This window comes from Acanthochromis polyacanthus, chromosome 16 (assembly GCF_021347895.1).
Source record: "Acanthochromis polyacanthus isolate Apoly-LR-REF ecotype Palm Island chromosome 16, KAUST_Apoly_ChrSc, whole genome shotgun sequence".
Taxonomy (NCBI): Eukaryota; Metazoa; Chordata; class Actinopteri; family Pomacentridae; genus Acanthochromis; species Acanthochromis polyacanthus.
The window spans coordinates 17,557,071-17,821,735 of NC_067128.1; the positions used below are offsets into that span (position 1 = coordinate 17,557,071).

General features: G+C 39.7%; 2 protein-coding genes across 4 annotated transcripts; both read right to left on the reverse strand.

Moving 5' to 3' along the window:
- Nucleotides 1-5,568: 5,568 nt before the first annotated feature.
- On the reverse strand, nt 5,569-6,937 carry ptrhd1 (peptidyl-tRNA hydrolase domain containing 1). The gene is made up of 2 exons (XM_022196840.2): nt 6,686-6,937; nt 5,569-6,071 (listed from the first exon to the last, which is right to left on the reverse strand). The coding sequence occupies exons 1-2, from the start codon at nt 6,893-6,895 to the stop codon at nt 5,901-5,903; spliced, it is 381 nt and encodes a 126-aa protein (XP_022052532.1). The 5' UTR covers nt 6,896-6,937; the 3' UTR covers nt 5,569-5,900.
- A 5,343-nt stretch (nt 6,938-12,280) lies between these two features.
- Nucleotides 12,281-218,036, reverse strand: fam184ab (family with sequence similarity 184 member Ab). Of its 3 annotated transcripts, XM_022196845.2 has the most exons (23): nt 217,733-218,036; nt 217,312-217,595; nt 144,299-144,418; nt 142,676-142,834; nt 139,627-139,866; nt 139,308-139,391; nt 138,794-139,045; nt 130,056-130,191; nt 127,161-127,342; nt 116,986-117,171; nt 98,725-98,847; nt 95,176-95,337; nt 93,051-93,172; nt 83,762-83,912; nt 79,628-79,840; nt 64,299-64,452; nt 60,995-61,122; nt 45,624-45,808; nt 40,049-40,195; nt 26,141-26,258; nt 24,220-24,324; nt 22,198-22,463; nt 12,281-13,303 (listed from the first exon to the last, which is right to left on the reverse strand). In XM_022196845.2, the coding sequence occupies exons 2-23, from the start codon at nt 217,471-217,473 to the stop codon at nt 13,222-13,224; spliced, it is 3,477 nt and encodes a 1,158-aa protein (XP_022052537.2). In that variant the 5' UTR covers nt 217,474-217,595; nt 217,733-218,036; the 3' UTR covers nt 12,281-13,221. The 3 variants fall into 3 exon arrangements, with proteins under 3 accessions (XP_022052537.2, XP_051816737.1, XP_051816736.1); XM_051960777.1 differs by lacking the exon at nt 22,198-22,463 and having other exon boundaries at nt 217,312-218,034; XM_051960776.1 differs by lacking the exons at nt 12,281-13,303; nt 22,198-22,463 and adding an exon at nt 22,474-22,739 and having other exon boundaries at nt 217,312-218,035.
- Nucleotides 218,037-264,665: the final 46,629 nt, after the last annotated feature.

The following is a 264,665-nucleotide window of genomic DNA, read 5'->3' on the forward strand; positions in this document are numbered from 1 at the left end:
GCTGTCTTACTGCAGATAGTGGAAGTGGAGGAGAGAAACACCTGACATGCACAGCCAATAGCAAAGTTACACCCACAATCTATGTCATGATGAGGAAGATGAATACAATAACGGCTTACACTTGCATTTGTTCTAACAGCCAACAGGGGGCGACTCCTCTGGTTAGATTGTATGGAAGTCTAGAAGAAAATGGCCCCACTTGTCACTTGATTTTTTTTTTACCTCATTTATTACTTTAATAAACATTTTAATCATGAGTTTATGGTCTCAATCACTAGTTTCAAAGACTTGTGAATACAGCATGATGTACATTTTGAAAATCGTGGTAACTTAGCTGGGCATGTTGTAGGGGTGGGGCTACTTTGTGATTGACAGGTAATTTCTGTGTCACTGTACATGGTGTCTCAGTTCCTCCAGTAAGAACCACTCTTTGCTTGTTACTTCAGGTTTCAAAAGACCAAGATAGAGACCATCAAATGCCAAACTTACAGCTTCAGAACGGGAGTCCACAGTCACATTCATGACATCCATCTTTAATATATATTGTCAGTGTGCACAAAAATCACCACAGTGTAAGAAGCTAGACTGATCATTGATCTTTTAGCTGCATATTTAGCAACAGTAAGGTGTGATTTTTGGATTAATTGATGGGAAGTATTTGTTTGTATTTGTTACCACCTTTGTCATGCTCTGGTACATTTCACATATTTCACATACCTCATATTATCTGTGGCTCCACAGATGATACGGTGACCCTCTGAGTCCTTTAGAACATGAACAAAAGAAGAAGAAATTCACAACATCAAAATGTCAACAATAAGACACAATAAGCTGCAACTTCAGCCTATAAAGCGCAGTTTTATTATATTGTGGAATTGTGTTGTGTTGTTGTATCAGAGCATTTGCCTTATTTATTGTTTCTTACCCCACTGCCACTGTTATTGTTTGTAGAACAAAATAAATCCATCCATCCATCCATCCATCCATCCATCCATCCATCCATCCATCCATCCATCCAGCCAGCCAGCCAGCCAGCCAGCCAGCCAGCCAGCCATCCATCCAGCCAGCCAGCCAGCCATCCATCCATCCTTCCATCCATCCATCCTTCCATCCATCCATCTATTATCTATTAACCCTCCTCTTATGTTGCAGGTCAAATTGGCCCATTTTAAAATTTAAAAAAAAGAAGAAAAAATATTTAAAAAAAAATGTTTAAAGAATTTTTTGGAATGAAATTTCTTCTGTTTGGCTTAACAAGCATAATCAACATGTAAAAATGAAAATGGTTCATTTCGCATATTTGCACCCTGAACAGAAGAGGTGTATTGCGTTAATTTATCAACTCTGTGAAAAGAAAAAAAAAATCAAAATGTGAAATAAAACTTAAAAAAAGAAAAAAATCAAAATGTGAAATAAAACTTAAAAAAAATCTATTTAATGTAAAACCATTGTATTTTATATTTAAGTCTTCCCAGTGTACATTAAAAAACATTTTATTATGCATTTTTTAAAATGAAAAACGAATGAATTGTCCTCATTGAACCATGATCTGTGAGAGGTAAAGAACATCGCTGCACTAAATATGAATTGAAATGATTAGTAATGGAGTTAGCAATGAGATATAAACCATGTTTATTGGGATTTTTTGTTTTCTGACACTTGTGGATAATTACACATGACTCAGGAACATTTTTGCTGCTCTTGAGAAATGAACCTAACAGGAGGGTTAAGCACTTAGTCCTCTATTGGGTATTGAGGCTGGAGTCGGTCCCATTCTGGACATGCATAGTCATTAGCTACAGCCGTTGTGGTAAAGGCTGAGTTGCTGGTCGCATCATCTGTCTTCACTTTTATTTACAGCTTCAGGTTGTGATGATCATAGCTCGTGCATTAATAAGAAAATACTGTACAATCAATCAACAAGTGGTTTTGCAGGTCTGCTATGAAGAACTAGCTGTTAGTATCCTTTAATTACACTCCTGAGACTGGACTCTGTGAGCTGGTCAAGAGAGTGGACCAAGTGTCTTCTAGTTTTAAAGGTCACCTGTGGTGCAGCAGCCACTGATGATACGTTACCTTTGAGTCTGCTAGAGAAGTGGAGGGCTCAAGGTTCCCAGTGGGACTAATATGCTATGTAAGACTAGCTCTTAGTATCTCTTAATTACACTCCAGAGACATGCTGTCTGGACTCTGTTAGCTGGTCAAATTAGTGGTAGCATCTCCTGGGTTATTAGTGGATGCCTTTTGTTGGTGTTTCACAGATAAGCCCATGACACCTCAAGAGGGTTCAAATGTGAATCCTGCTGATTCATCTTCTCTGTGTCACTTGGGACTTTTTTTCCTCTTGATCCATAGCCACTGCCTGCTCTCTTCAGCAGCCCTGGAGAGGCCTTACTTGTCAGTGGACCTTCTCCCAGAATAGCCTTGATATTAATTATGGTTACAGACCCTCTGCAGCTTATCTTATCGGATCAGATCTTTGCTTTGCATTGGTCTTCTCTACCACATCCTCCACTCCAAGCTTGGTGATGTAAATAGGACAGAGAGGTCGACAACAGCACAAGGTCTGATCTGAGGTTGATTGATGTGATGTTAACTGGGAAGCAGAGCGTCTGGCAAAAGTCTGCCACCATCTTACAGTTGTGGTCCCTTCCTAGTTGATGTGGGAGATCTGGATTTATCCTTACGGATGCAAAGTTCTGTTGCTTGGATTCTGCACTAAGTAAAAAACAATACGTCAAGTTATAGTTTCTTATTTCTGGCTTAGCCTTCTTGCAAAAAGTGTCACATTTCTTTGCAAATCCTCACATTTTTCTTTGAATGGTTAAGATTTGCATTATGTGAAAGGATAGTGACTATGGCTGGGTTTTTGACTTTTTCACACAAAACAAGAAATGTGACTTTATCAGCTTAGGCTCTGGAAGGGTCATTTTTCTGGCATTTTCTAGTTTTATAAAGCTTTCAGTTTTTTTTTGACATGGTCAGAAGGTTTATAATTCTACTTTATATTTATTATCAAGCCTGAGGTGCAATATTTTAAAAGGTATTCTTTATATTTTGTCTGTCTAATCAGGATCTATGAGGGCGGCAAACACTGAAAATGTATAAGCTTTGTGAAAAGAGTTTCTAGCAGCGTTGTTGCATCGGACTGAACTAGTATTCAGGTGTTCCTAACAAAGTGCTGAGTGAGTCTATTACGTGTTGTTTTGTATTTTTGTGCGTATAGATGTATATTTATTAACTTTATGGGATCATATTGAAAGAAAATAAATACGTGAACAGATATGAATGCTGCACATTGTTTAATTGTTGCATCTTATGGACAGTAGACCATTTCGCAATGAATTCTAAAGAAAATTTTGTGTTATGATTGTATATTTTTTGCCCTTTTACACAGAAATGTGGAGCCTACAGCAATACCACGAACTGCTGGGTCACATGTGGAGGGTAGATGAGCATTTCTGGGAACACATCAGAGATGAACACGCTATATTTAATAAAATGGATGAGGACGCAATTATCTGTTGGGTCAAGGCAGGTGAGTCGTGCCTGTCTTTTATTATCGTCCTCACCATACAGACACTTTACTAAGTCTGGGCATTTTTAGAGCAGCGCTTTACACAGAATGTTGTTTTCCTCATCAAATAAGCAGTTTTCACAAACACAGAGTGTAGGTCATTGAGGTAACGTCTGCATTAAGTGTTTATTACCAACCTGCTGGGCCGCAGGGGACCTCTCATTAGGAGAAATAGCCATGAAGGTCAGTGGGGGCACTGATAATGTTGGGACCATGGGAAGAGTTGGACACTTCTAGCTGAGCAGTTACTCAGTTGTAATAAATGTATTTTTATTTGACAGGAAGTTTTTGAACCTATTTCACTGGAATCATAATGTGGCCAGACAGAGGAATGTATGTTTTTATACTCAGTACATCCTAAAATGCCAACAAATGAACTGCAGCCAGAGGTTTAATGAGAAGATCATAGCTACCATGTAAGAGTCCTAAAGTCAGTCACTTGTTTCTGCACAAAAACTCTTCATAGACAAGAAAAGTCTTTGATGCAGCACAGTCGGAACAAGCAAAACAGCCAACGCTGCTTTGTTTGAAGGGATTCTCAACTTTTACTTCTGGAAAGAGATGAACTGCTGAGCAAAGATTAGGGCAGATAAATCCTGAATGGTTCTAGTAAAAGACAGCTATTCTGTGCTCCATTTTTGTTTATAAGAGTGGCTCAAATGTACAAATAATTGCAGTTGTAAAAACATGACCGTTCAAAAGTTTGGGGTCACTGAGGCTAATTCATGTTTTCCATGAAAACCCACACTTTTATTCACGTGCTAACATAATTGCACAAGGGTTTTCTAATCATCAGTTAGACTTTCAGCACCATTAGCTAACACAATGTAGCATTAGAACACAGGAGTGATGGTTGCTGGAAATGTTCCTCTGTACCCCTATGGACATATTCCATTAAAAATCAGCCATTTCAAGCTAGAATAGTCATTTATCACATTAATGTCTCAACTGTATTTCTGTTTCATTTAATGTTATCTTCATTGAAAAAAATGCTTTTCTTTCAGAAATAAGGACATTCCTAAGTGACCCCAAACTTTTGAACGGCAGTGTATGTGAGAATATCAGGCCTCTCTACTAAGAATCACGATGACCTACATTGATCTGAACTGTAATATAACCAAGTCAAGTCAGGATATCTGCATTTCAACTGATCCAAAAGGAGTCCAACAGATCCATCCATCCATCCTCTATACACCGCTTTATCCTCATTAGGGTCACGGAGGGTGCTGGAGCCTATCCCAGCTGACTCGGGCGAAGGCAGGGGACACCCTGGACAGGTCGCCAGTCTGTCACAGGGCTACATACACAGACGAACACTCACACTCGCATTCACACCTACGGACAATTAAGAGTACTCAATTAACCTCAGCATATTTTTGGACTGTGGGAGGAAGCCGGAGTACCCGGAGAAAACCCACGCATGCACAGGGAGAACATGCAAACTCCATGCAGAAAGATCCCAGGCCCACCCCGGGAGTCGAACCAGGGATCTTCTTGCTGCAAGGCGAAAGTGCTAACCACTACGCCACTGAGCAGCCCAGTCCAACAGATCTCACAATAAAATTACTTGTAGACATGCATGTATGGAGTAATCATTTGTAAGAAAAAAACAATCAACAAATCTGCTGTTTGGAGATGTAATTCTTGAAGTACTTGCAGTTTGGTATGAAAAACCTACATTTTTGCAGTTTCTTTGCCAATGTGCTGATAGTCTAAACAGCTGTTAGAATTATGTAAGAAATTACATATGAGTAATGACAACTGATCCTGGCCTTGCACTGAATGTTTTAGAAGTCTTGCAGTGGCTGCTCATACCTGATCTCTGCTCAAATGGCAGGAGCAACGCCATCTAAGAATTCCATTTATCATGAACGGCAAAAGAGGGAATCCTCATATAAAACAACTCATCAGCACAACCGGACACCATAGATATTGTTCATATTGAAACTGCAGACTGTCAGTGTGATAGCATACACTTTGTTGACAATGCATTAAACAACAGTTGTTTATTTATGCAAACAAGACCAGCAGAGAACTCAGATTGGAGCCTTTTGTTGCTACAGTTGTAGATCAGTTGGTAGTTGGTGCCACCCACAGCGCAATTTATTTCTACATCACATATGCATGTTCGTCCTGCTTATATACTCTTCTATATTTTGTTTAACGCCTGAACAAATTAACAAACATCTCTTCTGGTTTTAATTGCGTAATTTCCAGCTGTTTGGGTTCATAGACAGACAATTGCTGCATTTATGTCAAATCAGGTTGTCAAAGGAAGCAGATTCTAAACTCCAACATCTTTGTAAAGCAGCAGCAGCATCAGTCATTTGAAGAGTTTAAACTTCCGCATCAGAGGCTGGACAGTCTCTTTTGGGTATGGTTTAAGAGCCAGGCATGTGGGGATGTTCTCTGGTTGTTCGATCCACAGTTTGTGGGAGACGCCAGCTTGTGTCAGACTCTCTGATAGGCTGGAGAGAGCAGCTTCATCTGGAGCCTGGAGACATAAAAACACTCTCACTGTGTGCAAGGGGACAAGACATGACACATCACAACCTTCTATAGCAAATAAATGTATTCATGTGAAAAGTTAATTATTTATTTGAGCACAGAATGATTGACTTAGTGGTAGAATAACTGTAAATCTTACAAGTATTTGTTTGCATATTAAGCCATGTCCTATTTGGCTGCAGTACTCTAATACAGGAGCTCTGTCCAATCTCCCATAACAAACCCCCTTTAGAAATTCAGTTTTTTAAAAATGCTCATTGCTTATTAGGAAAAGCATACGTTTCAGCTAAACTCTTACCACCATACTACAATCATTAGAGGAACTTTTTCAATTCGGCACTCATCTTACACGCCAAACTGAACATTTTTTCAATAAAATTAAGGTTTGAAATGTTGCTATCAAACCAAACACTATGAGTAATACTAGCTGGTTAAAATAACAGCATACAGAAATTGAGTGTTGTCGATTATTACACCCCACCATGCCGCCTTGTAATGTCTAATTATTTAAATTGTGTTTTTTTATACACCGCAGTGAGCTTGTTGAAGATCCCAGCAGCGCTAAAGTATCATATTTTTTGAATGGACTCTGGCTCTCACCCCCAGCACCACTTTGTGCATGCTGTCCAGCTCCTCCAGGTACCGCTGGGTGTCTGGGTCTCCGTAGTGCAGGTGGACCGCGGCGGTAGCAGCATGGCAGGCCTGAGTGATGACGGCTCCCAGCGGCCACGACAGCTGGTGGACCAGATCCGAGCGGACCACCACGTACTGGACCAGCCGGCCCGGAGACCCGGCTCCTGCTGCCGCCATCTTCAGACTGAACGGGAACGTATTCACGGTTTGTTTATTTTCCGGTTCAAACGCTGCGGATGCTCATGTGAAGATGTAACAGTGACGCAGCGCCCTCTGATGGACACTCTGTGAAATGCGCCGTTTAAACGCAGCTCTGTATAGCACAGGGGTGTCTAACATTTGGTCAAATGCGGCCCGCAGGACAACTTTGTAAAGTGTAAAAAAATATAGAGAAGACATTAATTGCAATTTGCAAATTTGTAAAAACTTTAAATTTAAACTCATTCTTAGACCATGAAAACTTGTTTTGATCATAAAGTAAAATACTGCTCATTTTGTGTCTCATTTTTGTAATATTTTGTCCTGTTTTTAGATGTCTTTTAATCTTCTTTTGTCCGATTTTGGTGTTTGTTGTTTTGTTTCTCGTTTTTGTCATTTTGTGTTTCCTTTTCATCTCACATGTGTCTTTTGTCTTATTTTTGTCATTTTGTGTTCTGCTTTATTCATTGTTTTGTGTGTAATTTTTATTTGTTTCAGATTTTGTGATTTTTTTGTCTCGTTTGTCCATTTTTTGTCGCTTTGTAACTTTTTGTCAAATTTTTTGCATCTTTTTGTTTTGTTTTGTGTCATTTGTCTCAATTTTTGTCATTTTGTTTTTCACTTTTGTTGTTTCATGTTTCCTTTTTGTTTTGCTTGTGTTTATTGTCTTTTTTGTCATTTAGTTTTATGGTTTATTCAATGCTCTGTGTATTGTTTTTCATGTTTTGTTTCACGGTTTTGTCATTTTTTGTCTCATTTGTGTAATTTTTTGCCTTGTTTGTGTCATTTGTCCATTGTTTTGTCGCTTTGTAACTTTTTTCTCCAAATTTTGTCTCATTTTTATGTCATTTTGTTTTTTTTCGCTTTTGTCTTTTTGAGTCTCATTTTTGTAATATTTTGTCTTGTTTTTGTGAGCGAGCAGTCTAATCCTCATGAAATGTCTCTGGAATCAATTACAAGTTCAGAAATAAAAACAATACCTCAGCCAAACCAGTCCTTATGATATATGACCTTATATTTGCATGTTGATTGTTCCATAAGATGCTCATGTGAGCAGAGATGTTATCTGTGAAAACAACCTTCCATGTGTTTTCATATAACCAGTCAGCCTGCTTGTGTCCACAGCAAATGATCTGTAGCAGTAATACCAAGCAGAAGACACTTTCAAATCTTCCTCTCACTGGCGGAAACATAATTAGGACAGAAACAAGTCTTTTACTTATTAGAATGTGTTTGCAGTGTGACCAGTTGGTTAAATGCTGCTTTAAATTTCTGTCTTTTATTTCTCATCATAATTTCCTGTTTACCATCTCCTCTTTTTCTTTTATTCCATCCTCTATGTGTTTTTGCTCTTTGCTCATTTCCTCTGGATAACGCGGTATGGAAGCTCATTAGTGACAAAACTGGCCAATATTTAAAGTTTTGAGAGCACTGACAGATGAAATCTACCTTGTAAGGTCGTGTAACTTCAGATCTAAGCAGGCTTCAGGCTCGCTCAGCTTTACTTGTCACAGCTTTGTTCTTTTAATCTCGGAGCTTAACCCCGCTTGACCCGTCAGTGTGATGTCAGGCTTCTGTTTCTGTGTTTCACCAGCTTTTCAATTTAACTAAAAGAAGTCATTAAAGGAGAATTTCGGTTGATTTCAGCCTGCTGCAGTGTCGTGACAACTCCGCACTCTTCACCTCCATGACATAGATTCAGGGAAGTAGACGGTTTACTGTGAGCTCTCTGCAGCTTTCCAAGAGATCTGATTTTTACCTGAATGATCTGAACATTTATTTTTGAGTCTGATTGAAAGTAAACACAAGAATTGGACTGTCATGGACCGTATTACTTTTTACTGACTGTACTGAGAGCTGAAAGTCTGGTTCAGCAGGTGTTGGTCTTTTGTTTGTGGATGCTGTGGAGACGAAACAGCATCTGAAGAATCGCTTCCGTGGATATTTACAGGTGTGATTTCATTCTCCGCAGCAACAGGTTTCTTCTTAAGTTGGCAGCAGAGCAGTAAGAACAGGAAAACCAACAGCTTCTGGAGGCTAGACTGAGGCCTGTCCACATGGCTGTAGATTTTATTTTTGCTGTTTGGTGCAAACAAAGTTTTGAGAGACTGAAAAGCAGCCTTCTGGTGAATTCCTTCCAGGGTGGAGATGTTCAGAGCGTACAGTGCTGAGTGAAGAAAGGGAGAAACGGGACATTTCAGAAACAGTCACCGTGATGTTTACTTCCTGGCTGGTTCCAATCAGTCACCACCATCCATGCAGCGCTCCAACAAAGCAGCCAACCTGCCTCGACCACAGTATTCATGATTGATAATGCGATGTGTTTTCAGGTGTGTTAGTACAGATGGAGATTATATCTGAAAAGATTCTAAAACACTTGTCTGGTGATGAAGAAAATACCAGACCTTTTGCTACAGAAACTTACAGTCACGTGTCACTCCATTTCCCTCTGTTATCCACAATTCTTTTATCTTTTATTATGGGCTACTGTCTGCCAGATTTCCTTCTTACCTTTTGTTGTCACACCTTTGCTAGTTGCAACTGTTTACCAGACTCCTTGATTCAATTACCCTTTCATTTATCCTCTGACATTCCTATAAAATGTGTACCCTGAAAATGCTCTTGGTCAATTTACCTTCGTAGACCCATGCTATGTGTCGGTAAATCCACCGTATTATTGGAAATGCCAATAAAACACACCACAACAGCAAAGTTCAAGAACCAAGAGTGAAAATTCTTCAACACTGGATTGTTTTTGTCATGTTTGTAGGTTTTGTGTTCTGGTATGATTTGCTTGGCGTAACCTCCATGTGCTCTCCTTCAGTGTCTTCTGTGAGTCTCTGGTTATGTCCGCCCATCCATCCATCCATCCATCCATCCATCCATCCATCCATCCATCCATCGCTTAATCCTCATTAGGGTTCCCTGGTATCTATTACCTTTTCAGATACTTCCTGTATTATTCTGAAATTGCCTTTAATTGTGTGTCGCTTGGGTTTTTACTTCCTTCTTTTGAGCATTTCCCTCCTTTTAACCTTTTGATGCACAACGTGAGTCAAGAGATACCCATTTTCCATCAGATTTGGGTCACTTTTGACCCATTTTGTGCATCAGATTGTTACGGTTGTCCTCATTAGTTTTACCTGAGTCTCATGAGTCACCGGTTCTAAGTGTATAAACTTCTCTTTGCCAGCTCATACTGTTCACCTGGCTTAGTCTTCTCTGTGCTCCTCTTGTTTGTGTTTTTTTAATTTCTGTGGATTTTTCGATTTTGTGTCTTTGGATTGCCTTCTTCATTTATGGTTTTATTTTTCCTTGATCGCCAGCCTCCTTCTGTTTGTTCACTCTCCTACATTGTTTTAGTTTTTGATTGAAGTCGTCTTTTGTTCCCACAACCTGCCTGCTCTTTCCGTATCTGTATCTGTGTTCTCACCTGAACACATCCTGACAGCTTTTGCTTCAAAACGCGGTTTTAAAAAGCATCAGTGTGGGTACAGCTCAGTCACTGCGCTCTGTGGAAACTGGATCAGTTGTATCTGAATACATCAAGCTTTGTTCACTGAGGCCCTGAAAAGCAGCTTTATGACAGATGCACAATTTACTAAATCCAATCAGCAGAAGTCATAAGACGGCTGTCAAGAAGTGTCTCCGAGGATTAGGAGCGTCTATAAACAGCTTGTCAGGAGAAAAGACAAAAACAAAAAGTGAGACAGAGGAGCATTTCACAGTGGATGATAAAAAAGAGTCCTATTTAGTGATGAATCCCAGTCATAGATTAGAGTCAGTAGCATTGATGTGAAGAGAGAAAACAATACCACAGTGGGGAGTTTAGCTCCTCTGAAGCAAATCGACTCCACCCTGACCAAGAAGACGTCCATTCTTCAGAGGAAAACTCCACCTTCTGGTTTGCATCCTGCTGCTCAGCTCCTCTGAAGACTGTCAGAGTCAAACATTCCTGACAGAAATCATGCAGAGACAACATGACTTATTAGGTTTGCGCAGAATTGTGCCCACGCAACCCAAGTGCTGCTGTCGTTAGCACAAAGTTTTGATAAACTTTTAGGCATTTTTGTAGATTCAGCTTTTCAAATTGTAAAGTTGATGTTCTTAATTGGAATATATATAAAATATCCACCCATCCATTATCTATACAACATTCAATCCTCATTAAGATCACGGGGGGCTAGAGTCTATCCCAGCTGACTTAGGGTGAGTGTTGAGGACATCCTGGACAGGTCCCCAGTCTATCACAGAGCTACATATAGAGACAAATAATCACAGTCACATTCACACCTATGGACAGTTTAGAATCACCACTTTACCTCAGCACCCTAATGTGAATTAAGCAGTGTATAGATAATGGATGGATGTTTTTGGACTGTGGGATGAAGCCGGAGTACCCAGAAAAAAAATCCACACATGCATAAGAAGAACCTGGATGACCTGTAATTTCCTACTACTAAATTCAGACAAGACTGAAGTCATTGTATTTGGCCCCAAACATCTTAGAAACTCTCTTTCAAAGCATATAGTTACTCTGGATGGTGTTACATTGGCCTCCAGTACTACTGTGAGGAACCTTGGAGTTATCTTTGACCAGGACATGTCCTTTAACTCACACATAAAACAATCTGTAGGACTTCCTTTTTTCACCTGAGAAATATTGTGAAAATCAGGAACATCCTGTCGCAGAGTGATGCAGAAAAACTAGCCCAGACATTTGTTACTTCCAGGCTTGACTATTGTAATTCCTGACTATCAGGTTGTCCCAATAACTCTCAAAAACAGCTACGGTTGATCCAAAAGGCTGCAGCCAGAGTACTGACGGGAGTTAGCAAGGAAGATTTTTACTCATATTTTGAAAATATTTACAAGAATTTTCTTGCCACATTTGTTTTTCCTTTTTTTAAATAAAATTTTGAAGGGAAACTTTTAAGGAATGATTGGAATTTTCTTCTTGAAGGTTTTGCAAATTTTCAAAAATTTGAGGAATTTTTTTTGCTGAAGTTTTTTTTCAGACAAGGACACAATACTTTTTGGTGCCTGTAAATGAGGACAACAGGAGGGTTAAAGACCTGAGCTAGATAAACAAAACTGAATTGAACTGAACATGCAAACTCCACGTAGGAAGATCCCAGGCCCAGGTCGGGACACGAACCGGGGGTCTTCTAGCTGCAAGGTAACAATGCTGACCACCGAGACACTGTGCAGCCTTAATATAAAAAAAAATTCTTAAATTTGAAATGAATGCAAAATCAATGCATCTCCACTCAGACATTTGGTTATCATCTTCCATCTCTTAAATTGCTGCATCGGTACACATAAACCACCAATTCATTCAAATAAACGACAAGCAAACACGACTAAATGTCACAATAATTATTTATTAAGCATACACATTATAATATAAATATAAAATATGCTATTTTTGTTTTTAAAATTGGTGAGACATCATTATATCTGTGTTGAGACAGACAACCATACAAACAGGTTTTAATATTCTACCAAAATCTGCTGAAACTTCTATGCAGCTGTAACAAACTTGCCATGATGGTGCCGTCCTAAAATCAGAGCCTGTATTCATGGAGCATGTCAGAGAAGTGTAACTGATCTAGGATCAGGTTCATGTAAATGTCACCATAAATGAGGAGGCAAACTGGTCTTAGATCAGCCCTCCTAGTCTAAGATGCTGTATGCAGTGGGCCCACGTACAGAGAGAGCACAATAACCTACCATATAGTTCTTTATATATATATATATTTCTTACTGGAGTCCAACAATGGCAATTAGCAGCATGATAATGCACCACTCATTTATTTTTCTAGTTCCAAGAAACTGCAAAATAAGTTAGGAAGTAAAGAAATGAAATAAACATCAAACATACTGATGATCATTGTCACTGTACTAAGAGAGAAACTCATCCACAGTGAAACAATCAGAGAGAATCAAACAATCAAATCAGATCAGAGTGATGACATTTGACGTCAGGGTCGGGTTCAATTCACTTTCACCTCAGTCAACGACGACAGCGAGTGGAGAACCGTTACATTTTTACGAAAGTGAAGAGTAATGACATCAAGTTCTGTGCAGTCATTGACACATCAATGAGAGTTCATTCTTAAACCATGGAGTACAGTTTCAGTTGACTGAATCTAAAGTGAATTGATCCCCAGACCTATCAATGACAATAAATAACAAAGAGTTTTAACAATTTTTCGCTTTTTTTCAGTGTTTTTTTTCTCCGTTTTTTTTTCTTTAAGTTTGGTTGACATGCTGAATCCTTGTGTTTGCAGGTTTGTGGTCGATCAAAAGGAAAAGTATTGGGCGAACCACTCCTGGCGCTGGGCGTCCGGGGAGTCGATGGTGGAGTCTTTAGTTTCAGGAGGGCTTCAGGGTCAAAACCACCATGACAGGAATACAGTTAAACACAGAGAAAGACAAGTCAGGCGAGAAGCCAGGGGGTGGAGTCAGAATATTTAGTCTAAAAACTGGCTGACAAACAGAAGCAGTGATAGAAAACACAGCATTCAGGTACTGCCACTTCACTTGAATGCTTCTATTTGACTTCACTGTGTCAGATTTTACATACAAAACAAATGATCCACTTCTAAAGCACGACGGTGTCACTTTCTTCAGAAAAGTGAATGTCATGTCATAATATTCGGCTTAATTTCATTAGTTTCAGGTATTTTCTGCAGCTCATTCTTTCCTGTTTCGAGCCACAGACATCTTTGTTGCACAAACCAGTTTAAAATAACAGACTGAGTACGTTATTTTTATCATATTGGCAGATGTTTGCACAATGTCTTTGAGGAAATGAGATACATAAAGTCAAGCAGACTGCAGAATAAATGTCATGTGAAGTAGCTACAGTTTTGCTCCACCAGTGCAATAAAAGACAACACTACAATTAAACAAGCCACATTATTTCTGTGTAGGGACTACTTTGAAGATATTAAGCAACATTATTAAATATTTAAGTGAGCTTTTGAATGCAGGACTTTTACTTCTTATGGAGTCTTTAGTGGTGCGGCTACTTTTACTTAAGTCAAGTTTCAGAGCATTTTTTCCACCACTAGCATCTTCTAGTGTTCCCTTCTGTGTGTGTTGTCAGAAGAGCATCAAACCTACTGGAAAATGAATGAAGAAAACAGTAAACAGAGGAGCATTTTGTTGGAAGATACATTCAGCATGGTGAAAAATCTTTCTACAGTTGATGAGCAGAGACTCAAAACTGGACTAGAACGTGTTAAAATGATTCAAATCATCCACAATGATTCAAAAACGGTCATTTTTATCTAATTTTGAGTCATTTTGAGCTGGTTTAAAGTACTTTGGGACAGTTTTTGACTTATTTTGGACAATTCCGGAGTCAGTTTAGATGATTTGTGGTACTTCAGACAAGTTATTTTAGACAAGTTTTAAATCATTTTGCAGAATTTTACACCGACAATGACAATAAAACACACTGGATCAATAAAATAAATGCAGCATGGCTCATAAAAAGTGTCCCCCCCCCATCTTGGTTGCGGTCCATTGTTCTCTATCAATACTGGCTACAGTCCCACACTGGACCACGTCTCTTTCTGAGCTAAAAGTGTTATTTTACCATTGTGAATCAAAAACAATGTATGCTTCTACAGGTCGGTCCCAGTTCTGTCCACAGGGGGGCAGCAGAGCCTTGTGTCCTGACTCCACCTCATACTGGTTTCATACATATAAACTCAAACGAACTGTCAGAATACAGTGTTTTGCACTTTGGTAAGCCACTGTCAGTTTAACTTCACAAAGAGAAAGCTGACTGTCTCCCAAAAGACTTAAAGCAAAGGTTTATTTAAGCGCGACATGTCCTCTAACGTCAACACGTCCCATGAAAAGACCCAAACCAATGAACTGATCTTCTGATGAGAATTCTCTCTGTAGTGCCTCCATGATCTCCTATTAAAAATAAATCACTGTTGTACTGGATGACATGCACCTTCATTACAGCCAACACACACACACACACACACACACACACACACACACACACACACACACACACACACACACACACACACACACACACACACACACACACACACACACACACACACACACACACACACACTGCACTAATTTCAAATCCATCATCCTGCTGCTGTGAACGCTCAGCAGAGCAGCACTGATGCGGCGTGTGTGCAGCGCTGTCTGGACATGAAGCAGGACTTCATCGGGGGTCGCCTGGGTGACGGTGGGAGATGCTGACAGACCTGAAACACCCGCTGACCCCAAGAAACATCACGGATGATGCGTGCAGGTGCATCAATAAGGTGGGCTGTTTGTTAAAAGCCTCTGATGGATGCAGATTTTTCCTGTTTGAAGAGCAGTTGCTACAAAACTAGCGGTCATAGCGAGTCTTACAAAAGAAATATTTTTCATTTACGTTCGTAAAGGATTGCAGGTTAATAAAGTGTTGTGTGGGTTGTTTTTTTCTTTACAGGTAAATGTCACTCATTACTGGGGATAAAACACATTGTTCCCAAAAGTTTGAGCTAATTACGCTACGTACTTGCATCGATCAAAAACAAACACCTATTGGAGGTGTTCCTAATTGGCTGCTTCTTGAACAAACACTCCCATAACCCCGGGGTAAAGTCAAAATGCTGGAGGGTGTTTTTTTGTTACTTTCTGTCAGTTACTCCCCCAATGAATTCCCCTATCTTTGTTTAGCCTAATGAATCATATTTGTACTCTACATGGTCACAGTTAACACCTAAAGCCTTCTGTTCTACGATAAATTCATTCATTATTCACGTTAATGTACAATTTGCTCAAAGAATTATCATATTAAACAAACACTGCGATGCACTTGCAGCTTTTAATTAAAAATAAAATGATCTGTCTGCTGCCAGACTGACTGATCAACAGTGATCGATTTATCAAATATGGCTTTTAAAGGTCATTTTAGGACGACTGTGAGAACAAGAAGACGAGGAGAGACGAGAGGTGAAATGTGGTGGAATGGAAATGTGAGCGGAGACGGTGGGTGAGAGGAGGACTGCAGGAGCAGAGGAGGAAATGTGATGGAGAGGACACGGAGAGAGATCGACCGAGGATGAGATGATGAATAAAGGTCAGAGGAAGAAGCAAGAAGATACGAGAGGAAGAAAGACGAGAGTCAGAGTCTTTACAGCAGTGAGATGATGTGGCCTCTCTGTACATCCACAGAAACGCTGGACCTTTGGAGGGAGAGCGAGCGGTTTGGAGGAGGTTGAAATCCTGCAGGTTTGTCTTTCAAAGCAAAGTCGAACATTCAAAAGCTTCTGTTACCAAATGTCTGTCAGGGGAATGCAGGTTGGTCCTACTGTTTCTGCAAAATGACACAATCTGTCACATCCTGACACTGTAAGCTGGAAACAATCACCAGATTTTCAGCTTGACATTAGGGTTATGTTAGCATATTTAGGAGATTCCTGCTTTCTTGCTTTGTTTGTTCAGAAAACAAGCTGCGTTGATCCATTCATACTTTAATCCTTTATCAGGGAAACGGAGTAGAAAGTAGATATTTTATACGTGGATCTCCTCTTTTAAATGATGCCTGCTACGACAATGTGTTAAATATCAGCATTTAAAAAGCATGTAAAACTAAAAACAGTATTCCTATTACTAAAACACTAGTTGTTTTACTTTTAGTTCTTACTACTTGAGTAGAAATTTTCAGTGCTCTTTCCACAGCTGGTTGAATGATTCCAACCCCTGTTCATTGCCTTGGATAAATAAGAGGTTCAGTGGTAAGAAATGTGTGGTGTTTGTATATATATATTTTTTAATGAAACAGATAGTTAAACCTGGAGGGAAAACATGAAGTCATGTTTCTTTATTTTCAGTGAGGAGCCACGTGTTAATCTTCATTTTGCTGTTGATTTGTAGCCAAATGTAGCAAAAATAGTCCCTGCTAGCTGCAGACTTTACAATATTCTGATCTTGAGTGTAAATGTGATCACTTTACTACACAAGAATACAATCGAAATGACCATGGAAAGCTCACTTTTTTTTTTAACCTGGCCTTTCACCACCTGAGGCAGCTACTGAATATTTAACATTCTGAACAGCGTTTGCTTTTTATCTGTGCAGATTCTCAGTCTTCCAGTCATGGTCATCCTAAGTGCCACAGCAGAAGGCAGGTAACCTTGACTTACCTTCTGCCGAGGCACTCACGACTGCATGTTTCAGTGTTGGCATGGGGCACTGAAACAAATCTAAAGACTAATTCAGAGTATGTGTGATGGAAATGTTTTCAGTGATGGTCCATGTGCGGTTCAGAATCTGTAACCACCCACACTGTGCTGCACGTGCCAGGAAAACAAATGATGGTTAAAATGATTAATTTTAAGGAGGGGAGAAGCCCTCCGCACCTTTATAATTTATTATTAAAAGAGTAATTGACATAGATGCTGCCAGACTTTGGAGGAGCTTTGATCTGTACATGCTTTCTATTGATGGTGTCCAAAAACACCACTTCTACTGCAGATAGGAAATGTTTGTCACATGGACATGGAAAGTGTAACACTGTCCTAACAATGGCCTCAGTCTCCCTTGTAGTGATCATGTCAGGTTGTACATCCATGTCACTACCATTCAAAAGTTTGGGATCACCCAGTCAATTTCATATTTTCCATGAAAACTCACACTTTTATTCATGTGCTAACATAATTGCACAAGGATTTTCTAATCATAAATTCGCCTTTCAACACCATTAGCTAACACAATGTAGCATTAGAAATGTTCCTCTGTACCCCTATGTAGATATTCCATTAAAAATCAGCCATTTCCTTTTAGAATAGTCATTTACCACATTAACAATATCTAGACTGTATTTCTGATTCATTTAATGTTATCCTCATTGAAAAAAAATGCTTTTCTTTCAAAAATAAGGACATTTCGAACTCCAAACTTTTGAACGGTAGTGTACGTGGATTAAAGTTGTGCTATATTAGCCAAAGTTGCTCTTAATGAGTTAAAGTTGCTCTATATTAGTTAAAGTTGCTCTGTGTAGGTTAAAGTTGAACTATATTGGTTAAGATTGCTGGGGTCACTTAGAAATATTCTGATTTTTGAAGGAAAAGCAGTTTTTTTTCAATGAAGATAACACTGAATGAATCAGAAATACAGTCCAGACATTGTTAATGTGATAAATGATTATTCTAGCTGGAAATTGTGCTAGCTAATGGTGCTGAAAGGCTAATTGATGATTAGAAAACCCTTGTGCAGGTTGTTAGTACATGAATAAAATTGTGAGTTTTCATAGAAGACATGAAATTTTCTGAGTGACTCCAAACTTTGTGTATATGCAGTGTTGAATTACTGGTGATTAGAAAATTACCTACATTTAGCGCCATAACAGGTTGTGTCATTCTTATTTTTTCACACATTTCCATCAGTATTCATCAAAATAATGCTTGCTATTCATGTCTGGATGTGTGTCGGCACATTGATGTTTAGCATCTGCCAATCAGTTGCGAGTTAGGCTGTAAAATCTAACAGCGACTGACTGAAATGAACCCTTCCCACTGCTGACTGCCTCAGTGAGCAGTCAAATGTTCTGTACAGGCTGGAGAAGGTTTGCCAAGGGTTAAAGACTTTGTGACCTGCTGATTGAAAGGGTCAGATTTACAAACTGCTGATCATTCAGCTGCTGGGGAACTCATTAATGTGAGGGCAGAGGGATCAACTCCGAATGTCTAAGAGCTAAGAGGGAGAAGTCAGACGAATTGTCTAACAGAGTCTGAAAACATTTCAAAGCCCATTTAGAACATCTGACCTCATACTGTCATTTCTTCGCTTTGTTGTGCGAGTGTGTGTTGGTGTACTGCTGCTGCTCTGTGTTCCCACCGACAACAGTGTGTGTGTGTGTGTTTGTGGCGTTTTCTAACAGCAAAAGGTGGGTCCCATGACAACAGAGGTTTGTCCCGAGCTTTTGCACAGCAGCCACCATCATTCTGGACATAAACAGCAGCAGAACATGCAGCAGAATGGACAGAAAGTAACACTCACTCACACACACATGCCGTAAACCCAAATAGCGGTGCATTAGAATACAACTCCCAGCATGCAACTGCACACACTCTTCACATGAGGAGCACGTTACACCCTTCACCGCTGCATCAGTTCACACACACAGTTCATCACAGCCGCCAACACGGAATAAGAAAAGCATTTATTGGGCCTCAGAGTGGAGGACTAAAGCTGTTGTTAAAGTACGACACCACCACACACAGAGGGACAATCCATGATAGCAAAAGACAATATCTACCTCAGTAGAAATTCACATGGAAACAGTTTATTTGCTTTGTGCATAAAGCCTTCGTTTTGAGTCGAGGAGTAGAAAGTGCAACATGCTGAAACTTAAATGAAGATGAGGGTGGAGAAACAGAATCACAAAGTGGCACAATGCAACAACAAAAAGCCACAACAGATATCAACAACAAGTTGTATAACTTCCCGAACAGAAACAGAAAAAGCCTGTCTGCATGCACACTGCTAACATGTTCGGACTGACGGACACAAGGTCGTGGTGAGGAAGAAGTAAAAACAGAAAAGAAAGGAAAACATGCCCCTTTTGCATTCCAAGGCCATTCTTTAAAGCTTCAGTCACACATGGGACTCTGATGCTAATGTTCAGGCTCTAATGTTGTTCTCCAGATATTTATCACGTCTATTTACAGAGCTGTGCTGCTGCTGATGTCTCTGACTTGAAGCAGTCGTGCCCTTTAATGTCAGCGATGTACAGCATAAACCTCAGGCCCTGAATGGACACAGAACATCATCTACAAGTCTGTTTGATTGACCGTTCCCCAAGTCCTTTCCTGAACCACCAGGCTGGTTATCAGTAGGGCAAAGTGGCCAACGGAGACCGACTGGAGCCCCAAAGCCCAGACTGACTCTAAGTGCAACTCAGATCGGGGCCCTTTATCCTCTCATCTTGTCGAGGGATTCTGTGTCAAGATCCAGCTTCAAGACTAAAGTTCTGTTGAGCTTGTTTAGTGTGAAGCTGTGTTTAATCTGGTTCTAACAGAAAACCACAAGTGATGCAGTGTTGCTTTATCATAGAAGCGCTGGAAGGCTGCCACCAGCTACACTTTTTTATCAGCGACACGTCTGACAGGTGTTTTCTTTAGCCCTCGTGTCGTCCTACAGGTCAAAATCGATCGGCTTTAAAGTCTGAAAATGTAGAAAAAATAAATATTTTCACAGTGAAACTTCTGATGTCCACATTTTCAACTTTTTTGGAAAATCTTTGAACATTTTTTGGTAAAAAAAAAAATGTTCAAAATGTTTCTTAATTAAGAACATTCACAAAAAAAATCAACCAAAATCCAGCGAAATTCGCTGGATTTTGGTTGACTTTTTTGGTGAATGTTCTTAAAGAAAATATTAGAAGTTTTACTGATATAAATGTAATAATTTCAGATCTTTTTAGGATTTTTTTGGAAGATTTTTGTTCATTGTTGAAAATATTTAAAAGAATTTTCTTGGCACATTTAGGTGATTTTTTTTTAATTAAACTTTTAAGGAAAATTTTTAAGGAATCATTGGAATTTTCTTCCGAAAGATTTTGCAAATTTTCAGAAATTTGGGGAATTTTTTGGCTGAATTTTTTTCAGATGTGAAAATAATATTTTTCGGGCCTGTAAATGAGGACAACAGGAGGGTTAATAATCAATAGATTGCTTAGCAACTAAAAAGTCAGAAAATATTGGAATTGACATTAATTATTCTCCGATTAGAAGCTAAACCCTTCAATTCTACAGTTTACTATCACACAACTGTCCAATCACATGTTAGCATCACTAACCAGTCGGGATGCAGGATATCGTATTGTTGCCAATATCGAATATGTTCATATTTTGTCTGACTGCTGATATCCATGCATGCACATATTTTTCTCACCTGACTGCAGAGAACATCAGGTCTCTCCTGTAGTGGAATCAACATACTATCACGCCTGCTTCTATCGCCCAATGGCTGATGCTGATACAAAACAGCACCCGTTCTGGATGTTATCACACCATTTAATAGGCGCTATCACCACGCATCATTCCCATACATGTGGGCCAGTAGGGACCTTCAGTTTCTAGCAGGCTCAGTAGGCCGTTATCACCTCATTTAATGGTGATGGAGCCACTGGAAAGGGCACTGGAAAGAGGATAAAAGTCCAAATGATTAATCAATGAACATTCTTGCGGGTGTGGATTGGATAGGCATGTTATAAAAAACGCTGGTTTAAATCATTCTAAAGCAGAAATTTGGAATATTAGTTGGCCATATGTAATCATCTGTTGTTATTCTTCAAAATATTTGTGTGTAGTTTTATATTTTTGCCCTAAAGACTGTTTGTCGAGTAAAATAAGCAGCTGAAATGCATTATATATACTAACCTTTAACGGTAATGTTACTAACCTGCCTTTTGTTATTTTTTGTTGTTGTATGGAAGCTGCTGAACACTTGACTTCCTCAGGATCTACCTATCTATCTAATAAATGAACTGATTAATTGGGAAAATAATCGGTAAATTCATCGATAACACTGTTTGTTGCAGCTCTGATCGTGTAAATAGTCGCGAAAAACACACATTTTCACATTGTTTTCAAAGGAGTCCACATATTTCATTCCAACCACCTTGCAGAGCTACAGCTGACAAACTCTACAACAGTTGGCATTTGAGTCAAGAAAATCAAGAGCTAGAAATGAGAGGCAGATTTCGTCTGAAGCACACTGTTTCAGACACTTCTGAGAATAATGATACAAATGTGCCACAGTGATCACTGTCAACGTAATTTGTATCATAAGAGCACAGGGAGCCCCACGTATCACCAGCAGCTAACAGGGCTGGGGATCAGCGAACAGTCAACTCCAACACATCAGAGTGTTTGAAGGCTCTTATTTGACACTCTGCAGCTCATGCCGATAATGATCTCATGCTCCTCATGGTTTATGAAAGGGCCACAGCTGGCAGGAAAGGATGAAGGTGTAAAAAATACCTGTTACTGTCCCACTGAGGAGATTTATTCTCAAAGCCAGAAACAACAGCGCTCTGGTGTTTTGTTTTGCTTTTATCAATCTGAGGCTTAAAATACAGGTTTTACATTCAAAGCTGGACTCAAGCTACGAGTCAGATCAGTAAAAGTGCTTAAACCCCTTTTAAAAAGCAAGACTTTCCAATTAAACAGAGGCCTGTGATTGGCCGGTCGATGTGTGGGTTGTCGAGCTGCTGCCTGTCGAGGCTGAAAAGGTCTCACCTCAGGAATTTCTTGGGTTCGGTGGGAGGGGTCGGCGGGGCAAGAGGTTTGCTGGAGTTGAGCTCCAGGTGGTGGAGGGGGGAGTTGGGGATGGGCTCTAGGCGGCTGGGCGGGGCTGGGGGCGGGGGCGGGGGCTGCGGGGGCTGCGGGGGCTGCCCACTCCCTGTACCCACCACGCCCAGGCCCCTACCTGCTGCCTCCAGAGCCCTGAGATTGGGAGAGCTGCTGAATCTGCTGGCTGCAGTTTTCTCATTCTTTCTCTTTTGCTACACAGAAACAAACAAAAAAAAAGAACAGGAGGGGCACGGGGGTCAAAAAAGGAGCAAAAGGGAGGTTTAAAGCAAAAGATAGGAGGGAATGAAGGGAAGAAAAAGGGCAAATGGAGCACAGGGAGAGCTCTAGAGGTCGTAACAGTCCAGCCGATGACAGACAGGAAAGAGCAGCGTGCTAACTGGATCGTTTAAAATGCTGATCGAAGCAGAGTGAATGGATCGATCTGAAGACCGGCGTCACTCAGTCACAGTCTTAAAGCACCAGTCGCTCTGAGCAGAATGACAGTTCAGATGAGAAGAGATGTGTTAAAAGCAGGAAACATCTCACACTAACAAATGGCTTGGAAAGCAAAGGAAAGCTGGAGATAAAGTCAGGAGGAGGAGGAGGAGGAGGAGTCACTCACACATTTACACACAGACACATGATGAAGGAGAAGGATGAGGGAAGAAACACACAGCACGTGGAACAGCAAGAACAGAAACACTGGAAGTTATAGAACCTGTGATGGTGTCAACAGTTAAATACTGATCATGCAGTGGGAACCATTCAACTCAGACACACTATGAAAAATGAAACATCATGTTAGCCAGGTGCACTGGAAAAATATCTTCTCCACCAGTTCTCTGTTATGATTTATGAGCTCCTGCATCAATACTCTAAAATTAGAACAGTCTGCTTCTATTTTGTGTCCTTTCCACTGCTTTAAAGTGAGCAGAGTTGTGTTGGAATATCATATCCTGGCCCTAAGATCAATCAGGATCGACAACATTTGGATGAAAATCTTATTAGAGTTGCCAGGTAGGATATTAGTCTCAAAAAGTTGAACTTTAATAGCTTGTTTAGTTATAGATATTTAACACTGTCGTTTTAAACAAGTCGCATTGCAAATTTATGTGATGGCAGACTTGCAAAATGAAGCTGTGCCTGTTTTGTTTTCAAGATAAAAAGCTGTATTTTCAGTGAGTCACAGCTGTCTGTAGGACGCAGCAGCTCTTTCATTAAAAGTTAATGAAGCCCAATTGTGATCAAAGTTGCAGATTTTATGCGATTGTGTTCATTAAAACTGAAGGCCATTTCATTTTGTTTTATTTTGCACAGAATTGTAGATACCTTTGGAGCTGTGACACTGTGGTTGAACTGCTGTTAACAAATGAGACCTTGGACAGCCTCCACCTCACAACATTGGTGCTATTATTTAACAGATGGCAAAAAAATGAAATCACCACCGTTGCTATTGTTCATGTTGTTTGCGGCCGTCTTTCACCGTCCTTGATGACCTCCGTTCCACAGAAAAGAACGGATGTGTTCAGATGGATTTTTTTCGGTGTCCTTTCACCATCTGCCATGAACTCTGAAATGTTTTTGCTGTTTTCACTGGAACATTGTAATCCTTCCTTTTACTATAAAACAGCTTCGTTTTGTGTTAGTGCTGTATAAAACACTGCAGCGGGTTTCCTGCTCAGCTAAACCTTGAAACACCCTGGTAGTGGCTGACAGTCGCCTCAAAAATGGTCTCATCCGTTAGCAGCGATTACAGCAGGATTTGAAAATCACTGTGGTTACGGTTTATGGCTGTTACATTACAACAGAACCTATTTTAAAACATCGGTATTGACTGTCCTGGTCGATCAGCACTGATGGATATGGAATGAGTCAGAGTGGATATCATCTTTGCTATGTAGTAAGAGAAAGCGACAGGCTTATCAGAGTGCCCCTGTGTGTGGCGTGTTACAGGATATTAGGGCCTACCTTAATGAGTGGGTTGATGACTCCTACGTTAGGGCTGGCATTGAACACTTTGTTGAAGTTGGTCTCCCTGTTGACAAGTTCCAGCTGGTAGAACTTCTTATCATCCTGCAGGAGAAAACCACGTTAGCTGACAGCCAGTAAGGCTGTGGAAGAATCAAGGGAGTGTGAAAAGCCTGAAAATCACACATTTAATGCGTTCTGTCTACAGACTGCTTAATAGCAGCACACACGCTTCATGAAAACTGCTTAAAAACAGCACTCCTAATAATTCAAGTCTTCCTCCCATGGAGGTACTGGACCGGCGAGTTTCCTTTAAACTCTAGTGTAAACTTTTCACCTCATAATTGCTGCAGACTGTGGAGCTCACACTGAACTTCAAGACTCAGAAACCTCAATGGCAGTAGCACTGCCCAGTGAAAAAATGTAAGCTCATTCATAAAGTCACCTTCATGTGATTAGTGCAGAGGAACCACAGTGTCCCTGACAAACCCAATGAAAATCACAGTACTAATGAGGTGAAGCACAGCGGACCTCAAACTGTGTGAAAGACAGGAAGCAAGGCCAGCCGTGTCAATGAGAACTGGTAATGTTGTTTTTAGATAAAGCTCGAAACGTGTTATAACAAGAAAAACACAGAGTGCAGTACCCTAGCAAGGCTGCTCATTCCTCCATTTGACATTGTCAGAAATGCAGCATTTTGTTTTTTAGAAATGCAGCATTTGCTTATTAGTTATTGATGATAAAAAATTACGGCAACATAGAATTCAACTATTTAACATAGATGTACCCACAAACAAAATGACCTTGTGGTGAGCACGTGTGTGTTATGCATGTGAACATTATGTACGGATAAAGAATCATGTGACCTAAATATGTAGTGGGCGGTGGGAATTGATGGGACTTGGAAACACCCCCACAATTTAATCAACTGTTCCCTGTATCATTTCCGATGGATAAGTCCCGATAAGTCTGCAGCGGTGGATTTGTAGTAGAATCACAATCGTGATCGTCAGCAGGCAGCTGATGTAGCGTTCATTTGTTGTCATAGTTACAGTGACGCCATGCTGCTATCTTGCAATGATACAGAAATCTTAAACAAATCCATGAATCCAGACTAAAAGCTACATTGCTGCCAGAATCTAATCACCTGGACATTGTGTCATTTCTGACCTTCCCTGAAAATTTCATTCAAATCCGTTTGTTGCTAACAGACAGACAAACCAACGCCGATCGTCACATAATTCGCCACTTTCCTTGGTGGAGTAATTCTGAGTTTTCCTTGTAATGCTGTCCTTTCCCATTTTACTAATCAACAATACTAATCAACAGTATGCAAAAGATGAATGCAGCCAATCTGAAGTGAAGCCAGTCCAGAGTTTCAAAGTGTGATACCACTAATGACCACTAGGGGTTGGCTCCAAAACATCTCTGGTTCTAATAGACATCCATTCAAAACATGTTCAATTCTCTCATGAAATACTAAGTCCATACATTTATCCAAGAAGTCAAAATACTATCATTTGCTACATTCCCTCATTCTATTCAATTAAGTGGAAATTCAGCCCATTTTTCCTGTAGAATCTGTAAATCTTTATGAGACCAATTATTTTAGTCCCTCTGATTAAATAACCACAATGCCAAAACAGATGATGTCTTGACAATGCTTCCAATAAAATCTGAATTAATTTGAAATAACTTGGTCAATTTCCTAGTGATTCACAGAAAACTGGTTTGTCTCTAAATGTTAACGTGGTCTCAGCCACTATTTTCATGGTGCTGGTGCCTCAGAACTACTACTAAATTGGAAAAAAAACAGTACTGTATCTGCTGCTGCATCTTAAATCTACAAACATACTTTTCACATTTCACACAGTGTAAAGGTTCTCTGGACTCAGTCATTACCTCATCAGCAGTTACCTACCACCAGCTTCTTGACAAGAGATTCTCTCTCAGAGACCATGTCCTTCAGCTCAGCGATGATCTGCAGATCCTCAGGACGACTCTCTCTGTTCCTAAACTTCTCCTCTGTTCCTTCCAGCCTTTAGAATGAAGGGACAAAAATACAAAACATAAATATTCTGTACACAAGATCGCCTGAACATCATTCAAGCTTACACATCTTACAAATATAAAATTATCACACGCTAAAAATTCATTCTATACAACGGAGATGCTCAGTTTGAACTGTGATCCAATAAGATCGTGTGTAGATTGACATCAAAAAACGCATCAAACAGGGCAGGAATAAGAGCCAGGTCCTCTTATTTGATCTTGTACTTGAGACTGTGTTTGTATTGGATGGAAGTATTTATGAGGTAAGAAAATTAAATGTGTGTACTACAAGGATTAAAAAGATGAGTGATTCATACGCTTTCCTTTTTCATTAGCCCAATAAAACAGTAATTGCACCCAGTTCCTTCTCCTTCGTGCCCCGTTCTCTCATCCTCACAAAAACCATTAAGGGGCAGTATGTTGAAATCAGAAACAGAACTCTTCTTCCGGAAGTTGTTTTGATTCTGTGAGCTACGAGAACTTTCAAAAACCGTTAAAATGGATGAAAATCACCACTTGTGTGAAACGTCTGATTCATTAAACATCCGGTGACATTTCCCTTAATCCAACACATGCTAAAGATGCTGTGGAAAAAAGGCCATTACCCGAGTGAAACATTTTTCAAGTTAAAAACAACTAATTTGGACGCTGCTGGCTGGAAAATGGGTTCTTTTTTAAATTTAGAACAAGATGAAAGCCTTTGGAAAGCACATATTTCACAGCAGTATAATTCAGAGAAATAAAGTACTTTGAAAAGTTTTTCTTTGCTTCTGAAAAATCTTTTCAATGTTCCCAATGCAATAGATGTAATGAGTCATCAGTTGCTCTCTTTGTAATAATTCATCAGTTCAACCTTTTAATTTGATAGGGAAAGTTAGTGTGTACTGAGTGCTTCATGGCTGACATTTCCAAGTAACTTTGAAGCAATTTTAGCTTTTTATTTCTGTGTTAATTCGTGGCGGTTCTGCAAGTTTGAATTAAGTAAGAACAAACTGAATTTTCTTTGGAAGCAGTCAAAGCTACGTTACAGCTACGTTGTCACTTTCTGCTTGTGGATACAAGACCTTCAGTGAATGTCAGTAGCTCGTTTAGACCAAACAAGGGCTGTATTCAAAATTGCATAATTTGTCTTTTCCTTTTAGTAAATACTATGGCTGCTCTGACACAGTATGTAGTGTTTCATATTGCAAGTAGACATTTGGGACAAACAACTATGTCATAGTACACCTTAAGCCTTGACCATCTTGCTCATACACTACTGTTCAAAAGTTTGGGGTCACCCAGACAATTTCATGTTTTCCATGAAAACTCACACTTTTATTCATGTGCTAACATAATTGCACAAGGGTTTAATAATTAACAACTAGCCTTTCAACACCGTTAGCTAAAACAATGTAGCATTAGAAAACAGGAGTGATGGTTGCTGGAAATGTTCCTCTGTACCCCTATGAAGATAGTCCATTAAACATCAGCGGTTTTCAGCTACACTGCAAAAACTAACCAAGTCTATTTGTCTTATGTTTAGTCAAAATGTCTCATCCCACTTGATTTGAGATAAATTCACTTAATAAGTGACATTTCAGCAAGATGGAGGGACTTGTTTTAAGACAATGCATCTTAAATATCTTGTTAAGTTAAACAATCTCGAAATAATCTTGTTTTGAGTTGTATTTCACAAGAAAACTCAAAATAAGTTTAATACATCTCAAATTATGAGGTTACATGAAAGCAAAAATCTATTTTTGAGTGTTTTTTTTAAGCCTGTCAGGCTTATTTTAAGACACCTAAGCTTGACAATCCTGGTAAAATATAGCTTAAAATAAGTTTTCCCAGCTAATTTTAAGATCTCAGTATTCTAAATATCATATCTTATTTCAAGAAATCTTACAAAGCCATTTTTCACTTGTTCTATTGGCAGATTATTTCACTTCTTTCAAGGTAAAAGTTCCTTGAAATAAGCTTTTTTTCTTGTTTGGAGAGAGGCATTTTTTCCAGTGTAGAACAGTCATTTACCATATTTTAACAATGTCTAGACTGTATTTCTGATTAATTTAATTTATCTTCATTGAAAAAATGTTTTTCTTTCAAAAATAATACATTTCTAAAAGACCCTAAACTTTTGAACGGTGGTGTACATTCATTGTTGTCTGTAGTGCGATATCTGTTTACGTGCATTTGAAGCTTGTTTCTTCTCATGAAAGACACCAAGATGTTTGCGATGTATCAGTGCAGAGGATTGTAGGACAGCATGGCTTGCAAAATTTGCCTGGTTGTACTAGGACATCTTTGACATCTTTGTTGCATACTGTATGGAATTGTTTTTCTGGCGTACTCTGAAGTATTGCAGTATCGAACTGGAATGCACCTAAGCTGTGAGCCCATTTCTGTTCTCTCACTAAGTTACGGACAGCAAGCTTAATGGCCTTTCACTCTAACACCTCTACAGCACAAACCACTGAGAGCTATCTTTGTGACATTTATGTCACAGCATGAAGGGCCGAGTAGCAGGGCAGCTCACCTCCCTGATAAACAGCGGTGTCTCCAAGGAATGTCCACCGCTGTATTGGAGCAGCTACTGGAGCTCAGCTCAGTGATGCTGATACATACTGATCTGCAGTTTCATCAGATAAAATGTCTGCTGCCCAGCTGGTTCTGCTGAGCTCGTCTGATAGTTGATTCACCGTGTTGCTCCAGTTTGTCACGTATATTCTGCTGCTCAAACATCCAGATCTCTTCATGCTTCAGCAGTGTTTGTGTTTCAAGATTACTGATTGGTATACAACAAAGAAAGGGAATTTTTCGCCGAAACAACAACAAAATGGCATTACTATTACTTAAAGTAATTTTTGTATTTGCTACCTTAAGACTACAGAGCAAGTTACAAACACAATGAAAATACCAAAAACCTTGAAGCCGACATGGAACATTTCATCAACATTAATAAAAGCATTTTGTTTTTCAGGGAAAACACACATAAATTAAATCAGTATGAGATACCAAATCAAGCTTGACCATAAACATGAAATGAAATTAGCCACAACCACAAGCCTTAATCCTCAATTAGCAGAAGGCGAAACTGAGAGCAACATTTAACATGGCCACTAATCACCAGCTGTCATGGTGAATCCACCTATACAACAAAATGAGGGGAGAGAAACGACAAGCTCAGAATGCAGTCTTTACTGGAGGTAAACACCAGTTCCATTAGAATGCTATGCTGATTCGGACACAGATTTTATTGTGTTAATTGTCAGACTGTCTTTTTTCAAGTTGCTTTGCAGTGTAGGCAGTTGCTGCCAATGCTAAAATAAAACCTTTTCCTTCAAGATTTTCGGCACTCAGCCAGGGTTTCGCACACTCTGAAGGAACACGCACGCACTCCTGCTTTGGTAGAACAGCCAATAGGAACAGCTTCCTCTCTCCAAAAGACCTGTGATTGGCCACAGTCTCCTGCCACGGATTGGATTTTCTAAAGTCTGAAAACAGGTGCAGATGTCTAGTTTTCTGTGAGACCACATCAATTACAAAATGATCAAAGATGATCATACAATTTTTGCCCATTGCCGCCAAAAAAAAGGACTGCCTATCTCATCTTTAAATGTCCACTAAAGCATCTGCTACACTGGAAGAATGAGAAATAGTGGCAGAAGAAAACAACACATCTGAGTGGAGTTATAAGGAAACAGTATCCTTCGTCAAAGTACACCATGAAGCAAAGATAAATTATGTCATTGTTTATCTATACATTTTTGCATTTTCTTGTCACTCAAATAAAATTTGTGCCACATTTGGATGCTGTTGATTTTTTAGCACTTTGCTAAGTTGGCACGGACATTAGCAATTGGTATTCTAACTCACGTCTCTCTAAAAATGTATTATTTATAGTAAAGAGCAGCACAACAAGCTAAAAATCCACATATTCAACAGTCTTACCTTTTAAAGTTGATATTGTGAACACTGAAGGAAACAATTGTCTATTCAAACATCCAGCAGACACAGTGTACAATTTGAGTATATATATTGTGTTTTAGTTACGACAAACAACTGTACATAAGTTTTAATACACTGCTATTAAAAAAGACCAGTGCAGCTTTAAATCTACACATTGAATAAAAGTTGTTTTGCAAAGGAAGGTTTTTCAAGATAACAAAACTGTCTGCAAGCAACATCCTGTTTTAAAATTTACTAGAACTGTCCTCAAAAGTCACTTTGTCTAAAATCTCACATCATTCTGTCCCAGCAGGGGAAACTATCTTAGACTAATACTTCCAGGGAGCTCACTTATTCAGCAACTCTTCAAATGGAGCAAAGACAAATACCATCGTCTCCAGTGGAGTGGAGAAGTGCACCACTGAGGGTGGTGGGGAGTTCGTGATCGAATCCAGATATCCAGAGGTGTTTTTTTTCCCTGTTGTACATATACTGTGTTGTTCCAGCGTGTGTACATACACCCTTGTACTAGCTGGTTGAGCTGTATTTTTCCTCTGAGCAGGAGCACACTGAGGCCAAATGCTCAGTGTCCAGCTATTTTGCGGCTGAGTGCCACAGCATCAGCAACCCTTCACTGAGCAGGAAGCCTCTCTGTCACACCCGGCTGCAGTGTCAGTGACACATGAAAGGCAAGGGAGTCCGGTGTCACCCGTGGCATTTATCATATTCCTGGGTCTGTTTCAGATCACACAGACAGAACATTTCCAGGGCTTGGACAAATGCACCCGTTATTTCTTTGGCTTATATGGAGGCAATCAAGCCGATTTTCTTCAGCATGACCTGCAAGTGGGAAAATCTGCTGCATGGTTCAGCTGATAAGAGATACTGGACAACCTCTACTGCGCCAAAATGTCAGCGGTCAGGCTAAACCAAGGCGTTGATGTGGGGTTTCTCGTAGTTCAAATTTGGTAAGGATGGATAAGATGATGACTTGGAGTCTCATAGTTGGAGGTGCTGGAATGTACTATAACCCAAAATTGCCCATGACTGATGGTCATGAGGAAGTGTTGGGGGTGAATTTCTGTTATCTTCACTGCCTTCTGGTCACGTCTTGAACATTTTTGCTCCCTGCTGTATTTACAACATGTCCACATCACAGCAGAAAAACAAGGATCCACTCCAAAACTCTGCAACTTTAACGATGATGCTACTGCAGACAGTTTCAGAGACGCTCACATTGCTTTTGTAACAAACCTGCTAGATGCATTTGCATGCTGGTATTTTGCCAATAGAATAGAGCTTCTTGATCCAGTCTCAGTAAGAAGGTCATTTGTGATAATACAATGAATTTGAATTTGCAGCTTTATCCTGTCATTCTGCTACCCTTGTGCTACCGTTTTAAAAAAAAAACCTTCACTACAGGAAACAACAACAATCTCCCAGCAGCAATCTACACACTGAAAATAGCAAGTTTTACCAAGGATTTGGACCATGCAGCAAGACAGTCCTGCTCGGTTCTTCTGGCGAATTAATCATTTTAATGACAGTGCTCGCTTCCCTGTGCACAAATGTTCCATCAAAACGATTCCCCTGTCACTGTTTTGCAGGCACATCGTTGCTACAAACAATCCACAGTGTGTTTCTCCCATATAGCAGAATGATAATGAGGTGCAGCCAGACCATTCTCCAGCTTTGACACAGCGCTCTGAAGACATGTCTGGCTATGTGAGACTACCGTGCACTACACAGATAATAAAGAAGTGGTGCACACAAAAGCCGTTTTTCTATGATAACGTAAACACAGCACTGGAAATCCCAATAACATGCAATATCACAGGTCTAAAGTGAAAAATATGATTGAACCCTTTTTGCAACCAAAACAAAACTTCCATTACAGTTTCTAGCATGCCCAAGATAACTTCTACAAAGATGTTCAGTTTACAGAAGAAAAAGGGTACCAGCAAATATTAAAAATGAAGAAGCTGGACCAATCAAAGGTCTATATATGATTATCAGATTCTCTTCATTGATTAATCACTTATGTTGACGCCATCAAGACGTCCTTTCACCAAAATGAGGAGAGTTAAGAGAAGGGAAGGAAGGCAGCAGAGCCCATCATCTATCGACACAGTGCAGGTAGTGTTGTGATAGGGGCAATGGACATAAAAAGTCTACACACCCCAGTTCAAATGCCAGGTTTATGTGATGTAAAAAAAAGTGACTCCAAGATAAATAATTCTGTAACTTTTTCCACCATTATTGAGACCTATAACCCGTGTAATGCAATTGAAAAAGAAACCGAAATCCCTCCAATGAGGTTTGCCAAGTGTGCACACCCTCTTTTAGCTGGGGATGTGACTGTTCAGATTTAACAAATTACATTCAAAGTCATGCTAAACTGGAGTCAGCACACACCAGCCACCATTTAAAGTGCCTCTGATTAACCCCAGATAAAGTTCAGCTGTTCTAGTAGGCTTTTCCTGACATTTTGTAGCCACATCTTCCAGCACAAGCGTCTGCAGAGAGCTTCCAAAGCATCAGAGGGATCTCATTGTTCAAAGATATCAGTGAGGTGAAGGGATACAAATGAACTTCCAAGGAAGTAAATATACCATGGAACACAGTGAAGACAGTCGTCATCGAGTGGAGAAAATATGAAACAACAGTGACATAACCAAGAACAGGACGTCTGTCCAAAACTGATGATAAGACGAGAAGAGAACTGGTCAGAGAGGCTGCCAAGAGGCCGACAGCAACACTGAAGGAGGTGCAGGAATTTCTGGCATGTACTGGCTGTGTAGTACATGTGACAACAATCTCCTGTCTTCTTCACATGTCTGGGCTCTGGGGTAGGGTGGCAAGATGGAAGCATTATTTTATGAAGAAAAACGTGTACGTGTTAGAGAGTGTGTTACGGTCTGATGAAACCAACGTTGAACTTTTTGCCCATAATTTCAAAAGATATATTTGGTGCAAAAACAACACGGCTCATCACCAACATAACACCATATCTACGGTGAAGCATGGTGGTGGCAGCATCATGCTTTGGGGCTGTTCTTCATCTTCAGCTGGGACTGAGGTCTTAGTCATAGTGGAGGGAATTATGAACAGTTCCAAATACCAGTGAGTGCTGGCACAAAACCGTCAGGCTTCTGTTAGAAAGCTGAAGAGGAACTTCATCTTTCAGCACGACAACGACCCAAAGCACACATCCAAATCAACAAAAGAAAGGCGTCACTACAAATAAGACTGAGGAATGGCCCAGACAGAGTCCAGACCTGAATGCGATCGAACATCTGTGGCGGGATCTGAAGAGGGCTGTGCACAGGAAATGCCCTCACAATCTGTCAGATTTGGAGCGTTTTTGCAAAGAAGAGTGAACAAATATTGCCACATCAAGATGTGCCATGCTCATAGACTCCTACCTAAAAAGACTGAATTCTGTAATAAAAGCCAAAGGTGCTGCAAGAAAGTTTAAGGATGTGTATACTTATGCAACCAGGCTATTTCAAGTTTTTTATTTTTTATTGTTCCCCTTTAAATGTTTCAGTTTGTTTTTCAGTTGCGTTGTACAGGTCATAGGTCACATTAAAGGTGAAAAAGTTGCAAAATTATTTATCTTTGTGTCATTTTACTTACATCACAAAAACCTGGCATGTGTACAGGGGTGGGCAGACTTTTTATATCCACTGTATGTCTGCCAAGAAGCTGGATCACTGGTGTTTGCTGTTAATGTGACTGCCGATAGAAGCAGCAGAATGAATTGTGAAGTTCACTGAGCTTTACTTTCTGCTCAGATTCAGTCAAATGCTGAAAAACCGACAGAATGGCTCTTTACTGTACAGATGTGTAATGACCCTGAACATATTGCAAAGGCAACCTAAGAGATTCACAAGGCAAAGAAAAATGAATGTTCTTCAATAATCTGGCCTAAACACAGCTGAGTCTCTTTTCACTGCATGAAGATGAAACTGAAGACAAAGAGACCCACAACAAGCAGTAACTGTAAGTCCTGGCAAATTAGCACAAGGGAGGAAACTCTCATTCAGTGATGTTTACGGGTTCCAGACTTCAGGCAGTTATTCACTACAAAGGATTTGCATCCAAATAAGTGTAATCCTTATATTCATAATTATGCCAGTTTGTCCAATTAGCCTTTTGAGGCTGTGAGAATGGAGGGACTATGTAAAAAAAATGGCTGTAATTCTTCAACGCTTAATGCAATGTTTTTGTTAAACCACTAAATGAAAGCTGAAAGTCTGCACATCAATCACATCTTGACCGCTTCATTTTAAATCCACTGTGGGGGTGTACAGAAACAAAATCTGAAAATATTTATTGACCTGACTGTAATTAACTCCAATATAAAAAATATTCTCCCTACCTTCTGTTGGATAAGTCTCTCTCCTAACAGTAAGGTAATATGCACTGAGGCACACAAAGATAATAAATCACATACAACATTGGATGAAAAACAGTTCCATCAAGTCATTTGGAAAAGCCATTTGTCCAAAATGCTGTATATGATCCAGTAAGGGGACAATTATGAAGGAAAACAGAGCTGAAAGATAAAAGACCATCAGAGGAAAAGAGGAAGAAAGTTACAAATGGTTACATTAAGCAGTTTTCACACTGTATGTCCCATATTTTCTACATAAAAACTGTAAAAGCAGCAGAGTTTTATCTGCATTTGCCAGAGACAGCTGGACTTTGAAAGGGTTGTGTGATTTGTTCAGTGGTGCAGCACTTTATCAGGCTGAGATTCCCACAAACCGCAGGAAGAGGGGCATTAGGTTTTACAAATTTCCAACAAAATTTCTTCTCCTTCTTCAGAAGAAATGAGTGTTTTGAGTCTGTTCTGGCTTCCTTTTTGGAATCCAAGAAGTCTTGCTTAATCTTGCAGATGTTTCAATGCTGAGGTTTATTTCTAAATGTTGCACGAAGCAAAATCTTTGCTGTTATGGTTACATGTAGTTAAATATATTTCCAGAACTGATTTAAGAACTGTTGACTGCCATCATGCTTCCAGTGTTCACGTGTAAGTCTTCAGCAGACACCTGCAAACTGGAAAATTGCTGCTGTGACGACAGATATGACGACAAACCAAAGGCTAAAAAAAAAACAAAAAAACAACTGGTACCCACAGGAAAGCTTTCTAACTCCCAGAGGGACAAGCAAAAAGGCACAGACGCAAGACAAAACACTTAAATATTCATGAAACTTAAACACTGGATGTTTAGGGAGCAAGACATGGAGGGTAAAGCTGTCCTCATCATAGTCATTAATTAGGTAGAAAGGGGACAAGACTTGTTAGGATAGATCCATGTTGTTGTTAATTAGATGAGAGAAAGTGGATCATCTTTGAGGAAAGCCCCAGAAATACATCTTGAGGGAGTCAAGTGAAGACAGAAAATAGAAACTGCTGATTATAAAAGCAAATTTGTCCCTAAAATAACACAGAAACTAAAGTGCTTCACTACATTTAGTCTGTACACTGAACAAAAAAATCAGTACAGACTATATGCTCTATTGAACTTCGCTTTTAGTGTACTGACAAGTATGCAGATCTTTCGTTTTTTGTTCAGCGCCTTTTGTGATATTGAGGTTTATTGAGCACTGACACATATTCTAGCTAGTCTGAAATACATTGCGGCTATTCAAACAGAAAAAAATACATATAAATAGCAAGAACTGAGTGCTTAAGTTTAACTCAATGTGGAGTCACAGGGAAAGATGAGTGTGGGTCACTTTGAAATGTCCTTATTCTTGAAAGAAAAGCATTTTTTTTCAGTGAAAACAACATTAAATGAATCAGAAATACAATCTAGACATTGTTAATGTGGTGAATGACTATTCTAGCTGGAAACAGCTGATTTTTAATGGAATATCTCCATAGGGGTACAGAGGAACATTTCCAGCAACCATCACTCCTATGATCTAATGCTACATTGTGTTAGCTAATGGTGTTGAAAGGATATGTTAGACTGAACCACAACCTGCAGCCAAAAGAAGGAAACCAGCAGCTGGATGGTGTGATGTGTGTCTGTTTAAAACCACTGACCGTGTGATGTCTCAATGAAGCGGTGTTCTGAGAAGAAGAACCCTTTTGAGTCTTGTTTGGAGTTACCTTTCATAAATAAAACAGCAACTATCTCGTGAACTTCATCAATAATAAAACAGCAGAGCTTCAACAATGATTCCAGATTTTAAATCAGGGTTACAAAAAAGAGATATTTACACGGTATATGAGCTCTCATATTCTTCTACGTGGTCAAAAAATGACTCTTTGGCCTTCATATTAACAACACATTGTGCTATCCCAACATAAAGGATGGTCTTAGGGCCTGAACACTCCTATATAAACTGTCTGCACATGCACAGATCCATAGCTTGACTGTCACTAACAAATAAAGGCTAAACAGTCCCCAAATTAGCCTTCTATATTTAAAAAAAACACGGAGCCACCAACCTCAAATGTCAACACGTCTGTCTCAGACACAAAAGAATAATTGTACCAGTTGGGGAGGACCATGGAACAACGGAAAGCTCTGAAAAATGTAAACTAATGAGGTGTCTTCACATGGGTTTGTTATGCTGAAACTTTTTAATGCTTTAAGACCCTGCTTCACTATAGAGCTTAAGTGAAACCATGTGTAACGTGAGCTTTAAATGTAGATGCAATATTTTCCGACGCAGGGAGATTTCTTTCCTCTTTAGCCAGCAGGTGGCGCTGTGCTCCCAGCAGACTAAAAGGAGGTCAGCTCTGAATAGGAAGCTACTGCATGTTTTCTGATCGTCTCCTGACTCTCAAATGCATCACAGGATGTTTCCATGTAATGCTTTTTTTTTTTTTCCTCTGACTATCACTACAACTCTCCTAAGATTTAGCGTAGTCCATTTCCTTCATGCAAAGAGCTGCCTTTTAACTCACTTCTTTGCTTCTTCTTATGCCGTCTATCTTCTTTCCTGCTTCCTTCATGTCATGTGTCGGTCTGTTATCTCATTGTGTTGCTTCTCCACAGCCTCCTCTTCTATTCATTCCACAGATACACACTTTAGCTTCACCTAATTCAACCTCTCCTTCAGTGTGCTCACTGCATGTCATCTACATGCCATCAATATCATAAATCTTCCCCTCTATCTGCAGTAATAAAAGACGTATTTCCTCCCACTAATTAGATTCTAAGATTCCGCCATCATTTCTTGCCAATCTAAATGTCTTTGATTCATATTTCACATAAATCTATACAGCACCTTTGATCTCTGCAAGTTCTTCAACAGAGGAAGCTCTAATTTACAGCTTATTTATACTTGTGTGTGTGTTTCAAAGTTTACAGGGGTCTAACTAGATGATGTTTTATCACTGCACTTCAATCAAAGCTTAAAATATTACTTTTGGAAATCCTGATTTCATCTGCACTGTCTACAGGAGGGGCGTCAAACATGCGGCATGCGGGCCAAAACCAGCACTCCAGAGGGTCAAATCTGGCCAGTGGGGTGAATTCGTAAAGTTTAAAAATTACAGAGAAGAAATTACCTGCAGATTGGAAATTTGTAAAACTCTAAATTTTAAATAATTTCTCGACCTTGACAAGTTTTTTGATCATAAAGTAAAATACCAGATTACTCATTGTTTTGTGTCCCGTTTTTGCAATATTTTGTCGTGCTTTTGTCTTTTTTGGTCTGACTTTTGTCATTTGTCTCATGTTTTTGTTGTTTTGTTCCTCGCTTTTGTCGTTTTGTATTTCCCGTTTGTGTTTTTTTGTCTTGTTTGTGTTGTTAGTCTATTTTTTTGTCATTTTGTTTCTCACTTTTGTCATTTTTTTTTGCTATTTTCCAATTCCGTTTCTCGCTTTTGTCATTTTGTGTCTCATTTTTGGAATTATTTTGCCTTATTTTTGTTGTTTTGTCTTTTTTGCCTGACTTTGTCAATTGATCATAAAGTAAAATACTATATAGATACCTGTATGTCTTGGAAAATTTGGAGCTGTCGTTATTTACAGGTTATGTTATTATGTTATGTTATTGAGATCAAATTGGGCTGAATGTGGCCTCTGAACTAGACTGAGTTTGACACCCTTGGTCTAGAGAGTTCAATTTATTGTTTAATGACAGTAACAAGTTATAAGATAGATAAGATGCATTGGTCGTGGTTGAGTCTGACTGTGTATTATTCATATTATTTCCCATTAGACCATTACCCATTCCACTCTCCATAACAACATGCTACTTTTGAACTACACATGCATTGTAAGTGCCCTATTTATGGACACAATTATCATTTCATTAGAGATAGGATTTGTTGCATCACTTAGTTTGTTTATGGTTAGAAAGGAACCTTGAGTATCATGTTACAGTTTACAAACTACCATTGAGAACACACAGGTCACGTCTTCAGTATTGTGTCTGAGAGCGACACTTCACTCCACAGAATTACGGCTGGCAGTGTGCAGAAGGTGTTAAAACTCCATTTAGGTGACAACATTCACAGAAAATAAGGCGCTGTTTGGATCATAGGACTGCAGTATTTCTTAAAGTCCTTTCTATGACCCTCAGCCTGACCTGAGGGAGTGGCACTGTTTATTTGATGCTTGATGATTTCTTTTGTTGCAAGTGTAGCATTCTACTTAAAATTTGATGACACATAAAATTTTCTCTGGTAGAAAATCAATATTTTCCCTGCTGGTATGGTTACACTTCCGCCTTACTCTTCAGTGGCATTGAAGATAAGGCCGGATTCCATTTTTGGATGGAACGGATGAGCAACAAACCTCAATGTTCAGATAAAGACAGGCGGCTCTGCTTACGTTGTGAAAATCACAGCATACTGGACGCTTTATTGTCTGTGTGAGCGGGTCATGTTGACAGCGTAGCTTCCGAGGCACACACAGATCCAATTTTGATATCAATCTTTCATTAAATTGGAATCAGTTGTCTGAAGAATTCATGCTTCTCAGACAAGCCTGGACATGTTTTTTTTAATTAAATCGATTTCACATACAGATCTGTGTGTGAGAGTGTGCAAAAAAACGCACTTTAAACCTCATGCAAATGGAATCAGGAGCACAATGCAATACTGGTATTTCTTTCATTTCATGGAGTAACCTGACGTTTTTGAGATTTCCTTTGCTTTGGTGACTGAATCCATTATTTCTGCGTGAATGCAGCACAGGTACAGACTGCATGTGCACCAGTTGCTTGATGCTTGCAGTAAAACTCTCTTTCTCCTACCTTTTATGGCGAGTCAGCTTCGCTATGCATCGTTGTACTCGGCGCAGCTGTTTATAACGTATGACACGCAATACGATAAGGTGAGAAGAAAAGAATTCATCACACCGCCTTCGTATTTATACTCCACATCACCTGGCCCACGTGAAAGCGAATCTAGCCGGCCTGTCTGTGGCAGTATATGACAAACAACCGGAAATGTGTTTCCATATGCCCTAATTATCTTTATGATGCAGTGATTGCGTAGGTCATTACATGTGTAAACAGGAAAAACACACTTTTAAACTTGTTTCCCCCCAAATCTGAATATGTGTAGAAGAGGCAGATAAAAAGATAAATCTGTACAAGAGAAAAGAGATAACTTCGGAGAGCTCAGGCAGGTATGAATGTCTCTGCTGTTATTTTCCCCAGAGAGAACTTGTCTGTTGTTTTACGCTTCCACTCGACACTTGACGAGACACAATTATATTATCTAGGCTGAATAGGTTGACCTGCGCGCAAAGCAGCCATGAGTTAAGAATCAGATAAGTACTATTCCTCTGTGCTGTGGACCTCTGTTGCTGCACGGCTGTTTGAAGACCCCACACAAGCAAATAGTGCATTTACAGTGTGTACATACAGTATCTGAAGGGCGGAGATCTTGTCTTTGAGCACTTCCTGGGCTTTGTTGAAGTCTGACAGCATGTTCTGCGTCTCTCTGCTGTGGACGGCGCTCAGCTCGGCCAGCTCCCGCTCGTGCCTCTTCGTTAGCTCCTGTTCATGAGCCCTGAGGAGAGAGAACAACGGACCGATGAGGCACAGGGAAACGATTAAAGCTGCTGATTAGATTTATATCGTGGCTCTGGAAATTAGTGATTGGGTGGCAGGCGTCTGTTTAAAACCACTGAACACGGGTGAGTCGAGTGGTTAGGGTGCATACCACATGGGTGCAAAATCCTTCAAGCAGGAATTCCCAGCTGGTCTAGACCTTAAATGTCAGTTTCCTTCTCTTCCATATTTCCTGTCACTCTTCACTATCTAATAATGGCAAACACGGCAAAAAATAATAAAACCATTCTTGTCTATGTAAGACATCAAAAGACTTATTTACAGTTTTTTTGGTCTAGCAGACTTGGCTATTGTACCACTCTGCTTGACCTTCCAAAGCAATTGTTAAAGGTCCCATATGGTAAAAATTCATTTTTAGTGTTTTTTGTGGTTGGTATAAACTTGGAGGTGTAAAATAAAAGCTGTTAAGATACAAAGACATTTACTTTTGCCACTCCTTGAGCACTCTGCAACTTGAAACCCTCCTAGTTAGTCAGTTAGTTCGAGCCAGGTTCTCTGTAATACGCAATAAACCAGTAGTTAAACTTTGCAGAATCCTACTCCTTACTGCTTCCAGGTGACCCATTCAAACTGAGCAGCTACCTCTTAGTTAATCTGATTTATTACTCTGCCAAGAAACGTGGTGGAGTTTTGTGACGATCAGCGTACGTTTGTGCATCTGTTTGCAACATTACTCAAAAATGGACCAGCGGATTTGGACGAAATTTTCAGGGAAGGTCAGAAATGACACAAGCACCAGTTGATTAGATTTTGGCAGTGATGTGGCTTATAGTCTGGATCCACAGATTTGTTAAAGATTTCTGTATCATTGCGAGATAGCGTCACGGCGTCACTGTAACTATGACAACAAGTGACAGTTGTTTACTTTGTAGAGCTTCTGTTGTGACCTCTAAAATGTCTCAACCAGGACAAAGCTCCCCAACTGTTTTGTTGTTGGCTGCAAGAGAGAACACAAAACTCTTCTTGCACTCCCCACATCTAAGAAATTGAAGATCCAGTAGATTAATTTCAGTTTTGATGGCAGTGTCCCCACAACAATAGGAAAATCCTTCGTTTTATCATGAGTTTTGATTATATGCCCCAGATCACGGCTCTGGAAAAACAGAGACATTCAGGGATTTTGCAAACTTTAAGAGGGATTTGAAACAGGGACTGATTGGGTTACTGCGTTTTCATATAGTCTGTTGTGCTTCACTTTTGCTCTCTGTACTCACATATATTGTATTCTAATACTGCCCCAGTAAAGCAGTCATGATTTACATATTTTTTATTTCTGTTGTCAGACAACAGAACGAGTACGAAATAGTGCCTGAAATGTCGTCCATGAAGACTATGCTAACCAGCAGTCACACACAGAGCTATCTTCAACCTGAGATGGTATTGCTACTATGCTTATCAACATTATCTGACAAACTCATGATACACTTGAGTTAAAAACGAACAGCATCAAGTAGGTCTCATGATGACAATAATGACCACCAAACAAACAAACAAACTGTATTATAGTAAAGTTTGATGACATTTGTCATAAAAAAAACAAGTTTATCCCATGTTTTGAGTCCCACCATACCACGTCACATCGCAGGACGTAGCGGATAAATCTTCTGTATCATGTGGCTGTTTAATTTCTACATTACCATCAGAATAAAAGCTCCTGGTCAGAGTGACGCATGCTGTGACTCAGGAATAACACAGATTTAAATTTATTGTGCTGTGAGACTTAATCAGGACCTGCAGACTCTCGTTTCGTCAGCATATTGGATTGCTCCACAGTGGACATGTCGCTGAGATTAGAGAAGGGAGAACGATGCACGGAATGAATTCCAAGAACATAAATGCACGACAACATACGATGAATGCAATAGTCATAAACATATGACTCACATAATTATACTGCTGCATAGGATAACAGCCAACAATATGAAAATGCACCAAATCATAGAAGTGGTATGACATAAAAGACATATCTGTACACTGGATGTCCACAAAATCTGATACATATGAATAGAAAGTGAGAAATGAATTATTCATCATCAAATACTCTCAATGTGCAAATGTACAAGGTTTTGCAAAGGTGGGAAAAGAACTAGAAGGGTACAAGGGTGGCGGAAAACTGGAAGACAAGATACTCATAATGAAACGAGGAGAGGAAAAAGGCTGATGAAAGCGAGGAGAGGCAGAGAAGGATGATGGAGGGGAAACATGGACGTCTGTCTGCCTCTCATTCTGACTGGGCCAACTCTCCCCGAGGGGTGCACATCTTATCTCTCTCTGCTTCCTCTTTATTTATTTAACAGCCTATTTTTATCCCTGTGACCAGGATTCAGACGGGGAGTTATGTAACAGAAGAAGAAATGTGCTACGCATGGGCCTGCCAGCAGAAAGCGAGGCCGCGGAAACATAAAGATACGCAAATTAACGGCAAATAATAAAGCAACATGGGAGCAGCCGTCACACACACACACACACATATATTAAGAGAAACCTTCAAACACTTGCGCACATAAAACAGGGCATGATTGATTCTAATGAGTAGCTGGACCACATTAGCCATACAGCACTTTAAAAAATTCATAACATGCCGCGGGGAACAACATGATTATAGATTCCATTTTTGCTTTTACCCTAAGTAACCTTCACATCTCCTAATCAATGGGCTCCTGACACTCTGGTCGAGAGACGAAGGCGGTGTGTGGGTGAGGGAGAGAGACTGATTCGCCTTGTTCGGGCTTTTCTTTCCCCTCTTTCATCTCGGTGTATTTTCATCAGGACCAGAGCAGAGCTGGATTGCAGAAACTATCATCATCTGAATATAATCAACGAAGTCAGCGACATGTGCTGATGACAGGCCCACTGCAGGCGCTTTGTGTGTGTTCCGGGGAAGGAGACTAGATGTCAAAGCTATCATGAAATGGCACAGAAAATGTGTTGCTAATACTTTAAAGGAATAGTGTGACATTTTGGGAAATGTGGCTATTTGCTTGAAATGCCACGTCTGACGTCGTCTTACTTGCTAGCTTTTGTACGGGTTAAACAAATGAGATGCAACGCGTTAATTATAGTGAGCTTTAAAGGTGCAGGTAGGTGGATTATGTTAACTTTGGACCGGCTAGGTTTCTCACCGTTTCCAGTCTTTTCCGCCCAACTAATCTTTTAATGTTGCTACTCTGTGCTGTTTACTGCTGTGATCTAAAAGAATAATTCAGCTTTATGGGAAATACACTTATTCTCTGTTGTACTGAGGCTGACTTGAAAAGATCAGTCTCAGATAAGTTTAACTTTCCATAAAGAGTGGAAGCAGGGAGAGGAGCTACCCCTGGCTCCCTTCAAAGTGCAAATATATATTTTGTAGCTGCAGCAGAGCTAAAACCTGTCAGTCAAGATGGCGCATCCTCTTGGTTTAATCCATACAAAAACAATAATAGAAAATGTCAACCCATGGTATAGCTGGGCATGAAGGTGTCTTAACTCCCTCCTACAACCCATTTTGCCATGTTTTTATTCCTGTGCACAAAATAAGAACACACAGGTGGTTAAAAAACCTTTTTCAGACTTTAGAGACACTCATAGGGATCTTGCTGCTGTATAATGCTGCAGGTGTTTAATAAACTCAGAGGAAAGACTCCAAACCTCTGTCAAATTTAGTCAAATGTTGGTATTTGTAAATCTCAATAATGTGAACTAGTTTTTTATGAACATTTCAGTTAGTATTAGATGTTAAAATGCTCTCTGTGATGTTTTTGGAGCACTAGCAGTGCTAAAATGTTGAAAAAGCTTTCCCTAAATCAGTTCGCGCAACTTGAAGCACGTCACTAGTGCCCTTCTGTTAATGCAGCTGCATGAAGCTCAGATTAGTGCTGTTGAATGTTAACAGACAAGCCAAAGGTCCAAAGGAGTGCACGTCTGAAGGGGCTTAAGTTACCTTCATAGTTTGTTCAGACAGGAAAGAGAAGCATGTTTATTAGCTGACTGTAAGCTAGTGAGCATCACACCAGGAACTCCATTTCTTTCTCTTATTTCTCTCCAGCCTCTTAACTTTTTCTCTTGTCTCTCTACTGTGAAGCAGATTTAAAAACAAAATCATATTTTACATTTTGAAACCATCAATTATGTTGAATCACATCTTTCCATTGACTTTGTAGCTTATGCAGCCACCAAATCTCTAATATTTGCACAAATACAGATGTCGGTATGCTTATTTTTGAACTTTACACACAAAAAAACTAGCCGTTTTCCTCTGCTTCAAGTCTTAATGCTAAGCTAAGCTAATTAGCTCTGAGCTCCATCTTTGTATTTAACACACAAACAAGATCTTCTTATTTAACGCTCATGCAAAAAGCAAACATGATCCTCTCGTAAAAGTATTTCTTTAACCTCTAAACAGTAACTGGGTCAAATATGGGCAAAGTGAGAAGCCTGGACCATGAAGATTTCCAAAACTGCAGCAACAATAGAAGCACCAGCAGTAGTTTCTTACTGTAACAAGGTTGTATACACAACAAAACAGCAGCTTCTTACCTTTACTATCATCTAAAGGGACACTTACTTGCTGTCAGCTGCTAAATGTTGAAGTTTACAGGACTATAATTCAATTTCCCATTCTCAAAATCGAAACACCAAATTAAATCAACAGAAAATTCACAGACAAAGACATCATGCAGACCAAAATGTTTGTCTTCTAACTGAACCAAACACTAGCACAGTATTCCTGCTTCCTGCCAAAAATGAAGTGAAAAAAGAAAAAAAAAATAAGGCACTCAGCAACCAGTACTCTGAATTCATGAGAAAAATATTCAGTAGTTTGGTTGCCAGGTTACAGTAAAGATAAATGTGAATGCACTGTTGTTGTGTGTGTGTGTGTGTGTGTGTGTGTGTGTGTCAGTGTGAGGAGTGTGCAAAGTCCAATTGTGTAACCATTAATATTTCAGATACTGACTGAAGCGAGATCTGACGGTGAAGAGAGAAATTCTGAGTAAAGATCTTGTATCAGATAAAAAGGATGATATCAATTTGGCAACTTCTGACTTTTAAGGGCCTATAAAAAAAGGTAATGAAGTCTCTCTAATACACACTGTGGTACACGAATGCACCAAACTGACAAACGTATTCAAATCCATCTGTGCTTTTGTCTACAGTAACTCCGTTGTGACAGAACGAAAACCAAGAGTCTAGTTATTCTATTTTGAAGTGCGACAGACTTGACATGGGCTTTGAAGGGAAGGAGGGGACCAATTTGCAGTGTCAATGTCAAAAAAAAAACAAACAAACACACTTTTTCTTGTCTGTGAACTAAAGGTTGAACCAAGATTCTCACTTCATTGGTGTGTTTTTTCTAGCCCTGCTGTGCTCTGAGTGCTGAGTCATACCGAATCTGCTGATTGGCTTCACTGCGGATCTTGAGCACCTCCTTGCCCTTCAGCTCCAGTTCTTTAGTCAGAGTGCTGATGTTCTCGTTGAGCGTGTGGATCTGGTGGTCCAGCTGAGCGATGTGGTTCTTCCTCCTGGACACCTCCTCCTGCAGCTCAGAGATCCGACCCAGCAGCTCGCGCTCCTACGGAAAGAGAAGGAAAAAAGTCAGCATTATTCATTTGGGTGGTTCAAAGAGTTGAGTTCCCACAGTGTTAGTTGTCAGATTTTTAATCACAGTCCAACTTCGAGTAGAAACTTCTACAAGACTTTTAAATATCTATTCATTTTTATCATTTGAGGGTAGAGTTTCAGAGGTCATTCACAGCTTCAACTGTGGCTAAAATGGTGTGTAATGGAGCAGATTTATCACTGACTTGTGAGAGCTGGCATAGCAGGCATCGGTTGTTGGTGTTGTGTTGAAGCTGCCCTGTGTTTCACACTTTGAGCATGAATAAAGTTGAATCACACGGCTCTGTATTCCAGTAACCAGTAATGGCAAAAGAATTTTAGTGTTTCTGCAAAATTTAAGTGTTTCAAATCCTTGACATATTTCAACACGGTAAATTACTGTAAGGATGCCGATGACAGTGAATGCTGAGTAAACTACTGTGGTTGCTTTGTGCCAAAAAGAAATCTATCTTTGTGACACAGCACAGACAGACTGTAGTTTCTGGTGATACAGTCTCACATAGTCAAACCATTCTCCACAGAGCTGTCAGCACTGGAGAATGATCTGACTGCAACAATTATCGGTATGTTATAGGGGGAAACAACATCGGTTTAAAATTAGAATTAATTATATTCTTTTAATAAAAATACTGTTACGTCTTTATTGAATTATTTTATAAACTTAAAAACTAAAGATTTGCAACGTTCATCCTAGTTCTCTCATACAAGCAATTGGGCTGCAGTATGTAACAAAAAACACACAATAACACAAATTGCAAAGAAGACATAGCAACAAATATGTTGAAATAGTATATTAAAAACACATCCGGGTGTCAGATGCCTATATAAAAGAAAAACAATTCTAAACTTTTAAAGGTTGCTACATGACAATTCAATAATTTGATTGCGCTGGAAACGAGAGCATCTGCAGTGACTGTTCTTATCAAGTTAGACTTGATTCTAATTGATTAAACAACATCTTTCACAGCAATTAAGACCAGCTGATACACAATGTGTCGACTGTAGCAAGACTTCCTTCTTTCAATAATCAAAAAACAAACAACATCTGCAATTTTCACGAAGCAAATCTTAATGTCCTTAGGTAGAGCTCCGTTTCAAAAAGAAACCCGCTTCGTTGGCTGGTCTCTTAGTTTTTCTTATTTAGAGGCAGCTCGTCCTTTAGCACTCAGTGAACCGTAAGTGGTTTATCTGCCTATGTGACAGCTTTTCTGTGATTTTTCATCTCACTCACACTCAGAATAGCGAGGAATCAGAAAAGCATGTTTACGTTGATGCACACGTCATGAATCTAAAGGTCAGTTCACCGTTTCCAGCGTTAAAAAGCCGACATGATAAAATGCTGTACACCAGTGTGGTTGTGATGATAATCTGTAGGCTGCATGCTTGAATGACTGACTGGAGAAATTAATAATATTGAAAAGTAAACCCCTTGAAAATGAAATACCTCCCAATCCTGTCTGGCTTGAGAGATCACCTCAAAATAAATCGACAGAAATGACAAACCTTAAAGCCAAAGTTCTTGGTAATGTTTGTATTTTATGAGCTACTGTTTCTAATGGGCCATAATTAACAACAACAAACCACTGCAACCTGATGAAATGTACTCGGTAAAAAAACTGTAAACCGTTCATTAAAAAACAGGATTCATTTAAGCCACAAACACAACAAAAACAAGATCTGAGTCAACAACAGCACTGCACAAGAGTCTGAATCAGTCTCTCAGCTCATAAATTATAAGTTCTCTGAAGCACTGAATGACTTCCTATAAACATGACCAACAACTCAAATTACTCATGAGCACCTGCAGAGCTGCTCTTTTCTTCTGAGCACCACAGAGACACAAGAAGTCGCTCATTTCTGTCGTGATTTCGAAGTGAGAAAATGAACAAGTGATTTTCTTGGCTGGGAGGAGTGAAGTGAACGCTGTGTAGGTTTAACCAAACACTTACATGGAGACATGATGGCTGCTTTTACACCAAGTGCATTTTGGGAACGTCACTTCAATGAAGGTTCACCATCATTTTATGTGTGAGGTTCAGTATATGGGCTGCATAGTGGCTTGGTGGTTAGCACTTTCGCCTTGCAGCTAGAAGATGCCCGGTTCGCGTCCAGGCCTTCCTGTGATCTTTCTGCATGGAGTTTGCATGTTCTCCTTGTGCATGTGTGGGTTTTTCCAGGTTCTCCAGCTTCCTCACACAGTCCAAAAACATGCTGAGGTTAATTGATGATTCTAAATTGTCTGTAGGTGTGAATGTGAGTGTGATTGTTTGTCTCGATTTGTAGCGATGTGATAGACTGATGACCTGTCCAGAGTGTCCAATGCTTTCACTCTCAGTCAGCTAGGTAGACTTCAGCTCCCAACAACCCTAATGAGGATAAAGCAGGTGGTGTTGTAAATGCTCAATTCCTGGGTGGGTCTTCGGTAGGTCAGATGAGGAAGAATCTGGGGTGCCAATGAAATCACAATGTGAGGGAGAACCTCCTTAAACAGTATTCATTTTTGACAGTTTGATCAGCAATACTTCTGTCACTGAAATAGGAAAAGCTCTTTTAAGATGCATTTTACATTGAGTTTTTTTTGCACAGTTATTTTTTAAATGTTGAATACAAACTGTTTAATTTTCCCCCTCATGGTTCTTGTCTTTGACTGTAGGTCAAGACCAAAGATAATGGATGGATGGATGGATGGATATATTTCTGACAAAGAGCTGTAAAAATGCATATATGATATGTTCAGTAGTTCTGCAGGTGGCTTTCTAAACTTAAAATAAATTGCTCATACTTGTCTGAAGATTTTCAAATTATAACCTGTAACAAATGGTAGTTTGTGGAGTTGGTAGGTATTCACACAACCTTTACTGTAAAGCTCTTATCTTGGTCATTATAAGGGCAAGTCAAGGTTGTATTTGCTGTTCTATGTTGGAGACAATGCAGAAACATTCTATCCAGATTAGTGTTTGTTACACAGAGAAAGAACAAACATCATTGGAAAGGATAATTTCTGCTGTTTATTTCGACATGTTTTTAGGCTGACTTACTCTACTGAGAGGTAAGGAGGAGAAGAATTACTTGGCAGCAGTTTGATCTTCCTTGATAACATTATTAGTTAAACGTGTATAAAAACACAGCATAGCTACAAAACTCCTTCCTGTGATATGATAGAGAGCACATGCAATGACAGCACTCATGCCAGTTCATGAGTAATTCGGAATGAGTAATGGGTGTGCAGATGGACGCACAGTGGTTGTAACTATCATCTAATTAGATGCTAATCCAACATTATATTTTCCCGCCCCCACTATATCACACGAACAAGCAGCTCGCATTGTTGGAAATGCCAAGTCGTGCAGTTCTATTTGATATACGCTACACTTCACGGTAAAAAATACTTGAGGGCAATTCAACTGAGAAGAAGGGATAGAATTTGGAAGTGTGCACGCCAGGCTCTATGGTTCACAGAAGTGGGTGTTGAATGAAACACTCTGGAGCTGCATTATGAGAAATATAGTAGCTGAACATTTTTGGAGCTCTAGATAATAAAGACTAAATTATTCATTCAGTATTGTGGCCTCTGCTACTTTAATATTAAACACTGTTTTGTTAATCTGTCTCTTATGAGCTGCCAATTTTATGAAAGTGCTGCAGTTCACCTGGACCATGAAGAAAAGAGCGAATGCACATTATTTAACTGAAAAGGAACAGAAAAAAAAAACCAAATATTCACTTTACTAAAAGTGTGTTCACTGGATCTAAATGTTTGGGATTCTTCTCCTCAAACATGGTGAGTTACATTTTGCGGTCAAAATCATTTTATATACATTTCTATATGTCTAAACCAAGGCCACAAGTTGTATTTTTATTGTAACTGAGCTGCACATCTTGCTGCCATCTGAACCTACAAGCCATTAACATGCAAAACTGCTAAGTTCACGATGTGCGGCAAAGCAGGCCTCGTGTGCCAAAACTGATCATTACGATTAGAGATTTGAATGAAGAGGCAAGATGTGATCCGAAGACTCCCGCTTGAGTGCCACTTAACTCCATCAGAATTAGATTAAATAGTGTCAAGCTATTGTCCACTAATGATTCCTCTCTCTGCAAAAATCTCATTTAACTTGCTTCTATAACAATTTGTGCCAAGGGCTGTGTTCATACATCCAAAAGTCATAATGTTGTAATGGCCTCATATTCACAAACCCTTCTGTCTGAGGCTCCCTCAGCATCTTAACTTTGTGTAATTGGCTGATTTTTGATGTCCATAAACCTGGCGGTGCAATTAAGCACAATGCAGACAGGGCAGATGAATCTTTAGTGACTAATTTACTCATTTTACACTTCGCCTCATAAAACTCCTGGCTGCTGTCTGGGAGGAGAGGAGGAGAAAAACAAGAAAAAAAGAAGAGGAGGAGGAAAAATTGGTAGAATGAAAGAAAGTGACAAGAAAGGCTTCCTGAAGGAGCATGTTTTTGCCTGATTTGAGCCATTTTACTTTTAATTTACTTTTTCAATTACAGCATCATTTGATTTCCGAGACAGACGGAGATAAAACTGCTGGTGTTGACTGGTTTAGGACGCAGAGATTTATTTCGTTTCTCATCTTGTCTGTGCTGCCCCGTCATCACTTCTTTGTCTCCTGGTCTATTCTCTCCTTGTAACCTCATTTCATCCTCCCTTCCAAAGTACGCATCTGTGTAAAGGACAATATGTGGAGCTTTTTTCTTTTTTGTGCTTTTGTCAGTCAGTCCGTTTTCTCATTTTGAACTCTTTGAAAAATAAATAAGGCACTCAAATATTTATCAAGTGAGGACATTAGCTAGCTGAATCTCCAGAGTGAAGTGAGGTGTGATTTCCTGATCTATCTATTTAAAGGTCTCATATGGAAAATATCCATTGTTATTGCGTTTTGTGATTGTTACAAACTTGCAGGTATAAAATAAAGGCTGTTTGGATATGAAGACATTTACTTCTGCCATTTCTCAAACCCCCAAGCAATTAGTTTATTGGTTTTCAGAGCAGAACAGCCCATTTGGTAGAGCCCTATGACCAAAAGTTACAGAATCATGGTTCAATGAAGCATCTTTGCAGTATTTAGACACCCTATGGAGGCATGTGAGACTAAATGTGAGGTTAATCTACTGAAAAGGGGCCTAATATAGAACCTTAAGAGCTAACAATAGTGGGACACATGATTATATAGTTAAGGCAGATTTTTTTTCAAGTTTTTATTTATAGGGAATATATATTTGACCAGTGTGTTTCTACTGGTTGGAAATGACCAGCGTGAAACAAGTGAAGAAACGATTAGACGTTGTGTTAGAGGTGTTAATAAGAAATTTAAATTTGATTGCCACCACGGCAATCAAACAGTTGTTCTAGTTGCTAACAAGCAGACTGCCTGGTGTTTTCCTTCTGAATCCTAATGTCGTCCTTTTCCTCGTGATGCCATTTACTTTTACAAGATTGCCAGGCCCATTGACTGAAAGGTTTAACTGTGAGGATGGGGTTCAATGTCTCTCTGTCCTTTTATCAATCAAAAGCCACATCCCTGTGTCCAAACAACTCCATTTTCTTCTCAACTAACCAGACATTCTTCTTTGTCCAGCTGAGCCTTTGCAAAGGCTCGGTGAGCTTTTGTGCATCCGTCTCGGAGGAGTACAATCATCTTTGGTTGGTGTCCATGGAAACCAGCCTTGTCAGTGTCTGTCAGAGTGTCTTCTGGAGTTTTTCATAAAAGAATTGCTTGGATTCATCATGATAGTCTTGGTGATGATGACCTTTGAGAATTGTTACAGTGTGAATCTCCTTAAACTATCTTTTTTCACATGGCTGTCATTTCCAGCCATGAGAAATTTTGCATGCATAAATAATAATCCATTTGTTTCTATATTTATTTTAATTTTCTTCATTTGCTTTCTTGATTTTTTTTACACAGACTAGTTACATACTGTTATGTTCATATCTATACACTCCTGCACAAAATCTTAAAACCAGGGGAAAACTTGCAAGTATTTGCATATTGTGCTGGTGGATCGTAACCAGGCTGTAAGTAGAGTTTCAAAATACAAAAAGAAGAAACAGAAGCAAGAGGAAAAAAAGAGGGTAGGCAATTTAATGAAAACTGCATTTAAACTCAAACAGGCTGTTCCTCAGCTGATCAAATGTTTCACGCCACAGAATTTAAAAGGCAGAATCGGCACAATTATCCGGCTTTCATGACATTTTCTCTCAGGTATTCACACTGTCATGACCTCCTGAAGGCAAAACGGTTTTCTCGATTTGAACGTGGCACAATTGTTGAGCCGCACAATCTGTACTCCTGTAATACGCCATCGCTGCTGAGGTAGGGCGCGGTAAGGATTTCTTAAAAATCCTCAGGGCTACGGGACAAAAAAAGTCAAGTGGTAGACCCCAAAAAAATTCACCTACGCAGAATTTAAGGCCCTTACTGGTACTGACTGCAGCCCAATAACCATAAGATGGCATCTGCAAAAGTAGGATTTAAAGACCAAAAAACATCTTCAAAAGCCACGTCTCCTTCCACACCACAAACTTGCCAGTTTGGACTTTGCAAGGGAGCACCAAACATGGGACATTGAAAGGTGGAAGAAAGGTTTTTTTTTTCTGACGAGAAAAAATGTAACCTGGACGTTCCTGATGGTTTCTGCTAGCATGACAAGGAGATCCCACTGGAGATGTTTTTTAGGCGGCACCGTAAAGGAGGCTCCAACATGATCTGGGCTGCTTTTTTCTTTCAATGGAAGCTTCAGGTTGTGCAGGGCGTCAAACGGCGGCTGGCTATGTGGAGATGTTGCAGTGGGTATCCCTCTTTAACTGAGGGCTTCGTCTGGTCGGTAATGACTGCTTATTTCACCAGGACAATACTGCCGTTTACAACGCCCGCCTCATGAAGGACTTCTTCCAGGAGAATAACGTTGCTCTCTGGACCATTCTGCATGTTCCCCTGATCTAAATCCATTAGGAACGTTTGGGGATGGATGGCAAGGAAAGTTTACAAAAACAGACATCAGTTTCAGACCATGAATGCCCTTCATGAAGCCATCTTCAATTTATGGAGCAACGTTCCCACCAGCCTCCTGGAATTGCTCACATCCAGCATGCCCAACAAATTTTTGAAGTGATCAACAAGAACAGTGGGGCTACTTACTAGTCTACTGAGTCCTTTTTTGGCACTTTTAATTCTGTTTTGGTGTTTACTTGGGCTATGATGTTAAACATTTGATCAGCTGAGGAACAGCCTGTCTGAGCTTAAATGCAGTTTTTAATAAATTGCCTGCTCTCTATTTTTTATTTATTTTTAAAAGTTTTTTGGGGCCTTTATTATATAGGACAGTGGAGAGTGAGAGACAAGAAACGCGTGGAGAAGAGTGGCTGAATGGCATGCAGTAAATGGCCGTGGGTTGGACTAAAACCCATGACCGCTGTGTCAGGTACTATGGTGCCGGTTTATGGGTCGCCCACTCAGCCAGCTCAGCTATGTGGGCTCTCCGACTCTCTATTTTTTGTCTCTTGCTCCTGTTTCTTCATTTTGCATTCTGAGGATCTACTTACAACCTGGTTACGATCCACCAGCGCAACATGCAAATATTTGCAATTTTCCCCCCCGATCTTAAGATTTTCTTCAGGGGTGTATGTGTGTTTAGTGGTAAAGGCTTTGAAACAGTTCCATGTTAATTTAATTCTTGTGCTGCTTCACATGATTTCACACCTGGTCATCATTAAATTCTCTGTTCTGTGGAATAAAGGTCGTCCAGATTAGTGCTATAATATATAGTGGCTATCATCAAATTTATTCACAGGTTCAAACTCGATGCTAATCTGCTATTTTACTGCCTGTTATTGTCTCAGTTAATCACTCTGTAAATTCCAACAAACTGAATAAATATTTACAATTTTGTCTAAAACCAACAGAGTGAAAAACTAAGTAAATACTTTCCAAATAATGTTGACTGAGGATTAATTGAGCGAATGGTTCAGCTAAAAAAAAACAACAACGTGATTTTATGAGAACAACAACAAAGAAAGCTAATAAAAAGAAGAGACGCAAAAGAAAATGACAGCCCTTTGAAAATACTGTACGTCTATTGATGGTTTAAATGACAAAAGCAGCAGCAGAAAGAATTTTTTTTCCCTAAACACTAAAAACAACATCAAAAATAGGCCAGTTTAATGGAAATAGAACAGAGTGGATATTAGATGTCAGGTGATACTGAAGACGAGGGGACTGATCACACAGCTCTGTCAGATCAAACATGTTCAATATCCCAACAAAGAAAGATGACAAAAAGTGTGCAAAGACACACACACTGTCCTGTTCTTCATCAGCCTCTTCCTCCTCATCTGTTAAGTAATTGGAGGTATAAAAGCATTATGTAACTCAGCGTGACGACTGTCTGCTGCTGAGCTCTTCCACTGATGATTCAGCTCAGGAAGTTTCGGTTTATGTGCCATTAGGAAGCCGCCATAGTAAACAAAGAATCCATGTAAACACAGACTCTCACTGTCTCTGAATTTCAATGCTCTACATGCAGCATTTTAACATGAATAAATCATTACGCAAAAAATAAATAGCAAACAAGTAACTTTTGAAATATTATCTCGAAGGGAGGGGTTACAGTCTGGGTCATAACATCTGGTGGCTTATTTCAAAGCACAAATAGAGACCAGCAGAACGCATAACAGCAGATGGTAAAAGTACAGAGAGGATAAAGTCACTTCCAATTTAGGATGACCAAATAGTGACCTTCTCGCCTAAGACACATAACATAACCACGATGTTCCCGATTTAAATCCTTTGCTGCATGTTGTTCCCCTCCGTTCTCCCTGCCCTTAACATTTTCATATCCGAGTCTCCTGTGCATCCTAAAATAAAGCTGAAAATGTCCAGAAAGTAACCTTCGCTGATGTGTATGAAAGGATGAATTCTATGCCTGCATGAGAAATATGACTACGTCTGGAGACCACTGGTGAAGGTAATCTCATTCTACAGTAGGCAGAAGAAAAACAGGCTGACTTTCAATCTTGTTTTGAGTGATCTAAGATGTTGGCATGCTCTGTTTATCTTTAGATCATTGTTCACTTTAGGAAAACAGTTTGGCATAAGATCAAAATATAATAAACACCGCGTTACATAAAGCACTTGTATCGTGAAACTAAGGAGGAGACTAGCAAGCAGGTGGCAAATATTTGTCCATCATAAATCCAAACCTTTGTGTTTCATATGCAGTGAAACTCATCCATCAGGAAAAATAAATACTGAGTCCTCGTCTGAAGATTTCAAGGATTTAACGCAGTGGTCTTTTGAGAATGTATGGATCTAAACTCGGCTAAAAAACAGAAAGATCCTTCTCAGATGTCAAAATAACAAAAGACTGCCTGTTTGGTTGCAGCAGAAATATTTTTCAGACTTTGACAGCAAGGATGTAATCATAACGCCAGTAAAGGGATTACATTGTCGACTCATCTCAGAATTAGAGTAAGTCTGTTTAATTCAGATTATATCAGCTTCTTCACATATTGGACATCGTGCAGCGACAAATGAGTGGACTGTGGACTGCCTCCTGCCACTGTCGCTTCAATGGAAAACCAGTGAAGTCCAGTGTTCCCAGCAGTCTGTGATGGTCTGCCTTACCAACACAGGGAATAATGGTATACTACTATGATTTAATCCCAATAAGAAAATGTGTCATGGGATGATCAGGTAGGGACCCAAGTACAGATACATTTGGCAGCCAGGTTAGGGCAAAACAAGATATTTTATACAAACTACTTAACATAAGATGGGGAGCAAACACAAAATGGCTGAAGAATCTGAGGATCATACAAAATCCAAGCAAATCGAATCCAATGAGAATAATCCAAAAGGTGCAAAGAGTCAAATAGACAAAACCGTAAGGGGAATGAGAAACATGAGGAAAGCAAACATTCAGGAACATGGTGGAAAAAACTAAAATCACAAACTGCAAGGAGACAAAACAGGACAAACTGGCACAACACAAGATTATTTATGAGAAACAAATAGGAGACAGGACACAGGTAAAGCTAATCAGAACAATGAACAGAAGAGAGAAACGGAGATAAAGTAAGGAAATAAAAACACAAGAAACAAAACAGGTAGGAGGAAGTAATAGTAATGGGATGTGGAAGGTATACATAGAACTAGACAAAAAGTGGGAATCACAAGAGACACAGAGAAGAAGAACACACCAAAGAACAAAACTCAAAGACCACAACAATATGGATCATTCCATCTCAAATCATCAGGAGGGTTTCAGCTCAACCATCTCTGATCACAAACAATGCATATCTAAAATGGTATCTGTGAAAGTTTAAGTCTTATATTTAAGATTCTGAAATGGCATGGTAAACTAGAAAAGCACTCAGGGAGTGCAGAACTCTGTCATAGCTGCTCAGTTGCTGCATCATTTCCAACGGCTGAAATTTTAAAAAAAATTATGGATCCAGACTATAAGCTGCTTCAGTGTCAAAAACTCATCAATTGGTCCTTGTACCATTTCTGACCTTCCCTGAGAATTTCATCCTAATCAATTAATCAGTTTTTGGGTAATGTTGCTAACAGATACAGACAGACAGACAATCCAACACCGATCGTCACATAACTCTGCCGAGGCTCCGCCTCATTGACAGAGTAAAAATAGCAGTGTTTCATGCTTTTGTCTTAAACCGTTTCTGATACACTGCTTTTGAATATAGCCTTAAATTTTGATGTACAAAAAAGCATGCTGAAAGAGGATCACTGGAGAATTTAAAAAGAAAAATCTAAAAAAAATGCAATAGTTAAGCAGAAATAGCTGTAAAAATCTGAGACAGAATGGTCTGTATCTCAAAAAGTAACTACTTCAAAAACAGTTTTTCAATTTGCTTTACTGTTAAATAAAGAACTAAAGCCTGACGAAATGCAGGCCTGTGACTCAGCATGAAACTACTTGGGAGTCTAAAAGAAGCTAGTGCACTTCAGGATACTAAAGCACAGATTGACACCTGAACCTAATTTTCGCTGTATTTTCTCCAGACTTATTGTATGACTGACAGGCAGCTCAGACCGCAGCACTTGGATATTAGCCTTTATTGACTCTCTATTGCCTCATGGCAACTAAAGATGAGAGGGACTGATGGAGCAGAGTGGGGGGTATTAAAGACAACCAGCTGTGCCTCTCTGTATGAACATCTGTAACACAAGGTGATGAGAGAGGAACCCATGGTGTTTGGGGTAATTAGGAAGATTTATACACCATGGTAAGAGGGTTGCCTGTTGGGTGGTGTGTGTGTGTGTGTGTGTGTGTGTGTGTGTGTGTGTGTGTGTGTGTGTGTGTGTGTGTGTGTGTGTGTGTGTGTGTGTGTGTGTGTGTGTGTGTGTGTGTGTAGGTGTGTGTGTGTGTGTGTGTCAGCTTGTGGCAGGTGTTATTTGAGGCATGCTGGCAACATCATCTAATACTGTCTCCATCCATTCTAATTTCTGTCATTTCATCCAAGAAAACAAGAACAACACTGGCAAAAAAAAAAAAAAAGCATTAAAAAACAGATAACTGTGTGATATTAGATAACACACCCAGACACTAATTTAGTTATCAAAACAGATTTCTATTAATCATTTCATCCATAAAAGATCAGAAAATATCCCCAAAAAATGCTGCTCACAAGCCCTCAGAGAGTAATGTGAAGAATTTAATTGCTTTGTTTATCCAGCCCTTGAGAAATAAAAAGCAAATCCTCATACTTAGGGCAGATACTTTTGTGGACAGATATACGTTCCCTCTCCATTAAAAACAACTATCTGTCCACAAGGACTATTGTTTTACACATGAGAACCCAAAACGGTCTACGAGCACGCCTGGCCAGTCTACATCAACGATACATCAAATACAACAGAGGACTGTCAGTTCATTGTTTCTGCAGAAGCTGTGGACCGAGTAATATGCTGCACAGCACACGCACACAGGCTTTTGTGTGCTGGTGAAGTGGTGCAGCAATGCAAGGCTAAGTTGTAGACATGTAACTGCTAGTGCTAATCAAATGTTATGTCACTGGTGTATTACCTGCATTGTTCTTGTTCTTGAAGGTACTAGCTTTTTACACAGATAAAAAAATGGCATGTGCAAACTAATATATGGATACATGAACCATCCTTCCATCCATCCATCCATCCATTATCTATACACCGCTTAATCCTCATTAGGGCCACGGGAGGCTGGAGTCTAACCCAGCTGACTTAGGGTGAAGGCAGAAGACACCCTGGACAGGTCACCAGCCTATCACAGGGCTACACATAGAGACAGACAATCACACTCACACCTATGGACAATTTAGAGTTACCAATTAACCTGAACATGTTTTTAGACGAGGGGCTGCACAGTGGAGAGTTGGTTAGCACTGTTGCCTTGCAGCTAGAAGATCCCCAGTTCGTGTCCTGGCTTCTTGGGATCTTTCTGCATGGAGTTTGTATGCTCTCTCTGTGCATGCGTGGGTTTTCTCCGGGTACTCTGGCTTCCACCCACAGACCAAAAACATGTAAACTCCACGCAGAAAGATCCCAGGAAGGCCGGGATGTGAACCAAGGATCATCTAGCTGCAAGGCGACAGTGCTAACCACCGAATCACTGTGCAGCCCTGGATACATGAACCACAGTTTTTTAATAATCTACACTTCAGACAAAGACCAAAATCTCAATTTGAGTGACCTAGAATATTAAATATGTGTGGGTGATAGGCCTAAATGTGGAGGAAGATGCTAGTATCTGTATTAAGACCCATTTGTGCGGGATTAATACTACCTGGGACCTGCTATGTGAGGTAGAAATAACCTCCCCGTGTCTGTGTTTCATGCAGCACATTTCGACTGAACGAGCAAAGCTTGTTATTTCTGTAAAGTTACTGGCATTTTCTTCAGATATATAAATAGACTGCTACATAATGAGAGCTTGTTGAAGGACAACAAAATGTTCCTGCATGTTTGCATTTGACCCCAAAATGACACAGATACCGATTTGCACAAGATGAACAATATCACAGCACCTCCTGGTAGGTAGTTTGTGGTGGAATTTTTACTTTATGGACATGGCAGACTTGCACATGATAACTATCAGAGATGACCTCTACGATTATTGCAAATTAGTGGTCCCCAGATAATAGTAGTCCTGTGTGATGAGGGCTTTAGTGTGGACAATGAATAAGGAGGCTGGAGTCAGTCCAAGTTCAGCATTTTATCTTAAATTCCCTTAATTTTTCTGACTGAAACAATTTATTAATGACCAAGACTGTACTCAGTTAGTTGTCTGATGCTTAAGCAATTGATTAAAGGACTAATTATTTCAGCTCTACCCTTGTCCAACTGTAAAATTTGGAGATAAATATAAAAGAAATCAATAAAAATATCATCTGTCTGTGGCTTTAGTCCAGCTGTATTGGCACACTAGAGTAAATAGCTTTCTAGAGTCCTCATCAGTAAACGGTGGGTGTATGTTAGACACAAGCAAAATGTCCCCTTCAATATATCTCACCAGAATAACTTCCCAGGAGACTGTGGCTGAATAGCATGAAAGAGGAGTCTAGAAAGTCTATTCAGTGGTGTCTGCAGCGTGGATTCACTCCAATCATACAGGCTTCACTACGGCCATGAAAGAGAAGGGATACGCTGGAGTGCTTGGGAGGAGTCATACTTGACTAGAGAAGTCATTCATCACGTTGCTGCGTTGTTGTGCCGTGGTTCAGTGACAAGAAAATGGTGACATCCACAACATGATTAAAGTCGCACACTGATAATTACAATTGACTGTAAAGACACAATTCTGTCCACAGCTGTCAGATCATGATTAATACATTTGCAAACAAGAAAAGTACTCAGAGCGCAGTACTACGCCAACGCTGCTTAGCCTTACTTCCGATGGCTGAAATCTTGAAAAAAATTGGGGCAGAAATCACGGCAACATAGAATGTGGTCATTTAATATAGATGTACCCACAAAAAAATGACCTTGCTCTGAGCACAAGCATGTGTTATGCATGTGTACGTTATGTACGGATACCAAATCACATGACCTAAATATGTAAGGGTGAAACAGTTAGCATAGCTGTGTCCAAAGATGCCAAAATACACCTTCTGGTACTTCTGTTTCTCAACCCAACATGTTATATTACACTTCAGAGGTTGTTTGAGGCAGACTTTGTTAAGTTTGGACAGAGTTACGCTGGCTGCTTTTCCCCATTGTCTCCATTCTTTTTGCTAAGCTAAGCTAAATGGTGGCTAGCGGCAGCATTACACTTATTGTACAAACATGAGAATGTTAATATATTCTTTGTGAGCTCAGGTAAAAGAAAGCAAATGAGTGCATTTCCCAAAAATATCAAACTACTCCTTTAAATGGAAATCATTCTTCATTAAAGTTTTCTTCACATTTTTAATGTAAAGTGTGTTAGCTAAACAGCAACCACAGTACATCTACTGAATAAAGGTTTTAGCATTTGGTGGCCTCCAAGGCCAAAAGAAATAAGTAAACATGATTAACAATACAGCTGTTACAGTACCTAAAAGAATGCATTAAAGGTTTAAAATTAAAGTGTGACACAGGCAGAGGCAGAGAAGTGGGTCTCGGGAATTGATGGGACTCGGAAACCCCCACAATTTAATCAGTTGTTCCTTGTATCATTTCCGATGGATAAGTCCCGATAAGTCCACAACGGTGAATCTGCAGTAGGATTGCAACTGTGATCGTCAGCAGGCAGCTGACATAACATTCGCTTGTTGTCATAGTTACAGTGACTCCATTCCGCTATCTCACAACAATTCAGAAATCTTTCACAAATCCATGGATCCAGACTATAAGCCGCATCACTGCCAAAATCTAATCAGTTGGTCCTTGAATCATTTCTGATCTTCCCTGAAAATTTCATCTAAATCCATTACTCCATTTTTGACAAATGTTGCGCACAGACAGACAGACGGACAAATGTATAAAGCCATTCCTTGGGAAAGTAAAAAGGTATCTAGAACTATGCAGATACAGACAACTGTAGAAAAAAATAACTTTGCATGTGGATGTAAATGCAGACACAGAAGATAAATCCTCCTTCTCGTCATAACACTGTGTGCAGTCATTTCGTCCTACCTGTGTCCGGTTGTTCTCCAGAGTTTTATCCAGATCCGCCTTAGCAGCAGCCGACTCCTGTTGGTGAGTTTGTCTCAGGTGTTCGATGGCTGATGCGTGGATGTGGTTCAGCTCTGACCGCAGAGAGGCTGATGGGAAAATTCATGGGGAAAAAAGAGACACAAGAAGTCATATTTCATTTGCACAGCCCATATCGCACATGATGAAACAAAGCTACGCTGCAAATTTCAGACTCAGGGATACGTAGCATGCAAGCTCCTTTCTTTAGTCTGTTAGTGTGATGAAAAAAGAGCTCATTAGATGCTGAGACATTTTTATTGCAATACTTTTTTACTTTGCACATAAAGAAGAGTGCCGCTGCTGCCTTCCCCCAAGTGGCCTTTAATCCACACTCCAATGAACACCTTTTATTGCAAACAGTGTAATGGTTTAGAGAGGCATGGAGAGGGAACACACGCTGCTATTAGCCTCCTACTTCAGTTTGGTGTAAGAAAAAAGAAACGGTTTTTAAAATCCAGAACATGTAGAATAAGAAACGCACATCATATACATGTAGATTCCTGAGCCCACATGTGGATGCACACAAGGAGAAGGTGAGGGGAAGTAAGAGAGAGAGATAAAGAGAAAAAGGTAATGAAAGAACGTCAAGATGTGGGAAGTAAGAGATAGATGGGAGAAACTCTCCAGTGTCAGGACCATGACATGAAGGTTAATAGAAGACCATTTATCACAGCACATTATTGGTGTGTTAACACTAAAAATCTGGCTGCACTTTGCTCATATTTGGTCTCTCAGATTTTTAGGCCCCTGAAAATGCCCTCATTTTACTCAACAAATGCTTTGTAGACAGATACATCACATTATATGACAAAAAAGTGGCACTTTTCAAATAGTTTCTCTGTCTAATTTCTGCATTAACTTGAGACACAGAGCTGTAATGCTGCAGTCTGTGAAACAAAGGATGGGAGTTTCTCTGGCTTGAGTCATGCCAATAAAAGATCCTCCATATGTCTTCTATTCTGCTCTCTGCTGAATGTAAAATTATAGCAAGTCTTTCATATTAATGCCATGCTTATTAATAAACGCAAAGATATATACACTCATACCATATCTCATTGACCTGTCAGTTAAACACAGTGTTTTTCAAGCTGACAGGAAACAAGCCATTATTCTCCTGTTTTCAAATCTGGAGACTCCCATAGAGCCAGTAATTGCAGACATATAAGGATACTGTTAAAGGTTGTTGAGAAAGCTGACATTGAAGCAAGTTTACTTTACATCACATGCAGTTTCCCATTAGAACAAATCTTTCCACTGAAACGGCCACATTACACCTAACAGAGCAAGGAAAATTGAGGCTTGACGAAGGAGGAGTAGTTGGTGCTGCATTTACAAAATTTGCATAAATCATTTGCTACAGTCGATCATAATTTTCCTATTCATACACTTTCAATGATTCATTTTCCACCAAGAGCACTGATGCAGTGAGTTAAAGTTAATACATGGTGCAGCAACATGAAGTGCACAACAGGTGTATCTCAAGGATCAGTATTAGGCCCAATAAAATTTATTTATCCTCCCAAAGACTGCATATAAAGATGGCCAAATCCTCAATGTTGTCACACATAAGTTTGTTAGAGTGGTTTTGAAGTTTGTATTTTTCACAATAGTGCCATTAGACAGAATTGCAAATGTATGCCGATGACACTGCTGTATATACACTTACACAAACAGCTGATCTAGCAGCTGTTAAACTAACACCTCTATGTAGAATATCCTAGAAAAACAATCAATCCTGTCTTTGGTTGAATGAAAAGCAAATTCAGTATTATCACTGTAGAGACATCTTATGAGCTTTGAGAATTTTAGATTTTTCTTAAATCTCTGCTTAGCATTTCAAATGAGAAAAGCAGTACTCCGTCAAGGCTGCTCAGTCATTGTATGGCTTCTGACAGATGAAATCTTTGCAAAATTCATGGTCTGCGATGATCGATTTGTAGTTGGATTGGAATGATATGATCGTCAGCAGGCAGCTGTTCACTTGTTGTCATAGTTACAGAGACTCCGTGCTGCTGTCTCACAATGATACAAAAACCTTTAACAAATCAGTGGATCCAGACTATAAGCCGTATCACTGCCACAATCTACTGACTTGGTCCTTGTGTCATTTCTGACCTTCCTTGAAAATTTCATCTGCCTTTGGAGAACCAACTTTCTCTGTGACAGCTACAACTCAGTGGAAAGTCCAACCAAATGACACTAAGAACTGTAGTTCTATCAGTAGCTTTAAAGTCAAATTGAAAAATATGCTAACATCTCATCAACTGTGGAACCACACATTCTTTATTCTGTATGATTTGCTTGATTCTTTATTTTGTTAATTTAGCTTGGTATTCCAGCATCCTAGCTTTCCATTTGTCTTATATACTCTTAGTGTGTGTGTGTGATGTATTACTGTGTGCAATTTGTATTACATATTCATTCCTGTTTTTGTAGTTTGCTTGGTGTTGTTTTGGCACTGTGTAGAACTGGTAAATATGACCTGCTGAGGGACTGGAAATGAAAATTAATCTTAGACTAACTCTGGTACAGTGCATGAAATAATACAATTTATAATTAATATTGTAAGAGACCCTTTACAAATAAAGCAAAATAAATGACTTCCACTTTGATGGTGATGAAAAACTCCATTCAAGATTTATACAGATATTTTTGGTTGTGATTGTGCATGACTTACAGTACAATACAATTAATGAGAGCAAATGATGATTATGCTACATTCACGTAATGTCGTATACAAATTAATATGCTCCTTGTACAGCCAGGTCTATAAATATTTGGACACTGACAGAATTTTTAGCATTTTGGCTCTGTACACCACCACAGTGGATTTGAAATGAAACAATCAAGATGATTTTTATGTGCAGATTTTCAGCTTCAATTTGAGGATAGTTACATCCAAATCAGGTGAATGGTGTAGGAATTACAACACATTTTATATATACTTTTTAAGGGACCAAAAGGAGGCATTGTTTAATGGATTGTTTAAGGAATTGTTCTGAAAATTGTGTCAATGTTCAAATATTTATGGTCCTGACTGTAAGTAATTTGTTCTTACAGCTTTGATTTTTCACTATTTCCAAGCATTATGATTTCAGATACTATAAAATCAGTGCAGACTGAAAACTACAAATCCATGTAAAATGGGACAAAAGGTCATGGGTGGGTTAATCTGTTATTATGCTGGTACCCCCCACCCCCACCCCCACCCACACCCTCACCACACACTCTTATAAGACCTTACCCAGCATGGCTTTGCCCTCGTCCTCCAGTTCAAAGCGGAGTGTTTGCAGCTCTTGTTCAGACTGCTGTTTGAGCGTCTCGATGCTCTGACGGTGAGCCTCTCTGAGAGACTGCAGCTCTGCATGGTGATGATGGCGGAGACGCTCCTCGAGCTCCTGATGGAGAGATCAGAGGGTGAGGAAAAGAGGAACAGAGGAGGGGGAGAGAGGAATAAAGAGAGGGCAGGAAAACGGGGAAAAAAAGCAGAACAGAAGAGAGTAGGAGGACCAGAGGGAGGGAGCGTGAGGAAATCCAGGGGAAAGTAGGGGGAGAGGAAAAAATAAAGAAAATGAACAGCGTAGGAGGAGATGATGGAGTGGGAGGGAAAAGTAAGAGACAGGAGAGATATAAGAATGAGGTGCAAAAGTGAGTTAAAATCCTCTATGCGCTAATGGAGAAACTGACCACTTAGCTGTAAAGAATAGAAGAAACAGGCTATTTCTGAAAACATAGAGGTCACCTTCTATGTCAAAATGCATTGAAATACAGACACACTTTCTCATATATGAAGTCTCATGAAAACTTTAATTAAAAGTCACCCTGCTGTGGAGTTTTGATGTTAGCTCTGAGTCATCTGCAGGGTCAAAATGCATTGTAGTATTGACAGTTCTTCCTTATAAGAGATCTTTACAAAATGTTCCTAAACAGTTTGCTGAACATTCATAATGGTTTGGTCTGTAACCTTACATCTGTAGTAAAATTAACTCAATCACTCTGATGCTGTGTACATATTCATGCAATAATCTTCTTTCATAATATTGATGCTTAGTTCAATGCAATGCCTTAGTTACACTGAACAATAGTCAGTGATGGCTGTGTATGTTTTTTTAGATGCAATGAAGCTAGAGCTTCAGAAAACGTACGACTGATTTCCGAACAATGAGTATGTGATGTGAAGAAGGATGAAGATGAATCTATTAGCCTCGTCTCCCTGATTCATTGATCCTTCATCCAGAGTTACCACCTCCTTTTGGTATCAGATACCGACTTTTAACTTTTGTCTTACAGGGTCCACACTAATCTCACACCAAACAATTTTATAATTTTTAATTCACATTTTCACAAGTTATTCTAATTTTCTCGCCCATTACAGAACCCTCAGGTGGAGTCCTGAGCTCAATTAGAGCTTATAGGAATGCAAAACACAAATGATAAGTATGTGTATATGGACAGGTGTCAGTCAGTTCATCTTTCTGTTCACATCCCACCATTATGTACCATAAGTCTCCTAACAGACAGAGGAGTCTCACTATGTTTCTGAACAGACTTCTAGTGTCTGCAGGCAAGAGCTTAACATTTTGCTTAGAAAATCCATTTATAAAGTAATTTGCATATGTGCTCTTTTTAAAGTTATAAGATCGATGACATTGTGTTCAGTTATTTTCATCCTGCTGTTTTAGATTTCAGCTTTGGCTTCATGAAAAGAACCGAACAAACGGTTTAAACAGAACAACATATTCGACCATTAGCAGAGACAACTGACAAGCACTTAGATACACAGTATTAGCATCAGGCATTAGGCCTGTTGACTGGATGGTTGCCACAAAACACACAGTTGTAACGTTAGTTAGGAGAGACCTATTAATGTAACACTGCTGGCAGCTGAGTGTTTACTCTGGCAGAAAAAACTGCTGTTGATGTGTGAGGATCCACATTTTGTGCCTGACTGTTTGTGTTTGGACATAGCAGTACAGGAAATACGGTTTAATATTTTTGGGTGCAGCTGTCAACACTTCAACAGATGTAAGTCTGTGTGACAAGTGGCCTTCAAACTAATCAGTCTGGGAAACTTAGTGTTTGTTGACCAAAATGAGATACAACCATCATGAGGGTTATTTCTGACTGAACTCTTTTCACTACCGAAACTGTTCTCTACACTTATCACTAAAACAAGAATATATGACAATCATTTGGTTCCAGTGAAACAGGTTTTCTTTGCATAATAATAATGCTGGGAACTGATATTATAAAAACAACTTTGTTTAATTAAATGAGTCATTCCAGAATTGGAGGACATTTTACGTCCCACCCATCAAACTCCAAACAATCAATGTACAAAATACTAAAACATGCAGTTGTTGTGTAAATTCACTTGTCCTGAGACCAAATAAAAAAAAAAATAGGAGAAAAGAAAGCTTGAAAATATTTTTTAAAATACCAAGTAAGTCTGGAGTTCCCCCTAAAATGTCCTTTCTCTTATCCTGTCCTGAAGATGACCAAATTGTATCTCAAATAAAACAGTTATAATGAAACATAAATTTCCTTTTTTTGATTTTCATTGATGTCTCTTGGAATTGTGGACAAAAATGTAATCAACATAGCATATTAAATAATAATTATTGTGCATCCAACATGTGTCCCACAACATGCACACAACCCTGTTAACAAAACCTTTTTAGCTGGTAGAAGAAGAAGAAAACAGTGAATGACATGATACACTGGAATTAACATTATTGAACAGTTTTCCAAAAGAATGGGCAGAGCAAAGCTATGCCCTCTCTTCTATTTTTTTTATATTTTCATAACATTGTCAGTCTTGATTGAATGTCTCACTCTACCTCATGCAACCTTGGTAGTTTTTCCAGCATATTATCAGGATCTAACAAATTCATTTGGACTTTTTGCTTCACTTTTTCCATCAGTAAGTTTGTCCTCTTGGTCAGCAGTAACAGCTAGCTAAATATCTAGCTTCTACTCCTGAGAAAAAGCTAACATTAGCATGGATTAGCAACCCTGTTACTGTGATTAGAGTAGGGTTAGCAAAAAACAAATAAAACATGGAATAAAAATGGTACCACTGATGTGTAAGCTGAACTAATAAAGCCTTTGATAGTTCATTATCTATTATTGATGAATATGGAGCAGAAAATTGTAAACAAGAAGGTTTATTTTTCTAAAATTTTGAAGCCCAAATGTCCTCCAATTCTTTAAGTCTGTTTTTATGTGTATCTGTCCGACTACTATGGATGTGTTTTTCTTTGTTGACTGCTGCTGGGAAATATTCAAGTATCCAGAGTTTGTGTTGATAATCATTAAATACTCACTACTCAAACGCTAGTCGTGTTTCCATACAACTGTGAAGTCAGTTTCTAGTAAACTTCGAGATGTCGCAAAACAAAGAAAATGCAAACTGGGCCTGTTTCATTATTCGCTTTGTAATGAATAAATTAGGCTGCATAGTGTCATGTAAAGATGGCGGTGTAGTCTGTATTATGTGTTCCTGGCCTCAGTAAACACGTCTCAGTGACTAAAATGCATCTCAAGGGTAGAGGAGGCTTTTTAGATGAGCTATGAGTGAGAATACACAGTTGTATCCTTTGCTAAAGTCTTTTTGGCACCTGCGACATACAAAAGAGACCTGGCACACAGCTGAAATATAAAAACACTGTGTTTAAATGATATGCCACTCAAATATAATATGTGTCACTTTGTTGGTGTGCCACTCTTTGGTGTGTCACGACTCATACTTCATGGCTCCAGTGTGTGTTCAATTTCAAAAAATAAAAGTATGACATCCTTACATTTTTGCCACATTCTGCCATGCTGTGACTTTTAAGTGAATATAAACTGCAAGTTGTCATCAACACTGTTCTGCTCATCTGACAGAGATCATAAAACACAGCGGTTTACTGCAGCAAAAACAATGAACAGATGATACAGCTGTGCCTTCATGTTTAATTGACGTAGCTGTGGAAGAACAGCTCAGGGGCCAGGATGTCTCATTTTGTTAAACGCATTTTGCCTCGACTTGTGTCTCCTCGTGTCTCTTTCTTGACTCCTCTGCTCACATCTCTGCTGGGAGAGACTGCGAGGCGAAGAGCGGAGTCGAGGAAAAGAATCGCGGATGCATAAAGAAATGAGGGTTCGAGGAGGGAGTAGTTTGTTTCTGCTAAAAAAACAACAGAAAGAAAAAAACATCTATGAGGGAATAAAGGGTGTTCAGGAACCGGTTTTAATCAAGAGAGTTCTATTTATTCTTTCTTGTCAGCTTGTGTTGTCTATTAATGCTGTCTAGAGGCAAAAACAACAAAAGACGTAGAAACAGCTGATCAGTCATGTGAGTTAAATGCACTCTGTGTTAGAACTTATTCAGAGAAGGTGTTTATGCCCATGAAGCATATTAACTCCTCTAAATTTGTGAAGTTGTTTCTAATTTTGCCATTTCCACAAACTTCTTCTAATATATTGTGGATAAAAATATGCTATGGAAACAGAACTATTGTTTGAGCAGTGGTCGACCCAAAATATCTATGATTAATCTATCTAAAGTTGCCTGCTGGGTGGAACTGTACACATTCCACTTAATTATACCTTAAAATGTACATTTTAGTTACCATCCTCCCAGTGGAGCTACACTGTGACCTGATTCTGTGTTGGCAATGATGATATTGTAACAGCTGCAGGGTGGTTTCATAACCTGCTGCAGTATTTTTAGGGAGGTATCTGCTGTGTGTACAGTTTACAGATAGTGTATGATGTCAATGTATTTTTTTTTTTTAAATTTAACAAACATCTCTGTCTAAAAAACATTCAGGCAAGTTGATTTAGTGCAGGCTGGTAACAGTACAGTGCAAACTGATATCTTACATAAAGAACAATTGAAGAAGTAAAATACGGCCTCCATTTCCATCAGCAGTCATGAAACATTCAATAAAGCACAGATCTCTTTGTGCTTTTATTCCAAGAAGCCCTAAAAGTACACAAAAGTACACACAAAAAAAAACCTGTTCACATTGAGTTTAGCTCATTTTTCTTTGCCAGTGAAATATTAAGGGCCCATTTTGCAAATTAGAACTACAATCCATCATCAAGAAGCAGCTAAAATGTTATTCATAGAAGGTTGACAGCAACATCTGTGGCTCTTTAATTCACCAATGTGCAATGCCTTTGGGAAATGATTCATGGAACCAAGACATCCTGGAATATTCAAATGAAGCTCATTCGGAGCAGGCGGACAGCCGTCTCAGTGTTTGACGGAGCACCCATGCTGTGTTTATGGTAACACTTAAAAAGCTCCAAACACAAAACAAAATCATCCTAGTTCATTAACGACATGGTTTTTAAACAGCCAAATGATAATAATGTTGTTCTTCATGATGGGTTTAGTCGCGTATCTACTAAATATGATCATAACGAGTGCTATAACATGACAAGCTCTTATGTGTTTTGCATCATATTCTCAATTATCACTGACTCTCCATGCCGTCTCAGAGTCTCATATTGTGTCTTTGTTGTGCAGGAGCCTCCAGTATTTCCCTTCATTCAACACAACCTGACCTCCACGCCCACCTGTGCTCCAGCTCCACCCCTAATCAGCTCTCACTGTATTAATTCCTGCCCTTTAACTTTCATTTCCTTCACTAATAATCTGCAGGCATTCTGCTTTAGTTCAAGCCAGTCTGTAGGAGTGCTCCCCATCTCAGGGACTGCTTGTCTACCTGTCTTATCTGTTAATTCAACCTGCTTTGAACACAGTGAACCATGTTTTTGTCATACCTCATTGTGTCTGAGTCGTGCATTTGCTTCACTGTATCACTGCAAGCTAAGTGATCTTTTGTGTGCTTTCACTGACTCCACAAACTTAGATTATTTTTAACGAACACAACTTTAAATCTGCATTGTTTCAGTATGGGCTGCACAGTTGGGGAGGTGGTTAGCACCGTCGCCTTGCACCTAGAACTAGACTCCAGCCCTCTGCGACCCTATTGAGGATTAAGTGGTGTATAGATAATGGATGGATGGACTCGTTATTTCTTGTTTAATGCCAAAAACAGATCAAATCAGTGTTTTTATATCAAATCCAGGTCTGCTGGTAGGGTCTGGAGGTTGGCCTTGTGGTGTGAAAACACCGATGACCCTGTCCCCTCATCATCCGTCTAAGTGACCCACTCCCTGCAGCCTGTTATGAGGCCGGACGAACTTGATGTTGGAGGTCAGTGATACCTGGTACAGGCTAACTGCTACGAACCTTCATCTCAGAGCAGAGCAACGGCTTCCCCTTAATACCTCTCGATGCACCTCCACGTTTTTGTTGCCGTCTTTTTTAAATGTGTATCAAGGTGACAATGTAGTCTGTATGTATGACAGGAAGTGGGGACTGAATTCACCCCTGACATGGCTGAGGAAGAGCAGAATGTGAGGATGAAGTTTATGCGCCTCCATCTGGTATCTGTTGGCGCCTATAGAAAATGTTCTGTCACCAGCTACAACTATAAGCCTGAGAAGACAATACAAACTTGACATTAAGATCAGCAGAGACATTGAAAAGGCTTTTGAGAATTTCCTTCCTGCAAATAAAATAAATGTAAATCCACTGAGGAATTCTGACACATTTGCATTGTTATCTTCTGCTGCTCTTAGTGCAGCATTGATCTCCTGTTTAATTTGGCTTGTTGCACTCACCATATTTTAATAAGTATTAGATTTATTGTTAGTGTGTTGAATCATCATCAGTTTCTCCGTAAACTGAGTCCACATCACCATTTTGACATGTCAAAATAAAATAGAGGCCTGAACAGTTGGTGAAACGTCGACCAACGACTGACTGGAAATATGGATACATCCACATATTGTATATCTGATCTGATCTGCTGGAAGCATGATTGTCTTCATCAAATTGCACGGCTGTGGTGCTTTTATTTCCGCAGACTGAACCCTTAAAATGGTTGCCCAGATAAGACGTCGTTGAAGGAAAAATACAAAAATCCCCAGGTTTCAAAACATATAAAAATCCTTAAAAATTCAGTCAAAACATTTGACAGAAATTAGCTTGGTAAACTTTGAGGCGGTGCAGCAACACAGTTATCTGAAATGACTGGGCCACTTGTGTCCCATGACAAACAGGCTAATGTGGTTAAATTCAAAGTAAAGCGATTTATGTGGGTTTCTCCTTGTTTTTATTTATTTATGTACATGTTTCAGCTATGTCTCTCAACCCTACTCCTTTTCCTTTTTTGACTTTTTGGACTGATCTTGAAAAATGTACTCAAATGTATCCAAGCAAATGCAGCATAACTACCTAACCTGTCCTTCACTATCAGTTAGGAAAACACACTTCATATTTCCAAAAACTCAGTTAAGGTCAGATTCATTCATTGTCTTTCATCTTCCTGCTGAACAGCAGGTGTTGGTTGGAAGTGAAGAGTCCTCTAAAGCTCCATATGTGTTTGTGGAGCCAGTTCTCCACTACTGAGGGATCCAGTTGGTTCTTAGGCCTTTGATTTAATCTTTCTGGTCTCTGACTTCTAGTTGACTTTCAAGGAGCACCACTACAACTTTTGTGGCCTTAGAGGAGCTAATTCTCTCTGTCCCTACTAAACAGATGTGTGTAGGAACTCCAGTGGGAGATAGTGTCACAGCATGAGAAAGTGAGTTTTAAAAGCCACTAATCTCTCTTATTCATTGGTATTGATCATTGGGACTTTGGTGCTATGGGTCGGTAAAAAACATACCTTTCGTTCCTTTAATTAAATAGAGCACATTAATTACTCCTAATCGCAGTGAATCTTATAATTACACAGTGAGTGTGATGCTGTTTCACCCCCACCCCCTCTCCTCTCTGTGCTGTTTGTGTGTGCACGCCTGGTTGTTCAATCTTCTCTCCATTACTGGACGGTCAATATTTGTTACTGTGCTGGTGAGTGAATCCATTTAACTAACTAAAACGGGTGAATGAGAGTGAGGGATAAACATACAAAGACATTAAGTGAGACCTTGGCCCTGAGGTCCTCTGGCAGGCTGATCCAGCTACTTTAGCTCAGGTCTTTATCCTGACCCCGAGGACACCGTAAAGACTGGAGGAACTGAGGCATCTGTAGCTTGAAAGCATGTCTGATGTGTATTCAGGTGCCACACTGTGGAGTGACTTAAAACCCAGGAGCAGCATCCTAATGCCTAAACTAACCTGCAGCCAACATAAGGACTTTAAAACAGGTGTACCGTGTTCTCGTCTTAGTCAGCCCCCAAGCTGCTGCAATATGACGTTCAGTTTAGTCTAAACTGTCTTGAGCAGAACAGAACAGAGAGCGTTACACAAGCTGAGTCTGCCACAGATAAAAGCATATAGAAGCTTATAGAATCTGACTGTGAGAAACTAATGTAATCTGGTGAGATTCCAGAGATGATAGAGGACATTATAGTGATATTTCCTAATGTGGAGTTTCAATTGTAGATTAGATCATAAGAAATAAGCTAAGATGGTGCAATTAGGAACATAACCGTAGACTGTTAATTTGCTGAATAAAGCTATTTACTAATGCCCACAAACAATGTTATATGTTGATCAGGGATAGTGTTTCCATGTTTACCATCTTAGTTTTCCATGGTAACATTGGGTAAATTGCACTAATTCCAAATTGGAGTTGAGGCCAATCAGAAGTTTAAGAAGACCGTCAAGTATCTGTTCAAAATCCAAAGTAATGGGAAAGCTGAGGATCTGGTCTGTAGTGGAAAGGTCAAAGGGTCACAGCATTCACTGTCATGGATGTACTGTCTGAGAATCATGAAATGCATTAGTAATCCATCTGAAGCCATTTCACACTTGGAATAAGCAACACTGCTGCTTCAGTCTGTTGAAGTGACGGCATTCTGTCATTCAGATGTAGGTCACTTTTATATTAATGCTCCTCACAGTTTTATTCAGACGTATTATCCAAAGTGATGGAGAGAAACAGGGTTTTATATTTGTCATAAATTCAAGATTGGACAGAACTTTGAGATAAATAATACATAACAATGCATTAATAAACAAAAGAGTAAATCTGAACTAATAGCAGCACATCAAACTGTCCACACATAACTAATAGCCTAGTTTGTTTGTCAAAGAAAATGATGTCCTTGTGTGATGATAATCTAACTACAGCTTTACTAATAGTGAAATAAAAACCTCCAGACAGCTGTGATGGAGCTGAGGACTCAACACGAGGACAGCTGCTGTGTAACAAATGACTTAACTGCAGCTGATAAACCGTGACTCTGTGTGACAGCTCACCTGTCTGTGGTGACGAACAGTACACAGTGGTACTTGCCCTTGGATCTAGATTTGGGGTGTCAAACTCATCTTAGTTCAGGGGTTACATTCAGCCCAATTTGAGTGGGCCAGACTAGTAAAGTCACAGCATAATAACCTATAAACAACCACAACTCCAAACATTTCCCTTTATTTTAGTGCAAAAAAGAACATTCTGAAGACGTTCATATGCAATTAACTATCTTTTACCCCAAAAATTTAAAGAAAAGTAAGTGCAGTTTCAACAACTTTATGCCTCAGTACAGATCACAGTGTCTACAAAGGTACAAAGCATTTAGTCGCAGGTATCTGGAACTGAACAATAGGGTATTTTACTATCACTTTATGATTGAAACAACTTGTCAAAAATGTAGAAATTATTTAAAATTTACATTCATTCCCACTTCTGTGTAGTAATCCTGGCCACCTGAACTGATGCACTATTAAGGAAGAAGGTTCAGTTATCCTCCTGTCTTGTAAATGTAGAAAATGTATACATAAAAGATACTTAAAAGTTGTCTCACTAGTGTAAAAACAGGCAAACCTCTCTCTTTGTAGATGCTCATATGGATACTGCCACTGTCTGATGGTATTTAAGAAACTTAGAGAAAAGATTCCTACAAACAGCTGGAAGCAACAACCTGAACTCTGGCTCCTGATAATGGATTACACTCCTCCTGGATTACGTTCTTTACTGGTGAGTCTCATTAGACCTGTAATAGACTTTGCCTTAATCACAGTAAAATTATATTTTTATGAACTGTTTAGTTTGTATTAGACGCGGAATTGTAGAGAAAAGTGAATGACTGTGTCTTTGACCATCTGCAATGTTTCTGGATCAAACCTGGTGCTATAATGTAAAATAACAATATTAAAAACTGTTTTCCAAATTTGAATGACATCACTTTTTGTGCCTATCCTTTAAAATGATGGCATGGAGTACAGACTTTTGTTAAAAGTGGTGTGGAAATGCAAGCAGGTCCAATCTTAGTGAGATTTCTTTAGGTAAAATTTAACACGGTGCTCATTTAGACATGACACCAACACTGACAGAAAGGAGTGCAAGTCTGAAAGAAACTTGACTATATGACATTTAAACTTGGACCAAAAAGTGTGACTTAAAGTGCATTGTGTATACAGGTTTGTACTAAGATCTACAGTATGTGCCTTTGGAAAGCACTTGTCACAATAAAGTTATTCTCCCTGTCAATGTGCTGACAAATAAAAGCAAATATGAGGCAGTGAACTACCATAACTAAGACAAAGTATGATAAGCAAGTCAATATGCTGCCAATTGCTGCACTCACTGTTTTATTTGCAGCTTTTGGTAGCAGCTAGTTGGGAAGCTAAAAACCTGCTTATTTGTGTGTGTGTGTATGTATAGCAGGGATTTGTGACAAATGTATTACTCCCTGGATATAACCTCCTGTGAGCTGTGAAGAGATAACACCAGACAATACGAATGTACCTCCCATCCACCCAAACACACATAAAACACACATACACAAATCATCCTTCAAATGCCTCCACTCTGGATAATCGAGTTTTCTCTCCGCGCGTCGCAGACAGAAATATAAACACTCGTCACCATAAAAGCTCTCAGTGACGCTGTTAACGCTCGGTTTTTCCTGCTTATTAACTAAAACTGGAAGAAAGAATAGTCTGAGGAGCAAAAAAAAAGAGATGATCAGCTCTGTGGTTATACTGAGGAGAAGCCACTGTGTGTGTTTGCAACAGAGAGGAAACAAGTGGAGGAGGAGATGAAGATAACAGGGAGGAGCATGTTTGTTATAGCAATCAGTTTGGTTTACGGGGAAATAATGAAGACTGTCGATTTCATAAGAGCTGTGTGACTCAGAGGTGCTATCCTTTCTCCACACACACACTCATCCTCATACAAATTTGTACTCGAGCGGTTGCCAAAAGCACATCATGAGGACACCGCTTCCTGACCTCCATTCTGCCTAAAGCATTAATACAATTACAGCGTCCAAGACGAGAAAGGGATTTGGGATTGTGATGTATAGCTGATCCAAATCGACCTTGACTGTGAAATGGAAGGATTAGCGCTGAAGAACATTTTCTTGGCACCTTGAGGAGTGTGTATGTTGTGTTTGTGCATGCATATTTTGACATTATAAAGAGGAAACACAGAGCTGTCAGTACAGCTACTTGACACAGAAGCTGTCTGCTGTCAGAGAAAGTGAGTAATGATGGTGATGAGTCACTGCCAGTCTAACCTTGACTCTGACAAGGCTCTATTGGATTAAAACGTCATGGATGGCTTCTCCTGAGGAGCTTCTCTAACTTGCAGAGAAGATGAGAGAAACGCTTGAGCTCACAGTTCATGTATTCATTCAAGATGTAGAAATTATTTGCATGTAATAACAGGATAAGAAGTCTTTGATTTTCAAGAATGCAGAATATTACATTGAAACCATAAAGGTTGAATTATTAATTGCGCCTAAATGCAGGACTGCTTTATTGCGGTTGTCTCATATTTCATTTCTACAATGGTAACATGTTTTTGATGTTGTAAACACAGGGTCGAAGAAAAAGCTAATATAAATACAGAAAACAAGAGAAGTGAGGTCACCCCTGTGCAGTATCACTTAAACCTCAAATGATTTTACATTGTATCATCTCACAAAAATTGATTTTTTTCTTAGCTCAGCAGTAGAGGATTTGCTGGTATTTACAGTCAGGGATGAAAGTATTGGCACCCCTGGAATTTTTCCAGAAAATACACCATTTCTCCCAGAAATTTTCGTAATTACAAATGTTTTTGGCAAACATGCTTATTTCCTTGTTGTACACTTGAAAAACACAAAAAAGCAGAAGAAAGAAGCCACGATTCTACACAAACTCAAAAAAATGGGCCGGACTTAATTGTTGGCACCCTTTTAAAACTGTAAATCATTTTATTTCAAGCATGTCCGGCCCATTTTTTGAATTTTGTTTAAAATGATGTCAGTTTTGGCTTTTTTCTTCTTCTTTTTTTGTGTTTTTCCAATGCACAGCAAGGAAATAAACACATGTATACCAAAAATTTCTGGGAGAAATGGTGTATTTTCTGGAAAAATTCCAGGGGTGCCAATACTTTCGTCCATGACTGTATGCTCATTTCTGTTCTTCTGTTGTATTCCGTATCTTCCATGTTAAATTGTAGAAATGCGAAATATGAATGTGGTAACATCTTTTCATGCTACCCTTCTTCTAAATTTGACATGAACTACTATTCAAAAGTTTGGAGTTAATTAGAAATGTCCTTATTTTTGAAAGGGAAGCAGTTTTTTTAAATGAATCATAAATACAGTCTAGACATTGTTTATGTGGTAAATGACTATTTTAGCTGGAAACGGCTGATTTTAATGGAATATCTCCATGGGGGTACAAAGGAACATTTCCAGCAACCATCACTCCTGTGTTCTAATGCTACATTGTGTTAGCTAATCATGTTGAAAGGCTAATTGATTATTAGAAAACCCTTGTGCAGTTATGTTAGCACATGAATAAAAGTGTGAGCTTTCATTGAACACATGAAATTTCCTGAGTGACCCCAAACTTTTGAACAGTAGTGTATGTCATTCCATTTTCTCTGGCTAATGCTTTCTGACTTTCTCTATGCAGCTGCCCTATCAACTTGGGTTAGTTCAGTAATTAGTCAGTTACTTTGGTAAATAAAGCTGATCCTTTTTACAATAAACTCTGCTTTGATTTGGTGAAAAAAAATGAATAATTTTTATCCTGAGGTGAACACATTGCTAAGCACTACAGCTTTGGGATTCATGTTTTCTGTTTATCTGAGAAACTCCTCTCCCCATTTCAGGAGTTTGCATCAACTACAGTCTATGGTAGCGATTCAGTTGGAGCCTGAGTTATGCTCCCAGTTACTGTCTCCGGTGCTCAGCCTGTCTGGCTTTGATACACGTCAAAAATCACTCTCTACCAGTGTAAGTGCATTTTTGTTGCTTTTTTTTTTTATTTGAGTGGACTCTCAAAGTGAAATATAAGCACTTTACAGTGCCCAAAAAATTCCCAATGTAGAATGAAAAAGCACTTTTTGCTAACAGTCCCACAGTGCAATGTGCCACCTTTGATAGATGTGAAAACTAATGTGACAGTGCACCTGTCAGTGATGGCACAAAATGAAGATGATTTATTGAAGCATCTGAAATCTCAGTTATCTGCTCATTTTAGGGTGGGAGGACATTATTTTAAAAAAATCAAAAAACAGACTGATTCAAAAGTTAGAGCAATGTGTGATGAGATGTGTGAAAAGTCACTGAATACTGAGGAAAGCTTTGGCTGACCACTGCTGACTGGTGCACCGTGCAGAGTTGAAGCAGTGCTGTAAAGAGCCGCTCAGATGTACTATGATAGCTACTGTTCAGCATGGAGAATTATTCCATCAGGAAACACCTGTGTTCGGCTGTGTTATGGAAGAAAACTAAGGATATTGAATTTATAGAAGATTTTGAAAAGATGTACGGTACTCAAATGCAAAGACTGTGATGCTTGAAACACATGTGCCATAACCCCGCAATCTGGTACACTTGTGTAGTTTACATTAGCGTTCAAAAAGTTTGGGGTCACTCAGACAATTTCATTTTTTCCATGAAAACTCACACTTTTACTCATGTGCTAACATAACTGCACAAGGGTTTTCTAATCATCAATTAGCCTTTCAACTCCATTAGCTAACACAATGTAGCATTAGAACACAGGAGTGATGGTTGCTGTTCCTCTGTACCCCTATGGAGATATTCCATTAAAAATCAGCTGTTTCCTGCTTGAATAGTCATTTACCACATTACCAATGTCAAAAATTCTGATTAACGTTATCTTGATTGAAAAAACTGCTTTTCTTTCAAAAATAAGGACATTTCTAAGTGACCCCAAACTTTTGAACGGTAGAGTATATTTTAAAGACGATGGACTGTGCCCTTATTCTACAAATTATTAAGTCTGGTATCTGTTGTTTGTTTCACTTTGCAATACTGAGTTTCATTCTGACCAACATTTCGCTTAATTTTCCTGTTTGAAGAATAGCTAACGTTGTTGCTGCTTCATGTGTGCTGAGGGATGTTTTTTTCTAACGTGAAAGTTATTAGTTTGTCCTTCTCAGCACAGTGTTGAGAATATTCTTTTGCTCTGTCGAGTCATGATATTTCTGTTGATGCAGACTGCAGACGACCTCATGAAGCTCATCGAGAGGATGCCAAGAGTGTGCAAATCAGAAATCAAAGCAAGGGGTGGCTATTTTGAAGAATCTAAAATTTAAAGCATGTTTCTATTTCACACCTTTCTTTACTATATAATTCCACATGTGTTCATTCTTGGTTTTGATGCCTTCAGTGAGAAACTACATGCAAATAGTCATGAAAATAAAGAAAAAACATTAAATGAGAAGGTGTCTCCAAACGTTTGACTGTTAGCGTAGTTCCTTAAAGTCTCTGACCATCATGCTGTCACACCCAACACAATATTTGGCACAATGTCGGCATCTGTGAACTGTCTGTGTGCTCTCTTACTTAGGTAAGACACAATGACGTATCGTCCACTGTGCAAAGGACTGTGTGTCAGAATGACCAGAAATGCGTGCTGGGTTTGCATAACACAAAATGAGATGAGATTTTATTTTCCCTTATTAATCCCACGAGGAGAAATTCTGATTTCCGCATATCAGAGTGCAGGGTCAGCTGCAGTACAGGGCCCCTGGAGCAGGTAGGGTTAAGGGCCTTGCTCAAGGGCCCAACAGCTGGGGTTTGAACCACTGACCTTCTGATTAGTAGTCCATAGGCCTAACCGTTGCACCACCACTGCCTCAGATGACATGTTGTCGAATACCTTGGTATTTCTGGGATACAGCATTTGATAAATTATGTATTGGGAGTGGTAGTATGAGTACTGAAACACAGCCTCTGTTTTGTTTGTCTGATGCTTTACTAGTGCACAGAGGACACTATGCACGTGCACAAACGGATTAGTAACGCAAATGCTATTCCACCGACAGACAATACAACAGAAAAGTTAAAGTGGCCGATAAGGATGCATGATTTAACATATTTCAAGGTCCTTTTTTTAAGCATTTTACGAGAAAGAAAAACATATTCAACAAGTTTGTTTGGCTTCAAGGATACTCACAACGCATTTTGATGAGAAACACTGCATGTTAGGATAATTGATTATTGCCAACTAAACTCCACAGGGTATTGGGTGATTTTAATATTGCCGTTAAAAATCTGTAGATTGTGTAGGTGTGTATGCTTGCCACCTCCTACCTTCAGGTCGCGTTGCCTGGCGTGCTCCATGTCCTGCATGGCGCAGCAGTGGACCTCCTGCAGACGCTGCTGTCGCCTCTGATGCTCCGTCTGCAGCTCGTCCAGCTGCATCCTCAGGTGCTCTCTCTCCTGGCTAAACTGGTGCTGGAGCTGCTGCAGCGACGACTGCGACTGGGACAGCTGCATCTCCAGGCTCTGCTTCAACAAGGATATCTACACAAGGTCAGACAAAAGAACAGATATTAGACTAGAGGAGAAAGAGCTCGTTAGTGGGACAGTCTGCTGCGTGTCCACCTTTGCATACATAACTAGCTGGACAGAAAGCAGGTCGGTGGTGTACTTGGTGTGAGAAGTGCAAGTTCAGCCTGTCTCCAGGGAGCGGCATCTCTATGCAGCAGAGAAACAGAGAAGGGCAAAGAGGGGGTGGCGATCAATTAGGTTTAAACAAATACATAATCTTGAAGCCTCCAGGAAAAGACTGCTTTACTTTTTCCAAACAAGCTGCAGTTCACCACGGTACATAATAAACTCATGTTGCAATGCGGTGGATGTAGCACATTGTTAGGAGGAAGCAAGGTGACTCACAAAATCAGTCTGTCTAGACAGTTTCGGATGCTGAATACATGCTGGTGAAGTGTTGAGACAAGTACAGCCGTGTATAAGCTGCTTTTGTAATACTGTATTTAACCGTTTGAAGCCCTTCAGCTGTGGAGATTGTTGCATTACCGTCACCACAGTCGGATGGAATCAAACTGCTACAAATTATCACCTTATTATGTTGTGTTAGTTAAACATTTTACACATCCAGCAGACACTGGGTGACCGTAGCATATGGTAGTAGTTTTGTTTGTTGTCTACCTGATTTATACAAATCAAATATTTGCTCTTTCAGCTCTAGTTTGGTCTCCACCAATGAAAAAAAAACACCGTTTTAGCAGGTTAATGCTCCATTACAGTTCACCAGCTAGTAGCAAGCAGTATTTGTTTTGTTGTTTGTGACGGGAAGAAGAACACAGTATATTTATCACAGCTCAGAGTTGCACTCTAAGGCTCTGGAGGATGACAATGCAGACTGCATTTCATAACTGAAATCCTTACTGGAGGTGCAGACAAGCCAATTTCACGATCTGTGCTCACATGCTTGAGCAAAACATTGCCCTAAAATGTCCTTTTAATAAAGTGCCAGTTGCAGTGACACTACTATTTGCCGATGCCGATACTCACGTAGGTAGTTTTACATACTGTGAAGCCTCTTGTGCGTGAGTAAAAAGTTAAGTCGAGTCTTTCAAGTCCTATCAGCCCTCGCGTTAAGGCCTCACTGGAGCTGACAACACAGGCCATTTGATTTCACAACGGCATCTTGTCTGTCAGTGCGCATCTATCAAGAGACTGACTGCTGCTCTGATGTGGCATTAGAGTAAATAAATATGCTTTAGCTGATTGTGAGGTGCGGAATGGGCGCATTAATCACCGATGATGAATGCCGAGACAGCACGGGCATGTTGACGATGAGCAGCTGATGCACAAGACACGCAAAGAAATGAGCAGAAATAAAGCCATTGATTCTGTGTGTACGGTGACCACAGCAGAGCTTAGTCATGCTACATTAATATTACCGCGCAGTCATTAGCCACAGCACCCGGCTCCGGTGTGTGTTAAACAGCACTGCGTAATGAATGTGTGAGGAAGAAATAAGACAGTCTGGCACAGAATCACAGTCTTACGGGTGCAACATAAGCTCAGCAGAGAGGCAGTTGCTCTTGTTGCCTCTCTTATCTTTTCTCTCACTGCCTATTGATTTCTTATTTTTTTCTACCGCTATAATTACAGCCATTCCACGACAAGCTGTAGGCATCAGATGCTTTGTGTTCAGAAAGATCTGCCGATTGTAAGCTCAGGATTAGACCATCTTTAACCAGTAAGCAGGGAAAACTACGCTAAGGGTCCTCTAGCTGCAGCACCAGTGGACACACTCTTTGTCTGTTCGTTTTGGAAAACTGCTCTCTGTATCTTTTCTTGCCTTCCTTAAGCCATTCACTTCCAAACTCAAAACACACGTGGCTGTTTAATTGCTGGGACTGCATGATATAATCTGTTAACACTGCTATGTGCGCACGTGCAGTCCTCACGAAGTAGCTAAAGCACGTCATGTTACAACTATTTCTGCTACTTTATAGAAACAGACATGCTTCTGATTTTCCATAAAGAATCTACACGAGAAGCCTGTCTGATGGAGCATCCTTTGCTCTGATTTAAAGGTTCTTGAATACACTCGCTTCTAAGCATGTGCGCAGGAAAATGAACGAGGAACACGAGAGAAACGCTGAATATTTAGTTGTTCATTTTAGTAATTGATTAAATAAACATGATTGACCAAGATATTGATGCTTAAAATACTCCACTCATAGCCTCTGCAGAAAAAAAAAAAAAAAAATCACATGGTCTTAACTGGGGTAAATGTGACACTAGAGCGCCCTATTTCAATCCTTTCAAAGTGATTTTTGTTCTCATATCTACTCTATCTGCTTCAGTAACTGAGTGGAGGTTAGAGGCTTCTCTGTGTCTTTGCTGCAGCCTGCATATGAGACATTTAGGGAACATAAACACTAATGCACATGCATAAACTGATGTTCAGTAAGTGCGGTGTTTTGGGTACAGTTATATTTATATGTTACCTCTAAGAGATGGTGTCAGTTCAGTTGAATAATAACCTTCGTTCTTATTTGCAGATATGTACATTAAACTAAGACAACATGGTAGATAAAAACAAGTTCTATTCATTTAAATATTAATGTGAGATGAAGATATTTTGTCTCGAAAATCAATGAATAATTGTGATAAATAATTGTGATCTCAAGTTTGATCAAAATAACCGATTATCGTTTTGGATGCATTTGCGCACCTCTTTTCAGTTGTATGAAAATACACTGCTCACCTAAAAAAAACACTCACACACTCTAATATTTCCCATGAATCCTGGCATCGTGTTCTTGGAACATGTTGACGCGATCAGGGAAGAAAAACTCCATTGATGGAAAGACCTGGTCATTCAGTATATTCAGGTAGTCGGTTGATCTCATTCTTTGTTCACATGATGTTGCCAAAACTGACCAACTCCAGATCATAACCCTAACCCCCACAGGCTTGGAGGCACTAGGCATGATGAGTGCATCACTTCATCCGCCTCTCTTCTTACCTTGATGCCCCCATCACTTTGGAACGGGGTAAATCTGGACTCATCAGACCACATTTGTTCCTTGAAGATGATGGTTCACCACTTTTGAATGTTGTGAATGATGTGCTGGATGGTTCTTAATCTAATTTTAGTAGTTTCAGAAATCTCCTTAGTTGTTTTCTTTGCTTGATACAGGCCAGTAATTTGACCCTTCTGAAACAGATTAACATCCTTTACATGACCGCAGGAAATGTCTTCCAACATGGTTGTTTCAGAAAACAGAAGCTCCTCACTGCATCAGCTAGAGTTAAATAAGTTGTTGCAGCTGAAACCTATTCATCACTGCAGTAATCATCCAATGGAAGACTCTTACCTCTATTTGCTTAGTTAAATGCAGGTGGTGACCTCTTTTTTTGGACAGGCAGTGCACTTCAGTTACCGAAGGAATGACGTTGACCAAAAACAGGTGCCGTCTCTGCGGTGGCTTGCAGTTGCAGTGACTACATGAGGCAATGCGGCTTATTTGTTTGATCATTTAAATCAGCACCACAAAGCTATGAATGGAGAGCGCAAAAGCAGATCTGAATGTCATCCGAAGCAGAAAACTACGCTGGATGCTTGTGCAAGTGTTACACCATATAAGAAAGGTTCCAAACACTTTGCATTCAAAAAGAGTCTTCACAGTAAAATTCCTTTTTCATCTTTCTAAAAACGATTTTGTGTTTTCTTTGCAGATGCATTTTCCTGCAAAATCCCCCCAATCATTTCAGAATTCTTTGGAAATAAAGTTATTCAAATATTCTCTAAATATTCCTGTTGCTTTTTATTAGATAAACACTATATACAACATCAGTTTTCACCAATATCGTGCAGCCCTATTTGACACAGTTAAAAATAAAGTGTAAAAGGATGATCGGCATCGTGACCAACATTTCTAAGCTCCCATTGGCAGGTCCTACCTGTTCCAGCAGGTCCTCCACTTTCCTCTGCCAGCTCTCCCTGGCGTTGCTCAGTTCCTGCTCCTTGCTTTGTGCCAGCTGAGTCAGTGCCGAGGTCTTGTCCTCCTCGTGCTCCTCTCTCAGCTCCTCACGTAGCTTCTTACACTCCTGCCTATAACACAACACAATGCATGCATTTGCATGCATGTTTCAGGTGCTGTGATTCACACATTTGAAAACCAAACCAACAATAATTACACCTGTGGACTGGAAACTTTCCATAAAGGCAAGAGTAAAGAAGGCAAATTAGTGCATCTGGGTCAATATATAATTGTGGGACTGTTTGTAACATAGTTGACATTTTTCCTGTTTTCAGGCCTAAAATCAACATGGCCGCCTATAACCAAACACCACATGGTATTTATAGAGAAAGATTCTTCTATATGTTATATATAGAACTGAGTAAAATTGAAATTAAAAGTTATTTCTAAAGATATTGTAGTAAACCTGTTGACGTGATAAATCCACATTTGACTCACACACTACTTTATATTAAATAACTCAGAAAGCCTTGGAGTCTGGCCAGTCTTTTCTTCAGGAGGAAATGACATCATGTGGAGCAGGTCATGTGATTTGGAATTAACACACTTCCTTGAGAAGTGTTTTTGTAATGGGTGACAGATATTGCCAAAAAGGAAATATCTGTCATGGTTATCTAAACTTAATGAAAAGAACACAATCAAAACATTTTAGAATAAGCTCATTTTATTACTGTTTAGCTATTTATAAGGTGGTTCTTATTAAATTTGGGTGGTTATTTAGCTGACATTTTAGTGATATCCAGTCATTTTTTTATTAATAAGTGTTTCCATAATAAATACTTATGGAATTTGTAAAGACATCATCATAATAGTTTTTTTTTACTTTAAAAAATGTATGCAAGACATATCCAATGGACTTCAAAAGTCCCTCAATTATAAATTGGCCCATTTATGTTTGAATAAAAAAAAGATTAAAAACCACATTCATAATGAACAAGTGAAGAGTTTGGTAAAGATGCACAGAAGCATTGAAAAACGGTTGAAGATTGTGACCTACAGATGGTTAAAAAACTATTTAAAGAAGGAAGGGGTTTGCATTCATCATAATTACAAAAAAGACCAATAGCATAAAATAGTTGACATTAATGTGATGGGCTGTATTTTCGAAACCTTTTTAGACACACAGCTGAGACTGCTCAAACACTTCAGGCTAAATGAATCAGGCCTTTGTGGTCAACTGGGGCTGCAACAAGATGAACATGACACAAGTCGACATATTAGGGTCTCATAAAATTGATATGAAGAAGATATTGAGTCGTGTCTCATTTAACGAGAATAATGTACACTATGTGAAAGGTTTGGGGTCATCCAGGTAATTTGATGTTTTCCATGAAAACTCACACTTTCATTCATATTCTAACATAATTGCACAAGGGTTTTCTAGTCATCAATTAGCCTTTCAACACCATTAGCTAACACAATGTAGCATTAGAACACAGGAGTAATGGTTGCTGGTAATGTTCCTCTGTACCCCTATGGAGATATTCCATTAAAAATCAGCCGTTTCCAGCTAGAATAGTCATTTATCACATTAACAATGTCTAAGCTGTATTTCTGATTCATTTATGTTACCTTTATTGAAAAAATACTTTTCTGTGACCCCAAACCTTTCAACAGAATTGTAAGAAAAATATTCACTTCTCTGTGTTCTTTTATGTTCTACTCTTACATGAACTGAATTCATTGGCTGACTGTAAAATAAGAATCAGTCTCACAGGTCAAGGTATTACAAAAACAAAAAAAACAGAGGCAGCTTTTACATTATTCTTTTTTCTGTGTTCGGACATGACTTTCTGTCATTATGGCTCACAAGCACAATAACAACGTCTGGTGAAAGAAGACAATCAAACAAACAGAAATTTGCTGCAAAGGTAAAGGTGTTACAGAGAGCTCAATATCCCCTTTGGAGGAACAATAAATGGCACCGTATCGCCAGACCTCCACATCGCATCTACTGAGCAGCCATCACTCTTCACCACTTCAGCTAACAGCTCTACGCATGGCTGTGTGTGTGTGTGTGTGTGTGTGTGTGTGTGCGTGTGTGCGTGTGTGTGTGTGTGTGTGTGTGTGTGTGTGTGTGTGTGTGTGTGCATGCTGCCAACATAATAGCTAGTGTGGGAGTTGAAATGGCAGCTGTTAAATGAAGTATCCAGGCAAATACGTTTTTTTGCCACTTTGAGAGCTAGAAAGTGTCAGACTGAAGGCGGGCTTTCACACACGCAGAAACACAGGAAGATGCACACACACAGCAGTGGAGTCCCACACCAGACAGTCACGTTCATAATGCAGCACGGTCGACACGTGTCATCATTCATGTCCTCGTTCGGTATAAGGCATGCAGCCACGATCATCCCCTTGTTCGCCGCCTCATGCACACTAACGCAGGACTGAGGGTTCAAAGAGCTACAGCCTTCCTAACAAGCATCATTCTATAGCATCTGTTGGACAGGAAGAGAGATGAGGGCAGATGGAGAGAGGTAGAGAGACGAAGGAGTGGACGAAGGGAAGGTTTGGTGGAACTGTCAAAGATGGAAGGAATATCCAGATAAAATGTGGGATAATTGGCTGGATCCTAGTGGATGTGCTGGGAGATAATAGGCACATGTTCTCATTTAAGGTGTGTCAGATTCTGCATACGGCCTAGGCTGTGCTGTATGTGTGCTCAGAATAAGTCATCTCTCTAATTGCGCATGAGGCAATGACTAGCTACATCGCTATCTTAAATAAACACGAGTCTTTAGTGTCTCTAGGTTACATGAAGCACATATGCAAGGCACATAAAAAGTCCTATTAATACGTTTGTACAGCAATCTGAATTACTCTTAGCCAACTAAATCCAGTGTAATGCATTATTGAGAAGTCACATTTAGATCTGCATGCCACATGTCCTTCAGGGGACATTTGTATTAATGACCATGAAATGTGACCATATTTTCAGTCCAGGAACTTTGTGTTGAGAATGTTCTTTGTCAAGCTACTGTTTCAGCACTAAATATCAAACCTTTACCGGCGCATTTTTGGAGACATTTTTAAAAAATAAGAGCAGGGGCAGTTTTCCAAAAACCCTCAGATGGGATTAGTAACACTGATGCTGAAGGAATTAAATACTAACTGTCCTTCTGCTATTTACTTTCACAATGTCAAATTACAGGCAGAGGTATAAAGTGTAGACACACACACACAAACATCACTGTCCACAAAACCTGCTGCAGGCATCTTCCACAAACTGTGTTGGGAAATTCAAACAGCCAGACGACTCAGCTTACTATCCCCAGCAGGAAAGTCAGTGTTTCGCCCTGCTGCTAACTTTCTGGGAGGACTTGTGTTTTAACACGCAATAAAGGGCCAAAGAACCGTCTCTCACTCATAAACCATGCTCTGGTTTTAGCAGCCCAACAAAGCTGCATGTAATTACATAGTTTTGTGGCTCACAGGCTTTACGGTTTTTGCCAGGTAGTTGTGATTTGTTGAGGACTTAAGTATTAAATTCAATAGCCATGAGCTCTGACGTCAAATTGGTCGATGCGCTCAATATTGAGTTCGGATGATAATGTAAGAGGACATGAATTTATGTCAAACCAGCGACTCAGTGAAGCTGTATTTGAGCATAAAACTGTCAACATGCTAAGATCCTTGAAATGACAAACTGTCACGTTTTTATTTTTTATTTAGTCATTCATTCATTCTAGTTGTTCACTGCTTCACTTCTTCCTCCCACCAGAGCTCCTCAGGAATAATCCGTGACTTCCTATAAGGTCTTAGTGCAGTTGTTTTCTTAGTTGTGATGAAATTATGTACTTCATGTGTCTGTGTTTGTGTAACTCCATGCCTTTGTATCCCCGCCTGTCTTTGTGCTCACCTGTGTCTTGTTAGCCTTGTGTACAAACAGTAGCCTCAAGCATTCCATCTATCCATAGTAGTAGTAATACTGTATTTATTCATTTGTCTCTTCATTCTTGTATATATTGTATATATTATTGTTATTCTAATTATTATCTTTATTGTACATATGGTAGTGCTGCTCTGAAAGATTTTTGTTGCTGTAACACTGGAAATTTCCCATGATGTGGGGAGTAATAAAGGACTATTTTATCTAATCTTATCCATCCATCCATCCATCCATCCATCCTTCTTTTGTATTCTTCATATCTATAACTTTGTAACTGTTACTTGGCGTTTTCCTTTGCTTGACTCTAAGATTTAGTTTGTTTTCTAAGTTGAGCTTTTATTTATTTATTTTTAACTTTGCTGCTCCTTTCATAATTATCTATGTTCAATGATTTCCTGTGCATGACCCTCGGCTTTCAAGTCAACACTTTGATTCAAGTCTTTTTAATGGATTAAAGCTTTTAGCATTGTGCAACAACGCACTTAGCAATTTTCTGGGTAATTTCCCTGCCTTTAAAGCTCTTATCTTAGTCTATCCAAATCTTCCATCATCTGATATAATAGGATGTGCAGAGAAAGAAGAGGTATTACTTTCCAGAAGTCTGATCTGCCTTCATAAGTTTATTAATCGACATGTTCTAACATGTAACAAGCACAATCGCAAAGCTCCAGTTTCACTCTTTTTTGTGATATGATGTGAACATCACATTGCACATACACTACTGTTCAAAAGCTTGGCATCATCCAGACAATTTCATGTTTTCCATGAAAACTCACACTTTCATTCATGTGCTGACATAATTGCACAAGGGTTTTCTAATCATCAATTAGTCTTTTTTCAACACCATTAGCTAACACAATGTAGCATTAGCACACAGGAGTGATGGTTGCTGGAAATGTTCCTCTGCACCCCTAAGGAGATATTCCATTAAAAATCAGCCGTTTCCTGCTTGAATAGTAATCTAACACATTAACAATGCCGAGACTGCATTTCTGATTCATTTAATGTTATCTTCATTGAAAAACGTCTTTTCTTTCAAAAATAAGGACATTTCTAAGTGACCCCAAACTTTTGAACGGCAGTGTACATGTTTACATCTCCACAATGATTGCATAGCATAGATATTAACATAGCTACATGTCAATATCTCTTTGCAGTATCAGGTTCATAAGCAATTGAAATGAGAGTGATGAGCAGAGAGGTAGAGACACAACTGTAAGCAGGCTGCAACTAGTTTATGTAAATTCAAAATGATCTTTTATAGCCGACACTTAGCTTCACAAACACCTTGTTGGCCTTGTTGGAAAGGTCAAGTTGTGTGGTTTCATCTGAAATGTGATACACCTCACTGCATTAAATACGTCCACAGCAATTCAACTGAAAACAAGAGATGTAAACAGAGTGAAGTTCCCCCACAGTAAAAAAAAAAAGTACAGCCGAGTCTGATGGGAATGTCTTTGATCATAAACCGATGTGTGACTGATAAAGTTATAGCTATAGTTTATCCCAGGAAAGCTATGAATGTCAACTAAATTTCATGATAATCCACACAATAGTTGTCAAAACCAATTATTCCAATGTCAGCCCAGTCAGGGATCCTCTGGTTTACAGTCTGGGAACAACAAACTGATAAAACATCATTGCAATCTGTCTAATGTTGAGGTTTTTCACTGGAAAGCGCAGGATATCACCAAAGTCAGTGGGACTTATCACAATGAACATCTGTACAAAGAAATATCCATCTAATAGTTCATATTTCAGGGTGATTCAAAGAGGTGAACCCATGGACTAACCATTATTGTCCTCCCTAAGCCTGCGCCATTATCCTGACTAAAAATAATCACACACATCTATCAGGACACAGCAACCGAGGGAAGTCGGTATAAAGATTTGAGAGCCAATGAGATCTAGTGTACGACCGGGACAAACTAGCACGGTCCCGTCTGCACTTTATTCTGCTGATCCGCTGAACCTCCTCTGTTCATTTGGTAATCCTGAGAGCTCTTTCCATGATTACACTATCACAGACAAACCGTCTGCTTCCACTGTGAAACGGGGATTAAAGCCAGCCTCCTTAATTCAGACGGCTCACTAACCACAGTGTACTCACCCCGACCACCAAATGAATAGATGTTCTCTGGAGAATAAAGAGCTCTGCGCAGAAAGACAAAGGAAGGTGAATGAAAGCTAACAAAGCAGAGGCCGCGAGGAGGGGGAGTGTGACACACAGACAATAGCTCTGTGGGAATATGCTGCTTATATTTTATTTCGTGTTACTTCTACAGCGAGTTGACCGCTGCTTTGAAGATCAACCGCCAGTGATTCTGAGATTTAATTGGTATTTCGCTGAATTAGCCACAGCTAGTTTGTCAGCACAGCAGACAGAAAATTACAAGACACATCCTCTAATCTGTCTGTGACGGAGCAATTTTTCGTCGTTAATATCACGCCAGAGCTGCTATTAGTAGATGTAATACAGCTTCCTTTTGTGACACTGATATTTAAGATCCCTCCACAGTAGAAGCCCTTGAAACTGCACAAACATGAAGTGAAATTAGAACATGTTCTGTGAGGCAGGTCCCTGTGAGAAGAGAGCATTCGTTTGGAAACACTTTGGAAACATAAGTTCTGGGGAATAAAGAGGGAAAAAAAACGGCCTGGAGAGAAGCTGCTGACAGATTTAGGTTGTGATGACTCTCAAGATAAGACACGAGGGATGCTTAAGGTTCCTAAACAGCTTGCTGGTATTTTAACATCAATTCTCTTCAATTTGATGTAAGACTTGACACTTATTGGCCTTCTATTTTTGTGCTTTTCTCAAGTCCTGTCTTAGTCTTGGAGGGGAACGTCAGGCCACTATCAACACTACGAAAAAATGTTTTTGTACACTGGTTGTACTGAAAGACTAGTCTGGGGTGTTGTCATTACATGAAACACATGATCTGGTACCTGACCTCTTAAAATAAAGCTTAAACCAAATTATATTTATGCTTTCTGTTAACTGAAAATGTAAATAAGTTAATTACAGACTGACAGTATACACTACCATTTTACACGTTTGAGGTCACTTAGAAATGTCCTACTTTTTGAAAGAAAAGCAGTTTATTTTCAATAAAGATAACATTAATTTTATCAGAAATACGATCTAGACATTGTCAATGTGGTAAATGACTATTCTACTATTTAATGGAATATCTCCATAGGGGTGCAGAGGAACATTTCCAGCAACCATCACTCCTGTGTTCTAATGCTACATTGTGTTAGCTAATGGTGCTGAAAGGCTAACTGATGATTAGAAAACCCTTGTCGCAATTATGTTCGCACATGAATAAAAGTGTGTGTTTTCATGGAAAACATGAAATTGTCTGGGTGACCCCAAACTTGTTAACGGTAGTGTACGCAGTGATTTCAGTAATATGAAAGCCTTTAAGTATCCAGAATCTGTTCCTTTAAAAATACAAGACTGCAAAGGAGACCAAAGAATTGTAGTGGAGAAATAGAGGAAAAATAAGTGGAGAAGTACAACACATACTGCAGTCAGGCTTGGCTATATCTGAGGCTTCAAGAAGTGAGGTAAGGCTGGAAATATTACTTAATATCAAGTGTGACCTTTACAAAGAGCTGAGGTATTAACTGATTAAACAAACTTGTAGGCTGAGGGAATGAGCAAGTACCTGAGATGAAACTACAACAGGAATAGGAAGGAGACAAAGGAAATGCACCGTCCAGAAATAAGAAAAAAAATATATATAAACCACTGTTTAAACAGTAGTTGAAAGAAAGATCACATCCTGGAGGAGGGTTAGTAGCGTTCTGAATATCAAGAATCAGTCAGAAATATCCTTCGCTTGAATGGATATAATGACTGAACGGGTGAACAGTGGTTCTGAGGTGAAACACTGTTAATAAAAACACAGTTTAATTTTACCTGAATATTACAGCTGCACACTGCATAGTTAGGCTACAGTCAGTCATTACTGACAAGTGTATCAAAAGAAGTCAATCAATAAAAGTTCTGCATGTTTGACAGCAAAGTGCCGATTCTTCAGAATATTCTTGATCAGGGGTGTCAAACTCATCTTAGTTCAGGGGCCATATTCAATTTGATCTGAAGTGGGTCAGACCAGTAAAATCACTGTATAATAACCTAGAAATAGCCACAACTCCAAATATTCATCTTTGTTTTCGTGCAAAAAAGCACATTCTGAAAACGTTCACATTTAAGGAATTAAAATAAGAAAAATAAGTTACATTTCAAAACATTATGCCTCAGTTTATCATTTACACATTACAACCTACAGATCACAATTCATCTAGAAAGACGTAAACATTTAGTGAAAGATATCTGGAACTGAATGATACAGCATTTTGCTTTATAATCAAACAATTAAAAAAAGACAAAATACAAGTATAATACATGTATGAAGACAGCATCTAGTAATGTCCAGTGTGACCAAAATGCTGATATTTAGGTGAGATTTTTAGTAGTACAGCTATGCTTACCCTGCAAATGTCACTGAATAAGATCCAAAATACCTGAAACAATGACTGAAATACTTAAAATAATATTACTCTCACCTGTTCACCTGTGATTGAAGCAACACTTTCTGATCCCTTTCTGGGGGTTCATAAAAGTAAATGTAATTATTCACTGCCTACGGTTCATCATACACTAGAAAAGCAGAAGACCAAACATGTGATGATTAATTCTCCCTGCCATTCATCATCGTCTAGAGTCACTTCAGCATCGAAAGGACAAACTCTTCTTCAAGCGGAAAACCTTTCTGCAGTTCGGACCATTTAGATGCTGTTTAATGCTGAAAAAAACCCTCTAACAGTCGTTTAGCGGCTACCAACTTTTCTGTGTGAAAAGTACAACAGTTCACACCTCAAAACAGTCAATTTTATTCTTTGAGGCTTTTGAATAACACACTTCAAAGGTCTATGGACGTTAACAGAGACTTTGAGCTGGGGGCTTTAACACTGGATTGAGCTGAGAAGTTGCAGAGCCCACCAAGGCTAATGCTCTGTCACGGTCAATACTGGCAGCCGGATGACCTGTGTGTGTGTGTGTGTGTGTGTGTGTGTGTGTGTGTGTGTGTGTGTGTGTGTGTGTGTGTGTGTGTGTGTGTGTGTGTGTGTGTGTGTGTGTGTGTACTCCATTAACTATGGGAAATGAAAATAGGGAAACAGAAAGGCTTCAATTTCCCATCCATTCCTCATTTCATGCTCTGTCTTAGCTAAAAGGAAAGACAAAGACAGCGGGTGGTTCTCTCTCCTCCTATTTCAGACACACTAATGCACACAGACACACATCTACCTGAGTGTTTCTGTCCATTTCAGCTCCAGCTCCAGAGCCATCTTGTCCATCTTGTGTTTTTCTTCTTCTTTGGTGGTGATGAGTTTGGCTTCATGCTGACGCTTTTGGGTCTCCAACTCTCCCTGAGAAACAGACAGACAGAGCTTTTAGTGAGTCAGTGCCGTCTAAATGCCGCCTCATGAGGCTTTTCTTTTAGGGCAGGAATCGAGTTATGGAGGCAGCACTGAAAACTTTTGGGATTTTTTGCAGCGTAAAAAAAAAAAAACAATAAAGTCTTTTTGAGTGACACTGCCATTGGCCAAAACAACATGCTGGCTATTGGCAGTGTCGATCCAGAAACAATGGAGGCGGAAGCTCTGCAAAAACATTCTGGTCTACACTGTGGATCAACTGAAGGTTAACGGAAGATGGTAGCAGGTGTACTAAACAAACAGAAACAAATTATTTCAATGTAATAACTGACTAATTGTCTAATATTCTTGATTATGATTCTTGGTCAAACTAAATAAGCAATAGACACATATAATCTTGAGCATTTTTCACCATTTTCTTCCAGATTTGTGGTAGAAATCATGGCACCATAGAATGTAGCCATTTAACCCATGTAACCCATAAACAAAATGACCTTTTGCTGAATACAGGCGTGTGTTATGCATGTGGTACGTTATCTACGGATACCAAATCACATGAAGCAAATATGTAGCGAGATGCAGGAATTGATGAGACTCAGAAACACCCCAACAATTGAATCAATTGTTCCTTGTATCATTTCCGACGGATAAGTCCCGATAAGTCCGCAATGTTTGATTTGTAGTAGGATTGCAGTCATTTGATCGTCAGCAGCCAGCTGACGGAGCGTTCATTTAGTTCACATAGTTACAGTGATGCCATCTCACAATGATACAGAAATCTTTAACAAATCCATTGATCCAGACTATAAGCCATATCACTGCCAAAATCTAATCACTTGGTCCTTCTGTCATTTCTGACCTTCCCTGAAAATTTCATCCAAATCTGTTAGTCCATTTCTGAGTAATGCTGCCAACAGACAGACAGACAGACGGACAAATGTACGCCAATCGTCAAATAACTCAGCTGCTTTCCTTGGCGAAGTAATATACAAAGAGAGTAATTACTTTTTGATATTAATAAACCCTGGGAACCTCTAAACCCGCTAGTGGATTTGAAATATATGTTGTGTTTGCCAAAAATGAACACTTTGAACCAGATGCTGTAAAAAGTTAAAAACAAATTCTGTGCTCCTCAGTGTATCGGAGGTCATGACTCAGCTGTGACAAACAGAGGTGTGACAAAAACTCAGAGACTTTTCAGGTGAACTAAAGACTGTTAGTACACAAAGCAGAGACGAGATGACAGGACAGACTGAGAGGAAAGCCAAACAGCTGATAAATAAAATAAATGCAGCACGGTTCAAAAGAGGAGCAAGTTGATGGAAGATACTTTCAGCATGGTGAAACATCTTTGTAGGGTTGAGTCTTGTGGGAAACACCTAGTTTGTAGAGGTTGCAAAATGATGATAGTAAATCATCTTTAGTATGTAGAGCCACCTTTTGTTCAAAACTGGAAATAACTGTAAGCACTTGGAAAAATGTTGTACATACTGATTTGATTATTTTTGTATTTGTGTAAAGCAAACAAAGAGATTAAACCTTTTAAAAATGATATATACCTTAAACTGCACAAAATACATTTTTAGTTCTGTCTGCTTCTAGTCACGGTTGTGCTGTTTCCAGTGAGGAAAAATATGAAAGGTGCACAAAACATTCAGAAACTGCTTGGGGTTCTAATGGTTACGCAATGACAATCATCAATATTTTCCCACTGATGCGAGCTGCAGCATGATTTCACTGAGCTGGGTATTTTCTGAATGCTGTGCACATGTGCTGCTTCTATCTTTAGACTAATTAGAGTTTCACACCTTTAAAATGTGAGATCCTAAATTTGTCCAAAGGGCTGTTTGAGTGTTACAACCACATTTTAGGGTATTCAGTTAGAAATCTCTTTAGATTACGGATAATTTAAGGTTTCAGGGTTGGGTGTGTTGTTGTGATGTTTAAGGTCTTGGTTAAAGAATGCACGGCATCACATGTGTTGCTTGTCTGACCTGCAGCGCAGTCAGTAGGTTGCTGGTCTCCCTCAGCCTGGCCCTGGTAGCATCCAGCTCCTCCAGCAGTTTGTCCTGTGCCTCCTTCAGGGTGGAGATCTGCCCCTCAGCTGATCCAATGTCCTGCTCCCCCTGCTGCACCTCCCCCTGCAGCCGAGACACCTGCAGGGAGGACAGACAGACAGAGACAGAGAGAGAGAGAGAGAGAGAGAGAGAGTCAGACAGACAGAGGGAATGAACTGCATCCACATCCTCTCCTCAGTTGCACCTCAGGGTGTATCTCAGTGTGGCAGCAACCTTGAAACTACATCAGCATTTTATGCTCAGTGAGGTGGAATTTCCATCAAAAATGCATTCAATAAATGTTTCTATTTCTGATTTTTAAATGAGTCAAGCCCATCTACTTTTTTGCCAGCGTGGCAACATAAGTTTTGCAATGCATCGGATATTAATTTCCTTCGATGTGAGAAGTACAGGTCGATGGAAAATGCGAGCATGAAGAGCCCCAAGACGGCAACAACAACAACAACAAACCCAGTGTGATGGCAGATGCATACACAGAAAACCACTGTTTTCAGTGGAATGAAATTCAGCATTTATTGCCAAGACCGGTGGTGCCTGACTGAACCAAGGACTGGATTTAAAAAATCTTTTATTTGAAAAAAAACATTTTTTTTTTCTTTCTTTTTTGTTTTTCCAGCCACTCAGATCTAGTATTTTAACATGCAAACTAACAGCTTCATTCCTTCTCAGTGCAGTCTACAGATCCAAAAACTCTCATACAGTGTCACTGATTTTTTTTAAAGCTAAAAAAACCTCTAACCCAATAATATCTGCTGTCACATTGTAACTGTTTATTAGCTGCAACTCTTCAGCTCAATTTGGGTTATATAGAGTCAATTTTTCGCAAGTCACTTTGTATATTTTAGTGTGTCCTTTAAGAGAGATGGAATCTACTTGCAAGTCAGCCTCCCCTCATTTCGAAAGTGCTCCTGTGACTGGGATATGTTTAATTCAGCTTAAAAAATGGTAAATACTATTTAACATTCAGATCACAAATATTATTAAGGAGTCCAGGATTCAAAGAGCAGTTTCTCTAACTTGGAGGTGAAATTACCAACAGGAAATACACGGAAAAGCCCGTTCTAAATTCCTTAAAAACAACATGAGCAGACACTTTGAATCAAACAATGCAGCATTCAATAGCTGTTTTGGAGCATTCAACCATATCACAAGATAAGACTGTAATTAAAGATGGATGAAGCGTCCATGCTGTGGCCCACAGGTTTCCTGAAGAGCTGTTTTAAAGCTCCGGCTGTCACCATCTTGGCAGTGCCAGGCTCTGGCTAACTCCCAGCTAAATCCAAAAATAAGCGAGGGGTAGAGCAGGAGTGGAGCTGAGAAAGGCCACGGACTGACCAGTGACAGCACCCACTAGGCACTCAAAACAGCCACGCCCTTCTGAAAGCATTACTTTAAGCCTTAATACTTGTTTATGTACAGGATGAGAATACATGAGCCAGCCTCAAGTAGCCATTGGAGGAACTGTAGCTTGGACACTTCATTTTCAGTTCACTTTTCATCAGCTTAGATACAACTGACTGCTTCCATCAGCAGACAGTCAAAGGTCAAAGATAAACTCTGAAATGCGCTGTTCAGCCAACATAGAGGAGAGGTTCTTTAACTCTAAAAGTCCCCATGGGGGTCATTTTTACCTCCTGCTGCGACAGCGTCAGCAATTATGTCATTACACAAAGCAGTTAGGTTGTTTATTTGCGTCTTTTTTTTTAAATAATGACCGGCATATGACAAAATAGCAATTGAAAATTTGATTTGTGGGGTTTAATAAATGTACAGTTGCTTTAGGATATCTCGTTATAAATCAGAAGATATATTTTTAAACTCATAAATAACCTAAAAGTAATTGAACATTTTAATAAATGTCAAACACGAACCTCAAGTAAAAGTTCAATACACATTCTGGATTCTCTGTTTTAGTAATGCTGTGGGGGAATGCAGAAACAGAGCGCTCATCATAAATATTCCATTTGTTTTAGGTTGTTTCATCAGCTTACTGATGGAATAGATCAAATATCCTCAGAGACCCGTGTGTCAGGGTCACATCCACCTACATCACGTCTTATAATCAAGTCTCCTAAACGCTGCCTGTATCAAAGTTCTGCCGCATCTACTTTGCCAGATGGCTGTTGCAGCTCATCATGTCTCCTCTACCACACTGGACCTGCCTGGTTTAGGTTCCCACACTCTGGACTTCCTGCCTGGTTCTTCAGCAGTCACCCATCCACTCTGTTCTGCTCAGATATCTCCTTCAATGTAGGTCCCATCAAGCATGCAATAAATATTTATTTTCCATCTCACTACAACGTCCTCGTCTAAACAATACGCTTTGCTAGGCAACTGGACGTGGCCGAAGTGTTTAAGGCAGCATCAGTGTTTTTTTGGGTTTTTTTGAGTGGTAATAATGACTTCTCTGTGGTTCAAGGTATAAACGATGTTTTTTATTCTTTTTATCACAAATTCCTCAAAATTCACTCAGTGATTAACTATTTAATTGATAATATGTAAGATTTTAGGAATGACAGAGTTATACTACCGTTCAAAAGCTTGGCGTCATCCAGGTAATGTCATGTTTTCCATGAAAACTCACACTTTCATTCATCTTCTATCAGAAAAGCACAAGGGTTTTCTGATCATCTATCAACCTTTCAACACCATTAGCTAACACAATGTAGCATTAGAACACAGGAGTGATGGTTGCTGGAAATGTTCCTCTGTACTCCTATGGAGATATTCCATTAAAAAATCAGCTGTTTCCAGCTAGAACAGTCATTTACCACATTAACAACGTCTAGACTGCATTTCTGATTCATTTAATGTTATTTATCTTAATTGAGAAAAAAATTATTTTCTTTCAAAAGTAAGGACATTTCTACTTGACCCTAGACTTTTGAACAGTAGTGTACATGGTTTTGAAAACAGCAAGGAGGTAAAATTAAACCCCTGGTAGTTCTAGAAGTAATTACCAAGAAAGATGGAAACTTCATTTGCTGAAGAAGATCACTGGATTTGACTTTTAGCTCTAGAACAGCTACTAAACTGATCTTGTCAACTGCTAATCCCAATATCAAGAACTATTCCTGGACCTCAAAATTTGCTAGATTTTTGAGTGTATGTTTTATCCACAAAAAACATAAGATGGATTTTTTTTTGAAGCTTAACCATTTTCAAAGCTTTTACTGATTAAGCATGCGTGTAGCCAGACCTCCACAGCACACAGAATAAATGGGAGAATCATGTGCACCCATTGTCATTCTGCTGTAGGGGAAAAAACAGGCTCTGGCTTGTTTGTAATTCTTTAAACCATTCACTGACGATGCCATGCCCACGATGATGCCTCAGTTCGAACATTAACACACGGGTAGCAGAGGGAGAGGAGAATGTCATGTGAAACACACAGAAGAAATGACAGGCTTCTCCCCAAAGTCTACATCTGGCGAGTCACATTAGGTAGTTGTTTGAACAGCCTACCTCCTCATTGGCTGCGTTGAGTTTGGACGTCAGCTCGTCCCTCAGCTCATCCAGCTGCTGTCTGAGCAGCGTCTTCTGCTCCTCCAGGGAGAGGCGCTCCCTCTCAAACTGCTGCTCCAGCTCCTGAGGAAACCAATCAGAAACACACATCTGTCAGAAGAACGCGGCCATGAAAGGTTCTCTGTGTGGAGATCAGTATTTCACACAAGGTGAAACAGCTAATGGCTCCAAGTTGTGCATGTTGTATTGGAGGCCAAGTAACGTTTCATTGGCATTCATTGTGCTTTACATCTGCAAAGACTCTGAGTCATCCAGGTTAAAGAGGATCCAAAAGAGACAAGTCAAAGCTGAAATTAGACACAAAGCTGACAAAATCTAAGGCCAAACAGCAATTCTCCCTTCCATTCAACTACTACATGGTGGCAATTGGTTTCACTTTTTAAACACATTTGAAACCAAAAGTCAGCAAAAAGTCTCGCAAGGTAAAGCTGACGTGTTGAGAATAACACTGAAGACATGCTGATGTTTAGCAGTGGTATTTACTGATCAACACTGAAAACAAGTTACAGCTGAGGCTAATGGGGATATTTGTTTTCAAAGGTATTTGTTCATGAACTAAAATATTGGACAAATTAAATGTTGACTTCCTGATGGTGCTGAGTGAAAAGTGAAGGGATCATCACCCAGGTGCAGCGCCTGAGTGTTTTTGTGGAGCTCCTTAAAGGCATTACAGGAGATTTAATTTCCTACGACTCTGAACGTAGCATGCGCATGCGCACATACAACCTCTCCCTCACCCCCCTCTAACCTCCCCCCTCTTAACGTTTACGAAGAAACGCCCTCCTCCAGAAACTTGCGTAGCACTCGTGAAGTTGTCTTTTACGGCTGGGTCCCCCTGGATCTTTATCTGCCATTATGCAAATAAAGATGAGCAAAACAAGTCGCCAGCTAACTACGAAGCTATACCAAAGTAACACATACAGAAAACACGTAAGTCCAAGGCGTACGTAATCTACGTAACTAGGCCTGAGCTGGAAGATTTTTGATTGACAGGAAAGGGAGCAAACCAAACGCCTCGGTCCGAGCGCGTTGATTGGCTGATGTTTTTCAGGTCCTGCCATGTCCACAGTTATTTTTTTTTATTTTTTATTCTTTTAGAGACCATACATACAAGTCCACTAAAGGGCAGTATATTCATTTTATGTGAATCAGACAAATTAAACAAAAAAACATCCTCCATAATGCCTTTAAGCTGAATGTAAAACGGCTTTGAAGCAGTTTGAAGAGTGATGAGTTCTATGCACTGACAGAATAAACAATTGAAACACCTGAGAGGCATTTCACATGACAGGAAGATGTCAAACAATCAGTGTTTGGACAGTCGTAAGCAGTCTTAGATTAGCAAGCTGCATCGGTAACATGAGGCTCAAAACAAAGGAAATAAGCAAAAAATTAGCAAAAGTTAGCAAAAAAATTATTTCAGCGTCAAGGTTGGATAAAGCCGCCCAGAAACTCTTAAGACTCATCTAGCTTCACTGTGCAAATGATTACAGGTGATACTTTAACTGAAGATTTTACAAGGTGAAGAAGTTGGGGAAATTAAGTGAAACAAATTAGTAAATCTCCATTATGACCTTAGATGCATTTTCAGAACAAACAATATACATTTTAACACATTTATCCTTCCTGTGTGTACAGTGAAGGCAATCCATACACACTAGCGTTCAAAAGTTTGGGATCACCCAGACAATTTCATGTTTTCCATGAAAACTCACACTTTCATTCATGTGCTAACATAATTGCACAAGAGTTTTCTAATCATCAATTAGCCTTTCAACACCATTAGCTAACCCAATGAGGCATTAGAACACAGGAGTGATGGTTGCTGGAAATGTTCCTCTGTACCCCTATGGAGATATTCCATTAAAAATCAGCTGCTTCCAGCTAGAATAGTCATTTACCACATTAATAATATCTGGACTGTATTTCTGATTCATTTAATGTTATCTTCATTGAAAAAAAACTGCTTTTCTTTCAAAAATAAGGATGTTTCTAAGTGAACCCAAACTTTTAAACGGTAGTGTAGATTTTCATAAAATATTGCAAATGTCATTTGGTAACATTAAACTTGGCTGGAAGAGTAATAACTCTGCCAGGTTTAATAAGAATTAGTGGGCATATATAGTGTGGAAAAAACATTGGGCAAAATATAACTACTAACTTAAAAATTTCTTTCAATAATTTGAAAATGGCCCAACCACCGCAAACCACTGGACCCTAATCAGCACCCCACCTCCTGCAAACCTCAGGAAAACCCTGCACCAGTCGCTGAGATATTTCAGTGAACATTTCCATCTATAAACATCTACCATTCATTCTGCACCGAAAAAATGAGCCACTGAAAAGCTGTAATTCAAAAAAAGAGACTAAAAATGGACATAAAGTTGGAGAATAGTGCCACATTTGTCAAATCTTTGATATACATGCAGTATTTCTTCAGTCATGGTGCAGATCCATAACTTTGACATTACGGCCACTGCTTTTGTCTGTACAAATTTCTAAAAATACTTCAAACACTTCCTTTGTCCTTGACAGAGAGGAGAGAAGGAGCTCCTACATTGTTACCATAATAAAGCTTATTATGCCTGGTGATGAATGGGGAACAGATTCTGTTACAGTGTGCAATGATTTCTACTTTCCAAGGACAATTAGAGCTGAGGGAAATTGCTGTAATGTCAAATGAAATTTGCTGCCATTATTTATAATAAAGGAGGACAGAGTTTGTTATGCGTCATAAAAACACTCAGTGCAATGACAACTTTGATGTAGTTCCACAAATGGGACGCCACAGAAATTGATATGAATGGAGGAAAAAAATGAAAAATAATTCTTGCGCTGGGCTTCATGACACGTTATATTATTTAAACTCGTTATTTAAGGACTTCCAGGTGAGGGAAAATTTCTCTACCGGCGCCTGTTTTCCTCCTACTGACTGACACACATATAACATGACTTTTACATCGCGCAACCACATAAAATTCTGTGATCCTGTGCACCAGATTACACCGAGGACCACTAAAAAGCAAACCAACACCAGCACTTCAGTCCACTCCTGCTTTGCCTCCAGACTGGCTCCTTGTTGTTTCTTGCATCAGGTTCAAGCACCCTTGAAAGGTGCTACAAAAAGCTGAAACTGGACTAATACCTGCCAAAATGTAACCCCAAGAGACAGATTGATCTTTCCACTATCTGCCTGCAACCTTTTTCTCCCACAGGCCCTGCAAAAGATTTTTCTCCAGACTACTGCTGGCTCATAAAATGAATGGTGGAATGGGTCTTGGGTAGAAACTGTGAGGCAGAACATTTTCAAATGCTCTTCTCTTTCTCCATGTTCCACAGTCTGTGCCATAGAAATCCAATGCTGTACCTTTTAACCTCCAGTGCTAATGTTTGTCTTGTGCAGGTACAGTCCCTGCAGTCACAAATCACTGGTAACTTACGACACTTCACCCTCGTGTTGTCCTGTGGGGTGAAATTGACCCGTTTTAAAATTTGAAAATGTGGAAAAAAAAAATACATATTTTCACAGTGAAACTTCTGATGTCCACGTTTTCAACATTTTTAGGAAATTTCTGAACATTTTTTGGTGGAAAAAAATAAAATGTTAAAAATGTTTAAGAACATTCACCAAAAATTCACCAAAAACCAGCAAAATTTTCTGGATTTTGGTAGATTTTTTTGTGAATGTTCTTAAAGAAAATATTTCAAGTTGTACTGATATATATGTAATCATTTTAGAGTTTTTTAGGATTTTTTTGGAAGATTTTTACTCTTTTTTTGAAAACATTTACAAGAATTTTCTTGCCAAATTTGTCGGATTATTTTTTAAAAACAAAACTTTTAAGGGAAACTTTTAAGGAACACTTGGAATTTTCTTCCTGAAGGGGGATTTTTTGCAGAATGTTTGGATTTTTTTCAGGCAAGGAAACAAAATTTTTCCGTGCCCGTAAATGACGACAACAGGAGGGTTGAAGTTGTAGCATTAGGCATTTTTGTAATTAACGGGGAGCAGAAGCTGAAGCTCTACTATTCCACTGGATCTGAATGTTGCACTGAGGCGATTTTCAGCCACACTGAGAATAGACACTGTAGTATCACAAGAGGATATTTCATAAAATCTGTAACTGGAGTTCATATAATATTATCATCATGCACCGTACTATATTGTACAACAGATACATACAACAGTTGGTTCAGAGCAAATAATTAGATTTTCATTGGTATTCTATCTATGTTAGATCAAAGCAAACTTTGCATTGCAAATATGAAAATACTTCCTCAACAAATATTCAAGTTAAATTACAAGTGGTCACAAGAGGAGGATGTAGGGAAGGAAAGACGCCTGAAAACTTCAGTTCAATCCTCCAGGTACGCTCACAGGACATCAGTCAACCTAGACAAGCTAGAGAGGAGTAAAAATGAAGCCAAGGCAAACAACATGGGCTCTGAACTGCTTTCAGGCTAAGTCTCAAATACAAACATCGACTTTCATTCCATTAAGCGCACAAAGTTGAATACAGTCTTGAGGCACTTTTATGGATCCCTCTCGACATCTACAGAGGAGCTCGACAGTATCAGCAGCTATGTTGGGCTTTGGACTGATTTCAAACGTCGTATCAATGAGCCTCCGGTTAGCCGTTCATGGAGTTTAATACAGGACCCAGAATTCATATCAGCTAATAATGTTTTGAACGGTGTTGTATAAAGAGATTAGAAGGGCTGGGAGAGACAAAACAACACAACACTCCCTATATTAGCTGGAGACAACCCGTCTAAAAGTACTTTCCTACATGAAGTCCAGACAATCCCAAAGGTTTACCAGTCGGGAGCAGCGTTCAGTTGCACTCGGGGGGGCAAAAAGGAGAATCTGCATCTCAAATCGAAATCATTCTTCCTAAATTCAGATTACAATGGAGCAAAATAAATCACCATGACCTAAAATACAAAATTACAAAGACCCACAAGAGAGAGAGAGAGATACTATATTTGAGGAGTGAAGAACTCCCCTTCTGACCGGCAGCATCTCTCCAGAAATACCTGAGAAAGATTCAGTGTAGTGTAAAGGCCATCTATCTGCACCCCAGGAGGGTAACAGCTGCAACAGACAGCTTCTGGTATACCGCCGGTCCCCTGGGAGTAGACCAGCTGTCACAGATGTTACCAGGGACGTGCAAAGAGGCATGGACATCTTCCACCAACCACAGCCTGAGAACCACTGCCATACTGAAGCTGTCTGACATGGGACTCGAGGCGAGAGAGATCATGGCAGTGAGGGGGCAAAGGTGTGACGCTTTATATAAACACGGATTACTGCGTGAATTGTGATTGAAGCAAAGACTTCCCTTTCTTTCAGAGGTGAACACTCACTATAAAGGTACTATTCATAGAAAGCAGGCAACAATGGAGCAACATGCTGTCTGACCAAACTGGAATCAGGCCACCAAAGACCAGCAGATGACTTGTGCTTCACTGGTTGCACAATAAATGAAAGCATCCAGATAAATGTACATGACATAAGCAGCTGACCTTCAGTAACATGTAGACATTCACAAAGCAGTCAGAATTCAGTGAGCAGGAAAATGTACATGTGTTGCTTGGCAACAGTCCAGTCGCAGTGCAGTTGTAGAACTATTTGTGTTGGCGGAGGCAAATGAATGATTGAATAATCTAACAAATTATATCTGTTGTTTCTTGTACCGTTAATCTATAAATGGCACTTGGAAAACCCAGACTAAACCACACCTGAGCTGAAATTTAGTACAACTGCTCATTGTGGATATAGCTCAGAAATCATTACCATGAAATTAACCCTCCTGTGATCTTCACACCACAAAATATTGTTTCCTTGTCTGAAAAAAATCCAACAATTCAGCAAAAAATTCCCCAAATTTCTGAAAATTTGCAAAATCTTCAGGAAGAAAATTCCAATAATTCCTTAAAAGTTTCCCTTAAAAATTTTATTTCAAAATATCCCCCAAATTTGGCAAGAAAATTCTTGTAAATGTTTTTTTTTTTTAAATGAGTAAATATCTTCCAAAAAAATCTTAAAAATATCTAAAGTGATTACACATATGTCAGCAAATCTCCTAATATTCTCTTTGAGAACATTCAGAATTTTTTTGTGAATGTTCTTAAAGAAACATTTTTAACCATTCTTTTATCCATCAAAAAATGTTGAAAGTTTTCCCAAAAATGTTGAAAATGTGGACATCAGAAGTTTCACTGTGAAAATGTGTTTTTTTTTATTTTTAAAAAAAATTTTTTAACACATTTTCAGACTTTAAAACGGATCATTTTTAAACCACAGGACAAGATGGACACTTTATTTATCCCCATAGGGAAATTGTTGTATCTGGCAGCTCATATGAAACACCTAAAAGACACATAAAAAGATCATCACATGTAAAAACATAAAACATAAAAACATTTAAAAAAACACGAGGGTTAAGCATACAGCATATAATAGACGTGAGTACACCACTGTGCAACATCACTGAAACTTCTAAATTGTATCAGTTCTCAATAATTGTATTATTTGTAAGTTGAGCAGTGGACTATTTTCTTACGTGAACAATCGAAAATAAATATTTAAGCAATTCTTGATATTGTGGGACTTGGAAAAGATTGGAGGAGAATTGTTGCCCAACTGTGAAGCAGTCCAAACACAGCTGCAGCAGTACTCAGTTTTACAATGACTCATGACTCCACTAATCAGACCCGTGTTGGTCATCCTCATAAAACGATGCCACAGATAGTATGCTACTAGCCCAGTTCTTGCTCTGAGAAACAGACAGGCTGCTGCTTCAGACTTGGCACAGGGTTATCAGTAAAACTTTGAGTTTCTGCGAGAGCGCAGATGTTACCTAATGACAACCTCTATGGATGGCATCGGAGAATAAAAACCTCTGCACGCTCTTCAGCACAAAACGTCAACTTTTATCTCAGGGGGTGTCCAGGGCTACTACATTGAACGCACAGTCCTGACAGTGAAGCACAGATGTGTGAGTGTGACGAAATATGGCTGCATGAGAGCAAAATATGTCAGAGAGAGGATATTTGCAGATGCAGCATGGATGTCTGTGGACACATCAAAATACTGTCTGACAAGATGACTCCGAGTTTGCAGAAACTTGGCAGAGGAGGACTATATGATATGATACGATCAAGGCACACTGCCAGAATCACAGATGGCTTTTTGAAGAAGAAAAAAAAAATAGCAGAAACAATGACCTGTCCAAGTATGTCATCTCACATGTATCAAAAAAAAAAACCTCAGGGGTATTCAAGAGAAAGGCAGAGCAACACAGACCCTTCAGCAAAGAGCAGCTGGAAAAGAACGACAGAATATTTCCATAAATTTGGCCTGTCATCAAAAATAAAGCTGGACATACCAGTCATACCATACTATATAGTACTGAGAAAAAAAGTTTTTTAAAAATATGGGACAGCTAAAATGTTCATTTTTTCTTCAAATAAGGGTAAATACTCAGTTGTTCAACTTAGAAAAAATGCTGCTCCTGTCAGATGATACAATTTTCTATCACTTAAATTGAAGTGATACTGCACAGGAGTGGAAACACCCCTGTTGTTGAGTGAATGATTTTATTGTTATTTTTAAGAACAAGAAAAACAAGATTTGCAAAAACATAAAGTGACTCAATCTGAAAGTATAAAGAGCATGACTCCTATTGGTTGATGCTGATACAGACGAGAAGTCAGATGAGGCGAAACCTAATATGACACAAGAGGATTTTCGTCGTACCTTGCTTGTGGATCGATTTAGAGGGCGAGACCAAGGTAGAACAGACCCATTCATTTAAATTCAAAAGGCAGCCTTCTCACAGACAACTCATTATAATTCCAAGTGATGAAAGAATAGAGGTGATGGGGAAAAAAGATGATGAACTAGACGTGATGAAACTTGGATCAGACAAAAGAAGCAAGTGATGAAGAATAGATGATGAAGTCGTATTTCTCCTCATGCGTCTACCTCTGTCATTTTGTAGAAAGTATAGAAAATAGACGACTGAGGCGGCAGAGAATGAGGAAGAAGCGAATAAACGCTGTTATTCGCCTTCACCCTCCTCCTCCTCCCCGTCACTCTTTCAATCTGGACAGTTCTGCACCAACACTGACAGCACAATCATGAACACGACTGAACAATGGCAAATTATTGTGCAGCTCAGAACACAGTGGGAGGGAATATGGGCCATGAAATTCAAACCGGGCCGGAAAGGAGGCAATCTTCATATGGAATGCATAGCTAATAACTATGGAAACGCACAGCGCTCTGCTCTTAATGTAGCTCTCAGCTGTGATAGGGTCTACAGTGGAATATCATTTAAAACACGTCCTCATTATGCAACTTTGATGCAAGAGAATACTTGATCACTTGCTTTCATATGGCTGCGTGTGACTGGAATAAAGGCCTCAGTGGAGATTAGGCATCATCACAGGGCTAGTTCAGGCTGGTGGAACTGTACGCCTCAGCTGCAGTCAAATTAGTGGTACGCTGTGATTTGGAACAGCTAAACCTCAGGCTCATTAAACAGGTCCCAGGCCCAGTTTGTAACCCTTGGGGACCATTTCACTGACTCATATCAGATACAAAGCTGTCATGATACTAGATGTTACGTGTGGGGATATTTGTGCAAGTTGTTTTGTTGCAGCTGCTGCGGTCTCATATTAATCCAGCATTATCCTGTATTTGTAACTGTTATAATAGGACATCCCATATTTTTGCTTTAGTTTACACCAGAGGTGTCAAATTCATTTTAGTTCAAGAACCACATGTGGTCCAATTTGATCTCAAGCGACCAGTAAAATCACAGCATAATAAGCTATAAATAACCACATCTCCAAATGTTTCCCCTTTGTTTTAGTGCAAAAAAATACATTTTGAAAGTGTTCACATTTTATGAACTATCTTTTAACAAAACATTTTGAACAACCTGAAGTTTCTCCAGAAATATGCTCAATTTCAGCAACATTATACCTCAGTTTATCATTTGTGCATTGCAACTTACAAATCAGAGTATCTACAAAAGCGCAAAACCTTTAGTCTCACGTATCTGGAACTTAGCAACAGAGAATTTTACTTTATGATCAAAACGACTTTACAAGATCAAGAAATGATTTAAAATTTACAGCTTTACAAATGTACAATTGTAGTTCATGTCTTCTCTACAATTTTTACACTTTGCAAAGTCGTCCCACGGACCGGATTAGACCGTCTGGAGGGTCGCTTTTGTCCCATGGGCCGTATGTTTGACACCACTGGCACATTATAGAGGTACAATCTATGTTATGTATTTAATGGACACTACTGTTCAAAAGTTTGGGCTCATCCAGACAATTTCATGTTTTCCATGAAAACTCACACTGTTATTCATGTGCTAACATAACTGTACAAGAGTTTTCTAATCATCAATTGTCCTTTCAGCACCATTAGCTAACACAACGTACCATTAAAAATCAGCCATTTCCAGCTGGAATAGTCACTTACCACATTAACAATGTCTACACTGGATTTCTGATTAATGTTATACTATCTTCACTGAAATAAGCTGCTTTTCTAAGTGACCCCAAACTTTGGAACAGTAGCGTATTTTTAAAGGTACCCTTAATTATTAGCAGTACTAAATTAAAGCTGGTGTATTTTTTTGGCTTAATTTGGCAACAAAATCCTTATTTATCTTCCAGCATATTGTAATTCAAATGTTCTGAGAGGAACATAGACTTGAGCCAAATTTCCAAATTTCTTCCTACTGCAGCTTTAACTTGTGCATGTGCTCCCTCATATATAAACAACATGGGCCTGGACATCTCAGTAACTTATTACACATTTGTTTTCCTGCTGTTCTACCGACGGTGGAATGCTGTGATGTACAGAAAAATGCAGCAGTGCATAGAAAAACAGGCGTAAAGAAGAGGACCACCGGCATACTTGGATGTAAATAATAAAGGTGTTACATTCCTGAAGAAAATGCAAATGTTTTATGAGGGAATGCACTTTGATGAAAACTCCACATGGGGCTTCTAACTGCCATATTTATAATGATGCATTACATTAGCATAGAGCATCTACTAGACATGTACTATGTAATGTTTCTGGGTTTCTGTTTTGACAGTTTCTCATATGTACACTGACCAAAAATATAAATAAAGGCTGTGTGACGTGTCATGTACAACATTCACATTTTAGGATCTTTGAGGTGAAGTACGACAGTTTAACTCAAACATGTGCTACATTTTTAAAATGCTGACAAGTACAAAGAAAACTATAAGACTAATCTACAAGAGAAGTCTGTAAGTTACTTAGATTTTCACATTCTTGTATATAAAGAGTCTCTATTGAAAAGACAGAGTTCGATGGCATGCAGGCTCCACGTGTGCAGAGTAAAATGAGTGAGGAAAAGGACAGAAATGCTGAAAACGTAGAGTCGGTTGCAAAAAGAAATTCAGCATCAGTTGTATGGAAAAGAAGGCAATGCCACGAGAAAAGTACAATGGAAGATGGCAAGCCTCACACTTGAGGATCTATAACTGCACAAGCCAAGAAATCACCAAAAAAGAGCCTATAAGAGATGAGCTCAAATAAAAGAAATGTTAAGATTAAAAAGAAATCAAAAATATTACAAAACAAATACAGAAAATATCCCACAGGATTGAGCCAGGTAATAGACCCAAAAATGCTTGGAGCAATATAACTAGCAATTAATACAACAAAGCAGGGCTAGTTAAAAAAAAAAAAAATACACTTGAGGAAATACCGCTAGTAATTACAACTGCATCAAATAATAACACAAACACAAAAACGTACTAAAAACCTTCATTCAGCCTTCCATAGCTTTTCAATGCAACTACAAGTAGTAATTAGTCTGACCATTTAAATCCTCACAACAACGCTCTGTGTGATGAATGCAAAGCCAGTTCAAAATGAAAAATAATACTTTGGGTGTATTTGAAAAGAAAAATGACCCATTAATTTATTTTTTTAGGCATCTTTTGCTTTTGATGCAGACACGCTCCTATAAAAAAAAAAAAAAAAATCACACTAATCCTCCTCTAATGATTAATTCTTTTCATATAAAGCAATAAGACAACAACAATCCTTTATTTAAAATGTTTAGTGTTCATTGTAACTGTAATGTAAGCTGTTTTTGTTTTGACCTAACTTTATATTAAATTTTAATACTGTTGTGTGTTGTTGTCGGATTGGGTAGCAGAGCATAGCCATCACCATTTACACATTTAAAGAGTACGTACAGTGTGATCGGATACAATTACAACCTCAAAAATGACCAACCACCTCTTCAACAGAGTGTCAATAATTAGGAATGATGTTATATTAGACTTTTATATCATCAAAGCGAACAGAAAAACATAATTACCAGAATTTGTCATTAATTATTTCATTGCATCCTCCTTGTCTCATGCAAATAAAAACAAGATTAATATATTCAAGACTGTACAACTTATTATTATTATTATACAAATCAGGTATTTTCTGTTAATGGCATTTGCTCATAAATCAATTTTGCAGAACTCTCGTCAGCTGAGGAGGAAAGAAGAAACTCTGGATCCTCAACAGAAACTTTCATGTTCTTCATAAGAGTTAAAAAAAAGGTAATGGAGTAAAAATATATACTATAGAATATGCAGCAGACAAGCAGCGTAAAAGCGCCATCTAAGAAGTGGGTGTACACTGTATGTATGAGCTTAAGGCCTGTTAGGGGGGCCACACTCTGTGCTAAGTAAGTAACAGTAAAATATTCATGCTGGACGTTTTACACACACACACACTGGTTGTCTGCCATCACACAGTCCTATCCCTCAGCCAACGCTCACATCCATCTCTTTCAGCATCAAATTATTTTGTCCCAATTTTGATTACTTACTTTCTACTCTCCACTTGCAGTTCTACGTGCAGTAAATGTCATCAGCGTCCAAGCAGGACTGCGAATTTAAATCTACGAGCTCTGCCTCTTTTTAAATGTCAAACCTTCACTTTTTCCACAAACCTTCATTTTCCGATTTGCTTGAAAGATTTAACTCTTTTAACCAAAAAAAATAAATAAATCAGAAAACAGAAAATAAAATATCAATATATGGGAAGCAAAAATGTTGCCCAAGGACTGAGAATGGATGCCTTCTTTACACTGTGCATTTTCACTGCTCCTCGCATGTGTAGGAAGAGTGTTAATCTAATTACCTTTTTCATTGTTTCCGCCACACTACAGCAGCTGTGTGCGCTTGTGTGTGAACAGACGGAGCAGCAGTTTTAGCGTTTCCCTAAAATAGCACCTGACGTTCAAGACGCTCTTATCACCTGAGTGACTCATCAGCAGACTGCGTAGCGTCTCCACATGTGGCTCCCACCAGCTGCTAAGTCTCCAAACTTTGCTTTCATTGACAATTTATTTTTATTCGTCTTTCTTGCTTCTCTTTTGTAACATAATGGCAGAAGCTCCTCCGGGTTATTCACATTTCTACCGGCTCAGGTTACGTGAGCTCAGAGGTGTCCCAGATGGCATTTATAGGTGATAAATATAAATGTGCACCCACGTTAGTAGGCTGCGTTTCCTCCTTTGAATTTGCCAGCTTCTTAGTCATTGTTAGAGCCTCTTTTGATGTATTTTAGTCTATTGATAGCCTAAACAAAATGCAGATTTTTCTGCAGTTAGATGAACTTCTGTCACCAGTCAAGCCAATGAATGATGCTGTGTTAATTTTAGATATCAGTACCAACATTTGCTCATTTATATCATCCTGTGGAGAGAAAATAAACCCCAAACCTTGATTCAGTATGTTAAAGGGGTTGCTTGCTGCTGAGTAATACATTATGGGTTGTAGTCGCCTGTGGTTTTGTTCCTGTTTGCCTGACATAGGATGTGAGCACATATAAAACTAGACGAGCCCTCAATAGATGGCAGAACCACGCCCATGCATGCAATATGCCAGAAATGTGCTAAGTGACCCCTGTGACCTTGACCTTGATCTGCTGACCTCTAACTCCACAACTGAACAGGGGACCTTAGACCGACTGTCAGTGCCAAGTTTGATCATCCTGACTTCAGCACTTGCAGAGATATCCGAACGGACATACACACACACATACATACATACTTACCCAGCCAGCCAGCCAGATACCGAAGCAAATGCAGTAACCCCGCTGACGTACACGTCAGGCGTGGTTAATAATGGTGGCCTTAAAAACACTCTTGAACTTGCTTTTTTTGTCACCTTCTCTGCTTCTAAATTCCTCAAATTCATTTACTTTCCTGCAGTGAAGAGCTGGTCCCGATTTTATCAGAAACTGCTTTTCCCTTTTAGATATTATTGATTTTTCTATGGGGAAGATAAAAAAAAGATTTAAAACACTCATGATTTAATAAGCACACTCAGGTGGAGGTAGAAGGTAACTACGTACATTTACTCAAGTACTGTACTTGACAACACTTGACTTGACAGCTCTTGACTTTGTAATTTAAAGGTCATTGTACTTCATTTCAACATCTCTATTTAATGCTACTTCAAATTTCAGTTTCAGTACATCCAGATAGAAAAACTGAAATATTTGCACATCTGCCTTCCTAATTTATCGTACTGCAGCAGTAAATATAGATTAAAAAAACATCCATCCATCCATCCAACATTTTCCATTTTCTCCTGGAGGATCCTAAGCTGTATCCAGGTCAGATAAGAAATGTAATCCCCTGCCCAGCACATTCTGGGTCTACCCAAGGATCTCCTTCCAGTTGAATATGTCCAAAAATCCTCCAGAGGAAGCATCCAGGAGACCTCAACTTTTGCCTTTAGATTCAAATCGGCAATGACTCCACTCAGAGCTTCCTCTGGATGTCTGAGTTTCTCATCCCGTTTTTCTAATCTCAGTCACCCCATGGAGGAAACATATTTCAGCCACTTGTCTCCATGGTGTCCTTCATTTAGTTATTATCCAGAGCTCATGACCATAGGCGAGGGTTGGACTGTAGATTAACTGTTGATTCAAGATTTCCCTCTATACCATAAGGGTCCAATACAACGGCAACATTACTGCCGACACTGCACTAATCTATCCGTTTGTCTCACACTGTGTTTCTTCACCACTCATTACCATAGATCCAGGGATACTTCGACTTACAAGCCTTGGGATGCAACGCACCAACCCAGAAGATTGCAATCCACTGCTTTGCAGCAGAAAACCATGGCCTGACTTGGTAGGTGTTCACTCTCAACCTGACTGCTTCACACTTGGCTACAAACCATCCCAGTGCATGCTGAAGGTCACGTTTTGATGAAGCCAAAAGAGCCACGTCATTGTCAGAGATGCAACTGAAAGATTGTCAAACCGGACACTCATCATCCCAGCTGTCTCTTAAAATCCAACACCCACCTGAAACGTGTTTGACATTGACTTCCCTTGCTTCTACAAAGACCTGATGGCTTGTAGCAACAATCCTGTCCTCCTGTAGTGCCTCCACAGGGTTCATGGGGGATGTAGGCCTTCTCCAAGTCCACAAAGCACATGTGGACCGTGAAGCAACTCCACAAGGACAAAAAACACGATAAGCTCATAAAATACTGTAATACTGTTCAACACTGTCCCACAAGTTCTACCAAAGAATGACTTCTCCTCTTAGAAGGTAAGACTATCCAAAACAAATGTTGGCATAATGTAATTTGACAGCCTATCAGTCACAGGGGTCACTTTTTACAGAATAAGTAGCTTTTTTTGGTAATACCTCTGTATTTTTACTTGCTTTTATCCAACTCAAAGGTCATTTTAAGTGTAATAGATTCTGACAGTGAAGTCATTAGTTCCTGAAAAATGTGAACACTTTGAGCACTAAGCAAAGCCAAAACCATCCGTCTCAGGGTCGCAGGCCTTACTCTCCCCATCTGTCTTGAACCTAATTCCTTTTCCAGTTAAGGTGGAATAAACTTAAACAATCATCTTTTCCAAATTTCAAATAGATTTCCAATTTCAAACACTCAGCTTCATTACTCTTACCCTTATGTCTCCTGCTCTCTCTGAATCTAAGAGGCTTAAAGCATTATAACAGCAGTACACCTTTACAGTCAAGGCTACAAGCTGAAAACGGTGGTTTTCACAGACTGACAGACATGTTTCAAAGGGAACATCACCTGTGTTTCAATGCAAATTAACCGAATTCCAAACCCAGCATCCCATGTTAATTTTATTCATATTAACAAAGAAAAACTTCTGAAACAATATTTAGAACTTTGCGAGGCACTATAAATTTACAATTCAAAGCCTCAGAACAAATACAGTAAATATGTGTGTTCTCGCTCTTGTAGCAGACGGTGCAGTGAGTTAACATGATAGAGAGGCCGGCTTGGGACTGGTTGCTTGTTGAAAACCATCAACCACCATATGAAGTGTCTGTTGGAGAGTAAACGACAACTGATTTATCCACACTCACCAACTTTATGTGCTCTGAGCAACACACAGTGTAGGAGTGTGGTCATGTTGGGAAAATGTACATTTTAAAGGTCATTCCAGAATTGGAGGACATTTTACATTCCACCCAACACATTTCAAATAATCCATGTACAAAATACTAAAACATGCAGTTGTTGTGTTAATGTATTTCCCCTGAGATCAAATCTAAAAAAAATAAATTAGAGAAAAGAATGTTTGAAAATATTTTTAAAATACCAAATAAATCTGAAGCTCGCCCTAAAATGCCATTTTTCTCTTGTCCTACCTCCTGATGACCAAATTGAAACTCAAATAAAACCGTTAAAATGAAATTTAAGTCTCCTTTTTTTGGTATTATTTTTTTCATTGACGTCTCTTGTAATTGAGGGAACATTTTTTTAAATCAACGTAACATTTTAAATAATAATTATTATGCATGGAACGTGTGTCCCACAACATGCACCCAACCCTGTTAAACAAAACTTTTTTAGCTGGTAGAAGAAGAAGAAAACAGTGAACCACACGAAATGCTGGAACATCATCAAACAGCTCTTCAAAAGAGTGGGTAGAGCAAAGCTATGTCCTCTCTTCTATTTTTCATATTTTCATAACATCGTCAGCCTTAATTGAATGTCTCACTCGACCTCATGCAACCCTCTTATGCATATTATCAGGATCAGACAAATCCTTTTGACTTTTTTCTTTATTTTTTTCCCATCAGGAGGTTTGTCCTCTTGGTCAGCAGTAACAGCTAGCTAAATATCTAGCTTCTATTCCTGAGAAAAAATCTAAAATTAGCATGGGTTAGCAACCCTGTTACTGTGATTAGAGTAGGGTTAGCAATCGACAAACAAAACAGGGAATAAAAATGGTACCAATGATGTGTAAGCTGAGCCAATCAAGCCTTTGACAGTTTATTACATATTACTGATGAGTATGTAGCAGAGAATTGTAAAAAGAAGCTCTATTTGCTCTATTTCTCAAAAATGTGGAAGTTAAATGTCCTCCAATTCTGGAATGACTGTGTGTTTAGCTGTGGTACCAATGCCTGCATACAGGTCAGTATATAGAATACCTCCACACAAACACACTGGCTTCTGCAGGACATTATATTGTATCTGTGGTCAGTGGTAGGTGTTGATCATACTAAAACATATGCAGATGATGCGGGATGTCGGTCATTAATAATCACTCATGCATTCACACATATCACCTCCACACACTGAATTATGTGACAGGGCCAAATCCTTTGGCAAGCAGGAAAGCCAGAACACAGAGAGACTAAGAGAGCTGACAGCTTGTATTTTGACTGAGTCATTCCTGATTATCTGCCTGTTCAATTTTAGATTATTTAATAATATCAGCCCACCTAACAGGAGAAATATGTGCAGTAGGTGGATTATAGGCAACAGAAATGCTATAGGGGTGACATTTTTACTCAAGTAGTAGTTAAAATAAAGTCACATGATGTATTTAAACTACTGTCCTCAGTATTTTTCTGTTACCAACTAGATGTTCCTAGATGTAATGTGGAAGACAATCCAAACAGAATCAGCACCCAAATCTGCAACGCTCCTCACCTTTAGGAAACTTTTCCACACTTTTAAGCTCATTGTTTAGTTGGCCAGCTGTCAGATTTATTTTTCGCTGTTCACTCTCACCACCGTAAATATCATGGTGTTCACCCGTTCCTTTCGATTTAAAGCACACAATACACTATTCTGCTTGGCAGGAAGTGGGAGAAAGACAAACTTAGCAAGCTCCTGTTCGACAAAACACAGCACTCAGCAGCTAAAGAGTCACATATTTCCTTCAGGAGTTAGCAGAGACCAAAAACAGAGCTAACCCAGAGTGAATGCTGCAATGAATTAGCCAGAAACAACAGTCAGAACAAATGCTGATGCTACTCTGTAACTGCTGGATGTCAGTCGCGTGAAGTGTGTGGTCGAAGTAAAACTACCCGGTGTAAAGACAGTCAAAGCAAGTTTACCATCTCAGCCTAATATGTCAATGTTCACATATGCTCACATTTGCTTTTGCTGGAAATAAGTGGGTATTATCATCACTATTGATGGACTTTAACTACTTAGCATGTTGCTGTGTAGGTAAATCACTATGATATAGCATAGTAACATATTCTACATCAATCAGACAAATACTGGGAGCAAACAAACTGAAATATTTTTGTGTATAAGGACTTAAAATTGTGATTAATCTACTTTCTTGTCTGGTGGTCATAAAGAATGCAATCTTTCTGCCAAGTTGTAGAAATCAAGCATCTTAAGTTCTGAATCTTTACGGCTTGAGACCAGCACCGGGTACAATGATGCAGGATCAATTCAAACATACAGCTGTTCATTTTCCTCCGCTTTTGTGCAATAAACGCTGATTACTCAAGATGCAGCAATTAAAATTAAAATTAATCGTGTGGATTTTCATTCATTGTGCCCGGTGAACTCACCATCTGATGCTCCCTCTGTTACTCGTTTCTCCTTTCAATCCACGGATTCCTTTGTTTTTAATCGAAATTGACGCGAGCTATCTCTACGAGTGCATGTGTATCAGATGTTTCACTTGACAATGAACAACAGTAGCAGCTGTGGTCAGGAAGAACCTCCATCAGAATAAAGCTGGAGAACACTGATGTCTATCATAAACTATTCGATACAGAGCCATCATCTGCTCTGTACAATGGCCTGACCTTGGCGTCAGTGAAAACATGCGAGTGTGTCGGTGTATGTGTGTGCACTCACAGCCAGCAGGCGGTTCTTGTCCTTCTCAGCGCTGTTGAGAGCGTTCTCCAGGGTCACTCTGTGCTTCTTGCCGACTTCCTCCAGAGCTCGAGCCTGGCTCTCCTTCATCTGGCTGGTCTCCTCTTCATATCGACCTCGCACATTGCTCATGTCCTTCTCGTGGGACGACTTCTCCTCACGCAGGGTCTGACAAGCACAGGAAATGCGCACACATATTTAAATTCTGCTCAAAGGTAAGCGCTAGGACAGACGGCACACAGACACAGAGCTTGGGCTGACACTGACACCATATGCTGTATTGTTCAGCCATATTGCCAGTGTTTGCTTTGCGAAAGCCAAGGAATTAAATCTCCATTCTGTGTGTCTGTAAGTTTTGTCTTTTAGGCCACTTCAGATTCAAAGTGTGTCATTCCACCAGCAGTAAAACCCAAGATGCTGAAGAGGGAGTGGGATTGATAATGGGGTTATTGATTACAGAGCTATGAAGCCTATCATCAGTGTGCGACATAATCACAACATCGTTTTGATTCTAACCAGAGTCTAGATGCAAATTGTTCAGATATTATTTTCAGCACAATGTGTCTGTAAAGCTGACATCAATAGGAAATATAGCATGAGTTAGTTTCTTTGTAGTTTGTTTAATAAGCAATGAGTCTTTGACTTCACAGAGAAAAAGGAATGGTGTTTTTTGTAGCCTACAACCATTTAAAACGACCAGTTGGCTGATGACAAAGTAAAAAAGACATCTCCAAAAGATTTTTTGTAAATGTATAAAATTGTCTTTAACCCTTAGATACACGAGTGATCGGACCCTACACTCTTCCATAAGTGGGTCAAAAATGACCCATATAGGAATCAATGTGTTTTTATGCCATTTTTGTCATTTTGGTTAAGAATGATTTGTATTATTGTTTGTATTATTTTTTTGCCCACACAAGAATGATTTCACGTTTGAAATATGTTTATTTTTCGCTTTACAACAGATTTTGAACATTATGATTGAAATTGAAAAAGAATATTACACAGAACAGCAACAGAAGAATGTCAACATCCATTTTGTAGACATTTTTCCACTCTTTTCCTCTATCTGTTACTGCTCTCCATCCCTCCAAGTTTGTGCACTGCATCACTTCTTGTATGATATTATCAGTGATTAAGAGCTTGGGGTAGTAATACAAATATTACAATTTCTTTAAAAGTATGAAAAGTAACTTAAAATTTAAATGGAATGATATCAAAAATATGTTTTTTGAATAATATCTGGAATATGAAATGATAAAAACTTTTCATTACAAAGATATCGGTCATTTTTGACCCACTTTTGCATCTCAGGGTTAACGTAGCAGAAAGAAAGCTACTCGTCACCTGTTTACAACCCATGTAGAGGTAATGCTATCTGAACAGTGCTTTCCTTGGATTGCACGTAGAGCTGGTTAGCTTTAATATGGCCGCACAGTATTATATGAGACACAAACAGAAGATTAAGAGGCCGCATATGTTGCAGGTTCACCACAGACACGTGGCTGCAACATGTGTAACCAGTAGCTGTCGTGAGTCAAGGCACCACACACACATTCTTGTGGCCACTGATAGGTCACCAGATTTTGCACCCTGTGACTTCCTCCTGTTCCTCAAAATGAAATTCAACTGGAGGGGTGACTATTTTGGCACGGTTAGGGGATTCAGGCTCATTGCAGATGGTACTTGACATGTTTACATCACAGCACTTCCAGGGAACATCACAAGTGTTGCAGAAGCACTGAAAGCCGTTTCCCTGAAGATGGCAGCCAAACTTAAACAAGATTTAGGCTTTCTATAAGCACAGTCCTCTAACTTTTAGACAACGTCATAGTTTAAAAAAAACATAACACAGCAGTTAAATTGACTGATTCTGAAAGCCTGTTTCACTGAAATTAGAGAAAGAACTTGAAAACAATGTCTGTCAAACATAGCGCTATATCAAGTGAGAATGTTGGGATTTCTGAAGCATAAACTTCTCAGTGAGTTCAACATTAACCTGAACTCTGGTCTAGGAACATAAAGTAAGAAATGTATCTCCCCAGTGGTGCTTTTCCTTCCTTTCTTGCCTAAAACACCACAAAATAATGAAATTAGCTAATGATATGCTAACATTTGGACGAGGGAGAGCCTGCTGTGCCAAGCTAAGTTTGCTAAGCTAATTAGGACAGCCATGGACCAACTAGCATAATTAAGCATGACGCTCAGTGATTTGCTATTGATCAGTTTGTCAATAAGTGAGAGGAGTGGTTAAAAAGAAGAGAACTGGTGGAATAACAGAAGAAAGCAGTAAAATATATGGATGTACAACAGCCAAAAGATGTTGTTTAGAGGGCACAGAGGAGAATGAATGAAGCCCGGCTGATTTAAGTCGTTGCTAAGCTCCATATATTGTGTAACAGGGAGACAAGCTGACAGGAAAGAACAAATGCTCTCTACAGACCCAGCAACACAGCACCGGGTTTGTCATTGGAACGTTGTTATAGTGTGAATCTAGCATAGCGTTGTGGTAGAAGATGACTTTCTTAGGAAACAGGAGGGGGGGAAAAAAGAACTAATCTGCAGCCAATATACTTTGGGTTTAATCAGGGGAGCAGCTGTTCCTTCATTGCATGGTTTTAACAAAATTTTAATTGGCCAAATCTTGCCAAAAAGACCACATGGGAACAGCAATATCCATTAGTTCAGCTGACATTAGGCACAGAAAAAGGCTCCAACAGTGGGCTAACAAACTCTCCGCGAGAACATATCCTGTTAAAAGGTATACCGAGATTATCAGACTGCTAACGAGGCAACACTTTAAATCAGAGATCTGCTTGCAGCTGAAGTTTCCAGTCCTCACCTGGCATTACCACAAAGTAAAAACAATGTGAAACTTCATGCTTTTTCCTATAGTGCATGAAGATGTCTTTGCTTTTCTGTTACATACTTGTTCTTTATAATTACACTAGATGTTCGACATTCACAAAATTGTTTAGATTAAAGGTCCTTGTGGAGCTTTAGATCTTTAGTAATGTTATGAAGCTGTGAGTAGGTCCCCGTTACCTTTATCTTAAGCTTGAGGATGCACATTGACACCTGTGCATGCATATGAGTAATACCATACAGCAAGCAATGGTGTTACACTGCTAACCTCATCAGGATACTCAGAGGAACAGCAGAGGCAGAGAAGAAGACTGAAAAACACTAAACTTTGATGTAAACACTGCAGACCTTATTTGAACCCTAAAACACACTGGTGGGTTTGAAAGACATGCTGTTTTTGTAAACAAAATCATCAAAATTACATCATTTATCAGGGCCAGAATCTGTAAAAACAGAAAGAATCATGTAATTTTCAATCTTCCTTTACACACGTGGACAAAATTGTTGGTACCCCTCAGTTAAAGAAGGAAAAACCCACAATTCTCACTGAAATCACTTGAAACTCACAAAAGTAACAATAAATAAAAATTTATTGAAAATTAAATAATCAAAATCAGCCATCACTTTTGAATTGTTGATTAACATAATTATATAAAAAAACAAACTAATGAAATAGGGCTGGACAAAAATGATGGTACCCATAACTTAATATTTTGTTGCACAACCTTTTGAGGCAATCACTGCAATTAAACGATTTCTGTGTTTGTCAATGAGCGTTCTGCAGCTGTCAACAGGTATTTTGGCCCACTCCTCATGAGCAAACAGCTCCAGTTGTCTCAGGTTTGATGGGTGTCTTCTCCAAATGGCATGTTTCAGCTCCTTCCACATATGTTCAATGGGATTCAGATCTGGGCTCATAGAAGGCCACTTTAGAATAGTCCAACGCTTTTCTCTCAGCCATTCTTGGGTGTTTTTGGCTGTGTGTTTTGGATCGTTGTCCTGTTGGAAGACCCATGACCTGCGACTGAGACCAAGCTTTCTGACACTAGGCAGCACATTTCTCTCCAGAATGCCTTGATAGTCTTCAGATTTCATCGTACCTTGCACACTTTCAAGACACCCTGTGCCAGATGCAGCAAAGCAGCCCCAAAACATTACTGAGCCTCCTCCATGTTTCACCGTAGGGACAGTGTTCTTTTCTTCGTATGCTTGGTTTTTGAGTCTATGAACATAGAGTTGATGTGCCTTACCAAAAAGCTCCAGTTTGGTCTCATCTGTCCAAAGGACATTCTCCCAGAAGCTTTGTGGCTTGTCAACATGCATTTTTGCAAATTCCAGTCTCGCTTTTTTATGAGTTTTTTTCAGCAGTGGTGTCCTCCTTGGTCGTCTCCCATGAAGTCCACTTTGGCTCAAACAACGACGAATGGTGCGATCTGACACGGATGTACCTTGGCCTTGGAGTTCACCTTTAACTTCTTTGGAGGTTGCTCTGGGCTCTTTGGATACAATTTGAACGATTCGTCTCTTCAATTTGTCATCAATTTTCCTCTTGCGGCCACGTCCAGGGAGGTTGGCTACTGTCCCGTGGGTCTTGAACTTCTGAATAATATGAGCCACTGTTGTCACAGGAACTTCAAGCTGTTTAGAGATGGTCTTATAGCCTTTACCTTTAAGATGTTTGTCTATCATTTTTTTCGGATGTCCTGGGACAATTCTCTCCTTCGCTTTCTGTTGTCCATGTTCAGTGTGGTACACACCTTTTCACCAAACAGCAGGGTGACTACTTGTCTCCCTTTAAATAGGCAGACTGACTGATTATGAGTTTGGAAACACCTGTGATGTCAATTAAATGACACACCTGAGTTAATCATGTCACTCTGGTCAAATAGTTTTCAATCTTTTATAGAGGTACCATCATTTTTGTCCAGGCCTGTTTCATTAGTTTGTTTTTTTAAATAATTATGTTAATCAACAATTCAAAAGTAATGGCTGTTTTTGATTATTTAATTTTCAATAAATTTTTATTTATTGTTACTTTTGTGAGTTTCAAGTGATTTCAGTGAGAATTGTGGGTTTTTCCTTCTTTAACTGAGGGGTACCAACAATTTTGTCCACGTGTGTAACTAATCATCAGTGACATGCTGTTTTGTCAGGAAACTGGACCAAATCTAAGCTCAAAATTGTGATATTTCAGCAAAATTGTTTTATTCTAAATGTCTCCTGTGAAAATTCGGTAAAAATAAAGCATTTACTCTTAGCTGCCACATGACAGAAGCTCAGAGACTATTCACAACAAGTACAGAAAAAAAGGAAAAATGTAAGTTATAACATTTCTATAGTATGCAGAGTCACCATATTTTTCCTATCATCAGTAACATCTGAGTCTAATCTCCAGAATATTACCTCAAAAATATTGATTCCATTTTTTTTTTAAGTTTTCATAAGATAAATAATCAAGTAAATTCAACTTTCATTTTTTCTTTTATAATAATTTATGGCATTCTAATTTTGCTTAAGTGCCCAGAAGACATGTTTTATTCCTCTCTATTTATAACTGTGGTGGTGTTTCCGCAGGGGTGCAGTGAAAAATGAGCCTAAAGTGAGTAAAAATGTGACAGGAGCAAAGAAACCCTCAAGAAACTGCTTGGGGTTCAGAGTTAAAACATTATTTTAAATCAGCTTTAGCAACGCTTTATTAATTTTTAAGGTTCCACACAATGCAATTTGGCCAGTAAAACTGAAATGTATTCTTGGCTCCACAGGGGCCTTTAAATCAGTTACATTCATTAATATTGTATTAAACCTCTGGCATGTTCTGGTGAATATTTTTGGCTATGCTCTTCCTCTACCATGTTCGTTAAACTCAATAAGACACGGCAAAACTGCTCCAAGAAAAGATGTAAAATCTCAGCTGTGAGACATTGAGACCAACCAACATAGCTGCAGAAAAAAACACTGTTAATGCACTTGAAAAGCTAATGTATTCTTTTTGTTACACATGTACAGTTTAGAATTTATTTAACCTCAACATTCATATTAAAACTAGTGAGTATCTGGCAGATTATCACACACTGGCAACAACATGAAAAAAACTTTAATCTCTCATCAAAGAGCAATCATATTAGTGTGCAGTAATTGCCCCAAACCAAAGGCTCTTTTGGAAAGCAACCAAGAAACATCTAACAAACTGGTCAAACTGAGCAAGACTGCTGTTTAATCATATGGCCAACAAAGCCGAGGGGCAAACTTCTCCACAGCGTGACATAAGCGACATTCTGGGAGGTTAATTTCTCCTTTTGTGGAGAAGCAACAGGGAAAGAACTCAGAGAAAAATGAATGAGGAAAAGACAATTGTAATAAGAGAGAAGATTAAAGAAAAGCAAGCCTTCCATTACTCTAATGACTTTTCCACAATGTTCCCTAATTAAGTCCTGCCACTGAAATGATCTAAATTTCTCTTCCAGTTTGTTCATGTTTCTTATCTTAATTCACAACTGATCCCCAGGAACACTGTTCTCGTAAAAACTCCATGCAAAGAAGTTGAATAACACATTGTGTGCAGTAAAACAAACAGAGAAGTAAAGACGTATATTTAAATTCACTTATCACAAATTTCTATCGAGCATTGTTTGATTTGCAATAGCTGTGTTGTGTTGGTACAGTCCAATTAAAACACACTGCCAGTTCAGGGAAACACTTTGAAAGCACTACAAAAAGAAGACGTGATGTGACACTGATGCATTTACTGCATTGCTCATCACTCACTTTTATACACGGATCTCCAACACTATCCCTAGTTGTGAGTGCATCTACAGCTCTGTCTGCTGTGAAGGTGAAGCTGTGGCTTGAAATATAGTTATTGTTCAGTCTTCAGCCATCTTAATCTTAACCACCTGGCTACAGAGGGAGCGTACAGTCGGCTGTAGCCAATGTTAAGATTCAGGCTGCGACATACGTGCGTTTATTGGGTCGTACACTGACAACATGAAACGGTAGTGTGGCTGAGAGCTGTACTGGATCAGCTGCATGCCGGAAGTTCTAAATAAGCACATCTGTCCTAGAGGCACCACAGGTTCTAATAGCAACAGCTGGATCTATCCATAGCACCACACACTGAACCAGAGCAGCTACCAAATTCCAAACAATACCCATATATCTAGTCACAGGTTCACCTGTAGCTGCAGATGTAATCACAACCAGCAGCTGGATAGTGTGATTAATGAGCAATAAACGCATCATGTAAAGTGTCATCATCGATCCTTTAACACTACATTCTGCAGAGTGCTTTCTAAAATGACAGTGATATGACTGGACATACAGTCAGCATTCTTGGCACGGAGGTGGAGGTTGTCTCCAGCTTTAGGTACCTGGGAGTGCAGCTGGATGACATGCAGGACTGGTCCAGGACACATGGAGGTAGTGTACAAGAAAGGCCAAAACAGACTTGACTTCCTGTGAAGGTTAAGTCTTTAAACATCAGCAGGCCTCTTCTATGTACATTTTACCAAACTGTACTTTATTCTTTGGGGTTGTGTGTTGGGGAAAGAAGGGGGGGCTCGCTCCAGGGACAGAAACCGGTTTAATAAGCTGATCATGAAGGCGAGCTCCACTACTGGTGTTGAGCTGGAATCCGTCCAACAGGTGGCTGGGGTGAGAATGCTCAGGAAACTGAACTCTATTATGACCAATGCTTCTCACCCACTACACAGTCTGGAGGTGTTTCAGCAGAGCACCTTCAGCCACAGATTCATTCCACTCAGGTCAGGTCTGAGCGCAGCAGGAAGTCCTTCCTACCAGCTTCAATCAGGCTTTTCAATTCACATTAATTATTTCAACTTATGATTTACATACTGTGCATATGTTTTAACTTTTACAATTTTGCTAGCTTATATACTATGTATATGGTCATACTGATGACTACGTATTGTGGTATCTGTTGTTCCAGGTGGCCTTCTGTTAAAAATTCCTAAGTTCTCTTTAAAATGAGTTTATTGTTTTATTGCTATTGCTTGTTCAGACAACGAGGCACCTGTAACCATACATCTCATAACCCGCTGGGTTTATGTGAAGAACCCACCGATATAAGCTAGGAGAAACAGTTGCTCTGCAGAGTGATTCTATCAGGCCTTGAATCCTCTCACAGGCATGCCATGGTGTCTGTGATGCTGTCTTTGTTTTAATAAACTTTATATATAAACAAGATGGTGTCGGCAGAGAATTTCTTCACCATCTTCACATCATTGCTACACAAGAAGATACAACACTATCAGTGTCGGTGTTTTGTCTGGTTTGTAGGTCTGTGTGTTAACATGCTGCTGTTACAGAGTAATTTCCTGTAAAGGATCAATAAAGTATTATTCTGCTCTATTCCTACAAACATTATTGTGAGAAAATGCAAAAGTATTGCAAGGGAACAGAACGGTATTGTGAGATAATGCAAACATATTGTGAGAGAAGATATAAGTGTTGCAGGAAATATGAAAGTGTTGCAAAGAAATGCAAAAGTTATTTCAAGTTACAGCTAGTATTGCGAAGTAATGTAAAACTTACTGTTGGTTGATGCAAAAGTAGTCCTCAAAAAATTCTCTCTGTGACATTCACATTACAAAAGCATAATTCAATAAAACTGTCAGTGCTTCTTCTAAGAATAAGGTCAGTATTTGTAAAACTACAACCTCACTGTTTGCTTTTTGTTTGTAAAAACAGTAAAAGACTTGGGAAAAGATTTTTTCTCCATTGTTCACCAGGCTGTGTTCGTAAAATACTTCTAGTATGATTATAAACTTAATATTCTTTAGCAAGTAAATCCCACAACAGTCGCAGGTCTTTTAAAGGATAGTAACTGGATGATTGTGTGTATTTTACAGTATTGTGTTTGCAATAGATAAACAGGAAGCACAGTTTTTTTTCTTTTGAAAAAATATGTCAAATAATGCTAATTATAATGTTTAAGAAAATAAGTGATTATACAGAATAGCTGTATTTTTGCAGGGTTGTGTTAGTGCAAAAACATTTTACAGATCAGAAAATTATTATTACAAAACGTGCCATGCCTCTACCAAACTGCAAACTGGCTTTAAGCTCAGAAAACCGATTCTTTCACCAATATTTCACCAATGTTACTGCAAGGAATCCATTTCAAGCAGAATTCATTTGAGCTCCAGGGGACGACGCTGCTGCAGCAACAGAAAGGTGCCGTAAAGTTTAAGTGATCCCAGATCTGCGATTATCCTCGGGAAGACATTCAAATTCACAGCAGCCTCGCTCAGTGGGAGAACTCTCCCAGCTCCCGGAGGATTACACTGCACAAATGTCAGCGTTAAAAGGATGGGGAAACACACATGAAGCAGCAACACTTGACATTTACTGTCGGCTGTGGTTGGTCTGCTGACTACACTGTTTCTTAAATCATCTGACCTTTAACGTCTTGGTTTTTAAAAAGAGAAGCAGCTTCTTTTTTTTTGAAGTTTGTAAATGCTGTGATCGACAGTTTTGACCCTTTTCGATTGTTTAGCGACTCCACATCACTTTTCCTAACAAGATACGTTCAACTTTTTTCTGCCTACAATTTTATTTTCTCCTCTAGTCTTTCTGCACGCTGCACAGCCTATCGTGCAATTGTTGCATTCTCTACAAAGAACTCCCCAAAATAAATAATTCAAATCAAATACTCCTTTTACATCTGCAAAGGCTGGATTTGGGAAAAACATTAACCTCACAAGAGTACACACGGGGATTACTCTCTTTGTTAAATCACAGAAAAGCCAGTGTTGGGAACTAAACTAAATAAGAAAAAAAGAAAACTGAAGAAATAAATCCGTTTTCCTCTCATTTCTGGGTAACTCAGTATTCTTACTTTTTGCCTTTTTGCTCCCCCATTCAGAACACCCGGACAAGACTGAAATAAAACTTTCTCAATTGTAAACCTTATTTTTATGATGAAAATCGGGCTTTGCTGACTCTGAAATGATGATGTTCCGAAACACATCTCGTCAACAAAAGAAGAGTCGCCATAAAAACATTTTACAGTTTCTTAAACTCATAACATCCCTGACTGCATCCTGATTACCTGCTGAGAGTACTGGTGGTTTAAATTGAAGGGTTTTTATGCACCCTAAAGTATGAGCGCTGACTTTTTCCTATTTCTTGTATTTCAGAGATGAAAAGCAGGTCTGGAGCAAAGTGTACAGAAAAGTTCAGTCACAGCATCTTGATGACTCATTGGTTATTCATAAGAGTTACTTCCAGCCTGCCATGAATACAAAACATGACCACCAAACACACACACACACCTTCTCCAGGGACTGGATCTGCTGCTTCTGCCTTTCATCCAGGGCTTGGCTCTGGCTCTGCAGGGCCTCTCTCTCCTCCTCCATCCTCAGCACCTTGTCCTTCAGCCGGCTGCGCTCGTTGTCCAGGTCCCTGATGGCTGCTTCCTGGGTCATCTGGGTGGCCTGCAGGCTGCTGATCTGACCTACGACAGGACACATTCGACAGGCGTGAGAAGAATGCAAATATTAAAGCAATTTCATCAGCATGTTGTCATTCCTGTCAATTGTTATTGTAACCGGCACGTGCAAAGCACACCGCTGTCAGCAAATTTCAGTTTGTAACTCGGTCTTGAATTGCCATTTCTTTTAATGTCAGTAATTCAGCCTGAGACTGTGCTCATGTCAGTCTCTTTCCTGCCAATGACATTTTCAATCAACATGGAAGCTGCAGTGAAGGCTGGTAGGAGCAGTTCCTTCAAAGCTTCTCAGGACAATCAGATGGTGTTCAGTCATATAGCGATTATAGCTGTCATTTCTGTGAATCAACTTGAATCTACAGCTGTGTCAATCTCATCCATGTTTACTGTTATTTTGGATGTAAATACATTGTCTGCTATAAACATACACCATAGAAGATCTGGAATCTGGTTTGTTGCAAATTGTACAATTAGCAAAGTGAGTGAAAAAAGAAAGAGAGAAATAAAACTGAAGAGCTAGAAAAGATAAAAGCAAGTATTACAGGTTTGTGTTCATTCTATGTGGAAAACAGCCCAAACCTCTTTACAGTGAGTCTACTGTAAAACCAAACTAGTCCACTACAATAACACAATGTCAGTGTTTTCACATGACACACTAAAGCATCCAGTCCGCAGACTGGCCCCCAACACAAGTTATGTTAATGTTAGCATGAGCTAAGGCTAGAGCATCCAGATTCTGTCAGCAACATGCTTACAGCTAAGCTAGGCAACTGAAGCTATGTTGTCCAAACAGTCAGCAGCACGGAGCCATGTCACCTGAACCATTGACTAAAGCTGATTTAGCTATCAACAATAATATAAGAACAAGGCAGATTTGTCTGGTATACTGTTTAACTAGTTTGCCTCGAATCTTATCTTCTCTGATATAATGCTATAAACATGCAGTCTAACTAGCAAACTGCTAACATCAGATTTTTTTTGTTGCAGGAGCCGTGTTATTTTTGGGGATTTCAATTGGACTCCAACATATGTCCTCAGAGTAATCTTGAAGGACATTTTAGCAGCCATCATTCTGCCTGTCAGAATCTTCTTCTAGATCTCCACCAACTCTGAACTTTGTGTAGGATTTAGTTTCGGTATGGCGGTATGCAATATATGCAATAAAAATGTAGATTCTTTCAGAGAATAAGCAAACTCAGAAACACTTTCATTTAATTTTTTTCTATGAAGACATGTAGACTTGAAGTAGATCTGATGAAAAATCCAAATTTCACATTTATAGTAAGTTGAACATGTCACGATTCTGTCCGTTTCTACAAAACTTTTTTTTTTGTATTTTCTCTTCTATATATATTTACTATTTCTTACCTGAAGAAATTAGGGAAAAGTCTGCAGAACACTCAATTACTACAAAAATCAAAGGCTGTAGCCCTAATACAACATTACTATAACTGACAGAGATAAAGGCCAAACCTACAAAACAATTTAATGTTAATATAAATTACCACTACAGGGTGACCCAAAAGTTTGGAAACAAAGTTTAACTGCAGTGTCTATTTGAGTTGGGGGTGCATGAATTCACTCTTATTTTACCCATTTTTGTTGTAGCATAATAAAATAACTTAAAAGCATAGTATTTGCCGAGTGCAATAACTCGGAAGACAATTAATAGAACCATAAGGTCCAGGTATGCTGGAGCATAACTTCAAAATGCAGGCCATCAATGTCAGATTTCAAAACTCTTGATGGTGAAGTATCTGACAGTTTTAATTTTTTTAAACATCCGTAAGTACTATGAGGCAACATTTACTGGCCAGTTTGTGGAACCTTCATAAGCATGAATGAAGATCCATTCCAGAAGATACCAGTGTAACCAGTTGGTGGAAACGTTCACAACTTTGTATAAGAAACAAACATGAACATGTCGAGATATGTTTGTTTTACACTAATCTGTTACTCTTCTGAATATATCTGTGGTACTGATTTATTGTTTAACATTATATTATTTAGATTATAGACTTTTCATTTGTTTCCAAACTTTTGGGTCACCCTGTAATACTTCATTAATACAGCATGTAAAACGTGGCAAATCAATTGTGATGAAGGTTGGTTTGTCATTGCATTCTTAAACAACCTTGAGAGGCTCTGCATGGTGCTAAATGTAACTGTCATGGTTGCATTTACCAGCTGGATCGTATTTGTCGCTCTAACATGCAAGCAGCTCTGGTGTAAAGTGATAAAACATTCTCACTGGGCACAAGGAGCTCATAGGAGCTAATGGGCCGAGTATGAATTTGCGCTAAGATACCGCGATTGCTGACACATTTCAGGCTGTAATGTTTGTGCAATGTTGTCGCTCAAAGTAGTGACGGAGAGACATTGCACGATATTAAATCAGATTCTAACATGCAACAATTTACCCAGCACAAGCCCAACCAAACCACACACTATAAACTGGGCATACTTGATGTAAGAAGAGGCCTTCTCTGCCTTCCAGGGACCGGGAACACCATTATCTTTGGCTATACAGTAATATGCTATTAAAGCCTTACAGGCCATGATGTCTTGGATAAGAAGAGGAGGGCTGTTTATGGAGTGTGTTTGATGCATGAGAGGAGAGGAGAGGAGAGGAGAGGAGAGGAGAGGAGAGGAGAGGAGAGGAGAGGAGAGGAGAGGAGAGGAGAGGAGAGGAGAGGAGAGGAGAGGCTGAGGGTCTTACTGGCTTTGAGGAGTATTTCCGTAGCTTGCTGCTGAACTCGGTCTCTGGCTGCCTCTAGTTCACACTCAGCCTCCTTCTGACGGATCTCTACAATCTCTGAGTTCTGGGTCACCTCATCCAGCTGCTTGGTTAAATCCTGGAGAGGAGTCAAATCAACAGAGAAAAGATGAGACAAATGAAACTCTTGTAGCGCAACGAAAGAACATCTAAGTTAAGAAACCCACCCACACACTGAAGTCTGTAAATTAACTAAAAGCCAGCATCAGAGAGGGACATAATATATTTTAATGATCGTCCATTGTGTATGGACAGAATGACGTATCAAATGGTCAGTCAACATCACTGTTTTGCTTCACTCTGGACCACATCTTCACTGTAGGAGTCATTTCCAGCAGGCAGCTTTTTTTTCACTCACATTTATAGACACATTTATAGACCAGCTGGTGAACCTACTGGAGCACTTAGCCTCTTAATAGCTAAATGAGAGTAAGTACTGGACTTACATTCATCAGCTGGCCAGGACCATGGCTCCAAATGAACGATAATGTTGCCACGTAACTGCCAGATATGCAAATAAGCGAGTGTTTCCTAAAAAGTTCACTTTATGAATTTTATAAGCTGATGATCAGTGAGAGTTGTGTTTGCAGCTTATTTCTCCTGAACCCAAATGCCCAAATCCACAGTTACTGCAGTTTTAAATCAGAAATGACACATAAAGAGGAAGGGAGAGTTTACTAAACAGATACATAGATCATTTGGTAGTTTGGATGGACTGATTAGGGTAAAAACACAGTAAAAATAAAGTTTATTGTTGCATGTCTGCCCATGTATCTGTCGTATACTGGTTATGAGTGTGGCTCTGGCCCAGGTGATAGAGCCATGAATCATAATATTGACAGTTCGATCTTCAAATTGTCCTTGGGCAAGACAATAAACCTAAAGTGTTCCTGATAATAACCTTGCATGTGATCTCTACCACTGATGGTGTGTGAGTATGTGAATGAGTGAAAGCAGCTTGTAAAGCTCTTGTAGAACATAGTTAAGTTTAAAATGCTCTATATACACTACCGTTCAAAAGTGTGGGGTCACTTAGAAATGTCCTCATTTTCGAAACAAAAGTGCTTTTTTATAATGAACATTAAATGAATCAGAAATACAGTCTAGACATTGTTAATGTGGTAAATGACTATTCTAGCTGGAAACGGCTGATTTTTAATGGAATATCTACATAGAGGTACAGAGGAACATTTCCAGCAACCATCACTCCTGTGTTCTAATGCTACATTGTGTTAGCTAATGCTGTTGAAAGGCCAATTGATGATTAGAAAAGTCTTGTGAGTTTTCATGGAAAACATGAAATTGTCTCGGTGACCCCAAACTTTGAATGGTAGTACTCATATTCTATAATGGTCACACTCAGTTACAACAAAACCATAAATGTCATATTCTAATGACCATTTTCACATGGTTTCCACCATTTGGAGGCCCTTCTTCTACTGTGGTGTCATGGCACCAACTGGTCATCTCGAGGCTCTTAAATCAGGTTTTATTATCTTGTTAATAGGTCCAAATATTATATGCTAGCGAACATATCACAAACAAAATAAGTAGTCAACAACATTTCCACCTTAACGTACTGCAGTGTATTGATTTATGACAGTTAAAAACTCCTGGAATTTTCACATGTAACAAACCTAAAGAACCAATTCTTGTGTCTTGCAGGGTGGAGCTTTCTATGTCACTATTGTTCTTCAGCATCTGTTTCTGATTCAAACATGAATGACTGAATGACTCCAATATTACAACTGTCCTCAGTGTAGTGTAGATTATTTTTACACTGAGAGTAGATGCAGGCGAGCTGGTGTGCTGAGCTGCAGCGAGTGGGGAACAGTGGATGGAGAGAGGTGGGGAGTTCACAGATCTGCACATTGGAAGGGAGGCAACACTTTGGACTTGCATCTAAGGCATTTAAGATTGGAAGGGACTATTTTCATGAAAATACACAAAACTTTTCTACAAAGAAATGACTTTCTATGGGTTAAATCAATGACCAGAGAGGGACTTTAATTTCAATATTCAATCGACTGCATTTCACTGAGCGAATGTTTGACATTAACATCATGGATTTGGTTGCAAAGTCAATCCTTTCAGCACCACGCATTTTGGACACATTTTGGTTTGAAGCCAAATTAAATAAGGAGAGCCCAATAACATGGAGGAGTCAATTTGCTGTGTTTGCAGCTAAAAAAAGTGGTGATCAAAAGTGCTAATACCACAACTTTAGAACTAATGGAGGCTCAAAAATAACCAGAAGGAGTCAGAGTCAGTTAATCATCAACTAATATTTCATGATTGTGACAGGCTTATGAGTAATGATGGTACTCTTCTGTAGTAGAGTTATGTGACGGGGGACATCCAAAAGTTAATTATGAGTCCTCTTTCATTAAAAAAAAAAAAAAACGTAGCAATTAAGAGATTTAAGAAGCACATTAAATGAAGTAGGGGAAAGAACAGTTTATGTCTGAAAAATATGCAATAAAAAGTTTACAGCTACTGAAATAAAGGAAATATCATCTGAATGGTAACTGAGACATTTAGCTAAAACACAGCTAATATAGGTTTAATATAGCATATTTAATTGCACAGTTTTAATGAGCTTCCTGGAACCTCAGATATACACGGCTAGTGTGTCCAACTTACATAGTATAGAATATTAGTGGCATATTCTTAATACTGGAGATCAGGAATGTAAATGCTGACTGCTGCTCAATTAATAGAACCAGACTTCAGGGAGAGATTTGATGAGGACGCACACACACGTTCACCCAGTGAGAGTACAGTAGCTATGCGATTTAGCCTTCTGTAAGAACTCATGAGAGGCAATTTCACATCTTTCAATCCCATCAAACAGCCTGCCTCAAACTTAATTACTGCTGCTATGGCTAAGACAATGAAACCTCAGTATGATGATAACCACCGAGGAATCGCGCAAATTAGACTTGATGTGTGTGAGTGAGTTAGAGTGTGTGTGAGAGGGTGTGTATGCTGATTTCCCTGATGAGCCCATGGAGGGTAGTTGCACTGTGTGCCCACTAGGTTCAGATAAGAAATCCACAAGGGTAAAAGAGAATTTTTTATCCATCCTGTAAATCTTTGTAAGGAACATTTTGAATGTTAGACCTCAAGGGTTCAATTTTTTTTTTTATCTCACTTCTTCAAAGGGCCATTTAAAGGGTTGCAGTCTCAGACTCACTTTGGGAGGAAGGTTGAAACTAGGGTAATCTGTTGGTAGTGCAGGTTAATGTGATGATTAAGGTTAATACTATGTTATGGTATGAGGGTCCAGTTAGAGTTAAGTAAAAGTGACAGCTGTTGGGAAACTGGGACATTTAGTGGAGACCTCATTTCTTCAGAGTCATTTTAGGCTAAACTCTTGGCTCAAGGGTTAAAAGAAGAATTGGGTTAGGAAGGGGTTAGACATGGAGCTGTTTAAGTGGAAATGCAGGATTCAAGTCCTGTGAGGACGCCTGACAGAAATGAGGCATGCTTGTTTGTGTCTGTATCAGTATGTCAGTATCTATGGTCGAAATCTAAAGACATTTTGGGAAAGTGTGGACTTTTTGTCCAGTCATCTGCAAAAGGACATTTTGAAGGTTAAAGGCTAAGCCTGGTGGTGTTCAATATGTTTCTCATAACTTCTTGGTTCCCTGGGCTTTTCCCAAGCACTCGATGATTTGTCTCACCCGCCAACCTCACTATACAGCACACACCTTGTTGTTCCAGGTCCTGGGTGCTGAATCTTGGAAGTGCCAACACACATTTTCTGCTCTTAAGTCCTGCTACACTTAAGTGAGTCCTCCTTTAAGTATTAACTTCGCTGAAAGCTGCTGTCTCTGGATCATTTAGTGAGGCCAATTTGTTGCCTATCCCGGCAGTGGACTCTCTTTCAGTGCTGTAAATGTTGTGCTAAGAGGGAAATATATCTTCACAATATCTTCTATGTGTGTTCCATGTTTGGATCCAAACAGGTAACATTACACTCCTTGAATCCAGTCTTTATGAAAGACTAAAGCCAGTATTGTGTTAACTTGTTGCTCAATGCGCAATATCTGTGGCTCTCTACCTCAAGCTTTTTTGTTTCTACCAAGCCGCTAAATATCCAGGGTTGAAAAATGAAATCATAATTGCAGTCAGAAACTGCGGTTCTTCAAATGGCCACTTGATGCTGACTCCAAAAGAAAATCATTGTTCATAAAGTCCCATGTTAAATGTACAATTTCAAGGCAGAAATTAGCATGTTGACAGCCTGGTACAAAAATCTTTTTGATCTCTGTAGCTACTTTTCCAGTTCATGGGAGCTGCACAGGACAAGATTTGATTATATCTGGCCTATTTAGATTGTACTAAGGCTTAAGGTTGACACCTTCATAGAACACGTTGCCCTCCTCACGTCCACTCAATCGTCACCTCTTTCTTTACTCGTTTTTGGAGTTAGGTCAGTGTTACATTCTCCACTTTAGTAAGTTTGTCAGAGTGCTTGTGAATTCATTTCAGAATTTACCTAAGTCCACTCAGCGACTACGCAACTTAGGCCAATACTGCACATGTTCTGTGGGACTGAACATGTATGGAATGGAGTCTCCAGCAGATGACAAACAAATCTGATTCCAGTGGACTACAAAACAAAAAAGTATTTTTTGAGGACTATTTTCAGCTGTGGATCAGTACACACTAGTGATTACTTTAAGTATACACTGAGATATCCACTGTAAAGCTCTTTGTAGAGGGTTACTTTATAGATCTGCCCATTCTGAAGGCGGCAACACTGCTAAGTTACATCTCATGTATTTAATGCTTGGAAAGGATCATTTTCATGAAAAAATACTTATTATGTAGCTCTGATACACACAGATGAGTTTTATGGGGTAATCAATGACAAGAGAGGGACCATAATTTCAATATTCAACCGACTGCATTTTGATGAGTCTGTTGATATTAACACAGATTTCGCTGCAGAACATTGCCACAATAATGTGGGAACATTTTGGTTTTATGTTACATGAAAAGCAAAATCCAAAAACTTATAATCAAATACTGCTGCTTGTGTTAGGCATACAGTATGTGGCATGACTCTCTCAAATACAGTGTCCAGACATGTAAGGAGCTTATCATCCAGTATGACTGTGTGTCTTATCGACATGTTTGTCTACATGTTTTAATAGCTTGTGTACAATAACACAGCCTGAATGGCGACATAGACTATGCTTATTAGTAAGATACATTCTTGTGTGGGGAACTCATACTGTTAATGGGGGTTCTTCACACAAGCATAGTGTACCAATCAGGTTAGCATAGGATGGTAAAAACGGCTTAATTAGTTGTATCGCTGTTGAATTATCTATGCTGACATTTAGTCATTACAGCTGATTCGCCCCTCATCATATTTAAACTCTGACAGAATCACACATGCTCTCGTACACGGATTCACCTCAGTCAGTCATCCTTATTGGACCTGGCTTAATCCTGCATCGTCATTTACATTTCAAAGGTCCTGAAAACTGTGCTTTAGATGAGTCATTGTTTCATCTTTTTCAAAGCGTTCACCAGCTAGTCCAGATAGGCTTCACCTGAGAATGAAACATTTAGTCCAAAGACAGTGACAGCAGCAATTTACCACAGCTTCAGTGGAGGATTTCACTGGGGGGATAATTTGTAAGTTTTGGCATGCGTATTCCTACGGAAGCTTGTGAACAGTCAGCCATTAATTACGTCTGTCTGGGTTACTCCAAGCGATCATTTGCTTGCATTTCTCTGGAGATTTGCCTAATAAATCATAAGCTAAAAGAGGATGACAGAGAACAGTGAAGCAAGAAGCTGTAGCATCCTGACATCAACCACAAGTGCTTTACGCTGCTGCTAAGTCGATATTTGATGCAACTATCTGTGCCCACGAACTACGCTGGTACACCAATTATGCATCCTGAGACTCGGAACATCTTGATTTGGTGCCACATTTTAATTTTCCAGAGTCAAAATAAATTTAGTGAAAAGTCTAAAAACATCCCTGCTGCTACCACGAAGCAAGACGTATATTGCAATGACATGAAAATCAAACTAAAGATTAAAACATCAGCGGTGCACTTGCTAAGGCTAAATTAAAATCTATTATCTTACAACAACGAACTCACAGCAGGAGCTGAGGGATTAAGAGATATGTTCATAGACTGAGGCAGTTATTAGGAGATTATTGTGATATTACCTTTAACAAACACGCAACATATCAGCTGTGTGGCGTACAAAGACTAAAACGGCAAAGGATCAAATTGTTTCCACCCTCTGATGTCTGTTTTGAGTTTTATATCTCGCATCAAATGAGAAAAGCTGTCAAGTGAAGTTGGTTTCAAGCTCTCCGCTTTGTTGTTGCTCCTTTATCTGGGTTACAGTTAATTGCTTTGATAACTAATGAAATTATTAACTTCAGGCACACCACAGCCACTGCTGACCTTGATCATACTCTGAGTAACTCTGAGTAGGGGAGACCTCTTCCTGTCTTCTGTGCAATCAGGGATAATTTCACACAAACTTCAGAGCGAGTCAAAACAACAAAACAGACCTACTTAACCAATTCCCCTGGAGCACGTGTCAACTTTATTTTCAACGGTGGAGATAATCATGTGAGTCTGCTCGAAAGACCTTACAGAACGCAAAAAGTAGAACTTAAAAAATAATCTACTTGGGAAATAAACAGTACTGCGCTTGTTGCTATCATACCAAATGTACATTCTGTTGGGTGAGTTGCAAGGCAGTGGTATGCAGCAGAACTGAACATACAGGGGGCTGTGTAATTTATCCAAACATACTTAAAGCTGCAGTAGAAGCTGCCTTCCTCCTGTGATGTTATAGTAATCTTTCCAAGAAGCCCTAGTTATTCATTTCAATCATCCCTATCGAGACCGTGATGCTGGAGCGGTGATATAGTGTCAGTTCTATAAGTATATCTACCCTGTTTTCTTTGAAAAAATGTGGGCCTGTAAGGAATTTAGAGATAACAGCAGCAGTGGGAGCCAACAGTTTAAGACCCGAGGCCAATGCTTGAGTTTTATTCCTACAGATTGAATGTCCTCAAAAGTACCTCTTGTTTGTTACAGACACTTGCTTAACTTTTGAGTTAAAGAGTGTAATGGATATAGATACTAAGGTGTGGCTGGGTAACAGTGGGTCAGTGTGACCCAAGGCAGGATACCTGGCTACGCTTAAGTGGGCAGACAGGATGAGAGCTGCAGAGGTGTCCAGGAGAGGAGCGGCAAGCTCGCAATACGACCTGAGGTTGATGCAATTGTGAAGTTCTCTCCATCTCTGAAGAGCTTCACCAATACCGACACGTTTATTGGGTTTATTGTCAGATGCCCTCTTTGATAAGTCCGTCTTCCTTCGTTGGTTGATTTGCAGTGTAAGTGGATGTTGAAAGTAGAATAGCAACTTGTCCAGAATTATTTTCTCACACTTTCCAAGATACGGATTTGTAAACTAGCCAATAGGAACACCCCTCTTGTAAAAAACCTGTGATTGGACAAAGTCCCTGAGGAGCTAGATTTTCTAAAGCCTGAGTGTGGAGCCAAGAGGCGGTGCAGGAGTCTAGCCTCCTCTCAAAACAGTTGAACTACAAAATGCTAAAAGATTATCAAGAAATCTTTGACAAATGACGTCGGCATCATTTGCATTCAGTATGCAGGTAGGTTGTGGGACAGCACAACACTGAAGGGCTTCAAATGAATTGTTTTCAAGCGTAGAGCTCATATTTTGGACCCCCTCGAAAACGAGGTGACACACCTCAAGGGGTTATTCCAAATAAAGAATTTAAATAATAATGATGAAAGATGTTTTGATCACTGGGATCTTCATTAGTTTCCTTCTTTCTGATCTGCTCCTTCTCTCAGTTACCCTGGATAAAGTGACTTGCTACTGATCATCATAAAGACTGCCAGCTTGTATTTGCACATTCAGTGCACAGGCAGCACGGCAAGCATTGATTTAGTGCAAGTTTCTGTCCACCTGATGAATGTTACTCTCACTCTCCTTTAGGTTCCACCACCTCCTCAGGGAAATATCTGACTTTAGCTGCTAAATGCTCCACTATGTTTTCCACCTTATTGCTGACTTTGTTGTCTGAACAGTTGGTTGTAGAAACCAGCCGTTTGTTTTCATGACATAGCTGTCTATTTTAGCTTGAAACAGCACAAGTGGGACAACTGGAACTGAACCAAAACGGAAAAGGTGAAGGCTATAAAACCAAAACAATGAACTGAAATTAAATCCTGTTAAATTACTCCTGATAGAGGGAAATGTGGGCAGATATGTTCACATTAAGCTGAATTATTTGCTCCACTGGTGATTTAATAATACCAACAATAGCAGCTTTAATGTCTGAAAAGAGTTGGACATTGAAAAGTTCAGGCTGAGGATGAACAGTTTACTGATCATCTGCTTGTTGCAATTTAATCTACAAAGTAACTATCCATGTAAAGCGGTGGCCATTTTATCTAAATTCATCCCATATCATTTTATTTTTATAACTGTTTTACCATCTATTACAGAGGTAAAATTTTGCAGTCCATCAATAAAAGCTACATCGAAACATGGGCCATCATAAAAAGACTGTTCAGTTAAACTGTCTAGTGTTTATAGTTTGATTATGGTGAGCGCATCCTTTTGGATCAACGGTTGGGGTTTACACTCACCTTGACAGAGCTCTCTGCAGCAGTAAGTGATGCCTGTAGCTTGTGGGACTTCTCTCTGTTTTCCCGAGCCTCATCTGTTACCCTGGCCAGCTCAGTCCTCAGTTTTCCGAGGGTTTTCTGGAGCGCCGCCTCCTGACTCTGAAACTCCCGCCGCAGCTCAGCCTCGGTGCGTTTCCACGCCAACAGGTTGTCGGCGGTCAGCTGCTGGGTTCTCTTCATGGCCTCCAGCTCACGTTCATAAAAAGCCTGAGCCTGGGGACAAACAAGCAGATGTAAAATTGACCATCACTGTGGCTCAACCATGGACACTTTTGTCAATGAAAACTAGATCTGCATTTTAGAAAGGTTTGAAAACTTTTTTCACCATAATGCAATCGTGCTAAAAATGTCAACACAAGTACTATTGCTGTAAACAAAGCTACAGATCACAGACCCTATAAGTAATCAGGAAACAATCAGAGTTGTTTACAATGTGTGAAAGCATCAAATGTCATGTCAAGATGCCACTATGTACCTTGCTCAGTTTGGCCTCGTACTCCTCCACCAGTCTCTTCTTGTCCTGTTTGAGTTCCTCCACCCGCTCCGTCAGAGAATCCACCTGTGGCACAAAAACTCAACTTGTGAAAGAGAATTCGAACTTGGTAGAGTCAACGATTGATCTAATTACTGACGAAGCATTAGAATGACAACCCAGATTGTGTGTAATATACGCTGACACACTGATAACTTGGTAATCACTGCTGTCCCACTTTCTTTTGGTCCTCCCTGTTGTGGTTTAGTTTGTTGTCTTGGTTGTGAGGAGCTGCTCTACTTTGCAGTAGTTTGTGTGTTACCTCGGCTTTATGGAGCTGTCCCAGTTTCTCCTGGTCTTTACTGTAGTTGGCGTTTTGGCTCTGGTGGCTGCGAAGGAGCTCCTGGATCTCTTGTCTGTGCTGACCCTTCAGCTCTTCCAGAGCAACCTTCTTCTCCTGTTCAAACTGGGCCTGGGCTTGGCTGAATGTACGCAGCTTCTCCTCAAAGGATCGCCGCATCTCCTCCACCTCCCTCGACATGGACACCACACGCTGTGTGTGCTGCCAAAGAAGACAGAAATGAAAGACTGAGCTAACAGGGGGATTGATTTATGGGTTGTAGACATCTTCCACAGCGGGTGGCTTTTTAAAGATCCAAGTCAGGTGGTGATGTATTGGCTTGAGGGATTCTGACCTTCTGGCTTGCTCTAAATTAGCACTGAGAACTAGCAAACAGACTAAACAGAAACCATCTGATTATTAAGCACTCTGAAGGTCATCTTCTAAATATATCAAGTATGCTCTGTGTTGATGTAGAATGTTTTCATTAGCAGGTTGCTTCACTCACTTTGGTACGTCTTAATATTATTGTTCAACACTGATCAGCTGCTGATCACAAAAAACACACAGTTTAATGAAATGTGAAGCACATGATGAATATGTCTAGTGACTGGATTCACACAAACATTTTCAGGCCTAAATTTAATTCGGCTGCAGCCTGCAATAAGCCTTCCATTCACTAAGGCAGCACATAGTTATACAAACAGTGACTTGGACTACCTACTAAGTGCAACTTGTGCCATCACACAAACTCAAAGTGTACTGAAGTGGCACACGAGCAAAAGTTAGAGCAGGTGAAAGCTGTGATTGACAGCTACTTCAGTTCAGGACTTTCTATGATTCATCAAGGTCAGAAACAATCAGCAATAACATCATCAGTTACTGCACTCTGAGGACTACAAACATATAAATTTACTTGAGCCTCTGTGGGACTGCATGTTCTTTCTCTGAGTGTCACTCAAAATCATACATACGTCCATCCAGCTGTGCTTCATTCCTCCCTTTGTAGCTTCATATCACAGAGCTGCACACACTTTCTGTATATAAACCCATATATAAAACTCTTCTTCAACTATTGTTATTGATAAATGATACAGAGGCAGTCTACACCAAAAAAAACTAAGAGCAGCACTCCTCTGCCACCTACGACAAATAAAAGTTTGTTGTAGTAGATTCATTTTTCATCCTTGTCAGTGAGAATTTAAATCTCATGAGCTGGAATCACGTTAAAGTATTGTTGCTATTGTTAACAATGTTAAAACGCAATATACACAGATTTCCTGTTGTGTGCTGTTATATAACTTCAGTATTTAGACTTAGCTACTTCCCCTGAAGAAAATAATACACACAGAACTGGTGCGGAAACTAATTTACATTCAGTCCCTTCATGCATCCTGGGCAGTGAAGAGGGCCATTGGATGTCGAAGTGTGGATGCATTATTTGCATTGACATGCAGTCCAGGCACATGTTGAAAAGTTAATGCATTTGTCCAAGAAGTATATGCAATCTTTACTTATTCCAACTATGACAAGGAAAGCACTCAGAGAGAGCAGTACTCCACTGTTCATTCCCTGACCTTGACCTTGCGCTGAGCACAGGCGTGCGTTATGCATGTACAGATACCGAATCGCGTGACCTAAATATGTAACATTCGGCAGAAATTCATGGAAATCGGAAACACCCCTGTAATTTAATCCAATAAGTCTGCAGTGGTGGATTCATAGTAGGATCGCAATCCTGTGATCGTTAGGCAGCTGATGTCGCGCTCACTTGTCATAATTACAGTGACGTCGTGCTGCTATCCTGCAATGATACAGAAATCTTTAACAAATCCGTGGATCCAGACTATAAGCCACATCACTCCCAAAATCTAATTACTTGGTGCCATTTCTGACCTTCCCTGAAAATTTCATCCAAATCCATTAGTCCGTTTTTGAATAATATTGCGCACAGACAGATCCACAAATTAACAAACGTATGCCAATCGTCACACAACTCCACCCTGTTCTCTGGCAGAGTAACTATGTCAAGAGATCTGTGGAAATAGCCACTACGTAGTAATGGCAGGTGTAGCTACGTTATAATGGAATCAACCATTGTTCCCTCTGTTTAATTGCAGTTACAGACACAGGCATCTTCTAAGATCACACAGGAAGCTGGTAGAGCATTATTCTAAAACCTGCTGAGTGCAAGCACTGAACGATCTGTGAAGGTCTCATCTTATCTGGGCTGGTTCATGAATAATCGCCAACCAGCTACAATAACTACAAGTTTACTGTAGTTTGGTGATGAACCTGAGCTTTTCTGTCCTTGGTCCAGCCTCTCCTTTATCCTCCCACACCTACTTTTCACCCAATTCATCCAATCAGTACTACCTATTACCCTCTATCAGGCCTAAACTCATTTAAAAACCCTTTTCTTCATTCTCCCTCTAGCTCGCCTTCCAGGCACATATCACCAGCCCAGCTCCCCCTTCAAGAGGGCTCAGGCCTCCTTCCTGGGTCTGGCTCAGAGACCCTCCTGCAGAGTGCTCTGCCAGGATCTGCTGCAGCTTCAGTCAGAGCAACCATGGAGTCTGAGTCTGCACCAAATGCTCAATAAACCGTGTCACTTCATATTCGTGTGGTGAAGTTTCCTCTGCTAACTACACTGCTAGCGTGTATAAGACAATACTGACATAAATCAAGCTTTTTCTTGTGGTGTTGTTCACAAATGGCTACCAAATAACAACTTTAGCTTTAATACCACCGTCCTTGGGCTAACACTGACCTGCACGAACCAATAAATTATATTTATGATCCAGCTACAGAAGATGCTCATTTGTAGCTTCTATTGCAGCTGCAGAAGATCTGAAAAGAGGCCTGATAACTACACAACAATGTGAAGGAGGCGATGTTGACAAAGAGACTCTCCGGCCTCACAGCAGGACAGAGGGACAACATAACACTGATTACCTGCAGCTGTGACTGCAGGGTCCAGCTGCCTCTTAACCACAGACACACTCAGAGGCCACATCATTCCTCCATCTACCTGAGCCTCGGTGCAGAGCTGCATGTCCTCCACTCTCTGGCGGTAGCTCTCGAACTCGGCCAGCGCCTGCCTCTTCATCCTCTCATGGAGCTCCATGGACTCCTCCAGAGACTGGATCCGCCTCTTCAGGTCCATCTCATCGCTGATCTTGCTCTTGTACTGGGACAAATGTGGACGCTTCAGTCAGGGATATTATGTCTATCAAATTTGCTGTTTTCATAGTTGGAAGTGTGAAAATGTTGCCAGATGTGGCACGTTAAAGATGCAGAAAATGTTAAAAAAAAAAAAAAAGCCTTTTGTGAAATCTATAGATCATCTATAGATTTTGTGCTCCCAAACAGTTAAATTAAGAGGAGTGAGGGTCGCCCCGGTGGCTCAACTGGTTGTGCTGGCGACCCATAAACAGGAGCTATAGTCCTTGACGAGGGATCATGGGTTCGAGTCCGACTCATGACCATTTACTACAGGTCCTTCCCCTACCATCCTCCCCATGTTTCCTGCCTCTCTCTCCACTGTCATATATAATAAAGACTAAAAAGGTCATAAATAAATAAGAGGGGTGAAAGTATATACAAACAGCAGTCTCCTTAGTAACAGTAAACAAACATCATGGATTTTAGCTTTAATTAAAATTGCATTTTTGAATAGATTGGCTGATGTGCACAGACTTCTAAATTGGCCTCGATTTTCCTCATTACATTAAACAAATTGAAGTGAAAGTGAAGAGATTAAATAGGTGCATTTACTTCACTTAAACCAATTATATTGACTTCAAACCACACCAGTAAACACTGCCTCCACAGAGACACTGTGGAGTGCTGTAGTGCGAAAATGTCCGTGTATGTAAGTTTAGTGGACCGAGATTTGTCACAGGGCTCACAGAGAAGCAAGGCCTTTTCATTAGGAGTGATGACATACAGACTTAAATAATTAATATTCAGCTGATTAAATATTGATAAGTTCATTTTGAAAGTAGTCTGAGCTCTACAGTGGATCAGCTGCCATCTGAAAGTGCGTAGCTCCAGATTTAGTTTCGCTATAGATGACTGTAAGATGTACAGTGATACTGTCTCATCATGACTGAATGACCGGAATATGACTCTTGACCGCGGTGAGTCTTCTACTATACAGCCCTGTCAGCTGTTTAAATCCTGTTTTAAATCAATAGTCCAAAAGGAATCAAAGCCTACTTCTACTGGTATCAAATTAAAAGCAAAGCTTCTCTCCACTGTTTCATGAATTTAATCAGAAAAGTCTTTTTTTAACTCATGAGCTGTCAATCATCCCAGAAGCCAAGAGGTGTATTTACTCATTCCTCCAAGGAAGCAGAGATTGATTACCTCGCTTATTTAAACTACAGCTACAAAGTTGTTGCCTTTCTTTTCTTCAAGTTCCTGCATCTCTCAAGTCGAAATGTTAAGCTACCAAACAGTGATGATATCCTGTATGCTTCTAGCATTTAAAATGGACTGTATATCCAAATGCAGGATGTTTTTTTCCCCACTTAATTTCTTACCAGCATCACACTGAGAGAAGTTGTTATCATATCATACACATCACCTTTAAATCTAACAGTGAGACCGTGAGACGTTTTGATAATAAATGTAGCAGTAGAGTAGAAACCTGCAGTATCTTCTCCCTGGTCTCAGAAAGAATCTGCTGCACCTCCTCTTCATGCGCCTCCTTCAGAGTGGCGATGGCTGCCTCATGTTCATCATTTTTTGTGTTCAGTGCATAGATCACCTGTAACATAGAGAAAAGACAAAACGCAAACACATTAACTGGTATGCAGCACACAGCAGAAGTACAAACTTGTAACTTAACGGCAGTAATCAAGAGGAATAGCACAAGCCATAGTACCGCTAATCAGTGCTGGAGTGGTTGTCCTAAAATGACGCCAAGTACAGTTTCACAGTCTAGGTCTGAAAAATCTAACGGGAAGTGCTTTAGACTTGGAAATCAGTTTCTGCAACAGCTCAGTCAACTCAAGTCAACCTCAACAGATGGCATCCAAGAACAACACCCTTGCTTCCTGTTTGGTACAAAACTGCAAGATTAAACTTAACTAGTAAAGAGCATGAAAAGAAGCCTGATGGATATTGAGAGCAAATTCTTTGGTCAACTGAGACCAGAACACATCATGCCAAACCGCACATTTCAGAGAAGCCTTTTATTGTGGGCAGTCTAATCATGGTGTCTAATCAGCATCTTGATATGGCACACCTGTGAGGTGGGATGGATTATCTCAGCAAAGGAGAAGTGCTCACTGTCACAGATTTAGACAGATTTGTGAAAAATATTTGAGAGAAATGGTGATATTGTGTATGAGGAAAAAGTTTTAGATCTTTGAGTTCATCTCATAAAAAATGGGAGCAAAAACAAAAGCGTTGCGTTTATATTTTTGTTGAGTGTACCACAGTGAATGCAGAGTCCTAGCAGTGAAGCACAGATGTGGGGATGTGATGATATGAGGCTGCATGAGAGCAAAAGTGTTGGAGAAATGAATTTTATAGATGGCACCATGAATTCCTGTGGATATACTAAAACACTGGCTGCCAAGATGGCTCCTTAACTACAGAGTCTTTGCAGAGGAGGAGTATTAAAGCATGATAACCAACCAAAATACAATGCCAAAATCACAGCTTCCAAAGAGGAAAAAGTGAAACTATGACCTGCCCCAAGTGTGCCACCTTACTTGAATCCAACAGAACACGTTGAGGGTATTTAGGGGGTTCCTAATGCGGGGCTTGTATTTTTAATATACTTCATATAAACCAGTTAGTGTTTATTTTTTACATAAGAGCAAACACTGTACGGCTGAACTGTAAGGCTGCACACTGTTGCATCATTTAAAATGCATGTGATAATACACAGGGTTGTCCTCAATTCTGTTATATACTACACATGATCATAATGAGGACTTGACACAGTGCCAATACTCGTGGGAGACTTAATATACCACTCATAGCTTGGCATAAACCAACATGTTAGGACTGCTGTGTTGGAAATATTTGTTTGAAAAATTAATGTGGTTACTAGCAGCAGAATACAATAGATAAAGTAAGGAAACATGAGCACAGAATAACAAAACTGGAAGATGAAAAGAAGCCTGTATTTGATGTTTTTAAAATGCATCCTTTAGTGGAATGAAAAGCGTCTCATACAGCATTTATGCTATCATGTCCATTAATTCTTTATATGTAGAATAGCTGGTACTATTCTTAAAATGAGGATATGGAATATGCAGTATAACATGGAAATATCATTGCTAACCAAGTTAAAGTAATATTTGAACATGTAAAGAAATCCATTTTCCATCTTTTGCTGAGAGCTAAAAGAGAAGATCAACATCACTCTCCTAGATGTCTGTAACTGAGCATAAAGAGTGGAAACAACTGGCCTGGCTGTGTCTAAAGGTAACTAAATGTGCCTCGATAAACAAGTCTCGAAATAAAAAGCAAATTCATGCTAAACAGCTCTTCTTACAAAAAGATTCTTTTGTGCATGAAAATGCTTATCATAGTTTACAGTAATATTCATGCACAAATCAACCGAGAGATGAAGGCAGACGTAGGGATTAAGCATGCCTCCGCACAATGTTTATAATGCTACTGCATTGTAAATGAGCACAAATATCAGGTAAATGAGCTTTGGTACAGTATAGAGCCGCTGTACAGCTGCATACAGTATGGGATGTGGAAAACCTCCCCAACCATGGCTTGATGTTTCCAGTATTAGCTCCAAAGCATGAGCGATGCCCCACACTCATAAATTAGAAATTGGTTGATGCTGTGTATTGCTAGGGGATAAAAATAACACAAGCAAACTGTTGTGCATGAGGTTGACCTTTAAATCCATCCCAAAAATACACGCAGCCATCCAGAGAGCCATAATCTGACAGCGCAGTGATCCCCTGCTCACAGGCAGGCAGAGAGGACAGAAATGGGTTTTTACAATTCCACATGAAAAACCATGAGACACTCTCCCCCTTGCTCCTCTCCCTGCCGTGAGAAACAAAGCTATGCATTGCCTCTTTGAAAAAAACCGAGTCAATAATTCAGCACATTGAACAGTGCGAGGGTGCTAAAGAGCCTTTGTTTACTTTGGACCAAAGTCCATCAACTGAATTAGAAAAGGGAGTGTGGAAAAAAACACCAGGAGAGAAAAAGGAGGGCAAAAGCTCTCTTTGAAACAATGACATCTGCTTTTTGTGCTCGGCACTGCCTTCCTGGAAGATGAAAGCATGTAGTCTGACAAGTGGCGGTGTTTTTCAGATTCCTATTTGTTTATTCCTCACACGATCCACTCTGTTTCTGCTGACAGCCACAGACCTTTACTCAGTGAGAGAAATAAGTGAGAGAGTAATGGAGTGATACTCAGCCAGAGGAGCTATGAGTGAATGTAAATGTGACAGTCTACTTCCGTTTGTATATTCTCATCAGTTTTAGACCTTTTATTTGGCCAATATATCAACAACATCGCTCACTTGTAATCACATTTTTGCTAAACAAGACCTGGACATTGACCGTTGGCTTTATTGTTTGTTGCTGCTCTTCTGTTTTTCATTAAAAACTGTTTACCGTCTTAACAGGATTAGGAGCCAACAGCTACATTAATGGCTCTGTCAGACAACACTGCTTGATGTTTGTTTTAAAGGTTTTACATGGGTTGGCACCATGAAATAAAACAGAACTCTTGCATCATTATACCCCAGTCAGAGCAGTAAGCTCAACCAACCAGATGCTCTTGGATGTTCTAAGATCCAGGGACGAAAGTAGAGACAGCTGAGCTTCTAATCTGTGGAACGGTTTACCTTTATACGCAAGAGCTGCTCAGACAGAAGCCTTCAAGTCGCTGCTGAGGTCCCACCCCTTCTCGCTGGCAGTCGACCCATGTAGAGCATGACACGCTGACTTCATTTTGTTATTGTGCTGTAAAGTTTTATTATTATTATTTGTCTTTTAATTTACACTTGTGTTTTAGCCATCGTAATTCATTGTGGTAGATGACCTGCTATTTTAGTTGTACAACACATTGGTTCAACTCTTGCTGCTTTTAAATGTGCTTTTCAAAGCAGTAATTTTTTGATGTAGCCACAATTGATCTTACATTAGCGTTTATTTTCCTTTATCTAGATAAAGAACTTGCTAATCTTCAGCTTCGATTACCATGTTAGTCTAAATTACAGTGTCTGTTTTTTGCATTGTATTGCAGATATTTCATCATAAACCAACTATTCAACAAATGAAAGCCTTGACTTGATAATTCTGGTAAAATATACACTTACTAGCAACACCAATAAAACCACTGACAGGCGAACGTTGATCATCTTATGCAGTGCTCCATCAGGAAAACTTGGGCCATGTCATTCATGTGGCTGTCACTTTGACAGTTACTACTAGCCATGCCAATTTTTCAAAAATTATTTAACCGATGCTCGACCGCATTATTAATCACTGATATATTAAAACCATGCAAAAAAGGCAGACATTTTTCCACGCAAAATACTTAACCACAGACATTCTTCATTAAAGTGACTCAGCTGCATTAGCCACTCAGTTTCAGGAACCGTCCAAGTGACCTAGAAATTATCGCCAGTTTGTAAGGCCTGGATGGAAGCTATCAACTGCCACAGACGTCTCTGTCATGATGCCCGTTGCTAGCTAAACCCACAACTGCCTCCTAAGCTCGTTACAGTACTAAAACACAGCAAACAAGCTACTCTCCAACCTCCACCATCAGCAGCCTCCCCCAGCCAGACAATGCACCTCGCCACACAACAACAACTGCTCAGAAACTGCTCAAGGAACCTGGCAAAGGTGATGATCCGATCGAGTACCTGCAGGACAAGCCCATGCTACCACGGAGGCCATACACCAAATCGATCTGGTGGCATGCAGGAAACCTTCACAATATAAGGCATCTGGTTTTAATGTTCTGGTAGATCAGTGTAACCAGTTTCATTTAATGATCACCAAAGCGATAAACGCCAGGATCCAATTCAATGGCAATTCATTCCACAGCTGCTGAGACGTAACATACAGAACTGAACACACAACAGTCGGAAAGCCAGAGGATCAAAAAGTCGCAAGAATCACAACTGTCTGTCGAAAATTTCATGGAAATCTACTCGTTGAAACATGCAAGTACTTCAGTCAGACTGACATCCCCAGTGCTTTGAGGCCAGCACTGCTAATAATTCCCATATTGCTATACATTGATAACTACAAGGGCACTCCGAAAGTGCTCTCCTCTGCCAAGGCCAGGGCCCTGTCTTGCAGCTTTAAAGAAGGCGATCCAGATCTGCACTAAAATTTAATGGGTACTTCTTCTTCCTGTAATCTATTTCTCCACCAAGTTCATGATACCGAGCGTGGTAGTTTTTGCATAATCGTGCTGACAAACGGACTGACAAATGGCACAGAAAATATACCTCTGCTTCAGCAGGAAGATACGGTTAGAACATAAACCTCTCAAGTCAAGTCAAATAAAGTTTATTTATACGTGCAGAAGTTTACTCCACAGGGCTTTGCAATCTGTACTTTAATTTGGACCTCTCATGTTTAGTCTTTTTCACCGCTTCTTCCTGTTCACAAATGAGCAGCGGATCATCCGAGATCAGAGAGAAACTGCAAAGAGCCAAATAAAGCTGAGAAATTTTGGTTTACACCAAAATAAAATATCTTCCCCTCAACATGTCTAAATTATTCAGCCAAGCTCGGTCTCTCCTCAGCTTAGGGAGACAACGAAACAGACATAACAGTTACTGGAGCTAAAATCTCCATCACATCCTGAGAGTCGTCAGCATGCTTCTGCAGATGAAACGCGCTCATCATAATGCTGTTGTGCCTGCTGTTGCACACACGCAAGAAGAAGTATTGAAACACACACACACACACACACACACACACACACACACACACACACACACACACACACACACACACACACACACACACACACACACACACACACACACACACACACACACACACACACACACACACACACACACACACACACACACACACACACACACACACAGTGTCAAAATCCTCATGATCCAATGAACCCATGTCCAAACAGTGTAACGGTCAGAGACAGAGATGAAGCGGAACAAGCAATTGTGAGAATGTAGGTCTGCATGTGTGTTTGTATCTATTACACTGGAGGACAATGACAAATGCAGCCTGAGAGATAAAGGCTGTAAATATTGCCATCATTATCACCAGCAGATATAGAATACTGAGTGTCAGTAATGTGATAACAGCTGATGTTCTTTTAAGAGTTATTGCAGGTATGAAACAATATTAATATCGACAGTCAGTGTTGCCTTTAGTGTTAAGGTAAAAATTCTGGTTACCTGCATATGTTGAAGGTTAGCTAAGGATCCCCGTGTGGCTCTGAGGACTGGACTACACACAATTTTGGGGACTCGGTTAGCCTGATCCTCTTGCTAAAGCAGTATGCAGCCTTAAATAAATTCCTGCCTTCAGGCGGAATTATGATTCTCTGTCAAAGCATTGTGTGGCTACCCAAGAGGTAAATACAGAGTTCAACTTAAGATTTAACCCATTGTCTGAGCCATGCAGTACTATACAGGGACAATTATCTTATACCTGAAGTAGCTGAATTTGCACCTCCACCTTCACTGTGTGAGAAAGAACCCCAACAAAGGCAGAGTCTGGGTTTTGTAGGGGCTTTACTGGACCATAAAACAGATGTTTGTCCAGAATTTTTGATTATTTCCACTTCTTTAAAAAACATACACCAGCCAAAGCTGACAAATTTCACCTTTTTGCTTTTGATCAAGCGCTTGCTTGCTTATTTTACAGCTCACGTAGGTCTGATATGTAGGTACCTTCCTGAAAAGGTGTCTCCTGCAGTGTTTTCTACCGCAGTGATAAGCCAGCTATTGCTTGCATGTATTTAGAGCAGAGGTGTCAAACATTAGGTCCACCAGAGGGTCCAATCTGGATGACTTTGCAAAGTCTAAAAATTAAAGAGAAGACATTAAATGCAATCTTTCTATCAAAGTCATTTCTATTTTAAATTTGTCCACTGCACTGCCACAACTTTTAAGTATATTTTTTGCATAAATTTGTATACAATTACAAGACGGGGATAACTTTATCTTCTTCCTTAATAGTTCTCATTTAGTTCGTGTGGTGTGGTGGTCAGGATTACTACACAGATGTGGGAATAAACATGAATTTAAAATCATTTCTAGATCTTGACAAGTTGATTATACTATATTGTTCACTTCCAGATAACTGTGACTAAATGTTCTGAGCATTTGTAGTTATGCTGTGATCTCTCAGTTGTAATGCACAAATGATAAACTGAGGCACAGTGTTGTTAAAATTGCATTTATTTTTCGTAAAAAAATTCAGTTTGTTCATAACGTTTCGCAAAAAGATTTTCAGAATGTAATTTTTTGCACTAAAACAAAAGGGAAACATTTGGAGTTGTGGTGATTTATAGCTTATTATTATGCTTTGATTTTACTGGTCACTGAGATCAAATCAGGCTGAATGTGGCCCCTGAATGAAAATGAGTTTGACACTCTTGCTTTAGAGTCATGAAATATCCGACTTTGTAGCGACTTAAAGATCCATCATATTCATTTTTATTCATTCATTTTTTTTATCTGCTATGACTGGAAGCAAGGTTGGAAAGGGTTTGCAACTAAAGCAAAAAGTAAAATGGTGGGCTTTTAAGCACAGCGATGAGCTGAGGGAAAGCACAGATTCTCTCGATCCATTCCTATTACTTTTATATTATATTATATTATTATTATGTTCTCTCTGTGCATGCATTACTTTACAGCGAATTCCTCCCACAGTTCACAGACATGCATGGTAGGTTAATTGATTATTCTAAATTATCCCCAGGATAATTTCTCTCCTGGCATCCAGACCAGTGATGTGTTCAGGGTGCACCCCACCTCTCGCCTGTGACAGGCTGTGGATAAAGTGGGTATAGCTGATGAATGAACGGCTGGATGTCAGCTTAAAACATGAGCCTCCTTTTTCTTTCTGAAGTGTGAATGTGTGATAAAGAAAGAGAAAGAGAGACTGCGAGAAAGACAGAGTGAAAGCGTGCGCCCGGTAGCGGTGATCTTTTCTCATCTCCTCGGGTCGATCGGTTCATGTCCTTGGAGGAGTTTGCTTAAATGACAGTGATACCAGGCGGATCGATAAGGTGACAGCAAAATGCCACAAATTTTTTCTCTGTCAGCTCGGGAGAAAGTCACAGCTGAGAAACTCACAAAGACTTCCACCAGGCGCGCTACAGCCGAGTTCCTGCTGGCTGCTCGATGAAATATGACTCTGCTGTCAAACACTGTAAAAGCTGGGAAAATGTGACTTTCTTAAAGGAACTTCCTTCTGCTCACTTTGACTTTTTAACCTCTCTCTCTTTGCCTTGCCGCTCTTTGTTCAAAAACCCAATACATAACCTTCACACAAATGTTGAAGAGATGTGTTTTTTTCGCCCTTGTACCCTTCTTTTACTTTTTTTTTTTCTGCTGGAGGTGTTTGGATGCGGTACTTGTTAGTAAGGAGGAGTGTCAAATTGTGATTATTCTGCACGGTTCTCTTGACGTCTTCTTGTCAAAACAAGCTTCAGAAAACAGGTTGAATCAACAAACTGTAACAGATGTCAAAATACACCAAACGAATGTTAATGTCTGCGAATACATTAGCAAGCACAGACATCTGCATTAGCTGCACAGGAATACAAGTCAGCTTTTCACACAAGTGCAACCTTGTATTTCTGTCAATAACATTTCAACCTGCTTTTAATAGCACTTGGCTTGACTCGAGAAATGAGTGTCGATATGTTGAAGCAAGAAAGAATAATGCAAATCGCTGCGCTGCAATCAAAATAAATGGCAGGTGAGTTTTTGTAATATTTGAAATGTTCTGATTCCACTGATGTTGTTAAAGAATATAAGGGCTCAATTACGACTTCATAAGGCAGATTTCTGCAGTGCAAAGCACAAAAGCCATCCCCTGAACTCACCAAAATAAAGGAATACATAAATTTAGCATCTGAGAAGATACAATATCTAATTTGCACAATAGGAGTGTGAGATGGTCTGACAGGGGAGGCAAGTCTTAACTTTTTAATTAGGTAATGAAAGACAAGAATCTGTGGTGATCAAAGCTAACTATGCTGTTTCATCCATACTTCACCACCACTCTCAAATCTCAAAGTTTGTCACTCTAAATTGCTTGTGAGAGCTATTCTTAGGCTGCTGTGGTGTTTTTTTTCCTTTCTGGATTTCACACCCATCTCGAATATCCAGAGGATGGAGAAGTAAAATAGTTTTGCAACACCCTGATCTGTGGTTTTGTGTCTTGCTGATTTGCTGCTGCATTTCCAATGCCACAGGAAATGAGAACTTGAGGTACATTTACAGGATTATTTATATTTGAGTCTCACTATTTCTGTGCTGGATAAGGAACGAGAAGCCAAAGCTACTATAGGACATAACATCAAAACAAATTTTTGACTTTTAATACCCACCAGTGCCTCACGCATAGAGAGACTTTAATAGCAACTGGATGTGAAATGAAATGCACAGCATGAACGGATTTTGTCATTCAGCTATTTTTTTCTGGGAAGTAATATGGGCACCGCCAGACAAAGTAAAAGGTAAAATCCATCCGGCTTTGCTGAAGGTCACACTCAATGAAACAAGGTTTGATTAGACCAATATGCTGCTGGAGTGTTTGAACTCGCAGGATGAAAGCTGCCAAAATGTAGTCCAATAATCAAAGCTGTTTGTTCCGATGTGCAACAGAAGTATGAAAATTAACCTGCAGACCAAACAAACTAACTGCAGAACACAAAGATGAAGGTAATAATGACAGTAGGTTCCACATGTTCAGTTCTGGATTGAACTGTCTTTAGCATTACAAAGGTTTGAAGAGATACAGTAGATAGTAAGGATGCAAAATATTGGATTTCTCCATACATGACAATATTTTGGCCAGATGCTGACAAGCACACAACTGCAGAGAACATCAAGTCTTTTCTGTAGTTAAACTGACATTTTATTATCACTGTGATGGCCCACTGGCAGGTGCAGAAACACTCTATTCCGATATTATCACCCCATAAATGGTTTGTTAACACTTCCCATCATTCCCACACATACAGTCCAGTAGGGACCTTCTCCACCTTGTAGTAAGCTCAGTCGGCATGTTATCACCTCATTTAATGGTGCTCTGTTCTCACCTTTTTTAATAGCAGTGTACTGTAGGCGTTCTGCACGTACAAAAAAGGAACAAAAGTCTACATTTGGAGGCTGGAGTGGATGGACTTTCAACCAAGAGACTTGAGCTCAAGTTTTCACTGTTTTTGACTAAAGTCTGACTTTTGCTTTCACATGCTGTTTTTAATTCAGTGACTGGTTATATTATGGAGCTAAAACAACTTAGCTAGATTTCAAAAACGATCATGATATTGGTTAAAATATAATCTGGCGCCACATGTTCAATTTTGTAAGGGTCAATATATAATCGCGAGACTTTTTGTATCATAGTTGACATTTTGCTGTTTTCAGGCCTAAAATCAACTGTCTATTACCAAACACCGCATATCATTTTTAGAGAAAGATTCTTCTAAAATATTTTATATACACAATTGCATAAAACTGAAATTGAAAGTTATTTAAGAAGATCTTGTAGTAAACTTGATTACATGCGATAAATCCACACTTGACTCACACACTACTTAAAGCCTTGGAGTCTTACCAGTCTTTCCTTCAAGAGGAAATGACATCATGGGGAGCAGTCACGTGATCTGAAATTAACACACTTCCTTGAGAGGTATTTAACTGGTAACTTTGTTATTTTCCATATAAAATTTGATATATTGCCAAACAAATCTGTCATAATTATCTCAACTTAATAAAAAGAACCCAGTCAAGACAATTTTTGAATAAGCTCATTTTATTACTGTTTAGGTAATTAGAAGGTGGTTGTTATTAAGTTCGGATGGGTATTTTGTTGACATTTTAGTGATATCCAGCTATTTTTTATTAATAAGTGATTGTTTCCATAATAAATAGTTCTGGAATTTGTAAAGACATAATCATTATAAATATAAAAAATATTATTTTTTTAACTTTTAACAGAAATGTATGCAAGATATAGCCCATGAATTTCAAAAGTCCCGTTGACCTGTATATTTCCAGATGATTCTACCAGAGATTTTACATACAGTTATTGTATGGTACATGGTTGTCAGAGCATGCTGACGTTATCAGGGGTATTTCTTTTGTTCATTAAAGATCAAAATGAATCCTGAGCCCATTACAAGGTGGTGGTGGGCCCTGTTCACACATACTGAATGTACGGCAATGATGTACAATGATAACAGCTCATTTCATAATAAACGGATGATGCCCAAACCAGATGGAAGCCAGAAAATGCAAGGCTTTTAAAATCTATACATTTACTGGGGAAATAGGAATACTCCTTGAACTTAAAAGTAAAACATGGCACATTTATTTTATATAACATTTTTAAACTAAACTCTAAACTTCTAGCCTGACAAGTCTTATCCACATGTCACTGTCAATCATTTTATGCTGCATTTATCAGCCCAAAACTGATGTTGATTACAACATCACCATGCATCCCACGTACATAAAGGATGCAAAGATGCTGCCTCTCTTAGAGGTTCAGCAGCCTTGAAGCTTCTAATAACTACTAACAAAAACTGCCAGCTATCTCCTCTTATTTTTCTCTCACAGGCCTGAACACACACACACATTCATACGCAGACACCTTCCTCGTCTCTCAAGTCAAGTATCTCCGTCGTCTGATGAGACTTTGATGATAATGACGATGTCTAATGACCACCATTTCACCACCTTAATGCCAGCCAGCAGTCATTTTCCACCGTGAGGCTCTGGAGCTTTGTCTTATAAGTGCAGTGGGTGTTGGAACATAAAGGAGAAACTGCAGAGCGACTGAGAATGGACTCGGAACTACAGTGCTGGGAATATTGTACATATTAAAAAGATTCTTCATTTGCAATTTTCATAAATTTAATTACATCGTTTAGTAAGAAGAAAATTTTGACATTTGAAAAGTGCACATATGTTCATGCTGCAGTTAGAAGCTAGATAGCTTAGCTTTGCTGAAAGAATGAGCAGGGGAAAAACAGGCTTCTGCCTCTTGAACTGTGTTTTTGGGTGCAAGTAGCTGCGGATTTCAGAATTGTATGAGTTGAGATAATCAAGGATGTCACCTCACATGAAAACCAACCTGAATTTTTTATGTTTTTGTTTTCATACGGATGAAATAAAATAACACTTCATGTGGTATTTAGGGAGAGCTAAAGGTGCAGGCAGAAGAGCTGCAACAATTACCTGACTGACAAATTAGTTGTCAGCTATTCAATTAATTGCCTTTATGAAGAAAAAAAAGTCTAAATTGTCCGATTCCAGCATTTTAATTGTGAATATTTTCAGGTTTTTAATTTTTTATATATACTCTACAGCAGTAAACTGAATATCTTTGGGTTGTGGATGCAATCGTGGGCTTTTAAAAAAATAATTTTCTGACATTTTAGAAACCAAACAACTTATTAATTAATCAAGAAAATACTCAATAGATTAATCACAATGATAATGATTGTTAATTGCAGTTCCAGCAGGCAGGTGGATTTTACTGCCTTTGGTAGCTGATTCTTTGTGCTTCCAGTCTTGTGCCATGCTAAGCTAATTATCTGCTCACTGCACTTTTATATGTTATAGTCAGACATGCATGAAATATAATACCAAATAAGAACACTTCCCAAAAAATCTAAGAATTTCTCAAACATCTTCTTTAGGGCAACAGAAGTAAGAAAGTGTAAAACCTTCAAGAGGGTTATTTTCAAATGTCTTTCAGATATGAATGAATGCATTTCAGTAGCACTAGATTGATCTCGCCACACTTGGGGATAAAATCGTTATTCGTGTGGAAGAGGGTCAGTGGCGGGAATCCAGCATTTAATTGCCATAACAACTACTGTTGATGTGTCACTTCACTGGCTGAACCCTTTCAGAGAGCAGGCTGTTGCAGAGGGTGGTCAGTTTAGTGGAAAACAGGTTTAGCAAACAATTAACGTCATCACGGCTTCTGCATACCAGACTACTGTTCTGTCAATGGGAAGACAAGCTTGCTTTCCTCCTTTCTCCTCTTTCCATCCCCTCTCTCTTTGAGCCTTAAACCTTCATTCATCAAATTTATTCTTGACCACAAGATCAATTTATGTGACAGAATCTTACTTTATTTACTTAAATAGCTTTTCAAGTCACAACTGACAGATGGCCATTCCCTCAAAGCCATAAAATACTGATTAAAAATGGTTAATTAGCCAAGAACCAATTACACTGTTGTCAATCAGAAGTGAAAGGCAGATTAAGAAGGTCCGTCCTGATGGTGACGTAATGTCTGATAATAGCTCTGAACCATTCTTGGCTGAATAGTGTTATGAGACGTGAGTGTTAAAGCCTTCTGAGCTATGTTGAGGTACATTGCTAGGTAATTATCATTATCTTCTTACACTCATTATAATTTAATCATGGTCAAATTAGAAATTTAATTTCTAATTTGGAATATAAGCCTGCGGTTGTATCACACATTGGTGGCATTAGTCTTATTCTTTCCCTATCCTCTAGTCTTTAATAGATGTATTTCACATCCATGTCATAAAGTATACGGGGTCATCATAGGTGACATGGTGCCTAGAACCAATACCTACCTAATTAATTAATTGTCACTTCCGCGGTGTGTATTTAATTTGGAGCAAGAGCACCATTGTGTTAAAACTATTATGGTAAGCTATTATTTTTCCAGAGGGATGAGTTCAGTGTTATTCTCATAAAAAGGTGAAAAATATTCTCACAATTTCCTAAAGCATAAAGGGACACCTTTAAATTGCTTGTTTCGTTTACTTAACAGGCCAGGTCAACTCTTGACACCTTATTATCACATAAGGCACAGAGAACCAACAAATGCTCACATTTCTAAAAGTTGGGGTCACCGATGTTTAACATTTTGTCTTAAAAAATAACCACCAACATATGAACCTTCTGAGCACCAACCAGCTTCAGGCTGTTTGTCGCTCCTGTCAGGTTTTTACTCACTTCAGTCTCATTTTCACTGAACTATAAAGTCCTGCACCTCTATGGAAACAGGACAACCATGGGTAGAAGCAGAGAGAACTGAAAAATGTCCTCTGTGCAGTATGACAAAGCTATAACAACACACACACATATGTATGTATATATATATATATATATATATGTATACACACACACACACACACACACACACACACACACACACACACACACACACACACACACACACACACACATCTTCTAAGTGCCCACAGATGTTAGAGACACTAGAATAAAGTAGTGATTCTAAAGATAATTAGCCGATTACAATTTACAACCTGAACTATCTGGGCATTTTTCACACCATTTTGCACACCAGCTCTATTAAGATATTTCACCAAGCAGAATGTATCTTGAGTTGGTGGTTAGCACCGTCACCTCACAGCTAGAAGAGCCTCGGTTCGTATCCCGGTCTGGGCCTGGGATCTTTTTGCGTAGAGTTTGCACATTTTCCCTGTGCATGCAAAAACATGTTGAGCTTAACTGGTAACTAAATTGTCCGTAGGTGTGAATGTGAGTGGCTGTCTCTATATGTCGCCCTGTCACAGACTGGTGACCTGTCCAGGGTGTCCCCTGCCTTCACCCTAAGTCAGCTGAGATAGACTCCATAGACTCATAACCCTAATGAGGATTAAGTGTTGTATAGATAATGGATGGATGGACGTACACTACCATTCAAAAGTTTGGGGTCACTTAGAAATGTCCTCATTTTTGAAGGAAAAGCATTTTTTTTCAATGAAGATAACATTGAATTAATCAGAAATACAGTCTAGACATTGTTAATGTGGTAAATGACTATTCTAGCTGGAAACAGCTGATTTTTAAAAGAATATCTCCATAGGGGTACAGAGGAACATTTCCAGCAACCATCACTCCTGTGCTCTAATGCTACATGGTGTTAGCTAATGGTGTTAAAAGGCTAACTGATGATTAGAAAACTCTTGTGCATTCATCTTAGCACATGAACAAAAGTGTGAGTTTTCATGGAAATATGAAATAGCCTGGGTGACCCAAAACTTTTGAACAGTAGTGTATTTTCCAACAATAGTTGTTGTTTCATGTTGGTAGCTTTAGTTTTTTAGGAGTGGAGTTCAGAGGGTTGATTAATTACCATAATTAATTAATCACCTCATTCTTTCAGGTTTAGTTGTGCTTACTCTGTCTGATCATTTGTGGTTTTTTAATGTAGCTTTCCCACATCTGTCTCTCCTCTTTGCAGACCAAAGGCTAAAAATAATACATGATGTTGACGGTATGAGAAAGTAATATAGGCTTTTTATTAAAAACAGGCCTCCAACAGAATGCACTTCTGCTGTTTGCTTTACGATAAACTGTTTTGATGGTCTACAGTTTGGCAAAGCCTTTTATAAAGTATTATTCCAATAAAATACTATGGCTCGATTCCACAGTAGTGACACTCAACCAAATGCAAGAATACCTTTTTTATATTAGTATTATTTGCAATAAATATGATTGAACATTTCCTTCCTACAGAGATCAGCTATTTGCTGATTAAAAACCAACATTGGTATCAGCTTCCGTTCCGGCTCCACCTCACCTCTGCATCAACACTTCAACTCACCCCCACCCTCATCTCAAACTTTCACATTTTGAAAGAAGAAAAATGCACACGGAGGCAGTGTGCCATCTCATTTCCACCGCCTCAATATTATGCGTTTACTGGGAGAGAATTTACCGAAGCACGGAGAAAGATAGGAGGCCTAATTACTTTAATTATAATGCGTGACTGTGATCTGCTAAACTGTAAAGTGCACCTTAATCCGGCAGCTAATTATGGGATGTTCTGTGGTGGTTGGTAAGTGGTGGTGCTGTTGAGATGGGGTTGAGCCCGATGAGCAAACGCAAAAGTTTCTCTTTAATTTGATGCAGAAACTCTGATCAGTGGAATCAAGCCTTTTAGGATCATACCAAATAAACTGCATCAGCATCGGATTTTAGATGAAGGATGCTGTGAAAACAAAGTCGTGACTTGTTTGTTAGAATCTGTTCTGCCGACTGAGGAGGGCAGGAAACTAAATGAAGCGAGGCTTGCTGCAGACTGTACATGTTTCGGCTCTGTTTTTGGGAAAGCTTTTAATGTAAATGCCTCACATAGCTTTTGAACCACTGCTGAATAAATCAAGAGGCCACTCAGTGCAGTTTTCTGAGCCGATAACGTTTGAATGCCTCAGTTTTATACAGACTGTGACTCGTCCATGTGAATACCTTAACATACTGTATCCTTTGGCAGCAAAGATGCACAATATTTATAAATAGATAAATAATAAAAATAAAAAGTATTAGTGTGATAATTCTTTATTACTTTTCTGATTACAGCATAGGAGCCTCAAACACTTTAAATAAAAGTCACCTCCTGATTTGTTTTGTTTAGAATTGAACATTTTCCACTGTGGAATTTTCCAAAAAATATAAGAAAACCAATTCTAAAACGAGATATCAAAGTGCAAATGTGGGCATAAAATGTCTGGTATTATCAAACAACAATTTGTCAAAGTGTCCTTTGATTGCAAAAGCATCCAGTGTGACTGTTCAGTACAATCAGACATACCGTGATATCTCTTGTCGGCAAACACAATACATTTCAAACCTTTTTGCACAAAGACAGCCTACTGAGTTATCCGTGAAACATTTAGTTTATCAAATGAAAGCCCTGTCACGGATCAAGCAGAACATTGAATTGCGACATATCAGAGAGACCTATTTAAACAATTTAAACTTGACTCAAATATATTACTTTGCTCAAACGGGACATGACTCTCGCTGCTCTGGGCAGCCAGCAGGGACGACAGTAGGGATCTATTCAGCAAACATTAAATGTAACTGTTAAAGCACTAAATAAATGCCATCAGTACTCAAATTCTGTTTGTCATAAGTTAATCTGTAGTGATGCATGATTGAATGAGCGCAGTGAATCTGATTTACCAACTTCTGCACTCAGAGGCTCGGAGTGCGTTATTCACAAAACAGACTCAGTGGAGAGGAAGAGCAGTTCCACTGTCCTCTGAAGTGTAAGGAATGATGCGCACGACTCTTCCTGAAGGATATACATTTAAATAAGGATCACACAAATAGCACTAAATCCAGGAAGACACTTTATCCACACTTGATAAACCCTTGTTTGATAGAAATTCACCATTTCAAAAATGAAAATCTGCTTGGGTTTATTAAAGGGGACCTACTATGCTCATTACCAGCACTACATTTTTATTCTACAACTCAGCTAGAATATTTTTGCATGATTCAGTCACAAAATGCTTTATTACTCCACCAAGGAACGCAGCGGAGTTATGTGACTATCGGTGCTATGTTTGTCTGTTAGCAACACTACTTAAAACGGACTGCATGACATTTTCAGGGAAGGTCAGAAATGAAACAAGGACCACATGATTAGATTTTGACAGTGAAGTGGCTTTTAGTCTGGATCCCACGAATTTTGTGTAAGAACTCTGTATCATTGCGAGATAGTGGCACAGCGTCACTGTAACTATGGCGACAAGTAAACGCTACGTCAGCTGCCTGCATGATGATCACATGATTGTGGTTGTATCAGGACTTGTCCGTCAGAAATCACACAGAACAACTGATTAAATTGTGATGGTGTTTCCAAGTCACATCAATTCCCACCGCCTGCTACATATTTAGGTGACGCGATTCGGTATCCCTACATAGCGTACACATGCATAACACAGGCCTGTGCTCAGCGCACGATCATTTTGTTTGTGGGTACATCTGCATTAAATGACACATTCTATGGTGCTGTCATTTCCACCACAATTTTTACAACGAATGAGCAGCTTTGGCGGAGTAATGTGCTCTCTGAGTGCTTTTCCTGTTTGTCACATTGACCCTTTAAACAGCCCCTCCTCCACTTAACCTACTAGCTCTTTAAATGTACCAAACGCAACAGTCTGAACAAAATATACTCACTGTGTGAATGCTGTAATCAAACATACTCTGTTCTGTGTTTTGGTAACCAGTGGTACATGTTAACTCATGTGAGTCCCTCCATTTGAAACTGTGGACCAACACTGACCTCCCACACCACAAAGGAAAAATGAAAGTGTTCAGGCATGTCTCCAAAGCTAGCTAGAAAATGTTATTCAGACATCATCAAATGACTATTATCTCCCAGCACTGTCAGGAATTTGTATACGCATTGAACAGCGGACTGTTTTGCGGGAATGTGTGCATATATTTATCAAGATAATAATAATAACTTGCCACAAATACATTACAGCACTGTGAAATGTTGCTTTTCGCCTATCCATCAGGGTCAGAGCGCAGGGTCAGCCATACTGTAGTACAGCACCCCTGAAGCAGGAAGGGTTAAGGGCCTTGTTCAAGTGCCCGACAGTGGCCATATCGGGGTTTTTGAACCTCTGACCTTCTGATCATTAGTCCATAGACTTAACCATTACGCCACCACTGTCCAAAGAGCCCAAGAGCACCATAGCTGGACTTGGTGCACATGCCGTGCCTGGAGCAGATGAACACATAAAGAAATCCATGATAAGCTGATGTCAGCTTGCACAAAAGTACTTGGAACTGAGTGCTCAGAGCAGTCTCAGCCTGAGTCTTTCCTCTCAGTGAGTGCTTTTACATACATTTCCCCATTATTTTGAAACTTAGCCATGTTTAATATGAACATCCACATTGTAACATTTCTATATGACAGAAGAATAATAAAAAGTAAAATATACAGGAATAGCTCTAAACACAGGAAGAATGACACAGGTTTAGCATAAATCTAGATCCAAATCTAACATTAAGCTATTTTAGTTTACCAGCTGTTGGCAGAAGAAGCCAAAATTCTGCACTCTGTCTGAGGATAATTAAGCATTTTTTCTGGTCAGTGCTGCCAAGAAAGATGTAACCTGAAAGCACATGCGGTTACTGTATTACATAAACGACACAGTACAGACATGTCTAATTGAACAAAAAGCACCATCTGGCTGCCATTAGTATAACTGTAAGTTCTGAGTGCATTATTGTTCTTTCTGCTTCTTAAACATGCACACAGAGGAAGAAAAATACAATCTGTTTTGGTTGCATAATACATGCATTTACCGTAACTATTTATGGAGACATAAATGCGGGCAAAATAGATCCGGCTCATCTCCAAAATGTTGCTAAATTATTTGATACTTTAACCTGCAGCATTTGTGTGCACGAACACATTAGGAGGCAGATGCACACGCAGAGTGTAAGGGCAGATGCCTGCTTTCTTTCATGTCTCTCTGGTGGTTGGTTGGATAAATTAATGAGGCTTTTGTAATTTGCACTAAAGCTGCTTCGTCTGTGACAGATGCTGTGACTCCGGCATGTGTCACAGTATTAAGGAGATAATGAATTTGTGCACAGGACACACAAACAGCCACCACTCACACACAGCAGCACAAGCCTTCTCTGCCTCTTTGCATCTTGAAAGGTTACCTTCTTGAAAACATATCAAGAGAAATTGGAATTTTGCTCTAACGTGGTGGTATAGCTGGTTCACTGTACCTGATGAGACTGAAAAAAGGCACAAAATCACACCATAAATGCATTTCAGCCCCCAGAGCTTTACTGTGGGCCATACTGTCAAAATGCTTTACGACCACTAAAATACGTTTCTGCTTCAAAATATCGAGCAAAACAGCGTCCTGCTAAAGTTCACACGCACACACACAGTACAGAATCTATTCTACTTCCCTCACCAATAATTTTGAATATTTTAAAATGCTATTAGGTCATGCATAAGGAAAAAGTGGACACAGAAGAATTCAATTCACCAAGGGAAGGAGCACACTGACTGACTTCTTCAACGTCCCTTATAGGGCTGAAACGATTCCTCGAGTTATTCAGGTAATTTGATTACTCAAATTCCTCGGGGCAACATTCTCTGAATGGAGGATTCATTTAATCAACTACATCGACTACTACTACTGTGATTTTCTAATGCGGCGCGTTTCCATGTGGGGAAAACGCACATAGTGGACATGTACCTTCACTGTATGTTTTCTGTAAGTATTCAGGGATGAGCCAGAATCCCGGCGTGCGGCGCCGTCTTTTGGTAAAAAAAAAAAAAAAAAGAAGTTAAGATTACATTGTTAATCGAGTTAATCTATCAGTGGAATGAGGGGAACGCAATTTTTGCTCTCAACCAAACTAATATCACCAGCCAATGGGAAGTAGAGTGGGTGCGGGTCTTAGAAAAACGTTGAGATCAAAGCTGCATTTGAGTCCATACCGGCACGCAGAGAGCGCAGTATTCCGCCAAGGCTGCTCAGTCCCTGTATATATATATATATATATAAATATATATATATACATACATACATAATAATGCCGAGTACAGAATCTGATTACTCCATTAACTACCAGAATAATCGATAGGATTCTCAATTACTAAAATAATCGATAGCTGCAGCCCTAGTCCCTTAGTTCTGCCCTAGTTATGCCGTGACAGGCTAAGGCTGCTGGGGACCTCTATCAATGCACTGAGCCCTTCTCTCATTACCTATGTATGTACTATATATACCATTATTGCATTGCATTCACTCTGTTTCTCCCTGTGTCCTTTCTCTGAGTGTCCCTGGTCCAAAGCTGGATGCTTCAGATCTGCGGTTGCTGTCCCACCAACTGGCCTAGTCTCCATCATGTCCACTGTGGGATGCTGCTGCTGACCTTCCTTCAGCTGCCATTCCACCATCTACACACCATTTGCATCTTACTTACCAGCTATGCACACGTGGACAAAATTGTTGGTACCCCTCAGTTAAAGAAGGAAAAACCCACAATTCTCACTGAAATCACTTGTCTTGAGACAATATGAATCGTAATCGGCACTATATCAATAAAATTGAATGGAAAGTATTTGATAGGTCAATAGTGGGTTTTCAACCCACAGCTCATATCTAGCTTATGAACTGACCAAAAAGGAAGCCTTTTTACCATTACTGCATGTAATTCAGACTGATGTAACTGATTTCAAAGCGCTCAAACTGATTAAAACGCACAGTAATATATTCAGAGTCATCTGTGTATGGAAAGGCAACGTATGATGTCAAAGAGTCTCAGAGCTACTAGGAGAACAAAGGTGGCAACTGGGTCCACGTTCCCTCTTTTAGATCTCAATGATACAATTGGATGCAGCCTGGGTGCTGTAGTGGCCCTGTATATGTGTGTGGTGTGTGTGTGAGTGTGTGCTGTAAAGAGACCCTGAGTTGATTACAGCCTATTCTCTGCTCCTTTCATCTTTCCATAGGTTTTGGCAGTGTCAGGCTTCTACAGTAGCCCTTTGCCCAGTTTTATTAAGTTGGACTGAGGGGTTTTCCTTTCTCTTTTTTTTTCTGTGGGGGGTGGGGTGGGGGTGGGGGTGTTCCTTTCTCGATCTCTTTCTTCCTTCCCGTCTCACTCTGTGAGGATTCCTTTAGCATTAGATGTACCCAGAAAACTATCCACTGTATTTAATTTATTATTGTCTTCACTTAACCTTTGCTGTCACCATAAAATCTGAGCGAGCACTTGAAGAAAAGATACAGGAGTACCATTTCTATTAGATGACTCCACAGTTTGTTATCTTGTTCCGTGCTGACGTTTAGTGCCCGTGTAGGGGATGCTGTGTCCTTATGTAATAAGTTAAGAAGAGGTTGTGGAAGTCAGGTTCAGAGTATGAGCACGTGGCAACTGTGCACACAGGAGAACTAGGATTTGTTTCCCACCAATAAAAATGCAATTAAAATTTGCAGATTCATTAACTGTAATCAAAATTTATCCTATCTTAGCGAGTAGGGAAGCGTAAAGTAAAAATGTGGAGATTAGGGGGATGAGCGAGCATGTGGAAGATTAGTGTTTGGGTCCTGTCCACAGATCTGTGATTAATGTTTTCTTCTTATTGGACTTAAAATCCCTTACCTTAACACTACCCATTCCTTAGCCTGAGTTTATTCTGTATAACAAGCATTCTCTATGACCCCATCAGAGCCTACGTCATCAACAAGCTGCATGCGCATCAAGGCAACGGAAGTACCCGCTTCATATCATTACCTGGCATTGTTCGCACCCACGGAGTAGCAAAACTAAAAGCTAACGCTGAACTGTCGGCATCATAATGTCAGGCTGTTGTGGCTTTGGTTGTACGAACCGAAATACTCAAGAGGGACATAAGTTCTACCGCATGCCAATGGGCTCTCAGCCGTTTCAGAGCAACTGAAGGCTCCAGGCTATCAAGCCAGCGGATTGGACGGGGATACATCAACAATGCACACGTGTGCTCTGTTGTGGCAAATAAAGTGAAATCAGTGCAAAATATACTGACGAGCAGTCGGTTCCCACACGATTAGAGCCACTAATAAAAACCCTGTTGACTGTTGTGACAGGGGGACATAAAAAATAAAGCGGCTAGAATTGCCGCCATAAAGGTGCAGTTTGCGTGTGTATGTAGTTCTCCACTTTGTTGATGATCACCCATGCCTCATACATCGTAGTCTTCTGCCTTGTCTTTGGCTGGGTAGGATTTCAGACATCAAAACACAAAACTCTTTGTCAGTGCCCTTGTATCTCACCTGTACCTTGTCCACAAATTGCATAATCATAGGCCTCCATAGATTTGTATGCTCGCAGCTTCTCTCTAGTGTACACTCGTCGATTTTTCAACTAAATACAAATAAATATCAGGCCACTGAATATTGGGCCACTTATTAACATCATAGTCCCGTTCGGTAAGTGTACAGGGATCTGGGAGCCTCTTGCCATTTGTTAAAGGATCGTTTTAAAGTATTTTTCGCGATCTTTTACTGATAATGCACCCGCATGGCTTGACAAGCCACTGCCCAGCGCCATACTTCGTGCCAGGGTGCACGCGCAGCCCTCTTTGGCTGCATCCATATCTCCACCCTCTGGACTTGCAGACTGAGCCCTCGCGGACTTCAGTCATACGTAATGTGACGTCCTTTACTGTCATCACGTAAGTCTGCAAGAGCGGGAGTCTACAGCATTATGAATGCAGCTAATAGACAGACTTGGAGTCCGTTTCAGTCGTTTCCGTGACATGTTTGAAAAACTATCATGTATACGCTATAAGATTAATTAATTTGGGTATTACTTACATTGGAGGACTTGCTTTCATCCTTTTTCCGCCATTATTTTCTCAGCTCATGATTTCAGCTTCAGACTGCACAGCTTTTATAGGCCAGACGCAATAAAAAAAATCAAAAAATTTAAAACGTCATGTCCGTATTGCAATGAATTGTGGGTAATCAAACTGGTGAAGTCTGCAGGAAATCTGCACTCCAAGCACACTCTCTGGAGTTGGCAGAAAGTCTGCTTGAGGCCCCTTGAGGACTGGATGAATTGTGGATTTGGACAGGCCTCAGCAATCCCGGACTTCCCGTGAATGCGCCCGCAAAGTCCATGAGTTCACAAGTGCAGTGAAGTCCAGAGATTTGGATTCAGCCAACATTTACCTACAGTAAATGGTCTATAGTCTGACTCACCAAGAGGTGGACTTCAGGCATAAGCACATCACTACATAGGAGTTCTTCATCTCTATCCACTATCTGTGCGTTGCCATTTCAAAATCCCTTGAACTACCTGAAATATCAACAACCTCCAAGAAGCAACCGACACGCAGAAAATGGAGTTTCGGTAAAGGTTTGGATCATGCAAAAAAGACAGTCCTGCACTCTTCTTTCAGTAAATTATCTATCTCAATGACAGCATTCATCTCCCTGTGTGCAAACATTCCACCTAACTAGATTTTACAAAGACACCATCACTGCACCATTTTGCTTAGCACCATCCAAGATGACTATGATTGGTTTAAAAGAAAAACACACAAGCTAGAGTCTTTTCCCCTATGGGAAGCTGATAAAAAAATTAGTGTAGCCAGACCATCAGCACTGACAATCTGCTGTATACAGTAGGTCTTCGGTTTACGACGTCCTCAACCTACGGCGTTTCATGGTTACGACGCCATCTCCCATAAATTTTAGAAAGTCTTGTTCGATCATTCCGATATACGGTATTGGCGCCATTAAAATAAATTTCACAAGCGAACTAGTTGGCGAGCAGAGTGGACAAATATGTTGTCACATGGCGTTAGATGAGGATGTTTGCCTTGTTTACATTCACCGGTTATACACCCAATATGCAAGCCAACCACAGAGTAAATGTGGGGAATGTTCTCTTTTTTTATTTATTTTTACTGTACGGTGTCCTAGATTATATTTTACCACTGTGTTAGCATGAGACATAGGTACTTAGCTGGGAAAACTATTTTCTGGTTTAATTTGACTCTGTTATTATTAATAACATCTGAGACACTGTTACCCCACTGCTGCTGCACTGTGGAAAGACACTGGCCTGTTTTGATCTAGCTGACAAAATATAAAACATAAGTGCACATTGTTGAATCCCTATGTGATTGCAAACAGTATTTTTACTATAACATGCAGCAACAAAATGCTTGCAAGCTTTTAGTCTTAAAGAAAGGAATTAATTTAGGAAGATAAATAGAAAAATACAAAAACTTACTATTGGTATTTTACTCATTGTAACATTACGGAAACGTGAGTGTTTGGGTGCTGACAATCAAAAATTCATGACTATATATCTACATATTTCATAAATGTATCTCAATTTTCAGCTCCATCTGTAGATGTTCACAACATTATCAACCTTTCTGCAATAACCAAGCAGCAACCCTCGGATAAAAAAAAAAATAAAAATCCCAATACTGCACTACTTTGAATGGCCATTGGAGGCTGACTCTACAAACAGGACATTCCCATTGAGCCCCATGTTAAAATGCGTAACTTCACAGCAGAGTTAACCATGTCCACAGCCTGGTAACAGTTTTGGTCTCTACACCTAGTTTGTATGTTCAGAAATGTAGCAGAGTGTGATGCTTCATAGAATTCAGTCATTTAAATTGGATTAAGGCTCAAAATTAGCGCATAATTAAGGACGTGGCAGCTTTGAATGGTAGGTAGGTGTCTTCATAAAACAGTCGATGGCACTCATTTCTGGATTAGCAGGGAATCGGGAACTCAAACCTGTTGGCATTGTCCATATTTACTTCCAGTCAATGGCTGTAACCACTCAACACTGAAGAAAAAAATATTTTGTAAAATGCTTAGTCACAGCATAATTGCAAATATGACAACAAAAAAAAAAAAAGAAAAGCAACTGTTCTACATCTGTTCTTCCAGTAAAACCAGAATCAAACAGATGAACCACAGAGCTGATGGACCGCAGCCAGAAATGCACCAGCTTGGGCAACTTGATTATTGCTGGGCTTATTTTTCCATCCTGTTATCCTGTTATATTTCTACCTGATCTGCTGGCTCACTTCCATCTCATGCTCTTCCTGACCAATGCAGCTGGATTGACTCAGAGCTCAGCTCCAGCTCGGAAAGTGAAAATCTGCTGTCACTGGTATGAGGGGCCGTACAAGACTTAATTCATTCTCGTCTCTCACACACATATATTTTCTCTCATACTCACATACATTCTCCTTTCACATACATACATACATTCTCCTTTCACATACATACATTCTCCTTTCACACACATATATTTTCCTTGCACACACATACATTCTTCTTTCACATACATATATTTTAATATTCACGCACACACACATTCTGCTTTCACATACATACATTTTCACTCATGCACACACATACATTCTCCTCTCACATGCATATATTGTCACACTTGCACGTACATACATTCTCCTTTCACATTCATACATTCTCCTAAATAAATAGACATATATGTATATGTACAAAGAAAATATATGCATGAAAGAGAAGAATGTATGTATGTAAGAGGAGAATGTAGGTGTGTGAGAGGAGAATGTATGTATGTGCGAGAGAGAATAGTGGAAAAGGAAGTAAGTATAGTGGAAAAGGAAGTCCATCGTTTCTTGCGCTGTGATTGGCTGAAAAGCTCAAGTGGGCGGTGATGTTCAGGTAACGGTTACCATGGCAGGTGGAGAGGAGTCCCGAGCGCTTCAGCAAGCCATTGGGGTTTTAAGAAACATTTTGTCATGGTTGATGCTACAGGTACGGATCCGTACCTGTAGCATCTGTACTAGAGGTACGGACCCGTTAAGGTCACTGAAGAGCTGGCGCCGGTTAACTACTATTTGCTGCACATTACAGGCAGTTTATATGAATGACTTTGACGGCGAACATTGTATAATTTAACCAAAAATACACCGTCTCCTCTCACACTTTAGACATTGCAGTTTTTACGCTTTTAGACGCCGTGTCTAAATTGTTTGAAGTCCAGTTCCTATTAATTAGTTTACCGCGTTCAGTGGTGGAAGTGGCTGACGAACTCCATTGCAAATGTTCCCATTTAATTTCGGGCGCTAATTTACAAGATAAAGTTCCGTGATTCGAGGTGAATCTGCGTGCCGAGCCTGTCATGTCAGTCATCTGCTGCTCTCTTTTCTATCATGCATAATGTCTTATAAATATCATTATCTGACTTTTTCACGGACAGCGATTTGGGGGTTGAAATCGGCACTACTATTAAAAATAGCAAAACTTTTTATTCACGTGACCCTGTTCTAATAAAGCCCAGACAGCAAACAAAACAAATGGCAGAACTAACAGCCAGCAAATGAAAAGTATTTTTTTACCTTCAAAAGTAGAACAGACTATTACATATTAACAACCTAAACAAAACCCTGACGTATTTTCTACGTCTGTCAACACAGACACTGCACGTCAGTCACTTTAATGTTAGCGGACTCTGTTGAATGGCTAATTTACATCACCACAAACAAATCTCACAACATCACAGTAAATCGAGTTTGTGTTTTTTTTAATTCATGCCGAATTAAAGAGCTGCTCCTCACCATTCACGAGTGTTTGTTTCATATTCGACATCCTTAACTTTATCTTGTAAATTAGCGCCCGAAATTAAATGGGAACATTTGCAATGGAGTTCGTCAGCCACTTCCACCACTGAACGCGGTAAACTAATTAATAGGAACTGGACTTCAAACAATTTAGACACGGCGTCTAAAAGCGTAAAAACTGCAATGTCTAAAGTGTGAGAGGAGACGGTGTATTTTTGGTTAAATTATACAATGTTCGCCGTCAAAGTCATTCATATAAACTGCCTGTAATGTGCAGCAAATAGTAGTTAACCGGCGCCAGCTCTTCAGTGACCTTAACGGGTCCGTACCTCTAGTACAGATGCTACAGGTACGGATCCGTACCTGTAGCATCAACCATGACAAAATGTTTCTTAAAACCCCAATGGCTTGCTGAAGCGCTCGGGACTCCTCTCCACCTGCCATGGTAACCGTTACCTGAACATCACCGCCCACTTGAGCTTTTCAGCCAATCACAGCGCAAGAAACGATGGACTTCCTTTTCCACTATACTTACTTCCTTTTCCACTATTCTCTCTCGCACATACATACATTCTCCTCTCACACACCTACATTCTCCTCTTACATACATACATTCTTCTTCTTTCATGCATATATTTTCTTTGTACATATACATATTATGTCTATTTATTTAGGAGAATGTATGAATGTGAAAGGAGAATGTATTACGTGCAAGTGTGACAATATATGCATGTGAGAGGAGAATGTATGTGTGTGCATGAGTGAAAATGTATGTATGTGAAAGCAGAATGTGTGTGTGCGTGAATATTAAATATATGTATGTGAAAGAAGAATGTATGTGTGTGCAAGGAAAATATATGTGTGTGAAAGGAGAATGTATGGTATGTGAAAGGAGAAGGTACGTGCGTGCAAGGAAAATATATGTGTGTGAAAGGAGAATGTATGTGTGTGAGAGAGTGAAAATATATGTGTGTGAAAGGAGAATGTATGTGTGTGAGAGAGTGAAAATATATGTGTGTGAAAGGAGAATGTATGTATGTGTAAGGGAGAATGTATGTATGTCAAGGAGAATGTATGTGAGTATGAGAGAAAATATATGGTGTGTGAGAGGACGAGAATGAATTAAGTCTTGTACGGCCCCTCATACACTGGAGAAGAAACAGCTTCATCATTAGTTTGTGTAGGACCACAAAAATGGATTTTAATAGCGACCAAAAATCGCCCTTTTCACTGGCTGACCAAAACAAAAGCAGACAGCCATGAACCTGCAGTATACGTCTGCACAGCAGGTAGCTGACAGCCTTTATCAGTCCTGATTAATGTGTAGGGAACAGGGATGAATGGAGACACCAACATCCTCACGAGTGTACTGTTCTTTCTTTCTTTTTTTCTGCTGCTTGCCTTTATTTCACATTGGTTAGTTCTTTTAGAGCTCATATCAAACCGTTTCCCCTCTCACTGTGCTTGTGTCCCTGAGAAAGGAGCAGAATGGGATGGGTGGGAACAGAGGATTAAATAAGTGGAGAGAGTTTATCATTTATCCCTCCATCCATCCACTCCTCTCTCCCCGCTGTCACCCACAGGCTCTGAGGAAAACACGCTGATCTGATTACGTGTGTGGGTGGGTGTATGGGTGTGGGTGTGTGTGTGTGTGTGTGTGTGTGTGTGTGTGGTGTGTGTGTGTGTGTGTGTGTGTGTGTGTGGTGTGGTGTGTGTGTGTGTATGGTGGGGGGTGGTGGGGTTTCACAAAGGGATGTGTGTATTTGAATTACAGACTACATACCCCTGTGCTGGATAGACAGAATGTAGTGAAAGCTTAAATTTCTCACAAAAGCAGCGTGACGGACTGCTGAAATGTGGTGTTTTGAGGCTGCACTGAGGTTTCGAAGGACAACGTAGCTGTTACAGGAGTAGTTTTTCATAATAAATGCCACAAAATGTAGTAAATGGCTCTGTGGCAGTGACACAGATGCATGGACATTAGCTCAGGCTGTTTGTCCATGGTGTTCAACGTGACATTTTTAAGAAAGACACCATTAAAATGCGTATTTAAAATTAAGTGTCTTGATCTTTCCTACGACTTTAAATCTAAGGGCCAGCTGTGGGACTTCTTTTTTTTTTTTTTTCTGTCAGTCCTTTCATGTTCGCTCTCAGGTGTTTTGCTTCATCCACTCCCCTCTGTGTAGTTTAATCATTGAGGAAAAAGAGGAGGAAAGCTCCTGGGTGAGGGTAGCAGAGAGAAAGAGGCAGGATTAATCCATCGGTGACATGCGCCTTCAACACTGCTCTGTGTGTGTTTGTGTGTCTGAGTGTGTGCATGTGCTTCTATCGCTACCTTGATCTCAGAAAATGTCAGCACAAGAGTGGAGAGCCACATAAATACGGACAAAGAAAGCGAAGAGAAGGATTTTCAGCCGGAGCTCGTCTGTCTCTGTCATCAGCTGAACCTCTCGGGCTGCAGAAATAAATGTGTGTGCAGGTGAAGAGCCTGGCACACGCTCAGGACTCTGAGAAGATGAGAGGCTTGAGGATGAGAGAGTCAGGGCCACTTTCCCTGATTTATGGCATCTGGACCACTGCTGCCCTGCACATGCCATCACATCAAACATCTCACGCTCTTCGTGCATTGAAAATGTGAAGTGACGCCCTGTGTGGGTGCAACCTCATCTAAATGTTCTGCTGATTAGGCTAATGCTGGCTGAGCACCTTGACTGGATTTGCGGTGAGAAACTGAGCTGCCAAAAAGCAAATGGAGGGTCGCATTGGTTGCTCTTCAATTGTGATATCTTGCCAAGATGCCATGTAGTGCCGCATATTCAGCCTGAAGATCAGCAGCAGGGATTAATCCAAGGATTTTGGATGTTCCTGCCCAGATCTTAAATATTGCAAAATTGTATTATGTAATGGTAAAACTAGGGCTGCAGTATGCATCATTTCAGTGTTGACACCGGATGTGCGCATGTGCAATAGTTAGTAAGGCAAATTAACTCAAACTCAAACTACAGCTGTTTTTTTTTGCTGCACAGTCCTCATCTTCCATTACTAATCTACTAGAGAACACTGTCTGATGGAATATCAAACTTTGATTTAAAAGTTCTTGGATATACTCAGTTTTTCAAACTTTTTTCACAAGATGTGAAGTTTATTGACCTGCAGCCTCCGTGTGGGCACACCGAATGAACGACGAACATGAGAGAAACACTTAAAGGAAGACTTGGTTGCAACAAAGAAACACAAACGCTTGTTTTACAATTAAGTGAACATGATTTTCAAAGTGATTTTTGGTCTCTTTTCAGCCTGAGTTGAGACTAGAGGCCTCTCTGTGCACAGCTGCCCAGCTAGCTTAAACTGTAGCCTGCATGTGAGGTGTTTAGGGACTGTTGGTAAATTGTCATGTCCATTGATAAGTAAATGTTCTGCAAGTGGGGAGTTTTATGTACAATATCATTAATATTTTGCCTCTTGTTGGTGCTGAATTTAAGTGAAGAATCCTATATTAAGATTTATTTTGGTGCAGATTTGTTCAGAAAAGTAGGTATGACAAGATGGAAGTGACAAGAGTTCTGTCTAAATGTAAATGGTAATAAATAGGCTGTCACAATATCAATATTTATCAAAGAAATCAGGATTATCATTTTGGCAATAATTGTGCAGCCCTAATCAGTTGTACAGAGGAAATTTTGCTATAGGAAAAAAAAATCTGCTGATGTATCACTGCAAGACAACACAACCTATTTGTTTGACCATTTAAATCAACACCACAAAGTCATATGTGACCAGTGCAAAAGCCAGATCTGAATCTCAAAGCAAGAAGCATTATGGACGTCTTTGTCAGTGTTACACCTTCGATATGAAGGTGCTTCCCTATAAAAACCAGTCCTTCCCACTCATTCTAGAATGAGGAGTTGTTTCCATACTTTTATTAAAATTATCTGGTGGAAATCCTTATGCCGTATCATTTTGCAATATATATTTCAATGTACATTCTTACCAAGTAGCCCTTTCAAAAACTGTTGTTTGTACTAAATAAATCTGTGTTTACTGAGCGGTCAGGTTTTTATATTTTCCGACAATCCCAAACCTGCACACATCACTGTAGTCCGCTTCCCTTAAAGTTGTTCTAAAGAGATTACATTTCTATATATTAATTCTGGGAAATAATCACGAGAGCTTATAACAAATAACTGCTGTGCTGTTATCTGATGAAACACAGCAGCAAAGAGACTTAAAGCGAAGCCATGAATGTTTTTGCAGCTGGCAGCTGGACCAATCAGCAAACCATTGAGCTTGCCTTAGATAATGACAAAGAGCGGTGGATTTTTTTTAAAACTTGAATTAAGCGCTGTGTTTGGTTTGTTGCCCTGATTCATTAAAGGCTGAGCCAGACGCCAGCAAAGTAAATTTGGTCTACATCCGCTGATGATGTCTCTAAGCCAAGCAAATGCCAATTTAGCCTTGCTAGACTGCAGTGAATAAAAGGATATTTGTGAGCTGTCTGGCTGCAGGGTAACAGACGTTAACACTGGCACAAACTGATTGACAAGCAAAAAAGACAAAACAGAAATGACAAAAAAGCAACAAGTAATTAGCACCAGAGATGAAAACAAAAAGAAGTGAGCTGCACCTACGCCTTCTCCATAAAGCCTGTTGGTCTTTACAGATAAGGACGTAAATATGGTTTCCAGATTAAACTGTCCGTCAGCACAAAACAGAATTATTAACATTAACCGATATGTTGTGATAAGTTGACAGCATAATTGATGAACTGACAGCATGTGCAACAGCTGTGGTCAAGTTGAAACTCCTACATAAACAACATCAGCACCAGGACACAAAACTTGCCATTTTTCACAATCAAAGACGATGTGAGGTTTCAAGATTATGAAATGTTAATTCCAGGGATGAGCCAGCAAACAATGCACGTCAGAAATTATGGCATGAATGATGCATGTATTTAAATATTGTCTAAATCACTTATCAGTTGCATTTAGCTATCAGCATTTGAGGGAAAAGAGGCTGGTCTTGTTGCACTGCAAAAGCACACAGTCCATTAGCAGTCATAGAATAAAGTGACAGACTTACGCTTCACACACATAACAGAATTAACAATAATTAAGTACGGCTGATATGATCTGCTGCTGGTCATGTTTGTTAATTTGACTGGTAAAACTGATGGTCAGCACAGACTAAATGTTTTGTAAATGGCACTTTGCTATGAAGCAACAGACACAAATGACACATTTTCGCCAACTGGAACTCAAATTATGCAAGGAAAGTGGCAATTACAGCTCAAGCCCTGTTTAAACCAAAGCATTTCACACAAGGCACAATCTGACAACAGGTCATTTTCCAATGCAGTAGAAGTTCTTTGTTCTTTTAGTCCCTTTGTACTTATTCTGGCCACAAGAACAGCCCCTGTAGAAGCTCTTCTGGGGAGTTTTCGGGGAGTTTACTCCAGGTTAGGTACTTTTGGTCGTCCCTTGGCAGGTCTTGACCCTGACTGGTTAAACTTGGACTCACATTCAGAGTACATGTCATGTGTGAAGCTGTCAGGTCCTGCATCGTAACGGAAACAGAAAGGCTGAAAGGACCAATTACAGAGCCATTCCTTTTCCTACTTGCCCAAAGTCCCTGCAGTGGACAACCACCTAACTTCTCTCCCTGTGACGTCCATAAAAAAAGACTCTGACTTAAAGGAGTGAAATGAGCTGGCTGTAAATCAACACGCCACCTGAACCAATCTTCTTTGACCAGCCTAATTTTTAAGCAAGCACATCTTATGCTTGAACATTTTGGAAAAAAATCGCTTATTTGGACCTCTGTCTGCTTGATATTTGACTTTGACCTTATTTCTCTAACACATAAACAATGTAATAATAATAATTACTTTATATAGCACCCTTAAGAACAGCGGTCAGAAGGTGAATTAGCAGTCAAAACAACTAAGTTAAACTCTGCATCTGGAATTTTTTCTTGCTCTTTTGCTGCTTTACTTTCATTTTAGGAGAAACCAGCTTAATGCCGCTGAAAAAGCCCCACTTTCATGTCATAGTTACTGCCTTCATAAAAGCTTATATCCACTTCAAAAGGATCCCGTCTGCCTTGTGTCCAATGAAAGTGTCAACACCATGCCCTACAGGGACACAATCCTGGCTCTGTAGTAGAGGTTATACTTGAATCTGGTCTGAATTTTGAGCAACCTAAAAACTGAGAGGAAAAAGCTGCATGCAGCATGGTAATGTTAAAAGGATACAGAAGAGACAAGAGGGTAAGTAATCTCAGAAAAGAGACCCCCTTCTCTTCTTTTAAGGACACGATTTTATGTTTCAGCGCTAAGTTATGATTTATAAGCCATTATTTTAACCACACAAGCACGAGGGGTGTAAAGCTGTGCTGGGGAAGTATGCCAAGTGCAGAGGGGCTGCCTGAAGTGGAATATAAATCAGAGGGCGTGGTGATGAATAAATTCACTCCTAGCCAGTCACATCATGGCTCTGAAACAGCTGCGCCAATCACAGTTCCACAAATTTACAAGAGGTTCCTGCAGGACGGATGAACCCCTCACCTGTGCGCAACTGACATCACAACATAAACTGGACAAATGGGCTGAACCTGACATGTCTGTAGTGGAAATGGCACAATATGTTCATCAGCGGTGTGATAGATCAGTTTTAGTTATACATAAAAATGGTACGGCTTTAAACATAGTACAGCAGAAAGAAGCAGCAGCACAGTCAGACTGCATATTAAAAAAGAGAAATGGCATTATTCTCTGAACTGAAAATGCACCAAGCCTCTAAATACGCAGCCCTTCTTTTTGTCTCTGTGCTCGGCGGTGCATTTGTTTCGCATGGGACACCGAGCCGCCTGCTCATCGCTCACACACCAGCAGAAATATGGCTCTTATTTCGCTGTGATTTTTTTAAACTACCCTTCAACGAGTAAAGGACAAATGAGGGGATATATTTTAGTTCGATTTAAGGCACTACTTCACACAGGCCTTGTGGATGAGCGCAGCATTTAACATGCGGCATTTCTCATATCATTTTCATGAAATGTGCTGACCCACGCTGCTTCTCCCTTGAGATAAACCCACAGATCGAGCAAACATGATCCACGCTGTGATGGCCACAGAACACAAATTTGAATCTGAACAAGGTGCTGAGGCAAGATCAATATGACGGTTTTCCACAGATGATCTTTCCCCAGTTATAGTCCGGTGTTTGTTCAGGGAACTGATCCTAAGAAAATAATGTTGCAGTCAGGTGTAGCTGTAGGTGCTCATGATCGAACATTACACCATCAAGTTTAATGACTAACACAGTGAAATGAGAAACTTTACCGTGCACACTGTAAATGCACAGACTAAACAGAGGCCCTGTAAGCCTTCCGTACAATTTAAAACCTTGTACAAAGACACATTGTCAAGCTGAGCGGTGTTGACAGCTGGTTCGCTGTTTGGCAGCAGATCTACTTTGTCGATGCCAAGGTAACAGCTAAAATATTGATTCTAAGCAGGCAGGTGAGTGTTAGTGAGTCTGAGACTACAGTAAGTCCCAGCTAAAAAAAAAAAACAAAAAAAATGTGACCAAGGTTTTGTCGTGTTGGCTCAGTTGAACAGAGGTGCATACAAAGTGCAGCTTTGAGCCACTTTGCTACACAAATGTTATCCCAGTAGAATCCGACTCATCTTTACTGATTGGAAGACATTTATCGCCACAGACTTCTTTGTCGTGGGGGCCTGTTGCTAGCTAAGTAGCCTCTGTTTCTGAGTCTTGGCTGACCTCAGCGATAAAACTGGAGCATGGACAGTTAAAAGCTCAGGTAAATAGGAAGGTGCCAACCCGTTGAACTCTTTAAAAAGAAGCATGGAAAATCAAAACAAGCAATAAAGTCAAACCACTACAGTTACATATTATATGAAAACTACTAAGTTGAGGTTTGCCTCAGATGTTCACCCCATATTTCATGGTGCCCCCTTCATTTTAGCTGTCTAATAAAAGCAAAATATGCCAGGAAAGCAATTTTGAAATACTATCTAGAAAAGCACTCAGAGAGTGCAGACCTCTGCCAAGGATAGAGAGGAAAACAGGAAACCCATGCAGTAAAGGATCACAAGCTGGAATCAAACCTGCATCTCTGACACAGTTCTGTTTACAAATCACCTTCTTAACCAGTTGAGCTATCTGGACACCTTGCTCCAATTTGTTGGACGACATACTAACCTATGATGCTTTTGTCCTATTTTGGAACACACACTAAAACATACTAAAAAATTCAAAGTGATCCAGAATTCAGGATCCTTCGCGGACTGCCACCAAAATGTAATCAGCTCTTCCTCTTACCACAGTCTACATCCCCTCAAAATTCCATGTGAATCTGCCCAGGCGTTTTTGAGTTATCTTGCTAACAGACAGACAGACAGACAGACAGACAGACAGACGAACACACAAATGCCAGGTTTGTGTGTTCACACAAAAAATCCTTGGCGGAGGTAATAAGCAAACTCAATCAGGCAATGGCCTATTTTAGATCTGAGTAACTTAGTCTTTAAAGTTTAATCACAAAGATCGATGGTTGTATGGTTTTATGTTGTCATTCAAGTGTAGTATGAACAAGGTGAAATGGGCCAAAACATACCATTAAAAATGAATGACTGTGGTGCTACTGAGATGTCCCAGCTCATTCAATAAGCAGAAATGACATCATTTTCATACTTTCATTTATTTATTTGGTAGAAAAGAGTCATTCCCACTAAAATTGTGAAAAAAATAACCCCAAAAGAACTTATTTTGAATATCATTCAGGCCTACTCACAGACACAACAGGTGTAGTACCTGTACCTGGTTGTGTGTTCGCAAGTGATCAAAATGGTACAAAAAGGACACGTCATGATGATGCAGATGTTGCTTTATATAATGCATCACCATTAAAACAAATGAGATGTTGAACTGTTTCATTCTCATGTTTAACTGCTCAGTTCTCAGTGCTCAGTGTGCAATAAATAAGCACAACAGTGAGTAACAGGTAAACGTGTTGCTGTTGTCAACATAACACATCATGCTGCAGTTTTTCATATTCGATCACTTACTAGGTGACGTCACCTACTGAGCAGAGTAGGAAATGAGATCCGGCCAAAGCCTTGTTTTTCTCTTTCTTATTCTTTTTCCTCCCTTGGACTATCATCCAAAGACACTAACATTCATCACACATATATATTTTAGCAGCAGCTACATTGAAATCATGTGGCGGAAAGGATGGAACATAATGGTGTTCACCCTCACGTCTTATGAAATGCAACATTTAACAACTGGAGCTCACATCAGACACATCAGTGTTGAGACAAAAGCAGTAAAGCTACAATAAGTGTCAACCTGGAGGGCAAATTTGCTGAAAACGCCGCTTTTCTGGATCAGCAGAGCTTATAAAAAATGGGACGCTATCATATTCTGACATGTTGCCCAAAACCACCGCTGTGTGAACTTCCATAAAAAACAAAAGTGTCTCTTCAGCACGCATGAAGGATTTCAGGGACTCTTATCTCATCGCTTAAGGTGCTCACCCCTCATATGAGAGCCAAAACTTTTACGCCAATCCGAAGCCTTAAAATTGAAAGCCTTTAGATGGCTCTTCCTTAAATTGAGGACCACCCAGTTTTTATGTATTTCAACGCGCACACACACACGCGCAGAAACCCACTCACACACTACAGCACCTCATTACCCTGAAGTGTTTCAGATAACACCAGCTGAGAATAACTCAAAAGTAATTTCTCCTCTCCCCTCTCTACCCGGCTCTCATCCCTCATCCCTTCCCACCATTCCTCCTGTCTCAGCAGATATCAGAACTGAGCAGGGAGAAGACAACTTTCTTTCTTTTTGAAGAGAAAATGCGACGCTCTCGGGAGGTCCACGTTACAGCCGACAGGGTAGCAACCGGATGGAGCTCCGTTTCTTCATCTCTTCTGTATCTTATTTCCCTCACACAGGCCTACCCACGCACACGCCCATGCACGGTTAGCCTGTAATCTCTTCGGTCGGCCTTTTATGTTTCCCCCACAGCTCCCCCAGCATGCTGCAGTCGGCCATGTGCTGCTGCAGTGAGGGTTGGATGAATTTGAAGCAGCCTCCGTCAATCTGTTCGTGCCGTTTTATCTCGACTGCACGTTAAGTTCATACATATAAATTGTTCATCCTGCAAATTCAAATGTCTCTATGCTAACCAGATAGTCACTAACTTTACTGCAGGGGAAGAATAAAGTGAGTTATTCAGCTGCAGGAAACAGAGTTGATGGAAACAACAGAGTTGTGTGATAATTCTCAGTGGAACAGCAGAGAGACTAGCTGAAAATCTATCAACTAAAGAGGCACATAACGCTCTTGGGAGGTTATATAGACCAAAACAAGACATGGACAGTTAATGCCATACGGAAACATGACTGAAAGCATATGCTAAAGTTGCATTATGTTTGCTGAATGTGTAAATAAAAAACTGATTGCCTATACATTAGCCTTAAGCATCTATTAAAAAAAAAAAAAAAAACAATCTAAGAGATTTGCTTTTTCAGCTTGATTTGGCCTATTGTGCACATAAAAAAAAAAATCAATTATTACAGCTTTAAAGAAAAGACTCAGGCTGAATTGCAATCAGCTCCACAATTCCAACATCTGTCGAGCCTTGCCATGCACTAGATGTCTCTTCCTGAAACCTAAGGGGGATTTAATTAGCTTTCTTGAACGAAAGAATTAAAAAAGCGACTTTTTGTTGTTATTCTCTAGTAGTCAAAAAAAAAAAAGTCACTGAGATCGCCCAGACAGCACAGCTCACTGTAGCGTATAAAATCCCTGTTTAATAAGCTGCACAGAACAACAAATGATTACTGTGCAGCAGCCATTTAGTTATCTGTTGAGAGAGAAAGTATGTGTGTTCTTTTGGACTGGTTTTCTCAACTAATTGCAGCATTGTGGCCCTGTGCGTTCAGTTCGGAGGCAGAACAGGGCTGAGAACATTTGACCCTGATCATTTGGGACTCAGAACAGTGCATTATCCACACTAACATGCTGTGTGTGTGTGTGTGTGTGTGTGTGTGTGTGTGTGTGTGTGTGTGTGTGTGTGTGTGTGTGTGTGTGTGTGTGTGTGTGTGTGTGTGTGTGTGTGTGTGTGTGTGTGTGTGTGTGTGTGTGTGTGTCTTGTGTCTATTTGTACGCAGCAGTTACAACTAATGATGTTTTCTTTGCTGTCGGTCTCTGAAGTAAATGAACAAATCAGAAGGTAAAAAAGAAAAGTAAAAGTCCTGCTATTGTATATTATACACTGCAACCAGTAAGTCCACTATGAATCCATTCATTATCTATACACCAGTAATCCTCATTAGGGGTGCTGGAGTCTATCCCAGCTGACTTAGGGTGAAGACAGGGGACACCCTGGACAGGTCACCAGTCTATCACAGGGATACATGTAGAGACAATCAGTCAGACTCACATTCACACCTACGGACAATTTAGAATCCCGAATTAACCTCAGCATGTTTTTGGATTGTGGGAGGAAGCTGGAGGAAACCCATGCATGCCCAGGGAGAACATGCAAACTCCATGCAGAAGGATCCTGGAAAGGCCAGGACCGGGGATCTTCTAGCTGCAAAACAAACGTGCTAACCACCACAGCACTGTGCAGCCCCCACTATGGATTAATCTCTATTATTTTTGATTAACCTACTGCAAGGGTTTAAAGGCAATATTTAAAAAGCAATAATATTTATCAAAACACAAACTGTAAAAACAAAAGGAGTGACTGGAAGTTCACATTCCCAAAAGTCCTTGAACTGCTCATCTGTTTTGTCATAAAAATTAACCAAATCAAGGCTTACAAATCTCTTTATTCTTTGCGCCTCATTGAAAAACTGTTAAAAACTAAAGACTCTGTGCTGATCAGTACAACCATGAAGCTATTAGTGACTCAGCTGTGACCAACAGTCATACAACAGAAATTCAAAGCACGTTCTGGCTGAACTCGGTTGAACTGCAGACTGTGTCTACACAGAAGAACACAAGCATGGAAACCAAATTAAAGATGTAAATAGTGAAAGATGTATAGTATGTAGAACTGCGACTTTTTCCAGTATTGGTAACACTTGGGGCGACTGGGCTGTACATGTTGTACAATAAATAAAGAAATTCAACTTTCCTTTTTATGATTTCTGGTATTATAATTGTGTTCTACTGCTAAAATACATGTTTTCTCTACTTCCACCCATGGCTATACTTTACTATAAAGGAGCTGGACTTAATGTTGCAGTGAAAAATAAGCCAACACTGGCAAAAAAAGAAAAAAAAATGTGACCAGAGCGAAAAAGCAAAAAAGGAATCAAACTGCTTGGTGTTCAGAGGGTTAATCAATTTGCTGTTTTATCTATAAAATGGTTCAACAATTAAAAAACAAAAAGCTAATCATATTTTATTAGTATGAAACAGCAAAGAAGGAGAACATATTTGCCATGTTTGCTAATGAAATGACTTCAGCAATTATTCTGTTAAAATTAATTCAGCATAATTATAGTTCCATTTTTTCTTAATCTTAAGAAACGGCCTCAGTACTTTCTGCCATGTCTATGTCATCCTGTTCTTAGTCCAATTGTAATACTAAAAATAAAAGTAGTTCACATCATTGTATTATTTTTTTTAAAAGGTCTAAATAAAAACCTCAAATAAAAACTGGGCCTCTACCTTTTAACAAACATGACCAAAACAGGAGAAAATTGTGTGTTTTGATGAGGAATATTTTTAGCTGCAGATTATTCCCATTTAGCGATTATTTTTGGCAGCCAGTGTCAACTCAGAATAAACCACAGTGTCCACTGAAATGAGGGAGCAGAGGAACAGTGTGGCGTATTGTTTTTGTGTTTTTAACAGCCTTCGACAACAACAAAGGTCTACAGCACAGAGAGGCTTTAGCGACACAAACAGCACTTGTAAGATTTGATTTTGTCTTTTCGTGGGATTCGGTGACAATAAGAAAATCATTTCGATGTAAGGACGAAACACCATAGATCGAGGTCATAGTAGCAGTGCAACTAATGTTTAATTCCACTATGGATCCGTTATCTATACATTCCTAAATCCTCATTAGGGTTGTGGTGGGGCTGGAGCCTATCCAAGCTGACTTAGGTGACTAGGCCACCAGTCTGTCGCAGGGCTACATATAGAGACAAACAATCACACTCGCATTCACACCAATGGACAATTTTTAAAAAAAAATTTATATCCCTTATTAATCCCACGAGGGAAAATTCTGATTTTCGCATATCCCCCCATCGGGGGGGGGGGGGGGGGGGTCAGAGTGCAGGGTCAGCCCCTGGAGCAATTAGGGGTTAGGTGTCTTGCTCAAGGACACCTCGACATGAGCACAACGGGCCGGGGATCGAACCGCAACCCACTCTAGAGACAGCCACTCTACCCACTGAGCTATGCCGCCCTTAGAGTTAAAAATTTACCTCAGTATGTTTTAAGACTGTGGGAGGAAGCCGAAGTACCTGGAGAAAACCCGCATGCACAGGGAGAACATGCAAACTCCATGCAGAAAGATCCCAGGAAGGCCAGAACACGAACCAGATATCTTCTAGCTGCAAGGCGAAAGTGCTAACCACCAAGCCACTGTGCAGCCCAATTCAAAGACAACAGGTGGATTATAACAGCTGCATCAGAATGAGCGCAAAGACGATGCATTGCTCATTTACCGTTTCCAGCAACACTACAAGCTGCAGAAAAGAAAAATCACAGTCTTAAGGATGTAATCACAGTAAAAAAAAAAAAGAAAAAAAAAAACACACCTGGGGACCACTGTGACTAACAATTCAGCACGCACATAATCTCACAGTTTGTTCCACCTTCTCTACAGGCTGGCAGATAAAAATGCCATAGCTCCTGGAAACAGACGACAGGTGCCACAGCCAAGCCCAGATAAAACTGATGAGAAGGCATTATCTTTGTTCTACTGAACAGAGCCCGACTGAGCGCAGCTTCGTTTTTCCTCTTTCCTGTGAAGCACACGGTTGGTTGGACAGGAAGGATCGCAGCGTTGGGAGAACAATATTTGGACTAAGACGGAAATTAGCTCACAAAGAGGACTTTTCAGATTGAAGGCTTCGAGTGCTGCTAATCCTTATGGGGGAATAATGAGCACATAAAACCATACAACCATAGGTCTTTGTGATTAAAATGAAATACTAAATTACTCAGATCTAAAACGCCCCATTGCCTTGTTGAGTTTGCTTATTAGTATTTCAAAATTACTTCCTTGGCATATTTTGCTTTTATTAGACAGCTAAAGTGAAGGGGTCACCATGAAATATGGGGTGAACGTATGAGGCAAGCCATTTGAACGTTTATAGCTCGGCTGGAAATGTAATTCAGATATCTGTAATTCAACTCTTCCTCGTTCCAAAAAACCTTTCAGATATCCACATCATTATTCTTTCAGGACAAACAATATTACTGTTATTTTTTTGTGTGTTGGGCGTTTCTTCATCTACAATGCAGCTACAGACATCAATGATGGGAGCTGTGGACATGTGCAGGTGAATAATGACGAGCTGTAACTCCAGCTTCATATATCTACTGTTTGATACTGACTAGTCAGAACTCTAATAACAGTTCTCTCTAATTCTCCTCATTTCAAGATATAATCATTGTTCTTTATAAATCTCTTGAATTCCATTCAAATTCGTAGCTGCAGCCATATCTACATATGACAGGGTATTTTGCTGGCATGTCAGAGTAGCAGTAGTAAATGTTAACCACAAGTCTCTAATGAACAAAGCTTGCCCTCTTGCTGATGAGCTCCAACTATTTCACTACATTTTCAAACAATCCTAACCATCGCAGCAGCTGCCATCAATTCTGCGAACGCTGTTCAGATGCTTTGCTGGACCGGTTTCCAGAACCTCACGAGTCAGTGTGAACAGCGTGACTACGACTTGTCAAAATGATGTTGTTGATATCTAGAGTTAAATCTGAGAGGCAGACTCAGGTATTAAATGTTAAAATGATTTGCCTTGAAGTAAAAGGGATGACGTGCAACGGAGCCCCTTGGCTGGAATCAAGCCGGAGACGTTGCAGCATAAAGGAGACCAACACAATATTAGACAGGTGGTCAGAATGTTCTGACTGATGGGTGTATAGCTTGGTGCTGTATCAGAACCGAAAGCGAAGATAGCACAACAGTTAGATAATGGATTTGTCCATCCATTAGCTGTACCTGTTTTATCCTGTAGAGGGTCACTGGGGAGATACAGCCTATTTCAGCTGACATTGGGTGAGATGTGGATACATCCTGGACAGGTCACCAGTCCGTCAAAGGGCCAACGTAGAAAAAGACAGCTGTACAGGTTTGCATTCGCAGCTGCAATCAATTTAGAATCATTAATTAAACTACCCTGCATGTCTTCAGACTGAGAGACTATGCTGGAGCTGCAGAAAAGTCTACACAGGCACCGGGAGGACATGCAACGCCACACAGCCGACCAGCAAGACAGGCAGGCTCGAACTCAGAACCGTCTCGCTGTGAGGTGACAGTACTAACCCCTGATCACTGTGCAGCCCTTAGATCGTGAATTTATGTCGATATCACAAGCAGAAGCCATTTCTTATCTTTCAAACTTGAAATAGTGCCAAAACTGATGAAAGCATTTTCAGTCTGAGTGGGACTAACATGGTTAATTAACAGTTCATTCAACAAAAGAATCAAGCACAATAAAGAGACACAACTACATTAATTGCAAATGTCAGGGACAAGAAAAGCATTACTGGGAGCAGGGACTGACTGCGAAACTGTCTGTGAATTAGGGACGTGTGGTATCACAAAATCTGGCTTTAATCTGATACCAAGCAATACCAGAACACACACACACACACACACACACTGATATCAACATCACTAGATTCTATAATTAAAAATAGTTGATGTAATACTATGAAGGGGAAAGAAATGTCTTGCTTTATGAAAATAATTTGCCACAAAAATGAACTAATTTTACTACTGTCACTTGATAACATTCAAACGAAACATGACAGTTTTTAATGGTAACACATTTTCAGTGAAGGGAATCTGTGATTTAATGAGCTGATCAGAGTGCAGTAGGAAACAGTTTGGCAGTAAGAAGAGCGGTAATGTGCACAGAACACAATAAGCCAAGTTTGAACAGTCTAAACAAGATTTAATATCGGTGATATCACTAATACACTCCTACTATAATAAATGAAGGCACTGTATTTTGACTGAATATTCATTTTGCATTGATTTTGTGATTTTAATACATTGTAATCCATATAATGATATCTTAAATAATTTACCAACAATTTGGTTGATTATGATTTTAGAATAGAATACAAGTACAGTACAGACTACTCTATTCTAAACACTGCAGGTGGATTTTAGAATTCAAAGGCAAAATAAAGTGTGTATGTGTGTAAAGACTGGCAGAGTTGAAACAGAGTTCATTGTGGTTACAAATGTCCAATCCTTCACCTGTCACCATGACGGCAAGAGCAACCGGAGAGTGTGTAATGAATGTGTGAGTGTGTTTGATGTTAGACGAGAGCAGACAGACAGAGCTGACCAACTGCCCCAGAGAGCAGATTCTCTTGAAAAACCGTGTGGGAGAGTGTGGACACAGATCATCTTCTTACCGGTCTGCACACTCTCTGAATCTGTTTCCATGCGGGACTCGTGCCACGGCAGGAAAGCAAAAGATGCGAGTGGGCGCATTGTATTCACCAGGGCACCATGCAATATTTGCGAAACTTTGACTGCGAGCATCAGTGGCAGAACTACGAATATGCTCATACATTTGCTGGCAACACATGCCATTATATTACAGGACCGCAGTGTTTTGGAGAGCTTGCGGGCGAGTGCTGAATCCCCTGCAGCTAGCACAAACGCATCTGTAATGCAATGTTAACACTTGAGCTGCACAGGCAGGCAGAGAAGAAGATTTTGTTAATTCAAATATGAATAATTAAACTTTTAAAAAAAAGGAAGGAACGCTTTGCAAAGACAATATGACCATTCTTCCACTTATCTTGCGACAGTATCATATTCAGGCTGCTGCATGAGAAGTCCAGTTGATTTCTACTGAAGCCCCTACAACTACTGCAGATTTATTATTGTATGATCAGCAAAATCGATAAACAAGAATAAGTAAAAAGAGCATTTTTCCAGCTAGTACCATTAAAGGAATCATTACAGAATTGAAGCAAAGGCGGAAGATGTATTTGGCTATATGTGTGTTGACAATGCTGCTGGAAGAAAACATCGTATTCATTAAGCTGCAGTTTTGCTTTCTATAAACATGATGCTGGTCACATTCAGTCTGGTATATGTTATATCACTGTTTAACAAGGGTTCTCATAACGCAAAAAGCTTTAACAACAGCAACCACTAAGCATTAGCTGACAATGCAATTTCTGCCTGAGCAGTAGCAGTCTGTAGAATTAGCTCATGATACTGGCTAATACAAACTTTCTTTCCCTACCTTCATTATTCCCCAGAGGGAAATTCTTTTTCTCACATATCCCCCCAATCAGAGGGAGTCAGAGTGCAGGATCAGCCATGATAATGGTGCCCCTGGAGCAGGAAGGGTTAAGGGCCTTGCTCAAGTGCCCGACAGTGACTGCATCAGGGTTTGAACCTCTGACCTTCAGATCAGTAGTCCAGAACTTAACCTTTGCGCCCACAATACAAACTTAGCTCAGCAACCAGTGTACAAACTGACATCTAACTGTGAATCATTGTTTGGATACAGGTACACCGTGACGTTGACTTCCAAGTAGAATATGAGGTAGAATGAGGTAAAATGCTTGTAAGAGGCATGTATCTGGAAGAAGCAGCTCATTAGCTTAGCATAAGACCAAGTATCAACCTCCAGGACTTAGAAATGAAACCCACACAGAAGTGAGTCAATCCCCAAAGACCTCAATGTTAAAACATACAACTTATTTTTTAAAGACTGTCATTATCAATATTAGAAAATATAATAATATAATATACACTATTATTATCCTTAAGACTACCATTCAAAAGTTTGGGTTTATTTTGAAATGTCCTCATTTTTGAAGGAAAAGATTTTTTTTCAATGAAAATAGCATTAAATGAATCAGAATTACAGTCTAGACATTGTTAATGTGGTAAATGACTTTTCTAGCTGGAAACAGCTGATTTGTAATGGAATGTCTACATAGAGGTACAGAGGAACATTTCCAGCAACCATCACTCCTGTGTTCTAATGCTACATTATGTTAGCTAATGGTGTTGAAAGGCTAATTGAGGATTAGAAAACCCTTGCGCAATTATGTTGGCACATGAATAAAAGTGAGAGTTTTCATGGAAAACATGAAATTGCCTGGGTGACCCCAAACTTTTGAACAGTGGTGTAAATATGACAGCCAATCGCAATCCATCAGAACTCAGAGGGTTACAGGATAGCCAATAGGAGCAGAGGCACAGAAACCTAAAATAGAGTAGAATAGCAGCTTGTTCCAGCTTCATGTCAGCTCTAGTTGTGTGTGGTGGCAGCTGGAGAGTTGTTGCGGGTGTTTTTTCCTTTTTTTCATGGCATTAGAAGTCAGGCAGTGTCTGTTCCCTTCAGCAACTAGTCATGAAGTGTGGAGAAAGTTTGCATGGCCTCAGCAGCAGGCTGGAAGAAAGTGAGAAAGTGAAGTTTGTGACATTTTACTTTGTCCTCGTACTACTGTAGCTAAAGTTTCCACAGGTGCCTGTTGAGGGTTGGAGTATATTTAGAAGTGAGTGGGTAGACCGTAATTACACAGAGCACAGACAGGTGAGGAGAGAGGGCGGGGGGTTAAACACAAAAACGCTCTTTCACACTCGCACGCACGCACAAACATACGCGCGCGTGCACACACGTCTGATTGGCTGAGCTTATCGCAAAAGGTTGCCATGGTAACTAGACACAGCTGCTTCTATAAAAAGGGAAGGAGGTTGAAAAGGTGATGGAGAGAGAAAGAGAGGGAGGGAGGGAGGGAGGGAGCACAAATGAACAAATGACAGAAAAAAAAGAGTGAGAGATTAGTGGCTGAGCATACTTCTAATTCAAACCCTGTAATTTTCCCCAAGCTGGTGACGCACGTACTAAAAGCAGTGATTGAGTTAAGGAAGCGAGGCGGGCAGGTTGGCACTCAGGTGCTATCTAACTAGCTGGGGGAACATAACAGTGTAGACAGATGATGACTGCACTACTGGGAGTGATTGGGACCAATTAAGGGTCCCACTGATTAAAAATAGCTGGAAAGCAAACTTCTGTTTGTCTGTCTGGTCTGGCTATTACCAATTAACTATGCTAAAAATTAAACACCTATTCATGAATTTAAATGTTTGTTTTTTTTTAAGTTGGCTTAAAAACACCAAAACCTCACTGTAAAATTGGCTATTTTCCCTTTTGTTTTTCTTTAAGCAATTTACTGGTATTTTAGAATTTTTCCCTGTTTTGTTAAATGAACATATAGTAAAGTCACAGAAAAAAAAATATGTATTTATTTGTTGACTGCAAAAAAAAAAAAAAAAAACAGTCCAAATCTCTAAGATCTGCAGTAATATTTTGTTCTTTTACGTGTGACTCTAAAATGACACCGTTTACTGTATTTAAATCGGCAATAAATGTATAAATCTACAGATATTTGCTGGTTTTGAAAGAAAAAATATGTATTTTAAGGGTTGAAAATTTGCCATTTTTAATGTCATTTTACAGATTTTCCCTATTATGTTAAATTACATTTTTTTTTAAAAAGTCACAATTTACAAGTTGATAGTGACTGTGTAAGATGTTGACAACAAAAATCTGTATTTTAAAAAAATAGTAGTATTTTGTTACAACTTATGACTGTAAAATGACACTGTTTATCGTTTCTAAATCCGCTTAGTTTCACAGTTTCACAGTTTTTCCACAGTTACTCTCTGCTCCAGTATTCCACCATTTTAATGTATTTTTTCTGGTACCCTTGCTCTCAAATTTTCTTCAAATGATTTTGTTCCTTTGCAGTGAATAGTTAAATCATGAAAATTGGAGGCCACACCAAATTCATTAACTGTGCATAATGTAAGTTAAAGTAATCAGAGTCCTGCTCGCCTGCATATACATCACTCTGTCACTGTGAGATAAGGTACATATGGAGAGCTTAGAGCCCACTCCCACTGTGATCCCTTAAAGGATCAACATACTCCTGATTGCTGACATTCAGCAGCAGCAAAAAGCAGCCTTTTACCTTTTATGCGCTGCAATTCTGCTGTACGATATTACAGCCTATAGAGCGTGGTGAGTCATGTGGAGGTCAGGATCAGTGGTGGACTTCAGCTAAAACACGAGAAGCTGAATGTCATGTATGGCAGAAGAAAACCATGGACAAAAAGAACATTATAGCTAAAATAAGATTATGTGTTGAATAGCTGACCTGCAATATTAATCTACAACGCATACATCTAATTAATTTGTTATCCAATCATACCAATTCATGTACAATCTTGAACCACATACTTCAGGGATGGTGTCAAGCTTTTCAGAAAGAAAAACCTCCATTACAGGTGCAAGGACAGCTAGAAGGACTTTGATCTCATTCCTTCATTTCCTCCAACAGCCGTGGTTTATATAAGGGTTGTTGCTAGAGGTACGGACCCGTACCCGTAGCCTGTGGCCTACGGATACGGCACTTTCCATTTGCCAATCAGATACGTGAGATCTGGTCACGTGACTCCCGGTAGACGCTAGCGGTATGGACCCATAGTATCGGTACTACAGGTACGGACCCTAAACTTAACCCAAACACTAACCCTAACCTTTGCTTACCTTTCAACAGTTTGCAGTGGTTAGCAGCTTCTTGACTCGCGAGACTCGCGTACGGGTCCGTATCTGTAGACACTACCTTATATAAGCGCCGCAATGATGAATTATTGCGCTTAACAATTTTCTAAACATCTAAACACCACACCAAACGTGTAAAATCTGTGCCAAATTTAACAATAATGTGCAAACCAGAACAAAGATGCCTTCATTATCTGCAGAGATTCTCTCATTTAATGACAATGAGTGTTAGCAATACAAAGCATATGTGAAAAATAGATCATCTCACATGTGGTGACAGGTAAGTGATAGATGTGTGTTTCACTGCGCTTTTCTGCTTCTATTGCTGCTGCTGCTGCTGCTGTTGAGAATCAGGTCAGATGAGTCACCAACAGCACAGGCCCAAAGCTACAATCTCTCGCTCTCTAATCCACTCTCAGCCTGATGTGATAATGTGATCTCATTCAGCTTGCTCTGCTTTTGACGGCTAATGTCTTGCAGTTTGCGTGCTTGTCTGCTTCATGGCCATTCGTTTGAGTCAGGGCTTGACTGATGCAAGTTTCTGAACGTTGTCATCCTTGTGGAAGTGAAGCTGTTGTTTGCCAGCGTTAAGCGTGATCAAAGTTGACCATTTTCCTTGTCCAGAAATTAAGAGAGGCGTCTAAAAAAAAAAAGCATTTACGTCAGAGGTCTAAGTCTATTATGAACGGAAGCCGTAGCAGTCAGGTCAAAAGAAATATGGCTCTTGTGCAGATAGACTTCAGTTGGGTTACAATGTAAAGTGCTATTCCTGTCTCAGAGCTGTTAATCTGGGCGCTACCTTTCTGTCAAAAAACGTCTCAGAGTAGGATCTACAGTCATAACTTTCAAGGTTATTTTTCTCGACAAGCGACCAACGGAAAATGTGCTTCTTCTGATCTCTTCCAAATACTGCAGATCAGTGGAGTAGAGCTCAGCAATTACTCAATTAATTAATAAGAGAAAATCAATGCCACTTTTTTGATAATCACTTCATCAGCTTAATTGTTTTCCAATGAAAAATACCAAAGATTCTCTGGTTCCTGCTTCTCAACAGCGATGTGCTGTTGCGTCAGTAGTGAGAATAACTGTTAAGTGTAGCCCTACAATGCTGTTAAATGGTACTCAAAGCATTGATTTTTAGAAGCAACTCTGCAACAGAGAGGCTGCAAAACGTAACAGGCCTGAATGATATTTGTGTGTTTAGTGAGCAGTAGTCTCAGTGGCAGACATAATCTCTAAACCTCACAACCAAAACTATGTTTATCTGCAAGATAACACAAGGGGTCATATTGATAACACTTTGTTTGTTGTAAATTAGATGAATTAATCACAGTCCATAATCATTAGAGATATTTGTATTGTGTCTATTCAGACTGACAGCATGAATAGCTTCACCAAAGAGAGACATCTTGATACCAGTTGTTCAGAATCAGCTAGGTTCAATGTTTTTGAAGTATTGTGGTAAGACTAATGTTGATACTGGGCACAACTCCAGGACGGCCAAGTTAAACATGCTACGCAACATGTTAAACAGTTATGTCAAGCAGGTTCTCAACTCTTGAAGTCAAACTGGAGGTACTGGATCAAGCTGAGTGTGTCCACATGAAAGGAACAGCGTTGGCACCAGATGACCAATTGCAAACATGGACAAAGGTGTCGGTTCCTCACAAGAACAACAAGTTAAAATCCTAAACCAATATGAGGAAATAAAAAATACAAGAAAAGCATTCAGAGAGAGAAGTACTCTGCCTAGGCTGCTCAGTCGCTGTATGATTTCCGACGTCTGAAATCTTTGAACAACTCATGGTCCGCAGTGGTGGACTTGTAGTTGGATCACAATCGTGATCATCAGCAGGCCGCTGAGGTAGTGTCCACTTGTCATAGTTACAGTGACGCCATGCCGCCATCTCACAATGATACAGACATCTTTAACAAATGCATGGATCCAGACTATAAGCCACATCACTGTCAGAATCTAATGAGGTAGTCCTTGTGTCATTTCTGACCTTCCCTGAAAATTTCATCCAAATCCGTTATTCTCTTTTGAGTAATGTTGCACACAGACAAACAAACGTACAGCAATCGTCATAACTCCGCCACATTCCTTAGCAGAGTATTAAGATCACACGCCAAATTGAGACCATCCACAACATAAGACAGTCAGAGCGCTCACCCTCAGGGTGGCTATCTCTTTATTATCTTTGAGGGTATTAGGGCATTTTAGGCAATGAAGCAAATGATTGTTGCACAAGTGCAATGAAGCATCGTAAATTCTCAGGGATTCATTTATGGCACTGGCAGAAAAAAGTTAGACTGATTAAGTGTAAAATATGAGAACATACAAGTACAGAATAGAGAGTATAGGCTGCCTACACTATAGTGGACCACTGGGAATAAGCAAAAGCAGAATGAGCTGGCTCACTAGGTCATCTCTCCCGCACTGTGTTGTTTGATTTACAGCCTTCTGCTCGTCCTCTGCCAGCACCGGGTCAGCTGCTGGAGCATGAAAATCATTTAAGGTGTGATCATTTTCTGTTGAGTCATGCTGTAGATCACAACTCAAAGGCTGGAGGTCATTCTCTCCAACTGGACGGTCTACTGTCTCATGTGACAACAATTAAAATCCATCAGTCATAAACTGTACCTTGGGTACAATCCTAGAATTCTGCTCTCACTCCTCACATTGTCTAATGAAGAAGTTGGTCTCAGTGTGCATCGCAAAAAAAAAAAAGTTGTTGTGAACCTGCTCGGCACAAGATGTGATGTATGAATGGGATGATCATTATGGAGAAAGCGTTAAGAATAGCACAGCACTGGGTCCCTGTGGGAACCGCATGGATCATTCTCTCTCGCTCTCACTCCTCGTCTTTCTTTTGCTCTCTGTTTTGCTCACACAGTCACAGCACACTGAATTCCATTAGCAGTGGCATCAGTGTCTATAGCACTTGTAGCCCGCAGCCTCTCTGTTTCTTGTGCGTATTTGTGTGTGCGTGGGCCTGTGAATGTGTGCGTCTCTGTGATCTCATCATTTGTTGTATTTTAGACGCAATGGGACTGAGTGAGCCCTATTTAAATAGTGCAGGGGAGCGTCAAGCTTGAGAGAAAACTGGCCCATTTTGCACATGTGCTGGTAATCGCTCCACCAGTCAGAGAAACAGAAAGCAACACGCTCATTAGCTTGGCTGCAGCGTTAGGTTTAAGATGTTGTGCATGTGTCTACGTGCACATCTGTTTAATGCTGCGATTAAAACAACAAGGGCAAGATGTCATAGCTCACCTACAGAGCTGTCATACAAACAAGAGCGCAGACAAAAAAAAAAAAAAAGCATCCGAGAGCTGTTAATACGAGCCGGTCGAACATTCTGCTGAAAGTGGTAATAAGCTGTGAGTCCACCAATAACAGTCCACATATTGTGCTATGCTAGCAGCCTTCACACCAACAGGCTTTGCTCAGCGTCGCAGGCTGTGCTCAGACTGGCAGCTGAAATGTGAATACTGCCAAATCTATGCTGCATTCAGACAATTTTTATCAAGTCTAACAAATGCTGATTTCTACCCACCACACTGTTCAAAGTGTGTGGAGTTTATCTAACAATCTTCCAACAGATGAATATGGGGACTTAAAAGTTTTTTAGCATGCTGTTGTGAGGCGAGTTGCAGGTCTTGTTTTGCCAACTGCTGAAAAATCATTTTGCCCTCTTTGATGTAAGTGTACCAACCCCAATAAGTTCTGGGCTATTTTTAGTATAATGTAACTTGGTCATTAAAACTTGTTGCCATTCATGCTACAGCTTGTTTTCCGATTTTCATTCTGATTTGCCATACTTTTGCAGATATTTAATATTAGCCTTTATAGCAAACAAAAACTGTTTTCTGGAATCTGACAAAATTGTAAATATGAATGTGGGATACTACATGACTTAGATTGCATAGATATTAAAATATCAGTTAGATGATATGTTAATGGCTATGCAATGAGGAGTAACTCAAATAAAAGTACTGGGTGTGGAGACAGATGCAGAGCCGTGTGCAGGCTGTAACTGATTACATTTGATTTCAATTCAAAATTAGATTTCTCGCTGATACTTTTTCCACACAGACAAGCAGTTAGTACTATTAGATGCTTCATTTAATATCTGCTGCATCCCGCTGCAAAAATACTTCGAGAGAAATTCAACTGAGAAAAAGGGATATGAACTCAGGGTGAAGGATGCGACCTAAGGATATTTTCCTTTTCAAGGCGTTGCAGATTTGCTCAAAAAGTTAAATGAAAGTATTCATTGACTAACAAATAATTTAGTAGTTGACTACATGTTTCAGTAGAACATGTACAAAACAAACCTTGTGTTTTTTTCTTTTTTTTATTATTTATTTATTTATTTAGTACTAATCCATGGCAGTCTGTAGAACATTTCAGTCTCTATTCAATCCATTTTTGTAGTTTATTTTGAGTTCCTTGTGTATAAAGTATCACACTATATAGATTAGTCCATGAGAGGTCATGCATTGCTATCAAATGACCAAATTCCATCCCTTACCACAGGAAACAATACAGGTATAAATCATATATCTCTACTAGTGTCCCGCAGGTATCGTTAAGGATCCTTAAGATCCTTTTCCTTCAGCCTCTTCTTCTACTTTGTCCTTGGCTCCATGGAAAAGCTGCATGAAATAACTTTTCAAATCAGTCTGTCCATTTAGTACATTCTAACTAAGCAGTGTCTGACTTCTACAAAGAATAAGAACCATTCCACTGTGAAACCTGTTTGTAATTAAAAGTAATTTTCTGTCTGAAAATGCCATGAGCATATTGTATAATAAGCACTCCCAGCAATGATTTTAGCAAGAAAAGAAAAATTAAAAAGCTCTACTCAGCTAAAGCTGTGTGATGCAGATAGTTTGCTTTTGGATTTTATCATTATTGAACATTCACTAGATTTGACTCTGGAAGCTGTGTGAAGGTGTTTGTCTTTCATTTCTCAGGATCATTTTCTGATTACAAGCAGAACACTTGTGACATTTCATTTCCAAAATACAAACTTGGGACGCTTTGCACCAAGCTGAGCACAATCTCAGAATTATTGGTGGCATCAGGGAGACTTTTATAACAGCTATGCTCACATTTTTGCTTTGGATAATGTCACAAAGTTTGTTATTTGGGGTAAAATACGAAGAAGAAATAAATATATAGAAATGTATAGAGCTGCACACCTATTCAACTTAGATTTTCCTGATTTATTCTAAATTTGAAGACTTTATCATATTAGCACAGCTTCTTTCTATACTTACCTTCATTAGTAATCATTAAGACTCAGTAGCAGGATGATGGAAATACAACGCAACATAGATTAAATTATGAAACTGACTCATCTCGTGGCTCTGTCTTCTGCTGGTATTGGATCAAAACGGCAACAACATTTGGTTCCTGCTGCTTGTACCATGTCTTCTAGCAGTCTTGTTCTGTGATCAAAATATGCACATCTAATCATTTGCATGTTTACTAATGTTTCCTCATGATGTTATAAAATAATAAGTAATCTCATTCCCTCTGTATACAATAGCATGTTTTTCAATGCCCAAAATATGACAATAGTTTCCATCCAAATGAGGCTCACAGTTTCACTTTAATTTGAAAAAACACACAAGAGAAAAAGTGAATGAATGCACATTTCATTTTCACCCAAGACCATCATGCAGATGTTATCTGATGGCTCTTTTACATAACAGTCGGGTGCCATTAAAACAGCACTAGAAAAAGGCGCAATAAAGATGATGTAATCTCCCCAGGAGAGAAGTTTGTATAATTAATCAAATATTAATCTAAACCATGGTTTCGACATCCTGCAGAGAAAATGATTGACAGCAATGTTGACATTTAAAATGCGTTCAGTGCTCATAGAAAACTCAGCTGCATGTCAAATGAAGAGCTTCCAAAACTACCAGCCAGCCACCAGGAACGATCGGCATGTTTTGGCTTCACTTTTGGGGAGTCGTCATGCTGCTGTGCACCCCTGCAGCGGCAGTCTGTGCAAAAAGTTTCTGCAGCTTCAGTCCAGAGTGGAAGAGTAAAACACAGCAGAGCACAGACGAGAAAATCAAAAGGCTGGAGCAGAAAGTTAAGAGTTAGTCTCTCGAAACAGATCATCAGCTGCTGTTTGGTAGTATTTTGTATCCAAGGTCAGTGATATTAGGCAGGAGACCTGTGTCTGTGCCACAAAGCAAAACAGCTAACTTTTTCAATCACCTGAAAAGAACACCACAAACTGCAGTACAATGAAAGTGTGAACACCAAGAAGAAAAAAACGGCTAACCTCGCCAAGTCCCCGTCTTTGATCAGCATCAGCTCAGAAATCCATGACAGCAAGGCCATGCAGTGTATCACCGTCTCTCTCACTTTCAAAGTGAAAGTAGCTCTGTTGATTTAATATGGGCTAAAAAGTTTTGGTACAACTTAACTGGTATTTATCCTCCAGGAGACGCCGTCTGAATAAGAACCAGCCTTAATTTGATGCAAAGATATGTAAATGAAAGTGCAATAAAAATATTTGGTCCTTAAATCAATGAATGATTGTGATGAATTGCATTCATCAAAAAAATTGGCCATAATTGTGCAGCCATATCTCTAACAAAACAGTCTCTTTACTGCTCCACAAAGATGGGAGGTTTTGGTCTGCCATCATCTTTCACTAAAGTTGCAGTCAAATGTTTTGTGTGCTTCTCCATTCCTTTGTCTTCATTGCCCTTTGTCACATCTTGCTTTACAACAAGGTTTTGAAAGATAAACTTTTAATTTCAGGACTCAAATGAAAAGAAAATGCTTCGATAGAGAACAAAGAACAGGAAAATCTTCATATTTGGAATGGATGGCGCAGCTGGCTGCAGTGTATCACTGTCTCAGCTGAAGTAGAGGTGAATTTTGTTCAAGTGTTTTCAAACCACTGAATTTTTGGACTTGTGTGATGCAGCTTTTAGTTTGTCAGCTGCCCTGGGGAAAAAAAAGGTGCCCATATCAACAATAGAATTTAATTTGGACAAAGAGGGTGACTCTGCAGCTCCCTGGTTGCAGAACCTATGTTGCTTTCCTCTGTTACAGCCCTAATTTTTGGTTAGGCTGATTAGACAGGCAGTGTTAAACATGAAATTCTTGCCTAAGGGTGCTCAATTATAGATAAATAGGGTGAGATCTCAGATTGGTAGAAAAAAGTGCTGGGCAAACACATTTCTAGTTGTTTTTTTAACATTTCGGTTTAATTCTTAACTGTTCACCTAGCCAAACTAGACCGTCTCTAATGATGCAATCTCCAAAAAAAAAAAAAAAAAAAAACACCACAAAGGACAAAATACAACAATGAATTCAAGGAGCATCTAACTGACTGTGAGGCACGAGGAGGCAGAGAGAAGCAAGGTAGGCATTTGTGGAGAATGAGCCTGATTGATTGCACATAAACCACCACTCAGAAAACTGACCGATTTAAAAGAAGGAGTGCTGAGTCATGGGGCTGTCAGGCAGTCAGGCACTCAGAATAAAGAGAGGTCAGAGGAATGTGTGGATAAACGGATACCTGCAATATCATCAGCAATACTCTGATGAATTATCACAATCTACTTTTGTAGATTTGGCCAATCTATTGGTCAAGATGTTGTGTGATGTATTGGACTGCATTCATTTTTGTTCCCCTTCCACATAGCTTGGAATACTGATTGGAAATGCTTTTCCAATCTTAAAATATATTTATCACAGATTTCCAACTTCCATGGACACATGGCTGAACTGATGAATTGCAAAAACTATTGAGTTTCCATGGCAACAGCAGAAAAAGTGGAGAGGATATGACTCCTCAGTGCCTGTTTTTAAACTTTCACTTGCTTGCCTCCAAAGTAAAAATAAAATTAAGTCCTTGGCCACAATATCAATATATTCAAGTTAAATTATGTTATTGCAAAATGTTTTTAAAATATTCTAAGTGCCAAGTTATTATCCTATTATTTCTTTTGTCCTGTCATTGTTGGCTGTAACAATACCCCAGATATCCCCTTAGGGATCGGTTTCATCTTATCTTAATGGGAAGACAGACTGAGGGCTGGGTGAAGTCACAGCAAGCCACGCTGGTGTTTGGATGTCCTTTAGCCAGAGGGAAGGACAGGCTGATAAACAGAGACATGGAGAGAGGACGCCAAGGAGAGAGGAGTAAACAGGCCTGCCAATTTTAGAAAGTGCCAAGAGGGGTATGGTCTTCAGATGGACAATAGTGGCAAAAGAAAGAGCAAATAACAACTAAAGAATGACTTTTATCACCAAAGCATTTAGTTAGTTATGTAAGAAAAAAAAAACTCGAACATAAATACCTTGAGAGCATCTTGTAAGTTTCCTTAATCAACTTCATAAGTGCCACAGTATGCAGATGACTACTTTCTTTACGTCTCACCCACGCTTCTCCATGTTAACTAATAAATGCACATTTTATGACCCACCAATAATAAACAAACAATTATGTAGTTGTAAGCTTTCAAAAGACACTGCAAGCATATAGTTTGTGTTGATAATTATAAGTTCTTCTATAAACACTTATTTCACAGTATTAAAACCATGTTTAATCATTAATTATCTGTTTACACAGCAGTTTGCCTCTATTGATGTGCACACAAGAAGTCGTAATCAGCAAATGCATTAATAAATAATATATATGCTTACAACTACATTATTGTGTTGTAAACTTTATGTTGCAGCAGATCTAAAACAAAGTAAACACTGTAATAATATAGATCTTCTCATTATATTGCTGCAGGTCTCAGGTCTGTGTGTCAGAATGCCTTATAACCAAATAAATCTCATGGTGCATTTTCATCATTAGTCGTTAAAACTGTTTTTTGGAGTGAGATTAGTATTAACTGTGAAGCGGCAGTGTGTTGCTGCTCTTTTGGCAGCTTGTTAACTGGTGAAACATCACGTTGTTGACAGTTTAATTATCTTAAGACGAGGTCTGACTGACCACGGGTCACTTTCAGACAAGCTCTCTCTCTTTTCAAAAGATAACTTGTGGCTATTTTATGCCTTTATTGGACAGCGACAGTGAAGCAAGACAGACAAACGTAGGTACAAAGAACAGGAATGACATGCAGCAAATGGTCTGACCAGCTGGGAACTGACCTGGAGACCAGTTCTCAGGGCATGTTCCCTAACCAGTAACCCTTTCTTTCACTGGACTCTTTATTGGTCGTTTTTATTGGATCAGTTCAATCATAAATGTTGGGGTTGGGTCTAAAAATGTATGTGCCAAATATGTCATAAAATCTTAAGTAAATTGCTACTACTTTGTTCACTACTGAAAAACAGTGCAACTCAGCAAAAACGTTTTTTTAAAACACGTTTTTTGTGGCAGCAAAACCTAAACTGTCTGCCATAGACTCATTATACTACAGATATACTACCTACATTTTTAATCTACACATTTGTCTCCTATCTGCTTGATTAACCACAGTCTGTACTTCAGCTACGTCCCAATATGTTCAATTGTGATGCTGCAGATGTTTTTAATGAGACATGTATAATTCTGTGATTTTGAGCTCCCATTTGGTTACATTTTCAGATGAAATGGCACATCACAGATGAGTAGATCAAGGGTAGATAGAAAGGTTAAATATGTGACGATTTTGGTTTCTTAGCTTGGTTTAGGTTATCATGGATATTTGATTTAGATTGCTAGGTAAATTATTTCATTGTTCTTTTCAAGTGTGCACCCTGAAATATGATTTAAATCATAACTCTTTAAGATTGTGTAAATAGTGTAAGTATAAATACACAAAAACTCTACCATTTGTGCAACACAGTTCATGCTATATCTCGGCCACGCCTTGAAAGGACATACCGTGAATTAGGGTCTCATCCTGAACACAGAACACCACAGTGACTTACTTTGCTCAGCAGCCACTTGGGTTGAAAAGTTCACAGTTTGGTTTCATGGTTTTCAGTTTGGTTTGTTACATTTGATCAGGCAGGGAAGGAGGGAGACTGTTAATTTGAACATGTTTTCCATCCACTTTGTAAAATGAGGCCTCCAAAATAAAGCTGAAGTCTTTGACTATGTGTCAGTGTGTTTGTTCATTAAGTTTGAGAATTATTGTGTTGCTTAAATGCTGGCAAGAGGGGATATTATAGAGCAACTATTGTGCTTTAATTCTGTACTGAAATCTCACATTCTCCACAACTGTGCACCTTTCACTCTAAAATCTCCCACAGATTTGGTCATGGATTTTGCTGTGTCTGAATGTGCATGGTGGCAGTTTAAAAGCTGTGGGCAGACGGAGCTGTTGCCCTTTCCTACCCGACTCTCTCCTCCCTGCTCCGTCAAGGCACACACATGGATGATGTCTTCCTAAATGTTGTATATGCATTTCTGCCAGCATAAGCTACACGTTACACGGTTCTTACACACAGTTGCCATTTTATCCACCACTTTCTTTCTGTCATTGTCAAAGGGAACACTAATCCATACTGCTTCCATACAGCAGACTCCAGTGACGCTGGTGGATCCTCTAACTGTACTTTGTCTTCTCCACTTACCATTTCCGAGACTGACTGACAGCTGCATTGACACATTTGTGCCAACTGAGGAGATTCACTGGGATAATAGCGTGATGGGTTGTTTCTGCACATCGTAACCTCATCAAAGGAACCAATACAAGCCCTGAACTGCAACTAGCTAACCAAACAGGTCAGATTTCTTCATTGTTTTGGTCCAGCCCTAGCAAGTGCTTAATGTATCGCGCACTGCCTGCAGCAAGCGTTGTTCCTCTGAGCCTTAAAAACCACCTGAATAACACACTTGGTAAGAGAAGGGTTAACTGCTAGAGTAAGGTGCTCTTTGTCTGTCTCTCCCATCAGTAAAGAGAAATAGAACCCAGTGAGTAAAGATGGGTCCCTGGTGGCCACGTAGATTCACACTGCTGCCAAGAAAAGAGAAAGTCGAAGCAGACTTTAGCCTCAAAATCTTGATGCTTACTCGCTACTGACAACGTCTGCCAAAAAGCTCCTTTTTCCACTTAAAAGCGTGGGCTGATGTCAAGACGGGAGGTCTAGATTTGGTACTGGCTTCAATCAAAATGGTCTCTTCTGTATTTTCCCATTTAAGGTATTGGTAATTAATATGTATATACTGTATACTCTGGAGTATTTACACATCAATATGGGGCCATTTTATGCGAAAATGTCAATCAAATCCCTTGATAAATTTGTCTACATTATACAGTGGCTGGGGGCACATTGAAGCAGGTTCGTGAACAGGAATAGAGGAAGGCAGAAGAGATATGTTTGATGAAATGGGTGCAGAGAGGAGAAACCTGGCCTACAGTTGTCATCAATGATGGATTGTATGGCAGAGGCAAGGTTGCCTCGTGGATATCAATTTGGCTGGCTGAGTAACCTTCCAGATATTATTCAGGTTAGAGAGCAAGGTGGAGACTTAAAGTACTTATGTTGAGCGGAAACACCTCAGAGTGGAACGTTCACACAGATTCGTGAAGATTTTCCAGCCCATGTGTAAAGAATGCTTTTAGCACGTCATGAATGTTAGGTTTATGTGCCTAATTTTGTTTTTATGTCATTTTAGTAATTTCAGAAAGTGTATGCTTCTAGCTTCGATGCTTTGTTGTTGTGTTTGTTAGCAGACCACCTGTTTCAGATCTCATCAAGCTGTAATTATCCAATATCATTCACATGGCCCAGTAGGGACATCCTCCATCTTCTAGCGGTCATTATCACCCCACTAAATGATGATGGAGTCACGACTTTGCCGTTACAAAGACAAACAAAAGTCCACACTCGAGGTTGGTCAGGGAAATTAAATGAGTTCCATCTGTTTTTCACTCAGTGTTTACTTGTGTTTTCAGTCCATGTTTGGGTAAGTTTAGACATCGAAATTATTTGGCTTGGTATAAAAAGGATCGTGGTTTGGGTTTAAACCACAAGTCAACAACAGGTTGTGCACTTTATCAGGGTTGGTTTCTGTTTATCAATGATCAAAGCATAAATGGAAGGGAGGTAAATTTGCATTCTTACTCCCAGACAGTAGGGGGCGACTACTATGTTTACAAAAAGAAATCTTACTGTATAGAAGCCTGAAGGAAAATTACTTCTTTGATGTGTTGTTTTCTTAATGATGTTATGGTCTCAATCAGATGCAAGACTCGAATGATAAGCAATGTTCATTTTTAGAGTTATGGTCTCGTTTAGAGCAAAATAAAGGATAAATGAGTGTGTTTTAGGGTAGGGCTACTTTGTGATTGACAAGTTGCTATCATAACAGTATGCATAGTGTCCTCAAGTTCTGTAGTCAGATCCACTACTTGCTTGTTATGCCGAGTTGGAAAAGACCAAGATGGGAACAGCCAATACCAAAGTCAAGACATCCTGAGAATATTCCGCAAACCACTGAGTGACATCAAGGTGACTACATCCATCTTTAATCTGCAGTCTATGGATGAGCATGGATGATAATGGCCTATTGAGCCTCCTAGAAGGTGTAGCAGGTCCCCAATAGCCCTTATGTATGGGAATGATCTGCAATGATAACATCCGAATCAGGTGGTCTGACTCTAGATCTGATCATTAACAGCTTTCATATGTTTTAACAATCTGTCATTAGAAATCTGATGGTAACAAATAACAAACCAGGTAGCACCGTTACATACAGTACCAATACTATTTTGAATTGATTAGATGATAAAAAATGATTTCTTATTCAAAAGCAGTATAAACACAGATTGAGGTAATGGTTCAACAATCTATGGCTTCTATTCCAACTCGAATTACATGGTTTTGTTGTACATCTACATACACAGTCAGCTCTGTGTAGCTTCTATATTTCGCAAGCTGCTGCATTTCAATATGGCCACCAGAAGGACTGTTACATCACCTGAAAGTTCGTCACAGTGAAACAACCCTGAACAGAGAGCGGCTTGTTGCAGGTGATTTGGACGAGGAAATGATGGATTGCATCTCCTGTCATTAGTGGCTCATAGAAGTGAAGAAATGGCCTGCTCCCAGTGCAGTTATCTTTGTTTCTTGTCGCATTTTGGCTTTAGCTTGGCAAAGCTTAAACCTCACTGAGCTTTAGACCGAGTCCTCCGTCTCTGCTGGACCACCATGAACACAGAGAGGAGGGCTGTAACAAAGGAGGTGGAAAAATAGATGGAGAGAGGAGCAGACAGGGTGTAAAACTCCTGAGGGTTTCATTTGGAGGAAAAAGCTGAGGATAAGATCAGCTTCTTCTTCTTGCTCGCTTTCAGTCTGCTGCTATAAACCTCTCTTTCACTTCTCCCTTTAATGACCAGAGGGCCTCAATGTCATTTCATAGATCAGTACCACTGCAACAAACAGTTCTTTTCATTAATCTGCTCATTATTTTGTTGATTAATCTGTTGATTGGTTTGTCTATAAAATGTCAACAAGTAGCAGCAAATGAAACCTTGGGCATTTGGGAACAGTTTCCCAAAGCCCAAGGTGACGTATTCAAATTGCTTGTATTATTTCAAAATTCAGCAATTACCATTATGCAACACAGATTGCATAACGAAATTAAAGATGTAGTCCCTCATGCTACTCACAAAAAGCATCAAAATTATCTGAAGGCGGTGGTGAAATTGCAACAAGATCAAGTTCCTAATGAGCAGAGTATTGAAGCGAGAAAGTCAACACGGTGAGAAGCTCTGAACAAGGATGGTTGGAATTATTTTAGCTTAAAAAATAAAATGATGAAGAATAAAAGTGGATGAAATCATTGTTCTTTGGAATGCTAATTAAATATTTGGCTACTTGTTGATTTCCATTTTGACCAAATAAAAATCAGTAAAATTTTAAAAGAAGCACCACAAAAGCAAACTGTTCATAATGAATACTTGAATGTGACGAAGACCAAAGAGATAGTGGTCAGTCTCTCCTGTATGCATTCAACGGGACTGATGTGGTGATTGTCCAGACTTACAAATACCTGGGAGTGAGTCTGGACAACAAGCTGGAGGTGGTGAACAAACACTGACACTGTCTACAAGAAGGGCCTGAGCCGGCTCTACTTCCTCAGGAGGCTCAGCTCTTTCAAAGTTTGCAACCGCATGCTCCTGATGTTTTATCAATCTGTGGAGGTGAGCACCATCTTCTTTGCTGTGGTGTGCTGAGGTGCAGGCATCAAGGTGCAGGATGCCAACACACCGAACAAAACTCATCAGGAAAGCCCAGTGTGTTGCTGGCTGTCGGTTGGTCACCCTGGAGAAGATGGTGAGCAGAGGATGCTGACCAAACTGCTGGCCATCATGGACAACACCTCCCAGACAATCTGAGAGCAGCTTCAGACTGATAGAACCGCACTGCTCCAGGGAGCGGTACAGGAGGTCATTCCTCCCCACGGCAATAAGACTTTCAATGCACCTGTGCCTGACAGATCACAAAAGGACTCTAATTTCGCCTGCTGACGAAACCACTTTACAGACTGTACACTTCACATTCAGTAAACGTATATCATTTGCACATCTAAGCACATTCTCAGTTGCACTTTTCTGTATCACTCTTGTATATTTTGTTGATTTTTCTTTCCATATTATATCTTTTAGCTTATTTTATTATCACTATTCTGTGTTGTCTTATTGTTTACCCCTTTGTTAAATATCTATGCTGCTGTAACAACAGAATTTCCCTCTGGGGATTAAATAAGTCAGTCTAAGTCTACTTGTCCAGACTTATGATGGCTGTCAAGTCACAGAGCAGCAGAAATCTGACAGCATGACGAATCCAATGGAAAAGACAGAAAGTCATAATTAACAAGATTTAAAGCCATAATGAAATAAATGTAATTTCAAACCCCCCAAAAATCCAAAACCTTACATTAACATTAAGTGAATTGCAGAATCAGCGAGGCGGGCTTCATTGCAGCTTTTACAGTCTGTTGAGTACAATCTCACCACACCATGCTGGAATGAGCTCTCAGGTCAGACAACTCCTAACAGTAATAATAAAAACACACTGGCTGTATTTGCAGACATCCTCCTGCAGGTGAAAGACACTGACTGGCTCTTATGAGACTTTCCGCAAAGACAGCGGAGTATTTGTCTGATATCTCATGTGTATATAATGGCCAAGTGTGCGCTGGTGTTGCTCCATGCCTCGCCTGTTGCTGTGGCACAAATTGCTGCAGCGTCAGCCAACTAAAACAGGCCAGGAAAGAGGAGCAGCCATGTGGCTTCTGGCTGTCCGAAGGGCACAGGAACCATTCAAGGTCAAACATTAAGAATGACTCATCAACTCATCGTCCGAGCACACCTCGCCGCTCAATTAGCCACTATGTGTATATATATATATATATATATATGTGTGTGTGTGTGTGTGTCAACAGGCATGCCTGCGATGCTTTATTTGTATTGATAGTGCTTCAGGCCAATAAGCCCCTCTTTCACTCCCTATCTTTTCCCTTGTCTCTCTGCATGTGTGTTTCACTGGAAGTGTGTGGGCATATCTTAATGAAATCTGACAGAGAATTGTGACAATCAGTGAAGAAGCATCCTGCAGAGGTTAATAAGCTGCACTCCTCACTGCAGCAGCGGGCCTCCACACACTTCTTAAACACACACACACACACCAACCTCCCTTGTGTTTTCATTCTCCCAAAATTATATTTAGAGATTGCAAAGACGAAACTTATGGCCAGTATCTTCAACACACCTGAGTGCCAATTTGTCTTGTTGTTCTGCTGCAGAAAGTACTCTTAAAACCAAAAAGTGTGACATCACCACTTCTATTTTCGGCCATAAATAACAGCTCGTAATGAGATGTCGCTTAGGTTGGTTTGTCGCCCTGCATCTTTTACACCATTCACTCACACGGAGCAGTTATGTTGCCCATGAAATGTGTGCAAGTGCATAAACGCGAGGTCAAAATTCCCTGTAGAAAAACAAAATCAGTAATTTCCTTCACGCCAGAAGAAGCATCCCAAAAGCTAATTTACAGTAACTGCTTGTTATTGGTGTCTTGGGAATATCTTTGGAAATGCAGCTGAACATATTTAAAGTCGCAACACTGTGACAGCCGGGGGATGAATTGGGGGGCTCAGACCAGACGGCACACAGTAGAAACAAGGACTATTTCTTTAGTCAAAAGCACAGTGGTTGCAGGGAGAACTGTACACATTGTGTTCTCACCTGAATGTTGTAAATGTCACGATTCTAAAAACTAAAATCACCTCCATTGCATTGGGAATGTATTCAGAGCATGATTAAATCTGTCTAAATAGTCAAATATCACAAAGATTGTCATTTTGCGTTAGTTCATTTATATTCATTGGAGGTTTAAAAGGATTTCATAGGGAGGGAAAAAAAAAAAAAAAAAAACACCATTCACCTCCATAAAGCTCCGTGAAGTTCTAAAGTATAATAACGCAACATCACAGATATAATTCCTATTCTTAAATGCACTGCAATGGTAGACCACTATTTTTCTTTTTCTTTTTAATTTTGATTATCTGTATTTAATTGGTGGTTCAGAAAACTGATAATCATGCCATACATAAAAACAGACGGATCCAACTAAAGTATCTGCAGTATCTTATAGATGTGACAATAAATTCTGTTTTCATTATTACGCTGGCTGTCTGTCGCCTCATTTTTCATTTACTTAAGGGATTAGACAAGATCCGTTCTTGCAATAATGGTACTATTGTAAATAGCATTGCATTTAAGCAGTAAACCTTGCAACTCCCAGCAATAATTCATTCTATGTACCGGGGAAAAAAAATATGGGGATTCTCTAGAGGAAACAATAATTGGGCTTTGAGCGAAAATAAAAATGTATGGACAGCCCTGATGGTGCTGGATTCTCTCTGAGCTGGACCATTTTGTTGCCAATACTTTTCCTAGAAACTAGAAAGTGCGGATGTAAGCACAGCAGCTCTGTTTGCTGTGCTGGAAAAGCATTTAGGTTAGTACAGCTATCACAATGCCATGTCAGAAGATGTAAATAATGAATGAAGTTACCTGCTGTTCCACCTGAGTAAGTTGCACACAACCTTGCGCTCAGTGTGGAGGAAGTACTGAGCGCACTGCTGTGTGATACAGCTGTTTAATGATGTCACAGAAATGAAGAAGGCATTCTGCATTTGTTTGTTCGGTGCATGTCAGAGCTTGAAAGAAGATTTCAAGAGCTCTGTCAGCATGTGAATTGGAAAAGCTGCGGTGCTGAAAAGAGACGGAGCTGGACTCCGACAGGCTGCGATTTGGGTATCTGAGGGCAGAGCTCAGCTTCTAGCCAATTTAACCCCTGGTAGCAACAGCAGCAGATGGAGGTAATAGTAGTATTAGTGGAGGAATGAAAATGAATAGGTAATTAATATGTTTGAAGGCAGATGACATAAATATTGGAATGTTGGAGGTGTATTTATTCTTTATTACTCTGTCAAGAAACGCAGAGTTATGTGACAATTAGTATATGTTTGTGTGTCTATATGCAACATTACTCAAAAACGAAACAACGGATTTGGATGAAATTTTCATTGAAGGTCAGAAATGACACAAGGACGAAGTGATTAGATTTGATGCGGCTTATAGCCTGGATCCACAGATTTGTTAAGGATTTCTGTACCATTGTGAGATAGCAGCACGGCGTCACTGTAACTATGACAACAAGTGAACACTACGTCAGTGGCCTGCTGACGATCACATGATTGTGATCCTACTACAAATCCACCACTGTGGACTCATCAGGACTTCCATCCATCAGAAATCACACGGCTGCGCTCCCTGGGTGCTATTTTTTTTATGTTTGGGCTGTTGGTTGCACATGCAGTTTGTGCGTTTACAAAAATGGGCGCCCCCTAGTGAGGCTAGGGGGCGCTGTTGAGGTAGTAGAGGGGTGATGTTGGGAAAAAAGAAGGAGACAGGAGAGCGGGAGCTGGGGCATAGAGTGGACTTGGATGTCTTGTGTGAAGACCTCACTAAAAGTTATAAGAAGATCCAGATCATTTGATATGGGATTCTTTTATGCACTCCAACACCCACGACACTTACACTAGCTAAAGCAATATTTATTATTACAACTAATAATACCAGGAAGAGCAGCTGTGGTAGAAATCGCAGCAGTGGGTGAATGTTCCACTGTGCCAAGAACCAAGCACACATATTTAATTGTTTCATCATTTGGACTGAAAAGCTGTGCATTTCAATTACAAATTTGACTCCGATACAAAATCGTAAATGCGGACGAAAAAAAGCAACAAACCAAATTCGGATTGGAATGAGCAGTATCAGGATTTAAAATCCCTATCAGCGGTGCTCTGTTCCCAAGTCTGGAGTCGTGTTGCCTCGACCATCTGCTCTCTAACCCTGCCCAGGCTACACAGATCACTGCACTACCACCCCTGGATTATGGCATCAGCACACACACACACACACATGTTGCTGCCAAGTGACGACCGTGTATTTGTGTGCCGGTGTGTTTTCAGCAGCGCATTCGCTAAACGCAAGACAAACTGCTCACATTTCTGCACAGGAAAACAAACAAGCACGAGAATCGATTCCTTCTGCATTGGCCTATATAAAGCTAGTCTATTAGCCGTGCATATTTGTGATATATTTGATTTTCCAGCATCTCTTCTTTCCTGCGGTACTGAACAGACTCTTGGCCGCAAAGTGAAATTTGGGAATAGTTGTGGATATTACAAAATGAGGAAACTGCTAAGCCTGAGATTGGAAGAACAGCTTGCGTGGATTCTCATCTTTCCTGGGATGAAAGACACGATTAACAAATTGCTCTATGGGCATGTTTAAGTCAGACTATCATTTCACACATAATGAGAGAACAACAAATCCTCTTATCTTACACTGGACCATGTTTCCAGTCTATACGTTCTGCGCTCCAACACAGATCATGCAGTGGAGTCTACATACTCATGCACATCATGAATTTACGTTTCCGGTTTAGTTTGCATGCATATTGTGAAGAAATCATGTCATGCATACAAAATATCAGTGTGGTATTTGATGTTGTGGTTGAAAAGTAGTTTTTTTTCAGATATATATCCTGCTACATTTGGATACTACTTTGTTGAAATGTTTATGTGCGAGAGGATGAAGTGGTGCTGTGGCGCCACAGAATCTGAATTGCAAACACACACACTACAGTATTTCACAATCTCTGTCTCTTTTAATCCCTTCGTCCAGAAATACAGAGAGCTCAGAGGTCTATTTCTGACTCACTTCAACACTAAACTCAGTCAGGCATTGCTGATGAAACACACACACACACACACACCCTAGGCTAGGTAATACATTTGTTATAAAGCATTCTCCTGACGATGCAAAATGACATGCTGCCCTCTCTGTTTCCCAGCGCTCCGACAACAACCAGAAACCTCGGTCCTGACTCAACTGTATGCAGGCTACAAAATCAGGCTCGTTCTTTTATGAAAAAAAAATCATCAGCCCACTTACAGTGCATGTCATTGCCCCGAATTATAATTTATATAAAAACTTGTTGCCATAGCAGCAAAAACCCTACACTGCCTTCTTTTTGACAGAGGCACTACAATAAAGCAAACCCATAGGACAGTATAACTTATGACATACAGCTTTCCGGAAAAAGAAAATAAATAAATAAAAAAATCATGACAGTGAAATCCTCGCAGAGCCTGAACTACACAAAGGGCCGGAAAGCAGCTTTGTGGGATTAAAAATTACTGCAAGAAGTCTTAAATAACAGTGGCAGCCAACAAGTCTTGTGTCACAAATCATGAAATTCAGCGCCACGGGAGACTCGCAATCAATGACTGACTTACTGACTATGCATGAAATCCTTGCAAAAGCCTATAGAGCCAGTGTTTCAGGTGCAAAGGACTGATAACAGTGCTGCACCGAGGCGCACTGTAACCAGGAGGCGGGCTGATTTGGTTCAATTTAATTGATCAGAAATCAGAAAACCCCAAAAGGAATAACATATGCTAAAAAAGAAACAGATTCTGAAAAACCGCAATCTGCAAAAAGGGAGGTCAAAGCACGAGAAGACAGTGAGGATTAAAGTAGGGCAGCCAAAATACAAGATGAGAAAATTCAGACGCTTCAATCTCCCTGGAATCATCCTCAGACACAGCAAGCTGGTAATCGTCCGGGCCGGGACGTGTCAAGAGAGGCGCTCAGAGAGGTTTCAGGGTTGCTTTTTATTCCTGAACGCATCTCTGGCTCTGTCGAGATCGGCGGTCACCTAGAGCAGATGGCCTGAACGCTATCAGCCTGCTCCCCCCTGCTTTGTTGCGGCCTAATACAACAAGGCACTGGAGATACGAGGCTCAGATGTGTCGCCTGTGGGAACGTGCAGGAATCATGTGACTGGACATACAAAAATACCCTCCGCTATTGTTTCAGTCGGTGCGTGCGAGGTGGGAATGCTGTTGCATGCTGAGCACTGATTGATTCTTTAAACGTGATTATATACATATTAAATGGATTTTTATAAAAGAGCTGACAAAAAACAAATAAAAATGGACCTAAAACGACACTGTAGCATCAGAAAGGCGTTCAAAAAGGTGTCTGAATTCATCTCTTTCCACCTTGTTGCTGAGCAGTGATCTGTGATATCCATCCAATTGCCCGATCCTCACACAGCCACAACAATGCCTCCAATGCTGGGCCTGAACTGAGGAATTACATGCACAAACACAAAAAGGCTCCTGGTACAGCTACACAACGTTCTGCTAGAATTTAACTTAAAAGGGAGCAAAAGTAATTCATGATATATTTACTGTAGCTAACGAGTCGTTCACCGTTATATTTTTGCGTTATTTTTCCCAGCAAACAAGGTCAGTTTTGGGGGATGTCTCGTGTTTTGTGCCCTTTTGGTAATTCTCTGCAGGCCAGAATATGTTGAAATCCCAAATAAAGTTAAAAGAGCAAGAGGATTTTTCCAATTTACTTCAAATGCAATCATTTTCTCATGGGATTCTTTACATGAGTAGACGTTTTACTTGTACAACAGACTGACTTTGCTATGAAACATCTGCAGCTGCATAAAGTGAAGCCCGAGGTGGAGGTGATTCTAGGAAACTGTGTTGTAAACTAGAAAGCAAAAAAAAAAGAAAGAAATACCGAAAAAGAAAGTGTGCCACTTCCCTGTCGCTCATCGTTAAATATGGAAGAAGCAAACTGCATGTTATGGAGAATTAGCCAACAAGAGGAGGAAAAACTTTTCTTCCCTCCAAATTTCAATGTGACTTTAAAGAGCGTTGGCACACACCTTACCCAAAGCTGCTGAATTATGGTTTTTTTCAGCCTCCACTTTCTCAGCACAAAGAGAAATACCGACAGCACAAATCTTATGGTCGGAGTCAGTAGCAAATCCTCGGAGTATATAACCCCTTCAGTGGCAAAGGATCTTCAAAAAGCCACCTGGAATAGTGCATGAGGCTCCGGTAGACACCCAGCTTGAGGATAATGACATACTGGAGCTGCAAACATGCTTTGACCCAGAGTGAATGTTGTGAAGAGGTTGCTGCTCTGTGTTAGAAGTTGGAACCCTGTCATTTTGGCAAGGGAGAGATGAAAGCACTGATCCTCAGGGCAAAAAAAAAAAAAAAAAAAAAAAAGCATTTGAAATGCCCTTGAAAGCCCAAAGGTACAGCTGGTGGCGAAGATCCTAGTCAGCTGGGCCAAAGCAAATAATGTTTGACTGAGCTAATCCCAACTAATGAGTTAAAAAATGTTCACTATTATATTTAGACTAAAGAGAAGAAGGACCGAATCTAAAAATCACACTCAGATTTGACAGATGGAGGTCAAGGGTCAACCACAGCCTCTCAAAGAAAATGACATACTGTTTTCTAAAAGATTTAGTTATGGTAGACTACTATGATCAAATCAAGTTGCGGTTTTTCTTTATCGGATCTATTTAGTATACACTATAGTTCAAAAGTTTGGGGTCACTTAGAAATGTCCTCACTTTTGAAAGAAAAGCAGTCGTTTCAATGAAGATCATTTTAATCAGAAATACAGTCTAGACATTGTTAATGTGGTAAATGACCATCACTCCTGTGTTCTAATGCTACATTGTGTTAGCTAATGGTGTTGAAAGGCTCATTGATGATTAGAAAACCCTTGTTGCAATTATGTCGGCACATGAATAAAAGTGTGAGTTTTTATTGAAAACATGAAATTCTCTGGATAACCTCAAACTTTTGAGTAGTAGCGTATATTCTGGCTAAAGTTGGTAAATCCTAATCTATGTATATATATTTTTTTTAAATCAGATTTCTGTGGCATTACAGAATTGTTGTGTTAAAGTTGCATGACTAGAGAGCTGGGAACCTCTCTCTCATTCACTTATTTTAGAATTAACATTTGGGTATGATGAACGAAATTGAAGTCGAGTTCAGTCTTTCTACTGGGAAATATTCCACCTATATCAGCCTACGGACAACTAAAAGGAAACTATAGAGTCAATACAAAGCATAAGGATGCATAGTGATAAATTAAACTATATCTGTGAGAGCAGATTTTCCAAAGAAGAAGAGGTTTCTAAACATTGCTGAATTAGATCGTTGAATGTGGGCCCAGATATGCTCCATAAGATGATGGAGTATTGACAAAAAGTGGAGAAATTTTGTGTTTAGCAAAACAAACCTATGCATGACATTGTTTTGCAGCATTACGTTTATAAAATATAAAAACAGTCAATCATGAGTCTCCCTCAGATTCCCTGAAGACAAGAGACTGAATGCACCAGATGAAACCAGCTTTGACCGACAGTCGATCAGTTTCTTCCTCTTGTAAAAATATAAATGTTTAAATATGGAGTTTCTGCAATGCTTTTATTATGGCTGTCCATCTTGTTTTCAACCTCATGACCTTGTCAGGAGCTGCACGCAGCGAGTAAGGAGAAATTACAGACGGTAAAATCTGATTATAGCGTCTGCACTGTCATCAAGAGAGAACAGGAGTGGACAGAGATGAAAAATCTGCATCCTGGAATAAAAGATTTCCTTCAGGGTTCAATAATCTTGAATCTCTCTCTCTCTCTCTACCAAGCTCTTTACGGTGGTAGGACAAGTTCCATCAGTTTGAGGGCTGATCTTGTATGTATTGTACGTAGATGCCACTTCCATAGCAGAGCTGACCCTCTAGGCCACACTACCATCATCTACAAAGACTGATGAACCCCAAAAATGCTTCGGTCTAATCAGGGGAGTTGAGTCCCTATGTTATGGGCTCTTTTTTCCTGTTTTACCTTACAAGACATCTCAAGGTAAACTGGTGTTCTGCCTCTGCTGCACATGTGCTGGTCGATCATCAGCAGGATTCTTGCACATACAGTGACAGGGACAGACTCCAGTTTGAGTCACCTGGTTGAGGCCACGGATCAGGAAAGCAGGGAAAAGCATATCAGGGAACTCTGTTAGACCTCAGCAAAAATGAAGTGAAGCCCACCAAGAGATAAATGTCTCAACAGCTTCTGAGGAACATTATCGCAGAGAACTAATCCAACTCCAACCACCCTCATCGGCGAACCTGAAGAGTCATTCATCTTTGTGTTTTCAGGAAAATGAAGGTCAACTACCTTACCTTCCTCAATGACAGAACAGCCATGGTTCAGTGGACTTACAACAAACGCGACACTGTGCCCCCCAGTAAGGAAAACAATGTATTTATAGCAGCAGTCACCACAGATTCTGGCACTAAGCTACAGTTGTATGGTGATCTGGAGCTGGAGCGCTCTTGACACGGACACTGACAGCTTGATGTAGGTGGTGGAAATAGGTGAGACTCCACCGGAATTTGTGGACTATTTGGGTGATTTGACAGACGAGTTGGCAGGTGACAGCAGTCAGGAATTTGCAGCTGCCGGCTGCAGGAGTTACACTTAGCAAACCAAAAATCAGAAACAAGTTGTGTGAAGGGATTAGCAGTCTCGGGAATGCTGCGAACAGGTCAGCTTTGACACAGGGCTGGTAGCAGGCTACCTGAACAAATCTCAAGGAAACATGACTGACACCCTTCAGCGTAACGTGATGACAAAGGGTATCTCCTGAAAAACTTCACATTTCACAAAAAGTTTAGAGTTGTATATGATAAGAGATATCTCCTTCCTGACAGTAAAACTCTGCCTTTTAGCTATTGGATTATACTGAGAATGTCACACCCTGCTATGGAGAAGATTGAATTTGATCCTAGACTTTTCTGTGCCTTTTTAATGTCCGGTTGTGGCACCCAACAGTTGTGAGAAAACCCATTTTGTCACAAAAAAAACGCGAATATGTGATGAACGCAAAATTGAAAACATTGCGTATTCATGTATTTTTTCAACCCATGTGTGCTGAACTGCAAAAGGTGAATAAAAACATTAAATTTGTTAAAGAACGGCATCATTCTGATTTAATCCGAGGAGGGTACGATAGCAAGAACAGGTACCTTGTTAATGATCGGCACAACAGACAATCTCTTAGCCATTTTTTTTTCTTAAATTTCAAAAAGCTCACAGCCACAGCCCGAATAAGATCACTAAAGGGACTAATAAAAGCGTGATCGCAAGGTGGCTGGGTCAGTTGAGAGGTGCGAGAATGGGTGAGGGAGGGATTCAATCACATTATGTCATTTTCTTTTCAGAGCAGTTGCCCCTTAACCTACACTTGTCAAGTCTGAGTGCAACGATAGGTGTTGTGTTCTGCTTCGATATTATATTAACAGGCTAGCACACATATGTTCTTAGAACTGAAGTTTACATGATGAACAAAGGAATATTCAAGAGAAATGTGCACCAAAAGGCACATAAATTAACATTTAACACACATGCTGTCTGGCATTACAACAAGAAAATGTTTTAAATAAGTAAATAAGAAGGGAACATGTGGATGTTATGACTGCAACAGATTCAAATGCCCAGTTTTCAGTGAGCTTGTACCTTTTTTCCAGTCTGTGTCTCACATCCATGTAGTGCTTGGAATCAAGAGGGATCAAAGTTTGGAGGAAGTGTCTTGTTTAGCTGCATAATTATTTAAAAGGCAATAGAACTAACATTAACATGAGAAAGTACAACAGCATACCAGCACAGCCTGTGTAGCTAAAGGTGATGAATGAGGGAGCTGATTAATGTCGTGGCTAATGACCCGTTATTGACGGATGCATCACCCGAACAGACCGGCAGCTCACTCCCCTGAGGTAGGAATTCACGCCAAACTCCATTAAGTAATTTGACGGTTTTATGCTTTTTTGCTTTAAGACGACAAGACATGCTTGTATCATTTGTTTTGAGGCATTAAAACAAAAATAAGCAGCTGCTGTTTCTTTCGGCCAACATTTCAAACGCCAAACAGTGTATATTTTAACAAAAACTTAACTTTAATCAGAAGCTCACCTGTTCATTAAAGTTCCCACAACCACAGCAAAACAGCTGGAATGGCCAAGGTGTGACATTTCTAAGAGTTCATTATTTTGATTAGTGGTAAAGATTTTTATGTCATGTGGACCCCGAAAGTGCAAGAACATCTTTAAATTCATGTAAGAAATCGCAGTCTTGTCATATCTGTTAGGCACGTTCCCCAAGATGAGATATTTACTAAATAGGCGAAATTTCACACGGAGTTTGGTGCCCAGTTCTCACATAAGAACAGAAGGTACAGGGTCTAACCCAAGGGTTGAATTAAAGCTCGGGGAGAGTGAACAACAGGCCTCTTAAACGCTCTGCTCACCTTTGTTAGCTGTGCGATTTTCTTGCTCATCTTCAGGTGCAGGTCTTGGGTATATTCCATGGCGATGCCGGACTGAAAGGACATGCTGGTTGCCGAGGACGAAGTAAATTTCCCCTGACCGGCAGGGCAGTAATACTGCTGCCAACCCGACCCAGTCGCCATCTTCACGATGATGCCTCAGATGCTTGAGAGAGATACGGACAGCAACAACAAACTGGACGGTGCTAATGAGACAGCGGCGAGCGGCGGAGAGGACCGGGACGGTGTAGGTTTCTTATCCGAGGCTTCAAAAAAATCACAAATAAGAGACCTTTTTAGCCCACAGACGGTTAAAATTTGCTTTCATTTTGCTGGGCTTCGGATAATAGTACACCAAAGGGTGAAATTATTAATTTTAAGCTCCACAAACATACGCTTCTACCATGTTGTCCGCTGAAATGTGTCCATTTGCCGCGCTCCGAGGTGCGTGTCCGGGCTCTGTCACCTGGCGCTGATGTGGAGCGCTTGTCAGGCAGCTGCTCGGCTCCCGGTCGGTCACCTTGATACCGAAATTTGTCAACGGGAGCCGTTCAGAGTGATTCCTGCTCGGTGCATTCCGGCTACATTAACGGAGAGTGAGTGGAGATGAGGTCTGAGTGTGGAGGACAGGCTCAGCGGTTGGCTGCTGCTCCTCTGTTGCCATGGATCACCTCAACACTTTATGCTGCATTCACGTAGGATGGGAGCAGCGCTGCGTTCACGGGCTGTCGGACAAAAGCAGATGCGCACGGTTAGTTCACACGACAGATCCAGAAACGTGGTGAAAATGACGGTGAAAAGCCAGATGGACGAGTGTTTAAATATAAATTATACTTTAAAGGAAATGAACTTGGCTGTTTAATTTGAATAGTTATAACAACCTTTTTAATTTATTTGTTTTTTTTAAGCTGGCAATTTCAGGACTGAGACAAAAGCAATTACACATATTATGCACAGGTTCAAGTCAATCAGCTGAACTCAATTACACCCACTTACACCCACTAATTGGCATCTATTAGTCAATTCTTAATCAGCTATCAATCATCCATCGCACAGAATGTCCTTCCCCAGACAATACCATCAAGAAAAATGAAATTACGTTTTTTTAAAAAATGTGACACAAAAGATGCATATTGCCGAAGTGGCGCATTTTCTGAAAATTCACATTGTGGAACACTTTACAGAAGCACTCTAAAGCTTATTGATCTGTAAACATTAACCTCTTTACCATAGCATAAGGAACAAAAGCAAAGAAAGAATCAAAGAAATAGTCAAATGCAGAATTAATGACTCCATCTTAAACACAATATGCACTGAGAACACTTTCTTCCAGGGCACTATACATATATGGATTTTTTTTTTTTTTTTAAAAAGCAAACTAAACTATAGTATATAATTTAATCTCTACATTTCACATCTTGAATGAAAGTACAAAAACACAACTGAAATACTTCTGTGAACCATTCATTAAGACTTAGGTTGCATTGATCTCAAAATATATTCTGAAAAGGTGATCCACAACAGGATTATGCTCTTATGCTCATGTTAGACTGATTCCAGTAAATTACATACAATCCAGTAGAGAAATTTGATTTCCTTGAAGCCACGATGTATTGAGATCTTTAAATCATTTTTTTTCTATAAAAATGACTCATTTTTGACATTATTTTAGCAACACTTACCCGACAGTAAAAAATAAAAATCCAATACAAACATCTAACCATTCAGGAAAAACGTATGGTCTCAAATCAATCAAGAAAGTAGCTGAGAGGGGCTGACTTCACAGAGATAAATTTTCTACTATCGCTCCTTCCCCAGGATGTCCGGGCTGAGACAAAACAATTCACATGGGCTATTCACTATGCTGTCAAACTGTAGTGGGAAGACTGGGTGGTACACTTCTAAAATCAGGCTGTGATATGTGGATATTCTCCTTCTGAGGGGATGAGAGGATGCTTTTTTTAAAACAAAAATTGACAGATAGAACACTGGCAATTAAATCTATCTTTCCTGCTCATTTGAAAGAGACCGGTGTGTGTGTGTGTGTGTGTGTATCCCTGTGTTTATAAAAATAAATATAGGTTATGGCCTTGGCATGTGTTTTTATGCTTCATGAATGCATTTACTGAGATGACAGTTTTAATTATACCTACTATTTTCAGCTAACAACGATGATAAACCTCTTGAAGCATATTTGCATCTACTGAACTGTATCTATTGTATTCTGCTGTACTTCAAGATATTATTACTCTTCTAATAATCGTGTTTGAATTAAATATTACCAATGTTACCAGTGTTAATAGAAATGTGATCTACAGTACAAGATGTCCAAATCAATTTGCACAACACTTAAAGTGAGGGTGGCAACTTTTGCATAGACCTCAGCTAAAAGCATTCACACAGTCTGCATATCTGTGCCATATTATTTAGGTAGAATGCACAGTGGATCTTCAATCATGACAAATACACAATGGACTATTAAAGCACTGTGCATTTCTTGTTTGTGCTTGGCTGGAAGTATCCCAGCTGACCAGTTCCACCATTCATTTCAGAGAAAGTGGACACATGCACTCTGTGGCAACGTTCTGCAAATGAAATTTTTTTGATAAGCATCCATTGTTCTGTACTCAGCGGTCATGTGGGAAAGATGATACGAGCGTCCAATCTAATGCTGTCCTCAGCTTGCACGCCATCGCATGTTTTCAAAAAGATTAAAACCTGGCCCACCATCTGGTCTGCAAATTACCTCTCTCACCATGCCACTTGCTGTTTAGCCCCACAGAGATCATAAAATATAACAGCTAAATCTGCATCACCTGAAATTAATTTGGTTTTCCATAAAATCCTTAGTATGCCCTTTAAAAAAATGCAAAGTTTAGCCCTGACATTTATCAGTGTCTACAACATGGAAGCAAAAAGAAGGTCATATGAAGCGCACAGTTGATCCATTTAACATGAATACATCAAGATGAAATTCAGTGATGTCACTTTGTGTACCACAGCTTGACTGAGGAAAAATAAAATTCTAACTGAGTGGAAGTACAGCTGCAGGCAGTATACCGTTTAGTCATACATACAAGGATGTTATGTATATTGGGTTCTATTTGTGGTTTCATGTGGCTTTTGCAACACTGGATGTTCAGTGCATGTGTATGTATATGTAAGGCTGATACGAATGTTTCCAAATAGTGCGAAAATTATCAATATGTGCATTACTGTGTTTGAATTTAAACACATAACCAGTGCAGTAACGGTTTTACGATAATTTGTCATCAACACACCTGCTGTACGAGGCTGGATGTGGATTACAGTTAGTGTGTGACAGAAGATTGGTGGTTGAAATGACAGCAAGAAAAGCACTCAGAGAGCACAGCACTCCGCCAAGGCCACTCAGTCATTATATGATTTCCGATGGGATAAGTCTGCAGCAGTGGATTTATAGTAGGATTACAATCATGTGATCATCAGTCGGCAGCTGATGTTGCATTCACTTGTTGTCATAGTTACAGTGATGCCGTGCTGCTATCTCATAATAATATGGAAATCTTTCACAAATGTGTGGATCACCTCCTTGGCAGAGTAACAACATCAATGTCCATTGATCTACGGTGAGTAGTGTGACTTTAAACTGATTCAGTACACAGGAGTTAGGTGAGATAAGAACAGCCCAAAACTATTTTCGACATCCTGATTCTAAAAGAAAATATCACAATATTTTGGAGGAGTAACCAGTCACAGCTGTCAGTCATGATGACGTACACTGTTTTCACAGAATTAGATAACTAATCAGAGACACTTGTCAGAATAACTATTACTTGAACAAATGTCAACATAAGACATTCTTCACATTGCATTATCGGAATATTTTGGTCCAACTTCCTGGGAGCTGTGAAGTCATCTTTTTTCATACAGTCCATGTCATCATATAATGATTTGCTCAATAGCTACAGCTAAAACAAATCCGCTAATCACAGATGTCATCTTCGCCACCAGCATCCACACCTTTGCACACATTGGTCTGAAATCAAGGACTCACTGTTTTGTTAATAACTAAATCAAATCAAATCAAATCAACTTTATTTATATGGCACTTTTCATAAAGTATAGCAACACAAAGTGCCTCACAGAGGATAAAAACAAAAATAACACAATATAAAACACTATAAAAAACCCGAAACCTCCCACCCCCCACAAATATACACACAGATACACAATCACATATACATTCACACGCATATGTAGACATACGAACAGACATACAGACCCACACACACAAATATACCAACATACACACACCCACATACACCATCTGTCGATAAGGAGATATAAAGGAGATATGGCTGGGCACCGAAATCCGAGGTGAGGAAGAAGCCACCTTTGGGGGCCACACACACCGAGAGGAGTCAAGGACCATGACTGCAGGGGCGCCGACACAAGGACCACCCCAGCCCAGGCAGACAAGAGGCTCCACACGAAGGTGTAAAGCTCTCCAGCCACCCGGGCCACTACAAGAACAGTAATGGGCCTTTTCAGGTTTTCTGTGTCCATTGTGCTTTAGGATCACTGTGTTAAATGTAAGTGCACCAAATGTGCAGGAGTGCAGAGTGAGGACACCATTAAGATAAGATAAGATAAGATAAGATAAGATAAGATAAGATAAGATAAGATAAGATAAGATAAGATAAGATAAGATAAGATAAGATAAGATAAGATAAGATAAGATAAGATAAGATAAGATAAGATAAGATGGTGAACTGTAGATATTAGATCTCTCATCGGGGGAAATGTACATGTTACAGCAGCTCGATGCACATGAGACATAGACAAGAATTACAAAAGTACAATAAGGCTATTACTAAAGATTTGATAAAAGCGTGATAAAGACGATGACAAGGATTGATGAATTTACAATTGCACATGTACAGATATGACGATTTAGAAAAAAACGGAAGAAAAATGACACTTGCGAGTTAAATCAATCAGCACTGACACCTGCACAGTAGTTTTTCATGACTGATCAAAAGTACTTTTCCTGGAAGAGTTACTTTTTCCACTACAAAAACAGCACTAAAACATGTTCTACAGGGATGGTTCGTGTGGTTAAAACACACACACAAAGGTTTGGGTTTCCTCCAAACAGCCACAGTGGAAAACCACCTTTTGAAAATTGTATGACATTTGAGAACAGGCTGTCAGCCATAGTGACAGAAATTTAATCAAAATGTTACATTTGCATTTTAAAATTTAGATTTTTTTTTTCTTCTGTAGTGCTGTCATGGTGGAGCTGTGGTTAACATTGCTGCCTCACAGCAAGAAGGTTCTGTGTTCAAATCTGTGATCAGCTGAGGCTTGTGGGCTTCTCTGCGTGTTCTGTCTTCCTCCCACAGAGTAGGAATGGTTGTGTGTCACTTTGTGTTAGTCCTGTGACCCTCTAAAGGATGAAGCAAGTGTAGTCGATGGCTTCTTCTCCACAGAAAACCTGCGATCACAGTGTGTGAATCAAATCTTGAGTTCAAGACAAAGCCTCCTCTCAGCATTACCATAACCCTAACTCACAGTGAGGCCGTACACAACAAGGAATTCTCACTTTCTTAATCACTTTAACGATTCACAGTGTGAGAAACACGCACACACGCACACATAATTTATAATCACTTGCAGTCACTGAAGCTTGAAGCCAGTACGGGTGCATTAATTTCTGTCTTGTCTTTGTCTTGCTGTGGGTCAATAACTCTTTAATCTTTTGAGGACAGAGAAAACTTATTATTGGTGCTACACATAGTCATGAATACAAGGCACACAGGTGTGATGTATCTAGTTACTGAAGAAAGCAATGAAGTATTCATGGGGTGCATTTAATATCAGACTAAACAAGAAAGAGCCTCAAGGTCCATCAATAAAGGGATTAAGTTTCCAGGTGCTAAAATTATTCATTACAGCATACAAGGTTATCCTTTCTGTGCAGATACCCACTGCAGGGGCAGGGGGCATCAATAAGCTTTGACAAATCCCCTACATCTACAATCATTTACCACCGAAATCCACAAAGCCTCAACTTACGAACAGAATAAATCATTCAGGGACAAAGTGAAGTGATAGCTGATGACTGATAGAGTATTACCTGGTCAGCATGATAACTTTGAGTGAAGTCTGATTGTTCCGGGATGAGCCCTGGGGATAGCAGTGTGTTGACTGATCGTTGAAATATTTATGGTTCCAGTTGATTAATGAATTATTTTGGCCTTCCACTGACTTGTAATTTGGCCCAACAAGCATACCCCAAATGCATCTAGTTTTTCTAATGTGCTAACATGTACACAACACAGCAGAAGTAAATGGTCCCCTGTGTAATATCACTTAAACATCAGATGATTCAAAGTTATATAATCTCTAGATAAAAACAAGTACTTGACATTCTTGGTTTCGGAGCTGTGGGCTGTTTCTATTTGCATGTCTGCATCATGGCCCCACGTGGAAAAGAATTGTCAGAGAAATATCTGATTGTGAGACTTCACAAAGCTGGAACAGGACACAAAAAGATTGGCGACCAACTAAATATTAGTGGAAAGTGGTCGGGAGGTATAGTACCACTAATCAGAGCTGCAGTTTGTCATGCTAAAATGGCACAAAGGACAGTGGGCTACTTACAGAGACTAGCTCTGAGAAACAGATGAGCAGATGTTTCAGACTATGATCAAATGGAACACCATGGAGTATTTTAAAGAGAAAGGCAGAGCAACACAGCCCCTCCAGGAAAAAAAAACAGCTTAATATGGTTAATCTGTTCCTTCAAAATTAAAAACTACTAGTTTTTAATTTATTTAAGAGCAAGTACCCTGCTGCTCAACTTAGAAGCAGTGCAGGTACTGCAAGGTGATATAATTTGGATCATTTGACATTTAAGTGATATTGCCCAAGGGTGTACTCCCCTCTAATGCACGCATATCATTTGCAGGTCTTGTAAGTGTTACTGTCTCAGTATTTATCTTTGCAGTGTGGCTGTTTGGGAAATACACATATTCTCTTATTAGAGGAGAAGATTGATTCCACACTCCTTTATGTGTTTTCATGTGGCGCAAGAGTCAGAAAGGCAGCAGCTCAGCTCAGCGTAAAGACCAGGAGCAAGAAGAATCAGCTAGCCTAGCTTTGTCTAAAGCTCAACTCAACCACTAATGCCTTTAAGGTGCTTCTCTAAATCATGAACTGATCCTTTGCCAAGACTCCACTTTTCTCTGCACCGGGTGTTCCACAAGGCTTTAATGTTCATTGCACATCCATAACATATTAGCTATCTAAATTGAATGGGAGGTCTGTTTTGTAACTGTAAGCAAAGGAGTGGAGACAGGCAAGTATATTTTCCAAAAAGTCACAAATTTACAATTTACAAATTAACAAATGCAGACTTTTGCTTACGTTTGGCCTTCCAATTTCATAGTAGCTACTTGAGCCAAGTTGATCACAGAGCATTTGACTTTGCTCTGGTATCGCAGGACCAAATTGGAGCTGAATCTGGTACATATTACTGTCAGATTTGGTTAGATATGGAAATGTAGACCATAAATTTCCTGTACTGTCTAAATAGGGAGCATAATTTGATCCCCTTGACGCCTATTGTCGCGAACTCGCAACATACCACTTTCATTCAGACTATAGCCAAGATAGCTTATCCATTCCCCCAATGCCGGTTTGTGCATGTTCAATACATACCTCGGAACCTTTTGCAAGCACTGGTTTCTCGTAGGATCGGTCAGAGTGGGACCTAATTATTATATATCTGTTATTATTATGATATATCCTTCTATCTGTGTTCTATGTATAATAGATAAATTAACAATCTCCGCTTATTTTAGCATCAGCTGAAAAGCAAAAACACACAGAAAAGGGTTTTCATTTAATTGTAAATAAATTCAGGCGTCAAGGGGTTAAAAAATAACGATCTGTGAAATTAATGAAGGATCACATTGGGTTACATCGTTTGAGCCAAGGCTTCAGAATTGCACGACATATTTCCATACTCAACAGCCCATCTGATGCCATCGTTGATGTGCTATTAAGCTCCTTAAACTTCTGTTGTTGTCAGTATTTCGCTCTAAACTGAGGCTATTATAGAGAGACAAACCATTATCCAACGAGGCCAGACACTCTGAAGGCCACCTTCCACTGGCATCATGTGTGTGTCATTGAGGTGGACTGCCAGGGGACATTTATTCCTCTCTCTTTATATCGGGAAATCAATAAAACTAAAACACACTCAGAGGGAGCACTATCCTTGACTCTCTTTCCCTGTTTTCCCGACAAATTTGGTCATCTTGCAGTGACAGGAACAGAATAATATCCACCTTATGTCCTTTCATTTATTAAATCCCCTCTCGGGATACCAAATCATATTACAGCAACTGACCATGTGCATCACGATGAAAGAGTCCCAGACCACAGCAGTGTAACTCACAGAGCAACCAGAAACAAAGTATTTTTTGTGGTAATGCAACGAGTAAAGAACGGTTTGATTGCACATACCTAAAATATGCGCTGTTATTCATTTTAATAAACAATCAGCTATTCTACTGTTTGCATATTCAGTCTGTTGCTGTTTCAGTAACAAGGCCATTACTTACTGAAACACAGACTTTCATCGAGCATTTTACTGACTTAGCAGCAGATTCTCATAATCAGATATGACAAAAATGTGAACTGATATCTGTATTATTATTATATCTGTATATTTTGTGCAGCAGTTTCTGATATCTTTCTTTGATTATTTTTTTGCATATTTTTTCATATTGTGTATTGTTTCAACTTACATTTTCTTATCCTAATGTCTCTGTTATTGATTGCAAACCGAAATAAATTTCACATTCATGTGCTTTTTGCATTTCATCTAACTGAATATTTGACATGGCAGATTCTAAATGATCTTGCATAATATCAATCCAGCTTGTTCTATATACTGTTTCTATTTTTGTTCTAAGTTTATCTCCTTGAGTCCAATCCATGTTTTCGGCGTGTTCACAAGTGTACATATGATGTCAATTTGTCATCAATATCACATTTCCAAGGGTAATTTTCTATTTTTTATGGGTCATATCACAGCAGGGAGTTCTAAATTCTTCAGAAATCTTAAGCTATGTCCATCCAATGCGCTTGTTACACCTCAAATGGCATGGTGCTACAACCCAACCTGCAAGAAGCTGCACAACCTGTAACAATCATAGTCACAATTAGCCACCCACAGACATTCACAGGAATCTTTTATGTATTTTTAGATCTTTGATATGAGGGACAATGTAGTCAGGTCCATAAATATTTGGACATTGAAACAATTTTCGGCATTTTGGCTCTGTACACCACCATAATGGATTTGAATCGAAACAATTAAGATGAGCTTCAAGTGCAGACTTTCATCTCTAATTTAAGGTTATTTGCGTCCAAATCAGGTTAACAGTGTAGGAATTACAACACATTTTATATGTTCCCTCTACCTTTTTAAGGGACCAAAAGTAACTGGTCATAATCTAACATAATCATACATCAAATTTTTACTTTTAATATTTGGTTGCAAATCCTTTGCAGCCAATGACAGCTTGCTATACTGATAGTGATGCTCTTTGGACTTCATTGAGAGTTGACCTCACCAGATTCCAAACGCAATACCACACTTGAAATGAACTCTAGACCTTCTATCTGCTGGTTGTAGATGAAATAATGAGGGAATAACACACACCTGGCCATGGAACAGCTGTGCAGCCAATTCTGCAGTTGCTTTTGGTCCCTGGAAAAGGTGGAGGGCTCATAAAATGTGCTGTAATTCCAACACCGTTCATGATTTGGATGTAAATACCTTCAAATTAAAGCTGAAAGTCTGCACTCAAAGCTCTGATTGTTTTTTTTTTTTCAAATCCATTGTGGTGAGTACAGAGTCAAAAAGCTGAAAATCGTGTCAAAGTCCAAATATTTATGGACCTGATGGTATGAATTGAACCGTCTGTGCATCCACTGTCAGTTTTCAAACTCCATATTGATCAGCATACACAGAACTTACAAATTGGCCCATAACAGATATTGCTATCCAACAATGCTTTGATTGGCTCAGTTTGGAGGTAAATTTCCAATCATGCAGATCACCATCACCTGTGATGGGTGTCTATATCCAGCAGATGCAATTTTTAGGACAGAGAGGTTACAAATTCTTGCACAGCTGGATGATCATTGTAGTAGAGGTTTTCAGCTCACCAACATGTCTCCTAGTGTTGTTTTGACCAATCGGATGGTATATCTGTTGTGATATCTTTGTGAAACTGATGAGTTACTCGCTTGACCATCTGGGATCTGTTCCAGATGTGGACCCATATACTGACTGCATACACTTAGAGTTCAGTTGTTCTGAGACACTAGTATCAGAGGTCCTGCTTTGACTGTCCTTTGTTTTGTTTTTTAAAGTAAAATCTGGTAGTATGGTTTTATTTACAAGTTTGGTGTCTTTTAGAAAAGCTGGTTGTGGCTCCTACGTAAAAGGTCTTATTGGTTATCTTTGCCTTGCCTTGAAGATGTCAATTTCCACAGTTCCTTACTAAGAAATACCAGGTTCTAAGTTGCCTTCCTTCTCCAAACAAGGTGGCTGATGGTTATAGCTGTGCGAGATGGATCTTCTGTTGAACTTCTGCTTTCAATGAGCTTTTTAATCATGCATTTGTAAAATACTTTTACATTTAGTTTGATTCAAATATTTAAATAGAAAAAGAGCCATAGATCCATGTCAGTGCTCATTACTGAAAGGTTCTGTCCAGTTTCTTTGACCTCATTCTCTTTGGCAATGCTGGTTACCATCACAGAATAAAAAGTCTTTAGGGATCAGAGAACTTATTGATCAGACATGAAGGAATGACGTCTGTAGCAGTGACCAGCATCTGAAACAAGATTTTACATGTGAAGTGACTAAATTAGGCAAAACAGTCATTTGAAAATCTGTTTCCCTTTGCAGTTTGGGGTGTTGTACCTCTTAGTGAATGTGGACTGTTGGAACATTTGCATGGAACATTTGACTAATTTAATGTGATGCAGATTGCAGGGTGTCTTTTGGGCAAAACGTAGCTGCATGGTGTTATAATCAGACATAATCATTAAAAAACATTAGACTTCATGCTGTGTTTGTTGGCCAGTATAACTCAAAGGGGGTCTTTCATTAGTTTGAGGCTTCAAACATGTTTTGATGTTTCCTAAACTGCATCTGTGATTTCGTCTCAGTCTGGTTGCTGTGTCCTGTAGAAACCATCTAAACTTCTGCAGTGGTCCATGTATCTAAGAGAGTAAGCTGCAGACTTGGGGTTTAAGATCAGCATTCTGTATTAGGATATATCAGGACAGATCATTCTGTTGTTTTCTATAATTATTCATGTTTTACCAACATTTGAAAGCAGCATTACAACAAGTAGAAACTGCGAATGATATTAAAGCTGCCCATAAGTTTTTTCCTGCTAGAAAAAGGTTACCGATCACAAACCAGAACAACTGCCAGTGGTTAATGTAACACAAGTCCACTACTTGCAAGACAGACATGTAGTCCATTTGCAACTGAGTCTGATTATAAGAGGAAATTTGTAACATGTATAGCCAGACCAATTTTACACATTTTCCATTGTAAGCTATTGCTGTAATTTTGATTATCACAATGTTGATACTGTAGCAGATTAAAAGACACACAATACAAATGATAATCAAGAAGTTTCAAGACTGTGTCTGTAAAAATCAAAAGCTGATTAAATTTGTCCTCCATTCCTGTTGACGTCACCTCCTTGTGCAGCAATGCGGTCTGCTCCATGCATACACAACATGAACAGGCCCAGAGCTTTTTGATCGCACTGTGTATGTTGTACATTTCCTGATCAAGCATGACAAATTCCAGGAGGCTATACATGCTAAGACATCTTGTCAAAACAAGGTTTTCAAATATGAAAAACTGTAGGTAGGAGCCTGTTTGGAATTTAATGGTATTCAGTGGTGGATCTTCATTCAGTATCAGTGTTGCATTTAACAATCAGAGCATTGTCAAGGGTGAGAATCTCAATAACTGTGCAAGGATTCACTCACACCATGCTGACTTTCATTTGTATTGACTGAGTGTACACGAATATGGAAATATGAACAACAGGAGAAACATCGCAGATCGCAGTGATATCAGTAACAGTGCAGGAGCACAGATAAAATAACAATTCCTTTGCCCCAGTGAATGCTGATGAGCTTCACATATGCCTACTCTGACACCACTGTGTGTGACGGCTCAGACAGCCAATTCAGCCTCAGTTTGGCTGGACTGGTGCTCGTTTTAGCACACTGTCAGGTCTAGTTTAATATTCACACCTACTTACTGTACATTGGCATGTTCCTCAGATTGTGACAAAATGGAAAATCATTCTTCCCACATTCAGTATGTCAGTGTGCTTTTATGTCGGACTGATTAAACAAACTGAAAGCTACAAAGAAGACACAGTGCATATTGTTGCTTAGCTTTACTTGGTACTTGCAATGCTGCTACTAAATAACTGTTCTAAGTAATGAAGGTCACAGGAAATGAAATTTTAGCAAAGAAACCGATTTCCAAAATGGGAATTTGTGCTATTAATCAAGTTCTTATTTACAGTGAGATGCTTTTTTTTGTTTTATCTGCAATGCTTTTGCACACATGAAATCAAAAACTTTACAAGTCTTGCACCAAAACTTTTGTAGACTTTCTGAGTTCCAATGAGAAGTCAGCGCTGACTTTGACCCTTCTTCACTCTAAGGCGCAACAGACAGATGCTACAGATTTTTTCTTCTTTGACTTATCATCTGTAATAATTCAAATTAAACCCACAAACATGCAGAGCTTTAGAGTTTCTCCTGAGTCACAGGTCTGTGTACGAAAGAGGTCGCCACCCAAATCCTGAAGCAGCTGTGTTAATCAGTGGAAACAGCTGCTGTGGTGTTGGTTGGAGGGAAATTAAACAGAAATGGAAGAGGTTTCAAGGAACATTAACAGCAGCGCTGTAGTCAAGACTAAGAATGGGTAAGTTCACTCAAAATCCGATCATTTTTTTTAGACAGAGGAGAAGAGAGGGAATTCCTTCCTTATCTGACATTGAAAGTGCTTAAAATAAATAGACATCTGAATGCCTGATTTGGTGGACAGGAAACTATACTATAAACCCTGACCACCCCATGAATTTAGGTCATGTATTTTCTTTAATTTCAATTGTCTTGAAAAGTGCTCAATTCTAAACTCAAGGCAATAACTTACAGTAATCCATTGTCTTGACTGAGTTTTGCCAGGGATGCCAATATGCATTTGACTGGTAGTTGTAAGATTTAAGTTGAAAAAAGACAAAGAAAACCAGCTGTTGCCACCATTTTGTGTGAGATAAGACTATTACTACAACACCATGATAGGAGAGTGTTACTTATTTAAAACCGACAATTCAGAAAGAGTTGTGTTACCTTGCTGACATGTTTCGACAGCCGCTGCAGTCCTCTTCAGAGCGTCATCTGACGTTTGCTGACGTGTCCTTTTTATCAGGTGGCCGGCGTGACCCGAAGAAGTGAGCGTGCATCGGAGAGTTGTGTACCGAGCCGAATAAAGCCGACTGAAACTGTCCTGTCATTGTGGTGATTGAATAGCTCAGAAGACAGCAAAAGATAAGAACGACAAACTATAAGAACTGTAAGCCGCCTGACCCACAGCCCTGGAGAGGTGAGACGACCACTTTTAAGGCTTACAATAATATAATATGATATAACATATATTTCCTATAGGAAATGTGTGTTTGTTTGACCAAATAAAGTGGGTTTTCATAGATAAATATAGCATGTTGTGTAACTAAGTTGAACTTAGAATATGAAATTGAAACATGTATTCATTAAACAGCTTGTGTAGCTGGCTGAGTTGAAACAAAGGTTGTCTGTAAGTAGAAGACTCTCATTTTTAAGGCATCAGATGAACTTTCATTTCAAACTTTAACCGACATGAAATGTCTTACAGTGTACTGTTTACTTGATACTGTCAGGCTCCAGGTCTGACTGGTGCAAACATGAAAGTTGTTGGTGCATTTGACAGATTTACTTGTAATCATCTCACAGCATGGAGCTGTGTTAGTTAAGGTGTGTGTGACAAATGTGGAGAAGCTCATGCTGAATTTAAACTTTAGCTGCTGCAGAGAGACTTAAAATATAGACTTTGATTATACTCAGCACAGAGTTATATTTGGAAGTGCCAACACGGATGTGGATGTTGATATTTATTATCTTTGTTGACAGTTTGTGGTATGAAAAAGGCTTCAGTTACACAGTCTGGAGAATCCAACTTTCTCACTGATACACACGTGGACAAAATTGTTGGTACACCTCAGTTAAAGAAGGAAAAACCCACAATTCTCACTGAAATCACTTGAAACTCACAAAAGTAACAATAAATAAAAATTTATTGAAAATTAAATAATAAAAAATCAGCCATCACTTTTGAATTGTTGATTAACATAATTATTTAAAAAAACAAACTAATGAAATAGGGCTGGACAAAAATGATGGTACCCATAACTTAATATTTTGTTGCACAACCTTTTGAGGCAATCACTGCAATTAAACGATTTCTGTATTTGTCAATGAGCGTTCTGCAGCTGTCAACAGGTATTTTGGCCCACTCCTCATGAGCAAACAGCTCCAGTTGTCTCAGGTTTGATGGGTGTCTTCTCCAAATGGCATGTTTCAGCTCCTTCCACATATGTTCAATGGGATTCAGATCTGGGCTCATAGAAGGCCACTTTAGAATAGTCCAACGCTTTTCTCTCAGCCATTCTTGGGTGTTTTTGGCTGTGTGTTTTGGATGGTTGTCCTGTTGGAAGACCCATGACCTGCGACTGAGACCAAGCTTTCTGACACTAGGCAGCACATTTCTCTCCAGAATGCCTTGATAGTCTTCAGATTTCATCGTACCTTGCACACTTTCAAGACACCCTGTGCCAGATGCAGCAAAGCAGCCCCAAAACATTACTGAGCCTCCTCCATGTTTCACCGTAGGGACAGTGTTCTTTTCTTCGTATGCTTGGTTTTTGAGTCTATGAACATAGAGTTGATGTGCCTTACCAAAAAGCTCCAGTTTGGTCTCATCTGTCCAAAGGACATTCTCCCAGAAGCTTTGTGGCTTGTCAACATGCATTTTTGCAAATTCCAGTCTGGCTTTTTTATGAGTTTTTTTCAGCAGTGGTGTCCTCCTTGGTCGTCTCCCATGAAGTCCACTTTGGCTCAAACAACGACGAATGGTGCGATCTGACACTGATGTACCTTGGCCTTGGAGTTCACCTTTAATTTCTTTGGAGGTTGCTCTGGGCTCTTTGGATACAATTCCAACGATCCGTCTCTTCAATTTGTCATCAATTTTCCTCTTGCGGCCACGTCCAGGGAGGTTGGCTACTGTCCCGTGGGTCTTGAACTTCTGAATAATATGAGCCACTGTTGTCACAGGAACTTCAAGCTGTTTAGAGATGGTCTTATAGCCTTTACCTTTAAGATGTTTGTCTATCATTTTTTTTCGGATGTCCTGGGACAATTCTCTCCTTCGCTTTCTGTTGTCCATGTTCAGTGTGGTACACACCTTTTCACCAAACAGCAGGGTGACTACTTGTCTCCCTTTAAATAGGCAGACTGACTGATTATGAGTTTGGAAACACCTGTGATGTCAATTAAATGACACACCTGAGTTAATCATGTCACTCTGGTCAAATAGTTTTCAATCTTTTATAGAGGTACCATCATTTTTGTCCAGGCCTGTTTCATTAGTTAGTTTTTTTAAATAATTATGTTAATCAACAATTCAAAAGTAATGGCTGTTTTTGATTATTTAATTTTCAATAAATTTTAATTTATTGTTACTTTTGTGAGTTTCAAGTGATTTCAGTGAGAATTGTGGGTTTTTCCTTCTTTAACTGAGGGGTACCAACAATTTTGTCCACGTGTGTAGGACTGTGAATTGTTCCAATATTTTTCATCACATTTTTTCCGGCTGGGTAGCTTAATGTTGTTTTGCTCTAAGTGGAGGCAGCTTAAGATAACTGCATTAATTCACACAATAACTTTATGCTGTATCATTTTTTCAGGGCAGTCCATTAAAGCTAAAGGACCTCACTACACAAAAATGAAGGCATAAACTGGAGTCAGTGACTCTGCTGCTTTAGATTTAGAATAAATTGATGTGATATAGCATCATTGTCTGTGAAATTCACCATTGTGATGGTGATTTATAACAATATAGTACATTTTCTGAAGATTCACCTCAGGAAACATTTGTAGATTAAAAAAATAAATAAATAGTGCTTTGGGCTAATCTGGTGAATCAAGAGATTCAACAGCTTCAGGTCACCCAGAACAACTGTGACAAAACAAAAAACAAAATCTCATTCATGCATTTTGGTTCTTTTATAGATTTTTTTATAGGTCTTTTGAAATATGACAAAAATCTGTTGGGTCAAAATATACATACAGCAACCTGAATGATTAATTTTGGTGATTTAGAAAGCTGTGTTATTCATATTTTCTTAGTGGCATGGCTTCTTAACTTCTCATGAGTGACTATGATTGACTACAGCTGCTGACTCCTCTGAGCTTGTTTCAGTAGGGCCCATTTGATACACCTGTCATATTCAGTCACAAAGGCTATAATGGAAAAGTCTGAAGAGCTCAGCACAGATCTGAAAAAGCAAATAATTGACTTAAACAAGTCAGGAAGGTCCCTTGAAGCTACTTTAAAGCAACTACAAAATCTTTTGTAAAAGCAGCTGTTTCTAAGTATAAAGTGCATGATACAGTTGTGTCATTGCCACATTAAGAGAGAATGCTAGCTTTAAAAAAATGTACAAGGTAAGATCAGTTGAGAACAATTCCTCATTTACAATGATGACCTGGCAAGAGGACATCAACTGTTGCTGAGAGGCAATTAGTCAAGATGGTCTAGAGTCAACCAAGAAACACCAAAAAGCAGAATGGCAATGAATCTGCTCCATAGTCATGCTTGTTTTACATCGTGCAAAAAAGAATCCCTTCCTCCATAAACAGTACTTTAAGACTTCACTGAAGTTTGCTGCTGATCAAATGGACATAGACAAGACCTTCTTGAGGAAAGTTCTGTGGTCAGATAAAACAAAAAATGTAGCTGTTTGGCCCACTGACCAGAAATATGCTTGGAGGAGGGAAGGTGAGGCCCTTAACCAGAAGAACACCAAACCTATCATCGAGCATGGCAGTGTGGTGCTTTGAGACCGTTTTGCTGCAAATGGAGCTGGTGCTTTAAACAAAGTAAATAGAATAATGAAAATGAGGATTACCTCCGTGTTCTTCAGGAAAACCTAAAATCATCAATCAGAAGGTTTGGTCTTGGATGTCTTTGTGTGTTCCAACAAGACAACTCCAACAACGCCAAACACACATAAAAAGTGGCAAAGAAATGGCTAAATCAGGGTAAAATGAAGATTTTAGACTGGTCTCCCCAAAGTCCTGACTTTAATGCCACCAAGAACCTGTGGACTGTGATTAAGAAGCAAGTCTATGTCAGGAAGCCAATACATTTTCAAGAGAAATGGTCAAAGATACAATCAAAAGCTATCAAAGCCTAGTTGTAGTGAAAATGGCCAAGACACATCAAATCAAATATAAATGTTGCTTTAGGTATATTTTTTTACCCAGCAGATTTTGCTGTATTTCCAGAAGACCTAGAAAGGATCTTTGAAAGAACCAAAGTGCCTGATTGTGTTTCATGACAAAGATTCATGTGCTGCAATGTTTCCATCGTAGAAAATTCAGAGTTACAGGAGTCATTACAAACTCAAGACTGTCATGATATACATAGTCTGTGCAAATGCATGTAAACACACTAAGACAAAAGGAGAGGAGGAGAGGAAAGGAACTGAGGATGTACAAACTCAGTGTTCATCTAATTTCACTATTTTGAGTGTCCACATCTTCTTGTCCTCCCTCCTCCTGCCCGTGACCTGGAAATCAATCCTGGAGTGCCATCATGACGGATGCCTCAGTTTCTAAAATGTATCTTGAGGAGCAAGGAGAGAAGAGACTTGGCAGAAAAGCTATGCGTGAGGATGTACGAGTGTATCCTTGCTGTGTCCTTTGCAGAAGTCTTTACCACACCCTTGATATAAAGAGGCAAGACACACATCTTGAATATACAAAGCATGTTTAGAGCAGGACTGACAGATACATGCTTGTCTTTAGGATCCCTATGATGGTTTCTGCAGAAATCCGGAAACCACCCCTGACCACCCACGGATGGTAGTCATTCTCTGAAATCGTCGTTTTTTTAAGTCATTTTTGCTAGAATTTGCATTTCCCAGCTCTCCTCTACCTGATCCAGCCTGCCAGCCACTTTAAAAACATGCAATTTTTGGCAATTGTACCCAACCGGCCGGAACAATTATTGCAGTGCTTTGGCATACTTACACAGATGCACATATCTGACGAATCGCAGTCTATAATTACATATTATTATTGTCAAATGTTTTCTTGAAAAGTACAGAAAGAATTTTTAATGCCACTGAGAATCAAATTTAATGATTTTTATGCCATTTAATTTTCGCAAAATCAACTTAATGACTATTAATGCTTTTTAATGCCCTGCAGAAACCCTGTTATCGATCACTCTTTGTTTCTGTTGTTTTCTTTTGTGTGTTACACTCTTTTATACTTCACAAACGTGCATGTGTGTGCGTGGTAGTTAAAAAAATATGAATTATGACATTGTACATTCATATCACATTCTGATATGTTTTGAATTGAGTTTAAGGGAACTATATACTGTGGGTTATAATGAACACGGCTCTGCTCTGCTGACTGACTTCATTAAAGACAGCAGCGGCCTATAACAAAAAATGAACAGATGATGCAGCTGTGTCACATGTACAATTTAATTGACTTTGCTCTGATACAGCGGCTCTGAGGCAAGATGTCTCATTGCGTTAAATGCCTCTCATAGTGTCTCTCCTTCACTTGTATTTGAGGTGGGAAGGACTAAGACAGTGAAGAAGAGGAAAGGAACTGAGGATGTAAAAACTGAGAAATGAGAGGTGGGGAGAATAAATGCAGTGAGGTGTGTCTGTGGCCCTGTTCCTGAAAGGGCTGTAGGCAGCAGCGGCTCAGTTGGATTTAAAGCACTGAAAACAGCCCGTCTGGAACGGGGCTGAAACCAGGGGTGTTATAGGCATGGTAGAGTAAATGATCTGTGGGGTATTTTGAGCTGAAACTCGAAATACACAATCTGGGGACATGTGACACTTACATTTGCTTGTTAAAAAGGGGGCACAGTATGACCCACTTAATGAAGAATGAAGAGGGACATGCTGACTCAGCTTTAGCTGCCTGACTTTGGCTCTGAAGATCAGCTTTTTAATCGATCGCAACATGACAGAGCAAAGTCAGGCTAATGAAGATATATTATGGGTGCTTACGTGTGGGCACACTCGCAGCATTGTGTTTGTATTTGTGACACACATTAGGGATGACTATGGGAAAAGAAGCGCGAGAGGTGTGCTGGTATTTTAGGGAAAGCGAAAATGGGGCGAGCTGTGGGAATACGGTTTGCATCTGGTGCAGCAAAATGATGGACCGCTCTCTATTGTTCCCTATTGTGTGCTGGGGATTGATTCTGTAACAGCAAACACATGGGCATACACACACACACAAGCACACACACGCTTGTTTGTCATCCATCTGTGTTTCTATTTTTAGACGATATAAAATTGAGGCACACATTTCGCTTCACTTCTTCAAGCTCAATAATTGGAATATTTTATAGGTTTGAGCTTCCTTCTGTCGAGGGAATACAGACTACCACAATCCAATTAGGAGAGCCCGATGGCTCACCCAAAAAGTAATAAAGTTGACAACATAATAACCACAACAATCTAATCTCTCTTTGCTCACTGAAATATACAATGTGCAGCGTTAACACTGGAGGGCAAATGATCAAATTGAAACATAACTGCATAACTCCACAGAAGGAGATCGTGTGAGTGCTTTTTACACAGGAAACACAGTATTAGATCAATCACATCACAGCAGCAGCAGCAGTAATTCACAATGCACAAACACACCTGTAACAGGCTTTGTATCCCTACACAACTGTGAGTGACAACAGGGTGGTTGCAGGCTGATTCTTTCCTTTATTGTGAAAAATCTGATATTGAGCAGCTAGTACGATTCACCTCTATGCCTCAGTCTTTATAACCTTCTTTCCATGGAGATTTCTAATCTCATGCGATGGTTTAAATTCTGTTGTTTAGTGGAAATCTTGTGAAAAGTTGAAATCTTCATTTAAAAAAAAAGCTGGTAACCTTTTATATTTTGGTGCAAACATGAAGATTATTTATACAGATGTGATACGACATTTCTAAAATGGTAGTGTTTGAAACTCCTGGTCAATGAGCATGTGTGAAACAGAATTTTGGAGGTTTGTCATGTTAGCTTTTGTGGTGAGTTTTACTTGTTTGTGAGGAGGAAAACCTTTTACAACAAAGGAGCCAAAAGGGCAGAGAAAACATTTGTTGACCAGTTTAACTGTTTAACAATCACTGAAACCCACAGAATTTTTCAGTGCAAGTCAGAAGTACCTTCCCTGGAATCGGTGCTTTTTCTTTCCCAAAAATGGTCCTGAAAGGGGTTCAGACTGACCTAAAATGGCTTGCAAGTTTCTTCAGTGGAAAACAGCTTAAAGTTTCTTCTAATCTTTATGGTTGCAGCAGGGCTGTGTGAACATAAACCTGGATCAATATACACTACCCTTCCAATCAACTCCCCTGCTGAGAACTTCCATCCCACCCTCTTTTCCTTCACCCAAAGATTAAAATACCTAGGCATTATTGTAACAAAATCACTCTCTGAATCATTTGCAAAAAACTTTCAACCGCTACTCAAGCGCTGTAAACTGGATTTAGTTAGGTGGTCCACTATCTCTTTGGTCGTATTAATCTGATCAAAATGACGATACATCCCCGTTTACTTTATGTCTTTGAACATGTTCTGGTGTTGATCCACAAGTCTTTTTTTTTTCCTACACTCGACCAGTTGATTAACTCCTTTTTGTGGAGCAATAAACAATCTTGCATAAAAAGATCAACTCTCCAACTTGTTGGAGGTTTTGCCTTATCAAGCTTTCGGCAATACTACTGGGCTAGTAATATCAACAAAACCCTTTTCTGGAACATTAAGATCGCTCCTAATAATCAGCCTCTATGGGCCTGCATGGAACTAGCCTCCTCACATGCTTCATTATGGTCAGCAGTGCGCTCACAGCTACCTCTACCAACTAAGCAGGTAGCAAAGAACTCTACTGTTTCTGAAACCTCGAAAATTTGGAGTCAGTTTAGGAGACAACTCGGCCTTCACTCCTCATCGAAAATAGCCCGAGTTTATCGTAAACTTTTATTTCTTCCATCCTGTTCTGACCTAGCCTATGAATCCTGGTCAAATACGGATCTGTGCAGCCTTGATGACCTATATATTGATGGTATTTCCACTTCACCTGGAGACTTATCAAAAAAAATTTCATCTCCCTTAGTCTCATTTATTCCATTTCTTCCAGATCTGACATTTTGTGCAAAATCAGTTCCCTCATTTTCCCAAGCACCCCCCAGAGACCCTGATGGATTCCCTTCTCCTGCATAAAACAACACAAAAATCCCAAACTTCAATCTTATATGATTCAATTCTAAGGGTTCTCTGGGACCAAGACCCCACATTTTTGCACACTAGTGCACTTTTTGGCATGTCTTTCCACACTTATTATTAGAATTAACTCATGTAAAGATCTTCCAATAGTAACCAGTCCTCAGTTAATTAAATGCACGATCACATCCCTAAAGGTAAAATTAAATATGCTGAATAATGTGTTAAGCACGATAAATAATTGATAAAGGAAACCAATTGCATTTATAGAATAAAAATGAGGCCTTTGTTTCTTACCTGTTCTACTCTTCACCTTTTGTTCTCTCTCACCACAGAGTCGTCCCAGGAGGAACGTCACTGACAGTTCTCCCGATAACACACAATGCCGAACAAGCATGCATATGCATGTGTGGCCTGTTTGGGGATTCAGCAGGTGAGTGTGTGCTGGTGCATGTGTATTGAAATGTATTCAAAGGCACTGTGTCACTGCTGTCATCCCTCTGCTCCCCTGCCAGCTTATGGAGGATGCTGTGGAGTAAATCCTCATCTAGTCTTGCTCCTTAGCCGCATTCACACTGTTGGCAAAATGCACAAGACTGTTCCATTTATCCATTTTTCACAGTTTAGAAGTAGTGTCTGTACTGATTTTAATATTCAACATCAGAGCAGCCAACAAGCCCTTTAAAGGAAGTATTTTCTTAAGGTAAAATTGTAGGTTGTACATTCCTATTATGAGTTTTTAAAAATTGGTTTAACTGTGTGTCTGATTACGCCTCTGCTTAGGGCTTCAGTTACGTACAACTTTCTACTACTTAGATCTTCACATCTGATGCACACAGTCTAATTCATGCACGCACACATATATTAGTTAGGCTGTTTGTAGTTGTGGTTGGAACAGACAGGCATCAGATGCAAATAGTACTATAAATTATCATTCCTAATATTAAAGCCTTCGCCCGAGTCAGCTGGGATAGACTCCAGCACCCCCCACGACCCTAGTGAGGATAAAGCGGTGTATAGAGAATGGATGGATGGATATTAAAGCTATATGACTATATTTCCCCATCTGCCATGTTGTATTCCATTTTTGCTAATATAGATGCCAGAAAATGATATCGTTGGCAAACAAAGGAATCTATTTGATCCTATTCTTAAAGGGCTGCAATAAAACAACCAAAGTAAACGGTTTGCTGGTCATCCACTCACCAGTTAATAAAGAATAGAGCTTCAATAAAAAGGATACTGTTGTTCACTTTAGTGTGATATTTAAAGACTTGGAGGCCTTCCAAAGTGCCACATACATATGCTGACAGGACTCAAGAATTTGCGCTGTCAATATGAAGGTCTTTTACACAGACAAAGAGCAGCAGACTTGGTGAACAGTATCTGCATTCATGAGCAAACTTGATATTCACATGTGAATATATTCTGGGTCAGTGTGCTGCACAGACATGGATCTAATGACTGGTGTTCACCTGCTGGAACTGCTGTCATCCTAATGTGAAGTCACTGCAGGAGCAGTTTTGTGAGTTTGTGGTGTCACTGCAGGCTGGAACAGCGGTGGACTGAACAGCAGGAGATCTACAGAGGTGGTGAGGACAAAAATGGCCAAAAACATTAGTCGACGATGCTCATTAGCACCCTGAAATTTAAATTTAACAAGCACAATAACATTACATACTTTTGCTGTCAAGCCGCAGTTGAGGAGTCTTGCAAAACTGTTGAAGATGTTTTTGTTGCTTTCTTTCCTTTTCTCTTTTGAACATGTAAAGGATGTTCTCCCAAAGTCAACAGAAGCTGCAAAGACTGATCACGCCTCAGGAAATAATTGTTCAGCAACCTGAACAACCACTGAACTGCTTAGAGAGCTTGAACAAATAATTTCACATTCTCTGTGTTTTAAATCTTGAGTTGAAGATCAAAGTCAGAAGTCGCTCAGTTTTCAGCACGGAGCTGCTTCATGATTAGATGGCTTGTTTATCTGCTCAGTCAGACACAGAGATCCTGTCATTATATATTATTGGCATGACTAGAAAAATACATTGTGTTTACGTAACAGAGCACATTTAGACATGTGTAGAACTATGAAGGCCAATTAGTGCATTGTGATGGATGTCCAAGTAGTAAGATTGGACAAATGTATCAGCCCCTGGTTGGGAGAGTGCAAGGAGCTGGGGAAGGTCAAAAGACTAACATAGACACTGAAATGCTACATGCCATAATTAAAGCTAATGTTTACCTTTCAATTATATTTTCTTCCTGAAAGCTCCATGAAAATGCACAGTGGCTTGTTGGTTAGCACTTTCTCCTTGCAGCTAGAAGATCCCCAGTTCGTGTCCCGGCCATCCCGGGATCTTTCTGCATGGAGTTTGCATGCTCTCTTGTGCATGCGTGGGTTTTCTTCATGTACTCCGGCTTCCTCCCACAGTCCTAAAACATGCTGAGGTTAATTGGTAACTCTAAATTGTCTGTAGGTGTGAATGTGAGTGTGATTGTTTGTCTCTATGTGTAGCCCTGTGATAGACTGGCGACCTGTCCTGGGTGGCCACTGCCATCCTAAGTCAGCTGGGATAGATTTCAGTGAGGATTATGAGGTGTAAAGATAATGGACAGATGGAAGCTCCCTGAAAAAATTCAACACCACTCACGCCTGTTTCCTTAACATGAAGGTAAAACCAATGGACTGTTAGCTTAGTTTAGCTCAAGACTGGTGCATTATTTGTGGTTTTGTGTCTGACTTTGTGTTAACCAAGCCCGGTAACTTCTTCAAATGTTCTACTAACTTCACTGCATTCCTGCAGCAGGTAGACCAGCACAAACCCCTAACTTGCTGCTTACAAAGTGTTAACTAGTTAATGACTTAATCAGAACTGTTGGAAGGTGGTACTCTTAGACAGACCCAGATATTTCTCTCCTGTTTCTTTGAGCTGAGTTAAGCTGACTGGCTGATGGTTGTAGCTTCATAAATACTGTACATACATGAGTGGTTTTAAATCTCTTATCTAACTCTTGGCATGAAATCACACAAAACGTTGAACTGTTTCTGTCACTAACTTAGAGTACACTGGACTATCCTGCTGAGTGTGTTCTCATGAACAGTCAGGATTTGATGCGGTGGTTCTGAACATCCTGCCATCCATGTTAATGCTCGAATCTTAGCAGTTAATGCATGATATTTGTGCAGATGCCTAGATTAACTCTGTTCTATGGTACATGCAGGGAAGCCGGTATCGTGTCACTTGTCTGCTACAGACTGATACATCAGGATTTCTATGCTTTCCCCGTCTGAACTGCATGTTTGATTCTTTTGAAACACCCTTGTTTGTGCTTTTGTTATGCTCCTTGATTGAAAATGTGAATGTGCAGGTAGCATTAACATTCAGAAACCTGCATAAGATCTACACATGCAGCTTATTTGAGCTAAATGGGATCAGGGCATATTCCAGTTTCTTGAGCTTCAATCAGCTCTGTTTCAGTAAGAGAGAAAAACACGAACAAATTTCTCGACAAAAGCTGGAAACAATTTCCCTTCGTCTGAAGTGTTCCTCTCAGTCTTTGGCAGATGCATTTTCATTCAATAGCACTATTATCAAGTGACTGTGTGGATGTGGGCTGATGATGTAAGTGTTGTGCTATTATTGTCTGTGACTCTGTGTGTGCATCACTGAGTTTGTAGGAGAGCACTTCCACAAAGACAAATTATGACATCAAAGGAAGGTAATCTAAAAATTCATAGAATATCACACTGAAATAATTTTATTATGTGCTTGGAAATCTCATAAAATGAGCTTTTATACCATTACTGTTTCATTCAAACTCTCACGATAGCTGTTTTGTACTTCGCCTATACTGTTACGTTTACTGAAATGGAAAATAGACTCAACTTTCAGATAACAGAAGAATAAAAGCTGCTGTTTTCTTGTATAAACAATAAAATAATATTCTTTAACTGGTAAATATGTTCCACATGTCAATCCATGCAGTTGCCGTACAAAGAAAACAGAGAACATGCAATTTAATTTACTGATGCACTGGTACTTTACTGCATGTCACATAATCATTTTAAGGGTTTATAATCTCTGCGCTTCTCTGAGTTTGCCACAATATACTAGACTCACTAATATTAGTTATGTAATGAATAATCTCTGAAATGGATCATATTCTAGAAGGATCTGCCCATGGAGCTGAGAAAACAGTAATATGCACACACTGGAAATGTTTTAAACAGCAGCTGTCTGTCAGATCTGAGCACAGTACGCTGGTACACTGCTCTTGTCTCTGTTTATAGGTGGGTTAAAGAAGGTCTGGTTGTGTGGTGTTGCAAAATGCTTCCACCTTTAGTTGAACTTAGAATACTAAATGTGTTTTCATGTAGTTGTGAGTTATTAAGCCTGGCAGTAAACAGCTACTGAAAGTGTGCTGGTCTGTTTAGTCACTTCTGTCTGCACAGCTGCACTTGGCTGCCTCTGACCACGGCTGGACAACTTCAGTCTACTGGTGTTTGCTAATTGTCCACATATCAGTATTCAGAAGCGGTTGGGGAGGCCGAAGTTGAACGCAGCTGCAGTCATCCGGGGCAGATCACGGAGACAACAGGCAAGTTAGCAGCATTAAAGTTGTTAGAAAGAGTTCAGATAAAGTTAGTCTAGTCATCTCAAGTTTAGCACCTAATATTGGTGCAACCTTCATAAACAAGCAGCTGCAGAAAGGTCTAAATACCTTCCCAACTCATCTCTACAGTGGTGTACAGTATAGTGGTGTTGCTCATGTTTTATATCTGAGTGTGCTCTTTCCTGTCAAAGGTTTGTAGCACTTGATCTTATTTTGGCAACCAGGAGAGTCCCCTCCCATTCTGGCTGTTAGACAGCATACAGGTGTAAAGCACTGACATGTTGGCTTCACTTGTCAGACCCAGAGGTTATGTGTCCATCCTTTATATAATAGTCGGTGTATTAGATACTTCAAAGTAGCCTAGCCACTAGACCCTTGTTTCTGAAGGCACAAGGGTCTTGGCACGCTCGACAGGGAGGGAGGCGGGCTAAAAGGTTGTCTACCAATCACTCTGCAGCAATTGGGTAGGTATACAACCAATCAGCACAACGAATAGGCTCCGAGAGCACCGGAAATCAGAGGATGCGGTAGTTCGGTGAAGCCTTATTTATACAGTCAATGGGTGAAGCTCAAGTATATTACAGACATGTTAACAGAAAGATTATTCAGAGTCAGTGCTAATGGAGCTCAACGACTGTTGTCGTTTTTGTTGTCGACCCTGGCAGAGAATTAAATTCGTTGCCGTGGGTTGTCTAGCGCGGCTAGGCTAGTTGTTTCCGGTTGTTTCTGTCAGAATCGTCGCGCCTCTGTCGTCACTTAGTTACGCCCGCCTTCTGACTCTACACTTCATGGTGATTCATCCGGCCAGTTTTAGGAGCATCCAACCTCGAGCCTTATGGAGGGTAACTAGACCCACCCTGGCAGAGAACTAAATTCGTTGCCGTGGGTTGTCTAGCGCGGCTAGGCTAACTTCAAAGACATATGAACAACAAACAATATTAAACGGTTGCCTATAATTATGTAAACATCATTTCACTGCAGACTGCAAATGCATCTTTGGATTTCAGTATTTGGCTACAAGAAGCGCATAAAAGATGGACATAAAACATGGGTGGGAATTTTGTTTGCCTTTGGAGAATAATGATCACTTCATGCTGTCCACGCTGTTGCACTCCAACTTATTTCAGATGCACCATGAGTCATTTTATTGTGCCGAAAAGGACCTGGGTGATCACCTCATGGCACATGTAGCCATGATATGAATAACAACAACAACAAAAATCATGCAATGTTTTGTCATGTAGTAGTAAAATACCGTGTTATGTCAGAAATCAGAGCAATGCATTAAAGTTTCACAAAGGCACCCTGACATTAGTACTAAAACATTCAATCCTCCCTCCTCCCTCTGCAGTCTGACTGTATTTGGCTACTGAACAGTAAAATCCCTGTTTCTTTTCTGCACCCATGCATCTTTAATATCAGTCTTCACAGACCATACGGGTGTTTTCAGATGGTTGACCGTCATCATTTCTAAAATTTACGAGACGTGTTAGCTGCTGGCTTGAATGACTGGGACTTCTGCTACTTTGAGTTTCATTTTGCATTTCATTTAATCTTTTGTTTTCCCCTGTCATGAAGGTATGAAGGTTGTTAACTGCAGTACGTGAAAAAACTTTTTTAAAACTTAGTTTAAGATTTGAACGCTGAACAGATGAGATTATGGGAAAATAGAGCTCAGGATATGTGGGGAGAACAGGACAGCTGAATTGACACGGCAGCATTTTCTCTGATAAAATGTAATGGGGAGTACAATCCTGACCTCATACTTTATCCATTCTTATGTCTGTGACAGGATTAAACTCAGACACAATTTCAGAAAGCATATTAGTCTACATACAGCACAACAAAAATGCTGTATAGACTCATCCATCAAATTGTTTACAATGAAGTCAAAACTTTTTTCAATAAGAGTATTAAAATAAGGATGTAAGAGGCCAAAAAAAATAAGAAAACCCCCAAAGTCTGTCTCGTCTCTGTTTAATAAAACATGAGCACGAGTCAGAAAAACAGTTCCTCCTTCAGGGTTATTGTGGCTCAGCAGATTTACTCTCAGGCCTCCTCCACACACACACACACACACACACACACACACACACACACACACACACACACACACACACACACACATACATACACACACACACACACACACACACACACACACACACACACACACACACACACACACACACACACACACACACACACACACACACACACACACACACACACACGAATCAGGGAATTTTCAAGAACGCAGAAGCTGTGGTTGTGTCCTCTTCTGCTCTGTCATCTCCTGCAGCCAAATCAAAGTTGCTTCATTCTTTACCTCTTGTTCTAATCTGAGTCCTCTGTTGTTCTGCAGATAGATGAAAGAACAGGAGGTGAAGCAAAAGTAAAACAGAGAGGTGTGCGATGGAAGAGGACAAACATGAAAATACACTAAGAAGTAGATGGAACTGAAAGGGATGTGTGAGGGAGATGGAAGGATGGGATATTAAAGGAATACTTGTGCTGCTTTATGACCGTACACAAACAGAACTGTGACAGCATCTATTTGTGGATTTAGAGGAAGTCACTTGCTGTACTTTTTGGCAAACAACAGCTGAGAGCAGCTCAGCTGAGTCTGTTTTTTCAAGATTTTTGGGGGAGCATACTTAAAAAAGACAGGGAGACAGGAAATGTAGGGAAGAGAGTAGAGGAATGACATGCAGCAAATGGTCTGTCCAGCTGGGTATCAAGCTGTGAACTCACAGCTCAGGGCCTCATATGGTCTGTGATCTAACCAGTTGGCTTTTGAGTCCTCAGCTTTGGTGAATTCTGCTGGCAAATTGAAGTTTTCTGATTTGGTACCATAATGCTTAGAGAGACCAAAACCTGCATTCATCAATCATGTCTGGTATCCCTGCATAAATTTTCTAATTAAAAGCTGTAGTTGGCAGAAATATTAAAGGGGAGCTTCGTTTTTTTCCAACCTGGGGTCTGTTTCCATATGTAATTTCATACATGTGAGTGATGAAGAAATGAATTTTCGACATAGCTCCAGTATTTAGCCAGGCAGGCAGCTTAGCAGCACTGCTCGCAGCTCAGCTAGCAAAAAGTATGGGGCAGCTGGCCCCCCCGCATCAAAGTCCGCCCTAACGTGCTTTTTGCCCCACATTGACTGGCTCAGATAGTCTCAATGAGTGTCCCACAACATACTAGAGATGAGAAGTGAACGAAAACCTCCACATTACCTGGCGATCGCTCTTTGTTGTGGTCTGTATCCAAATCTCAGGACGCTAGAAAGCAAATCTTGTTCCGAAATCGTGCGAGAACTCGCGCCAAAACCGCTCTCGCACGATTTCATGAGCTCTCGCGCGATTTCGGAACGAGATTTGCTGACGCGGGGGGGCCAGCTGCCGCATACTTTTCGCTAGCTGAGCTGCTAAGCTGCCTGCCTGGCTAAATACTTGAGCTATGTCGAAAATTCATTTCTCCATCACTCACAAATATGAAATTACATATGGAAACAGACCCCAGGTTGAAAAAAAACAAAGTTCCCCTTTAAAGGCAGAAGAAGAAGAACAAAGCCAAACTCACAAAAATAGTCAAACAAAGTCAGTGTTCACTCATAACTTCAAACAGAATTCATCCCGTTGTGGCACCACATGCTGTGTCCACTGTTATGATGTATTCAGTCTGACTGTCCTGTGTTCTCTCCAGCCTGTGATTGGTGAATCAGCTGACATCCTACAGGTGATTGGCTTCGGACTGATGATAGCAGACAACAGAAGAAAGCAAGATGATGCTGCCTCAGTGCAGGCAAATTACTCATCTACCTCACCTTAAAGTCTGTCACACTTTAATTCAGGCTCTGTACGTAGAGTTGAGGCATACCGTGGACTTAACCTTAACTAGCTGGGGTTTGTAGGAGTGCACAAACATTTCTGTTGCTTCTGCTGACATGTACACCTTGCAAGATTGGAAAACAAGAAAAGCACTCAGAGAGCGCAGTACTCCACCAAGGGTGCTCAGTTGTATCATTTCTGATGGCTAAAATCTTGAAAAAAATGTGGCAGAAATCATGGCACTATAGTATGTGGCCATTTAATAAAATGCTGATAGTAGATACCATCAGCCTTAGCCCCACCTACACCTCTAATGGTTAAATACCTGGGACTCTCCAAACTAGTTTTAGAACTGAAGAAGCCTCTCAGATGAGAGGCGAAACATATTCAAGATCACAAGAATAAGTCCAGTTGCCTGAACTACACCCTTCACTCTATTCTTTGCATATTGTTTTGCCTTAATATGAACTGTAATGTTCAAGCAGAATCATGTTTACTGAGTAAAATCAGAATTGTATTTAAATGCCAATACTGGCAAAAACTGGGTAGACTTTTAGATGAATTTATTGAATATTTTTAGTTTATTGCTGTATTTATATCACATAAAATAAATATCAAATTAATTTCACTGTCAGTGTATGAATAATATAAGTGCATATCAAATTAATGGGCTATATCTGAGCTACATACATCTACACTGTTCATAATGTTCTCTTAATACCACAGAATCGTAGGTTTAATCTCATCCTGAAGCGGTTTTAGAAAATTGATTTGATAATGTGATTTCTTTGGTGGTGAAAGAAAACATTTAAAAGGGCTCTTTAATGCCTTTAAATGGGCTGTAATGTGCACGTTTTGTTCTCAGATGTAATAAAAATAGAATTCTTGTCTACAGCTGACCTGAGTCACTGCTTTGTCATATTAACAGCTATTGATGCAGATGTCTGGATTAATGACATGCTTCCTCGCCAACATTGCGTGCCATTAATTAAACAAATCTGAGACACTGCATCAACTTGTCAGTTTCAGACAGCAGGACAAACAAGATTATTCAGCAGCTACATACACAACCATTGCTCATTTTCAAATAACACACAGGCTCAGGCTGCTATTATTTTTGTTTGTTTTGTTGGTGACACATTCTGTCGATACACTACCATTTAAAAGTTTGGGATCATTTAGAAATGTCCTTATTTTGAAAGAAAAGGATTTTTTTCAATGACGATAACATTAATCAGAAATACAGTTTAGACATTGTTAATATGGTAAATGACTATTGTAGCTGGAAACAGCTGATTTTTAATGGAATATCTACATAGGGGTACAGAGGAACATTTCCAACAACCATCTCTTCAGTGTTCTAATGCTACATTGTGTTAGCTAATGGTATTGAAAGGCTAATTGATGATTAGAAAACCCTTGTGCAATTATGTTAGAATATGAATGAAAGTGTGAGTTTTTATGGACAACATGAAATTGTCTGAGTGACCCCAAACTTTTAAATGGTAGATTATGCTTTTTTTTTTTTTTTTTTTTTTTTTTAATATATGAAGCACAGGAACTGTATTTATTGTGAGAGTGATTAATTTGCCCTAGTTGTCCATGTACCATTCATTTTTGTAAAGTGAATCAGTTAAAGCTTGTTTTTCATTCTGTTGAGAAAGGATCCTGACCATAGTTGTATGACTAATCTGACTGAGTTCAGTGAGTTGATCTTTGCATTTTTTTTTGGCACTGTGGTGGTGAAGCCTTAAAATGTGAATCCTGCATGTGTCTATCTCCCCTTAGTGCTGAAACAGACCAACACACTTTCTTTTTAAACCTCCCACAGCAGATGGTGTCACAGTATTCTCCATGTAACTCACCTCTCATCACATTGTATTCGGTGCAGAGCCTGTCAATCAGGGCAGCTTCTTGAGTGAGTTTCATTTCCCTCCTGCTGTCTAAACCTGGGGATCTGTACTGGAGGCTCATCCTAACCAGAATTCAAACTCCAAGTCTCCGAATGTCTACACTGAGAACACAACCACTGCATCATCCAGCTGAACAGAAAAGACCATGGAAGACCAAATCCTCCATGCATCATCGACAGATAGAGGAAGAAGCTGAAACAAGCCAACAGACTCTATGGTGAAATTAACAAACCGGACCAAACTTGTCTGGATGATGGCCAGACGAGACTCTGGAATGTTCCTTCTGATGTTGCTGAACCCGTCTCTGATGCTGGAGATCAGCACAGCAGCATGTTTGATGAAGGAGGAAACACTAGACAGCAGCACGTGGTTCAGAGACTCAAGATGAGTTTGCTCTTTGCTGATTCAACAATCCAATTACTGGATAAATATGGTCAGTATGGGGCTGCACAGTGGAATAGTGGTTAGCACTAGCACCAGCACCCCCCTCACTAGGGTCGCAGGGGGTGCTGGAGCCTATCCCAGCTGACTCGGGCGAAGGCAGGGGACACCCTGGACAGGTCGCTAGTCTGTCGCAGGGCTACATATACAGACAGACAATCACACTCACATTCACACCTACGGGCAATTTAGAATAATCATTTAACCTCAGCATATTTTTGGACTGTGAGAGGAAGCCGGAGTGCCCGGAGAAAACCCACGCATGCACAGGGAGAACATGCAAACTCCATGCAGAAAGATCCCAGGACCAGGCCGGGACTTGAACCAGGGATCTTCTTACTGCAAGGCGAAAGTGCTAACCACTATGTCACTGTGCAGTCCCTGCTAAAATACTAAACAAATCCTAAAAAAAAAAAGTCATTCAAAATCGATTAGTTCCATTAAAATACATAAGAAATTTTGAGTATTGAGTCATTTTGGTACCAGTGATCCACTAATGAAGGTCGTGCTTTTTATTAGAAGACACAGTTTTTGTTGCCTTGCTATGAGATTAATGCATATTTTAGTCTTGCAGCCAAATATCTTATTATTTAGTGCAAGCGTGTGACCATCACCAGCCCTCCCTGAAAGCTAAGCTGGCACTCCTTATTACAATTCCCTGTTAAGAGCCAGGGAGGGCAGTGCTACACCTCAGTGGTGACGTGAGGGGAAACAAAGGGTGGACAGGAAGAGACAGGACGGACAGGGACAGGGATTAGCAAGCGGTGCTATTACATCTGAAGAATATCAGGTGTGTGTTATTCCCGACTAATAATTACCCATCAATAAGACAAACAAACAAACAGATACACAAAAAAACAGAAAACCAAACAAACAAAATAAATCAATAAATAAATGAATAAATAGCCAGACAGTACTGAACACCATAGTTGTGGGTGTCATGTTAGTATAGAGTGGAATAGGCCAGAAGAAGATACTAGAGAAAAGGAGAGTGGGTTTAGTGTGAGATTAGACTCTGGAGAGAGTCTCAGCACATTCTGGCGGGTCCCATCACTGCTCAACAGCGGAACTCGACAGGAGCTGGTGGGACCTGTGCAAACATGCACATGCAAGTGTGAAAGACCCCGAAGCCCAGAACAGCCATCACAGCAATGCAAGGCCAAGCCGAACCCCCCCCGGCCGCAGGAGCCATGGGGCGGCACCCCCAGAGAGCAACCGGGGCCACCGTGTACCACACGGACCCCGAAGACAAGAGGGAGCAGCTACCGACACCCCCAGCACGCCAGAACCGACCCAGGCAGCCTGGGGCAAGAGGACCCACCCGCCACCCAAGCCCCAACCCCGCCTACCCCAGCCCCCACCAGAACCCCGCACCCCCACCTCACCCCCAAGGGGGCCAACGGCCCCAGGCAGCCAGGAAGTCAGACACAGGGGCAGAGCGTCCCACCGAAGGGACAACAACCAGCCCATCACTGGGCAGGCCGCCACCGGAGGCCGGCCAGAGGGAACCGGAGCCAGGTCCCAATGCGAGCCCAGAGGGCAAAAATGGACGGAGCGGTGGGGCCCGGCGACGCCAACGGGGAGGCACCCCGCATACGCCCCCGCACCAGCCCCTGGGTGAGCACAGCACACCCAAGGCCCCCACATCCCGCGACGCGAACCGACCCCCAAACCAGGACAGAGCCACCACACACCACCAGCCCGCGCCACAGCCACAGCACCCACCGGGACAGCCAATCCAGACCCCGCAGCCCACCAAGAGCCACCGCACCAGCCGGGACCCGTCGGGCACGCAGGAGAACCCCCACAGGCCACGACCCCCCGGATGATGGTACACCCTGCTGCCCCATAGCCGTAAGGGAGGCCAGATCCCACCAGCGAGGTGTCTGTATCAAACCAGCACATTTGAAAATTCTTCAGAGACAAAAATGGCTAAAACAAGGAACCTAAAGCATTAAAGTCATCTTCACCAACTTCAGTCTGATCTTGGGGCTTGAAGAAGTCATCCTGATGGACCACGCAGCAGTTGGGCAGGTTCTTGATCAGGTTTGTGTCACCCTAGACAGCCGGTTGTAATGTTTTTTGAGCAACACACCATACTATGATATTTTTACAGTGAAGGTTCTATTATGAAACCAGTTTGACATGTTCAGGCATTCTATGTGTGAAAACTCAGAGATTTCAGGTATCAGAAGGTGGTTTTCAACTTTCTTTGTTAACTTTCTGCTTCAAATTTAAACTAAATTTGCTTTTACTAAGCCAGCCCTCTGGACTTCCAGTAAGCTGTTTTCCTATTGGCTGTCGAGGTGGCTGCTTGGTGTTATCAGGAACACCTGAGCAGCTCACTGTCTTCCTTTATTTGGCTGCAGTCAGACATTTCCTTTGCTTCTCTTCACTAAACCGGGTTTGGCTCTGTCTGTTGCTTTAGTTTGTTCTTTAGGCGTTGGCTTGCAGCTTCCAGCAGTAAAATCGTCTTTAATGTGTTTCTTGGTGTGTTTTAGGGCTTTGTACTGGATAGTTGTCTTGGTAAATGTGGTTCTTTAGCCACAGTTAGCACATAAAGTTCATTAAAACCGGCACCGATCAGTAAATTATCATTTATTACTGACCAGCTGTCGGAGTCCGTCAGTGTCAGTGACTTTGAAAATGTAAATCCAACTGTAATAAGCGTTAGCTAGCTGCTCCACTTGCTCTGAATATTTTTGTTCTCGTCTTTGTCAAGCCCAAACGAAAAATTAATCCATATTCTGGCTACATGGAGTGACCAGAAGTTAGCCAACCTAGCGGAAGTGCTAATGAGGTGTACTCTGACTTCCTCTAATAAAATCCTCCTGCTTACTGGGAGCTGCAGCCATACATATATATCTACCTACTGATTCACATTTATGCTCACTCGTCTGGTCCGGTGCAGTCTCGATGATGACGTTTCACGAGTACGTGAGAAGTACAGACAGTTACAGTACTGAGAAACAGCCACAGTCTTCTTCACGCAAAAGTACAAAGCTGCTCGTCTTCTCCTCCTCCATCAGGAAATGTCTTCAAAGCTTCTTCAGATCCAAATTTGACGATGTGATAGTTTATTTAGTTTTTGGTTTAGTTTTGAACACATTCTCTGTTATTTGTTGACTTTGATACTGACAATGTTGAGAACTGACATATTGAAACTGTCAAGAATTTAGTTTTGTCAATTTTCTTGTAAACAATGAACAAAAAAAATATAATTTGTGTTTGTTTATGTCAGTCTAATGCAGCCACACCTTTAGAAACACACAAAAAAAATGTTTTTCCACGAATATTTCATGATATTTGAGATTGTGTAACATTCAAAGGTGTCCAAAACCTTTTTTCTGCTACTGTATTTATACCGTAAAAATAGAAAGCTTGGTCTGAAAATTTAGTAGAACACAAATTCCAACACTAAACATGGTTAAAATGATTTTGCTTGCTTTCAGCTTTACCCTTTAGGGTTGACATGCTGTTCCTCATCAACCAGCCAGATAGATGTTGCTCCTAGCCCTCAGACAACACAGAGCAGCTACAGATAGAAACAGGACATCAGAGTCACAGTAGGGCATTTTTAAATTAATTTATTGTGAACAGATTAAAAAAAAAGAACAAGAACGATCTTCAGTTGGTCAATCCCTAGTTGCCAGAGTGTCTGTAATACAGTCAGTAGATTTGCACTATTATCTTAATATTATCTTGTGCTTTTGTTTGTGATTGTGTGTATCAGTGTAACAAAACGCTGCAAAAATGGGTGAGGAAAGAAGGCAGTTCCTTTCTTTGACCACCTGGGCAGGAGCAGAGGATAAGATGTAAGCTGGGCCGGCGTTACACTAAGAGGTCAAACCAAATGGCTTGGATCATGTACAGGAACACCTATGCCTGTAGGTCGCCCTATCACAGTGGGTCATACATCATCCGATATCCAGTGTAACTCCAAGCTTCGGACTGACAGTCAGCTGCCGGCCACCTACTCTGACATCATGGTTGCTGACAAGGAGAAGAAGATGGCAGCTGTGATGGATGCGGCAACTCAGGTTGACAGGAACATCAGGATAAAGGAGCCTGAGAAGATTAGAGGCTGAAGTAATAACTGGTGAAGTCCTCCTGCATATACCATGTACAACATCTGAGGTCTGTGTTCAGAAGATACAGCCCAGAGCCCTCAAACTCCCAGGCCTCTGTAGAGGTAGAAATCTGACAAATCAATATACTTCACCACACTGAAAAACATGATGACAAAAATCGTTACAAAATGCAGCATTGTCATAAATCACTGCTGCTTATTGATTCGCAACATCACCTACAATGGACCAGTAAACTGTAACCAGAGATATTTGTCTCGATTTGTAGGAGGCAGCACAAGGAGGACTGACAATCCAACCACCAGACAGACAGGAGCAGCTCAGTGGCTTCATTTTGAGGAGTAATGGAAGCTTATTTGGAGTCTGGCAGTAGCAGCGAGGCAAGAACAGATGAGAGGATGGCAAGAAGGCAACAACATCACTGGAAAAAATGCCCCTCTCAAAACAAGAAAAAAAAAAACTTATTTCAAGGAACTTTTACCTTGAATCTGCCAATAGAACAAGTGAAAAATGGCTTGGTAAGATTTCTTGAAATAAGATATGATATTTACTAGAAAGCGAAAAATAGATTTTCGCTTTCATGGAACCTCCTAATTTGAGATGTATTAACCTTCCCGCTGTCTTCATTTATGGGCACCAAAAAATATTGTTTCCTTGTCTGAAAAAAAATGAATCAGCAAAAACATTCCCCAAATTTCTGAAAATTTGCAAAACCTTCAGCAAGAAAATTCCAATAATTCCTTAAAAGTTTCCCTTAAAAGTTTTATTTTATAAAATCTTCCAAATTTGGCAAGAAAATTCTTGTAAATATTTTCACAAAAAGGGTAAAAATCTTCCAAAAAAAAATCCTAAAGATATCTAAAGTGATTACATATATAGCTTCTAATATTTTCTTAAGAAATTCACAAAAAAATAAACCAAAATCCAGCAAAATTCACTGGATTTTGGTAGAATTTTTGTAAATGTTCTTAAACATTTTTTTTTTTACCATTTCTTTTTTTTTTTAACCAAAAAATGTTCACAAATTTCCCAAAAATGTTAAAAATGCGGACATCAGAAGTTTCACTGTGAAAATATTTTTTTCCCCACATTTCCAAACTTTAAAACTTTAAAAAAGATGGCCCACAGGAGGCCATGAGGGTTAAACTGATTTTGAGTTTTCTTGTAAATTTCAACTCAAAACAGTATTATTTCAAGGTTGTTTGACTGAACAAGATATTTAAGATGCATTGTCTTAAAACAAGTCCCTCCATCTTGCTGAAATGTCACTTGTTAAGTGAATTTATCTTAAATCAAGTCAGTTGAGACATTTTGACCAAAAATAAGACGAATAGACTTGGTAAGATTTTGGGTTTTTGCAGTGTAAATGAGGTGACAATCTGGGAAAAGAGGCTGGTGTGTGGACAGTGAGCTGATTAGGAAGGAGACATGGGCGAGGTGGTGGGAGTCAGGATGAGCTGATTTCAGAATGAGACCGTGATTCAGACAGGGAGGGGTAGGAGGGCAACATGAAGCAGGCCTGGGACAGGAATCATGCTAAGTATACAGTAAACAACATGGGAACGTCTCTGAAGCTTCCAGCCTGTGTGTTTCTCTCCAAATCTGTTCAAACCAAGCCAGCGTCTGATTAACAGACAATCAGTAGAGGACTCTATAATGAGCAGCAAATTGAGATTTTGGATGCTTCCTATCATCATTTTGTGTCACCACTGGTAATTTCTGGAAAATGAGGAGCGTGTCTTTGCATTATTATGAGCCGAAAGCGTTTCCTCATTCTACTGTCGAGAGTTTTGCAGAGCTTTACATATGAAGTTCTACATTTCACACTCCAGACAATCTAATATAAGCTGTAAATGCAGTGAAGTGTGCCTGCAGTGCTTTGACACCCTCAGATGCCTATAAACAGTCTGACCATTATAACATGAAAGATGAGAAAGATGGGAGGAGACAATGGGTCACATTCAAATGGAGAATTAAACCTGTCATAGTCAGAGATGTCTATTTGATTATTTCACTTGAGTAAAAGTAGTGTAACTATGGTGAAACTGCGGTCAGTTGAAAGTAATAGTGTACAAATCCCCAGTACAAAAAGGAAAAAAATAACTTATTATAATTTATTTTTTAATTGATCACATCCCATTTTCATATTCTTGTTTTAGAACATGGTAAATGAAGTTGCACATACAACTGTCATCTAGCCTGATTATTCATTAGTGACTAGAGGATATTGGGAAACATTATGATCTTGACTCAACTAACTGCCAAGGTGATGAATTTTTGTGATATTCAGAATAGAAATGTTGAGAGAAAAGAAAAAAAAATCGCTTTTGCTGCTTTGACTTAACTCATTCACTAATTACTTTTAAAATGATTATAATTAAACGCTGATTCACATCATTCATATTCGTACATACACAGCACTAACTCGATCATGTCTACGATCTAATAAACAACATTTATTAAGTCACAGTATCTCTAGAGTTTAGCTCACGCTAAACTAGCTAACAGTCGTTTAAAGCATTACCGTAATATACACTTTAATATAAAAAAAAGTCGCACACTCTAGTATTTCATCGGACTGCCTTTTGCTATGAGAACGACACGCATTCACTGTGGCATCATTTCGATAAGCTTCTTCAGTGTCACAGCATTTATTCCTGTCCAGAGTTGCATTAATTTTCTGCCAAAATCTTGTATTGATGATGGGAGAGTCGGACGGCTGAGTAAAGTCTTCTCCAGCACATCATGCTCCCTGAACCACTCATTCACAATGTCAGCCCCATGAATCCTGGCATCATCATCTTGGAACATCCCTGTGCCATCAGGGAAGAAAAACTCCATTGATGGAAAGACCTGGTCATTCAGTATATTCAGGTAGTCAGCTGACCTCATTCTTTGGGAGCATAATGTTGCTGAACCTGACCAACCCCAGATCATAACCCAAAACCCCAACAGGCTTGTAGGCGCTAGGCATGATGAGTGCATCATTTCATCCACCTCTCTTCTTACCCTGATGCTCCCATCACTTTGGAACGGGGTAAATCTGGACTCATCAGACCACATGACCTTCTTTCATTGCTCCAGAGTCCAATCTTTATGCTACCAAGCAAATTGAAGCTTTTTTTTTTTCTGATTAACCTCACTGATCTGATATTTTGCAGATTTTTCTCGGCTACAGTTAAATAAGTTGCATATAGAACCTTTTGTGAGCAGCTGTCTCCACATTTTTTGCTGTTTTTTAAACTAAACACAGCATTGTGAGTCTGTTACTTTTCCTAAACTACGTGACCCAGACAGTTTGTTTTTATAAGGGTGAGCAGACTGAGGCCATTACTCATACTGCGGTGGCACAGAAACTCATATCATGTTTTTTATTCTATTTATTACTTTAAAAAAAAAAAAGGTTTATTTAAAGTTGTGTGGTTTTATGTGTGTTTTTCGTCTATTTAAACTGCTGCTGCAACACACTGCAATTTCCCTTGGAGGATCAATAAAGTCAGTCTTTGCCATCTGTTGTGGCAAATCATTATAGTTTGGGTCACTTTTATCATTCACTTATGCAAACAGAAGGACTCTGACATAATCTGTTTTATGCAACCCTAAGCTGATTTAAAAAATAGTCTCGAACAATTGTTCCAAGTTATGTTTTTTAAACAGCCTGTACTGCAAATCAAAAATACAATAGGGTGAGAATATAAATAAGTTTGTATGAATATGTGTGTAGACTTTTAACAATCCTCCTTAGTTGTGAGGTGGCTGCAGAAACTGCCAGGCTTGAGGGTGAACTGGTCTCTTAAATGTAGTCAACAAATTTCATTTTCTTCATGTTCAACCCATAGACTGTATGCGAACGTGATTCAGCATCCCTGTCGTTAACTCTTGGTTTGTGGACTACAGTCTGGAGGCCTCATGTCACCATCTTGGCTTACTGAAACTTCATATAACGAGCAAAGGGTGGAACTGACTGAAAACATACACTACTGTTCAAACAGTTTGGGGTCACTCAGACAATTTCACATTTTCCATGAAAACTCACACTTTTATTCATGTGCTAGCATAATTGCACAAGGGTTTTCTAATTATCAATTAGCCTTTCAACACCATTAGCTAACGCAATGTAGCATTAGAACACAGGAGTGATGGTTGCTGGAAATGTTCCTCTGTACCCCTATGGAGATATTCCATTAAAATCAGTTGTTTCCAGCTAGAATAGTCATTTAGCACATTAACAATGTCAAGACCAGGGGTCACAAAATTTGATCTGTGGACCAGAAGAGGGCTACACCAGTAAAGTCTGAGCATAATGACCCATAAATCACCACAGCTCCATTTTTTTGTTTCAGTTTTTAAAAAGTACATTCTGAAAATGTTCACATTCAATGAAATTATCTTTTTACAAAACATTATGAACAAAGTGAAATTTCCGAGGTTCAACTTGACCAACATTATGTCTCAGTTGATCATTTACACAGGCATTGCAACTGACAGGTCAGTGCATTTACAAAGGCATAAAATGTTCAGTCACAGCTAGCTGAAACTGAACAATCTAGTATTTTACTTTATGATCAAAACAACTTGTCAAGGTCCAGAAATTGTTGAAAATTTACAGTTTTGAAAATGAACAATTTACAGTTCATGTCTTCTCTGTAATTTTTTCCCTTTGTAAAGTCATCCCGCGGGCCGAAATGGACCATCTGACACCTCTAGTCTAGACTGTATTTCTGATTAATTTTATGTGATCTTCACTGAAAAAAACTGATTGTCTTTCTAAAATTAGGACATTTCTAAGTGACCCCACACTTCTGAACCCACAGTAGCAACAGCTGAAAATCACTTTTTCTACTACACTGTCAATCATAAGGTAGCCCCGCTTTGATACATACCCTGCATTACTGGCGATTTTACATAAATGGGACCATAATTTACAGAATGCACATCATGTTGTATTTAAAAGATCTTGAAAGAACATGAAGTTATTTCAAAAATGGTTGTTGAAGCAACAGATCAAGTGAGAAGGAGAGTCACTTTCTAATAAACTTCTATGTATTCAGATCTAATTTGGCAACCAGAGGAGTCGCCCCCTGCTGGCTGGTACAAATAATGCAGATTTTTAGTCACTTCCAAGTTGGCTTCACTTTTCAGACCCACAGGCTCCGGCCATCTTTTCAATACAGTCTATATACACCATCTAACAAAGACAATTGAAATTGTTGCAATATAAAATACTCAAAATAAGTATTCTTAAGGAAAAGTGAAATCTCGCATTTGAAAAAAGGTATTCAATAAGCTACGACTGGATAGAACGTCTCCATCATGACAGTAACAAGAGTAATGTTGACTGATTCATAACTTCCCTCTCTACACATGGTATCACAAAATCTGTGCAAAGTCTAAGCAAATGTTGCTCGGGCAAGAAGAACATACATTTCTAAATAAAATGTTTGTCTATTCTCTCAACACTATGAAAGCTGACAAACTCACACAGATCAGACAGATGGTGGTGTTAATGAGCAGTTCCACTAGAAGTTTTACTAAATCTACCCTCACATCGCGGAGAGACAGACTGCAAAGACGCATTTGTAACAGAAGACGCTTCAAACCGAAAGCCTTCAGAGCGTGTCTCTCAAACCCACTCCTTCCTGACTGCATGACTCATCCTCCCCTACCACAGGGGGTTACTTCTTTTACTTTCTCTGGACAAACTACCTTTGTGCTGAAAGTAATGGGATGCTGAGCTTCTCAGACTTTTCTGGGCTTTTAGACACCATCAGGCTTAAGTGGTAATGTTGCCAGAGGGTGGGCTTTGTACAAGCAGGGAGGGTTACGGAGAGTCACTTTGGAGTCTGAGGAGAGGCTGACTGAAGGTGTTTGGTGCTTAAACAGAGCAGAAAATCATGAAAACAGCTCATGAATTACTAAATATATAACAAGCAGTGAGGTTTTAGGTGGAAACACATTCTGTGGTGGTCAGAAGGAGCCTCTCCTGGGTAGAGAAGACGGAACATATTTTGGTGGGTTTCTGCTGCCCTCTGGTGGTCCTCAGAGCTGCATTCATCCTAACAGACCCTGAACACCTCGTTGTCTTTTCGATCTTGTTAAATGATTCACAACTTGCCTTGACTGGATTTCACAGACAGCATTCATGTGAGACAACAAACAAACACGTATTTCACATCACAGGTTGTCACTTTGATCCTTTCTGCTCGCTGCATTCAATGAGACACGCGCTCATTTATGTGAATTTGCATATGAACAAAAGCTGATTAGAACGTGTTCAACGTAAAAACCTTGAGTGGTTTCCACAAGTTTGTCGGCTTGACAACAAAAGGCAGAGTTGCTGTTGTTGTGTTGCCTGAAGCTGTTTGGCAGGCTGCTCTCTGCTGGATGAGCACATGATGGATGACTTATCTTACAGAGCTGCCAACACACATACAAGCCTCGCTGTGTTCATCTTTCTTCTAAATAACACCCATCATTGCGGCTCAGAAGATTGAAAGGACTATACAACAATCAGCTGCAACACTGAAACCACCTGCGCAATATCGTGTAGGTTTCCATCGAGCACCGAAACAGCTCTCATCTGTTGAGGTCCACAGATCTCTGAAGATGTCGCGTGGAATTAAACGCTAAGATGTTAGAACCACATCCTGTAAAGTCCTGAAAGCTTTGAGGTTTGGCCTCCCTGTATTGGACCTGTTTATACAGCACATCTCAGAAATGATTGATCAGACTGAGATCTGGAGAATTCAGTAGTCATGTTCCTCAAATCATTCCTGAACACTGTTTGCTGTGTGGCAGGAAGCGTTAACCTGATGAAAGACACCACCATCATCAGGGAGCGCTGTTGTCATGAAGAGGTGTCCATGGTTTGATACAACCTTAGGTACACTACCATTCAAAAGTTTGGGGTCACTCAGAGAATTTCATGTTTTCCTTGAAAACACACTTTTATTCATGTGCTAACATAACTGCACAAGCATTTTCTAATCATCAATTAGCCTTTCAACACCATTAGCTAACACAATGTAGCATTAGAACACAGGAGTGATGGTTGCTGGAAATGTTCCTCTGTACCCCTATGGAGATATTCTATTAAAATTCAGCTGTTTCCAGCTACAATAGTCATTTAGCGCATTAACAATGTCTAGACTGTATTTCTGATTAATTTTTAAAAAATGTGCTCTTGTTTGTATTATATTTCTGTCCACACAAGAAAGATTTCATGTTTAAAATGTGCTTATTTTTTCACTTTATAACAGATCGTGAACATTTTGGTAATTGAAAACAAGACTAGTACACAGAACAGCAATAGAAGACTGTCAGCGTCCACTTTGTAGACATTTTTCCACTCTTTTCTCTATCTGTTGCTGCTCTCTGTCCCTCCAAGTTTGTGCACTTCATCACCTCTTGATAAAGACTTTGAGGTAGCTATATAAATATTACAATTGCTTTAAAAGTATGAAAGGCAACTAAAAAATTTTAATATAATGATATCAAAAACTGTTTTTTGAGAAATAGCTGGAAAGTAATAATTTTCATTACAAAGATATTGCAAGAAAACGACCTCACCGGGTCATTTTTGACTCACTTTAAAGGTTAAGACCACTCACAGTAGGTTCTAACTACTGCCTCCTGGAAGGTTCTCTGATTCAGTCTTCAAGCCAACACAATTTGGAGCTTGTCAAAGTCTCTCAGATCCTTAAACTGCTTATTTTTCCTGCTTCAAACACATTCACTTCATGAGCCGACTGTTCACTTGCTGTCTAATACACTCCACACCTACTGACGGGTGAAACTGTGATGAGAAAATTCATGCTATTCATGTCACCTGTCAGTGGTTTTAATGCCCTTTCTGTGAATTTGGACTGTAGAGTGTTAAAGTAGAGGAATTATTGGAGTAATGGACAGTTGTCATCAGCCTTACAAACATGCTCAGAGTTGTCATAAAGAAACTAACTTAATATTTTGGCTTGAGTGAAAGAGAGAAAAATATTGTTGTTCAGAGATCTGGAGTGTTTTTTCTTCTCTGAGACTTTGCTGATGTACAGCTGAAGAATAAAAACATGAGTTTTCTGGGAGAGTTTTTCCTCATCTGAATTGCAGCTCTAAGGACTGAATGCTTCACAGATTGTAGAGCCCCTTCAGGCGAAGTTGTGTTTGGTGATGCTGGACTCCATAAATAAAAGTGACTTGACTTGATTTTTCAGCCGTGACCCCAAAACAAGCAGAAGTCGCTGCTCTGAGGACCTGAGGCTGCTCCTGCTATGGGATGCCTCACATGTCAGATGGAATTAATTGTTGATGTTGATGCAGTGAGAGCTGGTGGAGAGAAACTAAAACTGATCCAATGTCTGATCTGTGTTTCAGAAGACTTCTGCACCACAAGGTCAGCTAAGTCAGGCGAACAAGGTGCTACAGTAGCTGTGACTTCATTAAAATATAGATGCTGTGAGGGCTGATTTTACAGAGTAGCTACCTATTCATATGAAATGTAATTCTTGATTCGGGGTCTGTGTATAGTTCTATGCTGGGAACAGAACAAGTTTGGAGGTTGGTCATCGGTCCATTCTCATGATGGAAATACATCAGGAATGTCTGCAGGGAATTTTAGCAAATTTAGCACAATTGTTCATTCTGACTCAGGCCTTGTCCACATTATAAACTAACATCATCAGTTACATCAATTAGCCTTTCAACACCTCTAGCTAACACAATGTAGCATTAGAACACAGGAGTGATGGTTGCTGGAAATGTTCCTCTGTACTCCTATGGAGATGTTCCATTAAAAATCACCAGTTTACAGCTAGAATAGTCATTTACCACATTAACAATGTCTAGACTGTGTTTCTGATTCATTTAGTGTTACCTTCATTGACCCCAAACTTTTGAACGGTGGTGTATACAGAGAGTCTCCAAAACAGTCACTTCATCATCCACACAAAACAGCATGTTCGACCATAGAGATTCTTTAAATGCCTCCTAAAGTGGACGTTTTTGTGCATCTGTATGGAGTTTGGGAATCGATGACATCATACTTCAGTATGAAATAAAGAACATTGCTGCTTTGTATAACAAGTGTGTGTCTGAAACAACAACGCTGCATATATTTATACTTTTTGTATCATAGTTGACATTTTTGCTGTTTTCAGGCCTAAAATCAACATGGCTGCCTATAACCAAACCAAACATGGAATCTTGAGAGAAAGATTCCTCTAAAATATTATATATACAATTGAGTAAAATTAAATTTGAAAGTTGTTGATAAAGATGTTGTAGTAAACCTGTTGACATGTGATGAATCCACACTTGACTCACACACTACTAATCCGCTTCACTCAGATAACCCGGCCAGTGCGGTTTTAAAATTTATCATGGTTGTTTCGGCCATTGGCATCTTGACAGCATCCGACTCCTCATAACTTCTGCTTAATCCAACAATGAGTAAAGAGGTACAGCCGAATCGGGTCATGGACTGTCCAATGACAACACCCACCTGTCACTCATAGCAGACACACCCTGAAGCATGCATAACCTCAAGCCTTAATGCAGCTTTAACGGGTTAGTTATATAAAGATACACCTCATGTGCAGTTGTAATGAATGTCAGCACTAGCTATAGAGACCAAAACTGTTCTTAAGTCCTTCAATTATATATTGACTCATATACCAGTGTCTTGTCTGGTTAGCATTAGCTGTCATGAGTTGGCACACAAAAGCAACTTGGTCCACAACATCCACAGCTGAGACCGGCTTGGCCTGCTTGTTAGAACATTTATAGTAGCACATGTATGGAGACAATGGTCATGTAAATAGAATTTTACAGATACTGACAAAACTTTGGAGGTCAAAGGTCACTGTGATCTCACAAAATATGTTTTTGGTTATAAGTCAAGAAATCATGCCAACATTATTACATTTCACATAAAGGCCTCATGAGATAAAATGATGACATTTTAGATCCAAAAAATGTAGACAGTCAACAGTCAATAAATGCAGTATTAACGGTTACCTTCTGGTTCGGTGTCTTGCGTGAGCCTCCCACGATTGTCTTGTCTCGTCGGTGATTATTTGTTCAAGTCCTGATGGAGACTATAAGTTAAAATAAATCCATCACAGTTTTGAGAGAGTCTACCCTAAAAACCACAGCCAGTGCAGCAATGTGTGAATCATCTGTTTACAGACTGCACATCACCTCACTGTGAGATGGATATCAAACACCTTCCAAAAAAAACAAAGTCTCTGAGACAAACTCTTCGACTGGACTGGTCCTCTGACGGCGATAAGGGATGATCTGAGCAGACGGACGGCGTCGTCTTTATCTTTGGGACAGAGAGTAGAGAGGATAAAGATGAACAACTGTCCCAAATAATCTTTTCTTATTTCTGCTGTCCCACTCATGTCACACTGTAATGGTTCCAGCTGATAAGAAACATGTTAGGAGTCTGTCAGTGGAGAGATAAGACACCCAGAATTAGTCTTGAAAAACAAAAATGAAATTAAGTGGCCTTGGAGCCTGAGATGTTTATCTTCATTCTTCTTCCTGTAAAGGCAGAGAGAAGCAGAGGACACAACAAATACTTCAGTGTCTTCTTAGTGTTCTCTAAAACTCCAGATACATCATCACAGATGGAATACGGTGGCTTTTCAATTGAAGTAGTTGTTATTGTTTAGCAAAATGTCTATCATTCTAAAATAAAGGAGGCATTTAAAAATACATCATGTAACATTTCTGCCTTAAAATGTCTCAGAATGAATTTTATTAAATTG

Excerpts from the sequence above, each read along its gene's own strand:
- fam184ab (XM_022196845.2), bottom strand. The coding sequence starts at position 217,473 with ATGGCGACTGGGTCGGGTTGGCAGCAGTATTACTGCCCTGCCGGTCAG. Across the intron at positions 144,419-217,311 it reads AAATCGCACAGCTAACAAAG|GTGATCTATGCACTGAACAC; the intron begins GTGAGCAGAGCG and ends TCTATGTTACAG. Across the intron at positions 83,913-93,050 it reads AAATGGACAGAAACACTCAG|GCAGGAGTGTAAGAAGCTAC; the intron begins GTAGATGTGTGT and ends GTTGTGTTATAG.
- ptrhd1 (XM_022196840.2), bottom strand. The coding sequence starts at position 6,895 with ATGGCGGCAGCAGGAGCCGGGTCTCCGGGCCGGCTGGTCCAGTACGTG. Across the intron at positions 6,072-6,685 it reads TGCACAAAGTGGTGCTGGGG|GCTCCAGATGAAGCTGCTCT; the intron begins GTGAGAGCCAGA and ends TTATGTCTCCAG.